The sequence below is a fragment of the Manis javanica genome, chromosome 2 (assembly GCF_040802235.1).
Source record: "Manis javanica isolate MJ-LG chromosome 2, MJ_LKY, whole genome shotgun sequence".
Classification (NCBI taxonomy): Eukaryota; Metazoa; Chordata; class Mammalia; order Pholidota; family Manidae; genus Manis; species Manis javanica.
In genome coordinates this window covers 32,876,760-33,120,552 of record NC_133157.1, presented here as the reverse complement: position 1 = coordinate 33,120,552, position 243,793 = coordinate 32,876,760, and the positions used below count along the sequence as shown (strand labels likewise).

The window sequence follows — 243,793 nt, the reverse complement described above, 5'->3', positions numbered from 1 at the left end:
AATGAGGTGCACTTAAACAAGACAGTTGTATATTAAAAGCTTCACATTAAATATATGTTATTATACAGGTTATCACACAGGATTAGAGCTTTTTTTAGCAGTTGGTGGCTAGCACAAGGCTCCTGACAGTGAAGAGAGGGGAAGGAGAGGCTGAGGGCAGCCACCCATGTCCAGAGGGCACCTGAGTGGGTCTCTGGGGTGTTCTGGAAAGGGCTCCTGTATCTAAGGCTCTGGGCTGTGCTGGGTCCCTCTGAACTTGTCCCATCTGGGCTTTGCTGGTCACCAGTTCTGGAAGGGATGAAGAAAAGACAGACATGGCAGTTTGCCAGAGGCCTGCCTGATCCAGCCGGGACGCTTCGTGGGCAGCACAGGTTGACTCCAAATGCCAGCCTGTCCCGTCTGCTGGGATTCTGCTCACACTGTCCCTGGAGTCTGTGAGAGCAAATGCTGAGCCCGGATGTCTATGCCTTGGTCAAGCGACATCAACCACTCACTTCTGAGTATCCTGGAGAGTCAGCCAGGCTTGGTGTTCAAAATATTAAAAAAGGCAATCTCTGGGTCCTGTGACTGCAGTAGGAACAGCGTGTGCCAAGGGCTCCACCTGTTCATGTAAGACCCTGGCTGAAAGCTAGATCAGGCCCCTCTGCTCACATGGGGGCCACTGAGGGACACCAGACCACGGCTGCCCTGGGGTGAGATGCACAGCTCAGCTCAAATCGGCCCAGCTTTCCTGAAGACCCGGAGCCTTTCTCTACTTTTCCTAGAAGGGCTATTCTGTGAACCTCTCTCCCCATAAAGGCTCCTTTCTTTCTGTAGACACACCATCTTGTTTGGGGGGTGCCAAAAAGGCCCTTGACTCCTCAGCTCAAGGACGGAGCCGCTGAAGTGGTTGGGGCTTTATGGTCAATAATGAAGCCGGCAAAGAAGGGAAAGAAAGGAAAATAAAACAAAAAACCACTCTTGTGGCTCTGAGCAACATGGTCTGCTAGTGGTTGGAGGTTGTGTTCTGAGACACAGTGCTGCGGGCGAGGCATTGTGTGGCAGGGACCTTTTTTTTTTTTGCCTCAGAGAAATACAGCTCATTTTTTTCCCCATTAATTGGCAGCAGATTAAAAAAAAAAAAAAAAAAGCCCAAACAAAAACCGAACCAACGCCAGTAACCTGAATGCGAGCATTTCTGAAAGGGAAAAGCTGTTCCAATTGTTAGATGTCCAAGAAAACATGAATACACGCCGACAGAGGAAACAGTCACAATCAGAGGAAGAAGAGGGAGAGGCTCATAAAATTAAGGGAAAAAATTCCTTTCAGCAGCTCCCATCCTGTAAGCCGGCTCCTCTGCCGGCCTCAGTCCCTAAGGGGCAGCTGGAGGTTGGGCCTCCAAGGGAAACTTCAGGAGGATGGAAGCAGGGGAAGGAAGGAGGGCCCAGGAATCCCTTAAAAGAGCAAAAGCAGGGCCGGAGGGCAAAGCGGTCTCCCTTTTCCTGAGACCACAGAGCCTTTTCTAAAGAGAAATTTGCTCCGGAAGACTGTCTACTGAGAAAGGCCGGTGGCTCCTTCGCTGCCCCACGCACAGCCCAGTAAGGGCCATGTGGGAGTCAGGGTCGGCTGGGAGAGGCGACTACTGCGGTCTCACCTGGCCCACCCCGTGCAGGGGGCTGCCACCCATGTCCCCAGTCTCTAGCGGGACTCCTGGGATCCAGTCTCCTTGGCACTTCTGTTAAGACAAGTGCCAACTCCTCCCTCATTTTCTCATTCACAATAACAAAAAAGGAGAAAGAAAAAAGGGGACGTGGTGAATCATTCCAGGTACTCTCACCTCAGACTGTTTTGGAAAATGCAAACAGGAGAAAGGTCAGGGTTGTCTTTGGAGACTAGGCCCAGGCTGTGCCAGTGAGGTCATCACAAGGCCAGTCGGCCTGTCAGATCCACCAGCACCCAGGATGACCCCAGAGCCGCAAGGGGCAGAGACTGGTTGCCAAAGAAACAGCTTTGGCCACAAACTGCTGAAATCCACAGCGGCCACCTGAAGGGCATGGCTTTCAGTCCTGCTCTGCCTGGGCTTGACAGATGCCAGCTGGCCATGCAAGTCCTTTCCCTTTATTAGGCCTCTGTCTCTGCACCTCCACAGTGAGCCTGAATCATCTTTGAAGCCCTGGCAATGCTGAATGTAGACCCGCTAGTGATGTTCAAACCTGGCCCCTCATGCTGTGGACAGTGGTCACCACACTTCCATTCCATTCGAACAGACGACCTGGGCAGGTGGGATGACGTGTGCTTGACAAAGGTGCTGAAACCCATGCTGTAGCTGGATACCTCGCACCTCCTGCAGGAGATGGAAGCCAGGCCTTTCATGCGTCTGGGTGGGATTCTTCTGTTCCTTCCATTCACATTTAACTGTAGCATGGTGGTGGGTGGGAGAGGCAGGGAAACTGAACAGCAACCTCACAGCCTTATGAACCTCTGCTCCTGTCAAGGACGGGGGTGAGGAAGAGGATTGTGGGTGTTTGTGTGGGGTTTTTACCTGGCAGAAGCCATATGGATGATGGAGAGAGCTCCATGTCCCCTGAGGGGTCAAGATTTGCCTTCCCCCAGGTGCAGGGTGACAGCAAGGCTATGCCTAGCCAAAGCACTGGCATGGGCCTGCCATTCTGGGCCTAAAAGCCTCCTCTACTTATGAGCTGTGTGACCTTGGGCAAGTTACCTTCCCTCTCTGAGCCCCCCTTTCCCCACATGTTAAATGCTTCACTGGGGGGCAAGGACCAGATAATGGGGAGAGCCCTTTGTAGACTGAGTGCTGTGCACCTAAGGGGTTAACGGCAACTTGCATCACTGTAGGCTGCTGTAGGCAGAAGGAAGAGGCTGCTTGTTGGGTCACAGGTTGGCACTTGAAGCTGCCATTGCTGGAACCTGAATGAAGCATCTGGATGGAGCTCAAGGCCCACAGGTTGGCTGACAGGAGGGCAAAGAAAACCCTTGTGCCTCAGCCCTGAGCTGGGGGCTCTGCCTCCCTCCCCTGCCCGCCTTCCAGGGCCTGCCACACCACATGCCCAGGGGAGGAGACACACCTTGCTCTCAGAATGAAACCAGCAGGTTAGCACTACCCGCCTCAGAGATCCTCCGTGGTATATATAAAAAAAGGATAAGAATGTATATTAAATGACTATTTTATTTACACACCCTATTCATAAATAATTGAATCCTCCGTGGCTGCACAATGATTCCTTGAAGATCTCCTAATGATTACACTGAGTGACTAAAAGTAAATCGATCAGCGGGCTTACTTACACCTGTCTCACTTGTGCGCTCACACTCACACACACCAGAGGGGAGGCAGGACTCTGGGGCCTGCTGAGCTCTCAGAGAACCCGCATTTGTCTCCCAGCATCAGTGAGGCTCTGGTGGGAAAACTGCGCCCCACACACAGGTGTGAATTCACGACAGCTGTAGAACAAAGAGCTGCACCCCAGGGGCTCTGGCCCGCCCCGTACCCTTCCGGAGCTGCTCTCCTTTGTTCATCCTGGAAGCCATCTCTTTGGATTTGCAAATATTTTAATTCACAGAAACTCAAGGAGGGGGTGGAGAAGGGGGCTGGCTGGCATGTTGGCTATCCCTCTGTCCTTCTCCAGCCCCCACATGTGGCAACAGCATTCTAGAGACATGCAGTGGTGCGCCAGTACCATACACACGACACAAACTGAACACGGCCCCCAACGGTGGCCGGGCTGGTGAAAGGGGGCCTCTGGCTCCTCCAAGTCCGGGCCCTGTCCCAGGGCTGGTCTGCTCACAGGGTCCGCACAGCCACGGGGTAGAGGAGGGACAAGTGCTCAGCGCCTTTGATGGGCAGCTTTCTGGTGGTGTAGTAATGGATGACTTCTGGGACACTGTCGAATGGGGGGCTGTTCTGACCCAGAACGTATTTCTCTTTGGTTTTGGCCAGTTTCATGTGCATAAAGCCCTGGTTGCTCCTGTGAACAAAACACAGAGGTTATCAGGATCTGCAGAATGGCCAAGGTGGCCGCGTTGCTCAGGAAGAGGTGACTGGCAGGGGGCGAGGAGCAGGAGAGCAATTTCTCAGAGCCACTCAGTCTTGCACTGAACAGGGCTGTGGCATGTGTTCATATTCATTACCCCAGAGAATTTTTTCATCTGACCAAATCCTGCACGGGTTCGAGGATTCCTCACCGCCTGGGACAGCAGTGGTGCCAGCTGCAAGCAGCCGCGAGTGCTTCCTGTCCAAGCCAGGACCATGGCCCAGGGCCAGCTGAAATGCAGCTGCACCCAGAAGCTGCTCCCCGAGTCCCAGCATCCACCCAGCGACCAGCAGCAAACATTGCTGTACCTTCTGACCTCCAGAGCTGCAGGCAGCTTCCTGCAGGTAAACCAACCAACCACCCTCCAAATTTGACTCTTCTGCCTGTTCCTGATGTAGACAAGTATTTATCCTTGCCTGGCAGTGGAAAAGTGTAAGTCCCTACTGCCCTGCCAAGTGAGCAGGGGTTTACAGATGAGGAAACAGAGGCAGAGATGACAGGTGAACTGTTCTCCAAAAATTGGTGCCTCCTTTCAGTAGCACAGAACTGTCACTAAGGGGCTGCCCAGCAAGAGATGAATGATATTTCCCAGTCCCCCTTGTATCCTCAGGAGCCATGGGACTGGTTTTAGACAATATAATGTGGGACAGTGTATGCTGTACAGCAGTTCATCCCTGCACTAAACCATGTTTCCTTCTCCAAGGCCCAGTCTGAGTGTTTCCTCTGCCAGGAAGTCTTCCAGGTTCCCACAAGCAGAGGTCCTCCCTTTCTCTGATTTCACCTCAGCTACTGAAACCTCTGTGAGCACTTGCCTTCCTGAACTGTAATTACTTCTCCATCTTCCCAATTCCCCTGAGAGCTCCAAAGCACAGGGCCCAGCCATGTGCCCACCATGGCCACTGTCTGCTGCAAAGGGCAGTGGGTGGGTTCCTTGGAGAGCAGAGCCTTGTCCTCATGACCTTTGCAACCTGGCACCTGCACCAGTGTGCTGGGGGGCACAGCTCATGGTCAGCAAAGGCCACTGACATCAGTGTCCCACCTCCCACGGAGGGCTCCGGGCATGGTGGATCACTCACCCCTCGGTCAACCTGCCTTTGCCCAGATGCCCCTCTCCCTGCCTACTCGCCTCCAAGCCTGGCCTTTTAGAATTTTGCTGCCACACCTGTGGAAGCTTTGGTCTCCAAAGCACAGTCTGATTTACAGAGTGTTTGTCACTTAGTGAGAAAGCTGGGCTCCGATAACTGTGACCAGCCCTAGAGGCCTCACTTCCAGGAGATTCTTGCCCACCCACAGGGAAGCTAAGAGCTCCACAAGGACACAGGTTTGCAGCCTTTTCTGAGCTCAGCTCCTGTTGCTTCTGCAGCTCTCGCAGGGGCACTGGAGGGCTTACACGCATCCCTGCCAGTCAGAACTGGGCTCCCCATGCTTACCAGCGCCTGTTCTATTAATGCATCAATTTGGACTCCAGGACCATTTTCAAATGGAAGAGCAAATGCTTAATGAAGTGCAGGCACTGAGCAATACATCTGTTCATAATAATGTATTTAGAGATGTCACCCTTGGCTTAAAGGAAATCGTTCAGAGAGCAATTATGTTTCAAGAGAGAATAATTTCTGTAAAGAACTGAAATTTAAATCAAGATTTTTTAAGGCTGACAATGTTCTAATTACAGAGCCTGTGGCAAGTTCTGCTCCTCAGTGAAGGGTCATTTCATTGGGGAATTGCTTCGACACATTTGAGAAGCAGGAGGCGCACTTGCTTAAGCTGTTAAAAAAGGAAATGATGTGTGCATTAAGTGAAAAATGTACAACCCCTGTGAGTGAAGACCCAGCTACCCACCACACTGGAGAGCTCACAAATCTGTGCCGGTTTGGAAAGGACTGTAATTGCTCGAATGGAGCGCTGAAATTGTGTGGCTAAGAAAACGGGGAATAGTTAGAAGCTTTGTGATCTTGGAGGTCATGGACACAGCTGTGCCTGGAGAAGGGGTGTGTATGGGGAGAGCAGGAGCAGGGTCTGACCTCTAGACCTCTGCTGCACCACTGAAGTTGCAAGGGACTTGATTTTAATTAAGGAGGTTAAGCAAAGTAACTTCTACGGGGTAACAGGACGTTTTCACACCAGTTGTTCTTAAGACATCTAGCCAGGGAAGTGGGCTGGGATGGTTGCAGCAGGTGACAGGGCCAGGGGTGGAAGCTGAAGCTCCTCTGTTCCAGGCCACAGGCTCGGAATGGCCACCAGGTTTTAGCAACCCCACACTGCCATCTCCACCTCAACAGATAGGCGCTGTCAGCACTTCCCTGACATCCCTCCGGATTCTCCAGGCCTACTGTTTGTTCCTTGGACACATCACCCCCCGGGCTGGGCTGCGCTGAGGGGGCAGGCCAGTCACAAGGTTCAGAGACCAAGACAGAGAACTCAGGCCCTGTGAATCCCCTCTCCCAGGTCAGTGCCTGACTGTTCCTCGGCAGTGGGAGAAAGGCCCACAGGCTGGCCCCCACACAGGAAGACGTTCTCAGGAATGGCCCGTCCCCTGGGCTCTAGCACTGTGCCCTGTAGTTCTCTGGACCTCAGACCATCCTTAAGTGGCACTGGGCTCTGTTCTTGCCCCTTGTGGATCCATGGCAAGGCTAACTAGATGGCCTCTCATGGCGCTTCTGGGCCCATGGTACTGGATTGTGTGTGCCATAAGCAGAACCTGTTGCCCACTCCATGAAGGCTTCCCACAGGAAAGGTTTCCCCTGCTGCCCACAGCCCCCAGTCCTGCTCTCACTGGGCACTGGCCTGGATGCCAGTGTTTGCTGGGCACTCCTTGTGAGCCAGGCTGTGTGCCACGCACTGCAGCTCCAACGGGGGGTGGCTGACCTGGGACCCCACAGCATCAACAGCCATGCTCCAGATCCCTCCCTGGCAGGCATCCCCCAGAGCCCGGGCCCCGGACCTCAGCACTATCCAGCTCCTGGAGGCCTCAGACCCTGGGCATGTGACTCCTCGACCCGGAGCCTGCCCCCAAAATGCCTGACCCGCAGGGCCGACAGTGCATCAGAGGCAGCACAGAGGCTGGCACTGAAGGGCCACCCCAGGGAGTGCAGATGGTGGCCCATCACATGGGGTTGGCGGATGCTGAGAGATGAACAGGCTTTCTTTTAGAGACAATCTGTCAAACCCTGATTGATGCAAAGGTCAGGTAAAGCCCTGTCAACACACACCCAAGTGTTGTAATAATATATCCTGATCGGTCACGAGATCCCCACGAGTGAGATGCCACCTAACAAGCTGAAGATTTAAAAGCAGCTGCCAGAGGTGACTTGAATGACTCCCAATCCTACACAGAAGACACCCAGTGTAAGAGAAAATACTAAAATTTCTAGGGAGAACAGAGGGTGCATCAGATGCCCAGCATGCACAAGGACGCTGGAGCTGCTCTGGACAGAGCATTTCTGGAACAACAAGTAGCCTGGGGGCCATCTCTCACCCTGTTTTGGTGCCTTTGGGGAAACTGAGGTCAGAGAGAGCAACACTCTGGCCCAAGGCTCACAGCAAGGTGGGCTGGGTCCCAGGCCATGCCACCGCCCCCCCCTGCAATCCTTCTGGGAAGGCACTGGTCCCTGGGGAGTTCAGACAGGCTGCAGCCACCTGCCAAGTCCATGTCTCCTTTGATAGGACATATTGTGAGGGCAGAGTCACAGTTAGGGGTGTCTCCGGTGGGTGACCTGTCTAATGAGCCTTGTAAGGCTGGCAGTGCTGGGGCTGTCACAGTGTTCAGATCGCTCATTATCATCACAAAAAGCACCTCCTCATCACCGGGATTATCAAACATGCCTGGTGCGCAGGGCCTAATAACAGGCCCCACCTCGTCTCATAATCACCGGCTTTAATAAAACATCACTCAGCCCGCAGCTGCTGGCCCGAGCAGAGTATGAGGCCTCACCTCTCGCTTTTAGACCTAATTGCTTGATGCATATTTCATGAAGAATCCTGGGTAATAGTTATGTTAAATAAGTTCTTTTCATGATGAAATGACTTAAAAATACTTGCATATAATATTTATGCAGAAGGCGGCAAGGAAACTGCCCTCTGGGACTGGTGTGTAGGACCCGGCGACAGGAACCCAAACACAGAGGTATCTCCGGTTCACATCTGCTGAAAGGTGACTGCGAGCTGCTCTTCTGACCGGCATCCCCAGAACACCGCCCCTCAGCTCCAACCGCCCACTGCTCTCCACTGTCGCTGCACAATGCATGGCACCCACACACTGCTCGAGCACCCCCCACCCCCGCCCTGGGCACAGGTGCCCAGTTGACCTGCTGCCACTTGTCCTCATTTAAGCCCGTAGCAGTGTACAGATGGGGAAACTGAGGCTGGGCTGGGGGGGTTCTGTGCCTCACCCCTCAGGACACAACCTGGCCAGATCTTCACTGACTCTAAAGCTACCACCGTGCCGCTGCTCAGCCTTGAGCCATGGTTTGCCTGCAGCCCTGCGTGACTGCCGAGGTCTGGAACCCTTTCTATTCACTGTGATATTTCTCAGCAGGCCAAGCCTTACTGCCTGCTCTGAGCCCTCAGCACATGCCTGGCACACAGCTTGGCACTCTGTCCACCTGTCTACCCATCCAGTGAGAGTCTGCCCTGAGCCAGGGAAATAGGCCCCATGCACCCTCCCCTAGGGACTAACTCCCAAGGGCAGGCCGATGTCTAATCCACCCTGTTCCCCAGGGCAGCCCACCCAGGGTAGAAGCTGCTTCCTCCATGGCCAGACACACTGGTTGCTCTGTCTGCTCCAGCACATGGGCCCTGGAGGAGCAGCAGAGCAAGCTTAGGGGGGGCAGGGCCAAGGGGAGTGCCCAGAGGGTCATCCCTGCAGGGGGTACACAGGTGCCTGCTTCACACTCTGGGTCTTGCCTGAGGGAGGAATGGGTTAAACCTTCTTTCCTTGGGATTCTAAAAGAAATCATTCTTGGGGCCACTGAGCCAGCCAGTGCCCCCTGCCCAGGCCTAAATAAAGGAAACACAAATGAGAGACCTAGGCCCTCCCTGCTCTGAGGCCCAGCAGATCTCTAAGCGGCTGCAACTCTTCCTGTTCTTATGGGGTCATTTTAATGAAACATTTGAATCTTACATTGGGCTGGATTGGTAAGAGAAGAGGAAGAATGAGACGTGCATCGAAAATGTCCTCAGTTGGTTGCAGAATGAGTCTTGGGGAGGGAAGGTGTCACTGGTCCCCTGTGCTCAGCATGGAGAGGGCATGAGACCACCAATGGGCTCCTCTGTCCCCACAGGCACGCTCTCTAGTCAGGGTAGAGATGGACATGGGTGTTTGTGCTGAATTAATGGGGTGGTGGTGGTGGTGGTAGAGGAGAGGTGTAGTTCCAGGCCTGGCTCTAATGCCAACCTGCTGTGACTGTGGGACACCCCAAGGGAGCCAGCCTGGAGTGTGACCACAACAAGATGTGTCCTACCTCCATGGTCACCCAGGGGTCTGCAAAACAGGTCCTTCCTGCCACACCCCGCTTTGTGGCCAGCATTGCTGCCTCCGCAGGCAGATGGCTGTGTGATTCAGAATGTGGGCTCTGCCTCCCACCTTCTCTTTGACCTCCAGAGAGAGAGGGTATTTTGCTGGTTATGTGTCTACAGAGGAACTTTCCTCGCCACACCTGTGAGCAAGCTGCAGCCACTCCAGAAACACCAGTGAGTGCCTGCAGAGAAGCATGCTCTGAGGAGGGCCCTGGACTTGCTGCAGGAAAGAAATACTCAGATCTCAAGTGAGGGAGCCTTCTGGAGATAGGAATCTGCTCCACAGCTCCCAAGGGTCCTACTGTGTGCAGGCTAGCATCTGCATGTGCTGTGAACTTCCAGCACAGGGCCTGGAAGCCTGGCACATAAACACTGATAGCTGCTGTTGCCCTTGGTCCATGACTAGACCAACCTGTGGCTTCAAAAGAAGCTGGGAGGGCTGGCATTCCCTGCAGGACACCCACTGCACAGATTAGAAGACCGAGGGCCAGAGGGAGGAGCAACTTGCCTGGGTCACTGAGAGGACATCAGGGCTTTCCAAACTGGGAGACCAGGACGTGAGTCCTTCTGGCTGTGTGACAGGGTTCTCCAACTGTGCAGCGCATGGGTGGGGGGCGTAGAGGTCCCCTCCTGCTGAGATGTTCTAGCAGTCAGGGGAGCTGGGGGAAGGGGCTTATGAGGTCACATGGCAAATACTCGCATGCTGTCCACTGCCTTCTGAAATGGCTTTCACAGTGACAAGCACACCAAGTTATTACCAACAAACGTCTAACTGTAAACGCTGCTGAGCTAAATGGCTTGATTTACAACCAAATAATTAGATTTTCAATAAATGTGTCGGCAGTGATTAGCTTTCCTGAGACGTGTGGGCATTTCTCAAGCCCTGAGCTGGTGGCTCAGGGTGAGGGTCTTCAGTAAATAATGACAAAAAGCCATCTCTAGGCAGGAAAGTCGGCAGATACCTCTCTGGCAAACATGGAGAGGCATTAAGACTTGTTTTGTGCCATACAAAACAGCAGGTAGGTCAAAACAAACCCACTTTGGCCAATTTTCTCAGGAGAAGACTAATCACAGGAGACGATTAAAATCCCCCTGCTTCAGACACGAGGGCTTTCATGATCAAGGCTGACAGTGCAGGGAGTGAGCCTCCCATTGCTGGAGAAGTAGAATTTGCCAAACTTGGCTGCAAAGGGCTCCAGGCTGTTTCCAAGGACCAAGCCCCAACTCACTCCCAACCAGAAGGGGGAGGGTACATGGCACCCCTGAAGGCGGCCCCAGGCAGGGGCTGGAGGGTAAGCACCAGCTTCCAGGAGAGGACGTGGGGGGTGATGGCTTTTATAGGCAAAGCTGTGAAGCTGGAAACCAGGGGTAGGCCCAGGTGAGGCTGGAGAGTGAGACCAGGGTAGCATGCTGGGGTGAGGAGGCAGGACAGCAATAAAGGACATGAGGGCCAAGCAAACATCACCTGTGAGCTCAGGGTCACCCAGGCCTGGCCTGCGTCCCCACCCTGCTGCTGAGCAGTGCCTCTCTGGGCCTCAGCTTCCCCACCCGTGCAAGGGTGCTTGCAAGGACCCACCCCAAGGGCTGTGCTGAGTTTGGGCAGGGCAGGAGCAAGGCCGGCAGGAGCAGGGCTCAGGGTCTTGACATGGCTCCGTTCCCACCCGCTCTGCCAGGAACTTTTGTACAAGTTGCTGCCCATCTGGTTTGTCTTGTTGGCTCCCTGCTGTCCGGGCTGAGCACTGGGCATGTCTCTCCGTCTGTCTGGTCTGTCATTCATGACCATGCTGGCAGCCCAGAAGCCACGGATGGCCAGCCTGCCTGGCTGGGGTGGGTGGCCTGGGTTCTGACCCCAGCTCTGTCACCGGGTGACCCTGAGATCAATTTCCCCAAATATCAAGTGGTATTTCACAACACTCTTGAAAGCGTATTGTTACTCAGTAAGGTCCACATGAAAACAGAACAGGAAAGAAGTCTGCTTAAAAAATACTCATCACAGATGGTCTACGGCACTTATGAAATACCTGCTGTATGTGTTGCTGTGTTCGATATTTTGGAGGAAGGCAAGGCAACAGCAGTCTTCTGAGATCATTTGGTTTCCTGCCCTCATTTCATAGATGACACAGGACCAGCAATGGTGCAGCTTTGCTCCCATCCTCCAGTGAATTGGGGGTCAGAATGCCCCCCCTTTCCTCCCTCCTGTGCCATCAGTCATAGGGGATTCTTGGGCACTACCAGTAGTCTTTGTATACTCTGAGTGAGCAGTGATGGGCTGAGACAGGTGCAGGCAGGGTTGGGGGGCATGCAGGCAGGGGGAAGGAAGCAGCGATCTCCCCACCCCCTCTCACCCGCAGCCTTAAAGCCCAGAGCTTGCTGGCACTATCCTCCCGCCCAGCTCCTGTGTTGATGGGCAGCTTCCTTTGCTAACTGAGCAAGGGCTTCATTAGCACAGCAAGGAAGGGGACTTACCCACAGAGCACCTGATTCACCTTAGAGTTTTACTTACCAAAAAAAAAAAAAAAGGGGGGGGAAGAAGGAAAATCCAGAGGGGCCTTTAAAAACTGCAAGTTAAAACAGATCTGCTCAGCAACCCCGCATCTAACCTGAGGGGAGTGTTTTCCTCCCTGGAATTTCAAAGGCACCTGGTTGACTATAAGCTACCCAGACATCCTGGTCAAGGGCCTTTTGCAAATCCTGTGAGTATTAGCGATTTTTTGTAGAAAAATTCCCAAGAGTCTTTAGGAATCTGGGCTTCACTTTCTTCATCTGTGAAATGTGGAGTAGTTTACAATGTTCCCTAAAGTCCACTGAAAACACATGAAAAGAGCTCTAAGCTGGACATCAGGGACCTGGTCCCAGTCCTGGCTCCTGCCCGCTCAGGCCTCAGTTTCCCCATCTGTACAACAAGGGGACAGGACTAGATGACCCCTGAGGTCCTGCAAACTCTGAACCTTTGAAAGTTGGCACACAGGAGGAGATGCTCACACTGCAGAGTGAGAGAGGAAAGACTATTCAGGTATTAAACAAAAGGACTGACTTCCATTATGCCCTGGACTTGCAGGGCCGGGAAAGGAGTCCAGGTTTCTCAAAAACAGTTTCTTCAAATGTGCCTCCAAATGCCCACATCAGAGTCTCTGGGCACTTGGGCCTGTGGCTCCATGGGCCTCTTTGGAACCAGAATTTGCTTTTAATATGCTCTCCTAGAGATTCTGGTGACATTCAAGTTTGAGGACTACCATTCTAGTTCTATCTCATGATAGAAATTCCCTTGTAGTATTCACAACATTTAGGGTTCAGCCTTTTTGCTTACCCCCAATGTCGGTGAGCTTATTTCCCACCAAGACAACCCCTCCAACGGCTCTGCCCAGGTTCTGAGCTGAAATATAACTTGGTGCAGCTTATTAATGGTAGCCCCAGCCCCAAGCTTTGGTTCCTGAAGGCCCCAGCTCCTGCTTCTGTCCTGGGAAGCCCCTTAGAGAATGGGAGATGGCTGTCCCAGGGCAGACGTTCCTGTCCTTTCCCATCCTGGTCACCCCTGCTGCTATTTCTCATACACGGGGGGCCTACAACTGGGCAGTGTCCCTGGTGGGCCTGTCCTGCTTGGCCATCAGCTCTGCTGTCTGGACATGACTCCACCATCAATGTGGACATCTAAAGTCTTTGATGCACTGCTTTTCAGTACCTGCTGACCTCCTGGGTCCACCTCACTCTCTCACCTCCTCCCGGAGCCCAAAGGACAGGATCTTACTGACATGCCAGTATCATCAGATGCAGACAATACTCACCTCTTGATCAAAACAAAAAAAGGACATGGGTCCAAGAATATTAACAAGCAAAAGTCCACTGGCTTTGACCATACTCAGAAGGTTTGAAAATGCAATTTTCAAAGGTCACTGACAGCTCTTAGGAATCTGGGCTCTGGAGGGCGAATCTTCTCATGTTGGGCATTCATTCCAGCAGCTTCTTGACAACCTCTGTCCACAGGGTGGAGAATTTTCTCAATATTAAATCTCCGGCTCTTTGCTCTCTAATGAAATTGATTTCTGCCTTGATACACAACAAAGCTTTCATTTTATTATTTGGCTAGGGTTTAACCACATTAATTATAATTTTTTTCAGCACGGCTGCAAGTAATTGAGCTCCAAAAAGTTACTATTGGAACTGATTGCTTTTTAAAAGCACAGCCCCTATAATACTACAACATTCAACCCTAATTTCTTTACAGAAGATTTTCTTGGTTAAGATTAAAACAATTCAGGCCAGAAAAACAATTTTTCTAGCCTAAAAGATCTGAACTAAAATGGGATCATGCTAATATTTGGAGACTGGATCTGAAATTTTGATGTACCTGTATCCCACTACTGCCTCCATTCGTCACATTGGTGGTTTTATCATCATTTATGTCAGAACTCAGGTACTGCCTCAAGTTTTTAATCATTGTGATTGGCATAATCCTACCTGCCTCAGAGGACATTGTAGAAGTCTGTTCAAATCAATTTGTATCACTAGGTTACCTAGGACTGCAAACAGCCTGCCTGGCACTATGTAAATGTGTTTGCCTCTTGGAACCTATGTTCAGCCCAGGAGGGGTATACACCTGTCAGGCTATAAATGATGGGCAAACATGACCACAGGTAAGCCCATTGCTGCTCTAAGCCTTTTTCCTTAAGAGTGAAGTGGGGATGCTGTGGGGAACCAGAGAGTGATGAGCAGGACTTCAGCATTTGTAAGGCACATCTCTGCCCACGATATTATTGGTCACCTGGTCAACGGAGGCTTATGTAAAAGGGAGAATTGAAAGTTGGGGCCACAGGGAGAAGGACAGCGCAGAGAGCAGTACTCCATCCTAAACCTAACCACCCTTCTACCTTGTTGTTACTTCCTAATAACTTGTTATCTTCCTAGGCCCTGATCAAATGTTACCTCCTCCAGGAAGTCTTCAAGATGCCCCATCAGACTTACTTTCCTCTCTGCTCACTTATTCTCTGCCACACCTCCCTCCATCGTAGCAGTGAACAACCCACCTGTACCCTTGCCCAGACCACACGCTTAGTCTGATATGCCTTGGCCTTTCTACCCAGGTGAAGGCCCGGTGCATGGTAGGAACGCAGCAGTGGTAACTGCCATGTGAACCTGTTTGTCAGGCCTGTCTTGAAAGTCTGTGTTGAAATGTGGCAGGCTGGTCCCCAAGCCCCTTGGGGCCAGGAGCAACATGTGGATTTTCAAAAGGAAATCAGAAAAAAAAAGTTCTAATTAAAGCATTTCTAATAAGCCAGCTTTGCCAAACCCATTTTTTCTAATATTCCTCTTGGGTGAAGTAATCTTTAAAAAAAGCATTAGAAGTCGCAGAAAGCACCCACAGCTGGAAGGAGGATGGTGGCTGCTCACTGGGGGAGCTTCCTTGGAAAGGGAAGGTTGGAGGCGTTAAGAACCAGGAGTGGAGCGGCCTCCGCCCCAGCAAAGTGAAAAGTGTGTGAGTGACACACACACGTACACTCATATACAGCAAAACACCATTTTTATAGCTTTAGCAAACAGGAGCTATAAAATCGGACATCTGATTTTATAAATCTGCCTCAAATATCAAGAATGTTTATGGAGAAGAAGATACAGGGCTACGGGGCTCAATAACCCTGGGATGGGAGTTGAGACATCTGGACTGCCAGCAATCAGCCTTGGGACCTTGGGAAGGTCCTTTCCCCTTCCTGTGCGTGTTTCTCCCATCTGAAAGCAAGGGCCTTGACCCAGGTGATTCAAGATCCTTCTTCTGGTTGGAACAGCCTGATGCCGTGGGGAAGAGCAAACCCTGCATCTTGGGATTTTACTGTATGAGGCTGGTCGTGCAAGCCCCGCCAATGCCTCTGTGGTGAGGGCGGGGAGGCTGGTCGTATTTCCTCTGGGGGCCTTTGAGTTATTTACCTAAGCTTTGCAAAATAAGACCACGGATACTTTCCTGAGGTAAGCACAAAAGCTCTGCAAATAATCCCACCACATTTGTACAGCCTCTCAAAGTTTACAAAGAGCTTTCACTCCCACTGTGTCCTTGAGCCTCAGGGCAGAGAAGCTCAGACATGTGAATCGACTTGCAGGGTGACCCTCATGGCTGGTGGAAGTGGTGGGATTCAGGTCCCGGTCCTCTGAGCCCTTCTCCATGTTGCTACCCCTTCACTGATGGCAGATAACGAGGTCTGTATCTGTTACCATGGCCTGTCCCTGCAGCGCTCCATATGCCCTCCCCAAGTCCCCAACCAAGCCATTCGCAGATGGCTTTTGCAAAAATATTATTAAATAAGTCATATTAACAAGATGTTAGAAATGTGATTGGAAAGAAATGTTTTTCTCATTTGGAGAGACCACCAGTGCCTCAGAAGGGAAGCTGTCCTGGGGCACGAGAGGTTTCCTGGCGACGAACGGGCAGTTGGAATGCCTCCCCTGGCTGGCGAACCACACAGGCAGATTTATGCAGGCTGATATGAGCTAATTAAACACCAGCTGGAAATGTAATCAGGGTAACTCAGGCACTGGAGGGGACCAGTGAGCTCTCAGGGGAGCAAAAGGCGACACACTGCATGTCTGCCCAGGAAGGAATAGGCGGGCCAGAAGGGACCCCAGCCCTTCATGGGTGTGCTGGGTGCCGCCAGGCTCCGGAGAGCGGGCCGGCAGTGTGAGCATATGTGCCTCTGGCCTCTGGGCTCTGGGCGGCAGTAGGAAGAGGGCAGCGGAGTTAGGGAGGGAAGCTTTCCTGGGTGTTTTCAAAACCGACCACTGCACAATTAATGACTGGAACATCGTGCTATGTTGACAGAATGACGACCACACTAGTGGGGGTGAGGATTTAATAATAAGGGTAACTGTATTTTTGAAGCCAACATATGATTGTATATCAATGACAATTTAAAAAACTAAAAAACTGATCATTCCATGTCCACGTTGCAGTGGATAGTGCCACCACTCTCCCAGCTGCTCAGAAACCTGGAAGTGGTCCTTGAGCCCTCACTCTTTCTTCACCTCGTCAGCTGCACCACCATGTTCTCTTACCCACTCTCGCTGCCCAGACCTTCGCTGAGCTGTTATAGCCTCCTTAGCAGCCAGTTCTGCACTCCTGACCTGCCTTCCAGACACATCCATGGTCAAACAGGGATTCTGAAAACCTCTCTCTTGCCAGCTATGGAGGCCACCACTGTCCCTTCTGAACTGGCCTTAGCCTCCCTCTCTGCCAACAGATCCCCAAATGCTCCTAGCTTCTGCTCCTTGAGGGCTGAACCCAGAGAAGAAAGTGGGACTCCCAGAGTTGGATCACCCAGCCTGACACTATCACTTCACAGCCAGAGAACACTTCAGCATTTTCAGGGTTCCACAAGCCGATGCAAGGAACTTCGGGGTCTCCGGCCTTCCATATGTCATCACTGTCTTGGGAAGGTGTCAGAGAAATGCCTGGCAACAGGCTTATGGCTCATGACCTGCTTAGAAAATTAGGCTTCAGCTATGGAGCCACCCTATCCAGACACCTGCTTGGGCCCTGGTTGGGCTTCTTGGACCCAGCTGGAGAAGAAGGGTGGTGAGGGTGTGTGTGGTGTTTCTGCTTGGAGAAGCTCCAGAGGGCAGAAAGAGGCCACTGAGCTGCATTAAAAACACAGTGCTTCACTCACTTGCTGTGACAGCATGAGCCCCAGTTTCTGCATCTGTAAAATGAGGGTAATGTTACCATCCTTCTCAGCACATGAATGTACAGCAGGGACGCTTGATGTTCCTGAGTATCAGCAAGCATGCCAGGCGCCCTCACAAGCATCATCTCACTAAAGCATCTCAGCAACCAGAACCCAGGCCCCGCAGCTCTGAAATTGCAACAGCATGGGGCACCCTCAAACTGTGGCTGCCTCTGAGAAAGGATGGGGTCTGTGACTAGTCTGGGGCCTCCCAGCTAATCAGAGGCAGAGACAGGATTTGAAACCTGGTCTTCTGGGCCCAACCCAGGGCCCTTTCCACCTTCTCCCACCCCCACTGCTCCAAGCATTACCAAAGCACCAGGCACAGAGTCCAGGCCAGGCACCCTATTAACAGCAAGGGCAGTGTCCTTGGAAGTGTCTTCCCACTGGCAGGGTATATTTTCTCAGTAATTTTGAATAAAGGGAAGTGCTGTCCATTATTTCTCATGGTGTCTCTTGATGGTGCGGCCTTTTATCCTGCAAATTCTAAAGTTCACTGTTTTCATTTAGTCCCCTGCAAAGATCGTTCAGGAGTCTCTGCTTTGCCTAGAGCAGCAGCTCCTAATTGCAGCATTTCTTTTTTTTTTTTTTTGACAGGCACATCATCATTTGACTTTATTTAGAAAGTCATTGCTAGTATATATTTCAAGGAACATCATTTCATCTAGTAAATGATTGTAAGGATTTTGCTTGAAATAAAGTGCTGGTCATTTACATTTACTGAATTTTTATTTCTACTTCAAATTGCAGCATTTCTTTTAAATCTTTTAGAAGGAGAAAACACAGTGCATGCTAATTGAGCAGAAAATTCATTTTTCCTCCATCAGCCCTGAAAAGATGTGAAATCCTCCACGTATTGGGAAAAAAGATGCAAATCCCTCTACCCACTGAGCTCTCGGTCTCAGGCTGACTCAAATGATCCAGAAAAAACGGCCTGGCTGGGAAGCAAGGAGGTAGTAGGCAAGTTTCTTTCCCTCTCTGGGCCTCAGTTTCTCTACCTTTATAGGGCATTGGGTCAGGTGATCTAAAAAATCTCTTTCTGTTCCCTAAATCCCAAGATTTCTGGCCAGTGTACCAGAGCTGCTGCCCTGGCTTCCCACCAAAATGCTCCCCTATGAGATAATGAAGGAGCAGACCAAGTTCTGATGACAACCCACATTCAACTCACAATGTCTCAAGAAGCACAAGGAAAGTTAGAGGGGCAGTAGGACAATGAAGAGGACAAAAAGGAATGCCTGTTGAAATGGTCATCATCTGCAGCTACTGATGAGGAACTGGGAGATCAGACAGATCAAGGGACTTACCCAAGGTCACACAGCCAGGAAGAGGGCAGCCTGGATTTAACTCTAGTTCTGTGTGGTTTGAAGTCTCAGTCATAGTAATAATGCAGGACTTGGAGTTGTAGCCTGAAGGCACTCTAGAATCCCACCACATAAGAAGAATGAATGTGAGCGTGGACAGAGACTTCTAGGTCAGACCCAGATAACCTGCAAGGCTTTGGCCTACCCCAAGCTCTCCCCTTAGCAACTTGTGGCTCTCCAAAGTCTCTAACAAACTCATTTACTGACCGAGCAGTTAACTGCATGCCGTGTACATGCTGAGCACTTCATGTATGTTGCCTCTTCATTACTACACCTGTAAAACCCATTTTACAGATGAGAAAACTGAGGCTGAGATGGTAAGTCCATTTTCTCAAGACTATCCTGCTAGTAAGTGACAGAGCTGGAATGCAAGATGCCAAGCCAGATTGCTTCAGAGCCTCTCTTCTGGGGGCAGGGTGAATGCTGGTGGTGGGAGATACTGGAAACTGTGGATTGGAAATCAGCTCTTTTGTCTCCTGGGCTGCTGCTTCCTCAGCATGGGCAGCTCCTACCCTGCCTAAGTCCAGCTGCCTCATCTTCCTCATACTCCAAGGCCCATGTCAAAGCCCCTATCTCTCCCAAGGGGAGGGCGAACCACTGCCCCCCACTGCCTCCTGCTGCTGCTGGGTGCCAGGGTCAAAGCCAGCTACCCCTGAGCCAGCCTGACCCCCACCTCTTTTTCCTGTACCTCCTTCCTTCAGCTCTCATACCACCTGGTGGCTTACAGAGGCACAGTCAGAGCCCCGGGTTGCACACCCCTGCCTTCCTTGAATTCTTGCCTTCAGGGGCAGGGCTGGGGAAAAGGGACACCGATGATGGGAGTCCAGGCCTTCTGGGGCTGCAGGTGATGCTGTGCAGGAAATTCAACAACTGAAGGGGAGGTCCCTCTGTGGTCTGAGAGGCTGCCGTGGGGGCTCACACGAGGGAGAGGGCAGCTACCACGGAGCCAAGTGCTTGAGCCTCAGACTGACCCAACAAGGGGTGCGCAGAAGGTGGAGGGAAGCAGTCTGCTCTCTGCTGATGGATGAAGGGCAAGCAGCCCTCCCTTACCCCCACCCCTCCCTGCCCTGCAAACTTTTATTATTTCTTGCTCCTGGCTGTCAGCTGCAACAAACTAAGATTAATCACTCGCCTGCCTGCCCAGACCCAGACATGCCTACCATTTGAAAACTCTCTCCTTTACTATATAAATCAATGAGGGAAGGGAAGAAAGAAAAACAACTCTAACAGAAAGGTGTCTCTAGTGCCCCTGGAAGGCATCCCACCAGCCCCTCCCGGCCCCACTACACCCACCACCCTCTACTGGAGCCCAAGGAAGCATTCGGTGGGTGAAGACTGACTGCCCGGAAGTCAGCACAAACTGGAGCTCCGAGCAAGAACCAGCCGGGTGTCACTAAGCAATCAGAGCAGGCGGTGTGTTCTTGATCAGTTGTCCAGCAGCCTCCTCCCCTGCTTGGAGGAGATGAAGCCTTCCCACATCCTTGGGACCTAGAGGGAAAGCACCCTGCCCTGTTTGTGGAGCTTTAACCTGGAAGCAAATTTACTGACAGAACCCCAAACCCTCATTCTGTGGGTGCAGGGGAAAGGCACTTTGCCCAAGTCATCCAGCAGCGGACATAGCTCGCGTGCCCCGACAGCGATCCCTCAAGGCTCGGGGAAAGCTGGGAGGAGCAGGGGCCAGCTGCAGGCCGTGCACGGGGCTTACCTGCTAAGCTGCATGACTCCTCAAAACAGCTTTATGAGAGTGGCCTGCGTGGTTTTCCAGGTGATCATCAGGGAGCTGACGTCGCCTGCATCGGACAGCAGGTGAAAGATGGAGGTAGGAGTCGAACTCAGGTATCTCTGACTGCAGAGCCTGTGTTTTTACCTCTGCATTTTGGAAGGGCTGCCCTGGATCTCCCTCTGGGACGTCTGCCCACATGCTGCGTGCCTCCCCACCTCTTGGACTGTTAGCTTGAGTGGCATGTTTGGGGGCAGAGGGAGGCAGAAATGGTCTTGCTTCCTTGACAGTTTTCATGGGGCAGCCTGGTTCACCAAAAGTCTAGAATACAGCTCTGAGGACATGACTGCACACTGCTCAACACCTTCTGGGATGCCCGCTGCCCTACAGGACAGAGCCCAAATCCTCAGCCTGGTGACCGGGGCTGCACCTCTCCTTGGCTCCCACCAGTATTTGTTCTCCTTACACAGACCCTGCATTTCCCTGCCTCCATTCATCCCCTCTCTGCCCTGTGCACAGCTCTAAGACCTAATCTTCCTTCAAATATCCGCTCTCTGGTTCCTTCCCTTTTTTATAGCCCTAAACATGTCTAGGAGTATATGAGTTACAGATGTAAGTATCTTCTCTCCCCTCTGGCTATCGGCTCCAGGAGGGCTGGAGCCCAGGAAATAAGGCTGAATGGGGCAGAGCTTATGGGGGATGAGGAAGGCTCCTGAACAATCAAGTCTGAGTCACAGCCTGGAAACAGGCCAGACCCTAGAAGCATCTCCTGAGGTCAGAATCTGGGCCGTACTTGTAGGCATGCAGTGCAGTTTGCCTTCAAGGACGTAAAAGCTAAAAGCCCCTTTGTGAGGGGCTCCTTGGGGCCATGTCCCCCACTGGGACTCTAATTGCCCCCAAAAAGCTGGGCTAGGCCCTTGTCAAGGAGCAGCTGTGTCCCTGCAGAACCTTGTAAGTGCCACCCCACCAGCCCCCTCCCAGGGCTAGGCCCAACACAGACTCTGCCCTGCATATGGGGAGAGCGGCCCTGGCATCCTCCCTGCTTCCTTGCCCCCCAACAGCTGTAAACCCTCCAGTCTTTGAAGTCCATTTTCCCTCATCTTATCCAGATTCCTTTGCAAAAACTCATGAAACTAGAACTTGCAGAGTCATTCATTGTCCAAAGTGCCTGAAGAATCCTTTTAATGAGATTTTTCAAGACTTTTTCATCCCTTTCTCCCACTGCCTGCCTTTCCAGACTGGAAACTGTGTTAGTGTGAAGTTTTTTTGTCAATTTCTAAAGGCTCAACCCTTGCTTCCCCAAGGCTGGAGTGAGTGCACCCAGGAGTCAGTGGTTGGTGCCAGGGCCAACGTGTCTGCTAGCAGCCAAGAGCCGAAGGACCTGCTGCCCTGTCAGGTCAGGCTGGAGATGGGGAAGAGGGAAGGCTCTGCAGGGATGAAGGGAAAAGGGCAGTATTCAAAAGCAATTAGATAGGATCTTTCTAAGATTGCTTCCCAGGTGGGAAGTATCTGCCAACGAGGGGACTCTGAGAGGTGATGGGGTGGGGAGTGTGGGCACCATCTTGGATTGCCATGGGTGTAGGAGGTGGAGGGGCAGGTGGGCGGCAGCTTAGGCCACTGCAAGGATCTGTCTGGTCCCCACAGAATGAAGCAATCACCATCTTGATTGTCAGTGAGGTCAACTGCCAGCTGGGCAGCCTTAGTCAACCCCCTGAGTCTCAGTCTCTCCACCCATGCAGGAGGGAGCCTGGGTTAGATGGGCCTCTCAGGTCATTTCCAGGTTTGACATCGACAACCTTCTGCTCCAGTGCTAGGGGGGCTTGGGGGGGGTGAGAAGACGCTGGGCTAGGAGTCCACTGCCTCCACCCTGGTCTTGGGAGGGCATTCAGCTGCCTCTCCCTGAGGTGTGGAAGAGGACGTAACCTCTGCCCTAGCCACACCACGGGGCTGTCCCAGGGAAAACACGCAGGCCTCTAAAACACAGGGTGCTGGAGATATGCAGGGAGGCAGGGTCAGGAGGGAGTGGGGTTTACATGTGAAGGTGGGTGTCTGAGTGGACCTTGCACTTCCGTGGCCCCATCACTAAGAATTGAGTCTCAGCTCCTATGACGTATGACAGCTGTCCTGGCTCCTCCACATCCCCGGGCTTCGCTGAGAGGCCCCTCCACCTGAGATCCCACCTGCTGTCCCTGCCCTCTCCTCAAGGCCCACATACACCTCCCCCTTGGCTTTTCCTCACCCTCTGAGGCAGGGACCGCCCAGATCCATTCAATTCTGAGTCCTTACGATTCTCAGGTGTAGACCTGCAACAGGGCCCAGGCTGACCGGGCGAGATGTGAGCACCTGCAGCCCGGACCGAGCCGTTCCCACCTCAGCTCTCTCTCTGCTTCCCTGCCAGTGCCTGGTACAGAGGGCTCTGATAAACACCTGCTGAGAGAAGGACGGAAGGGGTGGAGGGCCCTGTCCTCTGAGGTCAGACTCCCCCAAATCCTTTCTCCACCCTAGAATACTTTCACAGCAGGACCCAAGGCTCATATGAAAACATAGCTGGAATTCCAATGTCCATGTGCACCAGGTTCCTGACGACACCATGAGAGGGGAACGCCAATCCCCACCCTGCCCCACCAGGCAGGCCTCTGAGAGACCTCGCACCTTGCAGTGGCTGGCAAAGCTGGCACTTGCCCCAAGAAGCTGGGATGTTCAGTACCAGGGCCATTCCACTTGTGGTCGAGGTGATTAATATCAGGTGTCTCTCCTTGGCTGGCAGCTGGTCTGGTCAGCGGCAACTGGGGCTGCTCTGGGAAATAAGCTCACATTCCCTTAGCAGGCTGCCCTGCCCAGCCACAGGATGGCCTAGCTGATTTTGGGCTTCAAGGGGAAGCTGACCGGATGAGACCACTTGTCTGATCCGTGGGATCTAATGGCTCTAGACCAGCATGCAAAGCTAAACCCTCCACCCCCAGCACCCATGGGCAGAGACCCATCATCCAAACCACAGTGCTTGATGACCAAATCCGACTGGATGGACACAAGAAGATAAACCTAGGTCTGAAGGCAGAATGTTCTTATCTGGGTTCCTGGCATGGTCTCCTCCACCTCCTCCCCTGGCTTAGGAGGTGCAGGGGATTGGCAGAGCCCAAGGACAGGGGAAACCAGGAGGGTCACAGACACCTTGATACCAGGGTAGAGGCATCCTTAGCAACCATCAGAGTCGAGGTCTCACTGGGTAGGTATGGATGGATGCTGTGCCCCAGAAGAAAGAAACCCATCCAAGGTCACATAGTGAGCTGCAGGTGGCAGGACAGGACTTCTGCCCAGAACTCTGGACAACAGGTCCTTTCTGTGGCCATTAAGGGTGGCCTTCGATGAAACTACAGGGCTAACCCAGGAAAGCAGAGGCAGGGTGGAATAATATAAGATAATGTTTATACTGTACTGGTTGAGCGAAAGATGTTTTCTGCAAGGACAGCACTGTCACCCCCTGTGCACAGATGAGGCTGTGACTCAGATGCTCAGAAAGGTCATGTGACAGACAAGGCCACAGGGTCAGGGCATGGGGAAGGCCAGCCCCATCTTCCTTTACCACAGGCAGCCCGGCCCTCAGGACTACAAGCCCGCTACTGTGAAAGCAGATTCAAGGTGCTGGCCATAGCTCAAGAGGGGGCCTACTGTCTAGAGACGAAAGGGAACTACACTCTTGGGGCTGGATGGAAACACTCTTCCTGAGACCCACCCGGGAGGGGCATTTGGGCCGGTTTGCATGGTGGAGGGCATGCTGCCCAGGGGATTAAGAAATGAACTCTCCAGGTATTACTGGTCTGATTCCTTCCTCAACTGGCTCGAGACTCCTGTGCTCAGCATTGGTGCCTTAGCCCTGGTACATCCTGGGTACTAGGGAGGCTGTTCTTCCCCTGCAGGTAGGCCATGCGGGGGTCACCACGTGGCCCCAGAGTCCGGCTGGCCTGCCCAGTGCAGGGATTCAGCACTTCCCAGTGAATAAACAGGGTGCTCGATGGGGCCCTGGCCCTCATGGAGGAACAGCTAGGCCTGGAATGGGGCACTTCATCCCCGACTCGTTGCTGTGTTCAATCAGGTATTTGCAGAAGATCCCTCCAGACAAAGGGATTCCAGGAGGAAGGGGATTCACTGAGGAGCTCAGAGACTGCCAGTGTGATGAGTACTGTGCTGAGGAAGCCCAGGACTGGGCAGGCTGCCTGGGTGGGCAGGAGAGGGTGGTGTCCCGGGCACCCTGTCCCCTACGTCACCTGCTTCCCTCACCTCTGGAAGCCCAGGAAGAGTGCAATTCACTGTGAGGCAGGAAGGTACAGATGGGAGTTGCTAGGTTACTTTGGACAGTGAGAGAGGAATGGAGGAAACGGGGTTGCCTGGGGCAGTGAGGAGTTGAGGACCTTCTAGGCCCTGTTTGCACAGCCAGCAGTGTGCACTTGTCCTCCTCCGCTACCCTCTCCTCAATACAGTGGCAGCCCTCTGGCTTTGGCTGCCTCCATGTCAGCATCCCAGAGGCCAGCAGTGGTTTAGTATCGGATTTTCCTCAACTGCAATAACTGGACTTTAAGCCATGAGGTCTGATGATGAATAATGATGTATGCAGGAGCCATTTCTCCCAAGTGCCCTGCTTAGAAATCCCCCCGACATCCTCACCAGCGAGGTGGCCGTCCAGCCCCTGGCTGCTTACCCCTAGTGAAGAGATGCCCACTGCCTCTGCAGGCGCTTTGGTCACTCTAATTCTTGATCAGCTCTGACTGTTAGAAAGCTTCTTCTCTCGCTGAGACTGAGCTAGAATGTGCCTGCCCATAACTACCCCCATCTGGGACCCCAACCATGTCTGCTCCTTCTGCCCTGACAGTCCTTGAGAGACCTGTGGTTCCTACCATGTCTCTGCACACCCTGTCTTCTCCAGGCGGACTCCAGTGCCTCTGGGTCCTGCCTGTGCTCTGCAGTTTGTCACCATCCCCCTCAGGCAGAGCCCAGGAGACCACGTGGGGTCAGTCCTGAGCAGGCAGCACAGGCCAACCTCTCGCTCCTGGGCTGCACTGATTCTGTTCCCCACACGGCTGGCCTGCACATGGGCTCTCCTGACAGCTGCACCCCAGCAGGCCCTCTCTTTATCACATCGCCTCTAATAATGATGAGCACAGCAGAGGCAGCCAGGCAGCGGGCTTCACTGTTTCTGGTGGTTGTGTCGGCTTAAGGGCCTGGGTCTACTCCCCAGTTCTGTCACTACCTCTCAGTGTGTCCTTGGGAAATCCCTCCTCTCTCTGGGACTCCATTTTCCTATCTGTAAAGTCAGTTTTAGACAATTTGTTAGGTCCCATCCAGTACCAGCACGAAATGATGAAGCGCTCAACCAAAAAACCCTTGTCTTATTTTGGGGTTCCCTATCCCAATGCCTTGTGGGTCAGAAAGACCTGACGCTTCACAAAGAGGCCACAGGGATAACACCAGTAGGATTCCTCTGGTTCTTCCCAGTGTTCCTCACAGCCTTTGTGGGACATATAAAAATCAGATCTGCCAAACAGTAACCTAGAATATAAGGAAAGGGTCATTCTCACAGTGCAGTACCATGGGAAAGCAAACAGCTTGTCTTAATAGCATGCTCCCTGCCTGTTGGGCCAGACATGTCCCCTTTCTGAGCCTCAGTTTCCTTATCTGCAAAATGGGGACAAGATGTTTCTCATCAAAGAACTGTTGTGAGATTTGAGAGAGGGATGAGGTAGGCTAAGAGCATCATACAGCCCCTAACTCACAGCAGCTGTGAAAGCTTTTCTTTGTTATTTAATACAAATCCTAGAAAAATGCCCCTCCTCTTCTGAGAAGGCAGAAACAGAGCACATAAAAACTCCTCTGTATCTCGGGAGAATAAGATCAAATTGAAAAACCGAGGCTTGAAATAACTCATGCTGGCAAATTTCCCAGGGGGACACTGGCAGGTCTTTCTGTCACAGACACAAGGGCCAGGAGGTGCTTTGCTTGTGGCTGCTGTAGTAGGCTTAGCAGGTGAACGAGGCTGTACTCACTTCAGGGAGAGGGAGTAGTCGTGCTTGCTGGTCTGGCTGTTCCGGACAAGGTAGCTACATTCCTTGCAGAGCCGTAGCAGGTTCTCTGCGTCTCCTCTGCTGATGGCTCCATGATACCAGCTGGGGAGAAGAGAGAGGGTCACACCCAGTGGGGACAGGACCCCCACAGCTGACACTCTGAAATCCACTCCTCCGTGAGGAGGCTCAGCCCCCTCAGAGGGCTGCTGTCACGTCCCAGGCCTCCTCATTACAAGGCAGGTTCATGTGTGCATGTGTGTTTGTGCACTCCGTCATTCAACAGATATTTACTGAGTGCCTGCTGCATGCCAGATCCTGGGGAGAGAACCGTGCACAAACCTGTGGTCTCCTCCTGCACAAAGCTCACATTCTAGTGTAGGTGCTGTGGAGGAAAGGAAGCAGGGCTGTGTGGTTTGGAGCTTGTGCTAGGGACTGCTATTTAAGGCAGTGGCTGGAGAAGCCCTCCAGAAAGAGTGACATTTCTGTGGGGACCTGAAGGAGGTGGGGGATGAAGCCATGAAGGAAAGCAGCTGGAATGAACGTTTCTGGCAGAGAGAAGGGCAAAGGCCAAGACCTGAGGCATGAGGGCCCAGAATGTTTTAGAAACAATAAGGAGACCAGCATGGCTAGAGTAAGGCAAGGGGCAAGCGTGGGCCATGAGGCCCAAGAGGCCACAAGGCAAGGTGGGGTCAGGGGGCCCTGCACACATGCAAGGGCTCTGGCATTCTCTGTCTGAGTGACATGGAAGCCATCGGAAGATGCTGACAGGAAGGACATGTGCTGACTTTCTGTGACACCTGCAGGACAAGTGGGAGGTGGTCACTGCTCGGGAAAGCAGGCAGTTGGATGGGGTGGCCACACCAGTGCTCTTGCCAAGAAAACCCACACTGATCAGACCATGGGAATCCCAGTACCACCATTCTGAGCACCACATGGTGAGTGGCACAGTCAGAGGGAGGCACAGTGGCAGACGGCTGATGGTACCCAACTGCAGGGCAAAAGGGGAACGGGAACACTGATTTTTGAGAATGGAAGAGTTGAAGGTACAGTTTCAGTGGAACAGCGAAGATCATAAGGCACCGGTCTGTGGGTATACACTCGGGATGCGTTTCTGTTTGTGTAACGGTCTCTGAGGAGAAGTGGGAAGGTGGCAAGAGACAGGCCAGGAAGAGAAGCAGGGGCAGTGGGCGGCTGAGGCTGGGTCATGTTTCAGGGTGATCTGGGAAAGCAACTGAACCTGGCTAAGCATCTGTTCTCTACCAAGTTAGGGTCACTCTACCACCATTGTGGGGTTGAGTGAGGATTAAATGGGGTGATGCACAGGGGGCTTAGTCTGAGCCAGGGATGGAGTGGATTTCAATAAACGGCAGCTAGGAGCATCCATGGAAGACTGACCTTGCAGAGGGTGGTTGGGGGTAACTCCCCCAGCTCCCATTCCATCAGGCTGCTGCCCCACCCCCTGCCCCATAGGCTGCATTTTCAGTTCCTAAGCCTACGTTGGTTCGCTGCCCCAAGCCCTGACCCAGAAGCACCCAGCAAACAGTACCTCTGACAGCTCTGTGACAGATGCCCTGCTTAGAGAAAAATGTCACACTACCTTCTGCTGTGCATGTTCTGGCATTCACACGGCAGTGTTCTCAACAGTTAGCAGCAGTGGCGACAACATAATTATAAGCTAAAAAAACCCAACCAGCTTCAGGAAAGCAAGGACTAGGAAGCAGATGTGAGTGTCCCCGCCCAAGGAGCACGCTGACTGCCCAGGAGGCGACCGCTCGCAGCAGGTTGGCCCAGGCCCAGCCACCTGGAGGGGAGAGGCAGGCGAGCAAGGGAAGGCCCACCTTCCCTTCTGAACTTACACAGAAATTAATAAGAATGTGAAGTGGAGGACGGCATGGGCTGCCATAATTAAACCACTTGAGAGACATGAAGGCTCCAGTTCTGCTTTAGAAGGAACACAGGACTGTGACTGGGAAATGTAGCTGCATAAGGACAGAGCCAACTTTAGAAATAAGAGTTAACAGACTTGGCAAGGTTGTTTCCCGGGGAATTTCATCTGTGTAACACACTCCCCGGGAGTTGACAATGGTTTACTAGGAAACAAGTTCCAGCGACTTGAACAGCGCTGCCCTCAGGGAAAGGCCTAGAAGTGGTCTCCAGGGAAGTGCTGCCTGGCGTCCAGTCCGAGCACAGGCATGAGCCAGCTCTGAGGAGTGGTGGCAGGTGGGGCTCTGGGGGCTCTGGATGCTGGGAGGGTAACCCCTGGTAGGGAAGCAGGACAAGCTGCCGGTTCCTTCCGTGGCTGCTCTGGCTGTGCCATGCAAGAGAAAGGCAGGGGACTTGGGGTTGGGGATCAAAGGACACCCGGGCCGAGTTTGGGGGGGAAGGGCCAAAGGACACTAAGTCAGGGGGGCTGGGACCAGCCACTGGCCACCCTGTCAGGAGCTTGGCCACCAAGAGAAAGGGTGGGCCTATGTGGGCCTATGCTGGGGCTGGGGGCCAACTGCTGGTTCTGAGCAGGCTTTGCCTGGACTGAGAAGAGAATCTAGGCAGGAGGCCATCTTGATGATGTGCTGGCCTCTGAGGAGCTGGCCAGTCAGGCTAGAATCACAGGGATTAAGAAAACTTAACCACTGCCATCCAGTCCATCCACTGCCCATTAGCTCACCCAATATTTACTCAGTATTTACTACATGGGGCTGATGCTGGGAGATGAAGAGTCAACAAACAGATTCAGGAAACAATTTCTGATAGTGACAAGTGCTATATAGGAATTCTGGGTTTGTGCTAAGGCAGTGATGGAGTGGGGGTTGGTGCCTGTTTTAGAATGAATGGGCAGGGGAAGCTCCGGAGGAGATAACCTTTGACCTGAGAACCTGCATTGTGAGAAGGAGCCAATCACATAAACAGCAAAAGAAAACATGTTCTCTGCTGAAGAACCAGCAAGTGCAAAGGTCCTGAAGTGGGGATGAACTTGGGGAGTTCACAGAGTAGAAAGGCAGCAAGAATAGTCCAGCACTGTGAGCATGGGGAGTGGTGCTGGGCGAGGGTGGAGCAGAGGCAGGGCCCAGTCCCCTGAAGCCTTGTGGGCCAAGGGAAGAGGTCTGATTTCAGTCCAAGTATAGAGGAGGGCAATGGGAGTTTTAAACAGCTGTTACTGCTCTGGATGGTCTGGATGGTCTTACAGAAGGTCAACCAGGCTGCCCTGAAGAGGGGTAGAGAGGAAGTGAAGCAGAAAACAAGTTAGGAGGCTTCTGCAGTGGTCCAGACGGGAGGTGGCCCCTGAAATGAGAGCAATGGATGGATTTGGGCTCTATTTTGGATGGCGAACTGGCAGGACTTAGAATGAAATCGATGCTGGTGTATGGCAAAGAAAGAAATATGACAACTCCAGGTTTATAGCTTGAGCAGCTGGACAGATAAAATGCCGTTTATGAAGGTGGGAAGCTGGGAGAGAAGAGCATCCAGGAGAGGATCAGGAGCCCAGTTCTGGCCACAGTAAGTGTGAGATGCCCATTCGTCAGCCAAGGGTTGATGCCAAGGAAGCTGGATGTAGGGCTTGGGAGTTTTGGGAGAGGCGTGGGCAGGACATTTGCACTGGTGAATCACCACTAGGACCCAGAGAGGCTACCCAGAGTGAGCACATAATTGGAAAATGAGTCCTGGACAGTCTAATCTTCAGGCCAAGCTGAGGCAAGCAGCCAGCTGGGGAGATAGGAGTGGCCAGGAAGGCAGCAGAAAAGCCAAGAGCAGAGAGTATCTTCAAAGGAAGGGTGTAATCTACCACGCTGAGTGCCATGGAGGGAAGAGGAGGCCACCTGGTGACCTGGGTGGAAAAGGAAGCAGACTGTGGTGGGCAAGAGAGAACGGGGGGTGATGGAAGGCAGGAAAGGGCTGCTGACAGCTCTTTGGGAAGTTTGTCCATTCACTGGATGGCTATTTACTGAGCACCTATTGTATGCCAGGCACTGTACTATGGCACTGTGGACACGGTGGTGACCCAGACAAGTTCCTGCCCTGATGGAGCTTATGTTCTCTTAGGAGCAAGGACTAGAGATACTGGGTCAAAATTATTTTATTTATTTGCTTTTAATTAGTTTGTGACTAGAACATATGCTATGGTAACAATGATGTAGGGCGGAGGGGGCGGTGGGCTGCCCCCAGGGACATGGGGAGTGTCTCTGAGCAACTTTCCCACTATCTTAGGAGGGAAAGCAGGTGGTATGGTCACGGGGGCAGCTGTGTGACTGCCCATCCTCAACAACCCTGTAAGGCCTGAGGCGTGCCCCTCAGTGCATCAGAGCCCCCTCCCAGTCCCCTGTGCTGGGATGTGGAGCTGCCTCCTGAACTCTGAGGCATCATCAACCCAGGTCAGGGAGTAGGCGATCCTTTGCCTGGGTCATCAGGCTGTGCTGAAAGTAGGGTTTTACCTAAGGACACTTCTCGGGTAATGAGTCAGGGCCTTGGGCAGGCCAGAATAATCCTGGGGAGATGAGAAGATGGGTGGGAAGAGGGCAGGCTGGGCCAGCTGACTTTGGTTCAGTATGCCCTCTGAACAGCTCTCAGGCGTCTCTGGATCATATGTGTTTGTAGATTCCAAAGTGCAGAGTTTGATCAGAAATAAGAAAACCCCACCACCCAGACTGGCTGGCTGTGAAAAATGATTAACATGACACCTGCTGGGAGAGCTCCTGCTGTGTGCTTGGTACAGCAGGCACAGGCTATCACTACAGAGCCTGCAGCCTCCCAAGTGATAGCATATGCCTAAAAAGGGGCACATGACATCATTTGGAAAACCTGCATCCTGCTCATCGAGTGAGCATGTCCTGTGAAGGATGCACTGTTGGCCGTGCTGAGACCAGAATCCCCCGGGAGTAGACTAATATAATATGTGATACATATGAGAGTCTTATGAGGAGCCACCTTGGTTCATCTCATCTCTTGGCTTTATGGAGCACCTACTGTGTACCAGGTGTGTGCAAAGGGTGAGGAATAAGCATGTGTAGGAGGAAAGGGAAGTTAAGGGTTGAGTTACGGGACTGGAGTTCGAATCCTACATCTGCACTGAGCCATGAGATCCTAGCCAACACTCTGCACCTCAAGGCCCTGACTTTCCCATCTATGCAATGAGGATGATAACCCCATTTATCACACATTCCCTTGTTAGGGGGATGATACACTTGAGGGTACTAGTGCAAGATTCAGGACTACCTTTTAGTTCCTGGAGAGGCTTGCTCTAGTCCAGGTCTGTGGAATGGTGAGAAACTGAAAACTGAGTCTGGGGCAATTCACAGAGCAATTGGCAGGCTAGGGAGATAGGGCTTTATCCTGGAAGTGACTGGGAGCCACTGAAGGTGTCAGAGCAGAGCAGGGACCAGTACACAGTGAGACCCTGACAGAGGAGGGAGATGATCATCACCGCCAAGGCGAGGGGCAGCAAAGGAGGGCCTGATCAGCAGTGTTGGGAGGAGCGGAGATGAAAGGGGGCAGCAGGGACAGGACTCTGCCACCAACTGGATGGAGGTGGGAAATCTCTGAACAAAGGGGCCAAGAAAACCCAAATCAAGAGTGTCAAGGCCTTGCCCAACTAATAGCAAGCAGATGTGGGGCAAAAATATCACTGTAGCTAGAAAACAGATCGAATTTACAATTAGAGGACAGGATTTACTATAGTAGGACGTAAGGGTGAGGGCTGAAGCAGTGGATGATATTGCAGTCTCTTCTGCTAATCATCAAAAGGGAGGTGGCACAGTGTGGAGGGAGAGAGTACAGGCACAGGAATCAGGAGAGGTGCACTCTAATGCCATTCTGCCACTGACTTGATGGTGGCCTTGACCTTCTGTGAGCCTAATAGTGACTCCACACAGTGGGACCTAAGGCTGGGTTTTGCTCTTTAAAACTTACATTTGCTTCTCCAGTGGGACAGCAGGATCCACTCTTTCTCCCAGGATCCCACAGAACTCAGGGCTCCCATGTTTGATGGGCTTGAAGCCCCCTCCAGGAGCTCGAAGCTGGCGCCGCCGGTCCCGGGAAGGCGAGGGGGATGACTGCCGTTTCTCACTGCCGTTAAACTGGGCTGTGGGGGGAAAGAAAGTTCATGGTCACCTGGAGCTCAGCCCCAGGAGTTACTGAGCTAATAAGCTGACCGCTCCCGTTAGGGCTTTACAATTCGCAGGAAGAGTTCAGGCAATGAACACACACAGCTTAAAGGATCTGGGCTTCCTAAAGCAGGACATGCAGGTGGCGTCAGAGCCTGGCAGTGCATTCAAGGTGCTAGGTGAGTCTCTAGAGGCCACGGAACTCAGTCTTAACCCCAAAGGAATCCCCCTGCATCCTCCAGCAAGGGGCACACATGGCACTCCTGAGGGGCTCAGTCCTCTGTGCAGTTTTCTGGGGAGAAAGCTGTTCTTCATTTTGTACCAAAAACCTGCCTCCAAGTCACTCTCGTCCTCCTGCCATTCTCCCACCCCACCTGGGGCCTCACTGGCCACATCTGCCCCCTTCCTTCTGGGGAACTACAGAGTTCCAGTCAAGGGTGCTGCTGCGTCCCCTGTCTGCTTGCTCCTCTTCCTTCAGGTTCCCCGCGTGGTCCCATGTAGCGAGCCCTGTCCTGGGCCCAGGACCCGGTCAAGGCTGGGGCACTGCTGGCACAGTGGGGTGGGGGTAGGCCCTGGGCCCTCCCATTTGCTTTCCTCCTGCTCTGGGACCGATGAGCTGTTCACACCTGCAGTCGTGGGAAGGATGCCTCCCAAGGGCAGGACCCTGGAGATACTCCACTAAGAGCAGAAAATACTGAACTAAAGTACAGTTGCCAGAAGTGTTCCTGGACACCAGCTGGTCTATCTTGCAAGTGATCTCCCTGGGCCTCAGTTGCCTCCTCTGAAAAAAACAGGGATAATGACCTTACCCACATCATGGGGTGGCTGTGAGGATTCAATCAGGTGACACACACAGAGAGCCCTTAGCAGAGTGCCTGGCATGTCTATGCTCACTGTTATTATAAACATTTATTTTATTATGTCTGTTCAACACAGTACTAGGCACTTCACATAAGCTTCAGAACAGGCCTAAGCTCCTCTCCTAAGCCTGCCAGTGGCTAGCTGTGTGTCTGAATTACTGAGTCTCTCTGAGGCCCCTTTTCCTGCCTCACCAGGCCACTGTTTAGACCAGATGAGAGAATACCTCCTAGGGCCCAGCACACACACATGCTGAATGACCTGGCCCAGGGCCCACAGAATGAGGTTCCCAAAGTCATGTCTAGCTGCAGAGCCACAGATGTGCAGTGGCAGAAATCTCCCTCCTAACTAGGCAAGCACAGACATGGAGAGCCACCCTCCGACCCTCGCTAGACACATGGCAATCCACCTCACATTCATGAGGGTGGTGGGAAACCCAGCCGACTGCGGGGATGTGCTGTCCACAGGGACCAAGGAATGCGAATGAACTTGTTCTATGTCTCAGCCACCGAGCAAGATCATCCATCAGCACTCTGAAGCATTTCCAACCTTCCAAATCACTCTATTAACCAGTATGGAAACAGTGAGAAGGGAGGTTCCTGCCAATAGAAGACATGCCGGACCCGTGTGTGTGTGTGTGGACGTGTTGTGATGTAACGGGTCCAGCAGGCCATCCACCCAACTGTCTCACTCCTATACATTCCTTTTTATGTGCCAGGGACAGTTCAAGGCTGGGGAAACAGCAGTGAGCAAAACAGACAGAAATCCCTGCCTACAGAGCTCAGAGTCCGAGAGAGGAGAGAGGCAAGGAATGAAACAACCACATCTACAGCACTTCACCTGGTGACAAGTGCAGTGGAAATATCAGAAGCAGGGCAGGGAAGGCCCTTTGAAGGGTGACATCTGGATAAATACCTGCAGGAAAGGAGGGACAAGCCGTGCGGACATCTCTGGGAAGGACTTCCCAGGGCAAAGGGAAGAGCAAGTTCAAGACCCTGAGGTGGGAACATGCCTGCGGTGACTGAGAACAACAGTCCAGGGCGCCTGGAGGTGAGCGGGAGGAAGAAGGACCGATGGTCAAGGCCTTGGAAACGACTCTGGTTTCAGTTTGAGAAATGCAGAGCCATTCAGATGTTCTGATCAGGAAGATTTTGACCTGGCACATGGTAACAGGATTGCTGTGCTGAAAGAGATGGAGGTCAGGGGTATACGGGAACTCTCCACATTTTCTGTTCAATTTTCTTGTGAACTTAAAACTGCTGTTAAAAAAAAAAAGATAATTAAGAGAGAGAGAGTGCGAGTGCAGGGAGAGCAGTGAGGAAGCCTCTGCAGGTCAGGCTGGCACTGGAAATGTGGATGGCAGTGACAGGAGGCAGTCAGATGCTGGCAGAGACTGGTATGTGTATTCAGTGTGGAATGCAGGAACAAGAGGATGGAGGAGACTACAGGCTTTTGGCCTGGGCACCGGAACAGTGAGACCGGCATTATCCAGGAAAACTCCAATCAGGCTTCGTGAGAGAGCAGGCTGGAAGCCAAACTCCAACCTAGAGACACCCACAGCCTGAGATGCCAGGTCTGGCGGGGAGCAGGGGCTCCTGCCCTCCTCTCCAGCTATGGTTCTGACCTGCATCCAACCAAAGGAACAGAGAACAGGGTAGCAGTGACCACTAGGCCCTTCTGGGGAGCCCGTGCTGGGTCTGGGTATCTGAGAAAGCCCTCTGGCATCTGGCTGATGAGCCGAGCTCTCCTAGTGGGGTTGAGGGGGTGAAGCCCAGAGCTGGGGCCTTGGTACACATCCTCACGGGACCCTCCCTGGCTTCCCAGCGGGGCTTCTGCTGAGCCACACCAGCACTCATGGCACCAGTCAAGTGGGGTATATGTTGTTGGGGGAGGTGGGGAGGGAGAGGCAGTGAGGCTTGTTCTGACCTAAGCCACCTACCTTGCAGAGCCCTGGATGGGTGACCTTGGGTAGGGGTGAACAACAGGGGTCAGGTAGACAGGTGAGGACCAGTCAGAGGCCCTTTCTAAAGAGCTGTCCTGAGCCTGTGGATGGTGAAATTAGGGAACGTCATCCTCAGATGGGTTTTGGAGACCTCTCTGACTACTGATGGAGGGTGAGTTTAGAGGCAACCCTGGAGGCAGGAAGACCAGTTAGGGAAGGTGATGGGGGCCAAATCCCTCAATGATAGGAGGGATGGATGTAGGAGGTGACTGCCACAGGACTCGATTGCTCCTAGCTGAGTCAGGGCAGACCCATGTGTGATGCCCCATTGAGATGGCAATCTGGGGCCCAGCAGGGGATGGGGTCAGCGGGCACCTCTTCACCAGGCGTCCCCTCTGCTAACTTTCTGGTTGTCAGGAATGGACAGGAGGCAGCTCACAGGCCTTCTGGCTCCTAGGGGCTAACTGTGCCAAGGTGGGCAGCAGAGTGGCCCAGTGTGGGAAGGGGCTAGGTGGAATGTGAGGGTCTAGGCTTAGCTTTGCCACAGGCTGAGGAGGAGAAACTGATGAGTTGGGAGGCACTTTCACCTCTGACAACCTGTGGCTCCACTGGCTAAAATCAGAACTGAGGGATTTCTGCCAACATAAAATCCCACTACACAGAAGGTGAGAACTTGAGATGCATGGAGCATGGAACACTGACTGGGGAAAGAACCCAAGCTCCTCGCAAGCAACACCCTGTCCAGCCTCACCACACTCCCTTGCAGGCTGCATCCTCTGCCTGAATTACCATAACGCCTCCCTTCCTCTTCTAACAGCCTCTTCTTCACCTGACCTAAGCCACTTGCACTTCAGCGTCACCTCTTCCAGGAAGCCTTCCCTGACCTCACTCCACCCCCAGCTCCAGACTCACCTCAATCCAGCATATGGTACCCTAATCACCAGTTTCCTTGTCTGGCTCCCCATGAGCTCCTCAAGGGCAGGAGTTGTGCCACCTGTGTCCATATTCCCCATGCCTGGCACATGCCCATAACAGAAGGTGCCCAACCAATGACAGAATGACGAAACTTAATGAGCTCCTGCTTCACTTTATTGGGAAAAAATATCCATTTTCATACCAGATAAATTGGATAAAACCTAATAACATCCCAGTCAACACTGTAATTCCCTGCAGAATTAATTTATACATTCACTTGCAAGCTTAATAATATAGCCATATATTTTAGAGGGAACAGGTGGTGATGAATGACAGGCTTAATTAGGCAAATCATTTCACCTAAAATAAAAATATACAAACTCCAAGTGCAATGATTCAGCAGTAGAGGGGGGAGGAATGTTAAGAACAAAAGCTCCAAACACAACTGCTTTCATTCTTTCTAATTAAGTTTCTCTTTAATCTGCAATTTCAAATGGCAATTCTTTTAATTTAGTGATTTTCTGCAAAAGATAAAAGAAGGCACAAGCCCTCAGAAGAGTATCTGCATTTAGAGAAAAGAAATAGGCCACCCTTGCCAGTCGTTAGAATGACAGAACCTAATTACTTCCACCTATAGGCAATTACAAACGGAAGTCAGAGTTCTGTGGAAAGAGGGGGGACTCAGGTGGGCAGAACCAGGCCCTGGGAGTCCTTCTGACTTAGGTGTGATGATGGGGACCACACCCTGGTGGCAGTGGGACAGTGGCCGGCTTAACAGCTTCACCAGTCTGTGTCCGGTGAGGAGGCCCTTCTGTGATGCCCCAAATGTCCTCCCAAAAGTTCTGGTTTGATGATCTTTTTTTGATGACCATCCTTTAAGATGCAACTCAGGCACACCCCCCACTCTCTGGGAGGTCTTGCCTCCGTCCAGATCAGCCTCTGATGCTGGTGGTCCCTTTCCTACTTGTATTACAGATTTTATGCCAATCAGTCCTTAAGTTCAGTCAATGCGAATGAGGGAAAGTGGTGACCCAGGCACCCCGCTAGCTCTGATCTTTGTAATAATCCTGCCACCGTAGGGGTGATGGGTGAGGGATCAGGAACCAGAGGAGGTAGGAAAGAACTCCTTCCAGGGTCTCACAACCAAAGGGGCATGGCTGAGGCTTGAGCAGTGAACTGTGGGTCACGGGGACCAGCTCACCCACCCCTGGGTCCTCCTTCTCCGGGGAGGAACACTGGCAGTGTTGATCAGGTGGGGGCTGTATCTCACTCACCTTGTCTCCAATGCTTCCCATTTCTAGGCCTGCAGTGACCACTCTCCTGCTCCATCTGTATGCCATCTAGAAGCTTCCAAGTTCTGGCGCAAAGGCCACCCCCTGCAAGGCTTCCCCCAATCCTGCCTGCTGAGAACTGCCAAGGAGCTCTTGGCCCAGTGAAGAGGCTTCTTTAGGCCCTCTGTGGATGAGGCAGAAATGAAAATGGGCCACGTTTGTAAACCATATGGGGCTGACAGGAGGGGCTTGGACAGTGTTCCCATACTGGTGTTTGTTCACAAATGTGCTATTACTCTGAGAACACGAGGGCACACAACAGAATGGAGGTCCAAAGCCCCTTGTGCACAGTCCTTGGGGCTGATTTCTCCACATTGCTGACAGCCAGTCCACAAGTCTGGTGTGTGTTACTGTGGGGAAAACAGAGGAAGGGAGGGCAGGGGTTAAAGGTCCAGAGGGGCTCCTGCTGGGGCAGTTGTGAGCTCCTGAGAGGAGGCAAGGGGGAAGATTGCACTGGTTTGGGAAGGCGGGGTGGGCCACAGGAGCCCCAGAATCTACAACAAACAAGTTGCCTAAAACTCTACTCCCATGAGCATGGTCCTCCATTGTTTCAGCCTTCTAAACATATTCTATGTCACTTCACCTGCTCCTCACAGCAAGACAACTTTAAGTATTCCCATTTTACAGATGGAAAAACTATGGCTCAGGAGGTAAAGCCCCCTTGTCCCATCCAGTTCAAGAGCAGGCCTCACTCTCCCCTCTCCTCCTCCTGCCCAGTGAGGGAGAACTGTGGCTCCAGGTAGGCTGTAAGACAACGAACTGCCCAGCAAATGTTTGATTTGCGTTTCTAGGATTACCAACAAGAGGCCCCTGTGTTCACCTCACAGACACATGTAGGCCCCAGGGCACCACGCTGCCACATCTTGTGGGAGGTGCCTGAGAACAGAGGTCCTCATTGTAAGGGTAGGCAGCGGCGACTCCCCGAGAAGCAGAGTACCTGCCAGGCTGTGAGGCGGGCACGAGGAACACTACCCATATGCACATACACCCACACCTGGGCTAGGGAAGGAGGGCCTGGCACAAGGGGCACGGCTTTGCCCTCTTATTCTGCACCCCAAAAGGAACCAGGTATACCACTGCCTCGTGTAAAAATCCTACCCCAATGGCTGGGTTTGGCTACAGGAAATTTAAGGATAAATCCTGAGGACAATGAAGAAATGACCCAAATACAGAGGCCTAAATTCACAGCTTCAGAAGCAAGCCATCTTCACTAATCATATCATTTTATAGATGAGAAATGGAGGGCTGAAATAGGGACTTACTTACTCCAAGTCAACAGCCAGACTTAACTTGGACTTGAACCCAAGTCTTCTGAATCCCAGAGGCCTCTAAGGAGTTCAGCACAAATCTACGTTTACGGTGCAACACATTCTCAATGATACCAATTACCAAAAGCCAGCATCCACGGAGCACCCACTGTGCCCCTGATTTTCAGCAGCAATTACCACCCCATTTTACAGATGTGGGAAGCAGAGAAATATGCCCCAGGTCACCAGCTAGCAAGTGGCAGCACAGGACTTTAAATTCTGACCCCATGAGTCTGGCACCTGAGTTTATGAGCACTGTGCTAGTTCTGGGCTGGGCTCACCTGTCACAAAGAGAATGCCTGATGCAACATGTCCACAGACACTTTCACCTGCAGACACCTACAGATACTTGCTTAGAATCCTAGGGCCCGGGAAAGGTTCTCTTCTCCCATCCACAAGCCTCAGAGGACCTGCAGGGAGCAGGCTGAGCATTTATGGAAAAACAATCTCCCCATCGGGAGCCCCAAAGCCCCAGCCCAGCTGTTTATATGTTTCTGCCGCCAGTCCTCTGCAGACGGCAGTGGAAGGGAGGAGTGACAGGAGGGGACAAGCCTCTCACAGGGCCACTTGCAACCCACTGAAACACCAGTCTCCTCAACGACAACGTGGCATGCTGATTCATGGACCAATTCTCAACAGGCAGGGAGGGACACACTCTCAGCTGCTCCCGGGAAGTTCAGACCAGAGGTGGAATGGCGGCAGTCAACAGCCACTCAAAAGTGCCACTCTGCATGCAGACCCCCAGACTCATTTGGAGAGAAGACAGGTAGAGAGCATCAAAGAATGCTGTGAAAATAAACCATCTCTATGTGAGCAGGCTGCACAATTACCCATGTATTTCAGTGTCCTAAAGAGACCTTGACGTTGGTTTTTCTGAGATCTTGTTTATTCGATAATTTAACAAATACCTGTGTGTTCATTATGTACCAAGCACTGACCTATGTGGGGACCCAGGCGGGGGCCAGGCAGGCGGAGTCTCTGGCCTCACAGAACTTAAAAATTTCCATTCACATGAAGATCTCTGATGTGCCAAACAGAAAAGCAAAGATATTCTATCAAATCTTTGTGGTTTTTTTTCCACACAGGCAACAGAGGCACTTGGAAGAACATTTCTATCAATAAAATTAGCAGATGAATCAAAACTATTAAACACTGGTATTTTTCTTTCTTTTTAGTTTTGGTTACTAAATAAATCTATTCATATGTCAAAGAGAAAACCCAACTGGAAAAACCTGCCCCTCAGTAACATATTAGCCAAAGGAAGAGAGTGATCCCAGTTCTCTCCTTTAAACCCCCCCTTTCTCCACAGACCTGCTGTTCACACATGTTAAACATTAATTACAACTGTTACTCATTACATAGCAAAAAGCTCCTGATACAAACACAATTGTTAATTTTCCTTGCAGGCCCAAGGCATTCTGGGAGCTGTGCAGGAGGCAGGAAGCATTATGGGACCCCCAGGGGGCCACTGATACGGACAAAGTGGCATGAGACTGGGCTCCCTAGGTGATGGTGGCAGGTCTAAGAGTCCCCAAAAAACCTTCTGCAGAGACCAATCCTGTCTACTCTGTGCAGTTGGACAGGTCATGGGGCTTGGGGGGAACAGCAAGCCTGGAGGAGTGTCTGATGTGCACAACATCAGCACTACCTGCTCCAAAGCATTTGCATTTGATGGGATAGTGACAAGTTACAAGGTCAGCACGGAGTAGGCGCAACTGCTTCTGCTCGGCAGCAACCCAACCTGCCTTGCATCAGCACAAGGTAAAGGGAATATTCAGACCAGCTTTCCCACACTGGAGATGGCAACGTGGCAGTAGACAGAGCAAAGGCTTTGCACTCAGACTGGCCCAAGTGCATTAGCTCTGTGAGTCTGAGCAAGCTATTCACCCTCTCTGGGCCTGAGTACTGTCATCTGGGTAATGACAATGAGAGCACCCCAGCTTGTAGGGCTTTGTAGAGCTAAGCCATGCCAGCTTCATAACTGGTGCTCATTTGATGTAAATTTCCTGCCCTTTGTCCAATCCCCCCTTACCTTATCTAGGATTATTAGTCAGCTGAGCTGGCTCAGAGATGACTCACAATTGTTTAGGAAATAAGACCCTACCTTTTCTTTCTCTACTCTTAGCCTCCCTTGATGAGGTTGGGAAGGCATCAAAACTCAAGACAGTGCCTGGCTAAGGGTTGACCAACATAGCATTAGCACTACCCAAGCGGACAGTGACAAGTGCGTAAGTGGCTGTCCCAGAATAAACCAGTCAGTGTCCAGCTATACAGGATGTGGCAGGTGCACAGAAGGGTCCCAGCCCAACCTGGGATGAGGCTGGGGAAGGGCCTGGTCATGCCAGGGCAGGCTTCCTACCACCCTAGCTGAACTGTAACATGCCCTCCGCGGCTCCACCCTGACCCCAGCACCTAACACACAGTGTACACCGACTACACTCTAGGTTCCCAAAGTGGCATCCCCAGATCAGCAGCATAAGAAACACCTGAGACGTTGTTAGACATGCAAATCCTGGACGCTGCTGAATCAGGAACTCTGTGGGTGGGACCCAGCAATGTGTTTAATGCTTCCTGAAGGTGACTCCATCTCACACACTTACCAATCTACAAATATGTCAAAGCTGGAATGGGGAGAGGGGCAAAGCAGTGGGGACTTGCTCACACCTAGGGACCAGTGGCCCAATCCTCAGGAGGGACTGAAAGAAGAATGGAGAAGCTAGTGGCTCATGGTGAGAACTATTCCTGGGACTGGAATCCAGGACATCATACAGAGGCGTGGCTTTCCTTGCCCTCTCTGCTTCTCCCTGCTGGGCATACTGGGAATGAGCTTTGTAGTGGGTTCTCTGGGCCAAGTACCTCTTTACGCAATACTGTTTTAATTTAAATTTAAAAATTATAAGCCTTCCCTGAACACTGATAACTGTTCTCTCATGTGTGGCCCTTTAGGGATTACAGTATTTTCATCTAGATCTTTTCCCTTGATCATCACAGAGATCCAGTGTGACAAGGAGTGTGATTATCTCCATTTTATGGATGGGAAAATGAAGGCTCGGTGAGACTGAACAGCTGGTGAGTGGTGGGGCTGGCATGTGAATTTGGGATCATATGACTCCTTCCTTCTGGCAACTGGTTCCTGGTTTGCAAGACACTGTCCTGAGCTTTCCAGGACAGAAACATTCGCCAAGGAGCTAGTGGGGAACAGAAAAGTACGTGAATTAATTATGTTGAGTCATGTGTCTGTCTGTCTTCTATCTTTGCCGGGAGGCAGACCTGTCACTGGCTGAACCCAGGACATTGCCTGAAAAGCAGCTTCATTGGAGACAAATTTTCAGATGGTGAGTCAAAAATGAAATAACTTTATTTCTCTAAAGCATCTCAAGGGTGCCCTTCACACTCTCTCCTACCACTCCTCCAGCAAGCACTCTGATCATTTGCTTCTCAGAGGCAATGCAAATCATTAATAGAAGTTAATTTACTGGATTGAAAGGAATTGCCGATCCATCCTATGTGTATGGCCCGATGGGCTCTATGCTGAGGCCTGGCAGTTCTCCTCCCCTCTCTGGGCCTCAGTTTCATGAGATGGACAAGGGGAAATGCGATACCATGGTGTGGGGCCTTTCCCTGAGCTGAGCAGCAGCAGAGCATGACCAACCTGTGGAATGGCTCTGACTGCCTCCATGCAGGGGCAGACCCTCCAGAACTTGGGCTCTTGCAGAATCCTCAGCTGGAACCATTCCAGCCAAGTATCCTACCAGCCACAGACATAAGGAGAATTTGGTGCAAGGGCGATGAAAGGCATGTGACATTTCCTCTGGGCTCTGGGAGGGTGAGGGCTCCAATCATATTTTAGGCAGCATCTTGGATAGCAGCAGGGAACCCCAACATCGACTGGGCTAGGGTTTAGGCTCTGGAGTCGGACCTTGCACGTTCAAATCCCACCTCTGCAGCTCACTGTTACAGGACCCTGGGCAAGCTTCTTCTCCTCTAGGAACCTCAGTTTCCTTATTTGGAGAGGGAGGAATCTAATCTCCCAGACGGTGGCTGGGTGGATGAAATAAGATAATGTACACAGAATGTGCTCAGGGAATGCCAGCACTTCTCTTGTGCAGTTCCCTTTAAGCCTCACTTGGACCATCTGCAGTGGATGCATTTCCTGGGTGCAGAAGCAGAGACTCCTAGGACAGATTCAATCCCTGTCCTCCCCACGGCCCTTCAGAGAAGTGAAGACACCAATATCTGTGCCACCATGAGCCCAGGCCAGCTTCTCTGGGTTGTCTACCCAGGTCCGTGGCCCCTCCCTGCATGGCCACCTCCTGTGCAGGCTACAGCGGTCCAACTCACAATCTTTGCCACAAATCCCAGGGGCTGCCGGTCAAGCCCTGAACACCACCCCACGCTGCCCCTCCTGCCCCACACTGGGCAGGGAGCTCCACAGAGCCTTTGTGTAGGCCTAGAGCTATATATATGGGGGCCAGGCAGGAACACCATTTCTAGACTCATCTCTGACCTTGCAATTTGTTGCTGTAAAGACTCCCAGGGGGATGAGTCAAAGCAGGCCAGGAACTGAGTCCAGCCAGCTCGGGAGGCAGGTGGGAAGGGGCTGACAGCCTGATGGAAGCCATACCACCTTTCTGTGGATGGTGGGGCTACAGCTTGTTCCCTGCAGTGGGCAGTGAATCCCCACTGAGCATCTGTCCTGGGGGCTGGGATCGACAAAGGCCCTATGTATGGGCTGGGACTCTGGCACTGGGTGGGGTGGGGAGGGCGGGGATTTGGTTGAAGCCACCATCAGCTTCCTGGAAGGAAAGCAGGTGGTGAAGGCCCAGGGTTTTTTGGAAAGCTCATGGTATTTCTCACTCACCTAGCCACAGAATTCTTAGAGAGGGAAGAATTTCATCCCAAGAAGCTAGGACCACCTCATACCTGCAACGGCTGTTTTCATGACAATCAGGAAGTGATAATCCAGCCTTCCTGAGCCTGCAGTCCCCAGAGTCTGGCTGAGATGGGAAAGGTCTGACTTCCATGAAGGCCGCTTGGAGGTGCAGAGGGGAGCACCACAGTGTCCCTTTGAGAAGCACCTCTTTTCATGAGCACATGCAGGCCAGCACTTTGAGAGGCAGCAAGCACAGATGGAAGTGCTTCATAGACTGAGCAGATGACATTTGTGATAGCAACTCAGACGCCTTTCCTATTCCTGGGCTCTGACCACCATGCTGGGGTCCTGAAGCATGGGAGCATCCCTGGAGGTGGCTGCAGCCCAACCGGCCATGCTGGGCAAAGTCCTCAGACATCATTTGAGCTTCTGCTTGCAAAATCATTACCATCCCTTTCCACTGCTTGCATTCTCTGCTTCTGCATGGTTAGCCAGGAGGAGGAAACCTGGGCAGTGTTTTCAAATTTCCAAAGGGTATGGAGTGTGAGGGACCCCCAAAAGGCAGAGCAGAGCCCACTAAGGAGGAGTCATAGGTATTTGGGGTCCAGGTGAGTGGTAAGAATTTCAGTTACACTTGGAAGCACGTAATGAGCTTCCCCTCCCTGGGCCAGGAATCGGAAGGGTGCTCCTCACCTGCACTTAGCAGGAGCACAGCCTCTGACGCCAGGGGACAGGGGCTGTCCTTGGATTCCCTCATGGCGAGGGAAGACAGGAGTCATGAAATACAGGGGGAGACCTGACGTGACCAAGGACCTTCAGCCATAGGACGCCTCTCTGCTCTGGCTCTCAGCCAGGTGCTCACAGCCTGCGGGCAAGACTAGCACCTACAGAACCAACTCTAGACGGTGAGAAAAGTGCCACGAGTGTTGAGTGCAGGAAGCTGGAGACGGCCAGACAGGCAGTAAGGAAGCCCATGGATGCACGGCTACACACGAGGGAGGGCTCACAGATGGCACCGTTTGAGCTGCACCTTGAAGGAGGCACAGGATTTTTCCAGATAGGATGTGGCAAGGAGGACAGAAGGAATGGGATCTGCATAGACTTTCCAGGGAACTGTGGGGAGTATGTGCAGGAGCTGCTAGACCACCAGTTGAGGGGACCAGGTTGAGGGTGGGGCAGAGGCCTCACTGTTGGAGACCAGAAAGGGAGGAAGAGTCTAGTTGTGTACGAAAGCGGGGAGATTTCAGACAAAATGAACCTGAAAAATAAAAGTCTCCTTCTAACGTGGTAAGAATTAGTTATTCTATGTCTCTCTTTTCACATGGCTAAACTCTTAGATGCATAAGAAATTTTTTCATCTGGCTTTTCACCTCTCCACATTAAACATAAGCATTTCCCTAGGTTGTTATAAACTCCTTGTCAACTTCACTTTTTAGTGGCTGCACATATTCCAGTTAACCAATTCCTATTTCCTAGACATTCAGGTTGTTCCCCGTCATTCAAGATCATAAACAATGCCTTTTCTGAATTCCATAACCTTGGTATGGACCCTCGGGACTGGGATTAGAATCAAAGGGTATGAACATAAACTTAAGACCTCTAATGCATTGTGGCAGGTGGCTTTCCAAAAGGCCTTGGGAGAGGAGTTTACGTACCATGACAGACACCCAGATTTCAGACACCCAGTCTCAGAGTGGGGTGGAGGGGAGGTACCTGAGTCATTCAAGGGGCTCTTGGCTAGGGGAAAGGTCAGCCCTTGAGGTCCAGGATGTGCCCATGGACTGTACTCTGTGAGTGCTAAAGCTGGGAGAACACAGCAGCCCTGGTTGCGTGCCAGCCTATCATAGCCATATGACTGGATGGAAACACTGAGCTCCCTCAGGCCCAATGGGAGCTGCTCAACAGATGGGTTTTCTTTTCTTTTTTAAGAAAGCTGCTTCTGCAATCTGAAATTTTGGCTTCAGTGAGCTAGAGCATCCCCAACAGGACCAAAACAGAGCCAGGCAATGAGATCATCTGGGCTGTCTCTGAATAATGGGGAGACTGGAACTGAGACCCTAGCAGCCAGACCCAGTATTTCCCCTTGGCCTGGCTTCCTTTCCCTCTAAGACTCTCATCATCTATGAGGAGCCTGGCTGTACGAGAAGAGAGCACAGCCCAAGAGCATTATCAGAAGCCCCCTGGCTCACCTGAGCATGCCAGAGACCAGTGCATTTACTCCCTTTACCAAAAGTGAATGTCAAATACAGATGAGCGGTCACCTCTGAGCAGAGCCACTGAAACCTTACCTGCCAGAGCTGGGATGGTGACCCGGTTCCACTCCCATGGCTGGTCGTACTCATCAGCAGGCCTGTCGTCGTCCTGGGGCAGCTTGCTCTCCCGCAAACGGGGGCTGACTGTGCTCTCTGAGTCCGAGTCAACGCTTTGGCCCTCTGGTTCATAAGGGGTGTCATATAACTGGATGCCTTTGTGATGGGACCGGACACTTTCCTGCCTCTGAAATTCTGCAGGCAAAAAGAAAGGAAGCAGAGATGTAATGAGTGTGCAGCACACACTTCCTCACCTGGGATCTGCCAGGTGACACCCACAGAAGTTCAGAGCCGCCAGCCAAGGAGCTGAGGGCAGCAGAAGAACAGGCCCCCTTTCCGTGTTTGTTCTCCCCCACCCCTTGAAGGCAGTGTCTCTGTTCTCACTAGGCAAGGCTTCCTCACAAAGATCTCAGGTTCTTGGACCTAATGACAGAAGAAACTCTTGGCAGCCATCTGCCTTCTCACTGCAGTCTTCAAGGGCAGGACCCAGAGGTGCACGTGATATTCCAGGTGTGTTCTGACACCAGCTCAGAAGAGCTCTCAGCACCTAGCAATACAGACAAGTGGGGGGTCTTCTCCACTAGGTCTGTTCCCCATCCTGTGGACTTTCATTCCCCATCTGAAAAATGAGGAGATTGGGCCAAGCGATCCTCAAGTTTTCATCAGCTCATATATCCATTTCAAAGGCCTAACAAGCCAAGAGCCTCCTCCCCAGGAGACCCAGGTTCACTGTTTCCTCCCATACAAAGCTCCATCAGCAACCCCTTCCCTATGTTTCTACCTCCCCCAGAACCTGCCTGTCTGCTAACACACTGAGCACATCTCAGGAACTTGAGAGCAGATATGCAGGTTCACTTCTTCTGAGAAGGGAAAGCTCTTAATCCTCGGGAGAGGACACCACTGCCTGGCCCCAGTGTGGGCTGAGGGGTGACTCTGCCGGTCCAGATAAGGCCCCAGATGGAACATTCATTTCAGTGGCTGCTCATCTCCAAGAGGCCAATGGTGGATGGAAGACAGATGCTAGGATGCTGCATTCAGGTGCGTCCTAGTCAAACTAGGACACTTTACCTCCTTTGATCACAAATACAAACTGTGTGCGGGTCTGCATGGGGAAGGGAGGGTTCACTTCAGAGGCTGCTCTCAGGAAGTCCACCGTTTCTAAAAGAGATACAACAGGCACCTAAATCACCATAATACTTACTCTGTGGCAAAGGGGCTCAGTGCAGAGCCTGTGAGGCGTGAGGCAGGAGTAGAGAGAGATGACCTTTGAATTGACAGCTCTGGCAAGTGCAAACAGGAGAGGGATGGCATTGGCTGTGGTAGGACCAGGGCAAGCCAAGACACTGAGGCTATAGAGAACGTGCTCACTGCCTACTTTCTTGCTTTATTGTGTGTGTGTGTGTGTGTGTGTGTGTGTGTGTGTGTGTGTGTGTGTGTGTGTGAAATACATATATGTATATATATGAAATATAACATTTGCTATTTTAACCATTTTTAAGTATACAATTCAGTGGCATTAAGTATATTTCTATTGTTATGCTGCCATCACCACCATCCATCTCTAGAACTTTTTCATCTTCCCAAACCGCAACTCTGAACCCATAAACACTAACTCTTCATTCCTCCCTCCCCCAACCCCTGGCAACCACCATTTAACTTTCCATCTCCACAACTTGACTACTCTAGGTACTGTATGTAAGGGGAATCATACAATATTTGTCTTTCTCTGACTGCCTTACTTCACTTAGCATAGTGTTTATAATAAGGGGCTTCCATGCTGTAGCATGGTTCAGAATTTCGTTTCTTTTTAAGGCCGAATAATACTCCATTGAATGAATGCCTTTTCACTGTCTACTTTTTGGAGCACTGGGTCCAGGGAGGTGGCAGTGAGGTGAGGCTGGATACAAAAGGGGTAAGGGTCACTGAGTGATCTGCTTAAAAGGACTCAAGGCATTCTTCAAATCACAGTTCTAATGGCATAAAGATATGGTAGAAATCCACAGGAGTCATGTGCCCTAAAGAACAGCTGACAAAACACATGAGGGACATCAGCCCTTCTGATCAAGAGCATTGCCTTTAGGCTGGGCTTCCTGACCCTAGGACAGCTCGTGGGGAGGACACAAATCCCAGCCCATATGCATGCCCTGATACAACACAGGCCAACTGATGCTGCGCCAGCCATCGTCAGTGCTACGTTAAGTAAAGTTATGGTAGTATTTCCCAAACTTCACTTAGTCACATACCAACTTCATGATTTTGCCATTTCTGAGTACCACCTGAGTTATTTACCATTTTTACTTATGTTGCCTCATTTTTAGAGTCAGTAAATTCATTTAAAGAGGAAACTTTACATCACATCCATAAGCCATTATTCTTTGTCAAAAATAGTTGACCAACATAACAAGAACAAATGAGAAGAGGAGCAAGGAGGTAGGTACTGTTCCCCGCTGGGCGGCTAGCCTAAGGCCTGCCTTCCCTCTGCGGAAAGGGACATGTGCAAATACTGAAACTGCTGGTAGCGGATGCAAGCAGCAAATGGAGTCACTTTCTCTGGCAAGTAATGACTTTCTCTTTTTAGAAAAAGAAAAGGGAAAACCTTCTTACTACTTGGTTCTCCAGCCACCTAAAGTCCTGTTTCCCCTAAGAAGATGTACCATACTTTGGCCAAACATGGCTTTATTGGGTCCTACGAGTACACTGGGATCATTTATTAGTTTTGAGGATGATGCTTTCCTTTTTATGGGGGAGAATAGGAAAAGACAAGAGCTATAAAAAGTAGGACATGGTCACTTTAAGGTGAAGACCAACTGTAAAGTACCATTGACAACTCAGTAAATTACTAACTCTACCAAACTATCTGATCTGCTCTGTGGAGTTGTCATCATCCATGTCACTTTTGTCCTGGTTCTAAGGACTGAAGTTTAGCCTCCTGTCCCTGTAGAATTCTGAGGGTTGAGGACACTGGGAATATACCTGGAGGCACTGACCTAGGAAAACCACTTCCTTTTCATCCTACTTCACAAGCAGAAGCAGCAACCACTAACATGCACTCTACAGTTTATGAAGTACTTTGCGTGCAAGTCACCATTTAATCCTGGGCACCACAAAGCAACTCACAGATGCATTTCTGTGGGGTCCCAGTGAAGGGGAGTATTCTTGTTCTCTTCCCCTCACAGAGCCTGGATTCAAACGGATATTGAGTGAATGTAGGGATAAATGAATGACAACTAATAGCCAGAAACCCCTCTTTACCCCCAAATTCTACTTAATTCATGTAAGTCCCTGACAACAGTGATAAAGTACCTGGAACAATATGCCAAATGCACATAGTTTAGTATTACATATTATTCAGAAGAGATGGATATTCTACATAAATACCAGCCTGAAAGGAAAACATGTGCAGTAAACAGATTAGCTATTAAATCAGAGGGACTTGTGCATATACCTCTCATACAGAATTTATTGTTCCAGGAGCATCTGTGCCTTAACAAAGCTGGGTTAGTAATGGCATGCAGTTAAGGCAGGGGATGTTAAAATGGTAATCATTAAAACAAGCTTCCTCCTGTAGTGCATGGTGAATTCAAATTTTCATTAAGACTGCAACAATAGGGAACAGTTAAGTAAATTATGGCACGCTAACTGGATGGAATATTAAGCAGCCATTAAAATGATAAATCTGAATAGCTACATGGAAAAGCATGTATGACATTATGCTAAATTAAAAAGTAAAATACAGATTGTTTATGTGTTGAGCAAACCGTATAATGTGGACTTTCTAAACAAGTCCCGGGAAATGTGAACAATGCCCCAAGGGAATTCTACTCCTTGCTGAGGAATTGTTAATAACATCACCACTTGCACACTTGGCCCATAATATCTAACCTCTGATGACAGTCATGTTTAAGTACAGATGTACGTGAATCAGAGGCCAAAAACCTGATACAGGAAACTGCTACTGTGTAGAGAAGAAGGGATTACTGCATAATTTTTTTTGAAAGTTGTTTTAAATGAATAAGGATGCTAGTAAAGAAAAAACGTAATTAAGACTGAAACACATGAAAGTAAATACAATTTAAAGCTCCTGTAAAGGAGCTGTGAGTGTTTTGGAAGCAGCTGCATTTCCCTGAGAAAATGCCCATTAGAGAGCATCTTTTCTCCCAGGAGAGGTTTGCCAAGAGCCCCAGGAAGTCAACGACCTTTGTGCCAGCCCAGCTCGCCATCTCCTGCCTAATGACCAGGCCATTCCTCCTTATTACTCAGACCGGTCTGTGATGGTGCAGAGACTGAGCTAATAGGGGAGCTTGGCACCATATGTTTTAAGTCACATGTTATCTGGACATCACCATCTATAAGTTCATGGAAAATGACCTTTAATATCAGCTGGCAGGCTGTGATTTCATGCCTCTTAGGCAGGGAACAGAAACATTAAATTGACAGGGTGGGGAATTCTGTTGTCCTCTGGAGTAGAAAGGTTCTCAAGTGGAACTACATGTGGGGAAAGAAACAACAAAAACAGAGCACTTTCTTTAGAACAGAGAATGTTAGGACTGGAAGGGACCCTGGGCACATTCACCAAGGGCACAGAGCCAGGTGAATGAGGCAGGTGTGGTGACCAAGGACTGAGGCCATGTGAAGAGGCAAGGGTCAGGGTGTTGGCAAACGAGTAGGGCATCATCTGGGCGGGGAACCGGGAAGGAGCTCGGCATAAACCAGGGGCCTCCTGAACGGATCTAACCAGGATTTAGAGCTCCTGAAGTCCACAGGCAACAAGCTGCCCTGCACTCCGGTGTCCACCACCTCCGTGCCTCCCAAATCCCCGCCCCCTTTCCTTTGCTTTGGCTGCCTGGAAGCTCAGAGTTAATTTTGATGCTTAACTTTAATAGCTATTTATGTTACCTTAGATACTGCATAGATTCAGTCACCCTTCCTTCTACAAGGATTCTGATTTCTATGATGAACAGCCTCATTAGATACATTTCTTTTTATTATGGACAGCCTCAAATCTTTAAGTTGAAAGCAGATGGACACATCTAAATGATAAAATACATTAACACTCTTTATGGTAAATATGTTTTACTAGTAAGAAGACTAGAAGAAACCTTTTCTTTACCTCTTTATCTTCCCTTCAGGAAGGGTAAAAGGAGGGCAGTGCTTGGCTTCACTCTGGGAGACTAAGGCCGAGGAAATAAGTGTGCACCCCCGGCATACCCAGCCTCCTCCAGTGGCACCAACGTCCACCGGTCCTCCAAGCCAGTCAGGCATCTACTGAATGGCCCAGCATGAGAGCTAGATGGAGATGAGTAAGACACAGTCCTGGGCCTCCGTGAGCCCTCAGTGACAGAGGGCCAGAGCCCCCCAACACAGTCAGAGATGGCTCAGGTTCCTCAAAAGGGAGCAGACGTGACACCCCAGCTCAGTTGGGGGAAACCTGGGAAGGCCTTAAAGAATTGAGACATGCAGTTACGGCACAGTGATGTGGCAGGGAAAACGGGCATTTGATGGAGAAAAATCAGAAGCAGAGGCAAAGGGGCAGGAAGCATGAGGTGTACATGGGGAAGGTAGAATGTCCAGGTACCCAGTGGGAGAGGAAGCTAAAGGCAGGTGGAAGTGCCTTCAGTGCCACAGGACAGCACCCACAAGTGTCTAAGGATTGGTGCCTAGAATCTCTGGCAGGGTGGAGCTGGGTGGGGAGAGACTGGCACAGACATGTAGAAGCCTAACTGGAAATGACAGACGCTGGCCTGTAGGCCCCTCACCTCTAATTTTCCCAGTTGGGCTTGTCTGAGAATCCACACCAGATCCCAAGTCACAGGTGGCTGAGTTCAGTAGGGATGTGTGGTCTGAGGAGGCCTTTATTCCCAGGCCCTGCCACCTCTTAGCCCAAGATACATCTATTCAGCCAGTGGTGGGTGTGCCTAGCTGTGCCATCAGACCTCTATCACATTGCTTTGAAGTCACCGGCATCTGTGCGCAAGATGCCAGGGATGTGGGTGGACTGGACTCAGAGTTTAGGACTGTGTTACTAGAATGATGCATTGGCCACCTGGAGAGAGGCAAACCCTGGGTCCAAGTGAGCACCAGGTTCAACAGCACACAGTGTGGTAGCTGAAAACACTGATACCACCAGCCTGCTTGGACCTGAATCCTGGCTCCAACAGGGCACCCAGGGCAAGTTGTCCCAGTTTCCTCATCTCTCAGAAGGATGTTATGAGGATTAAATTTATTCACATGCATTTGTGTTTAGGACAGCGCCGGAGTAAGGGCATCAGGGGCACTCCAGGGATGTCACTATTATCCAGTTACTAAGGCTGGGGCTTCCTTGGGTCGTCCCAAGACCCTTCCTCCTCTGAGATCGCCCTTTGTCCCCCAGAGCCACAGGAGGCCTGCTTACTGAAATCTGACAGGCCAAGCGTGCATTGGAAATGGAAGAGTTTCAACACAACCTCTGAGTCTACTTCCATTTTTGGATCCACAACTTGCGATTGTAGCTGCTGCTTTGGCAATCTCACGCCTCTGCCTGGGAGCCCCGCTCTCGATCAACTCTTGTGTGCAACATGAAACACATGGGGGAGGTCTCAGTGACCAGGAGTTTAATTGCTACATTTTACAGGTGGGGAAACTGAGGCCTGGGGAGGAGAAGAAAGTGACAGAGATCGGGCCCCTGATGCCCTAACTCCGGGAACAGGGCTCTCCCTCTTGCCTTTCCCAGATGCTTCCCGTCACCTCTAATTTTATCAGGCCATCTTGTTTTTAATTTTCTGGTTGCCAGGGCATCTATTTTGGTCAGACAGTGGGGTTAAAAAGCACACGCAGCACCAGAGACTGAGCGAGGAGCTCCAGAGGAATGGTGGGTGGCTGTTCCTAATCAGACACGCATCCAAACCCAGCACAACATCACAGGGAAGACAGGGACATTCTTCTCCCCATCTGACCTCTTAAAACAGCTGCTGGAGAAAGACCGTCCTCCTAGCTGGGGGGCTTCAACAGATGCCTAGATTCAGATATTCCGCAGAGGCCGAGGTGCTGGCACAAGGCAGCAGGAGTCCCCTCGGGCGCACACTGCAGGCCAGCAAGGGCATGGAAGGGAGAGTCAGAGACGAAGCCGAGAGATGGATTCCAACCCAACACAAGCAGGAGGTCCCATCTCCTCCTTTATCTAGTTTGGTTTCCGGAGCAGCCTAGAAGCCAGGGCATTAATTGGAGTTCTCTTACCATCTCTTTTCCAGGCGTGCACACAAACACCCAAGGAACAGAGGGTGAGCTCTGCAGAAGCTGGGGGTGTGGAACAAGAACAATGGTCACACGGGAGTGAGCAGAGCAGGCCTGTCACTGCCCACAGAACCGGTACCACTTGCTCTTTATGCTCAGCCCAAGGGCAAGGGGAAGGCTTAGGTCTGAGTCAGGGAGGCCAGTTTGTTCCCTTCTCTTAGTCATCGGTCCACTGATAGGGTTTTCCCCTGTTCTGTGGCACCAGAGGGGAGACGAGCCTGCACAACTGATGATACCACATATGCTTTCCTCACAATTTAAAAGGCACTCGGGCCTCTTTGCAGATCTCTTGGGTGCTCTCTGCAATTATGGCCCAAAGTGTCAGCCCTGCCTGTCCCTCTGTACTCCACCAGGGACTGCCTTCGCGTGCGAAGGCCTCTGAGCAGCTGTAGGCTTGAGTTCTGTCGCCATCCCCTGTGGAGACTCCCAGAGGTGAACTCGCTGCCCCCAGGCTCAAGCCAGTGTGTAAATGAGTCTCCATTTAGAGCAGCAACTTTCTCAGGACACAGCTTTCTGACTCTATGTCGACTGCAAGACTCAAATTCACAGGCAAGGGGGAACCTGCCTACTTTTCTTTCTCAAACATCCACTGAGCCTTTATTGTGTGCTAAGGTGCACTGCAGGCCAAAGGCTGAGCATTCCTGTGGTGCTAGATGAGGCCCCCCACTCCTGCACAGAACTCACAATGGGGCCACTACACTCCCCAAGCACTGAGTAACAGTCATAGTCACTGGGCAGCTGTCTGTGACAGGCCTGTCCTGTCCATCATTCCTCATCCCTATAATGCAGAGAGGCAAGTGCTACTGAGTTTTACAGTGCAGAAACTGAGGCTCAGCCAGGTTCTGAGGCTCCACAGGGACTGACCCAGTTCTGAATGTGCCCAAGTGCCCTGTCCATACTGGACAGAGCAGCTTGGTAGAGGCAGAGAGCAAATGTAGTCCCAGGGATTGTGAGAAACTTCAGGGAGGTGGCGTTTCACAGAATCCTACTGCAAGGAGGCTCCTCACCTGCCTGGAGTCTTAGCAAATGGCAGGCCAGGTGCAGAGTGCACTCGAGGAAAGGACAGAGGTGAAGACAAGGGCATCAGGAGTGAGGGCAACAAGGCAGGACAGGCACGAGTAAAGTTGTGGACAGAGAAGCTTGTGGGGTTTGGGATAAAACCAAATACGGTGAGTTGCCTTGGGCCCAGAGGGGGTGAGGAGTGGCTACTTAAAGGAGACTGAAGGGCCCTGTATGCCAGGAGGAGGGGTGTAGACTCGAATGGGGAGGAAACTGGAAAATGTGGACCAGGAGCCTGATCAGGTTTGTGCTTTGACGAAAAAAGGCCTTTTTAGAGGCCAGCAGGAAATACCAGGGCGCGGCAATCAGCTGCTGATGAACTGAAGGCTGACTCTCCAAACAATTAGGGCTCCACCCTTTCAACATGTGGATAAAGCATGCCAAGCACTCTAGAAAGAAACACGTACTCCTGCAGAGAGCCCCCACCCAAACATGGAAACGTGAGCTTTTCCAATGGCATAAGGGGCAGAGGTTGGGGTGGCACCAGCATCCTCAGGTCACCCTGAGAAGGGCAGGTGTCCTGTGCACTGCAGACAGAGGCCAAGGCCCAGCTGGGATTGCCCCAGGCCTCAGCAAACAGAGCCAGACTCAAGTCCAGCCTGTCTCTTCTGAATATTGACCGGCCATACTTCTAAAGAGGGCTAGCCACCCCACTGGTGCTATCTTCCAGTCTGCTGGACATGGTGAGGCCTCAGCATCCGGAGAGGCCTCAGGTCACACTAATGTGATAAAGCCACAGGGGACAGGCTTTCATGCCGGATGAGTCACAGCTACACTCCTCACCAAGCAGTGTCACCTGTCTGTTCTCACCGAACCATAGAGCAAGGCTTGGAAGAGCCAAGACCACAACCAACACCACCCCTCCACCCTCACCACCCCCACCCCCCACCACACACACACACACACACACACTGACCGGTAGGAAATCTGCAGCTCAGATAAGCTGAGTGGTTCAGGCAGTCTCAAAGGCTCAGCTCTCAGTGTGTGCTGAGAAGGACTGAGGGCCGAGTCCACACTGTGGGGGGTTATATGCCAAGTGCACTGCACTCAGTTCCTCATTTAACTTTCTCATCTCTGTTAGTGGGGCCACTGATACTGGCACTTGAAAGGCAGCCCAACCTCCTAGCCATGCTGCTGTCTATTCCACCTTTCCAACCCAAGTTGGTGCTCCCTCCACTTGACCAGGTCCAAAATAGCAAGAATGTGTTCAGCTCAACAAGAGAAGCTATCACTAGAAGAGCTGAGTCCTGGCTCCACTGTGATGAATGACAGCAGGTAGGTTAACTTCCTCCTTCTGGTCATGAGTTTGCTCATGAGGGTAACTTGAGTCTTCTGGGGTCTATCGGACTAGGACCACATACAGATCTTTACAGGAATCATTGTGGTCAGGTGGTCTGGGAGGAAAGCAGAGGGAGATACCATGAGGAAGAGATCTGATCAGCTGGAGGTATGCAAGCACATTCTGTATCTTTATAGAGGGGCAGTCAACACATGCTGCTGATCCCAGGGGGCTGGCCCTAAGCACGTGACTACAAACTGGCATCAGGTGCAGGGTGCCAGCCTCCCAGGGCAGAGCCAGGACCCTCTTCCAGGCATGGCCCTTTCCCCAATCTGTACCTGACAGCATGACTTGGCACATGCCAAGTTTGCAGCTGAATTGGTCACACCACACTTGTGCCCATCTGGTGGTGGTGGCAGCCTTGGGCTGGTCATGAGGTCACTGCCTCATGCTGAGGGGTGTTGCTGGCATTGGGCCTCATGCCTGGTGCAGCTGCCCAGCCGGAAGCAACTTGCTGAGGTCTGGCAAGCTCTCAGCCACAGCCTTCCTTGCTCTGGAACTGCTTCAAGAGGAACTAATCCCCCCAGGAGCTTGTAGACAACCCCAGCCTTCTGGGTGGTGATGACGAGGCTGCCAGCTTAGAACCAGCCTGGCCCTCCACTCACCAGCTGTGACCCTGGACAGCTGCTTGATCCATGGGGGCTGAGATTCCTCACAGGTGAGGCAGGAGAGGGTGAAACAGATGATCTCAAAAGCCTTTCTGGCTCCAGAGTCCCTCAGTCTGATTGTACTAAGAGTGGACATTTACACATGCTTCTTGTTCCAGCACTGGGGCTCTAGCATGTGAAGGATAAGGGGGCATACACAAGAGCACCCATCCTACCAGCCTGTGTGGGGTCCCTGACTTCAGCATCCTAACCGCCTTCCAGCAAACTCCTCCAAAAGTCAACCATGATACACAATGAGAACCCTCTTATATGAGCTCTATCCAATACAAAGTTGTGCTTTCTGGCCTATGATGACTGATTTTTATGTGCCAACTTGATTTGAACCACAGCATGCCCAGATATTTGGTAGAACACTGCTCTGGGTGTTTCTGTAAGTATATTTTTGGAAGAGATTAACCTTTAAATAAGTAGACTAAGTAAAGCAGATGGCCCTCTCTTGTGTGGTGGGTTTTATCCAATGAGTTGAAGACCCAAACAGACCAAAAAGACTCACTGTCCTCCGATTAACAGAGAATTCTTCCTTCCTGACAGCATTTGAACTGGGACATTGTCTTCTTTCCTGCCTTTGGACTGGAGTGAAGTAGCTCTTCCTGGTTCTTGGGCCTGCTGACTTTCAGACTGGAACTGCACCAGAGGCTCTCTGCTGTAGGGTGTAGGTCATCAGCTTGCTGATCACCTTGCAGATCTTAGGACTCACTGGCCTCCAGAACTGTGCAAGCCAAGGCCTCATAATAAATTTCTATCATCGGTTCTCTTTCTCTGGAGAACCCTGACTAATACATGCCTTTATGAGGAGTCCTTCCGCACATACCTAGCATGTGGTCCTAAGACAGGCTACTTGTCTAATTCCCCTTCTCAAGAAACAGTTCCTGCAAAGACTGGGCATCAACACAGAGAGCTGGGTCTGTAAGAAAACCTCTTTATCACAAACAGAGGGCATTTAACACTTTTCCTGACCCTGAAGAACAGGGATACAGCCAAGTACCAACCCCCTAAGAGGAACGTGTGATCCCACACTCAGGAGATAACAGCAGCAAAGCCAACTTGAGGCCAGGGATCTCGGAAGGGATTCCCACGTGGCCCACTTGTGACCACCTGCCACAGGCCAACCCAAATTTAACAAAAAGACCAATAGCAAGACTTCCTTATTCTATATAGCACTTTATTGTTCACAAAACCCTTTGAGTTATTTGGTTCTTATAACCATTGAACTGTAGGCAGAGCCTGGTAGGCAGAGATGGCATGCCCTATGGGCAAATGGGAAACCCAGCATTGAAGAGACTTGACAAAGTCACAGAGTGAGAAAGCAGCACGATTCCTACCCTATCAGTCTTTCCAATTTTACTGTCATGTCTTAAATTTCTCAGTGATACAGCACAAAAATACCTGATGAAGTCTTTTTGTTTGTTTGTTTAAAAGAGGACTGGGGAAGTGGGAGGTGTGTGTGGGATGCTGCTACACATAAGAATTAGGAACTTGAAAGCTGCCACTGTTCAGAACTACTTTTAAGCGGCTCTTTCCTGTCAACAGCAATTACAGATTACACCATCCATACAACTATCTCAAGAATTATTTGGGAGGAAACATCTGGATAATGAATGCTTTATGATGGAAAACATAAGAACAGCCCCTAAAAAGGTGTCCTGAAGAGATTCCATTCCATGTGAAAGGCATCATCAATGCCTGGGACATGCAAGCAGAGACACCTTGAGACTCTTGGTGGGGACAGCCATCTCACTGCTGGTGGCCTTTTCCAACGGGCTTCCCTCTGTGGTGCCCCAGCCTGAAATGCTGCTGCCCCAGAGCTCCAAGTCCCAGGTTTCTGTTCCACTGGGGACACCATATGCTGAATCCCAAAAACGTGCTAGTGGTGCTACAGCGGCTCAAGATGAATCCAACACCCTCATTAGCACTTCCTTTCAAGAAGCTAGGAAGGTGTCCCTGACATCTCTTACTAACCCCAGGTCCTCAGAGTTAGTGGTCAGCCCAGGGACCCTGAGACTCTCTACTACCATTTTAGCCATTTACAAGCTCAGCTCCCATACCCACAACAGCTTCTGAAGGCCAAGTTCAAATCCAATCCATTTTGATATATTCCTGTGATTCTGAGTTCAGAACCAGGTTCCACAGATGCTCTGTAAATAATGGTTGAAGGAACAACATAGACAGCCTTTTGAAAATTTAGCTTTTAAAACAAAAAAATATTTTAGAAACATTAATTTAGGAAGGGAAGGGTATGCATAGGCTGGTGGAGGGAGTATGAACTGGAAATGGCCTTTTCAGAGATAAAATTGGTGGCTCTAACAAAAATTAAATACCTTATGGCTTGAAGTTTTGGAAATTGCTTCTACAGAAATACTCAGATCCACATGCAGAAATAAATGTACATGAATGTTTGCTATAAAATGTAATGAAAACCTGCCAACAAGTTAAAAGTCTGTAATGAGGGGAATATACTGTGCTAGTCACATCATAGAACCATTCAAAGAAACTAATGACCTAGGACAAGATCTGTGATGTGAAATGATATTTAGAATGATAGCATTTATGTAGAAAAATTTCTGTAGTATGTAGAGATATATATTTTTATAAGTGAATGGGAAAAGGTCTAAATGAATACACAAATTATTAACAACTCCTGTCTCTGGCAAGATATTTTAGTTTTTATTTTCTATCTGCCTGTATGTTGAATATTCTTGCCCACAGTATATTTTTTTAAATGTAATAATTTTAAAAAATTTTAAAGAAGGAAGCTTCATGTGCTGACTGGGCACAGAAAACCATCCTCTTTATTATTACAATTTGTGACAGCATTCATTAAAAGTCTACTTTGCACCAGGCATTGTATCAGGAGTTTTATATTAACTCCAGGACAGATGAGGAACTGAGGCAAGCAACAGGAAAAGTCGGTGAGAGAAGTCATATGGAGGAGCTGGGATGTGCCACACCTGCTTTCATCAGTGCACACTGCCTGTATCCTCCCTGCTGCTGTCGAGAAGCAGTGAGCCTGTGGAATTCCTTCATCATCTACTTTAAATACTGGTGGAACAGGCTTTAGAGCAACAGCTTTTGCTTTTGTGACTGTTTCTAAACAATTTCCATTTCTTGTCATGTTTACACATTTGAAATTTAGGAAATAGAGTTCAGAGGAAATTATGCTTTGGTTTTTAATTCTAAGATGTACATTTTAATTATAACATAACCCCAAGCATATTCCTGGTCATCTGTGGAGGCACTCAATTTTTAAAGACACATGAAAGAACTGTTACTTATGGTCTCAGCACCATAAACAACGAAAGCTTTCCGAAAACACACAGCTATGAGGACAGGCCTCATCACTCTTTGGGACCCACGGTTTCACTGCAATGGGTCCCCACTCTTCCCTGGGCTTCGTACCTTTTCTTCTGAGACACAAATCAAGGTAATTCCCATCAACCAATGATGATCAGCAAGCTGTGAACTAAAAATCAACCTGATGATGATGATGGCAATGCCCTTTGGGGAAGGCAAGTACTCAGGGATGAATGGGATCTAGACCTTAATGCCCAGTTATGGAGGGGATCCGAAGGAATTACAAGCAGCACAAGTTCTTACCCACAGGACTGAACCAGGATTCCACACTCTAACACAAGAAATGTGCTTCAGGACGGGACCGTGCACCCTAACTCTGGAAACCCACAGGGCTTAAAGGGAGTGAAGGAGGAGGTCCAGAAACGGCAACTAGCTTTGCTAGTTCATTCTTTCACTCACTTGCCCTCCTAAGCAGCCGTGTTGCTGGTTTATGGGTAAACACTGATCAATCAAACTTGGTTCCTGCCCTAGAGAAACTCACAGAATAAAAATACAGTCTTTTGGCTATTGAGTTAAGTGTCTCATCTACTCTAGTACTGCCAGACTAAGAGGCTAACACTTTATTGGTAAGGCAACAGGGAGTTATCAAAAGCTTCTAAAGAGGCCAAGGAGTGAGCAGGGACCCCAGGTCTGTTGGACCACACCTAACCTTGTGCCTGGGGATCATCCAGTTAGCCCCCCTAGGCCAATTTCCTCAGACTGTAGGCTGCCTTCTCATTGCTACCATGCCACAGCACACAGGGTGGCATAAATGAACCAAACGATGACAGTATACTGTATCAACCACAGGCCCTATCCCAAGTGTTATCTGTAGGGTCCCTGAGAGCCAGAATCAAATGCTACAGGTGCCAGAGATGGATATAGGGTCTTGGAAGCACCAGAGTCTGAATGTGTGTACACACTTACATGTACAAATATAGGTACACACATGCACAGTCACACAGTCACATGTTAGGCCCTCTAGCACCCTAATGCCTGAACACCTCACAGCCTCCTACCCACCCTGGTCAGCAGTTTCTTCTGCTGGAGTTTGGGAGGTGGGTAGGGTACAGGGGTCAGAAGCATTTCTTTTCAGATGCATGTGTGCCACAGGCTGAGGGACTGGTGAAGAGACGTTAATAAAATGACAAGCAGCAGTCCATGTCACCGCAGACAATCGAGGCTTGCTCAAGACTCTTCCTCTTCCTTTTGCCTGGAAGGAGATGAGGCGTAGCACCTGCCTTTTGGATTAAGTCTTATGACCAGTGAATGAGAGAGGGGGTGGGTGGGGTGGGAAAGGAAGCCTACTTGAGTGTGTCTTAAATTGGAAGAAGGAGGAAATCACAGGGAAAAAAATGAACCAAGCTAAAAATAAGGCAGCTCCAACATTACTGCTAGACAGAAAATAGAACCCCAGCTAGGCAGGGAAACTGAAGTGGTATGAAACAGAAAATATAAAAGTCCCACCTAAAAATAACTGGGAGTACTCATGTGGACTCACCATTGAGAAATACAGACTTTCTGATGTGAGCCTGAGGCTGCAGACTCACTTGGTAGGGAGGGGTTGCTGTCGTCTGGAATCGAAGGTTCTCTTCCAACCATGAAGCTGACAAGACAGCACTGAGCTCGACCCCAAGAGCATTCCTATCTGTTGGCTCAAAGACCTATAGAAAACACAGAGCCCAAAGGCCTGTCTGAAGCTGTGACGCAGGAGCCTGGCCTGCGCACTGCCAGCAGACCCTGGGCCTCTCCTGGCAGCTTCTTCATCTATAAAGTGATTAAATGTTAGGCGGCTGATTGACCTCAGTTGTTCACATATTTACTCAATCACCCTTTTTCATGTTGTTCCCTTATAAAATGTTTCTACATTTTATATTTATATATGGCTATACCATATGTAAGTTCAATGGGAGAGAGTAGCAAGTATCCATGGAATCAGCCGGCCACTTCTGAGCTGCGTGACCTCAGTGAGTCCTCCAACTTCTCTGGGCCTCTAGCTCAACAGCCAACTGATGTCACTAGACTTGAGCCCTGGGCACTGAATGTTACTGTCTTCTGTCCCATCCCTCACTTCAGACCTTGGCCATCTTGTACAAATGCAAATATAATTCAAATGATTAACCTCTCACTTCCCCCGATAATATAGTACTTCAATCCGAGGTACCAACTATGTTAGCAATTGGTATGCACATTTTGGAACCAGACTTGGAAGACTTAGGTTCAAGCCTTGGCTCTGCCATTTACCAGCTCACACCCTATAGGCAGTGACTTGCCCCAACTTGGCATCCTCTCTTGTGGAGTGGGGAGAATACTAATATCAACTTCATGGGCCTGTTATAAAATAAAACCAGACAAAAGATATAAAAGAGCCTTGTAAACCATAAAACCCTATGCAGATGTTACAGATTAGAGTGACACATGCATACATATGCACAGACACACAACCTTATTTCTAGCTGACTTCTGGTATAAATGACTCGCTATTCAATAGGTTTATGTCCACAAGGAGAGGACATCTCATTTCATTTTTCTTTCATAATATCAGTTGTAATCAGTGTCTTTCACTGATGCTGAACAAACAGCATCTCACTATTCAATATTCTCAATATTTACCCCCAAAAGGAAGGATCCTGCAATATATGACAGGGTTCAGAAAAGGCATGATCTGATTCCAGGGTTCAGAAACATGATCCATTTTTTGTATGGCACCCACCACTGAACAACTTGGAAATGCTCTGGGAAAAGGAGTACCTTTATGTTCTGTATGAACCCCTAATAACTGGAACCAAAGCTTTCTTCCTGAGTGTTTCATTATATCATCTGCTTGAGTTTGGCACTTTTCCACTATCTGGGAACCTACAAAAACTGATGTGATATGACAGCTGAGTCGGTGCTGCAAGACAAGCTTCCTTGCTCGGAAATGGGGGAGGGGTGGTAAGAGCTGTGGGAAGGAGAAGGGGGGCAGCGGCAGCTGTCACATTACAGCAGCACCATGCAGACACGCACTTCAGATTTCACTCACGTCCTCCTGATGTCGGGAGGCACCAGCCACAGGCCACATGACTGGGGGCTCCGCTCATCCTGGTGTGACAAAGAGGCTGTGCCTCCCAGGGGAGGTCCCATCCTGCCTAGGAATCTCTCGACTCCGCTTCAGTGCAAGCTTGCCTCTTTGTTTAAACCTGTTGGCCTCTGGGCCTGATATCTCAACCACCTGCCCACCACTGACTGGGAGAAGGCTCGGCTGCCAATTCAGAGGGGCAGGCAATCGAGTCCTCCAGCAGCCCCTGGCCACTGGCTGCTGTTCTATAAAAATGCTCCTCTGAAGGTGGTGGTCACAGCATGCTCCAAGCCTAAGGGAGGGCAGGACCTCGGGGGTCCTGCTGAGGAGCCTCCTGTCACTAAAGCCCATCAAAATCATATTCATCCTCCAGTTGGAGGAAGACTCCCTCTGCCAAGCCTGCTTTCCTCACTGACATCAAGTACACTAATAGCAGGAGTAATATTGTAAGGGAATGGGGAGGAGCAGCAGAGAAAAGAGGGGTCCTCAGAACCAGGAGGGGAACAAACATATCGGGAAAACCCACAAGCACGTGCAGAGGCCCTAGTTACACCAAAAGAGAACTGGCTGATTCCCCATCATTCTTACCTGCTTCATGGAGAAGGTCGCTGTCATTAAGACCCTCAACTGCACTGTGTTAGATCTGCCAGAAGGAATGGCTTAAGATCAATTACTCTAAGAGCCAAATCTTCATCTTAGGCAGATGTCTTTCAATATCCAATTGGCTCACATCCAACAGTTCTATACAATAGGTCAAATCATTCTGTTTCCTAAGGGTTTAATTTGCAACTAATTCCTCTTCCAGGGTTCACCAGGAAGCTCCTGCTGTTTAAAATGAGATGTACTGGGGTGCTTTGTGGAGATTTTTCTATATGGTGGACAACCTGAAATGGCTGTTTTGAGAAATGTCCAAGCTGGAATGACTGCAGTCATTCTTTGTGCCCATAGCCAGCCACAGTCTGCAGGTGGGCGTGGATGCAGGGGGCCCTCCTGTTTCCACAGGCTCAACTGAGCATCTCAGTTTTTAAGAGGATCTTCAGATTTAAGCCCACCTCTGTCCTTAACCCACCTCTGTCCTTACAACTGAGAAAAGCTTCCCAGGTTGCTTCCTGCATGTGACTTGAGAGCTCAGCAGGGGCTCCCAGCAGAAGCTCCATCAGGAGAGGGCAGCATAGGGGCTGCATAGGATGTAGTTGTCCTGACTGCCTAGACCTGCTTTAAGGACCTGAACAATGCAGCAGTTCTTAAAAATATTTGGTAGGTCAACTAGCACTTAAGTAAGAGCCTAAAACCCTTATCTGTACAATACTGGCAGGCTCCCTATCCCCTGAATGCTGGGCAGATTCAGAGTCACAAATGTCAGCATGTCCCTTCTTTCAGGCCCCGGGCCAAGGTCAGGGTCTGCTTCCACTGCCCACCCCCTCAGGTCCCTCCCCCCTTCCCCCCTAGCAATAACCTTTCTTTTCAGCTCCTTTCAACACCCCAAGGCTTCGATCTCACCTCCTTCAATTGCAGCACCCTAACCACCCTGGGGAGGCATTGTGTACCTGGCTCCCCCTCTAGCCCTGACTATCCATCCAAATCACATGTCAATAAATCACATAAGGCCTTAAGACATTTCTTTCTTTCTGGCTTTAACTACCATGTGACTCTATGTCCTCAACTTCTTATCATGGGCCAATCTATGTGCCCCAAGTGGCCCAGTGCCTGCCTGGTACCAGTGGGGTCTCAATGAACTCAATGATTTGATTCGGGGAAAAGATAAGCTGAGAGGTGAGTAGTGGATGGGGTAGTTTATGTTCAATAACTCCTGTAGTCCTTGGGATAAAGGCCAAATTCCTTCCAGGGGCTCAGAAAGCCCCTGTCACCTGGATGTCAAACAATCCAGCAGTCACACACCTTCCTACACACCATGATGCTGCAGCCACGTAGGCCACTCAGGGTTGCTGTCTTCACTTCTGGGCATGGCACAGGCTGTCTCGCCCCCTGCAAGGCTACCCCGTTTCCTCCTTTACACAGCACCCCACCTCTGAGCTCCCTCAAGAACCAGCTCAGCACCTGTGAAATCACTGGTGGGTCCCAGGGCCACCATGCTTGTCCCCTCTTCCTGGCCTGATTTTCTCTCAAGACTTGGGTCAAACTGCAATCCTAGGAAGCCTTTCCTGCCTCTTCTTCCCTCAAAACCTGCGTGAGCACACCATCTCTGTGGGGCCTCCAACCCGTGAAGTAGAGTCCAAGGTACTTTGGTGTCTGATCTGGATCCTAAGCTCCGTTCCTGGCTGTCATTTATGCCAGTGTCTTTGGTGCCTGACACAGCGGGCTGCAAAGTGACTGCTGAATGGACAAAACTCCCCTGGAGCACTGCCATCCTGCTCCTAATCATATTATCTTTGAGGCTGACCTGAGAGGTCCCTCAGCCCTCACCTGAGCCACAGAGATGGAAGCTGCAGCATCCCTGCTTCTTTATCCCAAGGCTAATGGTCAGAATGTCGAGGTGGACAGAAGCTTCTCACTGTGTGACAGAGGCAAGCGGGAGAAAGAATAACAGGGCCTTGGGAAACTGAGATCACAGCAGGAGATCCTGCTGAGGGGCAGAGGGCCCTGAAATGGGGTGGAGGGGGGGTGGGGGGGTGTATTGGTGAACACAAGCCATATTCCTCCTGGCTCATGATACCCACTGAGTACAGCCAACAGACTGGAGGCAGGAAAGCCGTGTGATAGACACTTGCTGCATTTTGCTGTGGCAGAGCTTCTTTCCCTTGTACAGTGATACCCTGCTCACCTCCCACCTTGTAAAGGGAAACACAGTGGGGATTTACAGCATTCCTGTTGCTCTGAGATGGCAGAGTTACGATTCCAAGGCACCAGTGACCAGCAGCAGGCAGCCGCAGCTCAGAGGCAGGGAGGAGGGACGCTCCGGGGCCGGGGTCAGACCAGACTGCTACCCTGCTGGTCTGGGCTTCCCACCCACAAATGGCTCCATAGACTGCAGACTTCCCAGAACTGCAGACGCCCCAGAGACTCATGACATCTCCCCCCAGAGCCAGACGGATAGTCTCTGTGTTGCCTGTTTTCAAATTCAGGAGGCCATATGCTCCAATAGCCTCAAAAAACATCTTTCTGTGTGTGTGCGCCACTCATTTTTCAAGGACAAACAGGAGATCCAGCAGTCCAACTGATTACTACATTTGCAGTCATTAAACCAACTTCAAGCTAAGGCTAAGATGGATGCAGAGGAAAGGCCCATTTTCATCCTGTTTCAACAAGTTCTTTCTGAGTCTGAGCCCATGCTGGGCTCTGGAGAACCACCCGAGTCACCTGGGCCCTGCCCTGGTTGCTGGAGGAGACAGAGGCTTGCTTAGGGGAAGGCTTCTGGGAGGAGGCCACAGTGAGGAGCGACACAGGACAGCTAGGAGTGCTAGAGGTGCTGCCGGAGGCCCTCAGAGGGGAGTGTGGAGGGAGGTGCAGCTTGAGGAAGGCCTGGAAAGTCTGGACTTGGATCTGTGGGACCAAGGGAAGGTCTCTGAGCAGGAGTAACCCCAATAGGCTATGCCTGGGAGAATCATCTGGTGAGAGTGAGAGTGAAGGGCGAGTGGGGACTGGCACATGGCCCCTCCCTTGGTCCCTGAACCTCCTATTAGGCTACCCACCCCCCGAGAGCTCCCCCCTGTGACGGTGAAAGTGCGCCACAGATTTGAGGTTCCCCAATACCCAGGAGCTCAATGGCTGTCCATCTCCACTAGCATGATGCATGCGCAAAATGACAACCCTGCAAAATGCATTAGAAAAAAGTGTTTTTAAAGAGAGTTCAGCACAGTGAAATTATGCTCCATTTGGAAGCAGCCTCCCTGCAGACATTCCCCCAGGGAGTCTAGCATGACTTCGGCTCACAAACAGGTTTCCAGGGTGCTGAGTAGCAGATGCTGACACCAAGCACCACATGCCATGCAGAGGTCTGTTCACAAAGGCCCCTGAAGACTCATGCAGCCCCAACGGCCAGCACACGGGAGGCTTTCCATCTGTGGGAGTTCGTGTCCCCGAGCCTTGTGGGATCTGTGCCCTTCTAGTGTGTCTTACTGCTGCTATCACCACTATAAGAGGGAGTGGCACTGACATCACCTCAGGATTAGGTCGGAGCCTTGACTTTAGAGTTGGAGAAACTGAGGCCCCAGGGGGACAGCTCATGAGTCCTTTAGCCCAGGCTTCTTCCCCCTAACCCTACCACATCCTCCACCCCAGCCCTATTCTGTTTGGCTGTTCGAAGATTTACAAGATTCTTGCTGTGAAGTCCCAGCTCTGCAAAGCTAGAGAGATGAACTCTCAAGGCTGGGCCCTCACTAGCCAGGCCCTCACACTATCCACACTCCCAGAGTGGGGGTTTCTGCTCCTCTCTGTCACCCCAGGTACTCAAGACTTGTGTGGGGAATGTCAAGGAGGCAAGAAAATAGATGTCCACATCCCTGCAACAGAGGCAGAAAGAGAATGAGGCAAGGAGTCAGGGAGAAATAACTGTTTAGATTTTTTACCCATTTCTTAGTTGCATTCTTTTACCATTGTTATAGTTGAGAAAGTTATATCTGTATTCTAAATACAAGTCCCCTGGCAATAAGAGTTTAGTTCTCCTTTTTTTTTTAGCATCAGAAATGGTTTGCTTTTATTACACTTTTAGAGATCAAGTCAACTCAGAGGTAAATGGGCATCATTTTAAGCTGCAGGCAGGAAAGCTATTGCATGGCTTGTACCTGGCTCACCCATTTCTCCTGGAAAAGAAGCCAGGGGTCCTTGGTAGGCAACTCTGAATAGCTCTTTCATAATTCTGAAATCTCAAATGAGCATGTGTGTTTATGTCAGTACTTACAAAGGGAGATGGAACCACCCTTGTCAGGAGAGGAGATAATCGTCAAGCACGTCTCCCTGGCAGAGGCCCTGTCGTGTAATTAAAGACAATAATTATAGCTCTGCAGCAAGTGTCAAACCCAGGGCTCTTTCCAGATATGACTGCGCCTTTCTCGCCCTGTGTGTGAAAAACCCACAAGGCTCTTTGTGGATGGGGGAGAGCCTGGGCCGCTCCATCCTGTAGCCAAGGGCGGCTTCTGCAGGCCAAGCCCTTTGAATGTTTTGACCTGGAAACCTCATCTAAGAGAGCTGAGTCAGACACTCTGAGCTGGGTCCTCTGCAGTCCTGCCTCACTCTAAGATGCAATGAGATGTTGGGGACACAGGGGACAACAGGCAGACCAAGAGTGGAAAGGAGGGCTGGCTGGCTCTGGAGAATTTGGTTAACTCCCCTAGAGGCCACACACTCGCCAGCACGCAGGGCTTCCTCTCCCAGCATCCACCAACGACTCAAGCACTCAGCAGTTCTCCACACTTACCCACTGAAGCCTCTGTTCATAAGAGGTCCCCTCCATTCCAGCCTGTGAGCTCAAGGGGGCAGGAGCTGCTGTGACCGTCTTTATTGCCCATGTCCCCTTCCCACAGGACCTGGCTCGGAGCACAGGCCCTGGGCAGTGAAGAAAGGAGCAGGGAACAAGGACTGAGGTGACACAGCAAAACGAGCACCACGACTTGGAGTCCTGAACTGGGGCTCCTGCCCAGCACTGCTGCTGGATGACCCTGGGCAGGCTGCTGCAGTTCTCCAGTTTGCAGTGTCTCTATCTTAACAATGAGAACAGGGCTGCCTCCAGGGTTGTTCTGAGGATGAAATGAGATAATGTCTGGGAAAGCACTTTGTAGTCAGTAAAAGGAGATGTAACTATTAACTTATGACAATAACCCTGCACATACGACTGATAACTAAGGTCCTGGAAAAAATCAGAGAAGGGCCAAGTAATCTGACAATATTAGAAATCTCCACAAACCTACAGATTTCCTGAAATAAAGATGCTTTCCTTGGGGACTCTTTAGCCCCTGAGAAGGAAAAGACAGGACCCTGGAGGCACAGCAATGGCCCCACCTCAATGGAAGTCCAGCCAGGGAAGTCAGGAGGAGGGCCTGCTTCCACCTCCCCCATGACTGGGTAGAGATGACAGCTCCCAAGGGTGCTGGCCACTGTAAAGCTTGAGGGGCGCATGAAGGAGAGAAGATGGGCTATGTATAGATGACAAACTCCCAGAAACAAGGGGACCCTGTCTGTAGGAAGCCTCGAAACAGCTGCTGAACCACACTGTGGGGACTGGAAGGACTGGAAGGGGGCCACCACTCACTGGGCAGTCCCCATACACCCCTACAAGCCTTCTGTTTCTTCACTTATAAAATAAGGGGGTAACCACACAGTCTCCCAGTCTGCTTGGCTCTAAAATCCTCACTCTGTGAAGGAAGATTTCCAGAGAGGGGAAAGGTTTAACACCCGAGTTGGAGCTGTTTAAACAGCACCGCACACAAAGTACGGGTCCAAGTCAGCAGCACCACTTGCCCTGAATCCAGGAATTGGCAGCGAGTCCCTGCAGAGGCTGTGAGGCCCTGGGGAGGTGGAGCTGAGCTTCCACCTTGGTCTCAGCCCCGAGATTCCACACTTCTGTGAATGTTTGGGACTGAGTGAGGGGCATGGTCTGGGGCCCAAAAGGCAGCCCGAAGCTTTTCATTAGCACTCACAGCCTTGGGAATTAGTTAGTAAAACTGGGTCCAGACGAAAATTAGTTTCAAGTCTGGGGGTAAAAGGCTGAGTTTATTAATAACAAACAACTCTTCCTCTTAATTTCTGGGTGTAAATTATGAAAATAATGGAAACACCACCTAGTTTTCTTTGAGGTTTAAGTCAACAAGGTTCCTTTGCTTTGCACAATGGGTTGGGCTGGGGCGGGGATGAGGTTGGGGTAGAGGTGGGCAAGCAGAAGCCTATGGCCCTGCTCGGAGGGCGGGGTGCTGTTCACAATTCTAAGGACCCCTAACCAAAACACAAGGGCCTTCCTGGGAGTCTGTCAGGACCTCACCATCCTTTAGCTTCTCCTTCAAGTTCACCTTCAGAGCATGAGTCTGGGCCTTGCCCCATGTTACCTCTGCTCCCACCACCCTTCCCCAACTAGTACCCCACATGATCCCACCCAAGCAGACCACACCACACCCTCCCTGGCAGCCCCTAGGTACACTCTTCTATGGCCACACCTGACATACCTCAGTGACTGCAGTTACAGGTCCTATGGGCACCTCCCACTAGAATGGTCCTCCTTGGGACAGGCCCAGGGGGCTCTACCTCCCAGCACAGTAGGGGCTAAACTGAGGCCCAGCAAAGCCCCCTCTTCATCTTCACCTTGAAGGGTGGGGATGCCCCTCCTTCACCTTACCTGGCTGATACTGCCCCCTCCCCCCAGCTATCCTACCTCCCTTCCACCCCCAGGGCAGCTGGGCTCAGTATTAACTCTGTGGCTTAGCAAAGGCTGTCAGCAGAAGCAGCTCTGGAGGGAATGGGAATAACTCCCTGTAGGGGAGTACAAGGAAAGTGGGGGTAGAGGGGAGGGGGCTGCTGTCACCCACTGGCTATCTGCATTTCTGATGGGATATAAAGTTGTTGTTGGGGTGGACCCTGGCTTTTTTTGTTGTGGTTACTGGGGAGGGCAGCAGCTGGCCCCATGGACCTATCTAGTCTGACCCCACGGCTGCCCATCTATCTCAGTCTCCACCATCCTCAGCCCCATGGGGCTCCCTTAGCCTGGGGGTCCTCCCCTTGACCCTCCAACCACATGACCTGCTCCTGCTTGTCCTTTGGGACACAGCTCACAGGATGCCAGAAATTCTCCCTCATGGTCTGGGAGCTGCTCGAGCTTCTACTGTTTTCTCACCAGTAAAATGCAAACAATCCCATGTACTACCTCCCCAGACTTCAGGGAGGCTGAGGAGGGGAGCTGTGAAGAGCAGGGGTCCTGACTGAATGCTAACTGGTCCAGTTCTGATTAGAGAACTGTGGAAGTCTGGGGAAAGAAGCAGGTCACAGACGCTGGCAGAAGGCTTCAGGAGAAGGTGACCCTGAACTGGCAGGCCAGGCTGGGTTCAAAGGGGAGTCCAGAGCATGAGCAAAGGTGCCAAGATGAAGCTGAGTGAGGAAGAAATGGACAGGAGACAGACTCCCGCAGCTCCACTCTTTACCAGGCCTGCGTTGGCTGCAAAGGTCAGATGGGGTCAGGCTAGAGGCTGTCCCAGCTTTGGCAGGCAAGACGCTAGTGCTGGAGAACGGCATGATGAAGGCCGGTCATGTGAGGGGCAGGCACCAGCCAGAAGGGGAGAGATGGAGTAGGTGAAGGGGGAACAAGGATACTGCAAAGACTTGAATGGAACCCCAGTCTGGTGACGGGGTGCTGGAGAGGGGGGCTTGCTGGAGGGCTCTGTGGCTGGGTTCATCGACACTGGGTGTACGTGCCAGTTCCCACACGCAGACATGAAGCTAGCGATAGGAGTGAACCTAGCGATGGGCAAACAGCCTTAAGTCTGGAATCAGAGAGGGGGACATGTGGACCCACTGGGCAGGACCAAGAGGTGAGTCAGCCAGGGAGACAATGAGATCTAGTTTGAGGACCTGAGAACCTTTATTCTTTGGGGAAGAGTCTGCCCTTAATTTGCACAACACTCCACCAAACCCAGCAAGTTCTGACCTGGGGAAATTCTTCACTGGAAAGTTCTGGGCCAAAATCTCAAACACAGGGTGCCGGCAGTCTGAGGGCAAGTTCCTGCTCTCCAGGGGCCCCCAGTTCTAGCAGATAAATCACGATGCAATGTATTAAGTGCTGTATCAGCAAGACTGTCCAAAGAATGATGTGGCAGCTAGAAAAGGGAGGCCCCACAGCAAAGCTCAGGCCTTGGCAGATGACCCTTCTTTCAGTGTATCATTTTTTAGGTTGCCAGGTACAATTACAGGCCTGTGTTCTGAAAGGGAAAGAGAAGTGGCATTTTATTTATTTATGCTCAATGCTGCCTGTTTTGGAAAAGGACTGGAGGCAGCATATCCCATGAAAACACATGGACCAAGCCAGCTAAAAGAGAGTTCTTGAAAGGCAGGACTACCCAGAAGGAGGACTGAACCTTGGGCACCTGCCAAGTTGCCTCATAGGTGGAAAGATTGCATCAAAAAATAAAAACCTGTTGTTACTCAGCATCCCCTCCTCTTACTGCCAGGCAGAGACCCCACAGGGAGAGGGGGCCCTGGAATGGAACACTGTTCTAGTCAGCCTCCATGACTCAGCTTTCTCATCTGCAAAATGGAAATAATCACACTGCTTCCTCCCAGAGCTTTAGGGAGATTCCTGGCATAATCTACAAAAGGCACACTTAAATATAGCCTTCTGTCCTCTCTATAAGCTTCCAGAAATCCAACCTGAGCCCTAGATAAAGGAGGGTGCTAATGACCTAGTCAAATAATAGGGTATAGGGAAAATCGCTGAATCTCCTTCTCAGACTTCTGGAGGGGCAGGAACTGTGGCTGGTGGTCTCCTTGGACAGACCTTGCAAACCAGCTCCTCTCCCCAGGCCCCCCATGGGCACTGGGGCACTTCAGGGCCCTTCTCTGAGCCGACTCCAGCACCCTCTTCAACACATGACTGCAAAGGCACGCACATCTGAACCATCTGACTCTTTCCTGGGAAGAACCTTCTTTCCACTCCTGGGTTAGAACCTTCAGATCCAGATAACCTCTCATATTCCCACTCACCGGGATCCCAGCTACTTTCTCTCTCTTTCCCACTGTACCACAATTGTTGGCAAGCTCTTCCACCGCACCTACCTGCTCCCTCCTCCAGCACCTCACATCCTTGGCCCTGGCTCTGGCCTCAGCCCCTTGGCCTAGATGACTGTTTTAGACATAGAACCGGTCTCCCTGCCTCTTTCTTCTCTCTGCTCTAATCCATCCTACACACCCAGGAAGGCATGACTTCCTAACAACTTCCTTACTGTGTCACAAGCCTGCTAAGGAGCACGCAGTGCCTCCCACAGCCTGCACGCTCTGCCCCACACAGGGTGCTGCTGGGTGGATGATGGACGCCACTGGAGTCTCCCTGAATCTGTTTCTGGACAGCCATCTGCCCCAGTGTCTTACCTTCAGGTCTTTTAATATCTCTCTGGGGTTCTGAAAGGCAAGGGGCAGGGGTGGGGAGGTAAGCTCCTCTACTTCCTGTTCCTGTTCCTTTATCTCTGCCTTTGGGAGAATGGCTATTTCTCCCAGAGCTGCCAGGAAAAGAGGAGTTAGAGGCTGTGCTCCTGGGGCCCTGGGCCCTTGCTGCCAAGTGCTCAGCAGGATATTCCCATCAGCTTCTTGAGCCTTCAAACCTATGAGGCTGGGCGCCAGCAGCACAAAACGGTGCTTGCTGCTCTAGGGAAATCCATGGCAACCCCAAGTCTGTGCTCCTGCACCAAGGCCAAGAAGAGGAGGAGCACGCTGCCAGCCACTGGGCCGCGGCTGTGCCTCTTAGCCCCGAAAGACAGCAGGGAGACCATCCTACGTCCTGAAGCACAGAACAATGCCAGCAAAGAGCAGATGCTCGCAAACACCCATCCAATGAATGAGTGCGTCCCTCTTTGTTCCCTGATCAAGGCCCTGTGACCAGGCAAAATGGGAAAAGCTGTTTCCAATGGGTAGCTCTTTACTGTTGGCTCCCTTTTCTTTCACTTACTCACCATATATTTGTATTCTACACTCAGTCATCCAACTGGTGAATATTTGCTGGGCCCAGAGGAGACATGAATATAAGTAAGACCCAGTCCCTTCCTTCAAGGAACTCTCAGCTCAGGAAGGGAGGTGGGGGGAAGAGGCACAACCAGATACCTCCACGCAGTCCCCCAGTGTGGAGACAGAACTGGTCTCCAGACAGAGCAAGGCACAAGAGTCTCTGGCTTGACTCCCATCCAATTCTCATCCAGAGGCAAAGCCAGTTTCTTTCCCTCCACCCCCCACCCTCAGCCATTTAGTAACGGGCTAAACTTGGACTTCCCAGATCTAGTGATTGTCAGAGGATGAGAGGTCTCTGGGATCTTGAAGGGACAGCACATCTGCCCACCAGCCCTGGTGGGATTAATTAATATACCCATGCATTCAACAACCATTTACCAAGCATCTGCTTTGTGCTAGGTACTAAGTAAGATTCTAGCAGGGAACAAAGTTCTAACCTTATGAGGCCCACATCATAGTGGCAGACAGACTATGAACAAGATACAGCCTAAGTAAAATATACATTCACTAAATAGTGATCAGTGTTTAGGAAAAAAATTCAGGACAGAAGGGGGTGGCAAGTGTTTGGGATGGGCTGAAATTTAAGGTAAGTGGCTGGGGAAAGCCTTGCTGAGAAGGCCACTTTGAGTCATGACCTGAAGTGTGGCTCTGCTCTCCGTGTAGGCCATGATGGTATCACCCCTTGGCTTGTTTTACACTACAGACATCAATCCTTGTCTGGGTCCTTGTCAGCCTCCCCCATGAGATGGGGCACCTACATCTGGCACATAACAGGTGTGCTGTCGGTGACTGTCAGCTTTCTGTGGCCTGTCCCAGTCCTGTTGCAACTTCCTTGAAAAGCTGGGCAAGCTCAGTGTCAAGGGTCAAAAGGCAAAGAGGCATATGGGGTGAGAGAATAGGAAGCGACTGCCAGAGTGGGCCCGCTGGTCACCATGGAAACCTACTCCCCTCCTGCCTGGCTTCCCTGGGCCGGGAGCTGAGCAGGTGAGCACCACTGGGCTGGGTGTGGGAGCCGTGCTGTTTCTCAAGAACAGGAAAGTCATAGGGTGACTAATACAAAATCTATTTACACTTGATTATCTCCTTCCTGTCTGGTAGGTAAGTCATTCTGGTAAATGATAGACCAGCCAGGGAACTCTGCAAGCCCATGACAAGCTTTCTATCTGCCAGGCAAGAGGGTGTAAGGGTAGGTTTCAAAACATTTCAAAACAAGTCCAAGAACCCAAGATTAGAAGTCAGGAGACCTGCTCTAGGCTTGCTGCTGTGTAACCTTGGCCAGCTCACACCCCTCTCTGGGCTCCTGTGTGGAAAGGACTGCTCTTCAAGGACCATTCCATACACCTCCCCAGTCCAGGGGAGAGGGGTGACCATCAAGACAGGCTGAAGCCTGAGGAGACTTGGGGGAGGGCAGACCAGGGAGGAGGTGAGAGAAGGGATGCAGGGCAGTTCGGGGAGCAGAGCTGAGCAGAGTTGTGCCAAGCAGGCCAGGTGAGGAAGGAAGAGGCACGGACATCCTGGGAGCGGAGTCCATGAGCACTGTGCAGCTGGGAAGGGCCTGGCCTCAGAAGCCCAGACAGAAAGGCCCTTTACTTTTTTAGCTACCAGGAGGACAGAGAGAACAGGGCTGCCTTGAACCAGGGGACAGAGGTGGTGGCAAATGCGATGAGGGTGAAAATCTCAAGTAGGGTGGCCAGAGACTGCCTCCTGACACCCAGTCAAGATTCAGAGGCCCCCTTCCCTGAGAAGCATTTGAATGGAATTCTGGAGCCTGGCTATGCAGAAGTTACAGACCTGCAGCTTCCAACCCTACCTGTCCTGAGAGCAGAGAAGGCAGCATACACTCTCCTGGGAGGGCGCCAGGGCCAGTTCTTCCTTACACCCTGACAAAACCTGGGCTGGTGCCACGTGGAGGGGTGGGGGTAAGGCGGGAAGAGGCACAGTTCTGACTAGGGCAGCTGGAAAAGCCCAAGGTGATGACAGATGCAGGGACCTTCATGGTACCCAGGGAAGAAAGCAAGATCTGAGTTTCCAGATGAGGAAACTGAGGCCCAGTGACGGGAAGCAACCTGCCTTAAGCCACACAGCAGACCAGGGCAGAGCCAGAGCTAGAACCACATTTCCTGCCTCCTTCCTTCTGAAAAAGGCCACAATTAGAACAGAGACTCGAACATGGTATATACCACCCTTCTCTCAGAAAAAAGTTTGCCACTAGAAGAGGCCACATCAGGGGATGAGATGATACAAGATGGTGTCCCTCCCTTGCCTGTAAAACCAGTGCCTGGGCTTTGCTTGGAGCAGGCCTACTAGCACATAAGAATTAAAAAGGGCAGAAGGCAAGCTGTGAGCAAGGAAAAAGGCCACGTCAGGGTAGTGGTATTCTGTGTGAACTGGCTTTCTTTTAATTTCCTCTTATTGTGCTATAAAGTTTATTTAATAATAAAAACATGCTAAGGACTTTTTAATGTATAATTGCTTATATATTAAAAATTATGTGAAAAAGCTTTCAACTAATGTTTATGTGATTCATCCTGTGAGATGGCTCTTTGAACAATCTTATAAGGGTGCGTGTGGGGGGCGGGGGAGGTAGTCACCCGAAGAGGGGGGTGTGAAGGAACTGTGAGACTCCCGAGTACGTCTGCAGACCCTCCCGGAGTACAGGAACAGATGTGGGGGTTCTCACTGCAGGCGAGGGCTCCAGAGAGCACTCATTTCCCTAGTTTTGCATCTTAACCTTTCTGATACTCAGTTGTCTCATCTGTAAAATGGGATAGATAGAAGTATTTACAGCTCACAGGATTCTTGTGAGGATTAAATGAGTTCACCATGGAAAAGTATTTGGAGCAGTGCCCGGCACACACACAGAGAAGCCCTCCACAAAAACTCATGCCCGCCATCCCCGGCCCCACCACCCTGGGTGCTGCTGGGAACTGTTGGGGCTGAAGGCCTGGGGGAAAGGACCTCAGCTGAGAAATACTCCATGCCTTTAGGCTGACTAGGGCTTGATGATCCAATCAGCTTTTACAAGCTCTTGCCCCATGAGCTTTTCCTACCATTATCCTATCACAGCCCCATCTCCTGCCACTCCTCTCCAGCAAAAAGGTCTCACACCTCCTTGCCTTGGTTCAAGCTCCTCCCCCTGCCTGGGCTGCCAAAGCCAGCTCTTACCACCACTACCACCTGCCTCCCATCCCACCTGGATCGCCCAAACTGGAAATTACTGTCCCTCCTCGACAGGAGATTCACCCACTCACCTCTGTGCACCAACCACTAACCACCTGGGGCCCAGCCCGTCACCCTGCTTCATGGGTATTCTTGAGGCAGTGGCAGTTAGCTGCCCGGGTCCAGTCCTTAACACAACAGGGCACAGCTAGCACTCCAGGCCAGGCCATCTAAGGCCTGAGGACCACCTGCCCCACAGTCCTGCTGGTTTGCCCACCTACCTCCAGGTGGGCAGGGCTCCCTGCAGGGGCTGGCCAGGGATTCAACAGCACAGAATACCAAGGAAGGACAAAGAGCCCCTCTGCCCCCTAATAACAATGATCTCATGCACATGTACAAGGCTTTTTCTTTCACCTGAGACTCTCATCCGCGTTGTGTGCTCTCTTTTGAGGACACTGTGGCCCTCAATAGGCTGGGCCTCCTGACCCACTCAGGCACCCGAGTCAGCCTCGGAGCACAGAGCCCTTCCCACTGCACAAGCAGGTCGCCACACATCTGGGCCTAGGATCAAGACACAGGGAGGAAGGAAAAATGGGCTGCCAGGCAGGGCTTTGGAGAGAAGCTGCCTGATTCTATTGGCTCAAAGGGAGGCTTGACCCAGGGCCACCAAATACATGGACAAGAGTTGAAAAGAAACCCAGGAGTGCTTTGATTCCTCCTCTTCAATGTACATAGAGGAAACTGAGGCCCATGTAGCACAGAGAAGGCCCAGACCACAATCTGACCTCAAGAGAAGGGCCAAGCAAGATGACAAGGGGAGCTGGGACTAAACAGTGAACGTGAGCCAGGCTGGCACCTAGAAAGGGAGCTGCCAGTCCTGACCGTGTCCTCTCCTATTCACAGCTGGTCTGAGCTGCTCCCTTCATGGGGCTGGTCCTGCATGTCTATGAGGCACACACAGTGAATTAGGACATCTAGGAGCTCAGAGTTGACACCGAACTCCAAGGTCACCTGAGCCAACCACCCACCTTAGATGTAACTACCTTTATGTTGTCTTGCAATGCTGGTTGTGTTGCCTCTGCTTGGATACCTCTAGGGATGGGCAACTCACTGCCTCACAAGAGAGCTTCACATTTAATAAGTTAAAAAAATGTTCAAAAGGATTATTACTTTTTTGAGCCTCAGCTTCCCTCCTTATTAAAGTCAAGTTTTTGACTAACTCTCCAACTGGGTTTCATAGAGCCCTCAGGCATTAAGGAGGTACCTGAAGAGCTCACCTGTGGGGTGAGAGGGGTAGTGGGGGCAGAGAGTGAGGCCCAGGAAACCCATGGGTGTCTAGGTTGTGAGGCTCTGTGGAGAGCTGAGCCTCCACCTTGGCCAGAACTGAATTCCTGTGGGTGACGCAGGTCTGTGGAGAAGGAAACTGAGGCAGACAAAGGAAAGGGGGTGATAGGAGCCTGTACCTCTCCACCCTCCCCCAGCCATAGCCCATGGGGCTAGGCCAGGTTCTCTGTTCAAAAAAGCACACCTCCCCCTAAAGCTCCCCACCACCTGATGCACAGAGCCAGGGGCATAGAGAACAAAACCGCATTAGTTAATCACAGGCCATGTTGGCCACGCCAGGGCTGACAACCAAGCTACAGTGTGCCAGGGCTGCACGGGGCCTGGAGAGAATGTCCTGCATGTGGTTAAAGCAAGTCTTCAGCAGTCAGCCCCGCAGCTGACTACCCAGCTAGGTTCCTTGGGCTAGTTAGTTACTTAACCTCTCTGTGCCTCAGTATACTCTCTTCATCAGTAAAATGGGCACCTTTACTTCAAAGGATGGTGAGGATTCAGTGAGAATTCACCAGTACTATGCACAAATATGAGAGAACTCAGCAGCTGCCTCCATGTTGTTGCTGCTGCTACTGACCTGTAATTCCATAATCAGGTAAAACAGAGGCACAGAACGTGCAACCCAACGTCAAACAGCCAGTTCACAGTCAAAAGCAGCTAGAGTACTACTGACTGCCCGCTCTAAGGCTAGTGCTTTGCAGGGGGAAACTGAGGCCTAAAGGTCACTCAGGGGGCAAGTGGCCATCCCAGATTTGCTTGACTCCTTCCTGAGCTCCTTCCACACCCATACAGAGAGGCACACTGTCTCAGGCCAAGAGGGCATGCTCTTCCTGGCAGTGTTATTCTTATGTACCAGGGATGCCTGCCCTGTTACTAGAAATTATGTGCACACATATACATAAATGTTAGAGCATCAAAAAAAAAAAGGTCACCCTAAAAGATGGAACATAATGTGTTCTATGCCAGCCCTTGCTACACTCTGTCTCCCACATTTTCCTTCCCCACCCCCATCTTGCCTGTGTCCCCCCCAGGGGCTTCATGCCCCTTGGTGAGCTGCTTCTTGGGACATTCACATGTCAATGGCTCACCCCAGCCCCCAGCCCTGCCATCAGTCACTCAGTGACATTATACACAAAGAATTCCAAGTCAAAGGGAGCTGTAACAAGGTCATTACAACTAGAAAATGTCCTGTTTAATCACCTATTTCCTTAAGAAACAAAAAACATGGGTAAATTTGGGCATAGCTTCCATGCGAGGAAGAAAGCCCAGAGCAGCAAATGGAAAGATGCTTCTTTGGAGATAGAATACATGAGATCTTTAACAGGTTTCCAGCTAAATCAAACTGTCTTGTCTTGGACCTATCCTCTCTGGGTGTGCCTCATTAAAAAGCCAAAGTCCCAAGGACAGTTCTACCCAGCTAACCGGCTCCACAACGCTGAGGTTCAAGGCAGCACCCGGGAGGAAACCGGCTCCACGCCAAAGACAGCAGGGAGTGGTGGGCCCTTTGCAAAGGCTAGTGTCCCCTCCTCACCTCCCGTGCTTCAGCCCCTGCCCCCATGTTCCCTGGATGTAAGTCTGAGCCCCTCACTTCTACTTGTGTGACCCCAGGGAAGTGACCTGTCCTGTTTCCCTCACCTGTAAATGAGACAATGCCTCCTTTGCAAGGACGTGGTGAGGCTTAATAAGCATGTATGTCAAAGGGCCCAGTGCAGAGCCTGGGACCTGGCAAGGGCTCCAGCCTCAGATGGCTCCTGCCATTTCCTCATGTCCCGGATACCCCAGAGTCAAACACAAACATTACACTTCCTTCAGTACTCCACCCCAAAGACTGCCCTGCCAAGCACAGGCCACACTTGCCATTCAGCCACCAACTTACCATGTGTGCTTGGGCAAGCCCCTCTCCCTCCCTAGTATCAGTTTTCCCATCCACGTAGTAAGGCTGTTGGGTTTGGATGAACTCAAAGATACTTTGCTGCCCTCAAAGAGCCAGGGTTCTGAAGTGCCTCCCATATCCACTACTCCTTAAGACCAAACTGACACCTGCTGAATGCTAAGACTGGCCACAGCTGCAGCACCACCATGGCCACCACCGGCCCTGAGGACGGGAGCTGGACCCAGACTGGCTCGGCCCCTGGTGCTCCCACAGAGCTGGCGTTTCGCCAAACCAGGTGGTGATGGCATATAGGTGGTTGATGATGGGACGTGGGTGGAGGTGACAGGATGTGGGCTGGGTTGATGGGATGTGACAATGGGAGCAGATGTAACTGCAGTCCTGAGGTGAAGACTCCACCAGCACACCGGCTTCCCTGAGTTGCTGGAGGACAGCAGGCTGACCCTCATTGGGAGCGAAGCCCCAGACACATGCTCAGCTCTCTGCCTCTTGCCTCCCACAGAGGCTGCTTTGCCAGGAGAGCTCAGGAAATGGGAGTGAGCATGAGGCATGAGGCACGCCCCTACAGAAGTCTGGCCTAAGTCCCTCTGGTCAATCGCTCCCGCCCTGGCCCGTCACCAAGTGACTAAGTATTCTATAGGGCACACTAGTGGCCAGAGGATCACTGTCCAGGAACAGAACATGAGGCAGAGTACTGGAAGCAGAGGCTGGACTTGCACCCAGATCCTTCAGCAGCTGTCCACGTGGTCTCCGCAGCCCTGTGAGCTAATACTGGGCATGAGGTCAACATATACTTAGTGATCAGTAAATGTTGCTTCCTTTCCCTTCCTAGTCTAACTCAAGAATAATCAAGAGGAAGTGCTCAGACATGAACACCAAACAAACAGTAAGTGGGCCACAGAAGGAGGCATCTGTATCCCAAATTCCAAGACACACAGGGTACCATTTCACCAGGCCTCAAAATTTGGGCTGACTCTCAACCTGCTCCTGGTCAGCCTCCCACACTGTGCAGCACGTTGTGCCCCGGCTCACATTCCTGCCTTGTGCAGGATCAGAGGGGGCCAACCCACAGCTGTTCTTCTGTCCCTGGACTGTCCTCCTGAGCCAGGAGGACCCCCATGGTGGCGCTTTCTCCCCACAGCCCTTCCGGGCTCCAGGTCTGTCCGAGATGGGTGATATTTGATAACTGTTCACTTGAAGATACTCCAAGTATTATCCTGGTGAAAACAGGCCCTCAGGACACCCTGCCACATTCTTCTGGGCCCCACGCAATTGCTCTGACAAGATTTTACCATCAAGGGCCAATAGGAAAACAGCCATAGTGAAAAGTTTCTGTATTTCCAATAAACCTGCCATGTAGAAACAGGGCTCTTTATGCTGATTCCAGCCCCAAAACAAAAATTTCCTTGTATGGATAATTTATTCCAACTGATCTAGCCCACCTGCTTCTACTACACAATGAAAACAAGGTGACCCAGCCTGTTTCTCTTGTTGCCCTGGTTGCTAGGAAGCTCCATGCTAAGTTTTTATCTCAAGTATTGTATCTTTCTGCAGTCAGGAATTCCTGTTAGAACTTTCCCTGCCCTTCTCCCCATTCCCTTCTTGGTCCCTATTTTGGCTAACTGTACTTGGTACCCTGGTATTGGACTTTCACTGTACCCTTCCAGGTTCTTCCTGCTGTAGGTGAAACATGAACTGGTAAAATGGGTGCAGATGCAACACAGTGTTGTCCCCAACCACCACCTGGAAAGCACAAACATTCCCTTGTTGAGGGTGGCCAGGGACTGCCTGCCAAGATGCAAGTCCCTGTGTTAGCAGCTCTGCTTACCTGTCATGATCCTCTGGGCCTCATAGGGCTCCATGTAGCCGGCACTCTCCCCCTTTCCCACTTTGCTCTTGAGATCATTCTTGGCATCAAAGGGATCTGAGTAGTCATCAGCAATGGTCACCTGCAGGGAGGAAGATGGCAGGGGTGTGAGTCCACCTTTGGCTTTTTTGCTTCACTTCTGTTCACAGCCAGGCAGGCTTTCTTCCAGCAAACATAAACCGAGCCTGTGCTATACCAGCAAGGAGGGGGCACTAGTGCTCACCCTCAGGGAGTTCCAATTCTTGTACGGGTTATAAAAGAACCTGCACTGTCAGTGCCGCATTGACAGGGAGGGGCCTCTGAGCCTGTGCATGCAGTGGGGCCTGCTCTGGACACAGTTAAGTGAGAACAGAAGAGCATCTGGGCAGAGAAGCACAGAGGCAAGAACCTGGAGGGTGTCTTGGGGGAATGTGAGTTGCTCAATCTAATGGAATGAAAATGGAGGAAAGTTGGAAATGAGATCACAGAAAGCCTAGAAATGCTGATAACACTGCTGGTGCTGGCTGAGGCATAGAAGAGCTTCTCTAGAGATTATTATGTTCAGTGTTCCATTTTCTCCAAATCTGGAACACAATCATGCTGTGGGTAATAAGACAACAATTTGATGAGATCAATGCACCGCAAAGATGGCCGTGGCCCCAGACAGGTCCAATGAAAACATAACAGCAGCTCAGGATGGCTGGATGGACTGCCAGGGCCAGAAAGGGCATTGGAAGCAACAAATGGGAAGACCCTTCAAAAAAAGGTTGGGAAACTGAGGTCCAGAGGGGCAGGAGCTCAGCTAAGACCCTCTGCCAGATCCTCTACCTCCCAGGGCCCTTCCTGACTTCTTTAACCTGTGTGTATTCCAGAAAACACTGAGGTTCCACAACAGAGGAAGTCACTTGGGGGTACATAGTAGGGGAGGGAAGGGAGACATATGAGAATGTATGTGAGAGCCGAACACTTCAGAGAAAAACTGCCATGATCTCCCTGGAGAAGGGTTGCAAATTCTTCTCAGTTGGAGCCTACGAGGAAGTACGGCAAGGCTTCCTCCCATTTCCTACTTCATAACCTTCACGAGGGCCGTGCTTACCAGAGAGTAAAGGAGAGGAACCCACTAAGCCTGTTCCCCTGCGAAGCACCCCAGCTTCACCACAAACTCGCTGTGACTTTTGCTGAGTTACCTGCCCCTTTGGTCTTACATCTGGCCATGAGCAAGTCTTCACCTCCCAGCCAGGGCCACCCAGCTGCTTCTTTTGGGAGGGGACAGGTCAGCCTTTCTCTATACCCTTGGCGCTACATGAATTGTTATTTAAATTGTGGGTTTAATTAGAAACCACAGGAGCCTCCTTTCTCTCCCAGCTCCTGGAATGTAAGGCATCTTAGGGGCCAGTAAACCCACAGGAAGGGAAAACCCCCCTTTGTCTGCCTGGTAAATGGCAGCTTGTGGCAGCAGCCCCAGCATGGTGAGCGAGTGACCTCCAGCTGCCAGGAATGTGATGCCAGAGGGACAGTGGGCAGCAGTACTGTCACTGCGTGTGGCCAGAAGCTGATGGGAGGCATAGCACACAGGGCATTGCTCCCTGAAGAAGAGCATGCTTATTGGTGAAAGATCCAAGGCTGGAGTGCCCACCAACTGAGCATGTGCACCCCGCGGCCACTGCTCCGTCAGTGCTTCATCACACTGTGGGTCAGGCTCTGAGTCCCAGAGGGGCTGCTGCCTGATGCTGACATTGTAACCATCACCTTTCTTGAGACTCAGTCAGCTCAGATGACACTGGGCAGGGGAAAGATTGGGGTGGGGGAGAGCTAGGCCTGGTCATGGCTTTCATTTGATATTTCCACTCTACTATTTGCAGAACATATTGGAGAGAAAATTATACACATGAACCACTGTCGAACAGAACAGCTCAGTCGTTGATCCGGTATAGGGTTTTGTGCCTCAGAGTCCAAGGGATCAGGAGTCCAAAAGGAGAAAATGACGAACCTGCTGTGGGTGACATCTAATCTCATTTCTCTCTCCCGGCGTTCCTGCCTTCCTTATTGTCTCTTTTTGCAACATGAACATCCTCCATCTATTCTGCAATAAGGAAGGGAGCAAATATTTCTCCAAGAAAACAAAATCATTTTCGGGGATTAGCTGGGAAGGGAGAGGGCTGCAGTCTCCATAATCTAGAAATCAACATTCCAGCTCCTCTCGGAAGTGCTCTGCCATGTGCAAACACGGAGGCTTGCGGGATATAAACCAAATCTTTGTTCGCCCTGGGACAGTAGCTCTGGGAGGCCTTCGGTTCAGCAGGCACTATCAGTATTTTATAATTAAAATGAGATCTGAGCTTGGGCTGTCATGAGGCCCCGAGCTGCCTGCCTTGCTTACTTCCGTTTCAATAAGAATTTACAAATCCTAAAACCAGGAAAAGCCCCTGGTCTCTGCAGACATATGGTTCCAGTTATACCTGCTGACAGTTGAAAATCCTTCCATTAAGAAAAAAAAAAAAGTTTAGAATTCTGTTAGTTTAAGAAGCGAATCGGAAGGTTCCTAAAATGTACATTTAATCAATTTGCTTTCCAGCTTCAAAGTAAGGTTGGTGAAGGGGAGGGAATTTGAGGTTTGAGCAACCTGAAACTCAGCAAACACTCACAGAGCTGTTTGACCTTTTGTAAAATCATGTCCTGGTTTTGGGAGTAAAAATTTAACCAGGTATTAGGAGAGCTGAGGGGGCAGGTAACCAGAGGGCCATGCGACATGCCACAGGCTCTAGCCACAAGCACTGGGCAGTGAGACACTCTCCAGGCGGACCAGGGCACACTTTAAGTCAGGGTTGCAGCGCAGGGTGCTTGAGTGAAGGCTGCTGATTTTCTGAGTTAAAAGGAAAGAGAATGAGTTTCCCCAGATGTGAGTTTGGATTCTATTGGGGTTGATTTTGCTTTGCTTTAAAATATCCCAAGTAGTGAACAAGTCCCTCAAATCAACAATTCAACCAAAAGCGATCCAGCTGAGCCTCCTCTGCAGGTTGGGCCACCGGGGCACACGAGATTTCCTTGATTCTGATCTTGGATTGGCAAGGATCTGAGAGGGCACTGGACTCCATGTGGCCTGCTTGTGGTTCCATGGGGGCAGGAACAGAGCTAATAAGAGGGAATGCAGGCCGTTGGTCCCACCACTCCACTGTGGAGCTGAGCACAGCAGAAAGACAAGCTATTGGAGTACAGTTGCCTTACCAGTGGGCCACATTCACTTTCTTGGCTTCCTGTGATGGGTGCTCTGGCCCATCTCCAAAAAAGAAGCAGGGTTATGGTTAAACCCCAGGCAAACCTTTTCTTGCTTCCAAACAAACTAGACCCCAGGTCAGCGCAATGCCCTGTAAAGCCTTTCATAGGCTCATAAAGCAGCAGAACTGGGGGTTCCTGAGATACCTGTTTCAACTTCCCCTTATTTCGTACACGGCCCATTGCAACCCAGAGCTTTCTAGAATTCCACCATGCTCGCTGCCTCTCTGACAAGGCTGTGAGTTGGCTCCACATGCCTCCTGGCTGGTTTGCACACACTGATGGGCAGAACTGGTCCCTCCTTTCCAGAAGTCTGTGGCCCAGGTGTTTTTATCTTGGGGATTTAGCTTTGTGACAGGAAGTAGTCCTCCTGCTTATCCTCAAAGGGATGTACTAGAGCAAGGTGGCCGTTGCCACTTGACCACACAGCCATATGCTTTTGTGAGACAGTTGCACCTGTGTGAGGCCTGGATCCTCTCCATGTACTCTAGGTGGAAAGGCAAATTGGCAGAGCCACTCTGAAGGATCACTTCTGGCAGAATCTATTAAAATCCAAAAATGCGCATGGCCTGACCCAGCAACTCACCTCTCATTATTTATTTCCAAACGTACCCAGGGAGACATGGGTAAGGATGCTCACTGGAACAAGTAATAATGAGAAACTGCAAGCACCTGCTATATTCATCAATAGGGGAATTGATAAATAAACTGTGCCAGGTTCACACTATGGAATATCATGCAGCAGGTTAAAAAGAAAAGCAGTCACTCTATATGCACTAATATAGCTCTCCCCAAGATAGTTTTGAATGGAAAGAAAGGAGAATGTATATTGATAACTACAATATGATACCTTTTTATGAAAAAATGAAACAGAAACCTTTATCTATATTTAAAGAAAAAGTCTCGGGAGATAAACACTTCAAACTGATATCTCCTCTGTGGGGAAGGAAGGACTGTGATTGGGTGGTTAGAGGAAATTAAAGGAGACTTGTCCGTAGCGTCTACACATTTTTCAAATACAGAAAAGATACTAATGTGTTATAATAAAAACTGAACTTTTAAAAAGGTACTCCTCTTCACAGGTAATTTCTGTTACAGTGGATAAACTGTTGTCCAAACTTGCCTGAACAAAGGAATGGCCTGGAATGCTTGTTAAAAAAGCCAGATTCCTAGACCAAATAACCTGTATATTTAATAAGCACCTCAGGTGATTTTTACAAGGAAAGTTTGGGAAACTTTAAGCTAGAGTGAGCCCTCTACTGAACCAGTCTAAAGCTAAGCCTCTAGATAGTACTCTGGAATTTCACTTTTTCCAGATATTTCTCAGCCTTGTTCATTAAAGTGAAGCAAGAACGTTAAGTACTAAACACAACTCTCTCTTGCCTTCCTCCCTGGGGGTCAACTGGAGTTAAGAGATAACCCAACATGTATTGGTCTGTCTCCAAAATCTAAGACTCAAAGGTAATAGCCTTCTCTGTGCAATTCTGATTGTTGGCCCTGGATTGAGCAATATGGCCTGGGCAGGAGGGGGGAGGGCTATGCAGGCAAGACACTGTGCTGGCCCACGTGGGGAGCCTGGGCCTGACACTGGTCCTGGCTGTGAGGACTTGCATGGTTCTCCGTTCAAAAGCATAGACCCTTTTAGGCTAAGTCTAGCTGGCTCTCAGCAAATTTTCCAGGAAGATCTCCCAGCTCCAGGTAAGGCTGGTGGGACTGCAGAGGGGAGCCACTGCTGAAATACAGGGCATCCCTGCTCAAATCACTCAAACTGCTACAAAGGAGGGACAAGAGAGGTGAAGCAGCCACCATCTTCCAGGAGTGGGTGACCTGCACCATCCCACCAACCTACGGGCAGCTCTTTCAAGACATACGGTCATCTCTGTGTGCTCTGCTGTCTGTAGGAATTCAGCCACTTCCTGGATGAGGCAAGATAATCCCCCCCACTCTCTGAAAAGCAAGGAGGTGGCATCCCATGAGTTCCTGGGTCCTTTCTAGAGGCCCATGACTTCTTTCTGTTCTCTTCCAAAATGAACTGCATATGTACACACCTGGGAATGTTCTACATTGTCCCAGTTAGACCATTTCCTCATCAATTCACCCTTAAGACTGTATATTAGTTTTCTTAACAGTTTGGGGGTCATGGATCTCTTTAGGAATCCAGTAACTGATGAAGCGGTGGCTCTGTCACATTTACATATGCCCACACAGAGTTGGACACGCTTCAGAAAGGTCAGGAACCCCAGGTTAAGACTAAGCCCCCTTGCATTTGAGCCAGTTTAAAGAGAAGGATGGCCTGGGGCACTTTGTTTTGGCTTGCCTGCTTGAAACCCAGAAGCCACACAGCCCTCAGGAGCACAGGCAACCTGGCCCTGGCCCTCACTCTGGAGGTCAGGAGGGCTCCTTGAAGGTGAGCAAATGCCATGAGGGGCATGAGGTGGCAGCTGCAGCCAGAAGGCTCCATGCCTCTGTCCTTCATCCAGGGACTGAGCAGGCTGGAGGCCTGGTCCTCCTTTGGGACCTACTGTGATACAGGCCCTGTCAGGCCTTATGTCCCCACAACTGAGGTTCTGTTGCCATGCTGACCAAAAGATGACATTAACAAAACATGGATTTGGGGTCTGGAGAGGGCCTCAAATGACCAGGGGGCTGCCTGGGTAAGAGGCAATGGGCACATGTTCTGCACAGACCCAGGAACTATACAGAAGCGAACTCGGTGAGTCAGGGAATGCATTAACAGCCAACAAAGGGACATGCTGCCTGGGAACTGGAGCGCCTTCCATTTGGGTGTCTGAGCAAAGGCTTTAGGTGGAGGTCAGCTAACTGGATAATAACTGTCTGTGCTGTTAGCACAGATTCAGCTGCCCCATGGCAGAACCCCAGCTTCAAGGAATGCCCAGGCAGGTGGCTGGCTGTTTGCAGGACCCCTAGTGAGAAGGTATGTGGTATCTCCAAAGCCCCAACGCTGACCAGTGGCAGGGGGGCTACAGCAACTGCCCGGGGCTATGCAAACACAGAAAGGTGGGTGGTAGCGCCAAGCCCAGAGACAGCCCAGACAGAGTTCTAGAGCGGAGCTGGCTCTACTACACCCTCACTGAGGGACTCTGGGCAACCTGCTTTATCTCTTTGAGCTTTAGCAATTCATCTGCGAAATGGGGCAAAACTGTTTGCCTTCTCAGGTTCACATGCATGTCGTGAGGAGCAAATAATGAGATGATTTGAAAACAGGTCCACAGTTTATAAAGAAAAGACACCTCCAGAGTCCCAGAAGCAAGTGGGGTCTCTGCCCACAAGAAGCTGAAAATCTAGTGGGGAAGACAAAACAAAGACCTGAGAAGAAACCCCAGTAGAGGCCTCAGTGGTTACACAGAAAAACCTGGCTGCCATTTGGATGACAATACTTGTTATATTTCTCAACCACAAAAAGAAAAATGCTTGCGAACGATCCTCTCTTCCCCTTGCATGCTTTGGGTAAGCTGCATCTCCTGTTGGGGTACCTGGCTAAGAGTCAGAACCTCTTGGGATCCTCAGGGCCATGCCAGCTATGTGCTGAGCTGGCAGGGTGCTCCTGGTGAGCAGCCCATGTCCAGGGCTGAGGGGTCCACAGAACTGGGCTGTAACACCTGCAAACTGTGGGGACAACACCACATGTGGAGATACCACCAAGCGTCCTCTGCTTGCCTCTCCGTCCCCTGCTTGGACCATCATAGGCCAACTCTCCTTACACATACGCCAATAAATCATTTCTGACATGGGAAGGAAATTAATTTGGGGAAGATTAATTAACTACATTCATGAATTCAGCCTCAACTCCTGGGAATCAGATGGGCAGGAGCTGGGTTGGGGTGGGACACTTTTTATCCCGGACCTAGGACTAGTTCCCCTTCTCTTCTCTAAGGTCTCACCCAGCTATGCAGAGTCACCTCAAAGTTCTAAGCCCCTCTTTTTCATGCATGCTCTGCCCACATGCCTCCAGTGGCAGGGAGCTCACAACTTCATAATTCAGTCACCTGGGAAATCCGTCACTATTAAAGCGGCCTTCCACCCACAGCTGCCATCTATTTTTTTTTTTTTGAGCAGACCTTGGGTGCTCTCCTGGAAACACTTCTTTACAGACCAGCCAGTTACCTGCCCTGCATGTCAGGAGGCAAGGGGTGTTTCAAGTGGTCTTCACTGGTCTTTCCAGTCCTTCCCCTCCCATGGCCACAGCTGCTTGCCTAGACACCTGCAGGCTCCAACATGTCAGGAAAAATGCATTCCAAATTACAGCCTCTGTTAGTTCCTCTGGTCCTACTTGCTTGGCACCCCCTTCTTGCTCACTCACACACACCCCACCTCCTTCAGCTTATCCCTGTGGAGAAGGCTGTGGGTCCTGGGAGGGAGGCTGCTGGAGCAGAGCCTGGCCTTTTATTTATCCCAGAACCTCACTGGTAAGTGGTAGGGAAAGGCTTCTCAGCAGCTCTCAAGCAGCAGGAGGTTTTATTTTGAATTCAGAAATAGCTCAATCCTACAGTTTCAACCAGGACCTATGGATAGAGAATTCAGTGCATCTCTCCTGAGGACAGAAAAATCATGACATGTGAAGTCAGGGCCAAAAGGGCCCGGGGAGATGATCTAATCTGGTGAGTTTCAGACTTCTATGTGTGTAATTTGCGCAAAGGAACTCTCACATGGTATCCCAACATTCACCACCATTCACAATCTGAAAAGCAAGAATCCACTGGGGAGCAGGAGGCCCCGAGATGGGGAAATGAGGAGTGAGGAATGGTTAAATGTCAATGCCAGAAATAGGTAACCAAATGTTTCCTAACTTACAGATCCATACTGGTTTTGTAATACCTGTATGGCTATCTAATTTTTCTCTTAAAGTCATTCTAAAAATGTCAGGGCATTTCCACCAAAATCATCCACCCTGGGAAAAGCCCCCTAGAACCTCTTGCAAGGCCCACTACCCATCCCCACGGACAGCTCCCAATGGGAGGCGAGCCCCAGGCCAGGCTTGGTCCACTGTGGGTAACCCCCTGAGACTCCCTGTATCCCCACCCAGGAACACTGGCTCAGTAGTGCCCAACCACCCTGCAAAGCCCCTCAACTTCCACCCACCTGCCCAAGAAGGGACTTGGGCCTGGTGCAGCCCATGTGATCGCTGACAATGGCGCAGGACCAGTTACTAGACAGTCTTTTCTTTCAAGCTTCTTGCTCAAAAAGGAACTTGTGCTCCTTTTGGGGTTTGCAGCCACTGCCTAGAAAATGCTCTCAGACCAGCCCTGGGTCAAGAAGGATAGAATCAAATTTTCTTCTTTCCCTTTCAGGGCACTTTGGAAGGGTAGAAGAAAGTATCATCAAAGGCAGAGACACAAAATAGCTCTGCAAGTCATTCATCTCCTTGTGCCTCAGATTCCTTTCCTCTAATATGACAGTGGGGACGAGGGCTAAGTAAGCCAATATAAGTGATGTACTTACTTAGAATGGATCCAGCACATACCAAGTGCTCAAGAAATGTTAGACATATAAAAATAACTTAGTCAGAGAAATGGAAGTACAACATAGAGAATATAACCAATAATATTGTAATTCTTGGTATGGTAATGGGGAAACTGCACTTTCCTTGGTGAACATTTAGTAATGTATATAATTATCAAGTCACTATGTTGTACATCTGAAATCAACATAATATTGCCTATCAACTATATTCTAATAAAAAAAATGTCAGGGGTGACTATCATCATCTCAACCCCATCATCTGGCCTGACGGATACCCTCACCTTCTGGGAAGGAAACCAAGCCTGGAGAGGGGAAGGGCCTTGTGGAAGTCACCTCCTTATCCAGGAACAGAATGCTCATTAGCAGGGTGGCAAAGCCGGACTCCCACCAAACCTCAACCCCAGAAGAACCTCAGTCATTTGGTGACTTATGCATTTATAGCCTGCCTGCTTCTGAAATGGGTTTTGGACAGCTGAATTCAAGTCATTTTTCTGTTCCTGATAGCAGGCCTGTCTGCCGCTCCCTTTCCAAGAAAGGATTGGGAATGCCCGTGAGGCGTTCTCACAGAAACCAAAGACTGTACTGTAGAACGACTTCTCCAGTGTACTCACAGGAAAAGTATGTAAGGCAAAACAGAAGAGCCAGAAGCCAAAGGCCTTCTTGAGGGCTATGGTGTCTTTAAAAACCAGGTCCCCATGGCCCACACAGGACCGGGGAGTGAGCAGGAGTGGCTGGGAGAGGGAGCCTCTCTCTGCACGAGCTCCGTGCTCAGAGCTGAGATTCAGGGGAGAAGGGACTGGGACCTGGTGCAGCCCATGTGATTGCTGACAGTGGCACAGGACCCCGTTACTAAGTGAAGGCTCATTTCTCTCCGAACAGGGCCAATTAGGATGATTCATGTGCATTTCCAACATGGGAGCTGCAAGGCAGGCTAGAGCATATTCAAGACATGAGCAGACTGAAGAGTTGCCCTCCCCCAAAAGTCATTGCCTTTTTATTGAGGACATGCAGCATTGGCCATAATTACCACCATTGTATTTAAGCATTCTCAATTATGTTCAGCTTAATAGTGGGTGTTCAACAAATGGTGATTCGCTTTTAAAAATAATGTCATCTTTTCAAATCTTCCAGTAACCAAGCCTCAATTAACACTTTATCATGGGCAGTCCTCTAAGCTAGGAAACTATCCCTGAACCCCAAAGCATTTTTTTCTCATTTTACTTGGCAACATCTAATAAATAGGAAAGTTGCTGGGGACAGAGCTTTGCAATGTCACATCCATCTGTAATGGTGTCAATGGCTTATTCAATCATATCTACCCAAACATGTCAGGCAACGAGCTCTGAACTGGGATGCTGCGGTGGTAAACAAAGGTGGGCCTGCTCCCCTGCCCTCTTCCAGCTCCTTGGGGAAGGCAGGCATGATTAAAGGTGGGACTCACTCATCAGGCACATGCCAGGCAGGCAAGAGGAGTGAGTGCACAGGTGAGAGCCCCTTCATTCCCTGCCCGGAATCCTAGCTATGCACAGGCCTGGCTGGGAGCCGGCAGGCAGGGACAAACAGGGTGGTACTAGACTCAGAGACATGAGCTTCAGTGTTTCCTGCCTTCTCACCAGCTATGGAGCTCTGGAAATGTCTCCTACCATTTTGGAGCCTGAGCATTCTGATTGTCACTGGGAAAACATCTTCCTCCTGTGATAGGAGGAGACTGAGTCAATGGACCAAGAGGTAACAATAGTGGGCACTCTGTGTTGGCAAGGGTTAGTGCGCTGGAAAATGTGGAAAGGATGCTGTTTCATCTCTGAGATGTCACAGGCTGTGTACCTTACTCTGCAGTCCTCAGATGCAGACCTTAACGCCTAGTTTCAGGTGCAAGTGATTTATTTGAGAACTGACACTTACGAGGGGTGGGAAAATGGGCCAGGAAGGGATGGCAGGAGAAAGTTGTGTAATCAAATCAGCTACAAGGTAGGCAACTGGAGCTTCATCTACCAGGGGAACTCTGGAAAGCCACGCACAGCCCATCTCTCAGAATTACTTCCCCAAGGGTGAAGGAGCCTGGGCAAGTTCACACCAACCAACCAGGAGCTGCTGCTGAGGCTGCTCTCTGCTGTGCCTTCCCTGCCTGCATATGTGCGAAGGGTGCCGTCCCTATCCCTGGTTCTGCACAAAGCCCTTGGGCAGAGGTGTGGGTTCAAGCCAGCTGGAGAAGGCCAGACTGGTGAGGCAGGAGGGACTCGGTGGGGCCTGACCGAACTGACTGCCTGGGGCTGGGAAGAGCCTCACGGAGAGCAGGGGAGGCAAGCTAAGAGGTCCCATCTGATAACTTTACCCCAACTGAAGCAATAGGAGGGCCAGCCAGACCCACCCAGGCTCCTGTACCACTTGGCCCCTAGCCTTCCCACTACTCTCCTCTGAGTTTCAGTTTCCTCATCTGTGAAATGGGAAGAAGGAGCTCCCTATCCCATCACCCTCCTGGGTTTCAAGAAGATAATGGCTTTGCAAATGTAAAGGGGACTATACAGAATTACAGAATTAGGCCATCCATTGAAGCCACCCTCCCTAGTACAGGCAGTCTCCCCACACTGTGGGCCATTTTCTCCTGGTCTGGAGCCCCTGGCCTAGACATAAAGTGGGCAGCCCCTTAAGAAGCACCTGGACAAAAGCAAATGGGGACCCTGAAGAACCACTAGTCCCTGCAGAGGCCTGCAATCCCAGTGTGGCAGCTTTAGGGACAGCCCAAGGCTGCTGTCCAATGGGTGGGCCACTGCACCACATGAGTACCTGCGAAGGCCTTGGGGGGTGCAGACTGAACCACAGTGAGTCTGAGTGTGGACAGGCTGCTGCCTCTTACCACTGGCTAGCTGAGTATCTGAGCACCACAGTGTCCCCACTTCACCCACTCTGCAGCCAGGGATGCTGGCACCCTGTGCTGGCTTACAACCCCACAGACAGAGAAGCAAATAGCCTTCAATGACACCTTTCCTACCATAATCTAAAAACAAATCTCCTCTGTGCAGACACTTATGGCTCAGGCCACAACCAGAAGTGCAGCAGGGAGAAAATTCTGACCCAGCAATGCCCTTTCTAGGACGGAGTGAGTTACCTGAGGACACCCTCTATGCAGCCAATGAAAGAGGTTACAGAATCTTCATTGATTAAAAAAAAAATTATTATTGACACCTCAGCAATTGACAAAAATTAACAGGTTTCAAAACAGCACTTATAGGAGGGTTCCATTTTTCTAAAATGTAACACCCACCTCTCCAAGGTGTATCTATATAGCAAAGTACAGTGCATGTGGACATGTACTTTTGCTCTCTCCCTCTCTGTCGTCTTCTGTCCCACAAGGGCTCCTCTCTGATCAAGAGCTTCAGCACCTGGGAGATGAACTGGTGGGCACAGGACCATGAGGTTTCCAGGCTCAGGGAACACATTCTTCCGTACCCTCTCTATTCCTAAAGCCTCCCCTCCGATGGCCCTGGAACCTTTGCTGCTCCTACCCAGATGCCTCATTTGTAAACACGTGAATGGTTTCAGACCACTGCAGTCTCTACCCCGAAAACCCTGGGGTGCTGCCCAAGGGTGGTCCCACTGGCTCTACCCAACCTCACACCCCGTGTCCAGTCCCAGCTTGGCATAAAGAAGTACAAGTAAATGGTGGATGAGTCAGTGAGTTAATGAATCAACAGAGGGTCTACTGGGCTATTTCTCTCCAAGGGGAAGCCTGTTGTTGTCCATACTGATGAGGAGCCTCTTGTGCTTAGGGCACCATAAACCAGCACGCTTTCACCCAAGCACCTGCCACTTCCTGGCATGGCCACTTACTGACCACATGACCTTCGGCAAGTTACATGACCTGCTTGGCCTCTCTGTCCTTAGCTTCCTCACTTAAAAAGTGGGAATGATATTAAGATTTACCTTATAAAGTTGCTGTGAGAAGAAGTGTCTTAATATTTATCAAACACTTAGAACTGTGCACATAGCACAAGGTGAGCATCATTTAAATGTTTAGTAAATAAAATAAGTAAGTATATAGATACATGCCTAGCATGTGCATCTGCACATAGACATGCCTGTACATATATGTTCACAAAGGCAAACAGACCCACATGTGCTTCATTGGCTTTTCCTGGATGTACTGCAAGGTCAGATGCATGCATTCCACGATGGCTGGGGGGCAAAGAGAGAAGGGCTGCAGTCTTCCCCAAACAAAGCTCCAGTGAGTGGAGCTCAGCAAGGGTAGGACCGACGGCCACAGCCTTGAACTCTGGTCATTTGCACCAATTCAGTTATCTGCCAGACCCTTTCCACACCAGCAGCTGCTCCAGTAAGATAGCACTTGCCCCGCATACCCTAGTCCTTACAGGTCCGTCCTGGGATCCTGACAGGTGAACCCAGACCCACTGGTCCTCAGTGATGGGCGACACCCTTCCCTGGTGATATGGAGCCACCACAGCAAACACTCAATAGGTGAGAAGGCAGAAAGAGCCCCGCTAAACAGGCCTGCCCTGCCTTCTCCCTCCTGGTCTGTAAGAGGCCCCGCCTCTATAACTCCCACACTGGCTTCTTCCTCCAACCTCAAGCTTCCTCACAGAGGGCTGTGGAGAGCAGAGGAAATGCTCTAAGTGGGGATTTCAGGGAATTTCAAAGGCCCGCTCCGATGCACTTCATTTCCTGGATTAAGTACTCCAGGCTCTTATTTAACATGCCAGTACTTCAGGCAGTTCGGCTTTATGTGTTGCCCAGAGCCAGCTCCACTTGCATGTGGCCTGTGCAGTCGTCACACAGGGCTCTGCACTTGGTTTAATGCTCTGTTGTCACCATCTTGAAATTATTAAGAATTTTTGAACCAGGGGCCCTGGGCATTCTAACTGTGCACTGGGGGAGCCTCACAGATTATGGAGCTGATCCTGATGGGATCCCTCCACATCCGTGAGTTTCCATGCGGAGCTTGAGGCTTAAAATCTAATCTCCTTTCTCCAGCCAGGCATCATCAGCTAAGTCACACTCCCTGCCAGGACTTCAGTTTCCCCAACTGCAAAATGGGGAGAGCAGAGTGGGTCTAAGGGGCCAGAATTCTGGATTTCATGGACCACTATAATTACAAAACAGAAGAGGGAGAGAGACACAGGATCACAACACTAAAAGAAACCCAGCTGCCATCTGTCCTCACCAACATTTTCTAAGGAAAGAGCAACAACAATAAACAGTAAAAAGGAAATTGAGAATAAAGAAGAGCCCTTTTAAGTGAATGAATTTAGCTTTATAAAAAACTCCCTAACTTACATTTTTTCTAATTCCTCTGGAGATCACTATGCTTTTGGGGCAAGCACTGGATAATATAGGCATCTCAGTCCTTCCAACATTTTAAAAATTATGCCCTCCACTGGGTTTCAATGGCCTAGTGCACATCTAAGACTTACGTACAGGTGCTGGTGGCTTTTCCTGCCCCTCTTCCCTTCCCAGTGTCTCTCTCTCTCTCTCCAAGGGCACATTTGAGACCACCACTGGAGACAGTCTCTACGAAATACCAACACAGCACTCGACAGTAGCAACTTCGTGAATCAGGCCCAAAGTAGACCGAATTTATTAATCCCTTTCAAATGGAAGGTCATAAACCACCTATCACCGGAAATGTTCTATCCTTCAAGGGAGGCAAAGGTATCTTGAATTGAATCCCAGGCTTATCAATTTCAAAAGAGCGAACTTTGATCCACTGCTGCTGTAATCAAGTGATCGGAAAGCCTGGCTCCTGGCTGATAACACAGCTGTCACGAGACATTCCTCTCTTTTCACACTTCCCCGTTTGGGACCTGTGGCCATTCATGCCTCACAGGGATTGATTCCTAGAGACTAGGGCCCTCTGGTTCCAAGACCCAAGAACCTTGGACAGCCCCTCCAGGCGCCTAAGCACTCTGGAGGATTAGGGCTGGCAAGAGGCTCAGAGGTGATACCGAGAATGGGGGAGCACCTACTGTACACCAGGCACTTGACGGTGCTTTTATATATGGCGTCTTATTCCATCTTCCTAACACATCATTTTCAGATGAGAAAAATCAAAGCTCAGAGAGGTTTAGTAGTTTCCCTAAGGCCTCAGAGCACACAAGGCAGTGCAGGTTTCAACCCTGGCTGGCATCATTACAGAACTGGCTCTTCTAGGCCACCCACAGCTGCTGCACAACTTTCTAATATCCTGGGTTCCTTCCTGCAGCAGAAGGAAATCTCTGAAGGGAGATTTGAAAGGAAGGGAAAGCTCTGCCAATTTGGCTCAGATGTGCCAACCCTGGGCAAGGGCGATGGCTGACACTCCCCAGTCAGCTGGGTGCTGGAAGTCTCCCTTCCTCTTCCTCAGCTGCCCTGTGACTGGAACACACCTGCAACCTGCCTGGGCCACACCTAGGGAAGCAGCGCTTCCGCCTGCACGCAGCCTGTGCTCTGCGAGCGAGGCTTCTAGCAATTATTTCCCTCTATTGCCTCATCCTTCCTGCCTGGGGGATCCCACCTCCTCCTACTCCCTCCAACCTACCACCAAAAATAGTACTGTACAGCAAAGGCCAAACGAACTCCAGTGTTGTTCTGAAGATGTTCATAGCAGCCATGAGGCAGTGGAGAGGCCCTGGGGCTTCCCTCCCGCGTACCTGAGTCTCTGCACATAGAAATGTCACTCAGCACAAGCAGGGAGTGGGCACAGGAAGGTGACCAGACCTCAGCCCCTGCTTCACTAACAAATCAGTGCTTGCACAGTGCCCAGCATGCAGTAAGTTACTGCTATTTTCAAAGATGACTGTAAAGTAAGTCTCCTTTTTCTCATTGTAAAGTGGGAGGAAATTTTATGGAAGAGTTGGTTCATTTTTCATCTTGTTAGGGGCCCAGCTGGATTTGAAAGAACCAAGTGTGTCCACACATACAGAAAGGACTGGAGAAATTGGCAATGTTCCACCTGCAGAGGAGGGGGCCCCGGAGTGAAGGCAGTGGCATGAAATCCCGCTGGGCCCTCACAGCCAGCAGGGGCGGTGAGGGGGCCTGAGGGGTTCCAAGAACTTCAAGCAGTGCTCTCCTAAGATAAGGGAGCACCTTATCACCTTTATGAGTGTCCCATCATGCCCATTTCTTGGGGATAACATAGGCGATTTGGGCCACCTGACGGGGAGTGAGGGGTATTTTCAACCCACAGACCCCAGAAGAATGTACTCCGTGGAGACATTTAAACCAATGCCCCAGCTGACAAGCCATTTTGGAAGGGCTCAGACTTGGTCCACCTGACTGGTCTGGTTATACTCCCACCTCTCCCCACATTTCTGTCTTGCCTACCCTCTGATCTATGGACAAGTCTAAACAGATGGTCTCCAGCTCCCCATCAAACCTGGGTTCCCATAACTGGAGCTGCCATAGTCCTGGCTTTTCAGGTGTATGGACTGGCCTGGGCTCCTACACAGCTCCTACCACCTTCCCCACACCCCTATTCTGGTGAGTAAAAGGCAGGGAGGGCCCTTAACGGCTGCCCCCAGCCTTTTCCACCTAAGAAAAATCTGCTGTAAAATACCAACACCCTCCTCAGAACCACCTCTTGGATTTAAGAAGGGGAGAGGTAGCTTGGGTTTTAAAGAGAAAACTGGATTCCCATTCATGAACTCCCCATACTGACTAACAGGTAAAACAGGTTCCACCATTGATTAATGAGCTGGAGTAATAATGGGGCTCACCCTTCACAATTAAATATATTAACCTCGTTCCTGGCCCAGCAATGTCATAAAACTAGGGCCCACAAAGCTCTCTCACAACCACACTTCCCATTTGCAAGGTGAAGGCTGGGCTGGGTGTGTGCCTCTCACACTGGGGTAAGCCAGGAAGGAAGAGAGAGCTCTTTGGGAAATCCTCTGACACTCCATAGAGACAACTGCAGGTGGGCAGGAGGGAGCAATAATGCGTAACTTGCCATAGGTATGCAAGAACCCAGGGATCTCAGCTGCCTGGGACCTTTATTAAAGTGGTGCTGTGCTCACGTGGTCTAACACAGCTTCCCAAAAGCCAACCTGCTCACTGGCTGTGTTGACAGTGGTGTGATTTTATGACTTCCACCAGTAGGGAGGAGACTGTCACCCTCCAGTCTGCACAAATCTGAGGGCCACTAGAGAGTCACATTCAGCCCTATACTTTAATCAAGAGATGCCACCAAGATGATAAAGAGCCTGGATTCCATGTCTCATGAGCATAACTGAAGAGACCAAGGAGTACTATGTTTTTAAAGATTCAGGGGTGTGTGTGTGCAGTGTAGGATGGGCACTTAATCGCTGGAATAGGATGCAGATATGTTCTGTGGGGTCAGAGAGGACAGAATGAGGACTAATCTACAGAGGTTATGGAAACGAATCTGACTTAGTTTTAGGAAGAATATTTGATCAGACAGCTGTTCAAAATCAAACAGGGTATTTGGGGAGGTAGTGGGCTTCCTGCCACAGGTACCTCTAGGCAGAACCTGGGTGAACACTCAGCCAGCAGAAGGACCTAGACCAAGATACTTTGTCACTGGAAACTCTATGCTCCTCCTGGGATTTTTAAGCTACCCCAAAGCATAGGAGTGAGGTTGAAGGGGTTGGGCCAACCTTGTAAAAAGTATATTTCTCTCTCACACTTCCCTAAGAAGCCCCAAAGCTGTCCTGGGTTTAGGACCCAAAGGGTGCTGCTCTGTAGTACAACTGGCTCATTTCCCAAGTGTGTGAGAGTGGGAGGCTAGACACGCCTGTCCTCTGAGAGGTGGCTTCACCATCAGGGTAGAGATGAGACTAGGGAGCTGGGTGTGAGCTCAGCACCTCCAGGACAGCTCAGAGGTGGGGGTGGGGTCCCAGATCAGCCCAAGCTAAAATAGAGCGAGCCTCTTCCCCCAAGAGCATCTGATAGGTCTGGGTGTGAGAAACACAGAATCAGATCCAAACCACTTTTGTCCTAGAATTCAGCAATGCCCATGGTGGGCTAGGTCCTGGGGATAGAAGGACAAATACATAGTTCAGTGTCTGCCCTCAAGGAGAGGAGAGCTGAGTGACAGAGGTCAGCAAATTTCTTCTGTAAAGAGCCCGAAAGTAAGTATTTAGGTTCACAGGCCACATAGTCTCTGTGGCAACCACTCAATTCAACTGCCACTGTAATGCAAATGAAGCCATACACACAACTAAATGAATGAGCACAGCCGTGTGCCAATAAAACTTTATTCACAAAAATAGGCAGCAACCTGAATTGGCCCAAGGGCTGCAGTCTCCCACCTCTGGTCTACTCCAGTGGTTCTCAAAAGGCTGTACATTAGAATCCCTGGGGGAGCTTTCACAAAACACCAATGCCTGAGCTCTGACCTAAATCCAATGTAAATGTTCCAAGGTAGAGGCCTGGGACCAGAACTTTCTGAAAGCTTCCCCAGGTGACTGTACTGTGCAGCCAAGACTAAGAATCCCTGGTCTCCAGCAGGAGGGAAGCATGTGTGATCTCACTGTTATCTCACAATAACCCACAGATTTCACAAGCCCAGCCCAAGGGAAGTGACTCGCTCAAGATCATACAATGAGTCAAGAAGTAAGGAATCCTGGCCCATGAGCTCTCCTCTGCACCACAGCAGACACAGATGGGCCCAACTGCCATCCCAGAACTTCGGTTGCCGGTGCCTTCTACCTCATGCTCATTGTCCCAGAAAGACAGGGACCCTGGAGAAATAAATACCAACCACATTCCCCCAAACCACACTAATGCACGAGACCCAGCCCTCTCCCCAGACCAAAGCTCAATGACTTCAAACATGAGACCAGAATTCCCAAAACATTTCCCTTTCTTTTGAGAAGCAGAATTTTAATCAAAGTTTAAACAGTTTATTAGCATCTGGGAGGAACAAAAGAGGACTGTAAAAACTGTATTTCCTAAGTCCTAGCAAGCGCAGCCACAGGAAACTCTTTACCAATGACACCACTAAGGACCTGCCAAAACGTGCTGCCTTCCCAGAGCTCTGCCCACGCAAGACTTGGGCATCAGGAACCCCCCAGAGCCCTGGGGAATGTTGCAAGAGCTTGGCTGAGGCTGGGCGGCCACTGGCAGCGATGATCTCAACGTCTACAGAGTAAACTCACTCTGGCAGACAAGGCAAACCCAGGCACCCATGGCCTTCCAGGAGCTGTGCAGGTGGCCAGAGAGCCTGTGTCCCAGACCCTCCCTCCTCTCCAGGAAGCCACAGGGACAGTCAGGGCTCCTGAGAGCAAGGATGGGAGCAGCATGATAACAATAAGCACTGAGAGCAGCTACCAGAGGCTATGCTCAGTTCTTTAAATGCTCCCGACAACCCCCATGGAGTAGTTCTTAGTGTCCCCATTCTACAGATGCACCAACTGAGGCACAGGGCAGCTGGGAAACTTGCCTAAGGTCACCAAGGCAGTGAGTTTCAATCAGGTTCAAGCTCAGCTGCTTTGTCCCAGAGTCTGGCTCTTACTGTCATGCTCAAAGGATTTTTAAGTGACTCTATTAATGGAATGCCTCCCTGCAGAGAGAGTGAAGCAGATTCAGAGAGTTAGGGATCAGGGAAAAATCAATTTTATGTACCACACCTCAGAGAGCCCTCTCTTTTCTCAGAGAGGTGTCCTACTGAACTAGAGGAAGAGCCAGCTCACGGGGCTCGCGTCTGCCAGCCTGTATGAGAAACGGCTGCTAGGAGAGGCCCCATGTCCTCCAGGAACTTCCTGTCCCACCTCTGTGGTCTTGACTTTATCCTCTCCCTGGCCCCTCTCCAGGCAGGGGTCACTAGCCCCCAGCTTCTTCTCCATGGGTACCTGCCTATGGCAGGCCCTCCGAGGGTGCTCCCTTCTCTATTCTTCACTCAAATTCCACCTAGTCTCCAAGGCACAGGGCTTGAGAACAGGGGCTCTGGCTCATGAGTTGGGTCTGAGTTCAAATGCTGATCGTGTTGCCTTAAGAAGCTTGTTTAACCTTTCTGGGCCTCGGTTTTTGCATCTGTAAAGTGAGGATAATAACAGAGCCCATCTCAGTACCTGGCAACACAGGGTCTCCTGCTACCTTATCATCACTGACTCGGCCCCCACGCACTGACCTCTGGGACTCTCACCCCAGCTAGAAGTGAGCTCTCCCTCCTCTGAGCCCCATAGTTCTGTCTGCACCTCTACTCAGCCTTGCTGGGCCCACTTTGGGGCAGGTCCTGGGCTGGGCTCTGGGACAGGGAGCAGACTGAGACACCACTGCACTCCTCCAGGAGGTCCCAGGCTAGTCATGAGGACAGACACAGGCTCACAAATAGCTGTGAGGGGCTAAGAAGTGACATTTCACATCCTGTCACATTTTAACAAGATTAAAAAAAAAATCTGGCTCGTTTCCCGCTGACTAAAAGCAGTTTCACTAACTCCTAACAAGCTGTATAAGAGTTTTTAAAAATCAGGTCAAACCACATTTGGAGAACTCCAAACAGCTCCCAGGATTTTCCTCCTCCCTTACTTTACAGTCTGGGCTTCGCTGTACAGATCCCACCCTATGCCCTGATCTGCATTCCATGCCTGCCAGAGCTCTGCGGCCACAGAACAAGGTGGACACAGACCTGAAGGGACCTCCAGATTTAAAAGTGCCACAAGGCAAGTCTTGTCCTATCATAAAATGAACCCAGGAGCCCCAGTAACCAACACTCTTTCCATGTGCACTGTATTTTACAGTTTATAAATCCCTTCCAAGTCAGAGTGCCATTTGTTCTTCCCAAACACCCATGAAATCATCTGTGCTATGCTTATTATTAAGCTCTCCTCAAGTGGGTGTTCCAAGGCAGGACCTACCTCCACTCATCCTTCTGGTACCTGTGTCTAATGCAGGGCAGGCATGCAGTAAGGTGCTCGGTAAATGAAAAAAGAATTTTACAACTGCGGAAACTGGCTCAGAGAGGTTGAGAAACTTTCCCAAGGTCATGCAGCGAAGGAAAACAGCAGGTCTGCCTGGGAACAAGGAGAAACTCAGTGTACAAGAGTGATAGCAGGCAGGGGCCACCCTGGGCAGTGGTGACTGGAAGGTGACAAGAAGAGGAGAAAAAGGCAGACAAAGCACCATGGAGGGAGTGTCCGACCAAAAGAGAACAAACACAGGCAGAGACAGCAGGCTGGAAAGGGGCCACAGGAAGTGAGGAGATAGAAGTTTTTGAGACGGATTGTCAGCCGTGAAGAATATGTTTCTCAACTCCTGAAGCTTACCAGGCTGGACTGGTGGAGGGTATGAAGGCCCCAGGACAATACAACGCAGAAAAGGGTTTGCCACAGTTTTCCTCCCTTTAAAAATGTGGATAATTTGTTGTTAGGATGATGGAAAGCATTCTTAAGATAAAAAGTGCTCTGTCAAATGCTGTCAGACCTTTCTGTCTCCAACATCTTCCCAACCCAGGTGACTGGAGTCAAAAAAAAATTCAAAACTTTATTCTGATTTGTCACTGCATCTAAATCAGAAGAAAACTGACATAATGGGCTCTTTTACAAAAAAGTGCCCTTTGAATGATAAGTCCAAGAGAAAGCCGAGTGCAAGACTTTATTACCATACAGGAATCACTCCGCTATTAGCCTGTTTGTGCTATCGCAGATTTCAAGGTTGCAAGAACCAAAGAAAGGGGGTCATGGCCCTGGGGCTGAGGATTCCATCCTATTTTGCGGCAGAGGAGTGTGTGAATGAATGGATTCCGTGATTCTTGGCTTGAGCACTGATTTTACGACCCTGTGCCCTCCCCTCCCCCTCCTCTATCCACAGAGCAGAGGTCACAAAACCACAAGGTCCTCTTGTAATCCTACTTCCTGTAGATGCCAATCTGGCTTTCTCAACAACCTCTTTAACTTGACCGCACAACACAGAGTTGCCTGGAAAGAGCTCTAATGTAAGAAACACCTCAGGGAAGCTCAGCTTCCTTGTAAATCCAAGATATCCCAGGCCCGCAGCCGGTCACTGATTGATTGCCCACCTTGACGAGGGCTATGGTTCTGACATGACAAGCCCTCTCCAGGGTAAGCTTGCAGCTGAAGGGAGGGGAGAGATGGCAGAATTCTGCCAGGCAGCTCTTGTCAGAGGAACCTGGCAGCCTATGCCTGCCCTCCACCAATCCCTGGGCCACAGTTTTATTTTGAGCCACAATCATTGGTTCAGATTCTGAGGGCCCGTTCTAGGGCTGTACTGCAGACAAGAGTATTAGTAGCAGCCTGATTCTTATAGTGTAGTTGTTTGCAAAGAATGGGGCCTGTTCTCTGCCCTCAGAAATTTAAAAACCCCTCCTGTGGTTTTCTCCCCACAGGCTCAGTTGCCTCAAGGAAATGCAAACAGTGGCTGAATTTCCAGGTTCAGAGAGAGATGCAGAGAGAGTCAGCAAAGGACAGGTTGTAGTTCTGCTTGGGCGACTGTCTGATGGGTCTGATAAGGTGGGCAATGTGTCTGACCGTGGGCAACTCTCAGCAACCTCATGGGGAAAAACATAGACAATGGGCACTTGAGGGTTCTTAGGAGTAAAGGATACCATGTGTGTGAAGCCACACAAATGTCATGAGGCCAACATTACTGAAGCAGAGCTGCAAAAGGGCAGCCTCCTCCGACATGCACGACCACCTGCCCAGTGTGGGGTAGCGGAGGGGAGTTCAGAGGGGGCGAGGTGGCCCACAAGCTCTGGTCACTCTGCTGAAGGGGATGAGACATGGTCTCTTGAAAGGCTATCCCGGCTAGTGAGAGTGGGCAGGCGGATGGTGCCATGGTGGTTGGGCAGTCTCCCAGAGGAGATGGCGCACCACCCCTGGGCTCAGGTGGGAAGCCCCATAGGTTCTGAGAAGCCAAGTGACCAGATCAGAGTTGTGCTTTTACCAGAGGAATACGATGTTAGCTGTGTTCCACAATAGGTTCATAGTGGGGCCTGGTACTGAATGCATGAAGCACAGCAGAGAAAGCATTTCGGTGAGAATCTGCCAATTGCCAAAAACGTAGCCAGCTGAAGTCTGCTTTCAAACACACTTTTCATAAAGAGTGCTTTGGGTTTTAGTGGAAAAACCTCAATCTCTACCTATTTCCTTTCTCATGCTTCAATTTTCTCCTGAGTTTCTAGGTATGGAGCTCATCGGGAAGTCATCAGCAGGAGCTGCAGTCTGTTCTAATTATAAAGCATGTTAAAAGTGCCAGGCAGATGAGGGGACTGTGCCCAAGTCTGCCCTCATAGAGACAAAGGAGTATTGGGTCAGAGCAGGCCCTAGGGTGGGACAATCTGGGATCAAATGCCATGTCTGTCCCATGCTGGCCTGTTGCTTAAGTTACTTAAACTCCTATGGCCTGGTCTCCTCACTGGGAATAACAAGGGCTGTCACAAGAATGAAGCAAAGAAGAGCTTAGCACAGCACCTGGCATGCTGTAGGAGCTTAGCATGTATTAGTGAAGCCAGGAATCAACCACCATCTTCAGCTGTCCTCACCTCCAAACTGTGCAGTGCCCTTTAATTACTGAGGGGCTATGCTGTGTGGTGACTAATAATATACTGGCTGGGAGTGGGGAGGCCCAGCCCTGCTCAAGGGCTCCCTGACTTTAGGGTGACTTCAAACAATTCACTTCTCTGTCCTCAAATGGGAACTGGGAATCCCCAATCTCTGCCTCCGGGGGCAGCTGAGACAATACCAGCGTGAGGGCCCAGAGCAGACTATAAAGTGCCCATGTGAGGGGTCAGGCTCTCCTGCCTCCCACTTCATCCGGGAGTATCAGGAGGGGCTGTCCCCATGGGAGAGGCATTTCCATCTTGCCCATCTGTTGGATTCCCTCAGAAAGTGCTGACAGGCCCTCCAAAGGCCAGCCCAAGGTAGCAGATGCCACAGCCAGAGCAGCAGGGGCTCATTTCCAGCCTGGCCAAACATAGGCTTTCCTGGGGCAACGTGGCCCAGCCTAGACGTCAGATTACTGTTAATTTCCACCATGGGTTAGGCCCTGCATTTTTCCCTGGGTCCCTGTTGTGAGACAGGCCTGGCCAGGGGCCCCTAAGATACATTATCACATTACAGAACCCCACACCTCACTCTCTGGCCACTCAAACGCACCCCTCTGCCAGATCGCCCGCAGCCCCAACCTGTTCCCACGGTGTACTCCAGGTCCACACTTTTCCCACCAGACTTCCCCTATACTGGCCAACTTCCATGATTTTGGCCAAGATGCTCCCTCTGCTCAGAGTTCTTCTCATTCTTGCCCCAGCCACTGTTCAAGGCCAGACTAAAACCTACCCCCACTTCCTCCAAGGAACCCATCCAGATCCCCCATCCGGGACCAATCAATCAGATGTCTCTGTAACCCGGATCACTTGGCTGTGGTGTGTAACGCCTTGTGGCTGCTGTCCTGCCCTCCAGCTGCTCCCCACCTACTCCACAAGGCCATCTGCTTTCTCCACTGTGCCCATGCCAGGGATCTTACCCAGTACACGAGCAGGGAACTGAACTGCTAGAATACCCGCCTATGAACAGGGGAACCACTCTGCATACTTTAGATTCCAGAAACTGACACATTAATTCTGCATTTCCCAATCTGAAACTGAGTTGCATCTTCCATGGAAAGTGGTCTCTGGGGGTAGAGGGTGTGCAAAACCACTTAGCTGTGGGGCCAGCTGCCTTTAGACAGGAGAAGCCCAAGGTGACACAGACCGGGACAGTGCAGAAGGGATGGGGGTGATGGTGGGAGAGAAATCGAGGGTCAAGGGTACTCCCCTGCCCCTGCCATAGGAACCATCAACTGAGGCAGCAAGTTCTGGGAAGAGCCAGGCCACTGCCTTTAATCCTCTCAGAACATGCTGGCAGCAAGGAAAGCTCAGAGGGGCAGGCCTTGCATCAGGGCCACAGCCCCTATGCCGCAGCCAGCAAGCTGAGGCGGCGACCTAGAGAGGCAGGCAAGCCCTGGTCTGCCTAGCAGTCTACTCCAACCTGTCAGTGAACATAAATTACAGGGAGGAGGCAGGTGGCCAACTGGCTTCAAGGCCAGCTCTGCCTCTCCGGCACAAGGAAGCTTTATGCAGCCCAACACCTCATTATCTGGCACCTCAGCCACACCGGAAAGGGCAAATAATGGGGTAAGCATGACACAGGTTGCACAGACATCCCTCCCTACACAAACCTGTCCTTGAGTCCCTAAAGCCTACGGGGGAAGACTCAGTTAACTCCTTAGTATATAGCATTTGTGGCATTTCAATCTGTCCACAACAAATCCTCCTAGAAAAACCTCCTTCTAGCCTAATTGGTTTATTAATTTTAAAATTTTTGTTGAACACTTACTATGTGCCGGTTATGATACTGAAGGAGTCATAACTAGCCTGAAGCCTGTGCAGATCACACACAAGTCTCTAGCTTAGAGCTCTGCATACAGGAGGTGCTCAGTACTTGGTAACTGTTACTCTCATCTCTCCCTCCTGCTCCTGAAGAGGGAGGAAGCTTCTCTTCCCAGATACCCACTTGTCTGCTCACCCACAAGTCTCACCACCACACCAAAGCCACTTCCCTGGTGGAAGCCCCACAGGTGCCTATAATTTAAAGTGTGCTGGCTGTTCCAGAGGGCACTGAGATTTCAGGTGTTTCCCTCTGCTGGATTCACTGGAGGCTTGGGAACTCTAGGGGTTTCAGAGGACACTGGGCCCTCAACCAACCTCTGTGAGGCCACTCTGACAGGCCTTCCTGGGCCCCTGCCAGGTCAGGCCCTGCATGAGGTGCCCTCACTGCTGCTCTCTGGGAGCCATGGCATGTGAGGCTGCTCCTGCCTTAGAGGCAAGGGCACATGGAAAAAGGAAGGGTGGGAGATCAGGAAGCCTCCTGAAAGGGGTGAGAGCTGAGATGGACCGGGAAAGGTGAAGAGGAAAAAGGTACAATACATGTAAGGACACAAGGGCATGTAGGTTGAATCCAATGGGAAGGCAAGAGGTTTTCAACTGACTGACCTTTCAGAGAAGTCAAGGTCAGTTGAACATCATGCTAAAGAATTTAGACATGACAGAAGCCATGAGGAGTGTTTAAGGAATCACATGTTCAGAGTCACTCTTGAAAGACAGAAGATAAAGGAGCAACCAGAAGAGTTGAGACTCAAGCACTATGGGGTATCTGCTGTGCGGCTTTTCTTCTGACAGCATTTGAAAAAGTCGTAATGGTAAGCAATCTGACACTATACCAACTTCCTAGACCTTTATAATGAACCAGACTATACAAGGGATCCTATACAGGACAACAGTTGTAGGGAAAAAATGGTGCATTTTTAAAAGACATAATTTTTGACATGAGAATGTGGGCAACTTCTGTGCAACTAAGTATTGATCAAAGATGTTATAGCACGTCTAGGTCAGAGATAGCTTGCAAGAAACCTAAGGGCAGGAATCGGGGGACTTCCATACAATAAGAAGGTCAAAACAGGTATGTATAAAACAGAGAACAAGTCAACATGGCTGTGATTATGAAGAGATGTGACCAAAGTTTTAGACCAGAAGTCTGCAACAAAGTTTTATTGGAATACAGCCACTCCTGTTCATTTATATATTGTCTATGGCCACCTTCACACTACAAGGGTGGAACTGGGTAGCTGCAACAGAAAACATGTTGTCCCAAAGCTTAAAATACTTACCATCTGGCCCTTTACAGAAAGTTCACTGACCCCTGTGTAAAGCCCATGGGAACTTACATATGCAAACAAGAATAAGTGGCCACCCTGGGAGGCAACATACTTTTCCCCAAAGCCCTTCCCGGCGTCCTCTGAGTAGGGCCCCTGGAGGAGGTCACATATTTCTTTGAACATCTTGGGGTGGTAAATCTTCCATCCTGCACAGCAGATTTAATTTCTGGAAACTGCCCAAGGCTTTTCCAAACCAATTCAGGTGAAAAGGTGGGTGATCACACTAAGGAATGAATATGCAAGCTTGCCAGAGGCAGGACACATGCCTTAAACACGAATGAATTGAAATTGCAGTGAGAAATACAGTTTCAATATAAAGTTGCTCAACTTTATTTCTAATGTCTTATTAATTGGGGACAACAGTCATCTGCTGTTTGGACCTCAGCCTAAAAGTAAAAAAAGCCTCAGTGACTTGTGACTACTTCTTACAAGACCAGCTGCATTCCACAGGAACCTGTGGTCTAGGGATGGCTCTTTGGGGCTGTCTGTCTGGTAAACACTTTGAAAAAGATAGGGCCTGGTGACAGAATAACACCTGGTTATTTTACAAATGGAGACATTGTGGACCAGAGAGGGGATGGGACTAGTCCAAAGTCACCCAGCCTTGGAACCTCAAGGTTTAATTAATCCAGAGTGGCTACAGTGTTCCAGGTTCTGAGTGAGGAGCTGCAGAGGTCAATAAAAAATGAGTACCAGTTCTCAAGAACTGGAGTCCCTGGTATCCAGTAAGATAGGAATGTCAATAAAAGTGTGGAGGTTTGATAGGTCTTGGCCATGTCCCCTGCCCTGAGTCTGTTTTCATATGTAAAAATGGGAAAATCCTCCTTGCAGAGTTCCTGGGAGTATAACAGTGAGATGATACAGCTAAAGCACCCAGCAGAGTATAGCATACAATGGGTGATCAATAAAAAGGAGCTTATAATCTCAGACATGAGAGTGAGGTATTTTCTAGTTCCACTATTCCACTATTATAACCCATAAGCACATACACACACACACACACCCTTCCCTACAGGAAGTTCTTCAAGACTGCAAGGCATCACTGGGCACCTGTCATGTACAAGGCCCAGTTCTGCCTGCCTCCTACAGGGAAGCTAACACAGGGGAAAAACTGCAATCTGCTTTTGAAGCAGCAACATCTCCAGCCCAAGGGAATAGACCCTCTCCTGGCTATCTCCTTCAGCAAGACCACAGTTGAAAACAGCACAGACAAAAAGAAATGGAGAAACAAGAAGCAGATGAAAAGCACAATGCTCTGGCTTTTGGAGACAGCCAGGATAGATTTTTCCCAAGGGTGCGAGGGAAAATCCCTGTTATATTCCCCGGTCAGGAATAACTCCAGTAAATCCCTCCACTCTGGCCTGAAAGGAGAAACCTTTCATGGAATAGCCCAATGCGACAGTAGAACTTTAAGCAAGAGACAGTGTGCCCTGTGCTTCCCGTGCCTGGCTACACAGTTCCGATAACAGGTCCCTGCCTAGGCTAAGGCTGTGACCATGTACACAGACAGATGATGTCCTGATCAAGCACCGAGGGCCAGCACTGGCACCAATGAGCAAGACTGGTGAGCTTATATAACAAAGGGCTTGTCACCACTTCCTGTGATCCTCGTTGCCTACATTCCAACACAATGAGACACTCTCAGCCCTGGCTTTGAAGCTCAATAACTCATTCAGATGGCTGAGCAAGAGCTCAGCTGGGAGGCAGACAGCCTGCACTAGCTCACCTTCTCATTTCCCTTTATGCTTGACATATCACTAGGTAGGAAAAAGTATACCTTTGGGATTAAGTAATGTTTGTTTAAAAATAAAATCCAACCTTCCAGTGATAACCACCATTCAACAGTTGGTTCAACCAATTTACTTCCAGGCTTTTTTCTACATATGTAGATGGGAATGGGGTAGAGGGAGTATACAAATATTGTTTTTTATGTCCTACTTTTAAAAAGTATTCTTAGTGAGAATTTCCCCTCTTGACTATTCTGCAGTTATCAACTCAGTTTTAGTTGGCTGCATTCCTTTTCACTATATGCATGTGCCACACACTAGCCATTTCCCATGGCTGGATATTTAGGTAATTTCCAGTTTTTCATTGTTCCAGATGCGGCAGGTTACTGGTAACTAAATCATTGCAACTCTCTTTGCTCTATCCTTAGGATAAATTCCTAGGAGGAGAACTACTGGGTCACTGAGCTACAACTTTTAAACTTCTCCATGTTGTTCCCTCACTGTTTCCTGTCACTATTTGTGACCTGGAACCAAGACTACAACATTTTTAGGGCAATTCTGACTTATAAAGTCTTTTCACAGCAGCCTTATTGGCTGACCTCATGATAGGGATGAAAACCCTCATTTTAAAGATCAAAAAATAGGCTCAGGGAGGTTAAGTGACTTACCCAAGGTCACGCACTCTCCACTTGAACCCAGACTTAGCCTGAAGTGTTCCTTCATTGGCCCACACTGCTTCTCTCATAGGCCCCTAGGCCAGTGTTTGAGCAGGTACTGGGAGGGTACTTTTAAATGAAGTGCATGAACAATCTTCAGTACACACAGCATGCTGTGATTTGGAACCCAACTGTCAATGCTTGTCAATGTTTTGACCATCCAACTTTAGACCACTGAAGGGAAATGCCACAGTCCTTCACTAAACAGGCTCAAGTGTCTTTTATTCAGCAATGGGGAAGGTTTTCTTTTACCACTAAAGAACTAAAGAGAAAATGCCATGCCTCTAATGGCTACAGGAATAAACTTAATGACAGTCTCACTGTCTCTGATTTTTAGACTGTGAATGCAAAATGACCTTATATTTCACATTTAAACAAGCCTTTGAAATTCAAATATATAGGTCTTCTAAGGAAGGGCAGCTTCTTCTTACAAGGAAAGCTCTGATTTCCTTTTTTGAATATTTTAAAGAAAAGGTTGGGGAAAACAAGAACATATTAGTGTCTTTGTTTTGGTACCCTGTACAGATCTAAAGTCCCTTTTCAAGCCTTAGTGAGAAAGCAATGTCAGAATGTCCAAGATAAAATGACTCAGAATGAATGAAAGTATACAACTAAAATTTACTTTCAGAGTAAGAAATGTTTGAGCACAAACAGAACTGCAAACAGCTGAACTTGAAGGAATTCAATACTCTTGGTGTGGTGCTTGCTAGGCTGTAGAGAAATAAATAGGTACAACCTATTGAAACCATCAAAAGCAAAGGGGCTATGGTATTTTCTGGTCTAATAATCAAACCCCAAAGGATCAGACAGGTACAAAAAAGGCATTTCTAATTCAAGGAGAGAAAAATAGTACCAAAAAAAAAAAAAAATCAAGGATGTGCCCTTACCCCCATCCACTGACTATAACCTCTTACTTCCAGACTCCTTAATGGGCATCTCTCTATGAGCTGTCACTGTCAGAAATTTCTGCTTCCTCTAGAGGCTTCATATCTAATAATCTTTAAGGACTCCTCAAAACAAAGCTTTTGCCTAGATGGAGAAAAATTCCTCAGCTTTTTCAAAAGAGGCCCACTTTTGCCCTAGTCTGCAGAGATAAAGAATCAGAATCAAAGGGGCAGACTGGGATGGGGCAAAGCAGTAGGGAGAACAAACCCAAATGCATGCCCAGGTTTGGTGTCTGCACTTTGACAACATTCAGGCCCAAGGCCTGCATGAGTGATCTGGGCCTTGACAATGTTCTCAGCTGTCCTGTGGGTGACTAGGAAGTGATGACACTGATTCCCACCCTCTTGTCACTTCACAGTCACACCACAGATGGCTTTCAGATGGATCTGAGCTCTGCAGAAGCTCAATAAGCAGGAGCCGACTGACAGCCGAAGTCCCCAAGCACATGCCCCAAGCGGTGCAGCAAGAGGCCTGAGCTGGACTGATGACACATTATCCCTGGATCTTTATTTACAAAGCATCTCCTCTGGTCTTGGAAAGCATGTTCTGCCAGCCACAGGGGTCTTTTTGATTCAGCTGTGAATGAGGAAGCAATTGGCTGGGGATCCTCAGGGGGCCCTTCGACTGAGCCCAGCAAACATCTTCATCAAGGCTAATGTTTCTTCCCCTCTAGGGACCTGAAGGCTCCTGAGCACTTACCACCTCTCAAAGAGCTTCTCCATGTGAAGGATGTCCTCTAAAGGTCAGCATCCCAGCATCAGCGAGAGTACCACACTCCCTTCTTCTGAGGCCCCGACTACACCACCAGCAGCTTTACTGTAGCTTCCTTCTACCTGCTACGGTCTGCCTGGACATCCCAGAAGGCCTCCAACTCTGTGTCATGCTATCAGATGGGAGAGCAGAGCCTCGGTCTCAAGGTCAGGTGACAAGCTATGTGGCACCCACCCCCAGAACAAACACTGCCTGCTCCCCCATCTCCTTCACCCACACAACTTCTATCATGGTTGGGCTGTTTGGTGGCTCTGCTCTTTCCTGCTACATGTTTCTGCAGAACAGACAGCTGAGGAGTCCTCCTCCTGCCCAGCTCTCCAACCAGAAGGACTGCAGGTGGAGATATACCTCCATTCCTGAGCCAGGCCCTGGGACCCCCAGAATCACAGTCTGTCTCTAACAAAATGTGGACAAATACTCTGGTAGACTGGGTAACTTACCAACTCCCACAAAGGGCATCTCAGCTACTGATAACAGTGAATCAGAAAAAGCTATTCCTTTAACAAGTATTTGGTCAATTTCCTTCCATTGACCAGTGTCACCTGAGAGCTCCCTGAGCAGTCAGTCACATAATTTCAGAGCATAAGATGCATACTGGGGTCAGGCCCTTGCTGCCTCTGCATAAAGCATTTGCCATCCTCCTAACAGGGGCCCCACCTCCAGGCGCAGCTTAGGCCGCCCCTCCCCCACCCTCTCAGGCTTCAGACAGATTTTCCTAAATCACAGATCTGGCCCTGCCACTTCTCTGCTCCACCACATTTCATTACTCACAGAATAAAGACCAGACTCTGTGGCCTCTGCCCTCAGGCATTGCAACGCCTGGCCTCATCTCCCATTCCAGCATCCTTTTCCTTGTACTTCCTCACAGTCATCTTGTATCATCACTTGAGGCCATTCACAGGGCTGCCTCCTGGGATACCTTTTTCACATCCACCGATCTCTAAATATCCAAGTATCCCCTATCCTTCAAGACCCAGCTCCCATGCAACCTCCTCCATGAAGCCTTCCTGATGCTCCTTCGGCAGCATTACCCTGAGAACACATAAGGAAAATGCCTGGTCCAAACCAGACCTTTTCACAACAGTTTTTAAATGGCTCTAGCCTCATGGTTTTGGGACCGCTAGGTGATACAGAACTGACCCTTCTTACTGTTCCCTACAGCTGTATAGCATAAAGGTTGAGGGCAGAGAGAAGCCAGACTAACTGCTGGGGCTTGACCCCACCATCTGCAGCCCTGCTCATTACTACCTGTGTCACCTATGGCAAGGTACTAAAAGCAAAACAAAACAAAATGCCTCAGTTTCCCCATCTGTAAAATTAACTCTTGATAAAACTTACCTTCTAGGGAGTGTTGTGGGGTTCAGGGAGTTACACATAAAGCACTTAGAACAGAGTAGTGATCCAGGTGGAGTTTTCATTTCTACTCTCCCACTGCAGGGAAGCATGGGTCAACCACAGACTGACCATCAAGATAAAGACAGGACCACTTTTTGAAGATGATGGCCAGAAAAGGACCACCTCAAAGACCTGCTGTAAGGATCATACATACAAAGTGTTACATAGATGTGAGCTCAGAGTCAGTCATCAGAAATGCCATCTATTATTATGACACCCACATTAGGACAGACATGTAGTGTGTGGCTTCACTGGCTACTCTCTAAAAAGGGCAAAGAACCAGGACAAAGAATGCCTGGCCCCCCAACAACATGGTATCTCAGCCAGGCAACTTCTGCTCCAATTGCTACCTGCTCAGGGCTAGAGGTCCTGGATGGCAAGATCCCACCTGCTCTGCTGGAATCTATTCCTGACTGTCCCCAATTCTCTTTGCTCTGTGACCCCAAAATCCACCTGGGAATCTAAATTTGCTCCCCTTCCAGTCATGCTTAGGCACGGTTAACTCCTTAATGCCACCTTTAGCTACCTACTCAGAACCTGCTCCAGCCTGCCAATGCCTGCCCAGGGAACTCCTGGTCTTGGGGTCCATCAGTGCCCCCTACACTTGTAATACTGGAGGGTCCTGCCCTTTGCAGTTGGTGTCCTATCTGGGAATCTGGCTCTGCAGGGAAATGTTACAGCCTGCAGCTTCCCTCTGCCTTTGAAGATAAGATCACACATCTCAGGGTCCCCAGGTAGAAGTAAAGTTAGACTGGCTCTACTTGACCTCAGAGAGTCCAACAGAAGAATCTACAGAAAGAAAGAAGTCAGCCAGCAGAACTCCTGTAAACACCAAGTACTCAACAAACCTGTGTTAAACTGGAATGAACAGTAGACAAAACTTTCAAGCCAAGCTTTGCAAAGGAGTGGGTGGTTATGTAGCCTGGGAGGTGACAAATCCCCTCATCACTATAAGTTTACAAGCATGGATGCAGAAGGGCTGGGTTGGGTGATCCCCAGGCTTCCCTGGAACCCCAAACTAAGGTCCAGGACAGCCACTTTAACCCTTGGCTACATATCAGAACATCTTGGGACCTTCCAAAAATACTGATTCCCAGAAACCGTAGTTAGGTAGAGACCAGGGAACTGAGTATTTTCAAAAATGCTCTCCAGGTGATTCTAATATGCTAAGCTGGTCTAGGGTTCAGTGACACGATATGACACACAGTGAATTAGGTAAACACCTTCAGCCTCTTAGAACACAGAAATGTTCACCAGTGTTCAAAAATCTGCATTTTTTCCCTTGATTTATTCCTCATGAACACTCCTAGACTTAATCTGTTCTGTCAACACCGATTCATTAATGTCACAAACCTCAGAGCAGACACTGCAGGAAGGATTATTCTGACACTGGCCTGAGCCAGAAAAAGAGGAACACACAACAGGGGTTCAGAAAGGGTCTCTCACTGATTGAAGATGCAGGACAGAAAAGGTTGTGGGGGCGAGAGGGAAGAATCCTGTAAATTCATATCACTTGAATTGGACTTTGTCAGGTGTGGAAAAAATTCAAATGCCCAAAATAATGAAGTGTCCACATAGCATGTCTTCAAGTCTTACCCATCCTTCAAGTCTGAATGCCAAGTCTCCCCACTACCTCAGGCTCCAGTGCTTCTCTTCTCTCCTTAATCATTTACCTATCTCTCTATCTTGGCTTTGAACTTTTTCTGTCTTGCCTTAGAAGTATTTCTGGGCTTTTTTTAACATCCTCTCCTGGGCTCTGAGTTAAAGCACCAGGGTTTACTCATCTGATTTTCTGCGGGACTCAAGCCAGTGCTGGAGCATGGTAGGTATCTAAAAATGTTTTCTGCACAGATGATAGGATGTTGCATCCCCTTCTCCACAAAGGTTACCACTTGAAAGCTGAAACAGACACACCCAGATAAGGCCACAGAGGCAGGGCAGACGACAGTAAGTGGTTGCCCCAAATATATCCAGACAGAGCCCACTGATCCTAGAGAGAAGCCAAGTCCGCTGGCAGTAAGCTGAGGTTTTCCTGGCCTCATATCCCATCCACAGTGTCAGGTCTGGCATCCAAAGATGAAGTCTAATACTTTCCTCAGGTGTCAGGAGTTGAATGTGTAATAAGCACATGGGTATCTGCAGATAAAAAGTGTCATTTCATAAAGACAAGGTGAAATCATCATTATCATAATAGCTGATTAGATCTAAACACAGTCAGGGCAACACAGTCAAAATATTTACATCCATAAAGGCACCTGAAGAAATACAGACAGATCATAGAGTAAGCAATGAGGAGAAGATGTCCAGACACAGAATGGTCATTCAGAAAAATAAAATTAAAACCCTATCTCATATTCTGAAATCATCTCCAGACAGATTAAAACCTTGGTGTTAAAAAAGAAAAGGAAAGGAGGGGGGTAGGGAGGGAGAGAAAGGGAGAGAGAGAGAGAGAGAGAGAGAGAGAGAGAAGCAATCAGAGTATTAGAAGAAATTATACCTCAACACCAAAAATAAAAAAATGACCCAATTAAAAAAATGGGTGGAGGACCTGAACAGACATTTCTCCAAAGAAGACATACAGATGGCCAGCAGGCACATGAAAAGATGCTACATATCTCTGATCATCAGGGAAATGCCAATCAAAACCACAATGAGGTATCACCTCACACCAGTCAGAATGGCCACTCTCCAAAAGACGAGAAATAACAAGTGTTGGTGAGGATGTGGAGAAATGGCAACCCTCCTACACTGTTGGTGGGGATGTAAGTTGGTACAGCCACTGTGGAAAATAGTATGGAGGTTCCTCAAAAACCTAAAAATAGAAATACCATTCAACCCAATAATTCTACTTCTAGGAATTTATCCGAAGTAAACAAGAACTCTGATTTGAAAAGATATATGCACCCCTATGTTTATCACTGCATTATTTACAATAGCCAAGATGTAGAAACAACCTAAGTGTCCATCAATAGATGAATGGATAAAGAAGATGTGGTATGTATATACAATGGAATATTATTCAGCCATAAAAAGAAAACAAATCCTGCCATTTGCAACAACACAGATGGACCTAGAGGGTATAATTATGCTCAGTGAAATAAGCCAGGTGGAGAAAAATAATATCATATGATTTCACTTATTTGTGGAATATAAAAACAAAGCAAAACAGAAGGAACAAAACAGCAGCAGACTCATAGACACTGAGAAGTTGACTACTGGTTACCATGGGGGAGGGGCCAGATGGGGAAGGGGATTAAAGGGGCAAAAAGTTCTCAATCAGAATGTAAGTAGGTCATGGGGATAGTAGTAAAGAACAGAGAATATAGTCAATGACTTTGTAACATCTTTCTATGTTGACAGACAGTAACCACACTAGAGGGGGTGAGGATTTAATAATATGAGTAACTGTTGAAACACTGTGTTATGTATTTGAAACGAATATAAGTTGGTATATCAATGATTAATTAAAAAGAAGAAGAAAATAGGTAAACATTGGGGTAAGGAAGACTCCTCTAAGCAAAGCACTTGAAAAAAATCATGATGAACATTGAGAATGATTTAACTACGGAAAACAATTGAGTGTAAGCAACAACAGTCACCAGACACAGAACCAGACGGCAAATTGTAAACTTGTAAAAAATATTCTGCAACCTAAATGGCAGGCAAAGGGCTACCACCCTTAATCCACAAAGAGCTTTTACAAATCAATAAAAAGATACACCCCACAGTAGAAAGAACGAACAGAAGATATAAGTACACAATTTTAGCAAAGAAAAACAAATGGTCAATGCACATATATACCAGTAACCCAATAAATTGCAAATTGAACTGAATGACATTAGTGTAAAACAGGCATAAGCTTGTGAAGTCTTTCTAGAGTACAATTTGAAAGCATGCATTGAAATTTTACCTCTTATCCAACAATTCTCCTTCTGGGAATTAATCCCAGAGAAATAATTAGATTTATGTAAAGAATTAAGTTACAAAAATATTCATTACAGCACTGTTAAATTGCTGAAAACTAGAGAGAGCCTAAAAATGCAAACAGAATACTATACAGATATTAAACTACTGTTATTGAATGTTTAAGATAATGTAGACATCTTTCTGTTTTTAAGTAAAAATAAAAGAGATACGATTTTACTTAATATTTGTGGAGAAAAAAATGTATGTGTGTGTGTGCATATGTGTGTGTGTGTTGGGAAAAGGCTAAGTGGAAAAAGAGAGAAATGTTAATGGTGGTTTCTTTGAATTACAGAATTAGACTTGGTTTCCTAGTTTTTGTTTATCTGCATTTTCTATACCAAATTTGTTAGTTTTGTTAAAAGGAGAAGAAAAAAGTTACACTGAGATAAACACTGAAATAATATTGAAAAATCCAAGCTTGCAGTACTGAACAACTGCCTAAGTAGACAGCCAACTCACAACTGCCGCAAACGGAAGGGCAGGTAGGGGCTGCACCATTCCACAAATGCCACACGGGCCCCAAATCACATGCATGGCTTTGGAATGCACCAGAGGGATTATGGGACCGTCTGGTTCTCTGGGAGTGCACATCCAACAAAACAGTGAAGTTCCACTGTTAAGAACTTTCTGGTCATTTTCAGCTTTAGAAGTTAGCCAAGAAAGTTCCATTCCTCCTCCTTCTGTTTGCTCCCCACTGTAGCCCATGTACTGGTGAGCCCCATATAAGGGAGAGCTTCCCCAGCAATCACAAGTGTTCAGTGATGAAATGCTCTGCACTTAGTACAACAGGCAGCCTCTAGCCATTCTCTGAAGACTTACCCATGGCACTCATCTTCACCCTCCATGGTGCCCAGCTCAGGCATGCAACAAACACAGCAGGCTGCCTCTTTTGAATTTGGAGAACTGGACAATTTCAGACCAGTGGCGGATGAGGTCCTTCACACCCCACCCTCTGCCACTTTCCTCTATCACATGAAGTTACACCAAGGCAATACTTATAGGTTCTGGGCGTGCCTGCATGCCCACAGCAGCGCCCCCCTTCCAATTTCCAGCACTGCAGACAGGACCGTTTCTGTCTGGGATACACCATCTACACCTTCCTCTGGATACACCTCCTATATGGCCTCTACTTCTGGGTGGTTTTCCCAGCCCCAGACAGAAGCCACCCATGCCTTCTCTGGGTTCTCAGGAGCCTCACAGCTTGAACATGTCTTGCTCTTAGTCCCAGGACTCAGTTGCTGGATCAAACCTCTTAGCTGAACTGTGACTGCTCCTGGGGTCATCCCCGTCTCAACTGATGGCAACTCATCCTTCTGGATGCTCAGGCCAAAACCTTGGAATTATCTTATCCTTGACTCACCTCCCCCCTCACACTTCCATTTCATCTGTCAGGAAATCCTGCAGCTCTACCTTCAGGACACATCCTCATTCTGGTCTCTGCATCACCCACTGCTAGTGCCCCAGTCCCTGTGGCTACAGGTCCCCCAACTGGTCTCATCACTCATCCCCTCCAGTCTATTCTCTACTAGGTAATCAGGGTGATCCTCTCAAAACCCAAGTCAGAATCTGTCATTTCTCTGCTCAGAATCCTCCACCGACTTCCTGTCTCACCCTGAGTTAAAGTGAAGGACCCTTTCAGTTCTCAGTGGCCCACCTCCCAGACTTCTTCTGCCCTACCTCCTTCCCACCTGCTCTGCTCACCTCCCTGAAGCATGCCATCGCACCCAGAAGCAAAGGCCTCTCTGACCATGCATCTAAAATAGCATCCCACCCCAAACTTGGCCCATCCTAACCTCCATCCTGCTTTACTTTTCTCTACATTCTCTACCTGACATATTATATTTGCTTGGCTTCTCCCATGAGAGGGCAAACTCATTTTGCTCTATTTTGTTCACTGCTATATCCCCAGCACCTAAACAGAACAATACCCAACATGCAGCCAGCTCTCAACAATGTCTGTTGAATGGATGAATGCGGAGAAGGACTTGGTATCTATGGGCTGTCAGAGCCCAGCAGGTAAGTAAAGACCCATCAGTGGCCCGGTCCACCCACTCCACCCACCTGTCAAGTCACTTCTCCCCTCATTGCCCTGGGGAAGCCCCTTTCTGACCATTGCTCTAAGTGCTGCTTGGAAAACTTGAAGCCTGAGTCATTCCCCAGAGCCCTGACTAATTCTGTCTTCATCCCTTGCCCACCTCCAAGATCCTTCCTCTATGGCATAATAGGAAATCCAGAGAGAGCTCCCCTTGGAGAAAATGGAAAGGAACTGAATAATTTAGAGGAAAATTCAATTCTTTCTGGCTCAGCAGTTGAGAAAGCACAAACTCTCAGGAAGTTAGTGACTCTGAAAGTGAAACATTAATAGAAATATTACTGGAAAATACCAAACAGGAAGAGAAGGAAAATTCCATTGTGGAAGAAAGGTCCTCTGTTGATGCTCCTTAATGGTCTCAGTAAAGCATTTCAGAATCAAAACATGGAAAGAACCGGAAATCAATCAGGCTGTCACCCTTCCTGTGGACTGGAGCTTTGGCCAAGCTACCTCCACACCACCCCAGCATAACTGCCACTGGCTCAGCTAGTACCTGCTGTGACAGGACATGCTCTACTCCTTCCTGAAGCTTCAATTTTTCCATCTGTAAAATGGGGGTTAACAATATCTTCCTCAAAGAGTGACTGTGAGAATCCAATTAATTATGGATGTGAAAGTGCCCTTTCAAGATGTGGAATACTTACATAAATGTAACAATCAGTCATTCCTACAATGCTAACATGAGATTTTTGTAAGATGTAAGTCTAGCCACAAATAAGGCAGAGAAAATTCAGGCATGAGATTGTGCAGTCTGAGGTGGCATGGTGAGGTGGTTAAAAACAAAGTCTCTGGAACTGGCTTTAAATCTCATCTCTGCCACTTATTGGCAGTGTGACCTTAGACAAGTTAGACCTCTCTGTGCCTCAGTTTTCTCACATGTAAAATGGGAAAGACAGTAACACCTACCTCAAAGGGCTTTGGAGGGGAGTAAAAGAGTTGATAAATATAAAGCCTGACTCAGTATGTGCAATGGCACTACTGGCTAATATTGTAGAAAGCTCCCTCAGTTCAAGTGACTGCTCTTTCTTTAATCAAATGCTTCCTCCTCCAGGAAGCCTTCTCTGCTTCCCTCAGTTGAAATGAACACCCTCCTCACTGTGCTTCTCCTTTGGCTCCATGGAACCAAGGCTCTTCCCAGAACAGCCTCTGTACCAGGATGGCTCTTAGCTTATCTACACCACTTTGTTTATAGATAAATAACGATCTGTTCTAACCCTGGTTCCTGTGTCCTCACCAGAAGATAAGCTGCTATGGGCAGGCACTACCCACTCCTGGTTCATCCTTATATTCACACCACTCTATGGCAATTCCTCAGTCAACAAAGGCCAAACAGAACTTAAGAAGTCAGGTGGCAAAGACCACTGCAGCTTTTGTCTCCATCCCCTTGAGAAAATTCCCACCCCTCTATCCAACATTAGAAAGCTGGAGGTAGGGGTGCTGCCATCAGCCAGTCAGTATCCCAGCTCTCTGCTTCAAAGCCACAAATTCCAATTTGCTTTCTAGAGCCAAACATGATCTAACCCTGCCATGTAGACTACTCCTAAGTCTTGACTCTTCTAGCACAAGGCGTGAAAGTCAGCTCCAAGCTCAAATATCCAGGGGAGTACTTGACCACAGGCAAGGTCAGCTCTGCTAAATAACCAGAGGAAGCCACATGTGTTTCAAATTTGCCTTTTAATGCCCATTTTATGGGTCAGAAATGCTTTGGGGGCATGAGAGGACAGGGTCAAGTCTGGGGGATTAAATCCAGGGAAATCAGGCATGTTCTGAGATTGTTAGATTAGAGGACAGTCACCTATCTACTTTAAGGAAACTTGGGTTACTTGTTGACAAGGGACAAAGTACCACCAATTTTTTCCTAAAACAGCACATACAGCCTCACCAATCCTTGGAGGGAGAGAATGCTTGGTGTTAGAGTGAGAAGACATGACAGTTACAAGACACATATTTTGTGCAGCTGTCCCTTGGGAAGCGCCAACTCTGTGCACAGAATTTCTCTATAAAATAACTCAAGTGCTGCATTAACATCTCATTTATGGAACTAAGAGGCAGATGAGGGCGGGAGAGAGAAAAGCCGGCACTGGGGCCTCTTCTGGGGACCACCAAAGACAAAAATGAAAGGGATGGGAATTAGGGCAGAGAGGCAAGAGGGACATTAAGAGAGGGGAAGAGGAGACACACAACAACAACAAAGTTCAGAAAATATCAGTCTTATGATCTCCATTTAGACTGTGGAAAATAGTGGAACAAACTGATAAAAAGCATATAGGCTTCGAATTCAGACTGCACAGGTGTGACCTTGGCTCTGTCACTTGGTAGCTATGTAACATTAGGCAAGTCATTATCCCTAAGCTCAGTCTCTTTATCGGAAAAAAGGGGGTAATACCACCTGTGATAGGTGGATGGCACTGAAGGTTCTGATTAATGGCCTGCCTGTATGCCTGCCCTTTGCCATGGGGTCTTGCAGCCCCTCCTCTCTCCTTGAATACTAGCCAGCCCTGGGACTTGCTCTGGTCAACAGAATGCAGCAGAAGGGACAGCGTGCCAGTTCCAACCTCAAGACACTTTATAGGCTTCTGTTCTTCCTTGGAACCCTGCCACCATCAGATGAACAAGTCTAGCCTGCTGGAAGATGAACAACCACATGGAGCAGAGCCTAATTGCCTGAAAAAGGGCCATACTAAAGCAACTGTCCCCCAAACATGAAGAAAGCCCCACTAGGATCAGCAGGGCTGCACACCCCATCTGACCATAGAGCCTAAGTGAGCCCAGCTGAAAACAGAAAAACTACTCACTTGACATGTGGGCTCATGGACAATAATAAAGGCTTATCGTTTGAAGCAGGGGTTGGAAACTATAGACCACAGGCTGCCTGTTTTTCTAAATAAAGTTTTATTGGAACACAGCAAGGCCATTTAATTTCTATACTGTCCATGGCTGCTTTCAAGATACAATGGCAGAATTGAACAGATGGAGATGTTTGTCCTGCAAGCCTAAAAATATTTACTATCTGGCCCTTCAGGAAAAATTTGCTAACCCTTGGTTTAAAACCACTGAGTTTTAGGGTAATCTGGTATGCAACAATAGTGAACTGATAAAGTAACTAAACCTCTTCTAGGGTGATTGTGAGCATTAAATTACAATTAAATGGTTAGCATGAAGCCTGGGGAATATCTTTGTCTTCTGGGAAATCAGTGGGAAAAACTGGATTTGATAAGCAGCAGTTCTCTCGCACTACTTTCAAGAGACAGGCCTTCAAAGGAGAAAGTGTCCCAAGCCAAACCACAGCTCCCAAGTCTGGTTTTTACCTTTCCAATTACTTTCTAAGAACTGGAGAATGTGGCCATTAACCAAATGGAAATGACTGACAGCTCACGTTTGAGTTCAATCAAGCCACACATTAACGATTTTATGAGAAAAGGACCAAAAGACAAGCCACAACTCCCAGCATAGCATGAGGCACTCTCGTACCTTTGTGGCTCCAACCTCACTCTGCTGTCCTCCACCCCAACTGCCCTGCGCTGCTGAGCCTCCTGCTAGTCTCTCCCAAGCCTCCAGGCCTTGACACAAACTGTTCTATACCTTCTGCATGGACAGTCCTCCTCCTCATTTCTCTGCCTGGGAAATTCCCACTCATCCTTCTAGAGTCAGCTTAAATGTCACCTCCTCCTGAAAGCCCTCTTTGACTTCCCAAGCAGAGATGATACCTTCCCAGCCCTTTGCTTACATTTCTGTCTAGTATTCCTCAGGTTGCCATATTGTTCATTAACTGTATCATTCTCCCAGACTGGACCTTGAGATGCTGTATTCAAAGGCAAATTAAGAAGCTTCCTTCTTGGAAAGGGGGCCACCAGTTACTCTCTCTGAATTCCTCCTGTTTAGCAGGTCTCTCAGAAACTACTTGCTGCATGTTTAAAAAAAAAAAAAAACATTAGACATTATACTACTTATTCCTTAGGAAACATTTTATTTAACTTAACTCTGTGGATGCTGACAAATATAAAGTGCTAGTGCACATTAGCATGTATTCAAAACTCAGGAAACTGATGTCATGATGCATCCTGACTTTCTTAGTTAACTACAACTATGATAAAAGAAACAAGACTTCAGCAGAAAATACAACTGGATGAGAGCTGTTTGGCTGCACAAAAGGGGACCTACCAAGTCACTAGCTTCTTTGTCATCACTACTTTTTTATAAAGACAGTCTGAAGGAATAACATTTCTACCTACTAAAGTTTTGTTTTCTCTTCCCAGGAGCTCAGGCCTTGTCTTTCATGTGGACTGTATTGCAGTTGTCCCCTAACTCTGACCTCATCTCTCCCAGATTATGGCAGCTGTTTACAGTCTTGATGCTCCTCAACCATGGCTGAGTCCATCTCTTTCCTGGCTCAGTGGTCTTTAAGAACTCCACTGTGGGGTCCAAACTCAGCCCCCACTTATCTCATATTGTCATCTCCCATTCCCCAAGTGAGGCCCACTGCAAGAAAGCTCTAAATTCCAAGAACACACTCCATATTGAGCTTTAGTATATACACGTACACACATGTATGCCCACATATACATGTATGCACACACTTACACACACATGTGGGCACACATACAGCCCTGACACGTTAAGTGCTACTGCAGGCTGCTGTCACCCCTCCCCGTGCACTGGGATTCCACTCCCATGTCTACATTCAGCTCAAAGCTGCCTTCTAGGTGAGGACCTCAATCAACTCCCCAAGACAAAAACACTGGGAAACAAACAATGAAAAGACAATGTGTGTCGATCTCCTCCAGAGGCTTAGGCCAGAGACTACTGACACCCTTATCTCCCTCTGCTCCTAGCTCACCCTCATACTGAGAGATCTCTGGGCACAAAATAAGTGCAGGATCAAGTTGCCTAAATGAAAACACAGTTCCTCTTGCACATGATTCTAAAAGGGAAATGCCCAAGGCTGGATGCTAGTGGTGGTTGAGGAAACGTGCATGTACGCCCCAGGACTCACATGAGAGAACAGAAAGATGATTAAGTGTGTGACAGAGGGAGGGACAGAGACTGTGGGAGGCAGGAGATAAGCAATGGCAGGAGCACTGGAAGCCATGAATGGAGATTTGTGGAACAGCAGCTTCTCCTCCATGTCACAGAAACTCTCCACTCAGGACCAATGTTACAAACAAAGGGCCTGGTAGCCAGTGGGGCATTCAACAGCCCTATGAGTTCTTGCCCTATCCTCTAACAACTGTTAAAAGGAAGTTGGGCCTGAGACTAAGTGGGATGTGAGAAGTGAGTTTTCCTGGATCCAGGGATGAAGGGCAGAAGGCAGGCTCAGGGGTGTTCAAGGCTGCATTTACAGTATGCCTCGACTTCCAAAAGCTGTCCTTGCTGGATGTAATGTGGAAACCAGGCTGCCTCCTAAATGCCTGACCAGAAGTGTGGGATGGGTGTTGGTCCCGGATTAGGAGGAAGCACTACATAGGAGGCAGAGATGAGGGCGGAGTTTCTGCATCCAGCAGCAGCTCCTAGCAAAGATCCAGAGGGAGAGTTAAGAAGCCACTGGTCCTCTAAGTGTGGTCTCAGGTCAAGCAGCAAAAGATCATGGGGCAACTTGTTAGAAATGCACATGCTTAGGCCTGCACCAGGCTTGGTGGATCGAGCACTGCAGGGGATGGGTCCTGGCAATCTGTGTGCCTTTTTTTTTTAATTGAAGCATTGTTGATACAATTTCAGGTGTTCAACATAGTGACTCATCAATTATATACATTGCTAAATGCTTACCAGGACAAGTGCAGTTCCCATCTATTCCTATGCTAGACTTTTCAAGACCATGACTTGTTTATAATTGGAAATCTGTATCTTTTTATTCCTTTCACCTATTCTGCCTCCACCCTCCCCTCCCCTGTGGAAACCACTGTAGATCAATGTTAAAAACAAAGGGCCTGATACCCAGTGGGGCATTCAACAGCCCTATGGGTTCCTGCCCTACCCTCTAACAACTGTTAATTTTGTTCTCTGTATGAGTCTGTTTCTGTTGTTAGTTTATTAGTTTTGTTTTGTTTTAATTCCACTTGTAAGTGAAATCATATGGTAATTGTCTTTCTCTGTCTGACTTATTTCACTTAGCATAATACCCTCTAGTCCATTCCATGTTGTCCCAAATGGCAAGATTTCATTCTTTTCTATGGCTGAGTAATATTTTATGGTATACATATATATCATATATTCTTTATCCATTCATCTATCAATGACACTTAGTTTGCTTCCCTATCTTGGCTATTGTAGATAATGCTGCAATAAACATAGGAATGGATTTATCTATTTGAATTAGTGGTTTTCTTTTCTTCAGGTACATAAGAAGTGGAATTACTGGGTCATATGCTATTTCTATTTTTAGTTTTTTGAGCAACCTCCATACTGCTTTCCACAGTGTGTGCACCACTTCACATTCCCACCAACAGTGTACCAGGGTTCTGTTTTCTCCACATCCTTACCAACACTTGTTATTTCTTGGCTTTTTGATATTAGCCACTGTGATTGGTGTGTGGTCCTGGCAATCTGTTTTAACCAGCCCTACCGGTGCTGGTTTGAGAACAACTGTGTAGTGCGACTCTTGCTGGCTGTCTCCACTCCTTGTTAGAAAGAACATCTGGTAGCCGCAATATCTCGATCTCTGGGATTGGAACAATTTCTCAAAAGATCAAAGGGCTCAAAGTCATAACCTAATAAGTGGAATGCAGCCCAGAGAGATCTTTTTCAGAAAAACCTTACCTGCTCACTTCATTTAGCAGCTAAATGCCTTCATTGGCCGTCACTGTGCTTAGCTTACAAGGTCTTCCCTGACCCAGGTCCTGCTGCCCCTCTGGGATCCTGCCCAACTCTAACCCCTCAGTTCCAGCCACAGGGATCTGTGGTCCCCTGAAGCGCCAGTTTCTCTTCCGCAGTCAACTATGGTCCCCACTCCACCCCCAGAATAACGGGCTTCCCTGACCACCCCCAGCTTCAGCCCTCCTCTAACACAAGTCCCCATCACAGCACTCATGCATGCCGTAGCCTGGGCCAGGGCATTCACTGAGAGGCCCTCCAGCACCCAGCAGGGAAGGACACAGAGAAGACCTATGAGAAATACCTGAGGGCAAACTGAAGCCAAGTCTTTACACACTTAACATTCCAGCTATAAAACATAATATTCCTCAGTATTTGAAATAACTTTAATTGTAATTAGAAAAAATGATTACTAAAGTTTTGAAAACCATAAAAGAAGGCTTAGTGAACAGGCAGAACCACAAGCACTGGGAAAGAAAGAGTTGCCCACCTGGGAGGTAGGTCAAGGGTAACAAGGGGGGACACAGGGAGCTCAGCACTGTGGTAGCTATGAATCCTTCAGAGCTAGGCCAGGCTTACCTCACATATTCCATACCCAAGAACTTCAGGTTTTCTCAGGCCAGCACCTAGCCAAGCCTGAGCCATACATAAGACAGCAGGGGGCCCTTTTGGTGTTTCCCTCATAGATCAACCTTAAGCTCATGATCCTGGGTGCTCCCAGAGAAAATCGCCCCTTTTCCCAAGGCAGTACCTGGGTGGCCACCTGGCTCCCAGCTCCTCATCTAGGGGAGGCATCCTGGATGCTTAGGAAACCCAGAGTCCATGCTTCCCCAAAGTGGCCCCAGAGGGAGGTTCCACACACTGCCTGTTTCGCCTTCAGCAGACCCAGTAGGGATGGGTTACTTCAGGAATATGGCAACTCCAGGGCAGGAAGCCAGGCAGAAAAATAAAAGGAGGGACATATCCCTACTCCTCCTACCTGGAAAACAAAAAAGACCCCTTTCCAAGCACCAGCTGGCAGGTAGAAGCCTGTCTTCCTCCTGTCTGGACATCCAGTTCTAAAAGGAACTCAGACTCTTTATCAGTTTTCTCCCAGTCAACACCTGGGCAAAAGTTTACCTTTGGGAGGTTGGCGGTAGGTGGGGAGAACAAGAGGGACAGTGGCCTGACAGCCATCACAGGGCACTGGGCCTCAGATGTAATCAAAACACTTCCCCCACCCAAAGTAGACAGAACAAGTACTATTTTATGGGGGAAGGGACGGTGTCACAGGAGTGTGAAGGGGGAGGAGAGGGCCCAGTCTGTCTCTAATTAACTGGCGTGTTTCAAAGGTTGGGGGGGATCAGGATGGCATGATACCTCAGGGACAGGAGCTGTCACAAAGTCGCGCCCCCTTAACCCTGGGACAGCATGGGGTGTGGTGGGGTCAGGAAGGAAGAAGGTGAGGATTGCAGGGGTGGGTCTCTTTCCAGCCAGACTGAAAGACGGACCCCCTCATGCGCGACGGGAGGAACTGACAGAGGAGCGCATCTCAACCAGAAAAGCACGCGTGGGGGTGGTTCCCAGTGCAGCTCGGGTACAATAGGCCGCCTGGATTTGGAAACCTGGCGCTGGGGATGGGGCGGGGCGGGGCAAGCCAGGGATTTACATTATACACGTTTAGAGAGAGCCGGTCCGGATCTGCCACCGAGAATGCTGTGTAACAGCGGGCGAGTCCTTTCCTGGCCCTCAGTTTCCCATCTACAGAGTGGGAGAAGTTGGGGGAGGGAGGGCAGAGAAGAGTAAACTCTCCTTTAAGTCCGTGACAGCTCTGACTCTGACTTAACCCCCGGGGGGCGGAGGTTAAGGGCCGGCTGGGTGTCTCCGGGACGAGCGGGGCGGGGCGCGCTCGTCAGGCTACTTCCGAAGAGGGCACCTGGCTGTGGGCTCAGAGATGGGACATTTTGGGAGCAGCAGCAAAACAGACTGTCAGAAGGCCGGCGATCCAGAGGAAAGAGCGTGCAAGGGGGCAGAATAGGGAAGCAGCGTGGGAGCCCTGACTCCAGGGTCCTAGCCTGAAGTTGAAACGGGGCTCGTAATCAGAGCTGTGCCTCAGTTTCCTTGTGCACAACAATGGCTCTGGAACATCGGGAGAGGCCAGGTGCCTTACCTTGTCCTTCTTGCCGGCCCCGCTCTCCTCCGCGGCCGAGGAAGCACACTTGTTGAGCAGTTTCTTGCCACCGCAGGCTGTCGGGCTCCAGGTGCGGCCGCCCGAGCAGGAGACCCCCGGGGGATCTCCCACACCGCCCGCTGCGCTCTCCACCTTGATGAGCCGGTGCTTGGGGGAGATGTAGCGCACCTCGGCCGGCGTGGCGGGCCGCCGCTCGCTGCTGCTGCGGTAGAGGTGCGGGGAGCTCGAGGTCGAGGACGAGGACGCGGCGGCGCCCGCGCCGGAGGAGGCACAGCAGCAGCCCGCGGCGCCCGACGCGGACGAAGCCGAAAAGGCGCGCTGGCCGCCGCCCGGCTCCACGCCACCCCCGCAGTAGTCCAGGCGGCACATGGCGCGCAGTTTGCGGAGCGAGGAGCCGGGCCCGTTGTAGGGGTCCTCGAAGTCGCGCTCCTTCTGTGCGCGGTAGGCGCGGATGAGATCGCTGGTACTGCCGCTGTCGTCGGGCAGCGATCCCGACGAGGCCGAGAAGCAGGAGGCGGCAGCCGTTCCGCAGGACGCCGAGGCGGCCGCGGGGGCCTGCGGCACAGCTTGCGGGGGCTGCGAGGGCCGCTCGCCCCGGCGCCGCTGCTCGCGGTAGTCTGGCCGCGGCGGCTGCGGGGGGCTCTTGGTCTTGCTGTTGCCCAAGCTGAAGTACTTGTTCAGCCACTTGGCCATGGCGAGAGGCCGCCTAGGGCCGCGGCGCGGGAGCCCGGTCCGCCGCCGCGGCCATTCGGGGGGCAGCGCTGCCGCCCAGGTCCCTCGGCGCCCCTGCCCCGGCTGGGGGCGTCCGGGGCGCCGGCTTCCGACGCCAAGTTCAAGTTCTCTCCGCCGCCTCCTGCCGGCCGCTCACGAGCTCCGGAGGCTGCAGCCCCGCCTTCCGCCTCCGTCGCGCGTCGCCCGGGCTTCGGATCTCGTGCCCCGCGAGCGCGCGTCTCATGGGATCCCGGCCCGCGGCTCCTCGGAGAGAGAAAGGCTCAGGTGCCCCCTTCCTCCGACGTTCTAGCCGTGCGCTTAGCTGCGGAGCGCCCTCCTGCCCCGTCGAAGCCACAGCCTCTGCCTTGGCCGGGATCCGCGGCTGCTGCGGGAACTTGTCAGCGTCCTCGGCCCCCCTTCTTCCTTCCAGAGAGCGCCGGGGCGAGCCCGGCCCCGCAGCCAGAGAGCAAGCGGGTGGGAGAGCGAGCGAGCGACGGAGGGAGGCAGCCGGCGCCCGCCTGAGACCGCACGCCCGTGCCCGTCCCGGCGGCGCCTGCCGCGCCGCTGCCGCGGCCTCCCGACCCGCCGCGTGTGTCACACTCCGGCCGCCAGGGCCCGCCCCGCGCCACGGCCCCGCCCCCTCCGGGCCCGCGCGCGCCCCGCCCCCCAGGCCCCGCCCCGCCCGCCCCACGGGCCCGGCCGCCAGACCCCGGTCCAGGCCCCGCCCTCCTCGCGCTCGCGACCTCCTCCCGCTCACCGCTCCGCAGCAGCACTCGCCACCTCCCGCGGCCGCCTTGGCGCCAGCCCCCGGGTCGCGCCTGAGAGCGCCAGGGTCCCGCGGCGCTGCGGGCCCCGCCTTGCTCGCTGCCCGCCACCGCCTAGGGCGAGAGGTTGCTAGCAGGAGCCGGCAGCGCGAAGAGGCCAAACCCGTCCGCATCTCCTGAGGCCCGCGCGCTGGAGCACCTCAGAGATCCCCGCTGTTAGGGTGAGGTGCGGAGGTGGATTAACACTAAACATTTCTAGCTCACGGCGTGGCCTGCGCAGAGGAAATGCGGTGCTGAAGATCCCTTAAGGACAGGGTGTTTATCCCCTTCTTAAAGGGACGGAGACTCCGGTTCGAGCCCCCAGTGCCAGATATTCGGAGGAATCTGTGCTGAGTGCATGAGCAATCCGGATGACCGACGCGGCCTGGGTAGGCGGCAGGGGCCCGCCCCTCGCCAACCCCGGAGCTAAGCTAAGGGGAGGTCGGTACGTTTGTTATCATTTCACCTCTGAGGGAGTCGGGACTTATCCCTGTTCACTACCAACCTAAGACCCGGAGGAAGGTCACCCAGGTGGGCCTGGATGCCAGTTCCCTGCCTGCTACTGCCTTTGATTATTAAGCGAAAGTGAGGAAACTGAGGCCAAGGCAGGGGGGCACAGCTTGCTCAGTGAAGCCTTTCCTGACAGGCAGCATGCCCGGTTGAGACAGAAGAGCTGTCTGGAAATGAGGTAACTGCCAGTAGAGTCGTTGCTCCTTTGAATTTGGCTGGGCAAGCCCCAGAACATCATTTACCCTAATGTGTGAGATCTAAGACCTGAGATCTGAGAAATTCTCTAAAAAGGCTGATATACTAATGGTATCCCAAATCATTAGTAATCTTCACTTGCCATCTGTATATGATGGATAGTTTTGGAGTCTATTTTTTCCCAGTATCCTGTAAAGGAAAAGTGGGACCTATTGGGCGGGGCAGGGGCGGTGGGGGTGGGAGTAGCAAGGCCAGAGGCTTTTTTGGCCAGGACACAACCCTGGCTATGCTGGAGGTACAGGGCAAACTCAGTCAGACTTTGGACATGGAGAGCTGGAAAACTTGCTTCTTCCTGTGCCTGAGGCCACACAGAACCAGGACTCCAACTCAGGTCTTACTCTGAAGCCTGTGCTCTGACCTATAGCTACATGGGGTGGGGGTATATGGGGGATGCAGTGGAATTGACTGCAGACTGTTCTTCAGGATCAACCTATTTGCCCTCTCTCTCTGGTCGGACAAGACTGCCATCCTCTATGAGCCAGTTAAATTTTCCAAACGCACAATATGACCTGCCACAATCACAGACACCATCACCAACTACACAGCCCCTTCATTGCCTGAGATCTACTTATTTAGCATTTCATTGGAAATAATTTAGGGAGTGTGTGTATAAGAGAGAGAGTAATGTGTCTGGCAGATCGTGGGGGGGACCCAGAAGTTACGCTGGGCTAAGAAGTTTATTTTGGGTATCCCTAGACTTAAATATCTCAAATTACCTTTTAAATCACTACTCTGCTACATAAGCACTTAATTATCCCTCAAGTAAGGGAGGCCCAAATAGAAAACCTGAAAGGCAAGGCATCCTCATCATAAGCCCCACCTTTCAGCCAACCACAAATCCTGTCTGGCTTCCTCCCTTTCCATCTCTGCTTCTGTGCTCTGGAAGGAGGAACAACTAGATCCTGGCAACAGGCCAGGCCACTCGGACAAGAAAGTCCTCTCCAGGGTCTGGAAATTTGTTCCCTGCATGTGGGTTGCACATGGAAGAGTTATCTCTTCCTTTTCCAAAGGTTTGGGAAGAGAAGTTATATTTCACAACTTATTTTTTCCATTTTGCTTTCAGCGGGCCATGGGGTCAGACCCACTTTTCCATGTGATGCCTCGGCTGGGGTATAATTTGCAAGACAAAATGACTGTAATGCTATAGTATTATGCCAAGAACTTTCAGAGCACTTGTGTATTTGCTCACCCCCTACACATTCTGTATATAATTAACCCTGCTTAGCATCCCTGCAGTATGGTGTTATTTCCAGTTTATAGATGGGGTACCTGGTCTAAGGTAGTATTTATTTCAAGCAGGCAAAAAAGCATGAGTGTTTTCTTTGGGAACTAGTAGAAACACACCTTACAAGACTCAGATTCTGAAGGGAACCAGAAAAGTTTCCTAAGGACAATGTTGGAGAAGCAGTTTGTGTGTTGCATGGTTTGAGGAGACAGGGACTTTTAGGAAAAGAATCAGAGCTCTACAGAGGGTTAGAGCTGGACAGTCTCTCTTTTTCAGAGAGCCAGCTACTCCATTTCACAGAGGGAAGACTGGGACCAGTGAAGGAAGGTACTGAGTCAAGAAGCACAGCTGAGATTGGCACCCAGTCTTGACATCACAAACTCAACACTATGCCCACCATTCTCAGCAGTTTTCAGTTTCTTGTCCCTGACCCTCACCCCACTTTGTGTTCAATTTTCTTATTGGAAGGTTTGGTTATAGCCCTGTTTCTGTTTCTGCCTGTCTAATACTCTCATTTTAGAGCAAGGTGGGGACATGGCAACTCTTTTCTCTGCATCCTCCTATTATCTGGAGGTAGACTATACCACTGGTAGGAGGCCTGGAGACATGGTGCCACCAGCCCAAAGGAAGCATCTACTTCTTTCAGTTCAGTCCATCAAATGTTAAGAGTCTGGGCTAGAAGTATGGATTTGGAAGTCATTAATGCTCAATGAAGATCTGAAGCAAAAACCCTCAGTCATCTTTGACACCTTTCCTTCCAACTCAAAGCATCAGCAAGGAATATGCAGAATTTTAGCCCTTCTCACCACCTCCATTGCTCCCTCCCCAGTCTAATACCCTTCATCTCTTGCCTGGATCATTGCAGGCGTCTCTTACCCATTTTCCTGCTTATGTCTTGACACAGCAGCCAGTGATCCTATTAAAAATGAATTTGTTTATGTCCCTCCTCTGCTCAAATCTCCCATTAAGTCCCCATTTCTCTAACAGTAAATGCCAAAATCCTTCCAGTGATGGGTAAGGTTTTAAATGATCTTGTCCCCTTAAATTTCCAATTTCATTTTATACTGTCCTTTTTCCTGCTCCAGCCAGGCTGCCTCTTTACTATTTCTTTAACACTCTCACTTTGGGGCCTTTATACTACATCTCCTTTGCCTGAAATTCTTTCCCCTAGCTGTCCCCATAGCTCAGCCTTCACTCTCTTAAGGTTTTCATTTAAACATCACACGCTCAGTGAGGCATCCCCTGGGCACCAAAACTAGAATTGTTCTCCCAACTCAACACTTTCTCCTTCTTCCCTGCTTTATTTTTCTGAGTATTACTCAGTCCTATTTCACACACACAGCACAGTTCACTATTTTCCTTGTTTATTCTTTGTCTTGCTCCATAATGGGCAAGGGACCTTTGCTTTTTGTTAACTGCATATCTCCAGTGTGTAGAACAGTGCCTGACACCTAGTAGGTATGTGATAACTATTTGTGGAATGAATGAGTGAATGTGAGTCGTTGATCATAGAGGGTAGCATGGCAGAGAACTAAAGCTTGATATCTCTGTCTGCCTCAGATGTGGTGCTAGTGTCTGTTAGCTTTGGTCTGGAGCTAGGAGCTTGTCGGACTTGCTACATTTTTAAAATAGATGTGTTCTGGGGTTCTGTTCTAGACCATGTCTCTTAAGCAGAGGAAGCAGAATGAGGTTCATCCCTGGCTTCCCATCATCCAGAGGGGACTCCAGGAAAGTTGCGGCGTCCAGATAGCCCCTTCCACACAAGTCCCAGTCATGCACACATACAAGCCTGTCCTGTGTCAATGAGCCAGCTCTGTTGTTCCCTCCACCTCAGGTACAACTAATCTTAGGAATCTCATTATGGGTCAAAAGATAATCCTCTATACCTAGATTAAAGGCTGTGTTGTGACCATTATGGCACATTGAGCATTGAGCCAACAGTTTAATTGAGCTGTTTATGCTGTTGCCTTGATCTTTTCCCAGAGAATTTACAACTAATTGCGAGTGTCCTCTCCCAACATGCTTTGCCTATAGTTTGCTTGTGCCAAATCTCACTTCTCTTTGTGTTACCCAATTATGGGCTCTCCCTCACAGCTGTCTCTGGCTGGTACCACTTCCAATCCACTTCCTCTCTGAGGTGGCCATTAACAATATGGCCCTGAGCATGGCCATATTCCAGGACAGCCTCTGTGATACCTGTAACAGTAAAAAGAGGGGTAGAGGTGAGGACTGGGGCAGTAGAGAGGGCAGAAATCATACCTCTTTGAAGTCCCCTCCAGGCAATGGACAATAACCCCCCCAAGAGAAAGGTATAAATGTCTTTAGTGCAGTTAAGTGTGATGGAAGGAAAAGAGTTGTGGAGTAAGGTTGAGATTCCTGAGTTCTTATCCTGGCTTTCTTCTGATTTCCTAGGTGACCTCTGGGGTCTCAGTGTTAATGTTTAGGAAATGGGAGCTGGCAGATCATTATTTTTCATTCTGTGTTATGGAAGCATCTAAGGGTAGGGTTGCCAGATTTAGCAAAACAAAACAGGAGTAACAAAAAAAGGACACCTATGCAATTTTGGGGACATATTTATAATAAAATATTAATTGTTTATCTGCAGTTCAAATTTACCTGGGTGCCCTATATTTTATCTGATGATCTTACTCAAGGGTCCCTGCTGGGGATTAGGAGAGCTCCCCACCCCTAGCCCAGTCTCTGCTGAAGAAATGAGAGCAGAATTCTCAACCCTAGCTGGACATTAGAGTCACCTACAGAGCTTATACAATTCCTGGAGACCAGTCTGTATTCCAGACCAATCAAATCAGAATTTCAGAGGGTGGATTCAGGCATTTGTAGTTTTTTTTTTTTAACTCCTCAGGTGAGTCTGATGTGCAGGCAGTTTTGAAAACCACTGGACTAGACCAGGGGTTCTCAAACTGGGGTCCCTGGATCAAAACATCAGCCTTACCTGAGAACCTGTTAGAAATACAGATTGTCTTTCTGACTTCCAGACCTTCAGAAACTGGGAGTTGTGGCCCAGCAAGCCCTCCAGGTGATTCTGCTATAGCTAAAATTTGGAAGCAATTTGAAAGTTCCTTTGATAACAATAGGTCCCTGTCCTTTGAGGCCTGGTCTACAAGTGAGTGCTAGGAAAGCAAATTAGTTGAATTGTTTTGCAGTGATGCATCTTAATGGTCAAACTGCCTGTCCTCCGGCAATTGCAGCATAAATTGTGGTTTGCAAACCTACTGAGTGCAGTAGCTTTTCAGTCCCAAACCCAGTCTGATAGCAGTTTTCAAGACTACCATGGGCATGGGGAACTTATTGGCAGTAGGACAAATTAGGCCAGGAAGAGCCAGAAGTGGGTCAGAGGGGTATGAGGACATAAAGTTCTGGGTCAGGCAGCCTGAAGGCCCAGCAGAAGGGGCTGTGGAGCCTATGGCAAGGAGGAAGTGGAAAGTGGGGTAGAAAGGAACCAGATAGGGCTTGGGGGCCGTAGGTCAGCCCAGGGCCCAAGGAGGCTGGGGTCAGTGAGAATCAGGGGTATCTCCAAGGCTGGTTAGGCAGAGTCAAGGACTGCTTTTGTGAGGAGCCAGGACCAGGGCAGGCCAGAGCTGAGGCACATTGGATAAGGTGATGTCAGAGGCAGAGAAGGAAGTCTGTATTTGTTTCGGTTTGCTTTGTTTTGTGTTAAGAAGCAAGAGGTGATCAAGAACAGAGCAGCATGTTTCTGCAGCCCAGGAGGACTTAAATACAAGCCCACTAGCACTGTCAGGTTTTCTGCAACGGGAGTCTCACAGTCATAATCTGATTGGTTTCAGGGATGCTAGCTATCCAGGATGTGTGACTCTCCTGTCCTTGAGAGACATCTGGAAGGCAGGTAGCAGGGGCTGTGCATTATTCATTTCTGTCCACCCCCAGGATTCTCCAGTGCCTGCCAAATGCTAGGCTCTGAGTGAATGTGCGTGGAATTGAATACAATAGAGATCCAACAAATCATGGTTCTTAAATATGAGTTATCACTGCAGGCCTTCATAAAACACACCACTGAGAAACCCTAGACGTTCCACACGCAAAAGGGCACTTGTCACTCTTGTAGAATCATGGCAGAATCTCCTCCTTGCTGCCTCCCTTTCTCCCTTCCTTCCACTGAGTACCTCTCCTGTGCAAGGCTGGATGTTAGCCCAACCCTGCTCTACCACAAGGGCTTTGCAAACTGTGGAGAACAATTTAAAAGGAAGGCATAAGGCAGCAAGCATTGATACCTCAAATATTACACTTAACTGAGTTCTAATGTGAATGACTTTGTGTGCAAGTGTATAAAATCACAAATCTGAAGGTTTACTTTGATTCTCCTCATCTCCAAAACAAACTCTGGAGTTCCTGAAAAGGTGAAATATTACTTTAAACCCTTTAGTTGGGAAACTGATTTATTTCTTCAGTGTTAAAGCACACACACAAAAAATGTTCTTCTGATGCAATTTCCATCCTTTTACTTTGGCTGCAATATTTAAAGACAATTTTTTAAAGACATATCCATGCATAATTTTATCCTGCTACATTTTGGTTTCTTCTAGAATTAAAATGGTTACCATGTTGCCATCTGAGGCTTTTTGAAGTGGAATGCATTGGTCTTAGCCAGAGCCAGGAAAGAGTTAAAGTTGCAAATGGCCTTCTGTCCTGTGTCTCAGTTTGAGAGTTGGGTGAGGTTGGAGCTGCCCAATTGTCTGTCCTTCTCTTCCCCTTCCTAGGGTTGATTGCAGGATGTTGAGTCTCCCAAAATAACTCAGACCCCATGGGTAAATGCCTTTCAGGAGCTGGTTTAGAATACAGGATTCTCAGTGTCAGAGGATAACTTTCATAGCCAAATCATCTGGTCTCCTGGGTCGAAAGAGAAAGGAGCCTCCTTCTAAATCAGACTTCCACTAACAAGCCCTTGCCAGGCTACAGGGAAACTAGGTGACCGCTGTCAGCTGCTTTTGCCCCAGTGAGAAACCAGAGTGAGCAACCCCAGAGAGAGTCCTGTAAGGCCATGGGTACAGCTTGGGAAGGCGCTAAGCAGATTTAAGCAGAATCTAAGTGAGCCTCTGAGTCACTAGAATTTCTGAAGATCTTGGAGTTTACAAGACCCTGTGGGATCAATTCCACTTATTACACATGTCCAGAGGAGGGAATTCTTGGTTTGTATAGCTTCCCAGAGTCATGGGGTCTGAAGGGGCTCCTTTTGTGAGGGCTTCAGATCTCTGATCACTTTAGTTCTAAGGTGCAAACAGTGATGGATTCGAAGACTCTAGACTCGAGCCCTCCTCAGCCACAGGCTGGGGTAGCATTTCATTCTCATACTTTGAGTCTGGCACTAGCAAAGCCCAGAGGAGAAACGTTGCTTTCTTCCCGAGTTTCACACTTTTATCTTTATGTACCGCTCGATTTATATTTCTGTTTGCTCCCATTTGTGGACATTTTTGTGGCATGTATCCCTTTTAATTTTATTATTAGGTTCTAACCACAGGAATTTACTTCCCCAGTAGATCAATTTTACTATAAAATAGCACATCTACCATGTCCATGGTGTGGGTCAGGACTCTCAAACTTGAGCATGCCTCATTATCATGTAGAAAACAATGTTAGAATGCACATTCCCAGAACTATTGTAGAGAAGCCAGTTTAGATTGGACTGGGGTCCAGGAATATGCATTTTACGTGAACGACAGCTGATTCTGCTCAGATAGGCCCAGTGATCCCACTTTGAGAAGCTCTGGCTAGTCTCTGAGCTTTGATCTGTGGCATGAACTACCAAGTTGTGGGAGGAGACATTTCTGACTTTTGTCCCCTTGGTCCAATATTCAGATAGTCAGCCAGCCTGTATCTCAGGCAGGCCGGCAGGCAGGCTGCACTAAGTGTCCCCGCAAGGCATCGTGTTGCCTCACCTGTGCACTCTATAAGACATGTGGTGGTTCTTATTTGTCCTGAGCAAACCTTCCTTAGTGGCCAGTTTGATGGATTCTGAAAAGAAATGGGTGTTAGGCAGGAGTTAGGGAGAACAGATGTGAATACTGAGAATGCTAGGCTGGCCACCGTGCTCCAGGCTTCACACCAATGTATCTCCCAGTGTCCCATGGAAATGTCCGTGGGGGCATTAACACCACCATATTCCAGCTGAGGCAATGAAGGCTTAGAGGTCACACAGCTAGCAAGTGGTAGACTCAAGTATGTTCCACTTAAAGGCCTTCTTCTTTTATTGTCTTTTTTTGTGGGGTGGGGGGCTGGGTACATATCAGAATTTCCCCATGACTTTTTTTTTTGCATCAAAATCAAATTTTATTACAAATCAAAACTCTATTCCAGAAGTATTAATTTTCAGGCATGTTTTAAAGCACAGGCATGTTTTAACACACTCTAAGTGAAAATTTGGGTTAGTTGGTTTAAAATTTAAAAAAACTTTTTTATAATACCAATTAACATTTATTGTGCTGTTAGTCCCATGACTTTTTATTTTGAAAAATTTCAAATTACAGAAAGATTGCAAGGATAGTACAGTCAACCTTACAGACCCTTTAGTTGTTAGCATTTTTCCACATCTGCACTCTAATTTTGCTAATTTATTTCAGAATTACTTGGAAGCAGTGTGTTGATTTACTCCTAAATGTTTCAGCTCATCTCCAAGGAACAAGGGCATTCTTCCACAAAACTGCAATAAATGATCACATTTGGGAAGTTTAACACTAATACGTTGCTATTTAATATCTAGTTTACTTTGAAATGTCCTTTATAGCTTTTTTTGGTGGGGAAGGGAAGTTTAGCATCCAATCCAGGGTCACTCCCTGCATTTAGTTGTCACATTTCATCTTTAGTCTCCTTCCATCTAGAATGGTATTCTAGTCTCTTTTTTCTCCATAGCATTGACATTTTTTAAGAGACCAGGCCAGTTGTTTGCAGAATATCCCTCTATTTGGATTTGTCAGATTGTTTCTTTGTGATCGTATTCTTCTTAGAGCTTCACATCAGAGGGACAAAGGCTTTGCCCTTTTGATTGTCACCCCTTCTTGCCACTTGAGGATCCAGTTTTGCCCTTTGGATTGTTAAAAGGATCAGTGGTAGGAAGACAAATAGCAGAACTTGGAATGAATTCAAACTTTGAAGGGCAACAGAAACAAGTTCAAGTCCTGGCTCTGATCTCTAGCTGATTGACCTTAAGCATATCAATTAACATTCCTAAATCCTGGTTTTCCCATTTGTAAATGTAGATGATTTCTGCCTTGCAGGACTGTAACTAATATAAGTAAAGGACCTAACATTATCTGATGTATCATTCATTGTAACTTCATAAACAATAGCTATTATTAACTCCTAAATACAATATACCAAAATATCCTGTATGTTCTTTTCACACATCTCTCAGATGCACCTTTTTCTGTGCTTTCACATCTCTCTATTCTAGGACACCTCACTGCCTCCTTTCTGTTGCCTGTGCCCTAATCTGTCCTGTACATACCAACACTGGTTGCCCTAAAATATGGCCCTTGCTATCATTCACCAGGCTTCCTTCTTCCTCATACATTAAGTCTAAATGCCTGGTATTCAACACCTTCATAGTCTGACCCCATCCCACCTAACTGAATTTACTTCCCATTGTTTCCCAAGGAAAGTGCGATTACTCTTGTTTTGGCTACCAGCACATTCTTCTGCCTCTTCCCTCCTTTGAGTGACCAGCCTTCCCCTCCCCTCCACCATTGGGTGCATGCATGTATCAGTTAGGGTATGGTCACAAACAAGACAGCTCAAGGTATTTCAAGTAGGAAGGAATATAATAAAGGAATTAAGTGCTTACAAAATTATTTAAAATGGACAAAGGCCAAGGAAAGGCCCCAGTTTTGTCACTAGCTTTCATAGATAGTAATTGGGACTGCTGTCAGGAAGCCAGTTGGGATGATCACAGCTACCTTTAATCCTGAGGCCCAAGATTTTCAGGAAGATACTTAAAAGCCACTGTACAATGTTAGGTATATATGTATATATATTTGGTTTTCATCCTGTTCCTTGCCCTGAGCTTCCAAGAAAGACCCTTGGAATTTAAGTATTAAAAGAAGAAAAGTGAATCGTTAAGAGAAGAAAAGTGAATCGGTGTCTTTTGTCATTCATAACAAGCTCCTTTCAACCACACCTGTTTATGTTATTGAGGAGACTTTTGAAAATCCCCCAAGGATGAGGGTTGGTTATTAGGGAACCAACCTAGAGATTAGAGGGTTGAGACCTTCAGCACCCCCTTGCTTCAGGAAGGAAAGAGAAGCTGGAGGTTGAATCTGTCATGTGTGGCCAATGATTTAATCAGTCATGCCTAAGTAATGAGGCCTCCATAGAAACCCAAAAAGAAAGAGTTCAGAGAGCTTCCAGGTTGGTGACATGTGGAGGTGCTGGGAGAGTGACATATAAGCTACTTACCCCTTTCTGCATACTTTGCCCTATGTATCTTTTCCATCTAGAAGTTCCTGATTGTGGGTAAAATTGCAATATTTCCAGAATCCCTCACCTGGCCTTAGTGCATCTCCACATCAATAGGTGTTTCCAAGGGGTGGAGAGAAGTAATCCATCTCCATATCAAGAGGTGATTACAAGGGCAGGGGAAGCTAGGGCATATCTGGACTGGGGAGGTTTGGTGGGGTCCCTTTTTGTAGATGGGTCATGAGAGACATGGGCGAGCAGAAGTGGTTGACTGCTTATAAACAATAAATGGGTTTCTCCCACTTTATTTCTCCTGTCAGCTGATTTGGCTTCAAAGGTTATTTGTCCCAGACTGGGAACATATTTTCCCCTGGAGTTACATGGAGCTATATCTTTTTATAATAAACCAGTAGTCTACTAAGTTAACTTTTCATGAGTTCTGTAAGTTTCTCTAGCAAACTAGTCAAACCTGAGATGGGGGTTGTGGGAATCTGCAAGCTGTAATTGGTTAGTAAGAAGCACAGGTAACTTGTACTAGCAATTGGCATCTGAAGTGGGGTGGTGGGGTAGTCTTGTGGTAATAAGCTCTTAACCTGTGGAATCTGATGCTATCTCTAGGTAGATAGTGTTGGAATTGATTAAAATTATAGGTTACCCATCTGGTGTCACAGAATTGCTAAATGTGTGGAAAATCCACACATCTTATATCCAAAGTAGTGTGGTAGGATTTGGAGAGTAAACAAGACACGTAGAAATATTTTCCTTTTGTTTTTGAGATACTTCCTATCTTCCAAATATCAGTTCAAATCTCTCTTCAGGGGCCTCCTTAATAACTTTACAACATTTCTGAATTCTTGAAGTTTTTGGCACAAAATAGTTGAACATCAAATTATATAAAATCTGTATGTGTGTGTGGGATTGGATTAAAGATGGTGGCATGAGAGGTGAGACATAAACCTCCTCCCAAAACCACATATAATATGAAAATATAGCAAATACATCTAATGCTGAAAGAGCAACAGGAAAGAAGGCTGGCTGTGGTAGACTGCCTAAACCTGGGGAAAATGGCAGACCTCAAGGAAAAGGGTAAAGTACCAAAGCCATGATCCAGAGGGACCCAAGCCCTTCTCCCACCCCAGCTCACTGGAGAGAGGAAGAGAAACAGAGTGGGGAGGGGATGGGGGCCTAGGACTGCTGAACACCCAGTGCTGGGAGCACAAACCTACATTACATGGTGCTCTGGAGATTAGTGCAGCTGGAAAGCTAAGACAGGTGGAATACTTGGAGAGACTGAGATTCCAGCCACTTGTGGAAAACAGGGATCCACATCAGGCCTCTTTGGGACAAAAGAAAGGCAGGCAGCCTGAGAGACTTCCTAACAGTGAGAGGCCTGCTAAAGGAGCAAGGACTGCACAGAGCTTGCTGCTCAGGGGAAAGGACAGGTGGACAAATTGTCTGGGTGCATTCTTCCCAGCAGGTTGGGAACTTTCAGGAGCTTCAGGTGCTCCATCCCCCTGGCTGGCAACACAGCACCGAGGTACCCCACCATGATACACAGCCTGCTGGTCCTTCCTCCTGGCTGGCACCAGCTGGCAAACTGGGTGCCCCCGCCATTGTGACAGGCCAGCCAGAGGGTGGCCTCTCCTATGGCAGCTACAAGTGCAAAGCATAGAGGCTTCTCCCTGCATGCTTAGCCCACTGGCCCTGGGAGTAGAGTCAGGCACTGCAGCCAGGAAGCAGGGAAGAGCTCTTCCCTCCTGATAGGCACTGGTGCTGCTTGCCTGCAACCCCCACCATTGGTCCAGGGGCTGAGCAGCTCCAGACACTAGAGCTTCTTGGCACTAGAGGGCACCGCATACAAATATGAAACGTGAAAGGAACCTGGTTCAAAGCAAAATTATACATACACCAGAGAAAGAGTCAAATAAATCTGATCTCATGAATCTTCCTGAAAGAGATTTCAAAATACAAATCATAAACATGCTCATGGAGGTACAGAAAAATATTCAAGAACTCAGGAATGAATTCTGGTCTGAGATCCAATCATTATGGAACACAGTATCAGCAATGAAACACACAATGGAAGGTTTTAAAAACAGATCAGATATGGTGGAGGAGACGTAAATGAAATAGAAATTAGAGAAGAGGAATGCAAAGAAGCTGAGGCACAGAGAGAAAAAAGGATCTCTAAGAATGAAAGAACTGTGCGACGAATCCAAACAGAACAATATTCATATCATAGGGGTACCAGAAGAAGAAGAGAGAGAAAAATGGGTAAAAAGTGTCTTTGAGGAGGTAATTGCTGAAAATTACCCCAATCTGGGGAAGGAGATTGTCTCTTAGGCCATGGAAGTGCACAGACCTCCCAACACAAGGGACTTAGGAGGACAACACCAAGACATATAATAATTAAAATGGCAAAGATCAAGAATAAGGACAGAGTATTAAAAGTAGACAGAGAGAAAAAAGATCACATACAAAGGAAAACCCATCAGGCTATCAGACTTCTCAACAAAAACCTTACACGTCGGAAGGGAGTGGCATGATATGTTTAATGCAATGAAGCAGAAGAGCCTCGAATCAAGAATACACTACCCAGTACTCTACCCAGCAAGATTGTCATTTAAATTTGAAGGAGGGATTAAACAATTCTCAGATAAGCAAAAGCTGAGAGAATTTCCCTCCCACAAACCATCTCTACAGTGTATTTTGGAGGGACTCTGATAAATGGAAGTGTTCCTAAGGCTAAATAGCTGTCACCAGAAGAAAACACCACAGTAAAGAAAGTAGACCAGTTAAATACTAAGCAGATGCAAAATCAAATCAACTACCCCCAAAGTCAGTCAAGGGATAGACAAAGAGTACAGAATATAATACCTAATGTATAAAAAATGGAGGAGGAAGAAAAAGGACAAAAGAAAAAAGGAACCTTTAGGTTGTGTTTGTAATAGCATACTAAGTGAGTTAAGTTAGACTGTTAGATAGTAAGGAAGTTACCCTCGAAACTTTGGTAACCATGAATCTAAAGCCTACAATGGCAATAAGTACATACCTATCGATAGTCACCCTAAATGTAAATGGACTGCATGCAGAAATCAAAAGATATAGAGTCACTGAATGGATAAAAAAACAAGACCTGTCTATGTGCTGCCTACAAAAGACTCCCTTCAAACCGAAAGACATACACAGATTAAAAGTGAAGGGATGGAAAAAAGATATTTCATGCAGCTAATAGGGAGAAAAAAGCAGGAGTTGCAGTACTTGTATCAGACAAAATGGACTTCAAAACAAAGAAAGTAACAAGAGACAAAGAAGAACATAACATAATTATAAAGGGTTCAGTTCAACAAGAGGATATAACCATTATAAATATCTATGCTCCCAACATAGGAACACCTACATATATGAAACAAATACTAACAGAATTAAAGGGAGAAATAGAATAGAATGCATTCATTTTAGGAGACTTCAACACACCACCAACTCCAAAGGACAGATCCACCAGACAGAAAATAAGTAAGGAGACAGAGGCACTGAACAACACATTAGAACAGATGGACCTAACAGACATGTACAGAACTCTACACCCAAAAGCAGCAGGATATACATTCTTCTCAAGTGCATATGGAACATTTTCAGGAATAGATCATATATTAGCCAACAAAAAGAGCCTCAGTGAATTAAAAAGATTGCAATTGTGCCAACCAACTTCTCAAATCACAAAGGTATGAAACTAGAAATAAATTGTGCAAAGAAAACAAAAAAGCCCACAAACACATGGAGTCTTAACAACATGCTTCTAAATAATAAGTGGATCAATGACCAAATAAAAACAGAGGTCAAGCAATATATGGAGACAAATGACAACAATAATTCAAGACTGCAAAATCTGTGGGATGCAGCGAAGGCCATGCTAAGAGGGAAGTGTATTGCAATACAAGCTTACCTTATGAAAGAAGAACAATCCCATATGAACAGTCTAAACTCACAATGAAACTGGAAAAAGAGGAATAAATGAGGGCCAAAGTCAATAGAAGGAGGGATATAATAAAGTTTAGAGCATAAATAAAATTGAGAAGAACAAAACAATAGAAAGAGAAAGCAGGAGCTGGTTCTTTGAGAAAATAAACAAAATAGATAAATCCTAGCCAGACTTATCAAGAAAAACAGAAGAGTCTACACACATAAACAGAATCAGAAATGAGAAAGGAAAAATCACTATGGACACCACAGAAATACAAAGAATTATTAGGGAATACTATGAAAAATTATATGCTAACAAACTGGATAACCTAGAGGAAATGGACAATTTTCTAGAAAAATACAACCTTGCAAGGCTGACCCAGGAAGAAACAGAAAATCTGAATAGAACTATTACCGTCAATGAAATTAGATTGGTAATAAAAAAAACTATGTAAGAACAAAAACCCTTAACCAGATGGCTTCACCACTGAATTTTATCAAACATTTAGTGAAGACCTAATACCCATACTCCTTAAAGTTTTCCAAAAAGTAAAAGAGGGAATGCTTCCAAACTCATTCTATGAGGCCAGCATCAGTCTAATACCAAAGCCAGACAAAGACAACACACAAAAAAGAAAATTACAGACCAATATCCCTGATGAACATAGATGCAAAATGCTCAACAAAATATTAGCAATTCGAATTCAAAAATACATCAAAAAGATAGGCCATCATGATCAAGTAGGATTTATTTCAGGGATGCAAGGATGGTACAATATTTGAAAATCCTTCAACATCATACACCACATTAACAAAAAGAAGGACAAAAGACACATGATCTTCTCCATAGATACTGAAAAAGCATTTGACAAAATTCAACATCCATTCATGATAAAAACTCTCAACTAAATGGGTATAGAGGGCAAGTACCTCAACATAATAAAGGCCATATATTACAAACCCACAGCCAACATCATACTTAACAGTGAGAAGCTGAAAGCTTTTCCTTTAAGATTGGGAAGAAGACAAGGATGCCCACTCTCCCCACTTTTTTTTTTTTGAGAGGGCATCTCTCATATTTATTGATCAAATGGTTGTTAACAACAATAAAATTCTGTATAGGGGGGGTCAATGCTCAATGCACAATCATTAATCCATCTCAAGCCTAATTCTTGTCAGTCTCCAATCTTCTGAAGCATAACGAACAAGTTCTTACATGGTGAACGAATTCTTACATAGTGAATAAGTTCTTACATGGTGAACAGTACAAGGGCATTCATCACAGAAACTTTTGGTTTTGATCACACATTACGAACTATAAACAATCAGGTCAAATATGAATATTTGTTTGATTTTTATACTTGATTTATATGTGGATCCCACATTTCTCCCTTTATTATTATTATTATTTTTATTTTTAATAAAATGCTGAAGTGGTAGGTAGATGCAAGATAAAGGTAGAAAACATAGTTTAGTGTTGTAAGAGAGCAATTGTAGATGATCATGTGTGTGCCTGTAGACTATGTGCTAATCCGAGCTAGACAAGGGCAATAAAACATCCACGGATGCAGAAGCTTTCTCTCAAAACGGGGGGGGGGTGTCACTCTCCCCACTTTTATTCAACATGGTTCTTAAGGTCCTTGCATAGCAATCAGACAACACAAAGAAAGAAAAGGCATCTAGATTGGTAAAGAAAAAGTCAAACTGTCCCTGTTTGCAGATGACATGATATTGTACATAAAAAACCCTAAAGAATCCACCCCAAAACTACTAGAATTAATAACTGAATTCAGCAAAGTTGCAGGATACAAAATTAATACACAGAAATTTATTGCATTCCTTTATACTAACGATGAACTAGCAGAAAGAGACATCAGAAAAACAGTTCCATTTACAATTGCACCAAAAAGAATAAAATACCTAGGAATAAATCTAACCAAGGAAGTGAAAGACCTATAACCTGAAAACTACAAGACACTCTTAAGAAAAATTAAAGAAGATACCAGTAAATGGAGACACATCCTGTGTTCATTGATAGGAAGAATTAATATTGTCAAAATGGCCATCCTGCCTAAAGCAAACTACAGATTGAATGCAATCTCTATCAAAATACCAATGGCATTCTTCAATGAACTAGAGCAAATAGTTCTAAAATTCATATGGAACCACAAAAGACCCTGAATAGCCAAAGCAATCCTGAGAAGGAAGAAAAAAGCTGGGGGGAGCATGCTCTCTGACTTCAAGCTCTACTACAAAGCCATGGTAATCAAGACAATTTGGTACTGGTACAAGAACAGACCATACATCAGTGGAACAGAATAGAGAGCCCAGATATAAACCCAAACATATATGGTCAATTAATATATGATAAAGGAACCATGAATATACAATGGGGAAAGGACAACCTCTTCAACAACTGGTGTTGGCAAAACTGGACAGCTACATGTAAGAGAATGAAACTGGCTTACTGTCTAACTCCATACAGAAAAGTAAATTGAAATGGATCAAAGACCTGAATTTAAGTCATGAAACCATAAAACTCTTAGAAGAAAACATAGGCAAAAATCTCTTGAATATAAACATGAGCAACTTTTTCCTGAACACATCTCCTCGGGCAAGGGAAACAAAAGCAAAAATGAACAAATGGGACTACATCAAACTAAAAAGCTTCTATACAGCAAAGGACACCATCAGTAGAACAAAAAGGCACCCTACAGTATGGGAGAACATATTTGTAAACTGCATATCCAACAAGAGGTTAAAAATCCAAGATACATTAAGACCTCACAGGCCTCAACCCCCAAAAAGCAAATAACCCTATTAAAAAATGGGCGGAGGATATGAGCAGACAGTTCTCCAAAAAAGAAATTCACATGGCCAACAGGTACACAAAATGATGCTCCACATTGATAATTATCAGGGAAATGCAAATTAAAACCACAATGAGATATCACCTCACACCAGTTAGGATGGCCAACATCGGAAAGACTAGGAACAAGAAATACTGGCGAGGATGTGGAGAAAGGGGAACCCTCCTGCACTGCTGGTGGGAATGTAAATTAGTTCAGCCATTCTGGAAAGCAATATGGAGGTTCCTCAAAAAACTAAAAATAGAAACTCCGTTTGAAGAGGAATTCCACTCCTAGGAATTTACCCAAAGAAGCAAGATCTCAGATTCAAAAAGACATATGCACCCCTTTGTTTATCGCAGCACTATTTACAATACCCAAGATATGGAAGCAACCTAAGTGTCCATCAGTAGATGAATGAATAAAGAAGTGGTACATATACACAATGGAACACTATTTAGCCATGAGAAGAAAACAAATCCTACCATTTGCAACAACACGGATGGAGCTAGAGGGTATTATGCTCAGTGAAATAAGCCAGACGGAGAAAGACAAATGCCAAATGATTTCCCTCATTTGTGGAGTATAACAATGAAGCAAAACTGAAGGAACAAAACAGCAGCAGACTCATAGACTCCAAGAAGGGACTAGGGGTTACCAAAGGGGAGGGGTTGGGGAGCATGGGTGGGGAGGGAGGGAGAAGGGGATTGAGGGGTATTATGATTGGTAGACATGGTGTGTGTGGGTGATCACAGAGAAGACAGTGTATCACAGAGAAGACAAGTAGTGACTTTGTGGCATCTTACTACACTGATGGACAGTGACTTCAGTGGAGTATGGGGTGGACTTGATAATATGGGTGAAAGTAGTAACCACAATGTTTTTCATGTGAAACCTTCATACGAGTGTATATCAGTGATAGCTTAAGAAAAACAATTGTGTGTGTGTGTATGTTCTGACTCCTTTTATTGACTGTGAATTAATTTCTCAAGGCCTTGAACTACATCTTATACCCTCTCCGTATCCCCTGTGCCCAGGTTTATCACCATCGATGGTGCTCAGTTGATACTGGGAAGTTGATGTCTTGATTTGCTCTGGGGAGGCTGAAGTTGCCATGGAAAATTAATTGGGGGAGTAGGAGTGGAGGAGAGGAATGTTGTCCAGGTACCAGCCATCCAGGAATAAGGAAGTGTTTCCAGAAAGAATAATCAACCTGGGTCAAAAAAAGGTACAGTGTGTGGACCTCGAGTCCCAAGCAGTGCACCTCTCCTGGTTGCCACAAGGGGGCGGCAGAAGGCATCAAGGTCCAGGTATCAAGCTGCTGATGATGGTGGCTGCATAAACTTGCCAGTCATCTTAGTTGAGCCCTGCTGTAAAGCAGATCTTAGTCTAGGTAATTTATACAGGATAAAGTGGACTTCCAATCAGAAGGCCTGGAAAGCAGGGTGCCTGGACAAAGGTTGAGAAAGCCAAATGAAGAGCAAGCAGAGGGAGGACATCAACAGGCATCTAAAATTATGAGCTGGATCCTCCAAACTCAAAGTAGTGCATGAGCTTAAGAGATCTAGATATTCTGCAAAGGACAAGGGGTGCCTCAGTGCCTTGATGAAGGCAGCAGGAAGTCTAGGCATGGTGTAGGGGCAAGGGCAAAATCTGGGAGGCAGGAGTCTTGGAGTCCCATCTCAAATCTTGTAGTCCTTGGCTTTGTGTCTATGGCACCTGATGAGTGCTTTTGCTGTGTGACCTAGGGGATGACCTTCCCCTCTCTGAGCCAAATACCAAAGAAGTTTGGTATTTGGAGACTCAGAGACCAGACCTGCCTTTGCACTGGACTCTACAGTGGCCAAGGGTCCCTCCAGCTTAAAGGAAGGTCTCAGGAGTTATGTGAACAAAGCAGTTCAGTTGGCTACAAAGTCATTTCTACATTACCCATGTCTGGGCATACCTGCTCTCTTTAAAACATTTGATGGGCTCTGACCCATGGCACCAGGGCTATTCAAAGACCTTTGTAGGTGCTAAACAGTCTAACTTTAAGATGTACCACCCCATATCATCACACACATCAAAATGCCCCACATCCTGTTGTACATGCAATTATTTTTGCTTTAAAATAGTCTTGAGGGCATTTTTATAATTTTGCTTTCAAGATTATTTTGTTAGCTTAATTTACAGTGGCTCTGATTTCTCAGGCATCATTGTGCATGGTTAGGAATTCCTTGAAGTGAAAGAATCCTCTAATTGTTTTCAAATATAATAAAAATTTTATGGATACCAAGTCAAACAATTTAGGGAGTTGATACTGTATTGTTGCACTGTATCATGTTGACACGATACTGTATTTCATGGACATTTAAATTTTGACTTTTGGAATTTTCATTTTGCATCTTAGAGTGAACAAGAATGTTTGTGGTGAGCAAGCATTTTTTTAGGTTCTTGAAAAGCTTGTGTATACTCTGTCCTGTGTCTGTGGCACCTCGTGAATAAAAACCTCCTTCCTGAGGCAGTTGAGGCAGAGTTTTTGGGAGGGGGTCATTTCTTTCAGTTATTACATTTTGTTTCATGTCTTCTGGCCTGGGACCCTGAACAAGCTTCGAGTGTATCAACAAGAAAAGAATGCTCCCTCCTGCTTCCCTTTAATCTCAGAAACTTCGTTGTAGCCATATCTTGCAGTAGAGTCATACTCACCAGTACTGAGGTGGCAGCCTCTCCCTGCTCTGGGATTTTTGTAAAGACAGGCTCCTCCCAGTCCTCTCTGGTGTATCACATTCCAGCCGGATGCCATCCCCATTGTCAATAGTTATCTCACAAAGGGCAATATCTCACTGGAGAATTTGTTTGCTTTTGCCGATAATTCCTCTCCATAAACATTTTTGAGAGAGATGAATAGGTTTACCTTTCTGGAACAGTGGGCAGATGCTGGTGCATGAAATGACTTTGTGAGGTATGTTTTATGGATGAGGGGAGGTCCCCAGGACCGCCTTTGATTTCCCAGCCTCTGACCTGGCTGCAGCTAGCCAAGTTAGGTTCCTCTTCTGCAGGTGACATCCACTTCACTCACTGCTGCTCACCTGCAGCTTTAAAAGCCCAGCATGGGTGGAAGCTACAGAGGGCCTCCCAAAGAGTTGACACAAAATGCCAACAGCCTGTAACATTATGGGTCCACCATGAAGACTGGGGTTCTCTCCATGCATTTCACAGCTGGTGCAACAGTCTTCAGATACTTCCTTATGCTGGAATGTTTTTGTTTTCCTCTGTATATAACAGCAATGAAGGGAATGAATTCCTTCCCATCATGGTGTTAATGAATCTCAAACGGAAAAAAAAAGAGATGTGATCTCAGAAAAATAAAGAAGCTAATATAAAAACAGTAGACACAGACAGTGACCTTCAACAAAATGAACAAATGTGAGATTTTTCCATTAATCTCTGGGTGGAGGTTGAGGGGGTTAATATTGTTAATAACAAAATGGCACTGAATGATTTGCTGACAGTTCATTAAGGTCCCTCTAAAGGTTGGAGTCAACAATGCCAAATAACTCATGAAGGTGGCAAACCACACATGGGTGAAGGGGACACAGAGCTCAGATGCAGGGCACAGGATTCAAAACGAGTTTATTTTCACCCCAGGGTAGAGATGCCAGGTTCAGCAAATAAAGCAATAGCATTCCCAGTTATATTTGAATCTCAGGTAGCAAATAATTTTTTAGTATATCAGGGGCATACTTGTTCTCAAAATTTATATATTGTTTATTTGAAATTAAAATTTAACTGGGCATCCTGTATTTTCTCTAGCAAACCTACCATTTCTCTTCATTTCCCAAGTAGTTACACATTTCTAGGTTCAAGTTCCATGGAAAGGCTCCCTCCATTCTGAGCTCTTGACACTGAGCTCTTACAGGTCCAGCTCAAATGCTACATTTTTGTAAAGACCCCCAATCCCCCCAACCCAAATCAAGGAAGCTCTTCCTTCCTCCCTGTCTCCTCAGTCCATAGCATTTATTATTTCCCATTTTTGTTTGTGTTCAGTTGCTTATAAGTCTGTTTCCCCCACTAGACTGGGAGCAACTCGAGGGCAAGGACTAATCTATATTTATTTTCCCATGGCCCCCACTATAGCTTTGCCTGTGCCTGACATGTAGTAGGTTCTAGGAATGTTTGCTGAATGAACCAACAAATGAATGATCATTGCATGCTTTGATCAAAGCATACTTTGACTGCTGATTGTGTGCCAGGCATGGTTCTCAGCACTTTATATGGATTTAAATTCTGTAATCTTTGAGTAATCTTTTGAGGTTGACACCATTTTAATTTCCACTTTAGAGATGGAGAAATGGAGGCACAGAGAAGCTAAATAACTTGTTCACAGTTACACAGCTAGTAAGGGACAAAGCTGGGAGTTGAACCCAGGCCACATGGTTCCTGAGTCTGTGCTCTTCACTTCTTCACTTCTGTAGTATATTGAACAAATGGATGAACAGAAGAATGAATGGAAGAACCAATGTAGGAATACGTGAATAGAGATAAGATCCTGAGGAGACAAGAGATGGGAGCCAAGTTAGGCGTTAGAAGAGCAGAGACTGGAGGAGTCAGGTATCAAGAAGACAAGCTAAAGGATAAACCCAGACAAATCAGTGACTCGAACAGGAAAGGCAGCTAAGCAGTGGAAGGGGGCTGATCTCTTTTTGTTTCTGCTTTGGAAATCCATCTTTTGTAGAGGTGTCCCAAACCCTCTACCACACTGATGGGCCTAACTATAACTCTTTCCGGCTTTCTGTCTCCGCAGCCTGCCTATTCGTAGAGCAGAACCTAGCCACTGCTCTCTAAGAGGCACAGACCAGTGGAGCTCTGAGACCAATCCTGTCTTTTTCCCAGGCTCTTACTAGGAGTCAGCAGGCTTGGTGTCAGCACCCCCTTTGTTCTTGGGGACCAGTTCCTCTGTGTCTGGTGCACCTCTGCATGGCTGTTGTCGTAGGAATGACAGGTGTCTTACAAACACAGAAGAACCCATGTAATCTATGGCGGGTGATCATGGGCTCCAATTGGAGCACAGCCAAGGTTGTTACAGTAACGTGATACTTCCTCTTCAAGGCCATGGAAACAGTAGACAGTGAGCTGCTCATGCCTTCAACCTAGTATTCTAAAATAAATAAATACCATAAAATTTATCATCATAGCCATTTTTAAGTGTGTAGTTCATTAGTGTTAAGTATATCCACATTGTTGTAAAACAGATCTCTAGAACATTCTCATATTGTGAAAATGAAACTTTATAATACCCATTAACTTTTCCTCCTTCTCCCAGCCCCTGGTAACCACCATTCTGTTTTTGTGTCTATGAATTTTACTTCTCTAAGTACCTCATATAAATGGAATTATGCAGTATTTGTCTGTGACTGGCTTATTTCATTTAGCATATCTTCAAGTTTCAATTATCTTGTAGCATGTGTCATCATTTCCTCCCTATACCACATTTTGTTCATTCATTTATCTGTAGGTGGATGTTTAGGTTTCCATATTGCAGCTTTTGATAATAATAAATAATGAGTATACTAATTTTTTTTAATATGAAATGTCAGGAAGTGAGAAGTGGGAAATGACTTGTTAGATATGCATCTTCATCTAGATATGCACATCACTCTGAGTGGATTTTTTTCTTTCTGTTTGTTTTAAAAACAAGTCATGCTTATCTTTTTAAAGTTCCTGTTTTCAGTTCTTTTAGATATACATCCAGAAGTGGGATTGCTGGATCAAATGGTAGTTCTGTTTTTAATTTTTTGAGGATACTCCATACTGTTCTCTATAGCCATTGTGCCATTTTACAATCCCACCAATAGTGCACAAGAGCTCCAACTTCTCCACATCCTCACCAACACTTGTTATTTTCTGTTTGTTTGTTTTTTTTTCATTGTTGTTGTTTCTTTTTGATAGTAGCCATCCTAATGGTTATGAGGTTGCCTTGAACTCTTTCTTTATTAGGAGGTGTCATTTCCGGAATGTCTTAGAGTAAGAATAATCTCTTAACTATTCACTGGAATTAAATAGTGAGGACAGTATAGCACCATGGTATGGGCAATAACCCGACAGCCTAGAGACAGAGAGCTACCCTAATTTTGCCAGTGACTTGGTGACTCTGGGTAAATTGTGCAATCTCTGAGTTTTCAGACTCTCACTGGGACAAGGCCTTCTTGATGACGTAGCCTCCTCCCTCCTCTGCCCTGATGTTTCCTCCAGGAAGAATCAGCAAGTGAGAGGTGGGAAATGACTTGTTAGATCTGCACCTTCATCTCAGCAGCCATCACTCTGAGTGGATTTTTTTCTTTTTTTTTTTTTGTTTCAAGAACAAGTCATGCTTTTATTTATTTATTTTATTGGAAAACTCAGAAAAGCATTAGAAACAAGGAAGTTTTTATCCATTACTCCATCACTGGGAGGCAACCACTGGTGACATTATGGTCTGTTGTAGTTTTTTTCCTAAGTTAGGCAAGCATCTTTAATCCTTGAGAGTCCCTTTTTTTCTAAAGAAGACCTATTCATTTTTACGGCAATCAGTAGCAAAGTTGACTGAGCTCTCAAATTCTTAAATATATCTTTTCTTTGTGCTACTTCAGTTTTTAGAAGTGTTACTTTGAGTGAAAAGCAATTAATTACAGTAGAAGCGCTGCTTGGAGACATCTTATGAAATTATGTTAATTTGTATAGAGAAGAGAAAAAGGAAGGGGAAAGGGAGCTGATGGGCTGAACAACTGGTCTGTTTAAATGAATAATTCCCTTTCCTTTCAAGTTTCAAAGTTGTGGGTCTGTATACTTATGAACGAACTAGAAAGCTATTATTGTAGTTCCAATTTGTCAAAATCAGTAAAACTCTACTGAAAAGCGAAGCTGTTAAGCCAGCAAAAAGGCAACAACAAAAAAAATGACTTTGGTAATGTCGCGTAAAAAAAATTTTTTTTAAAGAACACTGTTAACATTAGTTCAAGGAAAAAAAAGTCTAAATGATAATCTGGAGTTTTAAAAAAAGTGGAGTGTGGGACAACATGGAATGCAAAGGCACCCTCTCAGAATTTTTGGCCTCAGGAAGTGATGCTTGGGGTTGTCCAAAGGAATTGGGCTTTGGGGCTTCAGGAGATCCAGAAGATTTTTGTCTTTATAGTTCTGCCTGGCTGGGACCAGGGGGATGGCCTGATCTGGCTTCTGGGCTGTTAGAATAATGCACAAATGGTGTTTAGCACAGCACTTAGCACAGAGGCACAGAGGAAGTGCTCAGTAATTGTTTGGTATAATTGCTATTATGGGGTGGAGTACGGAGCAGTCTTCTGAGTCTTCTTGGCAGTGTTGTGAGGGGTAAGAAAGAGTCACCCTTGGAAAGGGGGCAGGGGTGGGAGTGGATTGGTCCCTTTATTTACTTTCTAATTCCTACTTAATCTAGATTTGGAGGGCCCTAAAGGTGCACACACGTGTGTGTCTGTGTGTGTGCTGGGACAAACAGAGTAGGGAAGGCTCAGGCAGGTGGAAGAACCAACTAATATTTATTAAGTGGCTGCTGTATACCAGACACTATGCTGAACATTTAACCAAAACAAAGCAATCTTGTAAAAGAGGTTGGGTAACTTGACCAAATGTTTGAACCAGGCTTGTCTGCCTGAATCTAAAACCTGAGCAGGGACATCCCCACAATGTGGACTTACAGGGAGAGTTCCTCCATCCGGTTTTAAGAGTTCAGGTATAACCTTGCCTTTGGTAAGGTTTCAAGAGGCAGAGTTTTCCTAATTCATGAAATAATCAGAGCCTCTCCTTTTTGGAGTGTTAAGGGGCTTTCTGCCAATGACAGAGAACCACACAGTCAGTGTCTCCCATTCAGCAGTCAGGGCCTCTCTTTAAGGGACTAGCATGGATGTCCTGCAGGTGCTGGCATGGTCTTGCCAGAAACTTTCTCCTGAGCCATGTGGTAAGCCATGAGGCCCCATGGTCCCTGCCTAGGTAGAAGGGGAGCAAGCTCCAACCTGCAGGCCAAGCCTGGCACACAGTGGGGCAGTGGGCACATTGCCATCCCTGGCACCACTGGGGCCCAATTTCTTGCCAAACGGGCTTGAGTTTCAACACGCTGGGAGAGTACAAGAGCCTGGGAGCATAACTTTGCTGTTAGCCCTGAAGCTGGGCCAGAGAAGACCATAGAGAATCAGGCAGCAGAGAGCTGGATGGGGACAGGTGTGGGCATGGGCTTCCAGGGACCCAGCCCCATCTGGGGGGATGTTGAGTGTATCGGACCTCAGGGCCTGGGCTGCAGCAGGGTGTGTCACAGGCCATCCCAAGATGGAGCTGAGCTTTCTTCAGGTGTTTTACCTTTGAGACCTTAGAACTTAGACTAGAAAGGTTTTTAGAAATGATCTATTTACAATGATCTATTCTTGTTCTACCTGAGTTGGGACAGGAGATAAACCATGATTAACAGATACTGTTTAAGAAAGCAAAACATTTTATAGTGCATTTTAGTAAGATTTACGTTCAAAATCATTGTAGCTCTCAATTTATATCCTAAGTAATTATAGTTTGTAACACTTTGCACTTTGGCCAAGGGAAAGCTTCAGTTATCAGTAAATTTTATTTAAGTGGAATGGAGAGTACCAGATTTAGCTGGGTAATGGTAAGAGTCACACTTAATGAATGTTTACCACATTTCAGGCCCAATTCTGAGTGTTTTACTTGTATTAGTTCCTTTGATCCACATAACAACCCTATGCAATGGTACAAATGTTACTTTTGTTTTAAATACAAGAAAAATAAACACAGAGGGATATAATAACTTACCCAAGGTCATATATCTAATAAGTGGCAAACTTGGATTTGAACCCAGAATCTGGCTTCTGAGCCTCTTCTCTTAAGCAGTATGTTCTAGGATGTCCCAGATAATGGGGATACTTTCTTTGGATATTTTACTAAGTGATCATTCATGTAAGGTATTTGTGGGGATTGTCACAGTGACATTTTGGGGGTCAATCAGAACAAATTGGGAAGACTGGAAGCTTGACATCTTGGCCCCTCTCCTCCTCCCATGCAATATTACAAACAAGAAAATTAAAGCCCAAATACGTATAGTGACTTCTTTAACATTACAGCATAAAAACCAAACTGGAAGTCAGAACTTAACATCCAAGCTAGGCTTTTCCCAATGTATTATTCTTTGTTCTTAATGAACTTATATCAGACTCTTAAGGAGTTCTGAACCCCACCCCTCTGTTTCACAGCCCAAATTCTTCTCAGCTAGAAGGTACTTGTATGTTCCTCTCTACTCCACAAGGTTCCTGGTCCTGGTTCCATCAAAAACACTCCCTGGCTACCCCCGTCCCTCCCTTGCCTGCTTTGCCAGAGCTTTGCATGGAAGGAGAAAATAGAATCTGTTTTGCTCTTAATTAGAGTCAGGATCAGAAGTGCTAGGAAAGGAACATTGAGCCATCAGATCCAGACCACATGATGAGGGTGATGGAACTGGGGCCTGGAAATAGCCAGAGTCATGGGGGGCCATACCCATCACCCCATTAGCTCCACCCTCAGACATTTACCAGCTCACTAACAATGCTGAGATACAGTTGACTAAAAAGTGCTGCAAGAAGCAAACAAAGATTTGAGTATCATGGTTGGATGTTAGAAATACTGAGAGAGCTCTGGACTAGGAATTAAGAGGTTTGGCTTCCAGGCCTGGCTCTTCACTGACCAGCTGTGTGGCCTTGGGCAAGCTGACACCCCTCTCTGGGCCTCCTGTTTTCTTATATGGGTTAATCAGCTGCTTACCTATCCTTGCAGGATTTCTATTAGGCTTAAAAAAAGAGAACAAAAGTAAACATGCTTTGGAAATGACAATGCTTTGCAAAGATTCAGGGGGTTTCTGTTGCAGTGCTGAGCTAGATCCAGACAAGCAGCAGCTCTGGGTCCCCTGCTTGGGGTGGGGCATTAAAGACTTTCTTTGCTCACTGCTACCATATCAAGACTCATTCCCTGGAAGAGATTTGGGCAGTGGGAAAATAGGCTTGCTTGGGGTTACTTTCAACCCTCCATGTTAGCTCTTTGGAACACTGTGCCAGAGTCTGGGGCCTGGGTCTGCACCCAGCCCTACCACAAACAAGCCACGTGCTGTGTGCCTTGGCTGGCTCTAAAACTATGGTGCCACATCATCAGCTTGCACGTAGGGAGTTGGATCAGATCTAGGATCTTGGAAAGTAGGGAAATGGGAAAATATGCCTACTAAGTGCCAGGTCCTTTCCATGTCATCTATGTGCTTTTGCTAATTTAGCTCATGATTGTGCCATGCTCTGTGCCAGATGCTAGGACTAGCCATATTCAGGACAGACTTGGTTTTCTGGGTATTCCAACGAAGCAGGAGAGAAAAGCATAAAGCAAATGTTTATACAAGGATGGAATGACAATTGTAGAAAATGGTAAGAAACCAAAGAAGAAAGAGTTCCTGGGATGGACCAAATCAGCCTATTATGGAGTTGAAACATGACAGGTAATAAGGAGATAGATGGTCAGCTAGAAGGAGATAAACCTCTGTGCAAAGGAATAGGTGTGAAGGCCTTGAAGTTAGGAGGAGAATGGCATGGCCCTGAGACCTGGGGAGACAGCAAGTGCGTACAGGGAGTGGTGAGCAGGAGGGGATGCCCAGAGGCTAGCTGAACCCTTCCTTACAGGCCGTGGTCAGAAGCACTTCACTCCACTGACCTAGATCTTCTGAATGCAACTAGAATTTCTTATTTTCTGGGTGATCTGATTGATCACATTCAACAAATTTAACATTTACTGTTCTCAACACTAGAAAAACAGGACAAAAAAGAAACTTTGTCAAATTTGATCCCCATTTGGAGGACAGGCTGGAGAGAGGGCAGCAGGTAGCCACTTTATTAAGTAACTATGAAGCAAGACGGACAGATGGGTGCCACAAAAGAGCAGGGGCTAAGGTTCAATGACTAGATCTGACAGTTAAGGAACTTGTCATGTTAATGGCCGCATCTTTGAAATGCTTGTCATATCTATTGGGAGAATTTCCAGGAAAAATGATAATTCAAGCTGTGCCTTGAACAATGATAGGACTTTATATTTTTAATATATTTTTTTCCAATTTAAAAATAATATATGCTCCTAAAAGAAAATTGGGAAGTACATGAGAGGGTAAAGAAGATAATCATAACCATGCTTAATCCAGAAAAACCAATGTAAACATTTTAGTGAGTAACCTTTCAGGCTTCTTACCAGTGTGTAACAAGATTGAAGTCATTGTAGAGGTATAATTTGGTAACACTGACTTTTTTCATTTCATATGTCAAGGGTCTTTCCCCATGTCATTGAATATTCTTCAAAAACATGGTTTTGAATGGCTGTTCAGTATTCTATTCTTTGGATTTGTGTAACCACTTCACTATCATTGGATATTTTGGTTGCTTCCAAATTTGTTCCTACTATGAATAATGCTAGAATGAGCATATTTGTACCTAAAACATATGGCAGCATCTGATTATTCCCTTAGGGCAGAGTTGGAGTAGTACAATACTTGGGACGGAAGAGTGTGAATGTTGCTGATTTCGGATACCTATTGCCCCATTTCACTCCCACCAGCAGCACAGAAGCTCTCCTATCTCACTGCACACTTGTCAACACTATTTTCTTTTTGAAGTCTTTGCCATTTTGATGGGAGAGAGCAGAGCTCTCTTGTTGCTTAAGTCCACCTTTCTTGGGTTAAGAATGTGCCTGACTTTAACCAGGAGAGCTGAGACATTGGGGTGGGTGGAGAAGGACACAGAGGAAAGTTTGAGGAAAGGCCTGGCACAGCTACTCCCCTGTGTTTTTATTTTACTGGGTATTTTTGAAAATTGAAATAAATTGATATATTGTAAAATTTACATGTTAAATGTACAGTTGTTTTTATTATATCACAAGAATGTGCAGCCATCACCATGGTCTATTTCCAGTACATTTTCACCTGAAAAGAAACTATACTTTTGCATAGTTTCCCCATTTCCCATTCCCCTCAGCTCCTAGCAACCACAAATCCACTTTTTGTCCCTGAGAGTTTGCCTATTCTGGATATTTCATAGAAATGCAATCATATACTATGTGGCCTTTGTGACGGTTTCTTCCACTTAACATGTTTTCAAGTTCATCCATTTTGTAGCATGTGTCAGTACTTCATTCCTTTTTATGACCACATAATATGTCAGTGTGTGAATGTACCATGTCTTATTTATCCTTTCCTCAGTTGATGGACACTTGGGTTTGACCACCCTCTCTTGCGTTGGTAGGAAGCTGACGTTATTCATGCCCATAGGGAAGATGGAGGAGCTGAGGCCAGAGCAGGGCCAAGACCATCTCAGCTCCCCCTAACCTACCTCTAAATCCTGGGAAGGGCTTGGCTGGAACTCTGTGTTCCAGTTTCCAATTGATCTGTCTATAGTAAGATGGGATTTATCCAGGATCAATATGAAGTCCTACTCTTGGAGCTAAAAATCCAATTGCAGAATTCTGGCTTAACAGAGGTAAATGAGAGAAGGGGAAGGGCTTAGGTGACTGAATTGATACGGGTGAGTGAGAAGTAGAAGGGTCCACCCTTAGGGGCTAAAAGGGTCTCAGTCTACACTAATGGTGAGAATAATGTCTAGAAGGAGGGAGATGAATCAGTGTTCTATGCACTCTGGGCTGTACAAGATACTCCTGGGGTTTTGTGTCCTGGAGTATTGTGTCTGCCTAGGGAGGGAAGCCTGAAAACTGTATTATGTTAGAATAAGTGAAGGATTTGGGGCTGTTCAGCTGAAAGACTGACACATAACATTGTCTCCAGATCTCTAATGGGCTGTCCTGGGGTAGAGCAGACAGGTCTGTGAGGTCACCAAGGGCATAGTTGGGTCCAGTGAGGGAAGCTACTGGAAGTAGCCCTCAGCTCAACATTGGAAAAACCTCTGTATCAGACTGAATGTCCATGCAGGCAACCCTGGGCCCATGTCTGTAGGTAGTGATCCTCCAATCAGTTCTAAGGGACTAAGTCAGGAAAATTCCAGAAAATTTTTTGTACAACATCTGAAATGATCTCTCAAAAATGTGTTGGGGTTGGTCAGGTCATCTGTCTTCAGATCTATCCATCTTTCATCCCAGCTCCCTGAAGGGAAGGTCATGCTCTTCATCTAGCATAAGTAGGAACCCAGAGATTCTCCTAGACTCCCTCCCTTCTCCCACTTATGTCAATCAATCAATCAATCAATCACCAGGTCCTCTCCAGGACAACCTTAAGATATTTCTGGCATCTGACCCCTTTTCTCTATCTCATTGTTGCTGTCTTAATTCAGATCTTCATCATTTCTTGTCCTGGTCTTCATTATGGCTTCACGTCTGTCCAATGGCAATCTTAACTGATCATCCTTAAATGCAGACTGATCATGTTAGCACCTTGTTTGAAATATTTTTTTTGCCCTGTCTCCACAGTCTCAGGATAAAACATAAACACCATAACATGATATTAAACCCCCTCTCTGGGCTTGCTCTTCTCCCAGGTACTCCATGCTCCAGCCACAGGTTGCTGCTACGCAGCCATTATTTATGCTGGTCTTTTGTCTAATGTTCTCTTTCATGTCTTTTTTGTTTTTAAAGAGTAGTTTTAGTTTTAGAGAAAAATAAATCAGCAAGAATCCTCATATACCCCCTCCTCTTCTATTATTTACCTCTTGTTAGTGTGGTATGTTTGTTATAACTGCTGAGCCAATATTGATACATTATTATTAATCCATGCTTTATATTAGGATTCACAATTTGTATTGTACATTCTATGGATTTTGACAAATGCATAATGACACACATCTATTATTACTATATCACACAGAAGAATTTCACTGCCCTAAAAAGCTCCTGCACTTTACCTTTTTATCTCTTCCTTTAAACCCTCACAACCATTTTTCTGACTTTTTATATGTCAAAATTTATCCATCCTTTAGGGTCTTATGTAGATGCTACCTCCTCCAGTAAGCCTTCACTGATTTTTTCAGTTGAAAATATTTATTCTCTTCTCTTAATAGTCAGTAGCATATATGATGCATCTTTTCTGTCCTGGTTACTACACAACCCTCTCTCTCCATACACCAACTCTGCTGAATAGGTTTTAATTTACAGATGAAGAAACAGAGGCTTATTTAAATGACTTGCTTAGGCCACACAGCTAGCAAATGTGAGGACTAAAATGTAAACTCAGGTCTCTTTGCTGCCAAACGTGCCCAGAGCTCTTTTATTAATCCTTGACCTCATTCACTGCTTTCCCCTCTACCCTGAGAACTTGAGATCAGGGACCATTGCCAATTCATCTCTGGGTCTGTACAACCTAGCACAGGACCTAAAACAGATCAGTGGTTCAAGATAAATGTGAATGGATTGAAAAATATTTTGTTTGTTGGAATTCAAATAAACTACTAGCTGAAGCACTGAAAAAAAAATCAGGAGTCTTTGGGCTGTCGGCAGGAAAAGATAATTTTCCCCTTCACTCCAGCAGACCCTCTGTGCCGGGCCTCTTAAGCGAACTTGTTAATTGCAGTAACAGTGACCTGGAGTGTGTGTGCCCCTGTGCCTGCTAGTGTGGGAGATACCTCTCCCCTACATCTGGGATGCTCTTAAGAGGGAAGTGGGCTCCTTTCAATCTCAGCTTGGAGAGGGCTGGAGAGGCCCAGCCGTCCCACTGGGCCCTGCTAGAGATAGGCCAGGTCCCGAGTATGATCATGTGTCTGCTCTTGATATCTGGCTCCTTCTCTTCTTCGGAGATCACACCACCAGACACAGAGTTCTCTCCACTAATGCAATTTATATGTCTGAGCATGAACAGAGGATTTGTGAGCCTTCAATGCTAGAGCTTTGGAAATTACCTTGGTAGGCCAGGGCTGCTCCATAGAGACCTGGCTTTTAGCAAACTTCAAATCCTGAAGTTATTTTTAAACGTTCTGAGGCTTTAAAAAAAGGTCCTGAGGCTCCTTCTGGAGGAAGAGCCATCCCTACCCAACTTCCTTCCCCCAGGTCCTTCCTGAAGTTGAGAGGGGCAAATAATGTACACCAGGAGGTAGTGTCTCATATTGAAAAGGATACAGGCTTTTATGTACAAAAGACCTGTATGGCCTCAAGCAAGCTACTTAATCTCTGTGAGCCTCCTTTCTGCCATTTGTAAATTTGGAAATAATAACAGTTACTCTGTAGGAGTGTTTTGAGGAACTAAATGAGACAATGTGTAGAAAGTGCCTGGATTAGTGCCTAGCACCTAACTAATAAGGGCTGATAATCATTGGTGCCTTTCTCTCTCCTTTACGGTATATCCCAGTCATTCTCTCTTGCCGCACTGCAGGGCCTCAACTGCCATGTCTGTCTTAGTGGCTCCTGACTCATATCCCACTCCAGTCCTTATCATCTCTCTTGACTGACAATCATTAATCTGACTTTCTCCCCACTTGCAGACACCTTTGTGCCTTCCATGTCTGCCTACAAAAGGCTCTTTCTGAACCATTCTAACCATGTCCTGTTCCTGCTTAAAAAAAACCTCTATGACTTCCCCTCTGCCTACAAGATAAACCCCAAACTCCTTATTGCCTTCCACCTTTTCAGTCTGTCTCTTCCCTCAAGCAGATGTTTTGCTGCAGTATCAGATTCAGTGACTAGGGCTCCCAGTTCTAAGCATTTGTTGTCCATATTTCTTGTGTATCATGATTGATCTTTCTCCCGCTCAAGAGGAGGATGATTTTCATAGTGAATTTTGAAAATGATGGTTTCTTGATCTAGTTTAAAATAGCAGTTTTTTTCTTTATGCCTTGAAAGCCACCTGAGTTTTGCCATGGATTTATTCACTGTTTTTCTATGAGCCAACCATGGTCATAGAATTATCAGAACATTTTATTTCTTTGTAATTTCCCTGTGCCAGCTTGCAGGCCTGGAAAATGATAGATGCCTAAAATTGATCAGGCTAATCGATGCTATGTGAAGTATTTACACATGATGGATGTATCATATGCCAGATGTGAGTGTTGGCAATGGCTTCTTGTTTATAAAACCCCTGAGATCCCATTTGTATTAATGACTAATGTTTGCACATGGGGCTGTTTGCAGTGCTTTAGAAATTACTATTTATTCGACATGACCACCTTTGTCCTCTACCTTCCTATTTATCACAAGCCTTGCTGTTCTTTCCTACATAACAAAATCAAGGTTTTATTCAATCTTCTTTCTCCTTGACCTCTGGAATATATGGAGTTGATTTTATTTTGCATTGACAACTAACTGGCCTCCTGTCTCGCCTCTCCCTTTAATTCAAAACTTACATGTCGCTGGTGTTCTCTCACAAGGCTCTGATTACCCATTACTGCACCTGCAATACAAACTCTAAACCCCCTCTTATGGCATTTAGAATCCTCCCCAGTCAGGCCTCAGCTGATCTTCCCAGCTGTATGTCTTACTGAGAACCCTAAGCACTGGTCAGGGCTCTTCTTGTAAGAGACAGAAACCCAACCTGACTGATTTATACCCATAAGGGTATTTGTTGAAGGTCCCAGCATAGGACACATAATGAAGAAAGACCGGCCTGAACCAGCCCAGCTCTGGGAAACTCAAGGACTGGAACCAGGGCCTCTGAAACCATCAGCAACTCCCGTCACACCATTTCTGCTTTCCTTTTATTTCGCTTGTCTTACATGATGGCTTCATTCTCTCCTACAGACAGGTTTTCTCTATATAGTGAGGAATATAGCGACTATCTGCCTAACTCCTCAGTGGGGAAGACATGCCTTCTCTCTGCTGCACTGGGGGAGGGTCTCTGATTAGTTAGCCTTGCTTGGGCCACCTCTATCCCTGGGCCAATGCCAATACTGGGGCATGGGGAGTGATAACTGGCCCAGCTGGCATTGCTGGCCCAGCTCTGTAGTCAGGAGGGCAGGGTGGGCTCCTAGAGGAAGGGTACAGGGAAGTGTCCTGGTCACACAGAGCTATAGCTGCTACTATCCCCACTCCCTGGACCAGCCATAGTGTGTGTTCCATTTAGATAAAGGCTTACTGAACACCAGGGCTCTGTGCCAGGCTCCCAGCCCCTCCTTCACCTGAATGCACACTTGGTAAAAGAAACAAGTAGTCAACAGAGCATTACAATGCAAGGTGTAGAGTGTGACAACAGAGAGTCTCAGAATACTGTCAGAGTACTGGTGGGAGGCCTTGAACTCAACCTTCCCAGTCAAGGAGATTTTGGCAGAGTGACAGAAACCTGCGCCTCGAACAGCAAGTGTGAATGAGGTGATGAGGAAGGGATGGGCATTCCAGGTGAACAACAGCATGAAGGTCTGAAACTGCAGGCCTGTGCCCTGGAAAGCTAGGGCACTGAATGCACCCGAGAGCTGTGGGAAAGGTGGACAGGGCTCAAGTGCCTCTCCCTTTTCCTTTACTCTTGCCCTTCCCCCTGCCTTCTACACAGTGGAATCCAACTGAGCTTTAAAACAAGGCTCTGAAGCTGTCCTGTGTTTTTGAATCCTTCAGTGGTGAATCAGCTTCCTCAGGGATTGGGCAGTGTCTTACAGGTGCCTCTCTGCTAGACTGCTGTTCTGCCTTGCTTTCAGTTATTTATTTACACATCTGAGATCCTTTACCACATCAAAAGACTCTTGAATGCAGGAACCATGCCCTAAATGTCCTTTTCTCTCTTGCAGCAGAGCTTAGCACAGAGCCTGCACAGCATTCAGAAAATAACTGAATTGTGATCACTTAGCTAATTGGACATTTTTTTCCCCTTTGGGAGCAACTAGCAATAGGATATTGGTTTCATGTAAATAGAAAGAATTTTTTAAATTATCTATCAACATTTTCACAACGTAGCCAGTTTTTTTTTCCAAAACAAAGTAGCTTTATGGATTTTGCTGATTATAAAGTAGATAAATATGCATATAGAAAATGTAAATGATACATGAAAGCATAAGAATGAATTTGAAACAACACAAGATACCATCTCCCAGAGGCAATCACTGTTAACATTTCAGATAACAACCTTCCAGACATTTCTCTATAAATCCAGCTATAATTAATATATAACTTTGTAAGAAGATAGTACCAAATGCAACATAAGCTAGCCTTCAGAGTAGTAAGTTCAAAATAATTTAACAGTTAAATAAAAATATGTTTTTTTTCTAGATCATCTAAATGAGTTCTTGATGTTCTCTGAGAGATTAAACAACCACTCAGTATTTGCTTTGGAAAATTCTACCTGTTCTTGCCCTCCACCTCTTATTGAGATATAACATATATACCATAAAATTCACCTTTTAACATGTGAAGTTCAGTGGTTTTTAGTATACTTACAGACTGTGTAACTATCACCACTACCTAGTTCCAGAACGTTTTCATCACCCCCCACCAATGAAATCCTGTACCTATTAGGCAGTGACTCTTCATTCCTCTTTCCTCTTAGCCCTTGGCAACCACTTTCTGACTTTATGAATTTGCCTGTTTTGGAGATTTCATATAAATGGAATCATGTAACATGTGCCTTTTGTGTCTGGTTTCTTTTACTTAGCATAATGGTTCATCATGTTGCATGTGTCCACACTTCATTCCTTTTTATGACTGAGTAATATCACATTGTATGGATATGCCATGTTTTATTTATGCATTCATCAGTTGGTGGCATTTGTGTTGTTCCCATTTTTTGGCTATTATGAATAATGCTGCTGTGAACATTCATGTAAAAGCTTTTTATTTGAACATAACATTTTCACTTCTTTTAGGTATATACCTAGGAATGAAATATATGGGTCATGTGGTAACTCTATGCTTAACTTTTTAAGGGACTGCCAAACTTTTTTCAAAGTGGCTGCACCCTTTTACAGTTCCACTGGTAACATATAAGGGTTCCAGTTTCTCCACATCTTCAACAGCACTTGTTATTGTCTCTCTTTTTTACTATAGCCATCCTAGTGGGTGTGAAGTGGTATTTAGGCTCTGTTCATTTTTATTCACTCTTTTAAAATTTCTGTTCCTCAAGTGAATAATTTCAAATGAACCTATCTGCTGATTCTTTCTAATACCTGCTCAATTCTGCTGTTGATCCCCTTTAGCGAATTTTCCATTTCAGTTATAGTGGTTTTGAACCCCATGATTTCTATTTGATTTGTCTTTATAATTTCTATCTCTCTATTGCTATTTTCTATTTGCTGAGATATCATTCTCATGCTTTTTTTTAGTTCTTTAGACATGGTTCCCTTGATTTCTTTGAACATATTTAAAATAGATGATTTACAGCTGATTTAAAATTCCTGGGTTTCCTCAGGTATGGCTTCTACTGATTGCTTTTCTCCCCTGTGTATGACACATACTTTCTTTTTCTTTGCATGCCTTGTATTTTTTGTTGTTGTTGAAAACTGGACATATTTAATAATTTGATAGGCAACTCTGGAACTCATGTTTTCTCTGCATCCCCTTGTTGCTCTTCCTTGAAGTGTGTTGGGGCCTATTTCCTGATGTGCCCTCATAGGTTTGACGCTTCGAACCCCTCCCTAGCTAGGGCTCTTGTCTGCGCTCTGACTCTCCCTTCTAAGTCAGAAGGGCAGCCTGTGCACTTCCACACACTGGGCTTTCTTGTTACCCAAGGTTCTTCTGTGTTTGCTGAGATCAGCACATCTTTACCAGACAAGACACTTTGGATTGACTTCAAGACTCAGTTTGGCAATTGGCTTGAAACTTCCTCCAACTCTGGTTTCTGTGACTAAGACTCTTATTTATTCCCCCTCTGCCTCTGCCTCTGCCTGCTGCTCTCTGACTCTCTACAGGGTCCATCCTGTTGCTCAGGGTTTGCCATACTCTTACCTTTCCCTCTCTCCTCTCTGCTTTCAAGTTTACCTATTCTTCTTCAACCATCTCCTCTCTGTAGCTCCTTAGTGATGGAACTGGAGCCCAGTAACAACAAGAGTGGCCTTCAGAGTTAGGTAGACCTGGGGTTAACATCCAGTTTGGACATTTACAAGCTGAAAAACCTTGACTAATTTATTTACAGCTCCATTCTTCAGTTTCTCATCTATCTGATAAGGATAATAATAGTGCCATTTCAAGGAGTTCTTCTGAGGCTTAAATGACATAGCACAAATACTCTGTGTCTGTGATAGAGTAAGCACTCAGAAACATTAGCTAGTGGGGTTCCACCATCACTTCAAACTCAGCCTATCCAAACCAAGCTCATATTTTCATTTTAAACAAGGCCTTTCTGTCTTCTGCATCCTCTAGCCCCCCAACCTCCTCACTTAGGGGCCCACCTCTGCCCTGGTCTTATTCACTAATGATGATGATATCCCACACAGATCCGACATCACCAGAGCCTTTTTGTGCCCAGATTCTTGTTTTCTTTCACTTGGAGCATCATTCGCTTGATCCTGCTATCTTTTCTTCCTGAATATCCCTTTCCCCACTTGTTCTTTCTATCCTCACCCAGTCGGCCCTCGCTCTGCCTTCCCTGAACTCTTGAGTGGAGTCAGCTCCTGATACCACAGTTGCCTGCCTACCACACAGGTGCTAGGATTCTAGGCACCTTCCTATGGCTTCTGTTGCTCTTGTTCTTTTTCCTGGCAAGATGAAGCCACCCACCATCCAGGCATATGTGGACAAGGGGGCAAACTGGGGCTCAGAGGCATGAGTTCTTACATCAAGACTGGGCAGAGAACCTAGGCAAGTCCTTCATGTTTGCTGGACTTTGATTTCCCCACCCATTCAGTGGAGATGAATAATTTAATAGTCTTCAAAGCTTTTGCCAGCTCTGATGTGTGGTGATTTATCACTTGTGGTTTCTTTTAAACACAGGAGTCACTCACAGGGCTTCTGAGATATTGTTCTTCCTTCCCTCTTTCCCTACCTCAACAGACTTGCCTTCTAAGGTGAGTTCTTCTTTGCCAAAACCTACTCAGACCTCATTTCTTGTTTCAGACTCACTCCAGTTAGCTTCTTCCCCTGCCCTGTAACCTAGGGTGTGTGTGCTGATGCACAAATGTATTCAGATTGTTGCCATAGCTTCGGTTTCTGTGTTCTCTAAGTCTTTTTAGAGAGTCTCTGCCTTCTGTCTCTCCTATTCCATCCCAGCCCCTACACTGATGAACCAGTAGGATCTTTCTAAAGCATAAGTTGAAGCATGTTACTCCCCTGCTGAAAAACCTTCAATGGCTCCCTCCCCAGATCCCCAGCATAAAGGTTACTTCATTAGCCTCCTTTTCTAGGCTCCTACAGCCTTCTACATCTGATCTCAACACAGTTTTTGTACTCAGCTGTTTCTGAAGGGATGGTGCCTCTGTTCTTTTCTTATTCTGTTCCCTCTGCTTGAAGTGTACCATTCCCCTATCTGTCCACTGAAATCCTACTTACCCACCAGGCCTCAGAATAACCATCACCTCCTTGGGAAGACTTTCTTGATCTCCTCATTCAAAGTAAAACCCTGTTATTTCTGGATTCCCACAGAATGTTTATTCATTCAGCAGAGAAGAATCGTTTACTTTCTTCTTCATATTAGAATAAAGGCAAACACAGTGTCTGATTTAGGTCAGGTGCTTGGCACATAGGTGGTGCTCAGTTAAACATTTGTCGAAAAAGGGAATGACCTTTCTGGCTTTAGACTTCCTCCTCCACCAGGTTACTTGAGAAATCACCTTCATTTCACCTATCATGGAAAGCTCTTCCTGAAGGGCAGCTGGGTTCATCTGCTGCCAAACCCAACTCATGTTCATCCACATTTAATAAAAGAGCAGGAAGAAGCAAGGATTAGTGCACGGTGGTAATCTCTGAGCATAGAGATGTCTATTGGCACAGGGAGCTCAGCAGAATTCCTAGCTAGTGTCCACAAAAGCAAATGGCAGATGATGCCCACAGCTAGGATTCACACCAGCTGAGTGAGGGAATCTGGGCATATGGAGCCTTCTAAATCCGGGGTTGTAAGAGCTGGGTCTGGTACTCAAGATCCATAGGTCCCAACCCCCTTATTTAATTGATGCAGAAGCTGAAGCGCCAAGAAGGCCCTGGGCTCTTCCCTCTCTACCAGGCCATGGAGTTTTATAAGAATTGTTACAATTCTTGGGTGTCTTATTTCATGAATAGGAACATTCCTAGAGCTGGATTAATAAGACCTTGAAATTGGCATCTATCTTTTAAATTCCAAGAGAAAAATCACTGATGGATAGAGTAGAAAAGAGAGAGAGTGAGAGAAGATGGAGACAGAGAGAAACAAAGAGAATGAAATAGAGACAAAGAAAGAGACAGAAAAAGAAAGAGATAAAATGTGATTCAAGACAGGCAAAGAGACCAAGAAAGAAGCAGAAATAGACACTGCGTAAGAGAGATGGGAAGCAGAGATGGTAGAGATAGAGCAAGACTACAGTAACAGAGCTTATCTCCTGTCTCTACCCCAGCCTGGGAAATGCTTCAAAGGTAAGTATAGCTGTTGTTCCCTCGGGTTCCCAGAGACCTTTGTCCCAAGGCTTGTTTATGGGGCCTGGGGCTTTAGCTTTCCAGGTGCTGTGTGGGCTGCAGCAGCTGTGGGGGTATGAGGGGGGATTTGAGAAAGTGTTGATGTTGATTCAGTAGTTTTTCCCAGGTTTCCTGAGGCTTCAGAAAGAGCTCAGAAAAGCAGGGGCATCAGAAACTCTGACCCTGGTTGTGTGTGTTGGGGCTCCGTTACTGCCTGGCTGGGGGTCTTGAGAAGGTTTTTCATCCCAGGATTTGGACCAGCTGATCACTAAGGCCCTTCTAGTTTTAAAATTCATGACTGATGGGGACACTGGACCTAAAGATAAAGGGTTCCACCCCTTCTTGGATGCTTACCCCTAACCAATACTTTGGGAACATATATGTTATTAAGGATGTGAATAAGAGAGATTATCCATCCAAGGAGACTAATGCCACCTGTTGATTCCTCCAGCAAACAAGTCTTGTTGGCAGAAATGCTAAGTCACAGACCATCAGAGCTGGAGGGGCACCAGATACATCTTTCCTAATTGCCTCACTGCTCAAATGGGGAGACGGAGACCCAGGAAGTCACTATCAGAGCAGGAGCTAGAAGCTAGAACTTAGATCTGCTGGCTCCCAGCCATTTCCTGGGGCATCAGGCTTCATGCTGGGTGGCAGGGAGGGAAGTTGGGAGGACCAGGCTAGGGTTTCTTAGCCAGTGAGAATAATCAGTGTCCTAGAAACATCCCCAGAACTTGAGGTTGGATGGCACTACTTCTCCCTTCTTCTTCCTCACGTTAAATTAGGCTGTTATCCAGAGTTCCTTGGACAACCCCTCCTCATCCCCCCAGAAGCTGAAAGGCAGCTGGCTGCACACTTCTTCACTGTCATCCCATGACGATGATGGCGGTGCACGCCTCCAGTCCAGATAAGCCCTCCCTCGTCCATGTAATTACCTGTTGATATGGAGATTCATTCACCAGGAATTCAGACTTTTAGCTCCCAAGCCTTGACAGCCATCTGAGCACTATCTTGGAGGAGGTCACCAAATGGTGGAGCTTTCTCTCATGGACATTCTGAGGTTATCTTTTTCTTTATTATCCTTTTCTTACCTATTCGTACACTTGTTCATTCACTTATGTAACCAACCAACCAGTCATTCATGGTGGAGTGGTGCACATGCTCAGTAATGGTGATGGTTGTGGAGGTAGGTGGCGCTGGTGATGGTGATGGTAGGAAAACTTCTGTGTTAGTGGGTGGTGTTGACACGTGTTGGTGACTGGTGGTGCTGATGTTGTAGTGGTGGTAGTGGGTGAGGGTGATGGTGGTATGTTGATAGTATTGGTGATGATGGGTGGTGGTAGTGGTAGATGGGTGTTTGTGTTTTCATTGGATAGTATGGATGGGTAGTGGTGGCAATTGTAGTGTTGTTGATGGGGTAACAGTGGTAGTGATGTTGATGGTGAATGTGGTAGTGGTGGTGACTCTGGTGGTTGATGGTGGTTGCAGTGTTAGTGACATTGAGTGTAGTGATGGTGATAGGTGGTAGCGATTCTGGCAATGGTGGCAAAAGTGGTGGTGATGATATCGGTGGGTTGTGATAGTTGTGGTGTTGAAAGGGGAAATAGTGGTGGTGGTGGGGGTATTAGAAGTCAGGAGATGTGCAGTGTGGTTTTGGAAGTAGGGAGCTGTAGACAAGTCACATGGTTTGGTCCTCAGTGTGCTTGCAGTCTGGTTGGGAAGGAGGCTTAAAACTGGACTGTAACTCTGGGGGGAACATCCCAGGGCAAAATACCTTTGAAACCAAAATCAGTCAAAGGGCGAAATGAAGTTTAAACCTGTTTATTTCTTACAAGTAGTCGTCCTGTCTCTCAACCCAGCTGCAGCAGAAGAGAGCTCCACCCAACCTCTCCAGTCCAGATAAGCCCTCCCTGGTCCATGTAATTATCTATTGATATGGAGATGACTCCTTCTCTCCACCCCTTGGAAATACCTATTGATATGGAGATGCACTAAAGCCAGGCAATAGATTCTGGAAATACTGCAGTTTTACCCACATGGACACAACATTAAAACTGCAGATGGATAATGCTAAATAATGTGGGAGAGGGAAAGTGAAGAGCTCTGGGGTCTTGGAAGAGGTAGAGGTAGTTCTCACTGGCTAGGGATTAAAAGGTCTTCTTAGACCCTGAAGGGTAGGTAGCCATGAAAAAATAAAAAAAGGAAATCTACATAAAATTAATAGTTTTATTGCTTTTGTATTTGTAATATCAATTAAACAGAACCAAAAAGTACAAAGAATAAAAAATGTTAAATTAACCACAATCTTACTTCCTGGATGTAAACATGGGGGAGGGAGGTCATTTTTACACTCAGAGATAGAGGTTGGGAGGTACCTGACTCAGGAGGACATCCCCTTCCAGATGGGGAGAGCAGTGTGAGGGATGGAGTGGAGGTGCTCCAGGGGAGGGAGGGATCCAGAACAGCCCTGGCGCTCAGCAGAGGGTAGGGCCCTGCCCTCCCTGGGAGGAAGGGAAGTGGCTCTTGGGCAGCAAGAGCAGACTCTGCTCAGAGTTCAAGGGTGGGGTGGAGCAGAATGGGCCCTGTCTCTGCCTGCCCTTTGTCTTGTGAACCTCCAGGGCAAGCAGATAAGCTTCCCTGTATCTCTGTGTTCTATGTGTCACTCCTGCAGTGTATTGAACTGTATCGATGCAGCCTGCTGCAGAATCTCAATGAGCAAGAGAGATCTGGAAAAGAAAAAGATCATGTTCCTTTTCTTTTCTCCCTCTGGCACCACCCCTCCCCTTCTCTGCCCATGAACAGAACCTCCCAGAATCCCTGGCGTTTCTGCTTATTTGTGGATCTGTGTGAGGCCAAAGGAGCATACTTGGCAATGACCTTGGGGAAAAAGACTTCTTTGGATCCTACTGAGACTAACATTTACCTGAAAAGTTTCATTGCAGTTTGGGGTCCAAAAAATATCAGAATTTGAAGAGCTCCTTAAAGATAATCAAGCCCTGGTATTTTCAATTCTTCCTCCCTTGTTTATTTTTTAAGCTGGGGCATCCTTTTGTCAAGCAGCATCTTCAGTGAAAGTCCAATACGGACACCAACAAAAAGGAGGCTGCTTTGACTGAAGCAAAGGAAGAAGAATCTGCCTAGCTGAGCCCTTGGTCAGCTGGGCCTTGTGTTAAAGTGTGAAATGGGAATGATCATACTTGTTTTTGAGGGCTGTTAGAAGGACCAAATGTGATGATGCATATAAAGCTCTCAGGACTCCGTAATGCTTGGAATACCTGAGAGCTTCCAAGCCGCTTGGAGTTCACTCTGAGCTCTGCTGTAATGGGAGTTAGAGTGTGCCAGATGGCCCTGGAGGGTGCCCAGGCAGGCAGGCAGGAGTCATTCCGATAGCGGGCCCCAGCCACCTCCAGTCACTCAATTCAACATACTCTTCGTTTCTACCCAAGTCCCACACCTTCCTAGCGGACACATCCCAGAGTCACCTAGAGTTGTACTCCACTTCAGCTCTGTAGTCCCAAGAGCATCTTTTATAACAATAGTAGTGGCAAGTATTTATATCATACTTGCCTCATGCCAGACTCTGTTCTAAGGCCTCCACACCTGTTTGAAGCTCCACCAACCCTGCAGTGGGAATATTATTATTCCTCCATTTTGCACTTAAGGAAACTGCATCAGAGAGGGTATGTGATTTGCCCAAGGTCACACAGGTCATAAGTAACAGAGTTGGGGACTTGATATTGGCACCATTGTTCCTATATGGTGACCTACATCCACCAGGATCTTCCCCCTCCCTGAAACCTCAGCTGCCACATCTCACACTCTGGCCACACTTCCCTCTGCCTTCTCTTCCACCTTACAGAGACTTACAGGCCCTTTTTGTGCTCTACCCCATTTTCACTCAGTTTCTTAGCTCCTCCTGTCTTCAATTCTTTATCATCCCAAATCCTTGGACTGATACTAGCAACCTCACCAGTCCTCTGAAGCCCCAGTCCTGATACCATATCTGGTAAAAATCCAGCTCTACTATCTGGAGTGAGAAGAAAAACTGTTCATTTGAAAGCTGGCTGCTTTGGGACCTTCTGGAAGGTCTTCCAAAGTCTTCTTCCAGAGAAAGTTGCTCCTTTGTTTAGAGACACTCCTTTAAGAGCCTTTAGGTGAGCCACAGTGGATAGGTGGGGCTTGACTGGGAGAGAAGGAGCAGTTAGGGGAGGTCACTCCCAGGTCACAGCCTCACATACCTCTGGGTTACCCACGCATCTCAGCAAGTGGTGAAGGGTGTCCTGCACCCTCCCACGCAGGGACAGCCTCGAGAAGGGCAGGTACGAATGTTTCCCAACACTCCTCTGGAGAGGGAGTAGTTATACTCCTACCTTAAAATCCTCACCCACCTGTGAAAGGCAATCCAGAGTCCTTACCTGGGACTATTGGCCCTACCCAGCCAGGCCCCTGGCTCACGATCAGGATCACACTGCTCCACCTACACTAACCAGCTTTCCTCAGACACCAACCACAATCCAGCCTCAACACCTGCCTTTGTAGTTCCCCCTGCTAGAACAGACATTTCTAAATATTCAAACAGCCTGCTCCTTCATTTCATTCAGTCTTTGCCCAAATGTCACCTCCTCAGAAAGCTCTCCCTGACCTGCCTAGCTAAAATTGTATACTGTCAGTCTCTTTATCCTTACTCTGCTTAAATTTTCTTCAAACACCTATCATTATCTGATACCAAAGTTTAATTTCCAAAGAGTCAAAAAGCATGACTCTCATACAAGCATCCAGTGGGATATGTCAGTGATTTATTTAACTCATTAATGAGGAACTAGCAGGATAACAAAGCTGGTTCAAATAGTGTATGAGAGAAACTGATATATATATATACTCAATGGGAAAAAAGTGCTGGAATACAGTTGCGAAGTTAGATACTAAATTGGTTGATGTCCTCTAGCACAATAAAACTATAACCTTTGGGGTTATCTTTTCTAGGCAGAAATCATTTGCATCTCTGCTGGACAAAAATCATTTGCAGCTTATCTTCTTTAAGTTACATTTTACTTCTTAGAGTCTGTGCCCTAACCAATAGCAAATAATCAAACAAAAGTTTTTCTCCTAGAATAGCACTGTGCAAAGCGATTTTCTACAATAAAGGAAATGTTTGAAATCTGTGCCATCCAATATGATATTGGATGGCAATCTGTGCCCTACTCTTGTGTGGCCAGTCAGCTCTTGAAATGTCATTAATGAGACTGGGAAATAATTTTAATATTTAATTTTTAAATTAAATTTTAATAAATTTACTTGATGCATTAAATATATATTATATTAATGTATATACTAAATTATATAATTTAATATACTACAATAATTAAATATAATATAAATTATAATGCATAATTTATTATATTAAATATATTTATTAATGAGCATAACATTAATAAGTGAAAATTCAAATTTCAATGGCCACCATAAACCTTAATGGCTATTCTATTGGATAGGAGAGCCCTAGGAAGTCAAATGACAATTAGGCAGATTGTTAGACAATGCTGTAGCTGAAAGGGCCTTCTTTTCATGTTTGGAATCATTTTTTTAACTTTTACATCATATTATATATTTGTTTGTTTGTTTATTGTCTTTTGTAAGTCAGCAGCAGGGACCTTGTGTTGTTTCTGTATGCCCCCAGCCCTTAGAAGGGGTGCCCAGAGCATGGCAGGTGCACAATCGGTAACTTTTGAATGAATAAATAGGCATAAACAGGCTGGAGTCTTACCAAAAACCAAAGCAATAAGGGGCTCCCCATGGGAAGTTTAATGAGCTTTTAGCAAGAGTGATGCCTGATGTTCCATTTTAAATGGTTCTCTTATTCTGTATAAGTAATTACCCGCTGTGACCCTCAAGACTTTCAGTGAAATGTATGTGGTGGGGGTCAGGGTGAAGAGTTGTGTGCAGAGGACCAGGCCCAGAGGATGGTGCTAGGGATGAGGGAGGAATGAGGTGGGTGCAGACGTGTAGAGCCACAGTGGATGGAGGACTCCTGAGAGGAATGGGAGTGCTTCCTGGAGATCCTCAAAATACTAGGGAGAACCTCAGGCAACCTGAAGTTAAGAAAAGATGGATCTATTTATTTTTATGGATAGTGTATCAGTCAGTATAGACAACCTACAGTAAAAAACAGTCCTACAATCTCAGTGGCTGAACATAGCAAGTTCCCAGGGTAAGGCTCTGGCCTTAGAGGACAGGATCCAGTGGGGGTAGAACCAACTCTTGGTCTATTTACATGGAGTGGAATTTCGGTGGGACAATACACAAATTATTTTTCTCTGTATTGGGTTGCATTGGTGCCTATGTTAAATGGGTGGTACTTATTCAGGGAATTTACATGGAGTCCGCCACGAAGCTCTGATGCTCTGGTTGCAGACAGGCCTGGGAACCACAAGGTCAGACTCCCCTTCCTTATGCCTTCCCCTTCCTGACCCCATACATTCCTTTATTCCTCTGCCAGCCTGGGATCACTCAGCTGTCTCTTAGTTCCAGTGTCTTTCCATAGCACAGACACCTGCTCTTCTAAGCTATACCTTCCCTGGGGCAGGGATGTGGTTATTTTCTGCCAAACCCCTCTAACCCCATTTTCCAGGTCACATAAAAGATATTGCTTATCTTCTGAGGATGAGAATGGTGGCAGGTTTGGTATTGGGATGAGGAACAGGTCTTGTGTGTAAGGCTTCTTGGCTGCCCACAGATGGTTACAGATGGTAAATTCAGTGAAAAGGATGGTTTTTCTTCTCTCCTTCTCAGGCTGATCATCAAATGCTCCTGAAAAATGAGATTATGAGGTTATTGAACTGCACCATCCTTTGGAGAATGAGGATCCGGAATCATTACTGGGGTCACAGTTCCCAGAAAGATAGAATGTCAGATATTAAGGGTCCTCAATGGTCAAATGGTCTCACCTCTTGTTGTGCAGAGGCCAGACCCAGGCCTGGAGAGGGAAGGGACTGCCCAGGGCACACAGAGAACAGTGGCAGAGCTGGGCCTTGAACCAGTCTCCTGACTCTCAGCCAAGGATTCATCTCCCGAAGCCCCCTTCCAAAGCCTACCTCATATGTGCCGTCCTTTGCACTTTCCCCTGGTCCTCCTGCCTGTTTTCCTACCATCAAAGCAGTCAAGATGAAGTGGGAAGAAGGATGTGAAGGGATGTGAAGAGATGCCTTTTAGGCAGCAGGGACTTCCATTCTGGGGCTGGAGCCAGAAATCTTGTCCATGATGCCCTCATCTCTTGGTGTGGGGCCCTCATATCACTCTGCTGCCTGAGATGAGGGGCTTGGGCAGGGTGGGAAACATTGGCTTCAGGCTACCATTTGGCTGCATGCCCCTGCTGTATGTGCTGCACTCTCTTTTCCCACCCCTGGGAATTCCCTGTTCCCTCTCCCTCTCCATCTAAAAGGGGAGTCCCCAGCATCAAAGTTAGAAGGGTTCTTAGAAATCATCCAACCCCCTCATTTTACAGCTGGAGAGAGGCTCAGAGAGGGGAAAGTGCTTGCACTTGACCACAGGGCCCGTCAAGACAGAGTTAGGGCTAGAGCCTGAGGCTTCTGAACCAGCCAGGGGTTTCCCAGTGCTGGCTGTTGCCTGCCCAATATCTTATCTTGTCTCATCTCTTAAGGATGAGGGGCTAGAAAGGCAACACTGAGACAGGATCTTCAGATTGACTTTAGAGCAGCTCATGGCTTCTCCAGTGTATCTTCTGAGACAGACCCTTCCCCATTCCCATGCCCCTCACCCAAGTCCAGGAATGGAAACCAGCCCAGGCCTCCCTCCCAGTCTCCCTTCTGCTGGTCAGGCTGTCTGTGTGGGGTCCCAGGACAAAGTCTGGGCAGGGAAGGAGTGAGTAATAGTGAGTACACCGCTCCTCTGGATTCGGGGTCCTGGAATCAAGGAGGATGGCTAGGCAGCCTCCTGTCAAGATGGGTCCTTTGGGATTTCATGGAATTCTCTAGAAGGGAAGGGGGAAAAAGTTTGGAGCAGGTGAAGAAGGAGCAGAGGCAGTGGCTGAGGCCTCTTGCTGCCCAGGAAAATGAGGAGGTATAATGGGGGCTCTTTTTATCGGGAATCTTTCAAGCTTGACTTCAGGATTCTTTATAGCAGAGGCAAAATTCAGACTGCACTTGGTTCACTCAGTTAGGATGCTCTTGTTTATCACAGAAACCCAATTCAAACAAGCTTAGGCCAAGGAGGAAAGGAAGTTACTGGGAAGACACTGGGTTTTCCCTTGTCACTAAATCATGGTAAGTCCTCTCTCATGCCAACAAGTCATGTACCTGGTCAAATCTAGGGGCTCAGGAACATGAATGTAGCCAAGGCCCTCCCATCTTTCATCTCTGCTTATCTAGGTGTCAGCCCCTCTCCAGTGGCTTCTTCCATATTAGGGGATACAGCAGTGACCATCATCCAGAGTCGCACAACTCAAGAGTTTTGCCTCAAGAAATGGATGGCTCCTCTTTTCCCAGGTTCAGTAGGGAAAATCTCTAGGACTCCAAGGTTGGGTCAGATGCCCACCCATGGCCCAGACCACAGGGTGTTAGGAACTGTCTCCAGAGAACAGAAAACCACAGTGAGCCAGGGAGCCTTCTTCCAGGAACCTAGTCTGCTTGATTTCTTTAGAATGCTCATTGATGTCTTCTCTATGCCACCCCTTGTCAGGACTGAGCTGTGAGCAGCCTTCAATTTGGGGCAATCACAGTTGAACAGGAGAGCAAAACACATGGCAGGAAGTGCTCCAGGCCTAAAAGAGAGAGAGTACTCTGGGTGAGTGGTTTCAGGATCAGCTAGAGATAGCTGGAAGTACAAAAGCTTAGAGAGAACAGTGGGTCTCCAGTACGTGTGGCAGGGAGCTGTCAAGGCTTAGAACAAGGCTGCACAACTTCAGAGTGTATATTTCACTTTGGTTTTTGTTTTGTTTACTTAATATTATATCACATGCACGTCCTATTTGCTGTACAGTACTTATCTTTTATTTATTTTTACATTTATTTTTATTGAGGTATAGTTGACATACAATATTATATTAGTTTCAGGTGTACAACATAGTGATTCAACATTTATATACATTACAAAGTGATCATCATGATAAATCTAGCTACCAAATGTCACCATACAAAGCTTTTGCCTATTATTAACCATATTCTTGATGTACATTGCATCCCTGTCTTATTTATTTTATAGCTGGGAGTCCATATCATTTATTCCTCTTCCCCTGTTTCATCCATATTTCTACCACCACCTCCTCCCCGGCAATCACCAGATCGTCCTCTGAATTTATGAGTTTGTTTCTGTTTTGTTTTCTTTTTTAGATTCCACATACAAGTGAAATCATATGGTATTTGTCTTTGTATGACTTAGTTCATTTAGCATAATACCCTCTAGATCCATGCATGTTGTTGCAAATGGCAAGATTTCCTTCTTTATGGCTAATATTCCAGTGTGTATATATGTGTGTGTGTCTATATACTGCATCTTCCTTATCCATATATCTACCAATAGACACTTAGGTTACTTCTGTATCTTGGCTATTGTAAATAATGCTGTAATTAACATAGGGGTGTACCTATCTTTTTGAGTTAGTGTTTTTGTTTTCTTTGGATTAATACCCAGCAGTGGAATTGCTGAGTCATGTAGTAGCTCTATTTTTAACTTTTTGAGGAGTCTTTGTACTATTTTCCATAGTGGTTGCAATATAATGCATACTTATCATATTTATCTTTTAAAATTAGTTTTACATTATAAAAGTAACACATGGATATGGTAAAACAAAGTGCAGACAGTTCAGAAAGGAATAAAAGATGAAGAGTAAAAAGTCTCCTTCATCTTTTCCCAGGCTACCTTCCTCACAGTAACTGCTTTTTACAGTTTTCTTGGTAATTCTCCCCAAAACTTTTAATGCATATAACTGTATATATACATATATTTTTAAATAGGCAAATGGGATGGGATGGTGCATATTATTGTTTTATTCATACTTTTTTCACTTCATGCTGTATTTTGGGGATACTTCCTTATTAGCATATTTAGAAATTGTTCATTGTGTTTCAAGAGTAGGATAGTGTTCTATTGTGGAGATGGAACAGGGTTTGTTCAACCTGCTCTCTACTGAGTGCATATACTATTGTTTCCAAATTATTGCCATTAGAAATATTTCAGTATACCTTTATTCATCTTTGTGAACAGGTGAAACTATTTTTGTACATAAAATTCCTAAGAATGAAATGATTGGAGTATGTAACAGTATATACATATAAAGAGATATATATTATTAAATGGGATTATTGGAGTAAATAAGAGTACATATATTTTAAAATGTGATAAATAATGACAAATTGCTCTTCAAAGAAGTCCCATAAATGTAAATATTTCTAAATATTTCTGTATGCTTGGGTAGTTTACATACATGTACAAGAGTTTACTATATTTACACTCTCACAAACAGTAAACGAACATGCTCCCATTTTGCCAACAGGACATTAACATAATTTTAAATCTTGCCAATTTAAAGGGTGAAAAATGGTTTATCTCTATTGCTTTAATTGCATTTATTTAATCTTGAGGGTAGCTGATCACTTTTTTTTCAGTAAATTGCTTTTTCCATTTCTACTGAGTCGCATTTCTTTAAGGTCTACAGAATCATTTTATGTCTGTGCCCTAATTTACTTAACTGTATTCTTGTGGGTTATTTATGCTGTTTCCAAATGACTGTGAACCTCTTTGTACATAAAGCTTTTTACTATTCTTCTTTTAGACTTTTTTCTTTACTGTACCATTTCAAAAGATGAATTGCCTGGTCAATGGTGTGGACATTTTTATGACTCAATACATATTGTCAAATTGCTCTCTCAAAGGACAGTACAATATATATAGTACTGCCATTTTTACTGTAGTCTTATCAGCATTGGATATTGTTAATAAAAATTAATTTTTGCTTATTTTATAGATAAAACTGGGGACTTAATTTCATTTATAATTTTTAAATTACCAGTGAGGTTGAATGTTTTAATATCTTTGATAATTAACTGCATTTTCACTTCTCTGAGCTGCTGTTCCTTTTCTCTAACTCATTTAATGGATAGCACATTTACATGCAAAGAAAATGAGATGGTGTCTTACAAGGGAAACCCCTATTTTTTTCAGTCCCTGTGACCTTCTGAGATGTTATTGACTGATACCAGATTATCAATTTAATCTCTTTCATGAGAACGAGAGAGTGAGGACAGGAGAATTGCATGAACAGGACTCTAGGCAATGATGGAGGGTTGCAGAGATGAGAGAGGTGGGAAGGAATTTGTGAGTCAGGATGAAAATTCATGTTCAGCATAGAGAATGTGCTGGGCTGATTTCTACCATCTATGGGCTTCTAAATGGAACTATGAGTGAACAGTGCAGCCATGGCTATATTTCAGAATTCCAACCTGGGTGTTGTCATTTCTACTAGGTGAGGCCTTCTTCCAAGGCCAGTGCTGAAAAGTAGAAAGGTTGGGATTGTTATTGTTATCAGTTATTGAGAACCCTCCCCTTCTTTATCCAGATAACCATTTAGTTTTATCATTATAGAATAATCTTTGTTAATTAATTTGATATCTAGAGTTACTGTTGTATTTTGTATTTATTTTATTAGTACTTTTCATATATAGAGATATTTCTTTTATCATTTTTCTTATTTGGGTATGTATATATACATGCACACATATATATGTAGATACACATGTGTAGAATATATCCATACTATTTTATTACCAGTTTTCATATCTCTGTATGCATGTATCCTTTCTTATGGAGGCAATTGATTGTTCATATTCACTTTTTTCCTTTGAGGATGTTGATTTTTATTGATTTTCAAATAATCTTTATATGTTAAAGTTATCTTTGTCATTTTTTCACAAATAGTATTTCTAATTGGTCATTTACCTTCTAATTTTATTTTTTCACTATTTGTTATTGAGATGCACAGAGCATAAGGCGTTAAGTCTGATGAGTTTTGACAAATGGACATACCCAAGTTACCCACATTTCTGTCAAAATAAAGAATAATGCTCTTACCCCAGAAAGTTTCCTTATGTTCCTTACAAGTCAATCCTCAGCCACCACCTGCTCTAGCAGAGGTAACACTGCTCTTATTTCTATCACTATAGATTAGTCTTGTTCTAGTAATACATGCAAATGGAATCATGAAGTATATACTTTTCAATGTCTGGCTTCTTTCACTCAACATAATGTACTTAAGAGTTAGCCATACTTTTGCTGTTGATATACTTCTTCCTTTTTATTGCCTAGCCGTATGCCTTTGTATGAATAGAGCACAGTTTGCTTATTCATTTTCCTGTCTATTGACATTTGGGTTGTTTCTAGTATTTAGCTATAATGAATAAAGCTCCAATGAATATTCTTGTACCAGTCTTTTTGTAGACATATGTTTTTATTTTTCTTGAATAACTAAGAATAGAATTGCTGGATTACATAGTAAGTGTATGTTTAGCTTTTTTGGAAACTGCCAAACTATTTTCCAAAGTGATTGTACCATTTTACATTTCTACCAGCAGTATATGAGGTCCCGGTTTCTCCACATCCTTGCCAACATTTGGTGTTGTAAGTTTTAAAAATTTTAGTCCTTGTAGTGAGTTGAAGTGGTATCTTATTGTAATAATAATTTTCATTTCCCTGATGATTTAGGATATTGAACACTTTTTCATGCTCTTATTGGCCATTTGTGTAACAATGTGTTTGACTTGTAGACTTTAAATCTTATATAGTTGAAATCATTAATCTTTTCTTTTATGAATTTGAATTGCCTTTTTATTGAGAAATCCTTCTTAATACCAAAAGCTAGTAATATTTTTACTTGTATTTCCTTCTAGTACATCATTGGTTAAACTCTTAAAAACATTACATTCTTTAATCTGCCTATAATTTATGTTGTTTTTAAGTATAAGGAAATATTCATCTTCACATAATTAACCAATTGAACTATATACTGAATAATTACTTCTTTCCTTCCCCACTTATTCGATTTACCACATTTATCTTAAACCAAACTTTAACATATAATTGTATTATTTTAATGCTACTGTTTTACTGTTGATTTTTCTACCAATAAATACACTGTTCTAAATGAGAGTTTTAGAGTCTATCAAGTAGGCAAATTTACCTTCATTACTCTTAATATCTTCAGAAGTTTCTTAGTAGTTCCAGTTCATTTATTTGTCTAATCTATAGTAGGCTGAATAATGCCTCTTCCCTAGATGTCCATGTCCTAATCCCTGGAACCTGTGAATGTTACCTTATGTGGCAAAGGGGACTTTGTAAATGTGATTAAGTTAAGAGTTGAGATGGGAAGATTATCCTGGATTATCCAGATGGGCCCAATGTAATCACAAATGTCCTTATACGCGGGAGGCAGGAGTGGCAGAGAAAGATGATGAAAGCAGAGCGTGGAGTCATGGGGCCACAGGCCAAGGAATGCAGGCAGCTTTAAAAGCCTGAAGAGGCAAGGAACAAATTATCTACTGGAGACTTTAGAAGGAATGAGTCCTGCCAAGACCTTGATTTTAACTCCTCAAGGCTCACCTCAGACTTCTGATCATCCGCAAATATAAGAGAATAAATGTGTGGTTTAAAGCCACAAAGTTTATGATATGTTACAGCAGCAATAGGAAATTATACACTAACTTAAAAAATAGTTTTAAAAACCAAGTACTACACGTTGTTCCACTGTGTGGTTGATTGGATTGTATTCAGCACAGCATTTAATTTGGGAAGAACTATGTTTTTATACTATTCATTCTTGTTATCTAGGTTTCTGCAGAAGAGCACCTGGATCTCACTTGTCTGCCCATGTCTGCCCATTGCCTGCTCTCTTAATTTGAGTTCCCCAGAGGTAGACCTGAGAAAAAGGTTTGAGTACAAGCAGTTTATTTGGAAGGTGATCCCAGGAAACACATGTAGGAAAGTGAGAAAGTGAGGCAAGAAGGGAAGGTGTGTCATCAAGCATGCACCTCTGGGTTCTCCAAATCTTCTTGAGGGAGTAAAGGTATCACCTCAGCATTGGGGATGGAGGGGCATCAGAGTAGAGAAAGACCATCAGACCTGGTGACATCAGCAGGTAGGTCTTGTCTCTGTGGCCACTGGCTGTGACTCACTTCCCTCCCTGGGGTTTAGTGTCCATACATTTCCTGCCTCCTCACAGGGAGGCAAGGTTACAAAAGGGATGATGCTGGCCTAACTCTGCAGGGATGTGGCCATCAGAACAGCTTCACAGAGGAGATGAGCTACCTGTCAAGTGTCTAAGTAACTGTAGCAGATGATCCCTTTGTCCTTCCCATTGGGATGAACACTTGACTTCTAAGTGTCATGTCAGCATCTGCATCTGTTCGCCCAATGACTTATTCTGCTAGCCAGAGCTCAGGGCAGGCCAGGAGTCCTTCCCAGCAGCCTCCTACCAATGACCAGTGGTGTGCACATACTCCAGCAGCCTTGCCTTGGGAGGTGGGGGGTGGAGAACAGTGACCCCCGCCCCCAGTTTTCCAGCAGGTTGAAGCTTGACCACACACCCGTACTGATTGCCATTCTCTTTCCTCTTTCACATCCCTATCTCCAACGGGTATTTCCTGTGGTTGCCTCCCAAATTTATGTTTATACCCGAATCCTTGTCTCATAGTCAATATCTGGGAAAACCCAAAGAAGACAGTAGGCAGTGGACTTAAATGGCAGGAGAGAGGTGAGACAGAATCATTCTAGGCATGGCAATCAACAGCAGGCCCCACTGAGCTGTGAGAGGGAGATTTTGTGCCCGGGATATGGGCTGAAAGGATTATGGCCTCCTTTACACTTTATGTTTATATGGCTTTCCAAATCTTGTTTCCATGGCTCCACCCTTATGGGCTGGTTACTGTGGCTACCATGTGGGGTCTAGCCCTGAGATGGGAGTCCTAATAGTGGTTCTGGCTACTGAGGAAGTCCCTTTGAGCCCCTGAGAGGAATAAGAGTGAGGCCCTCCAATTGTCTAGAAAGTGGCTTTGTGACATTTCTGACACCAAATGAGATGGTGTGTTTTTTCTTTACATATACGTATAACAGTGACAATATTATACATAGCAGTAATAGTAGTATAACTCCATTTGGGTTCCTGGACCCGATTTCAATGTGTGTAAGTATGTGGGAGGGGGTCTTCCCACACATGCTTACACCAAGCAGTTCTTGAACACCAGCAGGGTGTTGGAGAACTCAACTTAATTCTGATGCTATCTGCCTGGAGACAGCACCAGATTCCCAGGTTAAGGGAATCCTAGGTCTGTCCTCCACCCCACACTCCAGATGCTGGTCGCAAGCCCCAGGCAGTTCCCTGTGCTTCTGACTTACTGGCTACAGACTGGAGGGTCCCATGACCTCCCACTTAGGTTCAGTTAATTTGCTGGAGCGGCTCACAGAACTCAGGTAAAGAGAGATGTAGGGCAAGTTCCCAAATAAAGGAGCTTCTATCCTCATGGATCTTGGGGCCTGGCTCGGTGGCATGTGGAGGTATGCTGGTTCCCCCAGTACAAAAACTCTCTCCAGCCAAGAGGCAGGATCCAACTGAGCAGAGAAGGCAAAGCAGAGCTGAGAGCCAGCGAGCTCCTCTCAGAGGTTGTGTGAGGGCATCATTCGTGGTCATGACTGACTAAATTATTGGCCATTGGCCCTGCCCTTGGGTGGGGGTCCAAAAGTCTCTTATTAACATGACAAAACACCTTTTCACCTTTAAGACTGCAGTGTTTTCAGGAACTGGATGAAGACCAAATATACTTGGGAAATACATATTTGGTCATATGACCAAATATGTATTTCTTATAACTCATTATATCATAGTCTTATTCAGTTTCATTGAGGCAACAAGATCCACAGGCCACCTAGACTTCATTTTGACTGGAGAGCTGATAACAAAGGTTTCTGGTAGAGAGAACTCTCCATTCAGTAGAATTTAATGAATTCCTGGGAGGGGAGAAACATCAATGGAGATTGAGCTAGTGCTCCAAGAAGACACACCGCTAGGCCCTCCCCGGTAACCATGGGGATGGAGAAGTGTTAGGAGCCTGGCAGGATCCATATCCCATAAAAATGTTGGTGGCTGGATTGCAAGATGAAGGGCCTGCAGACACCCTCAGACACCACGTAATTTATGGGGTAATCAGAACTCCTCCTGAAGGGCTGTGAGGGAGGAGGGGCTGTGATTCAGAGCCTCCAGGGCTTGGATGTTTAATGAGGCATTGGGAGCCCATAAAGATTTAGATCAGAATGATTTGCCCATTTAGGATGCCTAAGCTATTTTAGCACCGCCCCCACAGGATGCTGCTGCTTCTCTGAAATCTTTGGAAGTTGGAATGTGAAATCAGTGACCCAGCATTTGAATGGTACTGTGTAAGGACCCAGCCAAGGGGTCTTGAGGCTAAAAACTATTCATCTTGCTCTCACCTGGTTACTGCCAAGGAACTGAGAAAAGCTAAGAATCTCAAGCTGGAAAAGCCCTTACAGAGGAAGAAGCTGAAGCCCAGAGAGGTCAAATGACTTGTTCAGAGTTACACAGTATGTCAAGGACCATTAGCACCAATGGTAAAATCAGCTATAAGGAAAAAGATCTGTTAAAGTCTATGCAGGGGAATGAACTGGCATGATTTCTTCTTAGAAGTCAAAGGACTATCCTTAGGGCACAAAAGATACAAATAATATCTTTTGGGGTTGAACATTTGAACATTTAAATTGCTTTCCTAAATACAAAATAAGTATTACAACATTTTCAGAATCTCTAATGGTTGGTTCAGCAATTAAAAGAGACCTATTAGTATGTGGTGACCATCTCATGTAATGGATTAAAAATGGTATCTCTGTGTCTTTAAGCTAAGACATTCCAGTGTCTGGAAACACAAGGGCCTGAAATAAGATGTTGACTGGATATTTGCTAAATCAAAGAATGAGCTGGCCCTGTCAGAGGGACCTGGCCCTGGCCGGGAATTTTTTCCTTTTTAATTCTAAAGATTCTAAAATACATGTTTATTGTAGAAAACTTGGAAATACAGAAAAATATGTAGAAGAAAAAAAAATCACCCACTACCACCTCCAACCTCCCTGGAAATAACCATCCTTAATGTTAGGAAATATGCCCAACGAGAGCTTTTTTTCCCCTAAATATATGTATTCGTTAAAATTGGCGTCAGCCTTACTTAGAGGTTTTTATTTTGCCTTGATTCTAACTTACTATTTAAGTCTCCAAAGAGATGAATTAGGTGGCTGCATTATATTCCATTAAGAGATTCTGTCATAATTTATTAACCTCTTTCTAGGTCGCTTTCAATTTTTCAATATTATAAATAACACAATGACAAGCATCTTGTTGCATAAATCTTGGGCGCCACTGCTGCACTTGTGGTCTGTTCCCAGCAGTGGTGGGAGAGGTCAGAGCGTCCTCCCACTCCCTGTGCTCTGGCACCAGGCTCTTGTACCCAGCCCAGCCCCACTCTTGGCCTTACAGTCTGAACGCCCTGGAAGGTGACTTAATGTGGGGGAGTGGATAAGCTTGAGTCTGTGGGAACTGCACTGCTGAGCTCTGTACCTTAGGGCAAGTCCCTCTGATTTTCTGTGCCTTTGTTTCCCCCTCTGTAATAGGAGGAACATGAACTAGGTCATTGGATTTCAATTTTATTTAAAAACTTTTGTTCAAAGGAAAACATACATAGATGCTCTTATGTAAAACAGAAAAGAAAGGAGCTCCTTTGACAGGTCAGAGCCCTGTCTGATTGTCCTTTCATCCAACAAAATTACCGAGGGCCCACTATGTGGCTGGCTCTGTGCTAGGTGCTAGAATAGAGTACGAGCAAAAATATTTGGCACTTTCTTACATTCAGGGCCCTCAGGTCCCTTGCTTGGGATAGGGGGTGGGATGCCCAGTGCCTGACTGTACTAGGATCCAAACCAGCAAGCACCTACCTTTTTATGAAGCTCACTATATATATATATACTTGATAGGATGGTCCCTGCATTAATTGAATTTCCCCAGACTCTGCTTCCTTCTAGGGCCTGCCTTGCCTTATTCCACCATTATCTAGTGGCCCCTGAGTCTTGAGTTGGCTCCCACAGTCCCAAAGCCCTTCAGGCCCAACCTGAAATCTGAAGCCTCTGTATTCTGGTGATACTGAGGTTTACACCTCTCAGGCTGCTATTATTACTACCAGTAGCTATCATCCACTGAGCTCTCACTACTCTCTGGGCACCATGCTCTGTGGTTTATGTGCATTATGTCACTCAGTCTTCACAACCATTTGGAGGTGGCATCTAGTAGTATCCACATATTACAGATGAGGAAATAGGTTCAGGGATGCTAACCCCTCACCTAAGATTAAGTTCTGGTTACAGGGGCCATGCTTCTGCTTACTGCATACACTGCTTCTTGGAGCCCCTTTTAATGACTCCACACACTGGCAAGACTCAATACTTACAACATGGGTTGCAGAAGACTCTCCTTCCATTGGCTTGTGCCCAGCCCTCTGCAACCCATCATAGCATCTACCTGCACCGTGAAGGGGGCTGTGAATGGGACCTGTTTTGGGGGCTGTGCTAGCTCCATCTGGAGACAGCCATGGTCTTTAATGACTGAGTCTGGCACGCAGTATGGATTGGAGCTGAGGAACCCAGACTACATTTCTCTGTCTGGAATCTCAGATACACCCTGAAAACCCTGCTTGCTGCCTGTTGCCCCTGATGCCCACCTTCCTGATGGAAAGCTATTAGCAGCTTTAACCTTTCCTGCCTTCTCAGCCCAGTTACCTCAATGAACTCCAAAATAATTCTTGGCAAAATCTCCCTTTGGGTCTAGGATTGCCACTCTGGCCTGGAAGACTAGTTCCTGGAATCAGCTCGGCCATGAACTGGCCCCTGGGCCTCAGCTTCCTCATCTGTGAAATGGGAGCTTGTGAGCTCTGGAATCCTGTGCTTGAAGAAGGAAGGCTGGCCATAACTTAAAGAATGAAGCTAAGAAAGTGGACAAATGGACTGTGAGTCCTACAGGCCCTATGGTGACACCAAACCCTTCTGGGTTGCAGAGCTTGGCAACTGGCCAGCAGTGAACCTTGCAGCTCTTCTTTGAGCCTGAGTTTCCATATCTGAAAGATAGGGTCATCCTACTCACCCTGACAAGTTATAAGGATGAATTGAGACATGTGAGAAGGTCTTATTGCTTGGCACCCAGTAGGTGCTCAGCAAGTGGGAGTCCTCTTGTCTACCTCCTCTCCTCTCCCCAAGATTCCTGCCCTGGACAAAAGTGCCTCACAGTCCTGGCTTCTCTGGGTTCACCTCAGGATTGAACTGTGGCCCAGAGGCTTCACAAGCAGTGGGAATTTGTGGGAATTAAAAATTAGACAGCCAGCAGCAGGGCAGGTGACATGCCCATGGGCTCTGGGAGCAGGAGTGAAGATCAGGGACAGGGTCCCCAGGCAGGCCCTGGAGCAGCAGCTGTACCAGAACTGTGGCTACTGTTGCTGTGGGCCGGGGACTGGGTGGTGGGAATGAGAGCATTGAGTTCTTTCATCTGGTGTTCCCCAAATCTCAGCATCTGCTGGGAAGAACATGTATTAAGTCTAAGATTTCTACCTTCCAAACTAGGCGAAAGGGTGGGGTATGAAGAGACAGAGGATGCTTGGGCTTCTGTCTTGGTCTGTCACTGACCACCCGGTGACTGTGGGCAAGCTTCCTCCCAACCTTGGCCCTCAGTTTTTGTCCCTGTAAAATCACAGTTTGGTTCAGTGCATTTAGCTTTTGTGATCTGAGAATCCATCTCCCCCACCTGGCATCTGGAGGTGCTATGCCTGTGTCTGAGTCCTGTGTGTTAGTGGGATGGTTATATGCCTGCAGCTCAACATGCCCACTGGCCTATGAAATTCTCAAGGGCAGGGACTGTGTCTGATCCAACCCATCTGTGCCTCTAGGGCCAACTCTGGCACTGCCTACCTAGTCCACGTCTGGCTGAATGAGGGAATGAAGGGCCCTTTGGTGAGGGGCTTGCTGGCCAGTATTGCCTTCTGCCTTCCCTCCCCCATGACTAGCTGGGATCCATGTCTGGGGAGGGGGCTGACTGTCAGAGGCATTAGTAAGTTTCACATGATCTTAGTATTTTCACCAGTGTAATGTGGGGTTTGTGTGGGTGAGACTAGACAATAGCACACAGGGCTTCTGTTATCAGCTTGCAAATCTGTCTCTCTGGCCAGATTGGGCTTCCAGAGGTCATGGGTCTGGTCAGATTCCTCTTTGCATCCACACTGCCAGTGACGGATCTGGCACAGAGTCAGTGACCAGAGAAGGGGCAAAAAAGCAACTCTATTTCTGGGCTCCTTCCTCCCCCACTTAAACCTACATTTGGACAGCCCCTCAGTAATGAGCCAAGTCGACAGGGCCAGGCTGTGCTCTGGGGGGATAGAGATAAACCTGAGTCAGTCCTGATCTCAACATGCTCCTACTGTGAGCAGGAAGAGTCTGACAGTCAACCTAGAACTACTGTGTACAGTGTGCTATTAGGGAAATGGAGGACAAACCAGGGTGGGAGGGGCGCGGCTGTGGGAGCATGGAGGAGGGAGAGAATAACTGGGGCCATGAAGAGAACCTCTGGAAACAAAGGCTGGAGCCATACTGTGTGTGTTCAAACCCCAGCTCTGTCCTCTATCATCACCACAACCTTGTGCCTCAGTTTCTCATCTGTGAAACAAGTAATACATGTAGGATCTTACAAATAGTGCTTGGCAGGTAGTGAGTAGTCGATAAATGTCAGCTAAAGGAAGAAAACAAATTCTTTTCGCTTTTGGCCAGCCCTCCAGAAGGAGGCATTTACCATTTAAAAATATACCCAGAGGTGTGATCAGATGCCTGTCTTGTATATGTCATCCAAACAAGATGGAACCTGGACTGTCCTTTTTTAAATTGCCTGCTATCCTCTCCTTCCCTTCTTACAAAGGGAGAAAAGCCAGAGAAGCCGCTGCTCCTGTTCTCGCCCGGCTCTCAGGCCTTTGTGCGTGTGCCTCCACCTGACCTCTGGCAGGCTCCCACTCATCTTCATCTCTTTCCTTAGAGCAACAGCCTCTTCCCTGTGCCCTGGCTTATAGTTTTGCTGCCTCCCATTTCTTTCTCTACAGAGCTAAGGTCTATTTAAAAAAGAAATCTGCTCACCATCATTTTCCTACTTTAAAGTTTCTATGGCTTCCCAGAATCTTTGGGGTAAGGGTCAAAGTCCTTAGCTTATCATAAGGTCATAAGGTCTTTCATCATCTGGCCTCAGTTTACCTATTCAGTTTCACTTCCTTCTTAAACACAAATTATATGTACCATGCAGACAAGTCAGAGGGGACATAATTTTCCAGGTCTCCTAGGCTAAAACGTTTGCTGCCATTGAGACCACACGTTCCTGGCAGCTAGGGCTTATATCAGTTTCCTCTGGCTGCTCTAACAAATTACCTCAAATTTAGTGGCTTAAGACAATGGAAGTTTATTCTCTTACAGTTCTGGAGGTCAGAAGTCCAAACCGAGTCTCACAGGGTTAAGTCATATTCCTTCAGGGTGCTCCAGGGGAGGCCCCATTTCCCCACCTCTTCTAGCCCTGGTGGCTGCATCGCTCCAGCCTCTGACTCCAGTCACACCGCCTTCTCCTCTTCTGTGTCTAATCTCCCTCTGCCTCCCTCTTATAAAGACACGTGAGATCACATTGAGGGACCATCTGGTAAATCCAGGATAATCTCCCCATCTCAGACCCTTAATTTAGTCACATCGGTGAGGCCCCTTTTGCCATATTCAGTGACATTCCTGGGTTTCAGGGATTAGGACCTGGATATCTTTGAGTTCATTCCTCAGCCCACTACAGAGCTCAAAAAAGAAACACAAGGCATTTTAACAGCTCTCTCATGGATGAGATAAACTTTTTTCTGCCACCAAAGAAGATCATTACTTACTGCTATGTGCAGCTTCTTATCCTTTTAGTTTGCATTTTATGGATGGAGAAGATAAGAATTGTTCTTTTAAAGTGGTCTAGATTGGATGTTGACTAACATGGGATATATAATAACAGGCAGAATCATTGAGAAATTAATTAGTGTGTTTTTGATTCCTGTGGGCTTTCCAGAAAGAGCACAAGCATTTTTGCTCCTGGCTTTACTATGGCCTGCCCAGTTCCCTACCCAGAGGGAAATCTGCCTGTGATTTTAAAGGTCTGGGTCTTTTGTTTTGTTTAATCTTTCACAGGGGGAAGGAAGCAGGTTTTCTGGTGTTCTCTGGCCAGGGTGGACGGTTTGCCACGCGGAGATAAACTGACACCCTCCTTGAGGGGGATGTTTACCCTGGGTGGTCTGAGTGGAGGGCCTGAGGCTTTGTGCTTTGGGGGTTGAAGAAGGGAGTGTCCGACTCCAGGGCATATTGTCTGTCTTGTTTCCCCTTCCTGCCCCTACCCTGGGCAGGGTATTTTGCTATCATGAATAATGCCACTATGAACACTCTTGGGCCTGTCTCATGATCGAGTTTCTCAAAGACATACCTCAGAGTGAGATTGCTGGATCACAAGGTATGTGAACAGTTAACCTAAGTTAAAGCCAAATCAGTAAACGATGCTCCCCACTGCAGCTGTGTTTCTCTTGCCTCCTCACTTTGTGGCCTCTCTCTAGCGCCCCCTATTGGCAGAGGCTAAAAAGGTGCTTGTTGGCCACGCAGAGCAGTGGTCCCAAGCCCTGCATCACAAAGCAGAGTTAGAGGAGTAGGGTTAGAGGCATAGCAACTAATTAAAAATATGTGATCACTGTGTTGACTGAACAAAAAACAATTGGGGTCTGAAGGTCCTCAGTTTAAAACCTCTGCAAAGTAGCCTAATTTTCCGTTGATCTTCACACTGTCCTGCTTTTGTCACAGGGGGTGGTCATCTTTCCCTAGTGGTGATGGTGCTCTTCCACCTGCAAGTTTTCATTTCTCCCTTCCCTCTATCTCATTTTCCCTCCTCGCCTGGGTACCTTGCTCCCTGTTAAGTTCTTTTTGTTGCTGAAAGCCCTTTTCAAATGCTTCTTCCTTCGTGGCATTTTCTCTGATCTCTCTGGTGGAGGTAGCAAAAATATCCTTCCCTTGGGTTCCATGGTCGCATATCTTCCCTTTGTTTCGGCAACAAGGACTCTTCACTCCATATCACAGTTGTCTTGGTCTATGACTCATCTCCTTAGGATATTTTTTTAAGTTGAAGAAAAGCATCACAGCAGTATGAAAATAGAGAACATAATCATTTATATCCCACTGCTGGTACCACTTTTATTACTTTAATGTATTCCTTTCTACATATTCTGTTGATGCATTTTGATATGTAGCACAATTGTAATATTGTATCTGATTTTTTGTTTTACCCTTATTAGGTTGAAAAATTTTTTGTCCCATGTTGCTTCCATTGTTTTCATCACAGTTTTTAATGGTTATGCACAGAAACTCAACCTAAATGAGCTTAAGCAGAAAAGGGATCTTTGTGCAGTGGATATTGGGGCATCTTACAGAGCTAAGGGTAGGCATGTAGCTAGGCTTTGCAGACCCCTGGAACAGGGATGGAGATGGCATAGGGTATATATCCTGTGTCTCTGTCAACTTCATTCTTTTCTCCCTCCCTAGATGACTAGCTTTCTCTGCTTTTCCTGTCCACATGGCAAAAACACCCACTGATCGTGCCCAAGCTTTGTATGTGACAATCTAGCCACCCAACAGAGACTGGTCCCTCTCTCTTAGGAACAGATTCCTCCTGTGTAGCTGGGGCAGGGTCCCATTCTGCTAAAGTCGATCATCATTAAATAACCAGGTGGCTGGTGTAGAAAAGGGATCCTGGGAAGAGAATTCTGTGGTAGGACATTATATTACTTCCAAATAACTGCTGAGGTAGTAATCTTGTGTATTAGCATGCAAACTTTTCCTTATTTTGAATTACTTTCTTTGGTCCAATTTTTAGAAGTGGGATGACAGGATCATAAAGTTTATACATTTTATTTGATATTATTACCAAATTTATTTTAAAGAGTTATTCAATTTCACTCCCACCCAGTGGCAGCATGTAAGAGCCATTTCATTGTACCATTGAGAACACTGGGCATTATGACTTGAAATAGGTTTTTTACTATTTTAATAATCATAAAATGGTATCTCATTGTAACTTCTATTAACATTTTTCTGGTTACTAGTAAGGCTGAGGAGTTTCCCATATATTTGTTTTATTAGAATATATTCCTTTCTGTGAATTGTCTTTTCCTGGTTTTGCTCATTTATCTACTGGAGTGTTAATTCCCATTCAGATTTAATTGCCTTTCCCTTTTGTGTGTGCATTTCACTTTCTCTACCTTTTTTGGCAGGGCAAGAATCATGGTCTAGCTTGTAATATAGTTATTTGTGTCCATGTCTGATTTTTCTTATTGGACTGTGAGTTCCTGTTGGAGAGATCCAGTCCTAGCACCAGCCTAGCATGGGACCTTGTTCTAGTAAAGCCCTCAGTGAAAGTTAATTGACTAAAATAAGCATATGGTTGCAGTCTACCTTATGCAGAAGTAATTATTCAGCCCATGTAGTGCTGCATACAGGCCACAGGGATGCCAAAAGCACAGACTTTATTCAGACTGAAGGTCTGTTATATGCTAGGGTTTAGGAGTACACTGGAGCAAGCCTTCCTGGAGCAACAGGACAGTGGAAGAGAGGTAATTAAATGATGATTGCACAGCTAGTGAGAAATCCTATTTATGCCAAAGAGTTCCAAAGAGTTCTATGAACTCTAATGTGACAGGAGCACAGATCCAAAATTACCTAGATCAGGGATTGGCAAACTCTCTGTAAAGGTCTAGATTTTATTTTAGGCCTTGCAGGACATATACAGTCACTGTCACATAGCCTTGCTTGCACTTTTCTTTTCTTTTTACAGACCTCTAAAAATGTAAAAACAAGCTCAGGGGTCATGCAGAAATAGCTGCAGGCCTGATTTGATCTATAGGCCATAGCTTGCCAACTCCGGTCCAGAATCCTGAGTCACAGAACATGATAGCTGGAAGGGCCAACTCCCTCATTATTATATAGGTAGGGAAACTGAGTCCCAGAGGCAGAGCTATGTGTTGGGTCGCCTTGCTGATACCTGTGATGAGCTGAGCAGCTGAAGGCTTTGCCTGGACCTTGGCATGCTCCCCTCTTTCTTCTGGGATAACCTGCTCTCTTCTTCCCATTTGTGCCTCTGCTGGTGCTGCCCCAGGAGGTTAGGGGGCAGTCTGCTACCTTTGGGGAGGGGTATTTCCTGTCCCTTCCTCCATGCGAATTCTTCGGCCCTATGTCCTACTGTTGAACAGGGGTTGGTGGTGATAGAAAAGATTGAACAGCAGCATTATTCATTAATGCTTGTGCATCCTGAGGCTGAGAATTTTGTTGAGTGTAGAAGCATTTCCCCTATGGTTTTTACAGCAAAGGTGACATTCTTTTTTCAACTGAATCATGTATGGGGCCGAAAATATGAAATATAAGTCCTTCCTCTCTCCTGAGATAACTCTCTTGACCAAGTAAACACCTAACAACAGACAGGACCCAAAGCTGCTTGTTTTGTCTCCAGGGGCTTCCTCTGGCTCCAGGCCTTAGCCAGCCTCAGAGCTAGACGGGCCGTGGGTCTCCTCTGCCCTTCGCTTGCTGTGCAAAGGGAGGGAGGCCAGAGTGGGCATCCTATGGGAGCTTCCCCTGGTGGTGTGTTACCCCAGGGTCACAGGGCTCCTCAAAGATGCCTGGGCATTTCATTTAGCTTGGCTGTTTCAGGCAAGCCAAGAACCAGTGTTTCTTTGTTTCTTTCCACATACCTGCATGCACACACACATGTGCACACAACACATACACACACATGCAAAGCTTTAAAAAGTTAGCTTCAAGAAACATTTCCATCCATCACACCCCCACTCCATTCCTGTGGTCAACCCCATTCTTAAACCCCTTTCTTGGACAGTTCTCAAATTTTAACATACACAGGAACCATGTGGGTATCTTGCTAAAATGCAGATTCTGATTCAGCAGGTCTGGGGTGGGACCCGAAGACAGCTCTGATATGACTCTAGTGTCTGGTTTGGGCTACAGAGGACAGTTGGATCATTTGATTTGGCCTCTCAGGTTTCAGGGTCTGCCTTTGGTCTTTTCCTAGAGCATTGGACCTCAACTCCATTCAGAGATGGTGTCTAGACATCGCTGTTCCCTTACTGCACTGGAGAATCTCAACATATTTGAGTCCATCATGCAAATGAGAACAGCAGGAAACATGGCTCTATTCTATGTGCGCAAAATATAGTAAACTGTACATGCATGGGAGAGTTGCTGAACATGCAATTTTATTGTCTTCTATTAATACTCATTTTACCATTTGCTATTTGTTCACTTATTTAAAAAAAATCTCTGTTCAAAAGTAGACAAGCAGTTGCAAGCCCTAGAGTTTTAAGGAAAATGTATCAATAAATATTTTAAATTCAGAAAATTATCTTAATGAACCCAATGTTGTTATTATTATTTGGAAATTGAGAAATGGTAGGAAGCACTGAGTGGGATGACTCCATCCAACTTCCAGAGTGCCAGAGTTGGAGAACTCTGTGTTCAACTGTCTTATTCTCACTGATTCTGGAAACAAGTGTAACCTGAATTCCCTGGTCTTCACTCACATTTGTGCCAAAGGAGGTTATATTAGCAATAATAACTTAAATCCTGCTAGGTCTTCAGCCACTTCTCAGATTTTGTCCAGGTAGCTCTCTGAGAGTGTCCCACATGTGTTTACACAATGGGATGTAAATAGAGACGGTGTATAAACCCTAAAGAAGTACCTTTAAAGCAGGAACAAATGCCCCTTTTTCTTCCTTCTGACTTGCTGGAATTTAGCTCTAATGGCTGGGGCCCCAGCAGCCATGTTGGTCCACCAGTTGACTTTTGGAATATATGGTATAGTAACAAGATGTAAAGAACAAAGGTCCTTGCTCTTGTGGTGTGCTTTACCAGCGCAGTATTTCCTATTGCTGGACTTCACGAAAGTAAGAGAACAAACTTTTATCTTGTTTAAGAAACTATGACTTAGGCTTTTCTTTTCCTCAAAGTTGAACCCTACTTCAAGCAATACTGATGCCATGCAGCTGTGTTCTCCTCACCCATCTTGGCCAGAGCCTCGCTGTGTCCATTTTGAAGTGAGGACAATGTGTCCCTCCCTAACTCTGCTGCTCAGTTTTACTTGGCCTCCAAGCAAAAGCTCTCCAACTTCCCAGTGCAGCCTTTTCTCCTTGCCTTCTTTCTCCCCTAGCAATGCATTATCCCAGGGCTTCTCATACTTTAAAGCACACAAATCACCTAGGGAGCTTGTTAGAATCCAGATACTGATTCAGTAAATCTGGAGATGGGGCTAGAATCTGCATTTCTAGCAAGTTTTCAGTTGGTGTTGCAGCTACTGGCCCAGACCACGAGTTGAGTAGTAAGGTGTTGGAATACTGGGCTGTGAGCTTCTTGCAAGCATGAACCATGTGGAAATCTCACCTGTTTCCACAATTCTTTGCACACAATAAATGCTCAGTGGATGCAGGATGACTGGCTGAATAATAAACAATTAGCATGTAAGATGCCAAGAAGTGCTGCAGAAAGAAAACTGTCACTCTGTTTACTATGCATTTCTTCAATTTATTTTCACTGGAACCCTATTTTCAGAAATACCTATTAACATTCCATGAAAATAGTGCTCTGAGAAACCCACTTTGGCAGACTCTAATTTACAGTGGGTCTTCGCAGATTCTGTAACCAGAGTGAGTCAGTCTCCATATGGGAATCTCAAATCCAGGATTCTATTTGGGTGTCTGCTTCAGCAATTAAGAGAAATTGTTTCAGCTCAGACTCACTGTACCCCCGAGGGCCTAAAAACTCCTTGAGGGGACAGATTTGAATATTTTTAAATATAGGAGTAGAGTGCTATTGCTCAGGTGTTCATTTTTCCTCTTCCGCTGGCGGTGCCCAACAGGACTATGAAGGCTTCAGGGCAGTGGGAGCCTGAGTTGTCTGTCAATTAGCATGTTCCTATGGATTTGTTCAAATGTCTTTGTTCCCAGGTGGAGGCAAGGAGAAAGTGCTGGGGAGGAAACTGAAGGAGCTTGAAGCTTGGGGAAAAGGCTGCATTCCCCTCCAGGGGCAAATGTTTATTAGATGAAGCCCTAGAGCTTTTTCCTGTAAAAGAAGCCTCCTGAGCTCTGGGAGGTCAGCCTTTACCAGCTTTAAGGGAAGGGGATAGGAGCTGGGAGTTGGGGCTTTGTCATCTTTCCATGGGAGCAATCTCAGAAATGCGGAGCTGGCTGTCTGCTCAGAAACCTGAGCGGCCTGCAGCCCCCAAGGAGTCAAATTCACAGGATCAAGTTATGAAATAGAACGTGGGCACCTAGCCCTTTGTCTTCATTTTGGGTCTTTTCATCAACTCGGGATCAATAGGGAAAATTCAACTGAACATTTTGTTACATATGTCAGTATATATGGCCCTTATGAAATAAGGCAGAAAGCCTTAAGGAGTAGAGTGACAGACATTCTTTAAAAAGCCACAGGATAGATTTTTTAAAAAAGATTAAATGAAAAGGGAATTAATGAGAAAAGGAAACACTGAAGAGAAAAAATGTAATCACAGAACTAAAACTCATTATTAATCCCTTGGTGAGATTAAAGAGCAGAACTGGTGCTGTAAAATATTAAATCAGTGCTGTAGAGGTCAAGGTAAAAAAATCTCATCAAAAACACAGGGAAAATGATAAAGAAATTAAAATGTCAAGAAGAAAGTTTATAAGTATGGACACCAGAGAATAAAGCAATGTCAAGCTTCTGAGGGTTAAGACCAGAGAGAGCAATCATATAATAGAATACCACACAGATCCTGAGAGTATGGCTAGAAAGAGATCAATATGTGACAGGCAAAAAAGTCACTGGAAATGGGCCTGTACATAGATACCCTACAAAAATGTTGGAAGAATCAGTATTTTAAAAAATCCTATAAGCATATATGCAGGCTAAAGAGGAAATATGCAAAGGAAGATAAAACAGACTGGATTCAAACTCTTGTTACCCTCACTTTCAATGGAGAATTTCTGCATAGTTTCAGAAAAATGAAGAAGATTATGATCCAATAATTTGATGCCCCATGAAGGTACATTTAGTTTTGAAGTCTCAAGAATAATATTCTCAAATATGCAAGTGTTTAAAAACATAGCGCCCTCTATACTTTTTAATAAAGTACTTGGAGAAGTAGTCAGGATTGTCAAGAGATTAAGCAAATTGAAGAACTAACAATGGGGAAGCTCTGGTACCAAAGACAGGGGGCAAGTGCCTGTTAAAAAGAGAAAACTCTAAGAACTTATAAAAGTAGTACAAAACAATGAGAAGTTAAAATATTCTCAACAAGAGACAAAGAGAACTGAGGAAGTACTAAAATTAGTACTCTTGACTGATACTTAGAAAAAATATGGCTGAGAATTTTTTTAATGAAATAACTGTTAAATTATAGACAGAATATATATTTTTATATTAATATATATAACATAAAATACATTATAATGTATAATATATAATTACATATAGTAAATATATGTGTGTTCTCTCTCCCCAACTTCCTCAAATAAAAAGCAAAGAATACATGGTCAAAATACCAAACAACAAACACTAGAAAGAGCAAGAAAGCATTAAAATCATCTTTAGGTAGTGGATATAATACTAAATATATGTTATAACAGTTCATGTAAATGGGTTACATTTCTTTATCTTAAGACAAAAATTCTTAAATTGTATGCTGTCTACAAGAGATACTTCAAAACAAAGTGAAAAAGGAATGTAAAAAAAGCAAATGAGATCCAGTTATTCCACTCGTAGGTATTTACCTAAAGGAATTGAAAGTAGGACTCAAACAGATACATGTATGCTAGTGTTTGTAGCTGCATTATTCATAATAGCTAAAAGATGGAAACAACCCAAGTGTTCATCAACAGACAAATGAATAAACAAAATGTGGGATATACATGCAATGGACTATTACTCTGCCATGTGAAAAGAATTAGATTCTAGTACATGCTACATGTATGAAACTTGAAGACATTATGCTAAGTGAAAGAAGTCAGACACAAAAGGCTAAATGTTGTATGATTCGCTTACATGAGTTACCTTGAATAAGCAAATTCAAAGACAAAAAAGTAGATTAGATGATACCAGGGGCTGGAGAGAGAGAATGAGGAGTTATTGTCTAATGGTTATAGAGTTTGCATTTTGGATAATGAAAATGTTTCAGAAATAGAAAGTGGTGATGGTGCACAACCCTGTGAATATAATTAATGCCACTAAATTGTACACTTAAAAATGGTTAAAGTGGTATATATTACCACACACACACACACACACAATGAGACACAAGAATGTAAATATACAGGCAAGATTATGTCATGCACATACAAACATAAAGCAAGCAGGAGCTCTAATATTAAATTCAGGCTAAACAGGACTCAAGGCTAAATAAGTTAAATGTGACAATGAGGTTTTACTTTGATAAAGGGTACAGCTTGCCTGAATGTAGAATATCATAAATTTTTATGCAATAAGTAACAGCATCAAAATATATAAAGCAAATATTGGATGGGAAGTCAAATAGAATCTTACTGGAGCTGTCGCAACAATTGAAACTGGAGCAGTGGTTCCGGCTGCTGAGGACCAAGAAGCAGAGACAAAGTTATAAGTCTGGCCTCTGTGTCTGCAAGACTTCATGCAGTAGAGTGAGGCAACCTTGCCTGAACCTGCATAGGAAGATGATTGGGGGATACAGTTTGCCTGAGGGGAGAGTCGATGTACCTGCCCTGAGGGACCAGAGGGGACTGGAGGCCACATGTTGAAATATCTATCCATTGGTCCCCAGTGAACATACAATATGTCCTGGCTCTGGTAGACACAGGAGCCAAATGTTCACTGATTTATGGCTACCCTGAGAGGCTTCCCAGGATGCCGGCTGTTATAGATGGATACAGGGGTAAGGCTATCAGAGTGAAACAAGCCCAGATCCCTTTGGGACTAGGGCATCCACCCCCAAAGGAGTACGCTGTGTATATCTCTACATCCCCAAATATATTTTGGGGATTGATATCCTGCAGGGCCTATGGTTGCAGACCACTGCAGGTGAGTTCAGACTGAGGGCATGTGTGGTGAAGGCAGTTCTGAGGGAACATGCTAGGCACCCACCCATAGCTTTGCCTGTTCCTCAGCAGGTGACTAATACCAAACAATACAAATTTTCTGAAGGGGGTAAAGAAATTGGAGAAACCCTCCAGGAACTGGAGAAGGTGGGTATTATAAAGCCCATCCATAGTCCTTTCAATTCCCTGGTGTAGCCAATAAAAAGCCAGACAGCTCCTGACATATGACTGTGGATTACAGAGAATGGAATAAAATTAAGCCCCCTCTGCATTCTGCCATTGCCTCTATTGCAGACCTGATGGATACCCTCAGTCATGAACTAGGTACATATCATTATGTTGTGGAATCTGGATACGATGCTCCAGTTTTCTAGCATAGGGACCATTGCAGAAGATTGAGGGCGTGTAGATTGTGAGGTGAGATTGAGGGGTGGAGTGTGGGGAAAATGGGAATTACTATGGCCAGGATCCTCACCTGATCCTAGACTACTTGATGATGCAATTGGTCTACTGGTAGGCTAATGCTTCCATGCCCATTAGGAATGAACAATTATTGACTGAGTCACTATATGAAGAGCTCCACCCAGTGCTCTGGGCAGAGGGAGAGAAGAGGTGGATTACAGACCTGCAGACTGCTGGATGCAGATGTAATTCTAGTGCTTGGCCTACCACTGTGAGAATAAAGCTGGGCATAAACATTTTTACCCTAAGAATGTTCCATTGTCATTTCTTGGTCTCATTGAATCCATAGTGAACTTGCCCATGGCTGAAGCCCGCAGGCAAGACAATCACTTGATTAAGGTGGTATTTGCCAGGTGTCTCCACTGTAGATTTATTCTTTTCCTCTTTGTAATAAGTATTTTGTGTGGAGATATACTTTGAGAGTGTGTAAATATCCAATTCTTTGTTAACCTTTCAATTTGTTTGTTTACTAATTAATGTCAGACTTACAGTTTCCCATTTTTATTCAATAAATTATATTTTATTACTATCTGTTTATTTGGTAGCCAAATTGTCTCAGCTTTGGAGTTTGGAAGCCCTTTTAAGCTGGTTCTTTTGTCCTTTTGAATTTCTCCATCATTCTTTGAGTATGTCCTTATTTTCTTGCTTTCTAGCATGGCAAGATGTTCCAGGTTCATCTTGTACTTTTCCTTTATAAACCCTGGAGTCAACAATTTTTCTAAGGAATCCTTGTTCCTTTCAATGGGGAATGGTATTTAAAATTCAAGATATAGGTACTAGGTGTGCTTATTGCTATTGGGCTGATAGTGCTCACATGCCCCTTCTTTAGAACTAGGGAATTAAACTGGCCTCTCAACAGTGGGGTGTGCAGTGGCTCTCCCTTCACTGAATGTGATGGAATGAGGGGATGTACACTGGAGGAGCTTTCTTCTCAACCTCCCTCTACCCTGTGAATAGAACATTTAGACAGAAACCTCCATTTGAGTCACCACTAAGAAGACTAAAACCTAGACCACTGTTGGCCATTAAAAACATTATTTGACTATCCTACTCACCCTGAACTCTAGCAGTGGCCTTACTCTTGTCTCGGCTAAACTATTCTCTCCCATAGTTGCCATTCATAGGAATTCATGGGACAGGACCTAGGCCTTCTCCCAATGGCATGGGGGAGTGGGGCAAGGGCAAGGGCTACCAGGGAGCTCATGTCCCTCAGCAAGTCCCCATTCCAACCAAGGCCAAAGAACAGAAAGCAATCCGAGCTGTGAAATTGCTGGTGCTCACTAATAGTACAGGGAAGCTGCTAGCATCTGGGGGCTGGCACCACAGCCAGGGCTGGGAAGTAGCTCTGATACTGAAAATCTGAAGAAACCATGACTTCTGGGTCCTTTTCTAAAAAAGAGTGCACCTGTAGGCAAGGTTATTATTTTTTGTAGAAGCAGTCAGTCCTTTTCTGTCTCCCTTCTTTGTCTCAAGACCACAAAAAAATAAGCAAGTGCATCCCAGAGAGGGGAGGACAGTAAGAGGAGTCCTGTGACCTTATGGGGTCCCTCAGGCCAGACTACCCCAGTAGTCCCATCCCCTCCCATACTTTTGAAGACTCGGATGGGTGTGTTTCTTGCCTCACTGCAATTGATTCAAACCTTCACAAATGAGTTGCTGTATACATCAGATGGCCATTTTGAATTCAGACATCTCATGCCTAAAGAGCTGCATATAAGAGCCTATTGCACCTTAATGCATTTCCTTTCTTGCATACTCTGTAGTTGGCAGAGTGTCAACCTCTCTCTCCTTTTCTCTCTCTTTATTCAGATAAAATTTACATACCATAAAATTTAACTGTTGATAATGTGTATAATTCAGTGGTTTTTAGTAAATTCACAGATATGTGCAACCATCACCATAGGCAACATTAAACATTTTCATCACGTTAGAAAAAGAAACCTGCATCCTGCAGCTATCATTCCTCTATCCCCCCACCCCTATAACTCCCAGCCCTAAGCAACCAGTAATTTACCCTCTGTTGCCATAAATTTCCCTATTCTGGACCTTCATATGAATGGAATCATAAAGTGTATGGTCTTTTGTGATGGTTTCTTTTACTTAGTATGATATTTTCAAGGATCATCCATGGTATAGCATGTAGCAGTACTTCATTTCTTCCACACTTCTCTTGAGGGTGGTGAGCAGGCCAATGGTGGCTCCATGGAGTTGGGGAGTATCTCCAGAAACTCCCAAGTCCAGGCTTATGGTGAAGGTTGCTCTGTTTCCAGCAAGGATGTGGCTTATTTGCTTCCTTTAGGCAGCTGGTAGACTAAAGACCCATAACTTCTTTTGGTAACTTCTTGCTGGCCTGGTGCACATAGTCTTCATACTCCATAGCTGCCCAAGTCTTCATTACTACCTTGTTCTTGCCAAAGGAATCTGCTGTTTCCAGATATTCTGGATGTCCTCAGCCTGCTGTAACTCACACTGGCCATGGAGAAGATTGAAAAGTATTTGTAGGTATCTGCACATTTCTGAAGCTCTTCTGTGGAGTTCTGTGTGAGTTTGAAATTTTTTTTGCAGTCTTGGGTAAGGAAATGTTCTTGACACATTGGGACTTGGGCACATTTCCACACTGTAATTGGAGTTTTAAGTTGGTAATAGGTTAGCCTGGACCTTTTAGTAACTAAAAGTGATCAGAAAGCCATGAGATCTGTTCAGATGTCATTATGGAGCGGGAAGGAGAGATTTGACAGAATTTGTTTGAAGGTAAGCGATAGACAAAAAAAAACCCACCATTTTATGTTTATGATCTGTTGACTTCAGACTGTTCAGTAGGCTAGTTACACAGGTAAGAGCACAGGCAGAAATCCAAAATGAAATAGTGGCCAATCCAGCAGTTTGTTAAAAGAGCAATACATGGTGATCAAGTCAGATGTATTGGCTCAGATTAATAAATGCATTAATGTAATTTATCACAGCAAGAGGTCAAAAGAAAAGTTTTGGCAGGCATTTGGGAACCTGTTCATGGCAAGGCATTTTCATTCCCTTAACACTGGTGCCAAACAGAAGCCAATAGGACAAAGGTGATGTCTGTTTGGGACAGCTATTTGTGCTGCCTCGATAGACTTTTCCTCAAAGAAACCATTTGATTTTGAGACAGTGACAAGTGTACTTCATGTGACTAAAAAAACCACATTGCATCATTCAGTAGCAGCAGAAGAAGTTCAGCCACAGGTGAATGATTTCTTGAGTGTGGAAGAGAGACCGAAAGTTCAAGGTTATACAACTTGCATTTGAGAAACTCTCAGGCTCCATCTGTAATTCTCAATGGGGTTTATTATCAAGACACTTAAAAGATGCAAAAAAGAGAAACTGCGAAGCATTGGAGCACAAAAAATGTCCATTGAAGGTGAGGCCAGAGATTCGCAGGGCATCAGAGCAAACTTTGGGCTCAGATTATAAACATCTCAAGACCACAAGTGATTTTGCTGTTTGATTCTTCAAGATGTCTCTTGGTCATGTATTTTTTTAAACAATTCTATTGAGACATAATTACATATAATATCACCAATTTTAAGTGTATACTTCAGTGGGTTTTGGCAAGTGTTTTCAGTTTTGTAATTGCTGATATAATCAAGACATAAAACCTCTCCATCAAAAGAAACTGGGTTTCTTTATAGCCAGTTTCATTTGCACACTCTCAGTCCAGTCAACCACTAATCTGCCTTCTAGGTATGCCTGTTGTGGTCTCTGGAGCCCCCTCTGTGCTTCTCCCTAATCTCTGGCATTCTATACTGCAGATTCTAGTTGCCTCTGCCTCCTTGAACTCTGATCTATCCCTCAACTCAGTTGGTCTGCTGGGCTTGGTTTGGGTCCCCCTTCCTGTGCTACAGCCTGGCAGAGGCCTATTCCCTCCAGGCAGTCACGTAGGAGAGCCATAGGTCTCTCCTGTGTTTTTTTTGTAATCAGAGTTCTGTATCCTGTGGGTCCAATATCTGTAAGAGATACTTTACTCATTTTGTTTGGGTTTTAGTTGTTGAGGCTAGGAGGGCAATTTCTATAGCAGGTAACCCTTCACAAGCAGAAGTGGAAGTGCTATCATGCATATTTTGCTATTTGCCTGATGGTTTCATGTTACCTGCAGTCACCAGAAGAACTTCAGGAGGGGTACAGTTTCAGCTAAAATGGGACAACTGTGTTTCTATTCTGGAACCCACTGTTTTCTTAAGGTGTGAAGAAATACACAGATGCCTTTTAATGATGAAAATTCACTTTGAAATAGTTTCGAACTTAGTGAAAAGCTGTAGGACCAGGTGTACAAAGAACACCGGTTGTTGTTGACTGTCCTAATAGTCTCTGTTCTCGCTCTGGTCCAGGACCAACCTAGGCCTACACGTTGCATTTAGTAATCACGTCTCCTTAGTCTCCTTCAGTCTGGAGCAGTGCCCCTGTCTTGCCTGCTCAGTTCCCCAACAGTTTTAAAGAGGACAGATCTTTTCATTCTGGGGCAGATTCCTCAGTCTGGGTTGGTCCATTATTTCCCTGTGGCCAGACTCAAGCCATGCTTTCTTGACAGGAAAAATGAAGGGCTCTTTCAGTTCACTGCATCAGGGAGCATGTGCTATCAATTGTCACACCACTTTTTATTTTAATCATGAAGTTATATCATTATCTGCTAACTTTCTCCACTGTAAAGTCACCATTTTCCCCTTTGTAACTTATGAGAACATGCTCTGAGACCATGCCAATATTCACAGGTGCCTTTTTGAGGATCAAATGAGTATAACATTTGATTTAATTTTGCCTTAAAGAACAAAAATGATATAGTAATGGCTATCATCTAATGAGCATTTATTATGTGCCAGGCACCATGCTAAGCACTTTACATATCTTAATGTAATTCACAAATGCTGTGCATTAGGTACCATTATTATTCCCTTTTATAGATAAGGAAACAGTACATTTGGGAATGGTTTTGTAGCAGAACACATTAGATGCCACCTATTCAGTCTCATTGAGTACTAAAAATTTTTTCCATTTAGGGCAAAAAAACCTGTAAAAGGCATTAGCCAAGGAAGAGTTAAAAGCACCAAACAGAAGTGGTTTGAATTTTTCCCTGCAGCTCAAATGACCCAGAGATTCCATTTGCTGCTTTAATAGATAATATACCTTAAAATCTGCAACCATTTTAAAATTGGGTCAAAGACACTTATTTAAAGCCACTGAAGTTGTCAAAAATAAACTCCACTAAACTTCATTATTTCTACCCATGTTATGTCAGGTCATGAAAGGAAAATGAAAAATAATGACTAAAAATGTCGATCCAGTCAAAGCCATCTGGAAATTTGCCATTGAGAGGACCAACCTAAAAGAGACCTAGAGAATGATCTCTATCTATGTATAAAGAAAAATCCACCACAGAATTTATTAAAATATGAAATTGAAAGAACAATTTTGATAGTGGTTAAAAAGCATGACTAAAATATTTTCAAATACTCTTGAGAAAGAGGCCATAATTTTTTTCATGCATTAATTATAAATTAAACACTGTCTATCAATCTCTGTTTCAATTCTTAATGAGTATTTTTATCTGAGTCCATTTTTATTAAATCCCCCTTGGGAGAAGAATGGAGGATTTACAGATATTTTACTAGGGCCCATTTTATTATGGGCCATTTGCTAGGGTCATAAATTTTGTAGTTAAATGAGGAGTGAAGAGGGAATAAAGCAAGAAGAGGATTAAGGCTGAGAAATGGGGGGAGGTGATTAAAGGTGTGCTTGCACAGAAAGCAAACAACTTTTACATTTTGATACAGTTCAAAATGACCTAGTAAAAATTACCACATTAAAATGTCCTTCGAATGAAAACAGAAGCATCAAAACAGGCTGCTTCACTCATATGCCTATCACAACACTTACCCCAGTTGAGATCTGTGGCATTCACAGGCATAACACACACAGTTTTGGCTTTTTCTGAAGACCCTTTAGGCCATGAATTGGAATCCTGAGATGTGAGGCCAGCATGTGAACCAAGATACTGAGCTAATAAGTGAACCTAGTAGACTGCTTGGCATCCAGTTCCCACTGAAGTTTGGTGTTCTCAGTTCATCACTTAGGGAGTGACTCTACTTAAGTGATAAACTAAACACTTGCTTTATTTTTTTCTTGGTGTGTGTGTGCACATGTGTATATAAATGGAAATAAACAAAACTTTAATGAAATCTTTAAAAGGCAGTTGCCTAGAGGTGGCAGGGAATGAATACAGGAAATACCTATGTCTTCTTGGGAATGTGATTCCAGAAGCCATGAGCCTACAAATCTGAATTCATTATTTTAGTGGTTCAGAAATGTTTTAGAAAGTGTGACAGAACTGGCTGATTTCCCTTTCTTTTATATAATAGAAACCTGAATTTGTTTTCTGAGCACATGGCTGCCCAGAAGAAAGACTACATTTCCCAGACTTACCTGCAGCTACTTACAGCAGTGTTATAAAGTTTTGTCCAATGGAATATTAAGTATGTGTGCAACTTAGAGGCTGCACCCTTAAAGAGAAGGGACATGTTCTCCCATACCCCTTCCAACTGGCTGGAATATGAACACATGTGTGGGGCATCTTGGATCAGGTGGGCAAAGGAATCCCAGAGTGGCAGAGCAACAAGAAAGAGGAAGCTTAGACCCCTGACAGCCTCACAGCCAGAGCTGTCATACCAGCCCAGGCTTTTATACAAAAGAGAAATGAACTCTTCGGTTTAAGCCGCTGCTAGTCTGGGTTTCTGATGCACGTATCTGGGCCTGTGTCTTAACTAATACTATAGGTAAGTCAAGTCCATTGTAATTGTTTCCATGCTTATCTCCATCCATCATTAGGCTGTGAGCTCCTTATCATGATCTTTCCCCAGATTTCTCTCTAGTTCCTCACGGTAGCCCCAGAACTACCTCGGGCCCTGGCACGGAATAGGTGCTTGTGAATGTTTACTGAGCAGGTGAGTGTGCTGTGCAAACCAGACTGTGGTGGAAACTGTTGCAGATGCATCAGAAGAGCTGTAGAGGAAGAGCCGCCTTCCAGTTGGAATTTGTCTAGAAATGTATGTTTGGCTGCTTGTAACAGAAAACCCAAATAATAGTGACTTAACTATATATTGATTTATTTTCTTCACATGTTGAGGGTCTGGGGGTGGATGGTTTCTGAATTAGGTGTGGTGGCTCAGTGGTGTCAGGCCTGTTTCTGCCACTTACTTGGCTTCTTCCTCCTAGTCACAAGGTGGTAGCCAAACTCCAACTATCATGTCTATGTTTCAGGGAAGTAAGAAGGTCAAAATGACAAAAGGGAAAGCCAAAGTCAAGCCTGCCCCCTCCTAAGGGTCTTAGACTGCTCCCCTTATCTGCAGGGCCTGGGACAAAGGGAGACCCAGCTATCATATGTTTATCTATTTAAAAGTTGTGATTCAAGCCAACAGACTATTAAATAACATATACTCATCATACTGTCTTGACAAATATACCTTCAAATCAAGAATATATGTCATAATTTTTATATGACTGAAAATAAATAGCACATCAAAGACAATTTAATTTAATTATAGCTGACAGTATAATACTATCTGGTTATTCTGTTGATGAGCTGGCAAAGTCTGAATGAATAATAAAATCAAGGCATACATACATACATTATATTTATTCCATAAAATTTACTTTTTTTGCTTTCATCTTGGCAAAGTTCAATAATTATGTTATCAAGATTTCCTCGAATTTGTGTTCTATGACAGTAATGATCTAAAGAAGCATTGGTAAACTGTGACCTGAAGTCCCACTGCCTGTTTTGTAAATAAAGTTCTATTAGCATGCAGCCATCCTCATTCTTTTACATACTATCCATGGCTGTTACTGTGTTACAGCATCAGGGTTGAGTTGCTGTAAGAGAGACTGTGTGGCCTGTAAACCTAAAATAATTACTTTCTGTCTCTTTAAGAAAAAGTTTGCCTCCCCCAGATATAAAGGATTAAAATTTTAATTGTAGTGAAAGTATACAGACTTGGAGTATATTCTCATCAAAGAAGTGTAAGGGAAAGTTCACATAAAAACCAAAGAATTAAAATCACTTTTCATATACATTTTCTCAACAAGTTATTTTTCTTCTAAAGAAGTCATAATTATTTAACAAATTAAAAGGTAAAATATAAATTATTCATGTATAGCAACATTACTTAAATAAATTTATTTTATTTCACTTTTAAAAATTTAGCTAAATAAATCTTATTAAACATTTTCTGTAAAAATGACACTTGGCATTCTATCATTCAACATCTATGTGATTGCCAAGTTAAATGCTTCATGTTTTTCATGCACATTCTGTCTAGACCTACATATATGCATATTTGAGAGTAATATGAGTTGTTGAGTATGGCAACATGTTCTTCAGCTGCCATGTACAACAGCTGTGAATACCCTGCTGAGAATGAGTACCTCCAGAAAGGAAATTAGAATCAGGAGAGAAGCAAGAAAATTGATGCAACAGGGAAATGATATGTTGTTATGTAAGAATATAACATTCATGATATGTGCTGGGGAGAAATCAACAAAGTAACTTGTTTTTCCCATTGCATAAGCTCCTCTTCCATTCAATCCTTCCTGATTTTTGAAGCCATGTCCATCTCCAATGTTATTGGATGCAGAAACACAAACTCAGTATGTTTCAAGGAAACAGAACAAGAGATGTGGAAGTCCTGGGGCCTGAATGGTATTTGTAATAAGAACAGATGTTTAGGGTGTGGATTGCAGTGTGTCAGTGTTGAGCACTTGATCCCAAATTACAGAGACTATCTTTGTGTTCATTAAGAAGTGTGTGTGTGTGTTGTGTGTGTGTGTGTGTGTGTGTGTGTGTGTGTGTGTGTGTGTGAACAGATGGTACTAAAAAGGCTTTCTCAGAAGCCCCATCCAAATGACTTCTGCTTACATCTCATTGGCCATGACTGTGTGCTGTGGCTGCCAAGGGCTGCTCCTGGAAAACCCGGAAGAAGGGAAATGACTACAGAGCTGACTGTGAGGAGTCTCTGCCACATTACCCTCTCCTCTCTACTCTTTCTCTCTGGCTTTGACCTCCTTCAGGCCTCTTTTCACTTCTTCCATTTACATGTCTTCCCTACAGTGCCTCCCCTTGATCTGAGAAGCCTCCATCTCTCTCTGCCACTCCTGGCCAGGGCTGAAATGCACTGGACAAAGGGGCCCAAGGTGGGAATCCCAGGCAGCTTCTCAGTGCTCCCCTAACCACACTTCCAGGAGCATGCCGTCGTCCATGGTCCCAAGGACCGTCGCAGAGCTAATTTGCAGGAGGCAGTGTTGGGGGACAAGTGTCACCTGTCTTCCTGCTTCCCTCTGCCCAGGTGTGGGGGGCCTTGCCACCAGCTAATTATAAACCATTATCCACAGGTGAGCTGCCAGAAGGGTTTGCTGCATTCCTGATAGATCAGTGAGTAGTTTCTTTCTCTGGGAAAGTGAGGGTCCCATTCAGACATACCACAGCGATCCATCTTAAGGGAGCTTCAGTTAGGTGCCCCATTCTGCTCTGGAAACATGCCCCTTTAAAAGTTAATATAATAGAAGGAGATTTTTGGGATCATGACTCAAGACTGGGAAGGAGAGAGAGAATCTTTTACATAATCACTTACTGGAGATATGCCAGCAAGAAAACATCTTTTATGGGCTCAAAGTAAATGGTAACTGACAACCGAACCTGGAGACTGAAATTTAGGATGAGGGGGAACTCTGGGGCAAGAAGTGGGGCTAAAAGGGGCCTAGAACTCTGGGGGTGAGAGAGTGTGAGTGGACAGGAGGCTGGCTGGGGACCAGCTATGCATATTTATCCTGCCAGGAAAGGGCCAGGCTACTCTTACCCTTTGTGACTTCTTCTTTTTGGGGACCTGCCATCCTGCATTTCCTGGGATCCTTATAGGCAGCCTTGCCAGAAATAGATCCATGTGTGCATGTGTGTGTTAGCCTCCAGCCAACCTCCTGTCCATTCACACTCTCTAATCCCCATAGTTCTAGGCTCCTTTGAGCCCCACTTCTTGCCCCAGAGTTCCCATCTCACCCTAAATTCCAGCCTCCAGGTTAAGCTGTCAGTCATCATTTGAGTTCTGCCACTTGATGGAGTGGCAGGTGCTCATGGGCATGCCCAAGAGTGAGTGTGCATGTCCACATGGGTGCCTGGGTATAGTGAGACTCTCTTGTCTTCCTTGTACCATCCTCTATCGATTTCATCACTGGCTCTAAATGCACAAGTGTGAGAGCCAGGGACACTAAAAAGATACAAAAAATAAAATTGTAGATCAGTGCTCCAAGCAGAAGCTTCAGGGAAGCAGCTTTGTAAGCTGAACACACTGCAGAAAAATAAGCCACAGGGCTAGTGCCAGCCACGAACTGGACTTCACTCTCCCACCCAGATCTATCAGGGTTTATTGATAAATGTCAGTGACAAGTGCAATAGGGACACTTTGGTTCCCAGAGGAAAATCCTGGTTGTGCCTTTTGAAGAATGGATACTGTGAAGGCAAAAATAAATGTCCACTCTATCTTCCTTTCCTAAGAGATTCTCTTACAAAGAAGAAAGAAACCTGCCAACAGCATAAGCAAATTTATAGGGCAAAAGTTTTTTTGAAAAAGGAACACACATGATATAATAGTTAAAAATACTTATTAAAAGGGAGGTGAGAAACCACAGTTAGTATGCATGAAAACCCCTGCATCTGAAACTATGGAACTGCATTTAGCTCTGAGTTTCCTGGTAGCTAACACAGAGAAAACCCAAAAGCTCATAGATCTTTTGGCTGAGAGAAAAAGATCCACTGAGCACTAATTCTACACCCATATAAAGGACATTGCACCACTATTGTTGATTTTTATGCAAGATTCTGGAATGTTTTCCTGTGGCTCCTCCTTACAGATTTCCTCCTGCTAAGTGGACAATATAGCATAGATCACAGTTCAGGGATATTTTTCAGACTCCGTACCTGTTTTCTGATGGTTTATCCAGATCCAGTAATTAGGCTGAGAGAATCAAGGGAGTGGCAGGGTTATCACCAGATCCTCAAAGCTTCTTGGACCATTAGGGGTTGCTCTGTCTGTATCAGAACATTAATGCAAGGGGAGAGGTCTTATTTGCAATTAATCAAGCAGTAGTGAGAGCAAGTGCAGGGAGCTTGCATCGATTCCTAACACATCAAAGAAAATGGTGCCCAGCAGCCAGTGATTGCAGCTTTGGAGAGGCTTGCCAAATTGGATTAGTGAGCCAAATGTCTGTTCTAATGCTTGAGAGATGGACGAGGCACTTATTAAACGGTCCACAGGCAGGGATGTTTCGAGTCCTTAATCAACCCTTCATTTCCCTCCTCTAGGAAACAGGGAAGCCTCAGTGCCACCCATGGTGAAAAATTACCAATCCCTGCAGGATCTCTCCCTGCCATTTTCACTGCGGAATGTGCATGAATTATAGCAAGAGCTCAGGGAAGACAATATAAGTATACTTGGCTATGGGGCAATGGAAACTGCACAGGTCTGGGGGCAGGAGACCAGGCTGCCAGTCCTGCCTCTCACACCTGCTCACTGTGAGGCCTTGAGTCCATCATTCCTCTCTCTGGGCATCAATGCTTCTCTCCAGACCTCCCCATTCTGATGAGTTTAAAATCATCTTCTGAGGGTGCTTACAGGAGATAGCAGGTAAAGTGGCTTGTGTAGCCAGTGGTTTTCCTGGGGTGAGGACTTGCTTCATGGGGAAGAGAGGTGGGGTGCCATCGAATTTTCTCTTTGTGGTATTAATTCAACCTCTGCCTCCTGCCTCCAAGGAGCCCCCTCTCTCATCTGATCGCCTCCCCCTTCCTCTTTTCTCATTTGAGAGACTTACATTTTAGAGCCAGAGAGCACCAAAGAGGCCTTTGCTGGGACTTGGGGGCATCTCTGTTGGAGTGCTGGAGGCATCCCTCTTTCATCTCTGGTAAGACCTCTCCCAGGGTGGCTTGTGAGGTGGGATTCCTTCTCCCTTGCCACCACTTCTCTTGCTCAAGAATGGCATCCTTGATTAAATCCACTTTTCTCCTCGAAGGAAAAACAAGGGGTAGGTGGAAAGGGCCCTTTGTATCCAGGCAAATTACTGCTGCTGGTTACATTGTGATTTGGACCTCAGCTGGTCCAGCCTCTTCCTGTATAGTTTGGGAAACTAAAGCCCAAACACAGGAAGGGCTGTGTCCAAAATCCCAGGATGAGTTTGCAGTGGAGCCAGAGCTGGTCCTCATCAGTACACTCCTCTCCCACCCCTGCCCCCCACTTGCCTTAGCCCTGCCTGCCTAAGCCAGGGCTGGGCCACCCCTGGGCCTGGTCAGCAGGGGACATGGTCTAGACTTCAGTGGAGCCTGCTCTGTTCATCTTGAATGCCTTCGTTCAGTCCTGAGGCCTGAGATCCCTTCTTGGCCGTGTGGATGTTCCCTCTGTGTAACATCTGCATGTCCAGGAGGACAGCCTTTGTTTCCTTACTCCTGTGTTTCCTATAATTAGAGCAAGCACCACTACCCACCCCCAACTCACCCCCATCAGCAGAGGGCTTCCTGGTGGCACCTGCACCGGGTTCTGGGTGGGTCTACCTCACTTTGAGGAGGTAGAGCAAGCCTTCCCATGCCACTCCTTATTAAGTCAGCCAAACAAACACTAAGGTAAATTCCTGGGGAAAAACCCAACCAAACAAATTCCATAAACTTCTAGTTAAAATGTGGCCCCTGTCCCTCTAATCCTTCTATTATTCATCTGTGCTGAATCTAACCCTGCTCTTTTCATCACACTTCAGTAGAGTGGTTCTTTTAAGCTCATCAGAACTTTTTTTCAGGTCTAACATTTTTACTTTTGATGTAAACGGGGGGGCCTTCCTCTCACTCTCTACTGACGAGATGCCAGGCATGGCTTCCACTCTCAGCCCCTCTGACTCCACAGGATGAGGGCATGAGCAGTGGGAGAGGGGAGGGAGGTTTGGTGCCCCTTGGGCTCCAGCTGCCCCTCCTTCTGCATCTAGGGATCAAAGGAGGAATGAGTTATTGCCTCAGCGCAGGTGGGGAAGGCCCTGCTCCCAGTCCTTCCTGGTAGGAGCTGATTTCTTAACTGATTGATTTAATTCCCTGGTCCTTTTCCTCATTTTTCTGATTAATAGTTTAGTTGTGGGTTCTGGGAAATTTGCATCCTATTGTTACCATAGCAACCAGTTCTCTTGCACAGGAGCCCATTGAAAATGCATTTAGGGTCTTCTGAAAGAGCTGGGTTTTCAAAGATCTCTGCGTATACTAGGACACAATGGGAAAGATAATGTTTGACCTATAGGAGTAAGAATTATAAGCAAGGATATGAAATGGTCCCACCACAAGGTAAATTGGGGGTGACTGTTTTAACATCTTCCCTTTTCCCTTTTCACTAAACACAATCTTCCCCTCATCATTCTTTCCTATGTCCTCAGAAAGTTAGTTCTCCACAGGACAAAGGCAGGTCCAGTCATGAGGAGGCTCATGTCCTTTCAGCAAAAGGGAGAATTTATAGCAGCCAGAACCATCTGATGATGCAGCTGGCAGCCTCGAGAGAATAGTGAGCTCCCTGTTGTTCGAGGTGTGTGAATGGGGGCCCGTCAGAGGGCTCTAGAGAGAATTGCATAAAAGACGGGGTAAGGGGTGGTTTCTGTGGAATCTCTGGGTCCCTTTAGGTCCTGGGATGGGGGAGCTCAACTGAGCCTGCTTGTGAGACTAGCTCTCCCCTTAATCCCAATTAAGCCAAGTGTCAGATTTGGGTATTTTAGCTCCCTAGGTGCCTGGGATGTTCTTTATGTCCTCATAAATTGAATGCCAGCACCCTGTCTGGCCTATGGGTGGATGAATGAATTCCTTAGGGTTTTATTAAGTATGCAGGCACAATCTACTAACCGTTTATGTATTCTTTTATTATGATAATAAATATCTACTACACAGACAAATAACAACTTGAATTGGAAACAGAAAAACAATACTGCTTGTAAAACCCCATCATATATGCTGGAGTCATTTCCTGAGTTACAGTAGAGGCATAAAAGTGTTTGCTTTCTACAGCCAAGTCCCAGTGATGGGAAGGCTATGATGTAGGGGAAAGCTCTGCCCAAAGGGACAGGAAAGCTCTCCTTGGACAAGTCCCTTATTCTCTCTGTGCCTCTATTTTCCCTCTGTGAAATGGGAGTAATGGGAACCATCGGGAATGATGGGCTGATAGGTAGAGGTTGCCTGCAGCGCTCCATACAGAAGGATTCAGAAGTTGTTTTTGCTTTCAGTTGAAAAGTGTGATAATAGATTAATGTCTGCCCTGGGCACTAGACAGGAGGATGGTGGCCCAGTGGCCCATTTGTCATCTATTTGTCATCCCTGGGCCAGGTAGTCATGGAGGCCCCTGATGGTTCCAGATGCCAAGAATTAATGATTCTAGGTCACCCCAGTCATTCTCAGTCTCCTCAGTCATTCTGCCTTCAACCCAATTGCTTGACCCTTTGCTACTCCTAAGCTTGTAAAATTATGAGGAAGATGTGAGGCTATTGCTCAAGATGTCATTACATTTTCTGTTCTAAATAGAATAGTCTGTATAAGAGATCTCAGAGCTGTCCAGAGGCAGGGAGGTATCCAGGTTGGTATATAAAAGACAGATGAGAGAAGAAATGCAGGATTTAGATTCCAAGGAACAACTGGCCTGTGGCAACTTGCAGAAGAGCCACTGGCTGAGGAGGAACTGTTGAAGTCTTTGGAAAAGAGGACAATGGATGGGCCACTGCAAGGGGTGGCTTTTCTGGGCACACAGCAGTGCGCCAGGGCTGAGAAAACCCCAGGAGAGTGAGACCTGATGGGACTTCTTGGGTAAAACACTCTTCACTCTCTCCCCAAGTGTCACATCTGGACTCATTTACCTCTGCTCTCCAGCACACCCAGCTGCAGTGGCCTGTGTACCATTCCTATATATACCACATGTGCTCTTAACCCCATGCCTGTGTCAGCACTGTCCCAGCCTCCTGGCATGCCCTTCTCCAGCAGATTCCTGTTAACGCTTCAAGATTCAGCCTCAGAGTTACCCCTAGATGCCTTCCCAATCCTCTGGACCGTGTAGAGTCCTGCATCCCCATTTCCTTCTGTGTCTAGACTGGCAATGTTGGGGGCTTCTTGGTAAATATGTACTGTGCTTGGTTCTGGGTAAGCCTGGACACAATGGAGTGAAACATCCCAGAATATAAAATTTAGAAAATGATGGAATAGACAGAAAATAAAGATGGCTTAATTCTCTGAGGAGAGTGGGAAATCCAGTTTCTATAAGAACTTGGGACCTCATTTCTCAGCTGCAAGCTGCTTGCAGGTACAGAAAGGATTCCTTTGGCCCATGCATAGGCCTCTCCTAGGGGCCTGAATGGTGTGGGGGATGTCCAGGAGGGCCCTGTGGCTGGGCCTAGACCACATGACAGGCCTCACATTTCATCTTTAGATGTTATCTCCACAGGAGGTTATATGGATTATAAGTCCTATATCCCAGGGGTACATTGACTGGCTCAAAGAAGAAAATGTTCACCAAAGTAACATTTATATCCCATTACTGAACCACACCACTTGTAGTGTACTATAAATTAATGTGCTTTTAAAATATATGCTGTGAATGTCTTGTGATTAACAGTCGCCTATTTCTTTGGTATTAAAAGATTTGCTTCATCATTTAATAAACATAAGGACTTAAAATATGTCATATTTTTGGTAACTGTTTTTTCATATCTTCATTTATTAGAATACCAAGCATCTCAAAAATTGGAGGTGGCCCAGGTATCTTTTAGCCTCTGAGAGGCCCCCCTTGCCTCAGCATGTGTTTGTCTGTAGTCCTGTATAATAGATGTATGATGATGGACAAGTTGCTTAAACTGTCTCGCCAGCCTCAGTTTCCTCATCTTCTCCATTTGCAAAAATGGTGAAAATAACTCTGCCTTGCATGGTTTCCAAGAGGAGGTAGGATTATATACATGAAATTCCCAACAAAGTTACAGATGCAGTGTTCTTTATCTACTAAGTTACATATACAGTGTTCTTTATCTACTGGATAGTAGGTGCCCAGTAATTGGCAGCAGTGATTATCATATTAATCAAGTGCCAGTTTCTTTCCAGCTGTTTTGATGCAGAATATCCCTGTATCTGTTAGCTATTACTGTGTAACACTTTAAAATGTAGTGGTTTAGAATAACAACCATTTATTAGTCTCAATATTCTGCAGATTGGCTGTTTAGGCTGGTCTCAGCCAGCAGATTTTCAGGACTCAGCTAGGATTCCTCTTGCATTTGGGGTCAACGGTTAGTCACTACAGGTTAGCTTTGCTAATTTTTTTTTTTTTGGTATCATTAATCTACAGTTACATGAGGAACATTATGTTTACTAGACTCCCCCCATCACCAAGCCCCGCCCGCAAACCCCATTACAGTCACTGTCCATCAGTGTAGTAAGATGCTGTAGAATCACTACTTGTCTTCTCTGTGTTGCACAGCCCTCCCTGTGCCCCCCCACATTATACATGCTAATTGTAAGGTCCCCTTTCTTTTGTTCCCCCCCGTTATCCCTCCCTTTCCACCCATCCTCCCCAGTCCTTTTCCCTTTGGTAACTGTTCTGTGAGTTACTTTCTTGGGTTCTATGAGTCTGCTGCTGTTTTGTTCCTTCAGTTTTTTCTTTGTTCTTATACTCCACATATGAGTGAAATAATTTGATACTTGTCTTTCTCTGCCTGGCTTATTTCACTGAGCATAATACCCTCTAGATCCATCCATGTTGTTGCAAATGGTAGGATTTGTTTTCTTCTTATAGCTAAATAATATTCCATTGTGTATATGTACCACATCTTCTTTATCCATTCATCTACTGATGGACACTTAGGTTGCTTCCATATCTTGGCTATTGTAAATAGTTTTGCGATAACATAGGGGTGCATATGTCTTTTTCAAACTGGGCTGCTGCATTCTTAGGGTAAATTCCTAGAAGTGGGATTCCTGGTTCAAATGCTATTTCTATTTTGAGCTTTTTGAGGAACCTCCATACTGCTTTCCACAATGGTTGAACCAATTTACATTCCTACCAGCAGTGTAGGAGAGTTCCCCTTTCTCCACAACCTCACCAACATTTGTTGTTGTTTGTCTTTTGGATGGTGGCGATCCTTACTGGTGTGAGGTGATATCTCATTGTGGTTTTAATTTGCATTTCTCTGATGACTAGCGATGTGGAGCATCTTTTCATGTGTCTGTTGGCCATCTGAATTTTTTCTTTGGAGAACTGTCTGTCCACCTCCTCTGACTATTTTTTGATTGGATTATTTGCTTTTTGTTTGTTGAGGTACATGAGCTCTTTATGTATTTTGGATGTCAACCCTTTATCAGATCTGTCATGTATGAATATATTCTCCCATACTGTAGGATACCTTTTTGTTCTATTGGTGGTGTCCTTTGGTGTACAGAAGCTTTTTAGCTTGATATAGTCCCACTTGTTCATTTTTGCTTTTGTTTCCCTTGCCCGGGGAGATATGTTCATGAGGAGGTCGCTCATGTTTATGTCCAAGAGATTTTTGCCTATGTTTTCTTCTAAGAGTTTAATGGTTTCATGACTTACATTCAGGTCTTTGGTCCATTTCAAATTTACTTTTGTGTATGGGGTTAGACAATGATCCAATTTCATTCTCTTACATGTAGCTGTTCAGTTTTGCCAACACCAGCTGTTGAAGAGGCTGTCATTTCCCCACTCTATGTCCATGGCTCCTTTATCGTATATTAATTGACCATATATATGTTTGGGTTAATATCTGGACTCTATCCTGTTCCACTGGTCTGTGGGTCTGTTCTTGTAGCTTTGCTAATTTTTATCTGAGCCCTCTCACTTGTTTGGGACCTTTGCCAGGATAACTGGGGTGACTTATTAACCCACCCTCCAGCAGCCTTGCCTAGGCCTGTTCACCTGGTGGAGACAAGGGTCCTAAGAGAGCTGGTGGCAGGGTACAAGCCCTCTTAAGGCTTAGGCTTGCAAGTAGCATAATGTCACCTCTGTCACAATCTATTGGTCAAAGCTGGTTACAGTCTCCAGAAGTGGGGAAACAGATTCCAGGTCTTTGGAAGAGCTTCAGAGTCACATCTGGCAAGATGCATAGATACAGGAAGGGAAATAATTGGGGTTATTTTTACAATCTACTACAAGCCCCCCTTTTTGAACAAAAACCAGAACATTGGATTTATTCCCCAGATGCCCCACTGAGCAAGTAGAGATGAATTATGTTCTTTTCTGCTGTCTGGTTCAAGCCTATTTTTAGATCTAGTCTAATAAAATGAATTTCACACCTGGGTTACTCACTCACTAACAAACACTTTATTCTTATAGATGCCTGGAACAAACACCTAGGAAGCCTGGATTTGTAGTTGCATTACCTCCAAGCACAATAATTGTTAATTACTTGCTTTATTTGGTTCTGTTGAGTTTGCCAATAGTCAATTAAGTATGTTAGGTTTTCTTGTGATCAGTGGCGCTTATCCAATATTGCAGCTCAGCTCTGTTTTTGTCTCAGAGATGTCTTTTCCAATAGAGTTAAAGAAAACCCTTGTTCACTAGTTTATTGAATATTAGCCTTTATCTGCTTATTTCAAAGGCTTCATCAGTTTTCACTGCACTAAGCACCAACGTGCTCAGGGTGAGCCCTTAGAATCGAACAAAAGACTCAAGATAAGCACCTCCTTTGCCTGATCTGGCTAAATCCCAGTATGTGAAATAGAGGAAAGGACAAATTGTGGGATCCTGGGACATTTGTTTAGCTCATGCCTGAATCTCTGAAGCTGCTTTATCTCCTCTAATTCACCCCCCGCATTGTGGTCAAGAGACCTAACAGAGATTTGGTTGTACCACTTGTGCTATAGTGGGTTGATGGACCCAGGTCTTCAGTCTACTATCCATGTCCTTTGTCATGTGACTGCAGGTGCATGCCTCTGAATCTGTACTAGGCCACATGACTCTCTTCAACAGAATTAGGTGGAAGTGACAATGTGCCAGTTCTGAGTCCAGGCTTCTAGACACTTTGCATGTCTCCTTTTGCATTCTTGTACCTCTGCCATCGCCATGAGCAAGATATACCCAAGCTGGCTGGGCAGTCCCAGGAGGAAGAAAAGAGACTCATAAAGAGCTGAACCACCTCAGCAAATCCAGGCCAGAACCAGTCAATTTCTAGGTGATTCTAGATGCGTAAGCCATGAACACTGATTGTTGTTTTAAGCCACTGAGATTTGGGGTGGCTTATTTTTTATTTTTATTTATAAAAAGTTTTTATTAAGGTATTATTGATATACACTCTTAACAAGGTTTCACATGAGAAAACAATGTGTTACTACATTCACCCATATTATCGGGTCCCCCCGTACCCCAATGCAGTCCCTGTCCATCAGTGTAGTAAGATGCCACAGAGTCACTATTTGTCTTCTCTGTGCTTCACTGTTTTCCCCGTGGCCCCCCACACCATGTGTACTAAACATAATACCCCTCAATCCCCTTCTCCCTCCCCCCCACAACCCTCCCCTTTGGTAACCTCTAGTCCCTTCTTGGAATCTGTGATCTGCTGCTGTTTTGTTCCTTTGGTTTTGCTTCGTTGTTACACTCCACAAATGAGGGAAATCATTTGGTACTTGTCTGTCTCTGCCTGTCTTATTTCACTGAGCATAATATCCTCCAGCTCCATTCATGTTATTGCAAATGGTAGGATCTGTTTCTTTCTTATGGCTGAATAGTATTCTACTGTGTATATGTACCACATCTTCTTTATCCATTCATCTACTTGGGTTGCTTCCATTTCTGGGCTATTGTAAATAGTGCTGTGATAAACATAGGGGTGCACATGTCTTTTTGAATCTGAGAACTTGTATTCTTTGAGTAAATTCCAAGGAATGGGATTCCCAGGTCAAATGGTATATCTATTTTTAGTTTTTTGAGGAACCTCTATACTGCTTTCCACAGTGGTTGAACTAGCTTACATTCCCACCAGCAGTGTAGGAGGGTTCTTAGGGTGGTTTATTATGTGGCAAAGGCCAATTCATGTTCTTCTGCTTAATCCCTAGCACTGGTCCCTTGTACCTTGAGGCATAAAGTCCAGGCAAAACCTTCTATCGTCTAGGTCCTGCTGCTTCTCCTTTCTTGGTGATGCCAGGTCTTCCTTTTCACTTTACACTTTAACAATGGCCCCAAATGCCTTGCAGTTCTACAAATGCATATGATGGTTCACATTTCTATGCCTTTGCACCTGATGTTTTGCCTGGAATGCCATTTCCTCACCTTTGTCTGCCTGGAAAACTCCTATTCATCTGTCAAAATCCAACTCAGGCATTGGCATTGCCTCCTCCAAGAAGTCACACTGTACTCTCCTCTCTCCTGTGGTAAATCATCCCACTTTTGTGCAAGGTCTGGACTTTCTATGTGTATATTGTCTATTATTATCACATGACATGGTATTATGATGTGAGTTCCTTTTATTTTGTTTTTGCCAATCTTTGCCCTCTATTAGACTGAGTCACTTGAGGACAATGACACAGCCTTAATCCATCAGCATGTTCTCAATGCCTCGTTCCAATAATGCTTGATGATTAAATTAGGTGTTAAGATCTCTCCTAGCTGGGGGAGTTGCCCACAGTGAGAAGATGGTCATTTCTTACTTCTTTTCTCACATGGTAGAATTTGCTTATACTGTGTCACTGCACTTAGAGTCTGACTCCACTGTAGGGGATTGCTCAAGTGCTCAGCGAACAAATGAGTCCTTGGTTCTGTGGGTCTCTGCTGGGCTGAGCTCCTCCAAGCCTAAATCTGGGTTTGTCCACCCCTGCGCCCATGTTGTTGGCACCAAACCTATACACAGGCAGTTTCATAAAATGATTTATTCAAAATATTCACATTTCTAGAATATTCATCATGTGACAAGCACTGTTCTGGGTGCTGTGAATAGGTGGTAACTGAAATAGTCCTGGGTCCCTACCCTCCCAAAGCATGCATTCCAACTGATGGAACAGGAAAAAGAAGAGGAAACAACTTAGTTAAATATGGTGTTTCTGTTTGTTGCCATGGCTGAAGGAATTTTCTTTGCATTTGGAGATTATATTTGTGTCTTGCCAATGGGTTTCAGACCTGGGCAAGTTCACCATGGATTCAGTGAGACCAATGAATGACAATGGAAAGTTCTTGGGGTGAAAGAGTTTATACCCTTCTTTATTCTCCTGGTGATAGGTCGAGCACTAGAATCACGTTTGCATCCAACAGTCTGCAAGCCTGTAATTCCTCCTTCATCTCTGCCTCTGCCCAGAGAACTGGGCGGATCTCTTTATATAGTGACTCAGTCAGTAATAGCTTATTGCCTATGGGTGTGGAAGTAGTAGCCTAGCTGTAGGCCAGTTACATCATCAAGTAGTTTAGGTTCAGGTGAGGATTCTGGCCACAGGAACTTTAATTTTCCACACAGTTTGTGAGTGCCCAATTTAAAAACCAGCCATTTGTGAAGAGTGCTCAGAAAGACAAGGGGCATCTGAAAGAGAGAGCAGTTTGTTGTTCTCTAGAACAGTGAACCCTGAGATACAACTAGAGGTCAGTGATAGCTGATCCTACAACACCAACCAGGGTACACTGTTGGCAAAGAAGGGACAATGGTGGTGAAGTGAAAACAAAGGTAATTTTGAATATAAGCCCTATTTTACAAGGCTCTAGGGTGCATTCCATATTGCAAGCACTGATTTGCAGTCAAGCTGTTTTTCACTTGGACAACTTTATATATTATATTGCAGGGTGAGCAATAGCAAGGATGTATTTACTTAATGATGTGGGTGTCTTGAGTGGGTTTCAGCCCCGGACAAGTTCACTGTTGATTCAGTGAGACCGAAAAAGTGACAATGGAACATTCTTGGGGTGAAAGAGTTAATACACAACTATATTCCCACAGTGGCATGTCAATCACTAGAATCCTGTCCACTTAGGGCAAGTCTGTATGCAGCAAGTCGGTCTCTGATTGTGTTGGTCAGATTGTGACCAAAGTCAGATCGTGCTGGTCCATGAGACCGTGGTAAGGCCTTGGATTTTATTGCAAATGCATCAGAGACCAGGGAAGAAGTGGGATCTGATTTACATTTAAAGAATATCACTTCCACTGCCATGTGGAGTAAATTTTTATTTAATTGAATCAAATATATCTGAAGAGCGTCCCAACAAATTGGCTTCTAGTTCTTAAAGCCATTACCTCCCCATGCTGAATTTCACTACCTCCTCATAGAACTCCAGACCCTAATTTTCCAAGGAGACAAACATTCAATTTCTGGTTTAGATTTGCATTAGAAAGAGACCTTAATTACTCTGATCTCTAACACCTCTGAGGAGCTGATTTGAGCTTTTCAGATGCAAAGAGTGTTAATTGGCTAAGGGACCCAGCTGAGTAAAACCCTTCACCACCCAGCAGGCTGGGGGTAGGGACAGAGTGGGGAAACGGGGAGGAGGTTAGAGACAGGAGGGGACACCTCATATTTGTCAAGTTTCCTGGAGGTCTTGCAGAGGGGAGTGAGGGGAATTAACACGCAGCAGTTTTGCCTGCTTTCCATTTTTAAAGTCTCCTTGCAGTTGTCCCTTCAAGATCCAACTCACTCTCACTTACCCTGGAAGCTCCCCTTATCCCCACTTCCACTTCAGGATGCCCCCAGTTGCTTCTTAAGCAGCCAGTATCTCCCTGGGATCTTGCTTTCTATTTACAGCACATCTCATACTGCATTGGATGGTCTGTAAAATGCACAGCCCTTCTTCTTGGAAGACAAAGATCCCTCTCCTTCAGCTTTGCCTCCTCGCACAACCCATAGTGGATGCTGAGGAGATGTGAAATGAATGAATAATAATAAAAATAATAACAATAAAAGCCATCACTTATATAGGGCTTCCCATGTGTGGATAAAACGAAGGTTCCTGTGGCCAGGATTCTCACCTGGCCTTGGTTGGCTAGCTCACTACACATGTGTGGGCAATATGTTGTTATTGACTCTATGTAGAGAGCCCTGCCCAGTGCTCTGGGTGACACGGTGGCATGGTTGCAAGGCTGCAGGAGAGCAGAGCAGAGGCTGGAGTGGTGGCAGTGCTGAGGACAAAGCCAGAGGGGTGGCTGTGAGGGCAGACAGGCCCAGAGAATAGCCCTGCGGGCAGAGAGGCCCAGGGACTGACTTGCTGCCTGCAGACTCGCTGTGATTGACAGTAAGTGATTTACCTACCACCGTGGAAATAAAGTTGGGTATAACCCTTTCTCCCCAAGAACATTTTACTGTCATTTCTTTGAAATTTGAATCCATAGTGAACTAGTCCGGGGCTGAAACCCCACTGTTAAGACACCATGATTCTGTGCTGTTTAGTCTCAGAGTTAGAAGACATTTTATCCTGCAACTCTTCATGAATCACCATTGATAGTTATAGATTTGTGGGGTCATTTAATTTTTTCACCTCATGAGGACAAGAACTCCTGTCATTTTATTCACTACTCTATCTGTAGTGCATAGCCCAGTGCCTGGCAATGTAAAGGCTCAAAAAATATTTGTTGAATGAGTGAATACTTGCATACCTCCAGTGATGGAGAGCTCATTAGCTTCTGAGGGAGTCTTGCCCATCTTTGGCATTTTCCTGTTGTTCCTTTTGCAGAAGGTACATTTATTTCACTGAAGTGTCCATCTAGTCCTAACTCCTGGATTCTCCCAAAGACGACTTCCCCCACCTCCCCAGAGGCTGGAAGGTCATAACATATAAGAGTTTCTGATTAACTTCCTCTGTTCTTTCCTGGGGACAGCACAGCAAGTTCCTTCTTCATAACAGCCTAGCATCCAGTCACTGCCCCATCCTGGTCAGCCCCTCTGGACACAGTCCAGATTGTCCTGTTCCCTCCCATGGTAAAGGCCTATATGTATGTGAACATGGGACTCTCATGTGAACATGGGAATTACATTTCTATTAATGAAACCTTTTCAATGCATTCACCTCTACCCTATTTAAATTAAGAGATAGACACCTGATATGGAAGGTAGGTTGATCAATTGAGTTCTTTCCTTTTCTACAGGAATAGAAAATGTTGAAGGTGGGTATATGGGTGTTTGCTGAAAACTTTTTCAACTTTTTGCTGTGTTTGAAATGTTTCATAATGAAATGTTGGAAAAAGGAAGAAACCAATAGAGTAATTAAAGTAGAATACTAAAAAAATTAACTCCAAAAGGCAAAAAAGAAAACTGGATGTCTTGCCAATGGGTTTCAGCCCCAGACAAGTTTACTGTGGATTCAATGAGACCAAAGAAATGACAGTGGAATGTTCTTGGGTGAAATGGTTTATACCCAACTTTATTTCCATGGTGGCAGGTCAATCACTAGAATCCCATCCACTTAGAGTGAGTCTGCATGCAGCAAGCTGGTCTCTGCCTCTGGGTCTCTCTGTCCCAGCAGCCGTCTCAGTCTCTGTCCTCGGCACTGCCACCGCTCCAGTCTCGTCTCTGCTCTCCTGCAGCCTTGCAGCCATGCCACCATGTCACCCAGAGCACTGGGTGGAGCTCTTTATATAGAGTCAGTAACAACATATTGCCCACATGTGTGTAGTGAGCTACCCAACCAGGGCCAGGTGAGAATCCTGGCCATAGGAACCTTCACTTGATCCACACTGGACAAATAGAAAGCAAACAGCAAATTGGCCATCCTAAAGGCAGCCATATAAAAAAAAATGAAATGAAATATAAATGAACTAAATAAACCTTTCAATTAAGGGCCAAAGTTCAGACTGGTCAAAGAATAGCTGCTGTCTACAAGTGTCTGCTCTCAATAGAAACTGTTGTCTAAAAGAGAAAGATAGGTTGAAAGCAAAAGATGGAAAGAGAGATACTATGCAAAAGCAATAATCATAAGAAAGCTGGAGTAGCTATATTAATATCAGATAATATAGCCTTCAAGACAAGAGGCAGTGGGTCAGTTCATCAGGAGAAAAAAACAATGTGAATGTGTACAATGACAGAGTTTTAAAATACATGAACCAAAAAACTGACAGACCTAGATGAAGAAATAGATACATCTAAACCATAGTTTTCACTGTCTTGGTAACTGGTAGAATTTTAGAACAAAAATAGTAAGGATGTTAAAGATCTCAACAACATTATCACATACTTTGACATCCAACAATTATAGAACACTTACTTTTTTCAAGTGCCCATGGAACATTTAAGGCTAGATCATAGGCTGAGCCAGAAAGTAAAACAAATGGTGGTAAGTTTAAAAGTTGAAAATGTACAGAATGTGCTCTTGACTACAAATGATGATGAATATAAAGCTACAGATTTAAGAAGTTCAATGTGCCCCAAGAAGCATGAAGATAATGACATCAAAGCATCTGATACTATAATTGCTCAAAAGTATTGATAAAGAGAAACTTTAAAAACAGAAAAAGACATGTACAGAGGAACAAAGATAAGGATAACAGCAGATTTCTCATCAGAAACAGTGCAAGCATGAAGACAGTGAAGTAAAAACTCTGACATACTGAAAGAAAAAAAGCCTGTCAACCTAGAATTTTGTATTCAGCAAAAATATCTTTTAAAACCAAAGACAAAAAAAAAAAGGCTTTTTTGGACATATAAAAGCTGAAGGAATTCATCATTAACAAATCCACATAAAAAGAAATGCTAAAGGAAGTTGATCAGACAAAAGGAAAATAATACCAAGTGGAATTCTGATTCCACCAAAAGTAACGAAGAGATCAGAAATGTAACTACATTATATATAGACACATAATATATATATATAATTTAAAATTATTTTAATGATATTTAACTGTTAAAATAAAATTTTAAATATATTGTGGGATTTATAACATGTAAATATAAAATGTACAACAATGGCATAAAAATTATGTAATTTGTAAAAACCTTCCCACACTGATGAATCCTACAGAACATTTAAGAAAGACATAATACCAATTCAATACAAATTCTTCCAGAAAGTTTTAAGGGTAGAGGAAAGAGGGAGGGAATGTTTCCTAATTTATTCTATGAAGCCAGCATTACCCTGATACTAAAAGCAGACAAAAGCATTACAAAAAAAGAGAACTACAGTCCAATAATCTCTTATGAACACAGACTGAGTCCGACAATAGACTAAAAGGATAATCATCATGATTAAGTGGGGTTTCCCCCAGAAAGGCAGCATTGGTTTAACATTCAAAAATCAATCGATGTGGTTCACCATATTAACAAACCAAAAAAGAGAAAACATACGTTCATCTCAAAAATACAGAATATGTACTTGACAAAATCCAACATCTATTCCTAATAAAAAGTTTCAGCAAACTAGTAATGAAAGGAACTTGCCTACCCTGATTAAGGACATCTACAAAATCTTGATAGCTAACATCATACTTAATCATGAAAGACTGAATGCTTTTCCACTAAGATCAGGAACAAGATAGGGATATCCATTCTTGTCACTTCTATTCAACAGTGTAACAGAGGTCTTAGTGCAATCAGGCAAAGAAAAGAAATGAGACACCCAGATTAGCTAAAAAATAAAACTGTCTTTGTTCACACACAGCATGATCATCTATGTAGAAAAATCTAATGAAATGTATAAAAAAGCTACTAGAAGTAATAAATAAGTTTTGGACTTAGTTATAGGATACAAAATCAATCTACAAAATTTCAACATATTTTGCATATTAGCAAACATTTGGAAGCAGAAATCAAAAACATTTACAGTAGTATCAAAAGATATAAAATACTTAGGGATAAATCTGAGGAACATGGTAAAGGACTTGTACCCTGAGACTATACAAATTACTGAAAGAAACTGAAGAAAACCTAAAAAAGTGAAGTTGGAAGAATCAATATTGTTAAGATTGGTCAATTCTCTCCAAATTGATCTGTATAGATACAACACAATCCCAATCAAATTTCCAGTAGGCCTTTTCTGGGAGAAACTGATACTGTCGATTCTAATATTCATGATAAAATGCAGAGTCCAGAATAGCTAAAACCATCTTGGAAAAGAAGAACAAAACTGGAGGGTGTACACGATCTGACTGTAAGACTTATAAACATATAATAAAGAAATGATATTGGCATAAAGACAAATAAATAAGTAAAACAGAATAAAAAGCCTGAATAAAGAGTCCAGAAATATACCTACCTATATATGGACAACTGATTTTTGACAAAGATGCAAAGGCAATGCAATGAAGAAAGGAACTTTTAGCAAAGGCTGCAAGAAATGTACATTCAAATGTAAAAAAAAAAACAACACCCTCCAAAAAGTCCCAAAATTTGGATCCATATCCTGTACTAGATTCAAAGATGAATTCAAATGGATCATAGGCCTAAATACAAAACTTAAAACTATAATTTTCTTTTTTACAAGGAAACAAAATTTTCATGACCTTGGAGTAGGCAGAGATGTCTTAGATATATCACCAAAAGCACGAGCCACAAAAGCAAATTTGATAAATTGGACTTAGTGAAGTACTTCTCTTCAAAAGACATTGCTATGAGAACAAAAAGATAACCAATAGACTGGAAAAAATTTTGCAATTCATAAATCCGATGAAGGACTGTGTCCATAATATATAAGGAACTCTTGAAACTCAACTACACAAAAATAAAGAACCCAATCTAAAAAAGGACAGGAGTCAAACAGATGCTTCATTTAAGAAGGCATAGGGATGGCAAAAAGAACATAAAATGATGCTCATCATCATTAGTAATCAGGGAAATGCAAATTAAAAACCACAATGAGATACCACTCATTGGTACTGAATGTAATACCTGTTGGTTTGAATGTAAAATGGTACTACTGTTTTGGAAAGTAATTTGGTGTTTCTTATAAAGTTAAATTTATAAGAAACCTACATATGATACAGCCATCCTACTCCTAGGTATTTACTCAAGACAAATGAAAGCACATACCCATTAGAAGACTTGTACACAAATCTTCATAGCAGCATTATTTGCTCATCAACAGGTAAGTGGATAAACAAAATATGGTACCACCACTCAATGGAATACCATTCTGTAATAAAAAGGAATGGATTATTGATACAAACAACGTGTGTCTATGTCAAAATGACTCTTAAAATAATAATGCTGATTAAAAGAAGCCAGATAAAACAGTATATCTGTTGTATGATTCCCTTTATAAAATTCTAGAAAATGCAACATAATCTATAATGTCAGCAGATCATTGAAGGAGTGGGAAGGAGGGATTATGAACATGAGGAAGCCTCTGGGGATGATGAATATGCTCACTTTCCTAATCGTGGTGATGATTTCATGGGTATATACATATGTCAGACCTTATCAAATTGTATACTTTAAATATGTGCAGTTTATTAGGTCAATATTTCATAAAGTCATTTTAATATATTTGAACCTTAATAAGGTATATGCATGTGTATGTGTGCAGGTATGCACACACACACAATTCCTGAGCCCTGTCCTAGATCTACTGATTCAGATAATGTGGGGAGGAGGCTTATGATTGCAGTTTTGCAATTCAGATGCACACCAGCATTTTGCAAGCAGCCCCAGGCCCCATGACATTGAAACGGGGCCTTCCTGTGGCCTGCGATGCTTCCCTCCTTCTCTGCTTGCTTCTCTTGAAAGCTTCATCTCTCCTAGTCCCCATTTCATTCTCTGACCTCTAGCCAGCCCAGGCTGTCTGAGGTTCCCTGACAGGTCCATGTTATTTTGACCCTGAGTCTTTGCAGACACTGTGCCTTTCCCCTGGAATACCGTTGTTCTCTTCAGTTGACTAATTCCTACTCATGCTTCAAAACCCTGCTCAAGTAGCACCTTTTCGGGGAAGCCTTCCCTTACACCTCACTCTCCATCCAAGGATCCCTCACAAATGCTTTCTTTCCCTGGGGACCTCTTTGAACTTCATTTTCCTGATCTGTAAAATGAGGTTAAGAATAACAGTTACCTAAGAGAATTGTTTTTGAAGACTCATTGAGATAACAGATAAACTATTTAGTTTGCATATTAGAATTCAGCAAATGGTGGCCATTGTCATTGTGGCTGTTACTGTTTTTCATCACTGTCATCAGAGCCTTCTAAGCACATCAGTGGCTGTTGTTTGATCTTCCTCCCCTAGACTGTGATTTCTCCAAGTGCCACAGGCATTCAGTTAGTTCAGCCCAAACATTTGTTGAGCACCCTTTGAGTAGTGGACCCTATCCCAGGTGCTGAGGACACAAAGTTTAAGAGGAAGGGAATGTACATCAGAGTTGAAGTCAGTAGAGAGGCACTGGAAGGGAGTATGAAGAGCACAGAGTTCTGAACCATCTGCTCTACTACACATAACTGTGTGACCTTGGGCAAGTTACTTAACTTCTCTGTTCCTCAGTTTCTTCATCTGTAAAATGAAGGTAAAAGAATACCTACTGTGTAAGGTTGATATATTATTTTATTTTCCTTTAACAACACATAGATAATTTTGCTCAAATGAGTTGATATCTGTAAAACACTGAAAACAAAGGACATTAAATATCCACCCACTGCATTTGGTCATTAATGGCGTCAGACCTGTGGGGGAGAACTGTTTTAGAGGAGGCAGAACCCAAAGTGCAGGCAGGAGGAGTAAGTGACTAGAAAGAGCTCTGAGAGATCAGCTGTTACTAAGTTGAAGGGAAGGTGCTGGTAAAATGAGAGTGATTGCAGATGATACCGGAGAGAGGAAGGACAGAAGGACAGATGGGGATGGGGCCAGTGCACACAGGTAGGTACAGTACGAGGTGAGAAGTGGTCAGACAGGGACGGAGCACCTGGTTCGTTAGTGCCTGCTGCTCTCTGTGCTAGGGAGGAGGAAACTCATCGCAGAGGGAGAGAAGGGTGGTGTGTTGGTGGGGGGAGGGGAGACTGGGAGGGCCGGAGAAGTGTCGACTAGCTATGAGGATTGGGGGAGGGCCATAAAAGGCTGACAGGCTGTGCTAAGCAGGCACCAGAATTTGGAAGAGTGCCAGTGTCTTGCCAATGGGTGTCAGCCCTGGGCAAGTTCGCTATGGATTCAGTGGGACCAAAGAAATTGACAGCAAAACGTTCTTTGGGGTGAAAAGGTTTATTACCGGCTTGTACTCCCTGCAGTAGTTGGAGCACTAGCCTCTCTGCCTCCGACCAGAGCACTGGGCTGAGCTCTCTATATAGCGCAATAATAGCTTATTGCCTACAGGTGCGGTAGTCTAGCAACAGGCCAGTTATATCATCAGGTGGTTTAAGTTCAGTGAGGATCCTGGCCACAGGAACCCCAACTTTCCCCACAGCCAGTCTGTGGGGAGAGGAGAAGGGAAATAACTCACAAGCAGCTGCAGCCACTGGGCTGGAGGACAGTGAAGGTGGAGGGTGGTGCTGCTTTAGGATTGGGTTGAACCAACTTGTCTCCATTTCTCTGGAACTGTCCACTTTTTGAAACTGAAAGTCACATGTTCTGGAACTCCCCTCAGGTCTGTTGGTCAGGCCAACTGGGCAGTGTGATAGCATGGGGATCCGAGGGCTATGAGAATGCCTGGTCCCTTGATCAATGCAGGATGGGGAAGGGAATGTGCAAGGGTCAGAAGGTGGCCTGGACACTCAGGATATATGAGTGGGGAATTGGAAGGGAGGTTAAGGACCTAAAGGAGTTGCTTACCTGTTTCCCTGGTCCCTGAATAGTGCCTGGTCCTCCACTGAGGTACTAAATATTGTTCTAGAGACTACAAAACTAGACATTTATATGCTACTTTTAATTTTTTCTGTAGCCACACAGCTTCTTCATTAATTTATTATTCTTTTAAACTGGCTCCTTAATAGACATGTCTTAAAAGGAAATCTACCCGATATGGAGAAAAACAAAGAAACCACATACCTATCACCAAACAGATGTTGGATTCTAGCTGGATCTGCTGCCTGACAAAGGAGCTGAGCTCTTTCTCTGTTAACCTGCAAGAGGGGCATTTAAGATGCGCTACACCTGAGTCCTGCAGTGGCTCAGGAGGCTGGAGGCTTGACAGGGGCACAGCTTCCCCGTGCCACTGATTCCGTGTTCCTTTACTATCTAAAATCAGTTTGCCTTCCTCATTTTGGACAATGCTGTGGTGAACTGTTGAGACTGTAGGTTCTCAGTGTTTGCAAGAGTCAAAAGCAGCTGTACTTTTAAATACCAAGATGTTATTTTTGTGGCATTTTTCTGAGATGTCATGTGCACAGATGTCATTTTTGTGCATTTTTCTGAGATGTCAGAGAATGTTACAACTGAAAAGGTCCCTAAACAGATCTGACCCCCAATCCCATCTGCTTTCTTTTTTTTAAGAGGAAGAAACTGGAGCTCAGAGAGGGCTGGTACTAACTCTGTGCCACACAGCCAGAGGTGTGACTTGCCCTGGTTCTCCCAGATCCCCATCATATCTAGTTGGCTGCTTTTCCCAATGCTTCTCCACTTTGCCTTTGGAGACAATTTTGTTTCTTGATTTCTGACTTCTTGTCAGCTATGATTAATGAGGAAGGCTCCTGCATACATGATTTTCAGCTGTACCCAGTTTAGGACAAACAGATTAGACCATTTAAATCAGAATGATGCTATTTAGCAAAGCCGGATTTAGAGCTGGCAGAAATTAAGATTAATTTAAAGGTAAAAAAAGAGTGACAATCATAGATCAACACCTGAAAAATCTCACTGCCTATACACATCCCTAATTGAGAAGTATGTGGAAGATTCCATCCGTGAAATTCAATTATCATGCAAGCCAGAGGAAGCAGGTTCCTTGGGGGAGAAACTAGACAGCCCAAATCAAAACGACTTCACCTGTCTGTTTTTGTGTCAAAAGAATGAGAAAATCTGTCTCAGTGACGACGAAATATGGAAGGTATACATCAATGTAATGAAAATTCCCAGAGATCCCTTTCCATAATGGGACTATCTCCCAAACTCCTCCATCACAGGTCAGCCCAGAAAAACCTCTGAGGCTCCATAAAAGCCTCTGGATTCCAAGGGCAGATGGCATGGGCACCCCATTTTGACCCCCTTTCCCCCAGCCTCAGGAAGGACTGCCTAGGGCTCTTTGACAAAAGGCACTTCCTAACCCCTGCGCCCCTTCCACTGATTAGGGACTTCTTAACCCAAGCAATCAGCAGAGAAACTCGAGAGACAACAACTGTAATGATTACAAATGAGCCGATGGTAATTGCCCTGCCTTTTAACTGCAGGGAGGGATGTAGGGGGGTGGGGGGTGGCAGATTCTTGAGCACTTGCTTTGTCTCTCCCATTCAGCTGAGATTCACCCAGGAGCACACTGCCACTCCTGACCTGCAGAAGAGCTGGAAGGAGTTACTTTTAGGTTATAAATACTTTTAGGTGAATAAAGGCATATTCTCTACTGATGCTTAAAGGTTCACAGTTTGCAAAGTGTGTTCACATATGTCAACTTAGAAAATTCAACTCAGGAAACCCTGAGATAATGTCTCCCATTATACAGTTGAAGGGGCTGAGGTTAAGCAATTGCCTCATCTGTTTGAAAGACTGTTGTTGGATTCTGATCTCCTGTGTGTTTGATGCTATCCTGGTAAATACAGAGGAAGGTGCAGTCTCAGTCTTTTCGGGAGCACCTGTTCTGGTGGGGAGGACTAATAAGTACATAGAGAGATTCTCATTGAAAGTCAAATGTGATAGGATCGGCAGTGTGGGTGCTTAGGTCAAAGATGCAAGAGCCTGTATGATGAAGAAAATCTCTTCAAGGGCAGAGGTCAAGTCTTTTCATCACCACTGTAGCTCAGTGCCCAACAGTATGCTTAGCACAAAGCAGATTTCAAAAAAAATCTGTTGAATAAATGAAGGAATGATGAGATAGGCCTTGAAGAATGCAAAGAATTTTGGGAATTTGGAGGAGAGCAGGTGTGTTGGGAATTATTAACTAGGAGAATGGGACACACAAATCATGGGATAGCGGAACTGTAATAATATTGGGTTGCTGAATGCATGCTGAGTACAGACAAGCTCTGGCCTATGTTAACAACATGGTTTTGCTAATCTATTAAAATCCAACAAATCTTTGCAGCATTATCTCATGGAGGGTGACCGTCAGATCTCTTGTTCACACGCATCTCCTTTCTCTCAAAGTCACTGGGAGCATTGCTTCCAGGACCATCTGTGTCTCTTACAGTAACTTAGAGATTCTGCATTAGTTGCTCTCTCCAAGAATGATTTTGAATTTTAGTGGCTTGTCCCAGATTGGAGCAGGACTCAGGGACCCAACGGGGAGGAAAAAGGTCTGTGTTATGGGGACTCGAGTAATTTTCAGTGTGCAGTGAAAATCTATGTATATGGCTCTTCATGCTGTGTAGTTTGAGTCCCTCAGGTTTTGAAGGGGGCACATATCCCAGTCTGAAGGGTGCCACCTGGAGAGACCCCCCTCAACCACTCTCCCTGAGCTGGAAGGGATGGAGAATGTGGCCTCCTTTCCAGCCTGAACTGCAGTCACATCTGTGGTCTGAGACACGTAGGTCTGGCAGGTTCAGGGTCAGTGTGACAGTGAGCAACTTCATAAAAGGGTTGAAGTAGCAAAGAACATCTGCCTGTATCTTACTATAGAATTCTAATTTCCAAGATGTGACGGAAAAATAACAGTGGATTTGTTAACTTCTGGTCGGGAGGGGTTTGTTGGAGGAACTGGAAGGTCGCATTCCGGGGTTACCTGGTTCTTCTCTGTTGTAATTCACTTCCATTCCTGTCTCTTTGTCTTCCCTGCTCTGAGCCTCAGGGGCTGACAGCCAGGGGTAGCGCCATCTCCTTTGCCCTTGGCATCTGGTCAGGCTCAGTGTGAGGGCAGCACCACATGAGATCAGAGCAGAGGGCGGAAGGAGGGGAGGTCGAGGTATTTCTTCGCTGCTCCCCTCCCTGCCAGGCATCACATTTCTGGCCGGGGCTGGGTCCCTGTGACTGCAGTGAGCCAGGCAGCCTCTCTTTGGCAGCTTCAGCTCTCGTGAGGCTTTTAGAACACCATTCTTCCCTTCACCCCTAGGCCTAGGGGTAGAATGGCTCCTGCTGTGGCTAGTCTCTGGGTGCATTGTCCTGACCACACTTCTGCAGGTGGTCTCTTCATCTAGTGGATTTATATTTCCTGCCAGGATCCTGAGGGGAGATTTCAGGTTGGAGATCAGGGTTCCTGCCTTGTTCATCTCTGGACTCCCCTGGTCTGCTATTACCCTCAGTAAATAGATACAGAAGTTTTTATTCTCCAGGAACGCACACAGTTTGAGGGAATCCACCCCCTTCCTCTTCTCCCTCATCTCTCAGCCTGTTAGGATGGCCTCCTGGACATCTCTGTACCAGGGAGCCTGGGCACATTGGGGTCTGAAATGCTCACACCTCTAAGGCCCTGTAATAAGGTCTGGGCTGCTGATCCGAGTGTGCAGTGCCTCTATTTCATTCCCCTGGAGCCAGCCCTGGAGTGTAAAGACAGGTGTACCATGGGGCTCACAGCAGGGCAGGTGAGGAAAACCAGTCAGTGAGGAGAAAGACCTTGCCCTACCTTCAAGCTTAGCATGTCCCAGTAGAACCGGATTTCACGGGAGATGAAACCTGACTGTTAGGGTTAGGTAGAGCTGAGTTTGAATCCTAAATCCTCCACTTACATGCTGGGTGGCTGTGGGCAAGTCCTTCATCTCTGAGTCCCTTTCTCCGTATCTAAAACAGGGCTGACAGTAGTCTCCTGTTCTGAGGTTTCCTTGAGGATTGCACAGGCTGTGGGTGGGAAGGGCTGTGAAATCCGCCAGCCCTGTGCTCCTCCTCAGAGCCTTCCCGCTTTTGCGAAGAGTGCTTGTGGGGAAAGCAGTTTCCCCATCTCCATCTTTCTCTCTTTCCTACAAAGTGACCTTCATAATACTTATCCCAAATGCAGCCTGTTATGTTAAACTCAGATAGGCTTAATCCCCCCACCCCCACCCCCGTTCCTAGCTGAGAAAAATCCAGTGCTACCGGAGAGTTCTATAAATTCTGAGGGGACTTCTTTTCCTATTTGCCTCTGAGTTAGTTCCATCTGGATCATCTTTTTATCTAAACTTAAATGAATTACAAAATGCAGCCCTTTTGACAATTTTTACAAAAACAAACCTCCCCAGAACAGAACAAAACTTACTTTGCCGTGGCAGGTGCTTGGCTTCCTCTCCTCCACCCATCTCCTCTCCTGCCCTGTGCTCCCGCCTGCCCTGGGAACGCCACACTCCCACTCGGTTGTACTGTATACTGTGCCTCCTGGAATCTCTCAGGTGTGTCCAGGGGAACAGAAGGGCTTTTCATCTCCCACCGCTTTCTCCTTCAAACACAGCCTATCCCCCCTCCATGACAGGACGAGGCCACCGTGGTAAGCTCAAAAGCTCTGCCTCCCCTGAGACTCTGTGTGGGATTCCCCACACCCCAAAGCCCGTGCTCCTTCTCAGAGGGTCAGGGCAGAGGGAGTGGGAGCTGCCCTCTCCAAGACCCCAGTCCTGGATTGGATCCTTGGCAGTGCCACTCATGAGCTGGAGGCCTTGGGATGTTCTAGGCATGACACACTCTTTTAAAAGCCTGCCCTGAGGGTCTTTAGTATAGGCAAGCTTAGTCTGAAGGTAGAATTCTGTTAAAATGTGTGTTGAGCGGTGGGGAAGGGGGGACAGTCCTCTGGAGCCATTTCACAGGCATCACCATGCTGACAATGTGCACTTGGGGCCGCGTGGAGTCAGGTGCCTTCGAGTGGTGGACTGTGTAACCCTGGGTGGGCTGCAATCCCTCTTTTGGCCTCGGTGTCCTCACTGTCAGGTGAAGGTGTGGAGCTGGGCAGACTGGAGCCCCAGCCCTGAGCCTCCCCAGCCTGGCGCCCTGGAGCCTGGAGAGCTGGCTGGAGCACAGACACGCTCTCATGCAGAGCCTGCATTTTCTCTTGATCACGCTTTCTCTCACCTTGTCCTTGTGTCACTGGCAAGGATCCCATCTGTCACACTGAGCCATCTGCTTCCTCTCCTGCCATCTCTGCTGCCCAACTTTAAGTAAATTAAAAAACAAAGAGGCAGGAAGACTCTGACAGCCACGTTTATCCTCATTTCTGTGGCTGGCAATGGGAGCTGAAGGGTAGGTTGCATGGGTCTGAATTAAGAATTATTTGGGGCTGGTGAGGAGGAGAGCAGTCCCATAACTGTGACATCCCAATCCTGGACAACACCACAGGTGGCCATGAATGTGTGCTGGCTGAGGAGAAAGGGATCTGAGTCAGCAGGTGGGGCAGTGGGGGGACACCAGCTTCGAAGTTGGGCAAAATCTGGTTTCCAGTCCGGTTTGCTGCCTTCTATGTGTATGACCCTGGTGAATTATTCACCCTGTAAGCCTGTTTCCTCATGTATGCCAAGGGCATAATCAATATTAGTGACTTCACACAGTGGTTGGGAGCATATAGATAGCTGGTGTGCCCCAGGTGCTCCACAGAGAGCAATTACTTCTGAGGGCCTTGGGGTAGGCAGGCAAGAGGATGGGTGGGCAGGGAGCCCCTTGTCCACGGAAGGGCATCAGGGAGGAGTTTATGACCTGGGTCTCCTTTGTGGGCCTCAGTTTCTCCATCTTTGAAATGGGATTAGAACTGTGGGGCCAAACTGTAGGGGAAGTGTAGCAGGAGCAGGAGGAAAGGGGTTGGACAGCACAGGGGTGAACCTGGAGGACATGAAGGTCAGAGGGGCAGGAGACCTGAAAGGGGGCTGCTGCTGTGGCTTCCCACGGCATGGGTCTATGGTGGACTATATTACCGTTTCCATTATTTTCTGCTCTCCTTGTAGGTAGAGTATAATTGCCTCACCTCACTGACATCAGATTTGGTTGTGTCACTAGCTCTGCCCATGAAAGTGAAAGAAAAGTACCGTATGCCAGTTCTGAACTGAGGCTTTGAGAGCCGGCACATATTTCCATTATTGCTCTTTCCCTTCTTCCACGGGGCTAAAATGAGGTGTTCTCATCTAGTCTGGGTCTTGAAATGAAGATGGAGTGGAACAGAGCCAAAGCTGACCCACAGTGGATAGGGGTATGAGCCAGAAATAAATGTTCATTGTGAATCATTGACATTTTGGGGCTATTAGCAAAACTTCAGTGCCTTTGAATCCAAGTTGGTCTCAATATGCATCCTGAAAAAGGAGTGCATCTTGCTCTTGCCTGGATCCCTGCCATCTCTGGTTTTCCAGATGAGGTGCCCTCTGTGACTCTCTCTGGGCCTTAGTAATTTTGTCTGTAAAGTGACTGGGTTGTAGACAAGTGAAAGTCAACAAGGGAGGAGGAGGATGGGGCGGGGCATGCAACCATGTCACCCAGAAGATGGCCCAAATCAAAGTGGATGGTCATCACATCCTCTTCATGCTCTCAGCTGCAGAGCTTTCCTAATTTTACAGATTGCACTGCCATGATTGCCAAGATGCTGGCCACTCTCTTCCCATTCCGGGTTAATACCATTAGACAAAGGCCTCCATGATTCATTCTAAAGATGCAAACTTTGACTTCCCGGCGTATCAGGGTCTAAGTCTTTCCTTCCTGACCTACCCAACAGAACTCATGATCATGGAACAGCCAGGCTCTAACTGAGACATAGAGGTGCCCCAGGCTGGTGGATGCTTTAACTCAGCTTTGAAATGAAGCCTTGACATTTATTTAGAGAGAAAGGATAGCCGTGGCAACACACATCCTCTTACTATTGTCCTGAAATACTTGTTTCTGGCCACAAACTTGACTATTCCTTTCTTTAAGCCTAGAGTCCTGCAGGTAGACAGGTCTTCCTGGAGTGGACATTTGTCTATTGGGAGGCATCCTGGCATCTGTGCATCCTGCCTGGGTTTGGGCCTGACTCATCCTAGAGGCAGAAGAAGTCTGGACTCTCACTCTCCAGACCTTCCTCGCTGCAGGCCATGGGCACTTGGACCCAAGTGCTCCAGTGGCACAAGAAGACAGTGGAGGCTCCCTCTGGTGCGGCAGCAGCTTCCAGCCTCCAGGGACTGTGCTGGCAGTGGGGCGGGGGGTGGCATCCAGTGCCCAGGACCAGAAGCACTGCCATGTGAGCTGGCACTAGCAGGATTTGGGGTCAATAGTGGTGCCCTTGATATTCTGGCTGTGTGGTGGCATGTCGGCTGTGGTCCTGGCCTCTTCCTGTTTTCTGATCCTGGTTTTGCATCTGTCCCCACCATTCTGTGAGTTGCGTACTATGCTTTCATTAAATTTACTTTCTAGTTATTATCAGCTAGAGCCCATTTCTGTTGCTTGCCAGCAGGACCCCTGAAAATTATACCACCCTCCCGGTGTAAGCATCTTGGTCCAAGAACAAGCAGATTGTCAAGGAATTCTTTCCAGGCACCATGGTTCTATTTTTGAGGAGTGTTCTGGGAAATACATTTTTTAAAAATATTTACCGGAATATTTTAGTGCCCCTTTAAATTACCACTCCAGACAGCGGTCCTGCTGATCCGTTTCTATGCACAGCTGACACCATCCTCAGGAGGAAAGCATCTTGGGGCATCACATAGTTGTGGTTTGTAGTGGTTCCAGCCACACATTAGAGTCAGCTCCCGTTGTGAGCCTTGGACAGGAGGGGACATCTGTCACGGCTTCCTAGGTGTCAGTCCCAGAAGGATCTGATGAGATGGCCTAATTGGGTGCTTTTCAAAATGGTGCTAGCAAACCAACTGTATCACGATCAGTTGGTAAATGCACGTTCCAGGGACCCATCTATGGAGCCAGAGGCCCAGGGATCTGCATTTTGATATTCTAATCCAATTCCCTGGCCTCACTGCACAGATTAGGAAAGGAGAACCCAAGTCTCCCAATCCTCAGGTACATAATAGCCCCTTGGCAGCCCTTCGAGTAGATTCTGCCCATCCTGGGCAAGAAAGGATGACCCAGGTTGGCTGCCAGCAAGGCCAGCCTGGTAGGGAGGGATGTTGCTTCTGGAAAAAAACCTGTGATGAGTATGGAATTTATAATCTGGCTATTTCAGCAAGTATTTATGTGCTTTGCTGAAAGGTGCACTTTTAGATTAATTCTGCACTGCATCTTTTTCAAATTATTATTCTAAGCTTGCAAAATTGACTTTATTACTGATGTAAAAATAATAAACTCAGGAATCATTCATTACTCTCTACCCTCAAGAGTCAGCAGAGTTTTTTTTAAAGGTCAGAAAAGTCTAGGATGACCCCAGGTTTCTTGACTAAGGGACTTGGGGGATGAGATGGAACTTGGTGGAGGGGCAGGTTTGAGGGAAGGAAGACATATTGATTTTGTGATGCATGTGGAATCATCATAGGCATACGGGTGGGTGGAAGCCAAACAGGTCTGGAGCACAGGGAAGAGGTTTGGTTTGAAAGCAAAAAGTCAGAACCTTCTAGCACAGGTAAGAGTTCAGAGAGTGTTTTCTGTGAGGAATGAGAACAGACCTTGTCAGCCCCTTTGTCCTTTGGTAGAAAATGGGGGTAGGGCAGGAAAGGAAGGGTGAGTGGTGAGAGGCTGGGACCGAACAGTTTGTATGTTTCATCTAGCACCAACATTCTGCTGCTGTGTGCCATAAACATTTGTGAATTTGATTTGATTTAATTCAATAGTCATTGTGCTGAGCACAGTTCAATTCATTGATTATTTATTGAACACCTGCTATGTTTTAGGCCCTGGGGCTCACCAGTGAACCTGATATGGTCCCCATCCTGAGTGGACTTCCCACTTGTTATATTTGGCAGTGCACCAGGGCGTGAAGTTTAATGTCAGGACTTAAGTCTAGAGCAGGGGGACAATATTTCCAAGGCCACAGAGCAAGATGGCAAGAGGCTTAACCCATGATTTCTGACATCCAGCAGAGTGTAGGGATTTCTCTGAAGAACGGTAGAGCCAGGAAGAGGTGGTAGGACATGAACAGACAATGTGGAAATATGATCAGCATTTGATTATTTGATTGAGGGGCAACAGCAGGGTTTCCAGGCTTACTGCAATGATTAGAGTTTCCTGAGCTAGATGAGTAGATGAGAGAATTTCAGGCCCAGCTCCAGACCTACTGAATCAGAAGCTGTGTTTTAACAGGGGTCATCCAGTTCAGTCTTCCACTATGTAAAATAGTCTTGAACATCTCCAGTGGCAAGGAGCTCACTACCATTCAAAGTAGCTCATCCCTTATTTGGGCAGCAGTGATTCTTGGGATTTGTTTTTTACAGCAGATCTCTCCTACTGTGGTTCCAATCCATTGATATGTTTTAGCTCAGCCCCTGGGTACAACATCAGATCATATCTGTTCCCTTTGTCCTGTGACAGTCCCTTAGACATCCAGAGGTGACCGTGTCTCATTGAGCCTGTCTTCTCCAGCTTGACTACCCCAGGTCCCTCTGCCATCAGGTCCTTTCCCCGTGCTGTCTTCTCACTCCTGATGCCTTATGGTTGAACTGTCTTCTTACAGAGCTGAGCACAGCACTCTAGAAGTATGGTTTAGACATACCCTGTGATGAATGTGTCCTTTTAATGTTTATTGCAGGACCAGGAGCTGCCCGTATATCAGTCTGAGACACATGACCTTGTGACCTACTGTCCATCTACCAGTGACCCCTTGCTTCCACTTAAGGACCTAGGCACTTCCTGATTCCTCTGTGTATCTGAGGGAGAGTTGGGACAGGCAGAGCTCAGCAAAAATGGTTTCAATCCTGTGCAAGTAAAAACCTGAGAATACAGCTGGTGGTCTACAAATTCATAGTAATCATTAGTAACTGGGCCAGCAGATGATAGATTTCATTCCCTTGCTACTCGAAGTATGGTCCATGGACCAGCAGTATGGGAGCTTTTGAGAATACATACAATTTCAGGCCCAGCTCCAGACCTACTGAATCAGAAGCTGTGTTTTAACAAGATTCTCAGGTGACCCATATGTCCTTTATCTGCCTCTTATGAACCTCAGAGCCAAATTACTTGGCTCAGTCTCTAAGGTATGTGGATCATACCAGTACGACCTTCCAAAACACTAATCTGGCCATGTCCCTCTGTTGCCTAATCCTTTCAAAGGATCCCTGTTGCCCTCAAGATACTATAACTCTTCAGGCATCATGATCTGGCTTGTTCCAGTCTCTAGGGTCTATTGTACTGCTCATATCTGAATGACCAGTCACACCAAATGACCTGTGACCTTTAAAGGTCAGACCTCCTTGCCTTTGTATGTCCTGTTTCCTCTGCCTATAATTCCATCCCTAGATTTTCTCCCCTGGGAAACTCCTCAGCCTTCATCTCAGTTTCAATATCACTTTCTCCAGGAGCTGCCTGATACGTGCCCTTCCCTCTAGTAAGCACTTCATACAAGTACACTGGGATGTCATCACTGAGCCATATGTGTCTTCCTCATAGGCTGCGAGTTCTTTGGGGGCAGGGTCTGTGTCTGTTTTATCTCAGAACCCAGTACACTGTAGGTAGTCAATAAATGCTAAATAGCTGAAGCAGTTAGCAAAGGCCCGAGTGTCCATGGGAGAGCCCAGCTTCAGGGAAGGCTTATTTAGAAAAATTTTCCTCATAGTTACTTGTCTCCCTGCTTCCCAAGGTTGCGCCCTCTCTGCTCGTGAATGGTCCCCGATAATCAGCTCCATCATCATTCCAACACTACTAAGTTGAACAGCAGCCAGTGCCACCAACAAGAAATGCCATGGTCCTCAGAGAGTTTCTTGGATCCTAGGCCTTCTCAATTCATCTTACTTTTCTCAACCACTGTGGACTGAGCTTGACTCCCAGGAAGCTGAGATGGAGCCAGTCAATTCTGTGTCTTGGAGAGTTCACAGTCTGGTTAAGAGCTTGGCCCAAATGACTTGCAAACAGTGCTCTGGAGTTTGGGGGATGGTGCTCCCCTCTGAGTAGAATGTCACTAGGCAGGGGCAGGGCAGTGATAGCATCCAAAGCAGAGGAACCAGCCCAGGAAAGGTCTGGTATAGGGAATGGTTATTTGGCTGGAGCAGAGGCATGTGTAGTGGGAGGCAGCAAAGGTAGGTTGGCGCCAGGTTATGAGAGGGGGGCCTGAAATGATTAGAAGATACATTGTTCACAGGGCTTCCATGTTTGGCTATTCAGGTTGTGTACTATACAAGGTTGTCATATCTCAGGGTGCCATTTGTTTTGCAAGCAACCTCATTTGAAAATTAGAAAATGTTTTTATTATAAATGTTTTCACTTTCAAAATGGGTAACATACATTTATCATGACAATTTT

At 46.7% G+C, this 243,793-nt stretch overlaps 1 protein-coding gene across 9 annotated transcripts; it reads right to left on the bottom strand.

The window, feature by feature from the left end:
* Positions 1-3,148: 3,148 nt before the first annotated feature.
* SHB (SH2 domain containing adaptor protein B) lies at positions 3,149-129,939 on the bottom strand. 9 transcript variants are annotated; one of them, XR_012127256.1, is made up of 10 exons: positions 128,600-129,939; positions 81,602-81,722; positions 47,084-47,173; positions 45,995-46,210; positions 32,287-32,458; positions 26,368-26,487; positions 22,616-25,873; positions 20,315-20,399; positions 18,553-18,665; positions 16,371-17,224 (listed from the first exon to the last, which is right to left on the bottom strand). XR_012127256.1 is itself a non-coding variant. In XM_073227355.1 (8 exons), the coding sequence occupies exons 1-7, from the start codon at positions 129,311-129,313 to the stop codon at positions 20,318-20,320; spliced, it is 1,515 nt and encodes a 504-aa protein (XP_073083456.1). In that variant the 5' UTR covers positions 129,314-129,938; the 3' UTR covers positions 3,149-3,965; positions 20,315-20,317. The 9 variants fall into 9 exon arrangements, 5 of the variants coding, with proteins under 5 accessions (XP_073083456.1, XP_073083447.1, XP_017529329.2 ...); XR_012127261.1 differs by lacking the exon at positions 18,553-18,665 and having other exon boundaries at positions 22,569-25,873; XR_012127259.1 differs by lacking the exon at positions 18,553-18,665.
* Between the last annotated feature and the right edge of the window lie 113,854 nt (positions 129,940-243,793).

Excerpts from the sequence above, each read along its gene's own strand:
- SHB (XM_073227346.1), bottom strand. The coding sequence starts at position 129,313 with ATGGCCAAGTGGCTGAACAAGTACTTCAGCTTGGGCAACAGCAAGACC. Across the intron at positions 46,211-47,083 it reads TGTATTTGTGATCAAAGGAG|AATTTCAGAGGCAGGAAAGT; the intron begins GTAAAGTGTCCT and ends TTTTGCCTGCAG. Across the intron at positions 3,966-26,367 it reads GACTACTCCCTCTCCCTGAA|GAGCAACCAGGGCTTTATGC; the intron begins GTGAGTACAGCC and ends TTTTGTTCACAG.